Consider the following 288,358-nt stretch of genomic DNA (forward strand, 5'->3'; position numbering starts at 1 on the left):
GCTTAATTTTATACTGTGATCTGTATAAGATATGCAATGAAAATGAGAAAAAAAGAGCTTTTGCAGAGCTGGAGACATAATAATAGAAGCTACAATGAATGTCTGGGCAGCTTTTTCAGTTACTTATAAACTGCAGGTGTCAAATGCATTCTGGAAAGAAGCTGAATTCAAGTTTTAATTACAGTCAGCAGGTTGGGGCATAATTCAAGGCTTGATAATACCTTCAATCCATAACAAAACTCCTCCTGCTATCAGTAAGAAGTTTACACCAAGATCAAGGAGAAAATGTGACCTCCTTGCAGTAGCTAAACTCTGAACTTCAGTATCCCACTGTAAAATCCTGAACACCCTTGATATTTAAAGTACCTATTCCTTGCATGATTATCTCAGCAAGCCTTAGCATCAAATGGGAACTGAACTAGTACAACTGCTCTGATGATCAGGGTGAGAAAGATGTGTCATTGCAGCTTTCATCTGAAGCTTCCTTTGTCTCAAATTAGCTTTGGGGGAAAAAAAAAAAAGCAAACCCCCCCCCCCGACTGGAATTGTGTGTGTGAACCCAAAACCGAGTGCCACGTGGGCCTTCCCAGGTCTTGTAAGACCAGGTCAGTACAACCTGGCTTTATCGGCCGTCTCTTTTACCAGTTTATTGAGCTCAAAGAGTTTAAGTTCATTATGTGCCTGAATAGCACCATGTACATCAATGCCCTGACCCAAAACTGAGTCTTTGAGGCCTTATGCTGATACATATAATAAAGAGTAATATTAAACTCTTCTACCTATTAATGATTGTGGGGAAAAAAAGCAGAATGTGCGTGCTGGTGTGCTGAACTCAGCTACTGGGGGGCTGCTGCTCAAAGGTAGGCAGAGGTCTCATTTAAACCCAGCGGGCAGAGCCTTTGAAGGAGAAGCTAATTATGCCTTATTATGTGGGAAAGCACAGCTCTAGAGTTATGGGGGCCACCACCACTCGGGTGTTGAGGAAGAAGGTCACTGAAAAGGAAGCAGAGAGGCAGAGCCTCCTGGGAGAGGGAGGTTTTCTGAGCAAGGGAGGTGCTCGTTGCTTTTACTCTGCTCAGGGAAACACCACCTTATGAAGCAAACTTCGTATCAGAGGATTCAACCAATATACCTGCCTCGTACCTTTCTTCTGCTGTAATGGAGAAGCCCTGGAGAAGGAAGGGGCTGGTTGGTGGAATGATCTTCTGTTGGGTACCAAGAGCCAGGAACTGCCTGGGACTAAATAAACTAGAGGAACAAACCGAAACCACTGGAAGTGCTGACTTTTAAAATCATTATATTTGTACTGACATAACCCACACATACAGATAAGCTTTACGTCACTACCAAAGACGGCCCCCACCAGCAGCATATGCGACTCTCAGTACATAACACCTACGTCCTCACAACACCCCTGTGAGGTAGGGCAAGGCCGTGAACCCCATTTCACCGGTGGGGAACCTGTCAAAACTGAGCGACTTCCTCATGGTCACCCAGAAAGTCTGATGCTGAGCAGGGAGTGGAGCGTGGGCTTTCAGAGAGGGCAGTCGTGGGGCTGCTTTTTTGTCAAACACCCTGCACCGCCGACAGCTCCTCTGCTCCATCATGGCCATTTCTGCCGTAAGCAAATAGCCACGAGGAGCAGGTGATGTCAACTAAGTCCTCAGAGGCATAAAAGTGATCATAAAACAAGAACAGGGAGGGGGGGAGGGAAGAACCTGTGGAAAGACCAATCTGATTTGTAACCAAATGCCAGTCTTAAATGCCTACCGTGTTCCTAGTAACAAAATAAGTGCATATCAAAAAAAAGTATTTTAAGAAAATGGACTTTTAACTCCACCATCCCAGAATCATAGAAAACAGGGCTGGAAGGACCCCGAGAGGTCATCGGGTCTTTTCCCCAGCTTCTACGATCCCCTGCAGTTGGGCCCCTTTAATAGATGGAGCTTATGGTGCTATCTTGGCTACTTGTGTCAGAGCTGTCCAGCGTCACATCAGGACCTGCATCCGCGCCGTCAGGATCTGCTTGATCTTTAGCAAAGTTGATGAAAACCTAGAAGTTTAAAGGAAAACATTCAGTATATGACAGCATAAAGAATTTATAATATGAATGAATATAAAAATGGAATGGCTGTTCGTTTGACTGTGAGCCTGGAGAGAGTGCTCAGGAATGGATTCACACTGGATTTGAGAATTGCAAATGCTGGGCTTCTGTGGGCTGATGTCAATAAATGGATGCACACTCCTGTGCCTCGACACTCGGGATGCAAAGGCAGACGTCCCCGTACAAAACCTAATTGTCCTGCAGCTCATGTTTCAAAAGTACTAGCGAGGTAATACCCATGTGGTAGCGCGTTTTGATCACAGTGTAATACAGCTATATTATTACTTTATAAACCCATCTGTCTATATATAATTGACATCCGTGCACGCACAAGTGCATATTATATAGATAGGTATATATAATCACACGTAACAGTCTTCGTTTGAAGAGTATCTAATGAATACATAAAATATTCTTACTAGAACACTACCTGCCATCACATTTGCATATACACAAATCCAAGCTGTCCTCCCACAGAACATGACTTGGGGCTTCCTGCGGTTTATCCGCTCGTTACTCTTACCACTGCCCCTTATTAAAACAATATTGAGGACCTCCTCCCCCAGATCTCTGTTTAACAATTCGTAGGATTACAGGGCTGCAGTTTTTGCTCCTGTCTCTGGGACAGACCTAATATATCAGACGCTGATGCTCAACAGGATGATTCCTTCTGGATAGTCCTTGCGGCATCCCTTCAGCTGATGCATTTCCTGCAGCATTTTAACGCTAGTGGGAATGTTCTTCCAAGGGAAAATGAAAGGAACTTAGCCACGAAGCTAGGTTTGGAGTAAAGCTAAATGAACTTACAACTCAAATACAGTACAAGAAAGAGCGAAATCAAACAAATTTCCAGGATTGGTGGGAAAAGTCCACTGCCAGGAAGCCTAGCACTGGACTCAGGGTGATTCATAATCCTGCCCTTCATCCACACCAACGAGGCTGCTGAAATCAGCAGTCACAGAGGGAAGAACAGATCCTTTATGCTACAGGCAGCTTTCTATGTGCGTTTTCCTAGTGCCAGCATAGGTATCTGGAGGCAGTAGTACTGATAAAGTATCCCCAGGAGGAATATAGATGGAAATCCCTTTCAAAATGCAGTCTACTGTGTGCAGCAGTCCATTATGTGTAACCATCAGTCTGCTCCCCTGTTAACAGTTTTAAATGGATGGCCACACATCTTTAATTCCTTACCTCCTCTAACGTTGTTTGACTCACTGAGAAGTGCCTGATATTGAAGGCTGCTTTGCTGGCTTCCAGGAGATCAAATATATTTGCTACCCCTCCTGCAGAGACCGGAACGTGATACTCCACCATGCTGAAATGCTGATCCTGTGGGAAGGGGAATGAGGGGGTAAAGTTAAGAGGTTGCTGCCTGTAGAGAGCCAACAGATCTGATGGCTGTTTGCCTGAGAACGAAAGCAAAGAGGAACTGAGCCATGGGAGAATGAAGGGACAGAGGGTGTGTTCTCTCCTTCTGGCTCCCAAAGGTGAGGAACATTATTGTCTGGTATTGACTGGTGTTTCCCCATTGGAAGTTTCTGTGGTTTTTGTGACTGGGAGATAACAACAAAGCCCCAGAGCTGGAAGGTTGAGGGTAGCCATAGCATTTTCCAGCTCCAAGTCTGCTGTTTTGATTAATGCAGAGATTGGGTTATGGACAATGATGGGATTCATGACTCAGTTACTCTGGTTTTACAGTTATTCAGTTACTAGAAGCACCCGACCATCTCACTACCCTCTGAATATGAAGTGCGTCTCCATGCAGTCCGGGCTTCAGTGGGCCCATTCACAGAGGCAGAGGGTCACCTAACAGCTGCCTTCTAAGATCACTGCAGCTGTTTGGCTGAAGTTATTTAGGCCACCAAGGAACTTGGGTGCTCCAACCCTTGGACAACATTGCTGATAGCACTGGCAAGCACGCGTGTATGAATCCCTTACACTCTGAGAGCACGGATCTATGTGCGCAGTGTGTTACAAGATGTCTATCCTGCAAGATCCTCTTGGGTAATTTGAAGGGATTGAGAGGGCCTCGCCTGAAAGCATTTGTCCTGCTTACCTTCAGGCATGTATTTGGAAAGTGTGACTTCATGAACTCTGTCAGCATCTCAGTGTTAACTGTGTTGCTATTTAAGTGCATCTTCACAGTGAATCCTCTTCCAAACCTAGGGGAAAAAGAAAATCACAATTAACACAGTAGGAAAGAGAAACAGATAAAGAAAATCCTTTGAGAGTGCTGCACAGCCTCTTTGGGGAAATCTAATCCAGGCAGAGTGCAGCCTGAATGGGGTCAGGGTTGTTAACCTGGAGTGAATCTTAATAAGAAGCCGAGCTATTGTGATAATAAAATCGAAGCTCAACCCTAACATGCATTTCACATTTTCAGCAGGGAACAGATTACTTGGGGGAACACACCTCTGGGAGAAAAGGCTGTGAGAGAGTAGAAAGTGCATTAGTTAACACAGAATTTCAGTGGTGTAGTAAGAAACATAAACCAGAAAATGACGTTATTTTGATGCCCTGTTAACAAAGGTCTCATGTTCTGAGCCCTCAAAGCTGTAGGTTAGTAACTCCATATGCCGTTCAGTAAAAGCAAAATAGGTACATTTTACTGACCTGCTCTTGATATGCTGCAAAGAGCCAATGCACTGAAAACTCCCATTCACCATAATAGCCAGCCTGGTACAGAGGGCTTCACATTCTTCCATGCTGAAAAATCAACCAAGAAACTCTAATAAGTCATTGAGAAGGTATAAAAAAATAGTTACTGTAGTGATTGGAGAACATTACTGATCTTCCCTAGAGTACTAAAGCGTTGTGAGTCTATGTGGGCACCCACATTCAGCCACAACAAACCCCCAGACCTGTCATAGCTCGGTGCCCTAAAATTCTGTGAGGACCAACGGGCAGTGTGAAGGACGGGCCTCTCCATACCTCCTGCAGACCCTGCACCTGGAGACAAGGCCAAACCAGCCCTACCTGTGGGATGTGAGTATCACCGAGCATTTGTTCTGCACTTCCTCACTGATGATTTTCCAAAGGTGGCGTTTAGCGGTCGGATCCATTCCAGAGCTCGGTTCATCCTATTGGGAAAGACAGGACTGAATGTAAATTTGCACTCAAAATCTGATCTTCCTAACACTTGCACTCTTTTTAGGTTCATCATTACTGTTATGTTTGCTAGTGAGGACCCACAGGAGAGCTTACACTGGTACAGATCCGGGAGAAGGATTATCTTCAATTGCATTATGGATTTGACCGAGGCATCCTACGCTCCCTTCAAGCAGAAGCAAGTCAGCTTGGCTAAGACCTCCATCCTCACTGCCCTTTGGAACTGCACAGCTCCCGTGGTGGCTGGTGGGAACTCTCAACCTCCATTGCACTCTAGAGGAACTGACTGTCTGTGACAGCACCATCTAAGATCAACCCTACTGTGCATTTTATACCATGGTGTTTTAAATATCCATAAACACCACAGGTGTAACCTCAGACAAGAAGCTATCAACGGGCACTTGGTTCCCACGTGCACCTGCGTTTTGCCTCCCTCTCAATATGCTAACGAAGCAAGTGTTGCATTTCTCCATTTAGAAAGACAGTAAGCCAGAGATGCAAGATGGTATAATATCTCAGAATCACAGAATTGTATAGGTTGGAAAAGACCTTTAAATCATCGAGTCCAGCCGTAAACCTAACACCACCAAGACCACCACTACACCATGTCCCTAAGCACCTCACCCAAACGTCTTTTAAATACCTCCAGGGATGGGGACTCAACCCCTTCCCTGAGCAGCCTGTTCCAATGCTTGACAACCCTTCCAGTGAAGTAAAATTCCCTAATATCCAGGCTAAACCTCCCCTGGCGCAACTTGAGGCCATTTCCTCTCATCCTATCTCTTGTAACCTGGGAGAAGAGACCGACCCCCACCTCTCTACAACCTCCTTTCAGGTAGTTGTAGAGAGCGATGAGGTCTCCCCTCAGCCTCCTTTTCTCTTACGCGTTGCTGATAAAATGGTTAGCCAATTTCCGATTGACAAATTGTTATTGTTGAGGATAATCCCATATGTAAGGCAGAAATAAAACAGCTTGGGTTCAGGCAGCAGTCAGTACAGAGGAAATTCCCCCCCCTTCTATTGTTATTGAGATTTTTTTATGTCACAAAAGCAGCTAGAGGGCTGGTGTATGTGAGCAGAAGGAAAGGCAGTAGTGCTGGGCTTGATACAAGTTGGGACAAGGGAGATTTATGTCCACTAGGTGTCAAATTCAATACTGGGAAACCTGCTCACAGAGCACTGCACACATTCAAAACACAGCAAGTGGAGAAACTGCACAAAAAGGTATTTTTAACAATGGCATATCTCATGGAAGAACTGGAAGATTCAAAGTGAAAGACAAAATGGGAAGCCAAACCTAGAAAAATAGTTTTATGTTCTAATCCTGAGGGAAGTTGCTCCTTTGCTCTCCTACAGATTTGGAGCCTTGGATGCCGCTTTTCTTGCAACACTCAGCAGGGTAATTGATACAAAAAACCCAAGAAAGTGCTGGGAACAAGGAGCATGTAATTGGCAAATATAGGATCTATTTTTGACCTCTGAAAGAGGCTAACAGAGAAACTGGCAGACTCACCACTCTCTTATGCCCTCAAAGAAAATTTGGGTCCTTGCTGGAATCTAAACTTTTCTCTGATGCATATGTTGTCAAGCTAAGTATGGGCATGTGGGGAGTGTCCTGCGAGCTGTGCCTGAGAAGGTTTTGCTAGACTGTCAAAGTACCTCGGCCAGCCCAGAGATCTGCTCCTCTCCCCCCTACCCAGGTCCCCATTTCTCACCAGGAGCAGGATTGATGGATTCCCAATGAGAGCCAGAGCTGTCGACAATTTTCTGTTGGTGCCATAACTGCACATAGAGGTGACTCTGTCTTTGTAGGCCATCAGATTCAGCCGGTGGAGAAGCTGGAGTACAACCTATGGGAGCAAGAGTACAGCTTTCACAACAATCTCCAGGCATAAATTACCACGTGCATATCTATTTACTGAAAGACCAATTAAATCAATGTAAAGGCTCTCAATAACTGGAAAATGCTCTAAGTCAAGCCCCAGTGTTACTCACTCCTTTGATCTCTCTCTCTGGGATGCCATGGAGCCTAGCATAGTAATACATGTGCTCTTCCACCGTCAGCAAGTCATCCAAGGCATCTTCTTGAGGACAGTAGCCAAAGAGTGACCAGTGTGCCTCACTAATGTCATTCAAGGACCTGTGTAAGGAAGTTGGCAAGTCATTTTAAACACACTGAATTGCCAATGCAGCCTGGAATCGGACAGGAGAGAGGAAAAAAACCCTTTCTCCGGCTTCCTACCCCTTCCCCAACCCTTGAAGGAAAATGCTATGAATTTGCAGACCTTCAGCTCTTAGGCCCTCCGTTCTGCAAAGGAAGAATTGTATTTGCGACGTCTGTTAGCACATAGCCTGGTACATAGTACATAGCTCTCCAATTACCACCAGCACTTCAGATGGCACAGCTGCCACCAAGCCTACTCCTGATAAAGAGTGCTTTGAGATGAGTCCTACTGGTCTCCAGATACTAGCTCAGAAGTGGGATCACACTTAGCTGAAGATCTGAGTCTGATCCCATTTGCAATGGAGTGAAGTGAAAGAAACACCACTGAGAACAGCAGAGGTACAACAGCAAAATGCAGACCCTAGGGAAGCAACCATACCATCTTCAAAGGATGAAATTCCCTGCCTTACTTATTTTTGCTCTGTTTTGAATGTTTTATTTTGTTTCAGAATTTTACGTTTCTTTTCCTTTGCCATCCAGCCTTAAAAACTGCTCCCAGGCTGATTTGCTCACACGCCTTCCCCAGAAATCACATCTTCCATACCCAGAATGATCCTGGACCAGCAATCTTCCACTGGATGCTCCAATATCGCCTGTCAGCATCTTAAAGATGGTGGTCTTTCCAGCTCCGTTCACGCCAAGCAAGCCAAAGCACTGGGTTGTGGGAAAGAAAGGTAGAAATGTAACCGTGCTGCATTTATAATACAGAAATATTGCTCCAAAATGAGTGCTCAGTGCATCTAGAGAAAAGAAGAGAGACTCTTATTTTCTCTAGACCCTTGAGCAAGATGAATTGCAAGAGCGGCAGAGGTACTCAGAGCATACGAACGTTATAATGGAGGTTGTTTATGGTGCAATATACTGCAGCTTATATTAGGACCGTTTGTTTAATATGGTGAAGAATCAAGGATGCGTCTCTAATAGAGTCATTCCTTTTACTGCAAGGTGCATTTTTGCAGTGAGCTCATCTGACAGGCCAAATCCTGATCATCTAATTTGTGCAAAGCCTCTCATTGACAGGAACAGAGCTATTCAGAGGAATGAGGTGAGTGAGGTTTGTGCTGTCATTGGTAAAACCTTAATGCGACACAAGATTTTTGTCAAATAATCTCACTAATGCACTACATTAATAAGATTAAGAACTGGCTCCCTGTAGTGCAGTTCAGTATCTCATGCTAAAATCTATGTTTTATTGCTAAGGTTGGAGATATGCAGTTGTGTGTTGCATTAGCAATTACCATTGTGCTGATAATTACTATTATTTTGACATCGTTAGTACAGACTAGCTGATGTGAAAATCCTCACGTGCTGGGCTGACTGCAGATGCACAGCATCGATCCAAGGCTCTTCCCCACCTCAAGGTCCATGCAGGGACAGTATCTGTGCACAGTCTGCGGTGCAGGGCCGTGGCCTCTGCTGACACCAGCATCGGGCTGACTTTTGCCTGAAGCTAGAAACCTTGATGCCAGTTGTGGCTCGGAAAAAATCCTCTGCCAGAAAGATCAGCGCCACAGTCCCAATGTGAGGCTGCTGTCCTCCTGCCCAGCACCCTACATCCCTTCATATGCCCAGTATCTCAGTGGGACCCAGGCACTTAAAAAACATCAGGTACCAAGGATTACTTCCAAGCTTCCTCACAAGTCAGGTGCACAGCCTGAGGCAGGATCTGGTCTCGAGAGGCCCCATGAACTTTCCTCTGGGTCTCAGAGGTGCTCCGTACACTCCTGTCTTTTCTCTTCTCATGAGTCAGTGTTTTTGCAGGTAACTGTGCTGACATGACCAAAGAACCTTTTTTCTTTAGAGTTAAGGTCTTGATTCATGAAAACATGTGTTCAGCTGAAGTGATTTGTCTTTCCCTGATGGGAAATACAAGCAGATAAGCCTGACTCACTGTCCTCAATGCAGTTTTAGTGAATAATTGCAACTGGACAAATTCCCCTGTCTTCATTTACCATATGGTAATCCACAGTGACCCCCCAAAACTGCATTGTGCTCGGTGCTGTACAAACACAGCATGCAGACATTTTGCTCTGAATACAGCTCCATCATTGTCCCATCCTCTTCTCCTCTTTCTAGGGCCTTCAAACTGTCACTCAGTGTCCCAAATCCACCAGGAGCCTTTAGTCGCTACCATAACCCCAAGAATCAATAAATAAGGCAAAGGAAGGGAGGAAGAGGTCAGAGCAGAACAAACCATTACAGTCGTGCTGGCACAGCAGCAAGGACTGGGAGAGAAGATGACAGTGGGACTGTGGATCTGTTGCAGTTTCCCTCCCCAGGGCAGAAGGTGCTCGCAGCCTTTTCCCCTCGCTTACCTCTCCAGCAGGAATCCCGAGGCTGATGTTTTTCACAGCCACAATGCGTTTGTGAGGAAGGTGGTAGATCTTTGTGAGATTCTGGAGCTGCACCATGTCGAAGTCAGCTTTGCCAGACTCCACCCGGTTCCTCTCTGCCTGGACGTCCCCATCCTCTTCAGCCGCAGGTGGCAGAAGCGATGCTTTGCCGTGCACTCTGTCAAACAGGAACCTATGGGGAGGGCAGAGAGGGGACCTTAACCTCTGGCAAGCAGATAGCAGTGGGCCTGTAAGCTTGGGATACTAAGGAGGCTTCCTGTGAGATCCCAGGACACGCAAAAAATACACAGATATACAGACAGTTGCTATTCTCTCCTGATATTGGCACCATTTAGGGAATTAAAAAACCCAACGTTCTCCTTCTGCCTATTTTTTTTTTCTCTTTTTCAGCAAATATTCTGAGCTGGAGGAGGTCTTGCCTTGTGGACACTTGTAATGCAGGTGACAGGACTGTTCTTGCTCCTCCCTGTGTGCACCCTAGCCAGAGGAGACGGGGAGATTCAAACAGCTGTCTATGGACCGACTGCACTTTCCAGCCATCTGAACACCAGCCCACCAAACCCAGAGCCCTGAAACGAGGGCCATAGTCTCAGCCAGCAAGGACTACCAAGGGACTCCGGTAACCTACACCTCTGTTAGTTAGTTAATACGCTAATTACTGGTGGGTATCGGGACTGCTGCCAGAGAAAACTTACCCCATGTTTGCAAAGTGTGTTGGAAATTTATGGGCTTCATAATTGACAATGATGGTGCGAGAGCCCAGAATTAAACCACTGAGCGCTGGCTTGGTCTGTTTTCATTGCGAGACTCCAGATGCTACTTACTCTAGTATGTTGTTCCAGACTCTCTGAATCATCCTGTCGTGAACTGTAAGACGAATGGCAAAAAACACAGTGCCCTGGATAAACATGGCAAACAGCTTGGATGTGGTCTTGTCCAGCTCAAAGGTTTTGTCGGGGTAGTCCACTCCATAGGCTTTTAAGAAGCCCAGCAGCGCCTGATCCTGTGACAGTTCAATCAAGCCATAGCCAAAGCAAAATTGTGGGAACAGAAGGAATGCATGCCTTAAGTTTTCAGCGAGATCATGCAAGCCCTGAAAAAAACCAAAAAGCAGCACAGTCAGTCACTGTTTTTATTCATGGAATAAATTCATAGGTTTTACTGTGGGACTGAAGTGTAACAATTACATTGGGATTTGCTTGTGTATCAGAGCAGAGATAAACTGAGAGCAAAGAGCTCTGGAGACAGCTCGTTTCACAGGCACAAGGTCAGAAAAGTCAGCAGGCAGCTCTGAGGTTGTGATCACCCATAGTAAACAGCAGCCAGTTCCCAGCACAGTCCCTCGTTGCTGCTCCAGCCGCCTCACCCTGTGCATGCAGCAGCCCGAAACCCATCTGTGAGCCAGAGCTGAATCCTGCCATTGAGCTGCACTGTGCCTCCCCAAACTAGAGAGCTGCTGCACCAGCCCGCTGCGGGGCACAGCCCACTCACCAATCCCGCTCCTCTGGAGAACTGTCCTGTTTTCTTTGGACAAACATCTCCATAAAACACAAGATTTGGCTTTAGTAGACATAGAAGGGCAGCCTCACACTTATGAACTCTCGTACACAGAGATTTGGTACATTTCTAGCAGAAGAAAGGATTAGTGCACACAGCAAAGTGGAGAGGCAGTAAATTAGCATGGAAAGAGGCTGACTCCCTGCCACTGGGGCAGAGAGGGATAGAAGATGATCATAATTGCACATCCCTAAAATCCAGGGGGTTGCTAAACAAGCACTGTCCAGCTAGAGGAAAAATCCAACCCAGCTATTGTTTTACAAAGTAATTGCCCTTTATAAAAAAAGAAAACTAAATGTAAGGTGTACGTTTTATCCCAGTGATTCCCAGGGATATCTCAGTTTAAGAGAAGGCTTTACTTTAGGGAATCATCACTGTCTCTGAGTCATTTTTCATCCTTGCAGGGAGAAGAAGATTGCATTACAGATCTAGATGACAGACAGCCAGTGCTGGGCTTAATGCAGCACATGTCAGACTCAGGGCAATGACACCTAGTTGTCACTCTCCACAGTTCGTGCTGCAAGAACTTAGCAATGGTTCAAACTCCCCATCAACTTTTTATCAAACATCTACACCCACCTCCTTCTCTGCACGGGCAGTTTTCTACCTCTCTCTTTGTATTCTCCCCTCTGTCACCATCACTTCCTTCTTTGCTGGGGGTGCAGATTTACGGACAAGCAAGATTCGTATTTGACTCATGTCCTGTCTATCGGGAACCCCATTAAGTCCTGTGACTAGTGTCCTCTGCTTGGTCTACCTCAAATATCTTGAAGCCAGCCAGTTGCTAAGGACCTGATCAAACCCACCAAACCCAACAGGAAGCCTCCTGTTGTTTCACCAAGGGCTCAGTATTAGTAGGGTTCCTACCTGGTCCGTGGCCTTTTCCTGGGAGAGCAGAAATACAACCGAGTGAGTAATGATGGTATTGATGCCAAAGAACAAGTTGACGCAGACATAAACGATGAAGGCCATTCCTGTTTCTTTGAAAAACCCAGCCAGCAGGTACATCCATGAAAATGTTGCATATCTATAAATTGCCAACAGAGCAGAGAATACTACAGTAACTCAAAGTGCGATTGCAAACAAACAACTAAAGACCTCAGACAACATAACAGTTCTGTTTTGGCATGTGACTAGATTTCCATATTACAGGAACTTACAGAAGGAAAAATGCCTTTGTATCTGTTAGAATTTGGAGAAAAAGTTTATGATACATAATTCGAACACGGAGCCGCAACTGAAAGCAGACAGACTGGGCCTGGAGAATTCAAAGCCAGGGAGACAGTTTTGCTAAGTTTTCCTGAATTGCTGCTGTTTGGGGTTTTTTTCCCTCTCTGATTTGGAAATGCTTCTATATCTTGAACTTTGCAATAGTTCAGTAAGCATCTGCTTACAGCTTGGGCTGTCACTGTGACCTTGAATATTTCATACCCTCACGAAGAGTTTGCTTTGAATAAAGCAGGCATGACAACAGTAGTTTAGCTCACTGCTCTTGGAAGGAGCAACTAGTCACCGTTTGTAAAGTTCACGTTGAAGAAAAAAGCCCACGTATTCCTCCCTTGGATCTCAAATTGCAGCAGCCTGCAATATCCAGTTCCACACTCTGTGCAATGATATTTAAATAACTAAGCTCCACACTTACCCAAACAGTAACAGCAGAAGAAATACTGCCAGTAAGTTATTGCTGTTGCAGAAAGCTGGTATCTGGAAGGATGAAATAACTCCTATTGAGAGTCCAATAGGGACCATAAAAAGTACCTGCAAAATGATAATAAAAAGATGTTATTAGGATGATAATTCTTAAATGTTTTTCTAGAACTATGCAGAAGCAACAATGCCAGGTCTGAATCTGGTCCCACAAGTGCCACTTGGGTTTTCTAAGGGAAACCAAATACAGGTGGGGTCTCAGTCCTCCTGAGACTTTCAGGAGTCTTGTAAATGAATTCCCACAAAGCCACTTTGAATAGGCTAAGCCTCAAGATTCAGGACTGTGGGCAGAAAGTGCCTTAAAAAAAGGTTGTGAAAGAAAAATACCCCTTTGGGTTTTCTGTTAGCCTTGCAGTCAGACCACTTCATTGTGCCCTGTAAATCTTGTCTTTATATAATGTTGAGTCAAGCCAGGGACCTACCGAACGTCTGCCTTGAGAGGTTCCTCTCTTTCCCAGCTTTGGGATTTAACAGAATTTACTGGCAGGGATTCACTGAGAAATATCAAGTTGCCGAGAGCGCTGGATTAGTTTCAGCCCACTGAATACTGATTGTGGCAAGGACTCTGGGGATTTTTCCACAGGCTGATTTACAAATACGCAGTGCTGGAGTGAGGGCCTGGATCAGGGAAGCAGACACAGGCCTGCCCCATCCTCACCCCTGTGGCACAACTCGGGGCTGCTCTGCCAAGGCAGACCGCAGCCACGCTGCCTTCAGGCCCTTTCAAGCCCCTCCTGCAAGGCAGAGATACTTGTGCTGTTGCTTAATCGCACCAGCCCCTATAAGCAGGCAGCTTAGACTACTCAGTGGTGAGAACAGTATTGTTAGGACTGCTTTGTTAGTGTGCATCGGTGTTACCAAAACACCTAGAAGCTTAGGCTGTGCTCTGCAGAAAGAGTTGAGGCGCACATTCCCCAAGGGATTTCAGCCCTTAGCCCTCACTGCATCAAAGGGGGCTGGCCACCCAAATGCCCTTGAAGATTTCACATTTTCAGGAACTGATGATATCACTGGGGTTTTAGGCACTAGCAGAACTGCATCAGTAGAAATTTGTCAGATACGTAGAGCTGATCACCATTACAGCATGGCTGGCGATGGCAAAGCTCACGAGCAGAGATAGTGTGCACTTGCAGATCTCTATCTATGTGAGTTTGACATCATGCACTGAAGGTAATTCATAAGACACAAAACACTTCAGTCTACAGACACGGTGCATATTTATCCTCATCCTCTTAGCCCAGCGATGCTTTCCAGCAGTGCTATTAACCCTCTTTACCATGAGGAAACTGAACTTCAAGGAGAACGAGGGCATGCCTATGCCACGTAATGCAGCACAGTGCTGGGGAGCTCAACTATCTATAGGAACAAGGTGGTAAATCTATACAGCGCAGTGCAGCATTGTAGAAAGGAACTTGCTCAGGTCCTGGAAGGCATATAGCTGCATTAGTAGCTTTCCTTCGCTTACAAACCTTTATAATGTATAATCTTAAAGAGAGCATTCAACCTAGCAATGGATTTTTGCCCAACAGGGGAGTGTCAGCTGTGAGATGTCTGCTAATGTCACACCCTGTACTCCCAGGGTTTCCAAAATGGCTGTAGCCTCAAGCCCCAAAGCCTTACCCCAGATGCATAAAGCCTGCATGACAACTAATCGAGCCCTGCAAGCTAACAGAAAAGCAGCTTGCTGCTTGCATGTTAAAATTGAAATCAAGCTCTGGCCTGTTCTGTGTTGCTTTCATATAAATGTGCTGAGTGTTTTGCATACACTCGAGAGAGAAGGAATGCCTTCGCTTAGCAAAATCCAGTGTTGCGGTTCACATTTAATAGTCTTCAATGCCTTGGAGAACAATTACTACATAACGCTCTTGGTAGTAATAATATTAAGAAGTCTAGGCAACCAACATTAAATAAAGAACTTTTTTTCCCCTGCTGCGTAATGCTACTCTTGGTGGATTTAGGAATGTGAATTATTTACCAGATCATAAACGAAGTTAGTCACCCAATAACTTGTCATCCCAAGGCCTGAAATATGCTGCAGTTGTTTGGCTTTGGTTTGATGTTCTTTTACCACGTAGAGCACAAAGCTTGCTGTTGTGATAGAGTAGCCAACCAAAACAGACATTGAAACGATGATGTCGAGTAAGCTGTTGAGCCTGGGGAGAAAGTGGAGAAAGATGTATATGGGGAATCAGAGTGGCAGACTTCCCTCATTGCAGAGGCATTATTTACAGCTCAGAAGCAAAGAGGTCCTGATTCTGTGCCAGCATCTTTTGCTGATGTTAATTACGCCTAGCAAAAAGAACGCACAGCACCAAGTCGTAACACTGTACCATAACATTGATTGGAAAGGTCAAAAGGAAAATTATGTAATTATTATTATTGTGCCAAAGCACAAAAATGTGTGATGCTGTAACTGTGACCTCCAGATCTATATGGGGTCCTGCAAAGACACCCTAACAGGAATCAGCAGCTCTGTGGCATGCAGGATGCTACTCATGCGTAGAGGGAATGAAGACAAGGAAGAGAGCATTTTCATTATTTAGAGAAAGATATTCAGTAATTTAGGCTGGTTTATGGTTTCCAAGAAGCTGGTTTGCTCCTTTTGAAGCTAAACAATACAGGCATCAGCCAAATGAACCTTCTTACATTACTTGTTCTTGACTCTGTCCTCCAGGATATGGGTGAGCTGATAAGAAAATACCTACAAAAACAAAAAGAAAAGAAATTGAAAACGTGGCTAACTTAAAGCTTCCTTCACCGTTCCTGATATTGACAGTAATACAGAAAACCGAGTAGAGAAGGAAAGCAGATCAAAAGCTGGTTTCTGCTCTGTCATCTTTGGTGTGATCTTGGGCAGAATTTTGAGCATCCTCATTTTTCCTCTGACTTCACTTCGATGCACAGCAGATCTGAAGTTCAAACCCTAGGCCTTGTTTCTGCATCTATCTGGTTGATAGTATCGTTCACTTCAGTGAGAGCACTCCCACACCTAAAATTAGGCACGTGCTTGTGGGTCCATGTAGTTTAGGTTAGATTCCTCAACACTGACACATTCAAAACTGATGAATATATTTCATTTTAAAGCTGCTATTTGATGATCTCACTTCATTTCATTTGTTCTTTTATCATCAGAAACAAATCATTCCCTATTGGCTTTCTCCACAACTATTATCTTCCTATGATATATGTCTTTCTCAATACGGGCATCTTTGAGATGCTAGCGTAAACCCAAGTAAGCTACAGAAACTTTTGTTCCCAGTTTGGCAATGAGTTAATTCTGAGCTATTCTGTCTTATGCAGCTAGAAGAAAAAAACAGATCCACAGATCCAGAAAAAACCAGTTCCTTTTGTCCAAAGGAACTGGCAAAAATCTAGTTACTGTGTTTGTAAGGCCAGTGTGATGTTTTCCAAAAAGATCCCTTAAAGATGGGTTTGCATCAAGCACAAGCTGCAAGAAAGAAGTTTTCTGCTCATGTGCAGAAATCTTTGTAAGATTTAGTTTAAGTACTTCTTTACCAAGGAGAACACCTAGCTCAAAATATACTAGTATTGTTCATCACAGTGCATTTGCTTTGTTCGGAGGCAATTTGTGCCTATAAAAACAGTTTTCTAACAAAGGGAGGAACTTGGGGGGGCTCTGGTGGGCCAGTTCCAACCTCCAGTGAAGGTCTCTGCCTTGGTCCCACTGAGACGACAGCCCAGTCTCTGAGAAAGGGTTTAGGCTAAGATGTTTATGTGCCTAAACACAAGGTTCTCAGTCCATATGTAGGCACCTAAGTAAATGCCTCAGTTCTCAGGGAGTGCTGGAGGACCTCTAGCTGCTATTAAATCCAGAGAGATTTGCTAGAACATGCTACCTCTGAAATTCAAGCTCCTTACAGCCAGGTGCCTGACTTTCAGCAGTTATATGAGGAAGAACTATTCTGGGCTAATTTCCCTGAGAACAAGCATTCCAACCTGGGGGCCAGAAAGGAGGAGACTGTGGGTTTAGCTGACCAAGTGCCATACTGAGCAAATAAATTTGAAAAGGAAGATTTCCTAGGAAATTCATTTCGGAGGGGGAAAAAACACCACCTCAGTCTTGTCATCAGTGAGAGAAATGGGATTAAAATCTTGGGCTGCTGATAAAGCCACACAAACAGCCAGGAAATGTTTCCTTTCTCTAAAAGAGAGAGAGAGAAAGAAAGATACCGTCTGTCTAATCTGTTAATACTTCACTATAAAGCCATTTTCTTTTACTGAAGCTTAGGCTAGAAGTCAAAATTTCCATTTCAATGCTTTCTCTTTTTTGTTGGTTGGGATTGAGAGAAGAGAAAGCACAATATACATAAGTCAGAAGCTATTATGTCTTGCTTAGTGACAGGGTAAAAAGCTTTTTATGTATTTTTTAAAAATATACGCAGTCTAAGTCAAACCTCTAAAGCGGGACTGGCACCTCTTTCAAACTGCTGAAATGACAACACACTTTTATCTGGCCATTTCAATGGTTCTTAAACTGTCATTTATTTGTCACAACAACAAATAGATTTAGCTGCCAGGAATGTACCACGCAGAACGTCTGTTCAATTGTATTTCAGACTGGATTTACACTACCCCAGGGGAGCTATCCTCGTCCATTCATTTTATTTCCCCCATTCTATGGCTTGGATCATTAGTGGGAAGCGGAGAATTATCTGTCTGGTCATTTACTACTAAGCATTTCTTTCCAAAAACACATAAGCAGCAGGACAGATGGAATAAAAACTGCTGCTATTCTTTCCCACTGAAAATTGTTATTTTGCTGGTATAAAACTTTCCCTGTGAAAACTTTCTGACTGTTCACATGAGCTTCCTGCTTTTGTTCTCGCTACAGCAAGTGTTGGGAATACAGAGACAGGGCAAGAAGCTTCACTGCTTAATAATTCAGCTGCTCTGGGATGTTCCTGCCGCTGGAAGTGCCTGGCTCAGGTCTCCTCCCTCTGCACCCGGACAGGGGCTGCAGCTTTGTGATATGCTCTTGTGGCGCATACCGAAGAGCTTGAACCTTCTGACCTGGAGGGCACGCTGCAAGCCTCAAAGGCACGAGCCAGTGGGTATTTTAGGATGGTGGCAGGGATGAGGCACTTGTTTCGCTTGTTGTGAGCTGAGCTTGTTGTGAGGGGAGTTTCAGTGCATCGGTACGTGGAGGTGGGAAGAGAGACATGCTGTTTTGACTTGTAATCAGCATTCTGCTGTTTCTTTAAATTGTGGCATGACACTCAAAGCTTCAGACCAGATGCCTTTTCCATTATAGTTCAATTCAGAAACATCAGTGAGGAATAGTCTTATGAGCAAAGAGACACTGTCACCTATTTCACTGTCACCTGGAACGGCAGGCCTCTGAGGTGAGGGGGGCTAGGCATGACCAGGACATGGCTGGAAGGGCAGCATTTGTCAAAGAAAATCAATTGGTAGGGCATTTCTGCACACAATTGCTACTCTTGTCAGATCCCATAAATCTCTGTATAAGGTTTCTCAAAATGGCATCAACATAAATCTTTCTCTTCTCCCTGCACCCCCTCCATCTCTAGAGACAGGCATGCATACACAGACATATTTGTGCCCATGCTGCACCCTTAACGTAGCCTAAACCGTAATTGGTAAGATAGGGTGCCCTGGTTTATCAGCAGGAATTTGAGTTGCTGCATTACATTACCGAGGAGAAGCTATGAGAACAGATAACCCCAAATGGGTTACCAACACTCCTTGGAATCTGTGTATATCATGTGTCAGAGGAAAAATGTAGCTGAAAATTATGTTTCTCACTTAATCTCACTCTCTCAAACACAAACATACACATACCCACACATCCCGAGTTGCTCTCAGCAGAAGGGCGATATTAAAATTTACTAATCTAAACCACTCCCGGAGATGATCTAAAGTAGCTTTTCTATGCATAACTAATGGACACCTATCAAGAGACAGCTATTTCAGTACCATGATGAGAGGCAATAAATCAAATAGCAACCACTGGCATTTTTTGGATGAAGGAAGTGTTTTACGTAGGAGCTGAGGTCTTCCCTGTCCAGCTCCCCTGAGTCTTTGACAAAGACAAATGAAATATGTGATTTATTCATGTTTTTCAATTCTGTTTTTAAAGGAATTGCATAACTGGGAGTAAAGAAATGGCCTCACTGAAGTCAAGGTAAGTGTTGTCATCAATTTTAACAGAATGAGGATATTCCCCCCAAAGGGGAGAAATTATCTGCTCATGTAAAGGGACACTTACCATATCTGGAAGTCTCATTTTTTGGCAAGTTAGCTCGAAGAATGAAGTTGTTCAAGCTGTTGAGATAGGCTGGAAGGCTGTGATAACCTTCAGGATTGTACCACACCTGCACACAATTGAGAATTTGAAAGCAATTTAGGAGAGAAATTTTTACTGATAACATTTTGGTTTGTTCTGCTTGCACAAATGAATCATTCCATGGTTGTTATCTGAAGACATAAGCTCTACAAGTTAAAGTCCAATGATTAAACCACATCGCGTACCGAGCGAGTATAAAAGCACATTTCACTTTCACCAGAAGCAGTTCCATTGGCTTCATTTGCCTTCTGGGAGAGAAGAAAGAAGCACTAGCTGGATATGTGACATAAAGCATACACACACTTGTTTTCTTCTCTGTAGTAAGTTGCTCAGATCTGATGAACACTAGCAGTGGAGTCTTCCCAATGAAGGCTAAGCAGTCAAATGTCTAACACCCCTTGAAAGCCAGGGGGAAAAAGGTTGCTTTAGGGCAGAAAATAGCCAGTTGTCACCTTCTCATTCAGCAACAGCCCTTCCCTCCCCATGATAACTTTTCTTACCTATACCATGATAAACCCTGAGAACTGAGGGGTAAAATCATATCACAGGACATGAGCTTTGTGGGGATTTACCATCACCTACCTTAGGTACAACCCACAGCACCTAGATTGGAGTGTAAGTTACCTACCACAGGACAGAGAGCTTAGGCTATTAAGGTTAGAGGCTTAAACACAGCCCACAGCATCCGCCTTTGCATATCCCCAAGTCCTGCGTGCCCAGTGATTTCATTCTCCTTGCCCTAGCAGAGCAAGGACTGGAGTCTGCCCTGCTTCCAACACTATCAAGGTTTGCAGGTATTAAATCTGACATGTGATAAGCAAATAGCAATGTTTTCAGATCTAAGATGAAGCTGTAAGATTGGTGGGTGAAGACATCTGCAAATTCATTACGTGCACTCTGACTGTTAGTGAAACAATAAACCGTGCGATTCCCTTTTATTGGAGCCACCTCTGAAAACAGCACTGCTCTTGCAGGAACACTCTCCTGGTAGCTAGGTTTTGCAATGAGATCACAGGACCTTGTCAACTCTCTTGCATTTCCCTGCTACCTCAGATTTCAGCCTTGGTGCTTTTAATGCTGATGCATTCAACGTTTTCACTGAGCAAAAACAGAAAAATGGGTATCTCGGAATGTACCAGCCAGCCCTAGTTAAGGTACATATATTCTCTCATGAGATAAAGGTGCTACTAATTGATCTTTTCACCTCTGTATAATAAAATTATGACAGCAGAAAAATTGTCTCCTGCTAGCACGAGAAGTCAGACCAATAAATAAGAATGGCGAGAGGAAAGGAAATGATCTGCAAGTCATCTCATCCATGCCAAGCTGCAGATTTCAGAGGGGTTTGCTTTATTTTCTGAAATATCCCCGAACTCAACATCACTTCTCCTGGGTCCCACACTTCCCATGCTAGGATGAGCAGATGGAGGTTAGTTACCTTCGTCAGTGTTCTGTTGGGGGGCACTGGCCTGATATCGAACTGGAGATCTGTTGTCAAAGGCAGCCCAAAGCTCCAGCCACCATACCTGAGTGAAAACCAGAGGGAAATGCATTGCTATCCTCATTCAAAAGCTTTAATACCTTTGGTTGGTGCACATTAGCGTGCCATTATCACCCCAGTTAATTCTAGCTTGACTTCAAAGAACTTATCCCAGTAAGTAGTGTGTGGCCAAGCCAACACTGCTGCAGGAGCCCTTATTTGGGGGGAAAAAAAGGGAAACAGAATCTTGGCAGCACTGTCACAAAACTGTGCCAAAAGCCTCCATCTGAGAAACCTTTTGGAGCCACATGGGCTCCTAACCTGCTTGCCTACCACATTGGAATAAGGTGACTGCTTCTCACCCAGAGGACGAGCAGCTCAGTTTAAATCAATGGCAGATGAACATATTCCTTGACAACCTTAATGGCAGGCTATTTCTGCCCCAAGACATGCTGCACGGCTGTGTTGCAGAGTCCAGACATACTAATAGCTCTAACAGCCCCATGGTGCAAGAAAACGTTCAGCTTCTAATTTCACTGGAACAGATGCACTTGTTTAAGTGAAGCACACACTGAGACTCTTCAGAGAATCAACCTTGGAGGAAAGTCTCTCCCCAGGGTTTACTTCATGACAGGCTGTGTCAGATTTTCCTCTTTTTAAGCATTTCTGAGTCAGACAAAGGCTTGTCTGCGGATCCAGCCATCAGCCTATCAGATGATTGACACGTTATCCCTAGGCTATCTGTGCTATGATCAAGCAGAGCACTTGCACAAACCTTTATCTTTAACTCCGTGACTGCAGGACGTTTTACCTCCTTTCACCAGATTCACAGAGACCATCAGCAGAGAGGCCCTTCTAAACCCCTTCTGCCCTGTCACCCCTTCAAGCCCAGGGGATATGATATGTATAAGAGGCTGCTCCCAGTACAGTTCAGAGAAGGACTGGCGACTGATGCTGTACCGTTTTTGCAGGAAGTCTTTGGTAGTTCCCAGAATGTAGGTCTCCACATTGTGCCCTGTAAGGTTATAAAGTGTCCGTGTGGAGAAGGTCCTTCTGTGAGGGGGAGTGTAGTTCGTCTGTGGACACGTCTGAGCGGAGACAAATGAACACAAGTGTTAGTGTCTGTGTTTTAACTAAAAACTAGCATATCAGGACAAGATTGAGAGCAGGCAACGGCAACATTCTGGTCCTGGGACTGATTCCTACAGAAGCTGATGATTCGCAAATCGGGGTGTAAAGACACATGGCGTACATCTCTGCATGCTGTCCTAAACATATTTAGCGAGGTGCTTAAAAACAACCTTTGCTTAAATCTACACTTCAGTTCTATTGACATCACTGAGACCTCGAAATGTGCTTCATGCTACATAGGAAGATTTTTGCTGAATTAAGGCTGATCCTACTTAGCAGAGCGTCAGAGTGACTGTGCAGACAACGGCAGAGGGCAAAAAACCTCACAAAGCAGAAAACTCCATGGTGGCCTCAAACTCTCATCTTGCATTTCACAGCAGCTATGCTCTACATTTTTGCTTTACTGTTAGTCATTGGGAATATTTTCCAGAGCTTCAGAGAAACCTTGGATTACTCCTGAATATATCATTTAACATGCTGAGGGTCAAAATCACATCGACTGTTTCATAAGGTTGAAGTGTCCTACCAGACAGCATGCTGGCTGCTTCTTTCAGCTCATCCATAATAAAAACTCTGGCCTCCCCCATTGTGTATCTGTTCATAACTTTGCATCAGAATACACAAAATAGCTTCCTTCATGCTGAGGAACACCTGCCTGTGCCTGATAGAGGTGAGAATCAGCTTTGAACATTATCCTGACTTACCGGAGAAACGATGCCAATACTTTTAATGATGTGAAATTAAGTGTATGTCCAGAAAACTCCATAAAATAGCTGCGTTTTAAGGAATGACTAGGAACATTCAACTAAGTACTTGCTTTATCTTACAAATGGAATCACACTGCGCTATGAGTCTGATTTCCTACTGGAAAAAAGCTGAAGACAGGTGAACAGCACTGGAGGGAGGAGAGCTCAACTTCAAACTGGACTGTAAAATTGTAACGTCATTGGGGCAGAATCTGCCTTTTCCCCATGGGCATATGAAGACACTAAGCCCAGCAGTGCCTATATCTGATTCTGTACGTACCACCGTAATGCAAATAACTGATGTTATTAATCATCACTATTTATAATAGGAAGCAGAGTAAAAGCAGATGGATCTAGACTTTGCATAAAGTTAAATTCTGAAGAGCAAACAGCAATAATAGCTGTGCTTTCATATAATGACAGTGCTTGTATAAAATGCAATTTTCCTATTGAATACATGTTCACCTCTGCTAAATGGGACAATCATACAACACTGACAAACACTGTTAAGCCTTTTCCCACCACAGGGAGGAAGGCAGGTATATTAGCATGCGAATCTTCTGAGGATGCCGTTTCCTTTCCTGTCCCCAAACTGGTGAAGACAGTGGTTATCCAGTGTACAAAATCAACAAGGCCAAAAAGAGACAGGAGGAATCTGAGCACTGAGTTCCCCTTAGTATCATGCCTGCCCACAAAACCACTCCCAACCTACAAGGCTCCCCAAATATCCCCTCAAACTCCCTCACTTTTGGGTTTACTCAAATTACCTGGATGCCATGTGTGCAGTTGCAGGCAGAATACTCAGTTCTCTGGTTTCCACTGAAAATCCACTGGCCAAGCATGTCCTCCTTTAAACACTGCCTGAAAATGAACACATTTTCCTCTGAGGTTCTCTATGCTCAGGTGTGCAAACAATGCTAATTGCTGTCATGTTTAATGACAGCAAGGATGGCAGTGAGCAGCTTCAGCAGAAAGGCAGACCTTCTTGTCAGCTCTGGGTGCTTCGGGGAATACCCATCTTCCCACTGCTTTCAGTGCCTCTCGGCAGAGAGCCCTCGCTACTGCTCTCTGTGCCTGGCCTTGTTCGGCTGATTAGAAGGACTCCAGACACCACTTCATTCCCACAGTAGACAGCAGTGTAAAGAGTTAGCATGCAAAGGCCAAAATCATCTTACAGTGCAGAAATAAGGGCTGTTGTCATTGCAATAACTGGGGAGTCCTGCGATGGACTGTATTGACTAGGCAGTCACTGTAAATACTCAGTATAAATATTTGCCTGCAGATATGTGGCATGCATGAGCATGCAAGTCTGCCCAGGATTTTACTACCAGTTCCTTGCAAATTTATCTGCAGAGCCCAAAACAAACCAGCCCATATGGCACAGCTTTTAGATACAGATAACAAAAGCTATGCTGAGAACTTTCTGAGGGGGCTCAGTGTTATAATTGGGATTATTGGGGAGGTAAGGACTACTTCCCAGATACAAGAATAGCTTGCTCTCGCCCGGGAATCCTGGCACCACCAAAACTGCTCCCTTACTACTCATAGTAATAAAGGAGTCCACTTGTGGTGGTGAATACTTCTTGAGGCAAGCGATGAACACCAGTGTCAAGGTCCTGGGACTGTGTGGAAGTCCCAGTCTCAGCCTTAAAGTACAGTATAGTTTCCTGTCTCCAAGAATATCTACCGTTCTGTGCTGGCAGATTCAAGCCTTCACTCCAAGCCACATGGGAGCCACGTAGGCTCTTGGCAGGGCTGAGGTCTGCTTCACACCAATCATGACAACACAGCTCCCTGCTCAGAACTGACTTGCATCCTGCCAGCTCAAATCTGTGAGCAGCGCAAGCTTGCGCCTGCCTGCAAAAGGCCAGTTAGACATCTCCTAATGAGCTGAAAGAGTCTGCAAGTCAATCTGAAGAGAGGCAGGAGATTTTTTTTTTTTGTCTGCATTGGCACCAATGTATGAAAATTCTGCAGATGATCAAAGATGGTTATTAAGGTCTAATGGCTAATAGTGTTATGTCAATTTTCTTGCAGATTCGGAATTTAAATGTAAGAAAACCAAGAACTACTTACGAATTGCTTTCATTCATGCATGTGTTATCCGTTCCAGGGAAAGCAAGCATTGAAGTGACTAAAGCATCTGTGGTTTCATTAAAATTCCTAAGATTTAACAAAGAAAAAAAGAGAAAAGAAAAATGTTCAAGGTACTTCCACTACCACTGAGCAGAGGAAAACTGTGTCTGAATGTGTGCTGGTTTTGGCTGGGGTAGAGTTAATTTTCTTCATAGCAGCTAGTATGGGGCTATGGTTCGGATTTGTGCTGAAAACAGTGTTGATAACACAGGGATGTTTTCGTTCCTGCTGAGCAGTGCTCACACAGAGTCAAGGCCTTCTCTGCTCCTCACCCCACCCCACCAGCCAGTGGGCTGGGGGGCACAAGAAGCTGGGAGGGGACACAGCCGGGACAGCTGACCCCAGCTGACCAAAGGGACATCCCACACCGTATGGCATCATGCTCAGTATATAAAGCTGGGGAAGAAGGAAGTGGGGGATGTTTGGAGTGATGGCGTTTGTCTGCCCAAGTAACTGTAACACATGATGGAGCCCTGCTTTCCTGGAGATGGCTGAACACCTGCCTGCCCATGGGAAGGAGTGAATGAATTCCTTGTTTTGCTTTGCTTGCGTGCGCGGCTTTTGCTTTCCCTATTAAACTGTCTTTACCTCAACCCACGAGTTTTCTCACTTTTACTCTTCTGATTCTCTCCCCCATCCCACCGGGGGGGAGTGAGCGAGCGGCTGGGTGGGGCTTAGTTGCCAGCTGAGGTTAAACCATGACAGAATGAAACAGGATTTAAGATGCTAAATAAATGGTTATTTGCGGTGCTAACCCTGCAAGCCACTTAAGTACATGCAGTACATGAGGGCAGTCACACAGGTTTAAAAGGACTGCTTATTGCTTAGAGCTGCCCACCTACTCCAGTGATTTGCTGCCTCTAGATCTAAGCAAGGTACTGATGAACTTTTGGACAATCGAGATGCTGTTTCCAGGGAAAAAGCATCTACTGCAATTTTCAGGCACTACTCCCAGTCTTGTCTCAATCAGCTCTCTCATTTGTGAAGTCCATTTGGTTTTGGTCATTCAAGAAGATGCTTCTTGCTGCTGACCCAGCTTTCTAGAAATGATCCATCAGGAGAAGCAGAGAACATTAGGAACAGAGGACTCAGACATGCATTTCTGGCTCATTCCCCCATCAAGCAGTACTGAAGTGGAAAGGCATGAGCAGTCCTGGGAAAGAACACGTACGAGCAGACATGCTTGCTTTAGAGCTAAATTTTATATTTCTGACTTAAAGCTGAGAACCACTGGAGAAAGACAGCAGTTCACATCATGAAATCAGAATGATACAGATTATAATCATTTTGGTAATAGGATTTTTAAACACAATTAAATAATTCAGTGGTGACATCTTAATCACACTGAAAAAGTGCATGCCCTTCAAATGACTGTGTGCATTGGACTAGTGGGGCCTGGGCAGGAGAGCATGTCCTGTACTGACAGAGAGGAAGGTGATGCAGGCAGTTCACAAGATGGATAGAATTTGATCCCAGAGTTGTAGTGTTGGAGACAACTGATGTGGGGACCTCCATTTCACATCGGGGGAAGAGTATATAGATTAGGAAAATCCCCTTGGGGCAGTATGGCTGTCACAGGGCTGGAGGACTCCAATGGCAAACATAAAGAATATTCCTCACGTTTCACAGTTAATTCCAGCTGAGAAGGTTGTTTTTCTAAAGCCTTCTGGTTGCTGGTCTGAGCCAAGCCATCTCCCCGAGAGACCCCTTAGGAACAGGATTTCTACATGTTATCTGCAACAACTACCCTGATAACATAGCTACATATTATCTGCGTAACACACTTCCACTGGGTCTGCTTAGAAATAATCCTGATGGTAAAACTGGCTCTTTATAAACAAATGGGTTTAGGGATCACAAAGAACACCACTCACCCAAAGAAGTCTGCCTGGTCGGATGTGCCGTACAGAGAGGGGGAAAGAATCAGTTCGGGATATTCGGTCTCCTTAGTTCTCAGCGTCCCAAGTCCCATCGCAGCCATCACAAAGAGGACCGGGAGGATGACCTGAGCAATGAAGCCTCTGACATCCCGCCGGGTATGGTGGAATCTCTTAACGAACAAAGCTGATGTCTTCTTAAGCAGCAACGGCAAACCCTGCAGGCTTTTTGATCTTATCAGGAGCTGATCTGGGTACAAAAGAAGAATGCATTTTGTCATGGATCAGTATTTTTGAAATGCAGGGAATTGATGGTTATAGTACCCTGGGAGTTTATTTAGCTTCCTGCACTCCTTTCAGTCAAATCAAAACTACTAAGTTGGAACATACACAAGGGTCAGGCTTGGGACAGGACTTCAGATTTTGGCTCTGGAGTCATAAGCTCACATAACACCATTTTTTTTGTTTAATTTCAAATGCATACACATAGTTAATTCATTTTGAGATCTTGCAAGAGGAACACAGGCTTCCAGATGCAACAAGTTATCTACATCCTACCTACCCAGCTGCAACCTACAGGGGAAACACATTATTCTTTTATATTTGCAAACTGAAAATTTTCATAATTTAGAAAGCAGGTCCTCAGACAAATCAATAAGAGAATTAATCCTGAAATAAGAAAACAAGGCACAAAAACCAGTTGATCTTTTGCATGGACAGGGTTGTGGTATACTAAAAGCAGAGCCAAAGCCTGTGCAACCTATTCCTCTTTATGACATATTAACCGATATAATACAACATGAAGCAAATCCTTTTCAGTGCTCTCATTGGGGGTGACACAAAACACTTCTCTACGCATACAAGTTACTGTTTACAGTAACATTTACAGTGCAGGTCAGCTTTGAGAAGCAAGTACAAAAATACCTCTGCGTTGTCACTTTGATGCCTCCCTAACTATAAATGGTATATTTATAAGTACAAAAAGATGTTTCTACTCTGAGAAAGCATTTACTCATTTTTGGGCCGTGCCACCTTTTGCAGCTCTCAAACCCTCAGAGATACTGGTGTAGCTTGATTCTCTTCTGAACATGAATTTATCCCACTGTCTGGCACTTTGAGATGTTCTACCGTACTGCAACAGCTGGGACACAGCAAAAACCAGCAAGGACGACCCAGCTCGGAGCTGTGCTGCTTTTGCAACAGGCTAAGGGGTTTCCACAAAGTTTCTCTCTGATTCTACTAGTTATGTAGAAATAATCCTCTACATCAATTACAGCAATTACTTTCAGAGGTATACATTTGCTCTTTCACCCACACACTGTATTTGATTAGATTAAAACCTGGACCAATTTAAAGGAAGGCGGATGCAAACAAAACCCTCTGTAATTTATTCTGTGATTCAGACTATTCCAAACCAGTGGATCTAAACAAGTGTTGAGTGCTGTACTTCTAGTGATTTATTGTTTTTGTGATTCCTGGTTGGATGAAATGTGGTTTTCAACAAAGAAAGAAGACGGGGAGCTCAACTCAGTCCATCTGTCACTGTTTGCATCTGCAACAAATCTGGAATAAAACCTGGAGGTAATTTAGTACCGTCTCTTTCTGTGAAGGTATCCATGCTCATAGACATTTCGTCACCGCCAATTTGACCACTGGCTCCAGGCAGCTGTTGGGGCAGTTCAGCATCTTCTTGCTGGTCCTTCACTAGCTCTTTTGTCAGATTGAGAAACACCTATGGAGCAAGAAAATATGAAGGAAAATTGGTCCAAATGACTCCGTTTACCAAAACAATAATCAGAATCCACTCTCCTACTTTGTAGCTGTAGCTGGTGCAGCAATTGTGAATTACAATCCTCTTTCTGTTCCCTTTGTGTTCTGTGAGAGAAATTCACTATTTTTCAGTATAAAATTGTTGCTGTGCAGCTCCTTGTCATCTCCTGTCTCTCTCCGGCTGCACCAGTGGAAACTTAAACCTTTGCAGCTGCCTCCTGGACTTACCTTGTCCTCATACCACCTGCTACATGACTAATGAGTAGGTGTAAATGAAGCTGCATTTCAGCTCAGTCCTACATAACTCTACTCCCTCCACACCCACACAGTGAGCGGCGCACAGGCGGCTCTCCCTGCACTGTACCAGTGAAGAAACAAGGAGAGTTGTTTCCCTGGGATATTTTCCCCTCTAGCCTCTGACAATCGCGGCTGCCTCCATGCTGGGAGTGTGCACAGTCGCGCCACGCCAGGTGCACGTGGTACATGCTGTATAACTCATTCTTGCTGCCTTAGGAAAACACCTTAAAAGCAAGCAAGAAGTTCTGAGCAGAAAGGTAACAATATTCCTCCCTCCTTTCTGCAAGACAAGGGTCATCACTGCTCATCATTTAAAGTTACTTTTTGTTTCTGATGCAACTAAACGTTTATGTTTATTTGACCAGAGATTTCCCATGGGCAGAAAGGTGCCTGTGTTACTCCGAGATGCACCAGGTGACTCATTTGTACAAGACAGCATCCATACTGAAGTTTATCACGTAGACAGTTTGCCAACTCCCTCCCTGCTGACTGCGTCTGTAGGCAAACCCAGATTCGTGGAGACCAGAACAGTTCAAAGAGAAACACATCATTGCCCTCTCTTCTTAGTCTAACTCCAGCATCTCATTTTCTAGGTAAAATGCCAAAAAGCTGTTAGCAAGGTGAGGCAGTGGTACACTTTGTGCATTAGTATATGTATAGATTTATGAATACATCTACACACTCACATGTTCATAAGTGTAACACAGCGAACAACCAAACCACTTCTTCCCCTGCCTGCAACTCTCACATCGAAAACATGCCACCGTCTAGCCCAGAAAGCAGAGCTACACAGTGCTGTGAAGTTAATCTCCATAACATTTCATTAAATCGAGCGGATCCTGAGCTCATACCTCTTCCACAGTTGTGTTTGAAATCCCGTAGCAACCAAGGTGGAGATCACTCAAGCTGGTATCGAGGGCTCTGAGAAGTGCCTGGTAGGCCCCTGAGACTGTGGACTTGAAGGGGGGAAGCACGTACACAAGCTCTCCACCAATATCCTCCTTGAGATAAGCCTCTGGGAGGTGGGACTGGATCAAGGAGGTCACTGCTGTGGTGTCACAGTCCTCTATCATGTTCTGAAAAAGGATGAAAACACTGTGGTCACTGAGGGCTGCAACTTCCTACCACAGGATTTAGCCCAAATCCTGTCCCATAGACTAATCAGAAGGTGATCTCAGTCCAGGGATGTAACATTTCAGTTTAAATATCAAAAGGAGATGAAAGTGGGTTTCTGGCCCTTGAAGAGGAGGATACTGGGATACTGGGAGTGGGCTGCAGCAACCACTTTGCACTAGCTAGAGAGTTTGTAGTACAACAGAGAAAAAGCCTAATCTCAAGAGAGCTGACACGCACTCGGCTGCCAGCACAAATACACTCTTTTCCCATGAAAAACAGGGCTTGCACATGGGTCTTTTTTCATTTTCTCTATCTATATTGCCAGCAATTTGGAAGAGGGGCTGATCTCTTATGGTATCTGCACGATATTCTGTGTGCTGGGGCTACTAACAGCACTGTAATAAATGCCATCAAGAGCAGAGTTCCCCCCTCCTTGCAAGCAGAACATTTTGCCTCAGGCCAGATACTATTGATTGACTCTTCCCACCTGCTTTATTTCTCTGAACTCCAGAATTCACACTCTGCAGCTGGCCTTGCCTTTAACCCTTGAGGAGACCCTGTTCTTTTTCAAAGCAGCAAAGCACTGACATTCCTCTTTTCCGAGGGCCACAGAGACTGGTCTGGTGGCCCCTCTGGAGAGCCTGCCTCTGCTTCAAGAGAAGTGGGGGCCACAAGTTCTGTTAGCATCTCTCACTGAGAAGCAGCGTGCTCACATCCAGTTCCTCAATAGTTCTTTGGTAGCACTACCATCCTTGGATCTGTCACAGCTCCTGCCGATATAGCCGTAAGTGCCTGCATCCCTGAACAAGTCTTGATGGCCCCCCTCGGAGACAGAGCTGCTGAGAGCTCTAGCTCAGTTCCACGCAGGCTCACAAACAGGAGAATCTCTGCCTCTGCCCCCAGCAGTGCCTGCTGCGGTGACCGTGCTCATGGGACACGAAAGGGAGCTAGGGCCCAGCAGGGAAGGGAGGATAAAAAGGACTGCATCACGCACCTGGGATACAGGAGGCTCAAGTTCAGACCTCTGCCTTGCCTATTAATGCTGCAAGGCTTTGTGTAGAGCGGCTGAAGCTAAGACTCCTGTGTCTTTCTGAAGGAAACTTATTTATAAATAAAGCACGTGAATTCCAGCATAGGACAGGCAGAGTGAGCCAAAGAGTAGAGTGCATTGTAACCCAGGTATCTCAGTGGCTGGGGCATATGAAAACATGGTCTTACTGGCAGCTCAAGGAAACATCCCAGCATATTCTTGAACCTGTGTCGTCAAACCCAAGGGTTTCAACCCAAAACACATCCCACTTTCACCTGGACATAAAGTGGACACATAAAGAAGTTATTCCATGAAATTGAAATTATACTGGAACAACCCTTCCACTGCAGACATCTAAGACTGAGATGAACCTTCTGCAGCATGCTTCATTTCTGTGGGACACTATGACATGCCTCCTTCCTTCCTGTCATACAACTAACTCAGTTTCCCACCCAAGATGCTGAAACTTTAGGACCAACTCAGACACAAACCTTCTTTTTTGTGAGCGTCAGGTGGTATCCATCACCAAATGTTTCCTTGAGGTAGAATGGTGAACCACAACATTTGAGCCCTCCATGCTCTAGGAAGGCAATTCGGTCACTCAGAACTTCTGCTTCATCCAAGTGATGTGTTGACAGAATGATGGTTCTGCCTGGAAAACACAAAGCTGATGTCAGCCACCACAGAATAAACATGCGTGATGACATGAGACAGGTGAAAGCTACGCTGAATGAGGAGACAGAGTATCAGGTGAAAATCAACTACACTTTTTTTGCATTATTAGTGAAATTGGATGAAAGGCAGCATTAGAGAGAAGCTGAAAGTTACTATATTGTAAATTGTGTAAAGTGACTTTTCAAATGACACTGTGAATTTACAAAAAACAACCAGGATGCACCCAGAGGGCCTGCAAAATGCCACTCTCCCACAATTCATTCTCTGTGGTCTCCAAAACCCACAATTCAAAGCCACTGATATCATATTTTCGAAAGTGACACGAATCACCTTTGACACTGGGCAGCATCTTGTCTCATCACGGTACCTTTTTTATTCTTGGAGATAATTTCCCAAATACTTCTCCGAGAGCATGGATCCACCCCTGTGGTTGGTTCATCTAGTATCACCACCCTTGATCCACCCAGGAGAGCAATAGCAATAGATAACTTCCTCTTCATTCCCCCGGACAGGGAACCAGCTAGCTTGTGACGATGGCTGTACAGTCCAGTCTCCTTCAAAGTCCTTGAAAACAAAGAAAAAACAACCCCCAAAGGTTGTGTCCTTCAGGCATCTTTTAAAAGCAGGGAATCTGAAAATACCGAAAAAAACCATAACTGCAAATGAAAAACTGCTCAAGTATGGACTGCTCTACTGAATGGTCACAGTGCAGGGAGATGATTCACCCTGTAGCTCAGTCACCGGGATTTTAATTTAAAACATTTTTTTAGGATGTTTTCAAAGTTTCCGTCTGACAAGTCAAGGTTAAAGGCTCAACCTCATCAACTGAGAACACCAAGATCCAAACTCCCTGGGATGTTCTGGCTGCTTCACTTCTCCGCAGAACAAGAGAGCCGATATCATCTTTCTGACTGGTTGATTAAATCTCTTTCTGGGGAAAACTGTAAAGCAGCAAGGACCAGACCCTTAGGCCTATAAATTCATCTCCAAGGAATTGCCACAGAAGTTTGTAAACCCCCTGGAGAAGAGACGTTATTTTCTCACAGCCACAGATATCAACACTCTATATATTCCTCTAGTCAGACCAAGGCATTATTTGAACTCTATGCAGGGTCTGCAACAGTCCTCAAAACCACTCATTTGAGCTTTGCAGTGGCAACAGCACTACCACACAATGATTTTGACAGCCCTCTCCCCCTTCTCCAACCCTGCTATTTTTATACCTCTTCACTTCTTGGTAGAGTTCCTGTTTACTCCAGTGAGGGACTTTGATGTATCCGTAGAGCAGCAGGTGTTCCTTCGTGGTGAGGTAGTTAAAGAGCACGTTGTGCTGCATACACACACCCATGTTCTTCCTGATAACTTCCTGGTCAGTCCTGATGTCTTTGCCATACACAAAGATAGTACCTGATGATGTAGGGAACAACCCAGTCAAAATAGATCTGAAAGGGAAAAATAAATAGAAAAGGAAGTTAGAAAAAGGAGAAAGCCATAGGTAATTTTTTCGCATGGTCCTGTACCTATCATCACTTTCAAAGTTTCCTTACGTCACCATCCCACTTCTTCCAGCCAGAGACCACTGACCACTGCTTCTTCTGCTATCTGACCATGCTTTGGCAGAGCGGTGGCCAATTAACATCAAAGGACATCCTCGTACCCCTCTGCGGGAACGTGAGGGCAAGTACCAAGGTCACACACTGAACTCTGGTTACTTTGCACATGTACTTTTATCTTCTTCAGCTTTCCTCTCCCGAAGTCAGACCACTGCATATCCCATACATCAATACTCATGAATGCTCTTGGGCTTCCAATTTAATCACTGGGACTTCATATAAAGCAGCTACTCTTTCGTTCTTTGAGGTTTGTCTGCAGTATCCAGCCAGCCTCATATTGCTAACCACAATAGAGAGTGAAAAGGACATCTTCATCTTACTAGCCACATCAGAGCATGGAAACTTGATTTCACTGCCATTATTAGCAAGAAATGGGGGAGGGCTTCCAGACAAGACCCTTCACAGTGGGCAGCACTTTCACCTAGTTCAAGCAAATAATTACCTACCTAGCAATACCTAACAGACCTGAGTCAAACACCGTCTGCTCAGAATAACTACTTGCACAATATGGGTCATTTCTGGGGCTGTCCTACAGGGACTAAAGGGAGAAGATGCGTCTCAGACTGCCCTTCACCTTCCCAGAGATGGTCTCTCTCCTGGGACTTTTAACCATCATTAAAAAGGAAAGAAGTAACTTGTGACCTTACTCAGGATTTGAAGCCTGCACTGAGTTTCAAGAAGCCATTATACTTTTCTGTATATCACCTTTGCCTACACTTTGCAAAGAGGATATGAGATGAATTGATAATAAGCTGAGATGAAGCACACATCTGTCTTACTGGTTCTGGCTCTTCTGAGGCTTCTATTTATCAGCTTAATGTTGCTTTCAGAGTGATGCACATATATATCAGTGGAGAAATCAAGTTCTACAAGTCTGTTTTAGTGCTGTTATCTAACAACTCAAATAATAATTTATAAATGGCAAGGCTGGAAGGGCTGAAAGGCCGATGTATTAACCCACTGCCATTCCAGCCCAGCCAACACATGAGTTTGTACAGCTGAAATGTACCTTTATTAAGCTTTCTTGCTAATACCACTTCACCTTTGGTGTGTGCACAAGCTACCCGCAGCTTCCAGAACAACCCAACCCCAGGCACCCTAGTGTCATGGAATCTGTAGGTATCCTACCAGATTAAAAAGCATGTTCCTAAACAGAAAAGAACCTTTAATTCTAATAGACGAAGGAACTGCTGAGGTCATCCATGAGCAAGATAAAACTACAAGAGAGATTTGGCCTAATAAAGCATCTTATTCAGTCTCCCAACACTGCACACTTGTTCACTCAGTCATGCCCCACAGTATAAAAAAAGCAGCTTTAGAGGACACGCACATAGTCGTAGTTTTCCCGGCTCCATTGTGTCCCAGCAGGGACGTGATATTGCCTTCATAGAAGTTGAGGCTGAGGTTGTCCACTGCAGCTTTGGATCCATAAACCTTTGTTATGCCACGGAGGGAGACTCCCAGGGTGAGATCAGTGGGCTCCGGTTCCAGGTGAGGAGGGGGGGCACCTTTGACACCAAAGGGAAGGGGCAGAGGACAGTTACCGCACTGCAGCAGGTGTTTGTGCTACTTTTTTCACTTGAGAGATAAGCAGGGCTTTTAAAAACAAAATACAGCAAAAGTAGGTGCCTTTCAGCTAGGAATGTAGAGAACGTTTCACAGGATCTGTATCATTTTGAGCTCTCTGGGATTTCTCCTTTTCACTTCTGCAGCTTCTAATAACTCCTGACAATAAGCATTAATCACTTCTGAAAAGGTCTCATATTTAGATGTTTCAGAGCACCTAACTTAATTTATACTAAGCAAGCACAGAAAATTAGAGAACATACAGCAAAACTACTGAGTTATTTTCAATTAGGTAGAATCAGCAAGATTTTATGTGTGATCTCACAGTATTTTACAGGCTAAATATTTAGAGAGATGAACAAAGAAGCATACATCCCTTTTGCCAAGTGGAAACCTCTATTTGCTTGCACAAACAAAAGTGTATTTCTACATAGAGCGTTGTAGAGTGAGATATATGCATCTAAGGTAACTGCCCAACTACAACATACACAAATATGTATGTGAATATCAGTACTGGATTTCCACACCAAATAGGAAAAACAGGTATAATTTAAAAGCCAAATCTCCATTCAGGTAAGTAACAGCTTCCAATTTTCCTTGTGCTACAAAATAAGGATCAATACAGAAATGTGCTTTCTGAGTATGATGCCCCTTTACAAATTTGGCTTTGTTTACCTAAAACTTAGGATCGCTACCCCATCTAGCATTCACGTACATATCTTATTGTTGAGGGTGGCTTCTTTCCTCAACATCAGCTTGGTGAAGAGAAGGCCTCTTCGTTTCTCATTCCAGAAGGGGAGGTAACTGTTGTATTCGACCCAGTAAGACGGAAGCAATGGGAAATACCAGGGAGCAGCCATGCCATATCTACCTGCAAGGAGAAGAGGAATCTCATTCAGGTATCTGTTTCTGCAGGAAGTATCACTATTGGGGTGCACTCAAAATAGCAAAAATAAACTCCACAGAGATCTCTCCCCTCTTGATGTGCTCATGTACTACTGATGCTTGGTAGAGAATTTGCCCAGTTGACACAATAGGAAGCATTCGCTAATTTGTTATTCTGAGTAACTTCATAGCTGGAAGGCAGGAGTACTTTACATTTTCCACTGGGTAGATTTCTGTATGCCAGTGGACTGCTTCATTAGGTGAGGAAGAAAAGCAAAAGACAAATGTACTGGCTCTTGCCCAGGGCAGGAATTACTTTTTGAAATCAAATGATATAAGTAACGCAACACAAAATCACTCAACTGACAAATGCAGGCTAACATGCTCTGTTCTCATTTTCACCGAGCAGACCGCAAACACATCCTCCCATGTCCCTGGCTTCAGCTGCTTCAGGAGACCCACCTACCCATGTGATAAGCAGAGGAACCCTAATTCTCCCTTGCTCTGCTCTGTCTCAGTTTCATTAATACTCTCAGATATCCGCAAAGTCATGCTCCCTTTGATCTAGAAACAGGGGTATCCTGTGTGTGCAGACTGTCTTACTGCCTGAACCATGGAATCGGCCAGTGTTGTATTCATTGTTTTCCGAAAGAGATGGTACAGCACCAGCCTCAATTCTTTGTATCCTTACCTGGGAAAACGTTCCTTATATACCACCCCAGGATGAAGTAAATGAAAGAGTCTATCAGAATGAGCCAGCACATCCAGCCAAAGGAAGTGTTGTCTCCAATCATTGGGGACTTATACACGTTGTCCCACTGCAGACCTGCAGAAAGGAATTTAGAAATACAAACAGAATCCATATTGTTAATGAAATGTCACAACCATGGGAGCTCAAAGCCTAGTTTTGTCTACAATAAACATACCTATGCCCTGTGCCTCATATCGAGCAATGTATTGACTTGCATAACTGAATGCAGTTGGAGACAACAGACTCTGTGGAATAAACAAAATGGAGAACAAAGAACTTATGAATTAGTCTCAAAGAGAAATCAAGTCAGTCAACCAATCGGGTACCTCATTGTCTTGGTCCAGTAGCCAGAAAAATGAGCGTTGGTGGTTTTTTTTTTTGAACAGTCACAAAGAGCACTGGACCAGGCTTATGATGGGCAGTGCTTCTGGTATGGGCTGTAATGTCTCCTTAGAGCCTGCCTTCCTTTTGCTTCCAGACCCAGGACCCAACTTCCTCCCTCATACAGGGCTTTATTTTAGGCTTTTGAAATACAGCAGTGCTTGAAAATTACCTGCTATGTGGTTAATAATTTTACCACTTGCATTAATAGATGTCCTTTCCTGAATTTAGTGACTCAAAGAAAACAAGTCTGGCTACTGGAACCTAATACCTACTTATTTCTACCCTTGGTAAGAGACAAGGCTTAACATCTATTTCCATGGCTAGGAATTTGAGATACATGAAACTAAAGGATGAGCAGAATCAGCAATGAGCAGAGCCAGCCCTCCTTCACAGCCCTGCTAGCTAAACTCCTCACTAAGACAGCCTCGTTTTTCACGGTGGTTGGAAGTAACCCATTTTGCTTTGCAATTCAAAAGGGCAAAGTATGTAGCTCAAACTACTCTGACTCAGCTAGCAGGTGGGAACTCACTAAAATTGCACAAATATTGCTTTCAGTCATGGGACACAACTAATTCCAGGTCTCCCTCAAACAGGCCATGGTCAACTCTCCTGTCGTGCTGTTGTACCTGTCAACACCCACTGATGGAGTTTAGACAGGCACCCAACTCATGTATATTTGTGACACAAGCCATAATAAGAGCTGAAGTTTGTTGAAGGTGAGTGTCTGCTTCCACACACATGGCCCCTGTTATTGAAAAGCAGAACTTACCAGTAGGCTCTTCACAGAGAAGCTCAAATGATTCTCGATGACGAGCAACACGATGAAGGGGAAGAAGGTGAGGATGTACACGAGACTGCCCACCAAGGCTGCTATGTTGGTGTTATTGAAGAAAACACTGATGAAGTAGCTCATGGCTATGATGGACAGGCTGTAGTCCATAAGATACAGGAACAGGAGAGCTGTGTTTGTTTTGGGAAGGATGTCACCCACTTTTAGAACAACAATGAGGAAGGTGACAGTAATTAGAAGGAAGATGGCACACTCTATGAACCAGGCGATGAAATGACTGCTGGCATTAACACCCATCATTTTCATGTACTACAGAGAGAAAGGTAAAAAAAGAATCAGAAATGACAACTGTTTATTAAGAGATCTTTCTGCTGATATTGAACTGTTTCTTTTTTCAGTTTCTGGACAGGGCATACAACCAAAACATGCTCTGTCATACTTTGGCATACTGCATGTTGATAACCAGGGAGAAACGATGCACTCTTTTCTGGAATGCCCTAGGCTTGCAAAGCCTTGCAAAAGAACAGCACAGACAGGATCTGCAAGTATGAAGTGTCACAGCCCACAAGCTCCAAAGCAACTTCTGGCCTTAGATTTGTAACTTTTCTAAAGCATTTTGGTTATTTTTTAAAATAATGCTAATTGATTCAGTGGCTTGAGTGTAAAAGCTCTTAAATATCTTTGAAACCAAACCATACCTCACACGTCCCCAAGAGAACAAATAATAGCCAAGTTACCATGGTTATAAGGAAGCAATATTAATTTATATTAGCTGATGATCAAGTCCACAAGACTTGTATAAAACTGTAAATTTGTATTGATAAATCCAAAAGAAACTACAGGTGCTGGTGTCTTATAGATTATTACACACCTAAAAAGATTACTGACACCCTGGTTCTTAGTGAAACTGGGTTCCCTAAACTAGAGTAAGGGGCTGTCAGCTAGCCACTGGGGTTCACGCATTTTCAATCTCATCACAGTTCATAGAGTGCCCCTTCTTGGAAATGTTTTTGGTGCATCAGTATTTGTTTCCATGGTACCGGATAAAAACCAAATCTGCTTGAGCTTTTGGTGCTTGCTGAAGCTTAGTTTTACAAAAGTTCTTTACTGCTCATCTCTGTTGACTGTGTTCAAACTGAAAACCTGAGTTAATTTAATAAATTCACTATGTCTCAATGTCATTTCTTTTCCAATAGGCAACCTGAATGAAGAACTTCATTTCAGAGGAGCTGATGTAATATGTAGCACCTTCCGAAATATTAAGTGTAATAACTCCAGGGATAGGAAATAAGTCACTTTTCATGTCTTTGTTCCCAATAGGTATGACTCAAAGTCAATTTTTAGAGAGCTTTAAATCTTCAGAAAACTTATAATTTTGTGAGGTCCCCATGTTTCCAGTGTTCAGAACTGCAAAGCAATATTCTCACCACTTGAAGGGCAAATGCCCTGCATTTCTATGGTTTTGAGCTTGGTTACAATGTCAGAATTCAAACACTGCAGGTCAAACAATAGATATTTAGAATATTATTTTCCTTAATGCTTGTTTTGCTCCATTTAATATTGCGCATGAGACATAATACCCACTAATAAGGAAAATCTGTTTATAATTTTGCACGCCCCAGAAAGTTTCACCGTACCTCATAAAGCCTCAGATCTTTCTCTTGAACAAGTGTTTTAACAAAATCAGCTATAAACAGCACCCAGGCAGCCATCAGAGCAAATGGAAGAGAGTAGGTCACGCTGGTTAAGAACCTGTAAAAGGCAAATGCAGGCTTTAGCTGAATATGAAATGTTCTGGGGATTAAGGCTTTATACAGAATATATTTTTCAGAATAATGCTTTGGCACAGGAAAAGACATGCTTATATTTCAAAACGTGGAGTATAATTAATAATTATAAAAAGGGCTATTTTGCCATTGCATCAGATTTTCTATTCATGAAACTCCTGAGTGTTCAAAATCTTTTTTCTTATTTGAAATTACAGAGGGATTTCCAGATGCATTCTGGAAGTTTTGCTGAGCAGCACCACTGGCAGGAGCAAGAACTGCCACGGGCAATGGCATCTCCTGGCTCTCTGATGGCATGCATCCCATTTTGAAACATCACAGCAGCCAGCCATAATTCCCAGTTCTGCTAACAGATATTATGGCCAAATTTTGTTACCAGGCCATATTTCCTGGTGCCGGAGCTTGGACATAGGTGCTTCCCCTCAGAGCATCTGTCCTATCACCCCACGGGACAGGTATTGTGGATCTAGGTCTACAACGTGGGCTTCACAATTCTTGGCTCCTCACTTTAGTTAAAACCTTCTTCCTGTGCCAAATGTGCACAGAAAAAAAGACAACAATGGCCGAGAGTAAATTTCTCCTTTTGTGATGGAAAGCAAGTTTTTATAGCAGGAGATTCACTTCATTGTGTCTACAGGGCTTATGCTTTCCTCCCTCATTTCTAAACCTGGCTTAAAAGAAAAAAAATAAAAATCAGTGTTATTCCTGGGAAAAGTTTAATGTACAATAACAGTAAGAAATTAATATGATTACATTTGGGTTTGAATTTTTTTTACCTGTAAAGCTGAAAATTTCCCATAAACCAGTGCTTTTAGGAATTGCTTCCATGTAAATCAAGCCATATTTATAAAGAACAATGAAAAGGCATTTCAGTAGCTCTACTAGTTCTTTGTTGTTTGGGGTTTTTTTGGCTATGACCTTGTGCATGATCTCTAGGCTATTAAAAATTCGGCATTTCCCAACACCTTCTGTGTACTGGTATATATATATTCCCTCCTTTTCCCTACAGGATGGTAACTATGTGATAACAATCAATAAACAGTCATTTTATGATGAATTCTACTGGATGCAAATCCAAAGCCTTTAGGTATTTTAATAATTGAGCAAACTCATGTCCCTCTGAACCTGGGGTAGGGAGGGAAACCCGAAGACAAGTGGTTTTCTCAGCAGCCCAAGAACAAGAAAAGGAGCAGATAGAACTGTAGTAAATGCCTCCAGCAGCCAGTTAATCATTGTACAAAACTATCTCACAGCAATAATCCACGTATTTGCTGCAAGAAGTTGACACTTGCTTTGAATGCTTACTGCCTGCATACCCGCAGGCACTTTGCATGCTGTTACCTTGAGAAGAGATTATAGGTCCCCAGCTCTCTTAAGTGACAGGCTGATACCGGAGGTTAATGAGTCTGCTATAGCTCCTATAGCTATAGCTCCCAGATAATCTTCTGGCTCATGCAGTAGACACGCAGGCTTTTCAATAGAAAGAGCTCCTAGATCTAGTTTGTACTTTTGGTTTAAGGGAGACCCTCATGTCAGGGTGGACTGACCATCCAACCTACCAATACTGTTTGCTGAATATCCTTCAGTGCTAGCTGATGGACATGAAATCCCTTCCCTGTGTGTTTTCCACACAGTTTGGCCACCAGCTGCGGTCAGGGTAATAACTCTGAGGAAGTACCATGTCGCCAGCTTTCCAATGCAGACCAAAATTGTCTTGCCAGAGGGGCAGGTCCTCAGCTGTGAGAGATTTGCTTCTCTATTGCATTTGGCAGAGATGCAGTTTATACTAGCTGCAGATCTGGCTCAAGATGAGTAGAAAGTAAGATGATCCAAAACTTTTTGATCTGCTTCACCATTCCAAACTTATTCTGGTCCACACACAGTTTACGCTGCACTGCTCTGTATAACAGGCTGTTAAACCTGGCAACTCAGTGCATCAAAAGCTTCTCTGTCCTCCCTCATTATCGCAGGGATGAATGGTACAATTTCATCTTCCCTCTTATCCTTCTTAAAGCATCTGAGAGGCACTTGTATTGAGAACTATTCACTATACACTGAACATTAGCTAGAATCACTGGAATGATTAACAAATACCACAGCTGGATAGCAATCTCTAGGAACAAAGCTCATAAATCTAGGGACCCTTTTTTTGCCCAGTAAATATATTTTTTAAGTTCTGCTGCATTGTCTGCATGTAAACACCTGCAGAACGAGACAACACTCATATTTAACCCAAGTCCTGCCAACCCCAGTCTCAGTTCCACCACGTGTAGTAAAACAGGGACAGCGAATTTTACCTGCTGTAAAACCTATAGTTACCATGACAATTCAGGTACACACAGAGCACTGAAAACAAAAGATTAGGCAAACTAAACATAGACAATTTATACTAGAGTCCAAAATTCCCTCTTTTGTTCAGACCCTTGGGGAAAAAAGAAAAAAAAAACAACAAAAAAGGCAAAATGAAATTATTTCTATGCCATGTGAACATGTTATTAAGGAGACCAGCGCAGCTGGTGAACTCCACCAGTCAGACAAGATGAGCTTACACAAAGCATGAAGACAAAAGCTACACAAACTTACATATCCTTATTGTAGCAGGGGTAAGGCATGGCCTGGACTTGAACAGCTATTTCCTCTGGATTCTTGCCAGTCTGTAACTCAATAATGGCTCTTTCAATGCTGTCCTGGACATAAATAAATGCCCGGCTGTAAATCTGGCTCTGTGAGGTGGAATTGTGCGGGCCCACTGTCCAGATGCGCTCCCTTATTCTGTTGGTGGTTTGCGTGATCCTGCTGCTCATTCGGATGGTGTAGTTGAGCACAGGAGGGAGGGCCAAGTCCCCGTGAACTGAGCGTCCAGGGCTGCTATTGCTTGAAGGCAGCTTGAAAATGATACCTTGGAAAAGAAAGGGAAAAGGCTTTCCTTCAGAGTCGACAGCACGGAAGCAGTACACACAGATATGTAGGAACTCCTCATTTTTATAAGCCTTTTCTACATCACAATCCATCAGTTCATTTCTTTGCTGCACAAATAATGCTCACATGGGTAGGCTGTTTATCAAGGGTATCACTGCAGCTACTCATACTTTCAAATGTTACCAATGATTCTGGGTGTGAAATACACCCTTTAAATCTTTTCCCACTGAGCATTCAAAAACCAAAGGCTCTCAAAATAACCAGCTGTATTTGGAAAAATCTTGCTGTTAACATGGACTGTCACACATCTGTTAGTTATGTCACTCAGCACACGCACCTCTCATGAATGTGCCCACAGGTACCCTATCAATAGGGCTCACATAGTGAGTTTTGTAACACAAAAACCTCAGGAACATGGTGTTGAAAATTGTTCATGACCTATACACATATTTTTGTGCCCACACAAATTCCTGCAAAGCTGAGACGTCTAAGAATATAAAAGCTTTGCAAGTTCCTGTTAGGAAATGGTATGCTGTAGATACAGTTTGACAGACAGGACTTTTTTTCCTTTAAAGTGTTTGTTTGAGTAAAGGCAACACCACAGAAGTTTTTCTCTCCAGAATATTTTTCCTGATTATTCCATATATAAAACAGACGACGGAATGGAGGACAAACATGGAAGAAAACTGATTCTATGGGAATAGACAAATATTATCAGGGTCTGAAGTTCCAAGAAAAGAAAAGGTTTCTATCTACCCCTCAATTATGAGGTATAAAACCAAACAGGTCACAGGACTTATAAGTATATCCTAATTGAGGAGATATTGGGCATTCTTTAAAAATTAAGACCCATTTGTATCATTCAAATTAATATAAGTTCCTATTCTCTACTCCCTCCTGCCCCTCTCTACGGTCTGATCTGAAACTGCAATCTGAAGCCACAAATGTGAAAAGTGTGACTGAGAAGACCCAATATAATATTGCAGTGTTTGTCTGGAACGTCTCAAGAGCTTGATGACCTGATAAACTGAACTGTCTCATATCTTTCTCAATTAAAGCATCTTTTCCAATGGGGGGAAAGAAGGCAGCTGTCGTGAAGATCTCCTAAGGGCAGTGAAATTTTGTTCAAACTGAGAATTAACCAAGAGAAAACACCAGTGGACCGAAGGCTTTCTATACAGACAGTGGAGGTGTAAGAGAAGAGGAGGGATGGAAAGGAGAGTGTAAAACACTGCTATAAGGAGGTCTCAGTGTGCAGATCCCACACACACTGGCTGAAAATTGATTGCTGTGTGGTGGGAGCTGTGACCACAACAATTGCTGGTGGAAAGCCAAACTTCTTATGCTGGACTCCCACCCTGTACCAGGCTAACTTTAATTTACAGGGGGACTCGAGACTCTGTTACATACTTGCGAAAAGCTCGTTCTTCAGAAAGAGCTCTTTAGCCACCATTTCCATTTCCTCTAAGTTTCTGACTGCCTGAATGCGATTAAATGAGACACAGGAGGACACATTTACAGCAAGGGTAGCTAACGTATTCAGTTGGTCGACAATGTCAGCGTTGTTCTGTAACTCCAGCCGAATATCATCTGAAAAAAAAAAAGGCCACAAACAAAACCAGTAGCATCACTACCTATAGCAAAAAAATCCATCACATCATTCCACTCTTTACACTAACAATGACACCAGAAAGGAAGAAAAAACTCATCATACTAAACATTAAGTGTAAAATACATTTCTGCACTTAGCCGTGCAGTGAAGGCATGCTGTTGACCCAATTTTTGTGTTAATCATTTGTAATATGCTCGTGAGTTTGCCTTTGGGAGGATGCCAGCAATGGGATGTGACAGCCATCCCAAATCAGAAGTTGCTACTAACCTGCTGAGGTTTTAGTCTCACATATGATGCTCGCCATTCATTCCACATCTTATGGTTTTTGATGTAATCAACTCGTCTGTTGAGCTGCTCTGTCTCAGGGGAGAATGTGCTTTATACAAGCACATCAAGGAAACATTATGTCTGTTATACTGATGTGTGTACTAAACCTGATAATGCAGTTTAATAAAGACACTGCTGTTTCCTGGCTGTTTTAAAAGGTGACTGCATAATGCAGTGTAACTAATACGGAACAGCTGCTGCAAGCACGATGATTTTATGGGGAGTTAAGACAGGAGATGCTACTCATGAAATAACACAGGGGTCATCACGAACAGTATGTAAATATCCTTCTGACTGCAACAGACTACAACCACTCTTGGTTTATGGCTGGGTTTTGCTGGCGTAACCCAGATTTATGTTGACATGTATGGCCACTCATTGAAAAAGCGGGTAGGGACAATAAGACCAGCTAGGAAGGGACTGTGATCACTGTGCTGTGCACTAACAGTGGATGTATCCACCACCGCTGTTAGTTGATGATTCCCACAGTGCAGATCAACTCTCACCTCGAAGGACCATGCAAGACCACCAGAGAACAACAAATCCCAGCAGAACATCTCCTGTAATGATGCCTCTGGCTTCATCAGCCTGGGTATCTTTATCTGATCCCTTGCTTTTCTGCTCCGGAAAACTTGTAAGTTGAACCCTGAAGTGATACAAGTGAGCTCTCCACATTTCCCAGCAGACACCCAGGTAGCTCATTTGAAGTGATAATTATGGCTAAACAGTGTCCTCCAGTGGCCACACTCAGCTGCAGAGATTGCCATCCTACTATCCCTTCAACACTCACGAGAAACATCTCTTCATAACAAGCACTTTGCTTTCTAAAAGTCTTTTCCCATAGACCACAAGATTTCTGAATCACAGCTGAGATTGTCTTGCACTAAAGCATCCGATACTGACCAGAGAAGAGCAGTACCAGAGCATGGCTACAGTTTGATGACTCTGGAGCTCCCAGACCTGAAGTACAAATAGGAGGGCAACACATGTGGTGGAATAACTTACCCAGTTCGTTTATTTGACTCAACAGTTCAGCTGCATCCAAATCCACCATCAGCTTGATAAAAACCTGCACAAAGGGATTCTGCAGGGTGTTCTATCAACAAACAAAAAGAAAAAGCATCAGTTTGACCAGAAGCCCCTTAAGCTTATTCAGTGTATTTCTAAAATACAACAGACCAGCTGCCTTCACTGAGCATTTGTACAACCCCCTCCTACTCCTTTCCTGACCTTCCATATTTCACTCTCTGTATCAGGATGGGGAAATGTTAGCAATGAAAATGTCATACAGAGCCCTGTGAGTCCAAGCTAGTGGTTCTTGGATTCAAGAGAGGATGCCTTTTCAGTCTCCACCAGGCACTAGAGTCCCATGGAAAAATAATGGATAATCTTTGTTATTCTAGAAGTGCAGTAAATTTCATTTGTGTCTGTTTTAAGTCCTGTGAACACAGCCAAAGCACAATGGGTAGGCAACCAAAATTTAGCTTGGAGACCAGCTGATAGATTTTTGTTTGGCTGAGTAGTTTGTTATTCCACCAATGAGGGCAGTCAGCAGAGACTATTTCATTTCATTTTTGCATATTCCAGTCTGGATTTTCCTCTCAGTGCCATGGAAGTTACAATGAATTCCAGCCACTGAAATTCTAATGCTTTAGGGTTCCAGAGATCTCATTTTCATAGTTTCGTAAGAAAAGGAGACAATTTTACTGCAGAGAATGGGAAGCAAGTATGTGAAACATTATAGCCTACTGCTTTCTGTATCCAAGCAAGGCTAGGCTCCTTAGGAGGGAAAAAAGAAATTTTATTTACATTTACTGAGGTCTAAAGACATCTTCTAGCTCTTATGTGTGTATCCAGAGCTACATGCTTATTATAAATACTGTTTCATTTTCTGAAAAAGTCATTTCTTGCCTGATCTTGGCTGGCTGGATCACTCCATCAAGCAGAAAGTTAATTTACAAACTGAGGAGTGTTCCCTGCTCATCTTAGCCCTCCAGCAGGCCTCAGCATGGCCAGCGTCAGGGAGCATATTACAAACAGATCATTTCAGAAAGAGGATTTGCATGGAAAGGTGTGTCAGGAGTATTTCTGTTATGGGAACCAGCAGGCAGGCACAGAAACTGTGAAGTCCAGGACAACAGCCTGAGAAGGGTCTCCCCAGCTGACCTAAGATGTCCCTGAAGTCCTTGGAACCCCCACTTATTTCAGTGAAGAAATCCATCCTCCCAATTCCTTCCCACGAGAGACACAGGGGAGGTAGGATCTCATACCTTGATCATCGGAACTGTCTGGTTTAACTTAGTCAGTGAATTCATGATGACAGGAGACTTGTTCAGCCACTCCTGGGACTTCAGGGCTAGATCAGCCATCTGCTTCAGGGTTGCATTAGACTATAAAAAAAGCCCACAACATATAAAGATTCATTTATTCATTACCTTACAGCTTTTAAACAATAAATAAATCAATAAAACAGCTAAGACCAAATTTTATTTCCTTAGGATTTTTCTTAGCACCCTATCACTGTTTGGCAAAATGTCCCTTAACACACTGAATTTGGATGCAAGTACTTAAAAATGTGGCCTCATATGTGACATTTGGAGCATGTCTTGGATATCAGCTTCCCTTCTACCACTGCTCTGCTTGCAAACAAGTACTGGTTATAGCATTTGTCCTGCGAGACATCTCTCTGTCACTAGCTGAAAGTATGGGAGTGAAACTTGATAAACTGAAGGCCTTAAAAAGTCGTATTGTAAATATTAGACTAACAGCAATTTTTTGGAGGTAAGATTCATTCAAAGCCAAAAGATGACTCATATGACCAGCAATGCAACTAGGAAAAGATAATTTGACTAATACTCCAAACAGTCAGAAAATAGACTTCTGCTTCTCAAAGAAACAAGCCTGTGCTAGATAAATTACAATACTTTTGAGTGGGCATAACCTGATGTACTGTAAACAGAGCCATACCTTTCCCATGATTGCTCGAGTTTCTATGGTATCTGGTGTATAAAGGATCTTCCCAAGCACCATTGGTTTTAAAAATGACCAAATTAAAGCTCCAGTCGGGGTCTTGACCAGGTCCAGGTAAAATGATAAGCAAAATGGTGCTGTAAGGGGAGAAAAGCAAACAAATTGCACAGAGCACAAATAGACCAGACATGAGAAAGCTACCAGCGTATTTTTTCCCATTTGCCCAGTTTGTTGCTGTGTCCAGTGAGTGAGTTCAGGGCCCTCTTCACTGACTGATATAACGTGTCTTGACAAAAGCAATTCACCCCCACGATCTCCTGTTGCTGAACTCAAGACAAGAGTCTCCTTGTTTGAGTCAAGATTCTCTGCTTGAAGGTTAAATGGAGTTTTGTGAATTCAGAGGAGCTAATAATGTCAGTATAGTTGGAAAAACTACCTATCAAGAAAAAGCAGTGACCTGTCAAGCCCTACGACCAGGTCATCAACAAATGGGAAACAGTGCAGCATCAAGCACTGCTCTGCTACATAGGCTGTTTTCCTTTTAACATCTATGGAAATAAACCATCAATAATTAGGGCAGTGCAGATCTTCAGCTAGCATAAATGATGAGCATTTACGGCCCTCCAGAGATGTCTGGGGGAACAGCTCAGCACTGGATCTCTCTGGAAACAGTAGAGTTTGGCTCTGAAATGTTTTTGCCTTAAGGAAAAGCCAGACTTACTGGAGTCATGAGGAATCCCATATTTCCTCATCATCTTTTGGACATGGACATCCTCCACAGAAGAACTGTTGCTTACAGGGTCTCCAGAATCTGGAAGCAAGGACTCAAAAAACAGAGGTGTGATCTCCTGGTTGCAGAGAACTTTTGACATGGACTTAAATGTGCCACGTGTTATCCTAAAGTTGTTTGATTTAAATAATGCCTGCAGAAAAGACAAAATGCAAATAAATCCTGCATGCTAAAAGCATCCCATTCTGAGAGGAAAAAGAAATAATAGAATTAGAAGGCAAGAACTGAACATTTTTACACTGCTTTCTTATGAGAAGTTTGTCTCTACAAAAAAAGGGACTTTCCATGGAAATCATGCTTTTATGGCTAACCTCTGCTATGACAGAAGTGGGAAATTCATTTCCAGTATGAGATCCAATGTGGGAATTGCCTGTAATGTGTGTATAGGAACTGCCTATCATGTGTGCCTGGTGACACATGTATACCCTGGGTTACAAGACACAATTTGTCACACAGATGTGCACATCCCCTATCCCCATCTAGTCCATGACTGCACGTGGTTCTGCAATGCACAGGTAAAGTGATTACTAGAAATGATTTCTGTAATCTGTGCTGTCATTGACTACGGATCGGAGAGGGACTGGATCCAGTGCTGGGTGAAGTTAGTGCAACCTGAAGTTATTGCAGCTGTCGGAGCAGGACTGGGTTTGTACTGAATGTTTTGGGCAGTCTTGAGGCTTTGGGTGTGTTCTAATGCACACTAAAGCCAGAACAAATTTTTGCTGTTGACTTACGTGGTTTTGGATAGCCTTTAGTGGGCAGTTTCTCCAGTTGCTTTCACAAGCTGACCCCTTCCAGTACACCGGTATATTTTGTTAGAAGTCTACCCTCCTTCAAGACAGTTGTTTCTCCCCTACATTTTTCTTCCTAGTGTCCCTCCCACAGCACGTGTTCCTAGTGTCCCCCCCATCATGAGCATGTGATGGTCCCATGGCTCCACATCAAAGCTCTCCCAGGAAGGCAACATGTAAGTTTGATCAAGATTCTTCTTAGGACACTGCTGCTTTAAAAGAGAATCAGTAATCTATGATTTAATGCACTTCTGGCTTCTAGGGTAAGAAATTCCTGCGGAAACTGTTCCAGTGGTGTTTTGCCTCCAAAGCACATGCAGACTACACATACCTTAGTCAGTGGCACATTTCTAGTCTGCCGGAGCTTTTTCAGTGAATGAATAGCTTGTAGCAATGGATCAACTCCAGATTCAACCTGGTGTCTGAAATATGTCATTTTTGTCAGAAAGCCTAACATCTTGTCCACGGGTTTCTGAAGTTCCTTGGGGAAAAACATCTACAAGAGGCAGGAAGGAAATCAATTATGACTAGCAGTAATCTGTGTGCACATGCATGTACCCGCCCATATTGTGTTAATTCCAAGACAAAGATTGTGGGATTTTCAAAACTGTTAGGAGGCTTAGGGAGAGGATGTCCCATGGGAAATGAATGGGATTTGTATTCCTAAGTCCCCAAGTGCTTTTGCAAACCACTCCCCTGAATATTACATATTCTGAACAGTGCACGTTTCCAAACACCTACAGTTGGGAAGTGTGTATCAGATATTGGCTGGGATATAATCCCAGTCTCTAAGAGGTAGCATTTTGCACAGCATAGATGTCAAACACTATGAGTGACTTTTGACCTGAGCCAAATCCATTTGCATTCTCGTTTAATACCTTTTTTTCCCCCCAGGATCACTTCTGTAGCATTTTTAAATATGTATTCAATACACACTTCTCTGTGAATGGCATTTTTACATGCTGTTTATATAGTTGTGTGCGTGGGATATTTGAATCATTTAATAACTTGGCAGTGCCAACTAGATTGGGAAAATATATTTTACAGGACTTTTTCCAGGGCCTTGCCTTTTCAAGGAATAAAAAAATTTAGCCCAGTGCCTTATTTTGGGGAAGCCTGAACTCACCTGGGAATGTTCAAGAGGTTGTGACAGCATATAAATGATACTAGCAGATAGGGAGGCATTTAGAGTAGGCCCAGTGCCTTTAAATGAGGTTTGCTGGTTTACACCAGCTGGGATCCTCATTTATATCCACACTGTCACAGCATGGATATGCAATAAAAATCACTGCATGAGCAAAGCCTGATCTTTGGCTTGCGTAAATCAGCATAGCTTCTGGCCACTGCAATGATATTTTATGACCTTTCAGCCACTACATGCAGGAAAGACTATAGAAAGCACTCTACAAATCCAGCACTAACCTTGTATAAGAAATTGTAAATGTCTAAGTGTCGTAACAGTGTGACCCCCAGGATGTACGTCTCACGAGTCCTCTCTGAAAGAGAGAGATTGCAGAACTCCTCCGCTACTGTTTGCAGCTGTGGGTCAGCAGGACGGACGCGACAAGACTCCAGCTGGAGGATCTGAGAAATGAGCTGTGTTTGCACAAAGGAAGAAAAGATTTGTTAGGAGGTAGACTGCTCGCTCCAGTATGCATGGATTAATCTTGCCTTGCTGTTGTTCTTTCCACAGTCTCATATTTCAACCCTGAGAACCAGAAAATGCCTACCCATTACTCCCACTCCAAGGGACAAATCCTAAGGACTGTGTTTTACTGCCCAGCTTGCACAGTAGTAAAAGCTTTTGTGGCTTCAATTTCCTATTGACTGATGCATGTAAAGTTTGGAAAAGAGCACACTGTTTGGGGCTCAGTCCAGACAAGATGGTTAGGAAGGGGAAAAGCATCTGGAGCTCTGCTTGTGCAGGAGACTGAGGAAGGCAAGCTCATCTCTCGTTATGGGAGGCTATTTTGGGGCACCAAGCGCTCTCACGAATTGTGGTCAGAAGTGTGTTTTCCATCTAGACTGCAACAACTCCTCGGCACTGAGGACCCCACCAAGGACCCCACTCAGTCCTCATTAGTCTGTTACAGCAGACCGTGCCCTTGCTACGGATCGGAGCAATCACTCACCAGGCAGTGCGTGGCTGCTTACCAGCTACCGGTGACAGCCAAAGAGACCATATGGCTCTTGGTCTCCAATGGCTGAACTGACGTCAGTGACTGCTTGTACTGCATTTCTGATGGCTATTTTGATCCATAACATGCTATGCTGTCTATTCCTGTGGGATCGTCTACCTCTCTCTGTGCTGTCACACATGCAGTGATCTGCTTAGCTGCATTCACTAACAAATTCTAGTTTTAATGGCCTGAGAGGTAGAAAGCAACAAGATCTCCCACCAGGATGACAGACAGCAAACTTACCTGACTGCTGTTTTCTGGGAGAGATGCTTCCAGAAGAGCATCAATACTGGCTGTGGACATTCCTGTTGTGTTTTTGAGATCCTCTTTGAGCTGGTCCACATTTTTAAACACATCTCTTAACTTTTCTGTAAAGAACAATCAAAGAACAATTGATGTAAGAGCTTTCTCCAGACATACAGCAATCTCAAGCACACAGAGAGGACTTTAGATAAAGTATGGAAGTGCAGTACATCACTGCTGATAAAAAAACAACGTGCAAAATACAGTCATATTTCCTAGGTTTTACAGTCTGATTTGTGGGCTAAAGTTGACAAGTCTACTGATAGCAAAAGTTGCTCAAATACAAAGACTTGGGACTTTCAGCACATAGGAATTTTTGGGCAGTACAGAAAACAAAAGTGTGGTCTAGAACAGGCTCTAGAATTACCCTAGATAAAGGGATCCCAAGGACATGGCACATGGTGTATGGTCATTTCATTAATCCCACTTCTTCCTGGCAGGTAAACAAGTCTTGGGATTTCCAACAGAAATTATGATACCAATGATGATGTTTACCCACACTGTAAAGTAAATACAGAAAACTACCTTGCTTGCTAGAATCTGTTAAATTCTCAGTGATGTTCAACATGGAATTCAGAGTAGTCATATACTGAGGAATCTCTTGAAAGAAAGCAATTTCTGGTACATTTTCTTGAAACCTAAATTGGAAAGACAAAACAACCAACAAAATTGGGAATATGAAAAGAAGGCAAGAAGCCATTTCATCATTTCATAAATAGAATACTAAAGCAGTTTAACTGAGAGGGAGAGCCTCACCACTTCATTTGTGTCTGGATGTTTGTGGCATCCCCAATCAGTATATTTTGAAGCTCTTGTGAGATTCTTCTGTGATTCAGTACATTGGTCACAACTTGATTGCTCAGTTCAATAGTGCGGAGGAGCTGCTCACGAGATTGACTGTGTTCACACAGTTCTCCAAAGCTAACATTAGGGAGATGGCAAATATGCTGTATTAACTTAAAGCTCTCATAGTCACAAAGAAGGGTTGCCAGATCCCGGAGGCGAGATATCTTCAAAGGAAATTTTGAAAAGGAAGACAAATGCACAAACACCAGTTAGATGACAGAATTATAAAAGGCAACTTTTAAAAAGTGTAGCTGTCCCTTTCCATTTTTCTTTAGATTAAAATTTTAATATATATATGTTTAGTTCATTCAAAAGGTCTCCAGTAGAACAGTTCATAACAATCATTCCTACATGAGTTTGTAGCAGACCTGGCTACACAACATTGCACAAGATCTAATAAACCTTGCAAGCCTTAACATACCCTTTCCTCTGCCCAACACACATACATAGCAATACTCCATTTGGACTTCCTTGTTGACCAATTAACCTTCCCAGAGACCAAATAAATCTACCTTATGCAACAGGTTTAGCCTTTCGGACACCACCTAGTCATCTCTACTACAGCATATGAAATGGAGTTGGCTAGAAGTCAGGACTACCGCATCTGCCAACCTGTGTAAAATTATAGTCCTTTGCCTACTCTGCTATTATGGGCTTCCCTCTTGTCTGACACCATTATTTACATTATCAGTCTCTTATGGCAAGAACTGTTTTCTGTTTTGTGCCTACAAGTACCTGTCACACTGAGGCTCATCATGTTGTTGTTACAGATATATTAAGCAGCAACAGCATTGCATATTGTTATCTTTTTTTCAGAAGACTTTTTAATTCTATTTCTTATACAGAGAAATAGAATACAGTGCATGTATGCTATTAGTGCATTCATGTATGCATGGTGTAAGAAGCATTTTATCCAAATGAGGCATTACCAAATCCAAAGCTGGTGAGGGAAATCCATGAATCAATACTGCTTAGGTGCTTAATCTCAGAAACCATTATGGTGTTGTAAGACATCTAGAGCTAAGGGAACATGTGGGGACTTGGACTCCAGCCATGCTGGTGTTGGTATAGCTCCTTAGGCACAGTAGTAACTAAGTTAGTGGTACTTATAACTGCCAACTGGGTATGCACAAGTCCACTGATTTTCAGCAGGGCAGAGCTAACTAACTGCTATTTGTGCCTTTGAAAACTCCCTACGTACTTCTCAAATGAAGCTGAGGCATCCCGGAACGATCTCAGCTCTGCAAGGTGCTTTGCTAAGTCTCAATGTACTGAACTTAAAACTACTGGTGCACTGATTTATGAGGGATATGCTGCCACTGGCAACCTATGTAGTGCTCATCCTTTTGGGATGGCTGGTGGAAAACAGAAGCCATTCTATCCAACAGACTGGGAGGACAGGAACACCTCTAGTTTCTCAGAAAAATGGGTGTACACTTGGTAGGGACTCATATAAGAACAAGTTCCTCAGCCCAGTTTAATGGTGACCTTTAAATATAGGCAGCAGGCAGAAAACAGAGTTTCAGTCCTTGTTTTTATCAGCTGTTCTTTTAAGAAACTTTTTTCCCATCCGCTTTTGTTCAAAACAACCTCCATTGCACATTCATGTATCACTGTGGGATGTCCTTCAAGTCAGCATTTTAAGCAGACTCACTTTTAGCTTCAGGAGCTCTGGTATGGATGAATGTTTCTCAGAGGTATTATTTTGCATAAGAGAGTTCTTTTTCAGATGAGTTTTCTTCAAAAGCAGTGTGATGTTTTCTGTGCAAGGAAGGAAACAAAAGTTACTCAAGACAAAAACACCAGACTTGCAGAAACTTCGCAGGTGGGAATATCAGCACTTTTATTCTGAGGCCTACTCAGCATCGCTGTTTTCCGCCAAATTCACATGGCTCAGGACCTCTGAAATCACAGACCAAGACCTAGGTTGTAATCTGGATTATAACGGATCCAGTCCAAGTAGGTGCTCTGGTCCTAAAGAAACCCACCCCATGCTGGTAACAGGACTTCTGACAGTGTCCTTCAGAGCACACGTGGCATCTCTATTCTGTGAACAGATAAACCTCTCAGGTTTTACAAGAAGCTCATATGATGAATATCTATGTGAAATACCATGTTAACTCTCAAAACTAACTGCTGTCATCTTATGGGTACATAAAGCTGTGAATGGAATACAGGTTTCTGTTTGTAAGATTTCTTTATCTGAGTGTCAGCAACCTGTCATCACATAGCGAAGAGCAGACGTGGCTTTTGGATAGAGTTGGATGGAAAGCTTATATCCGTAATGTGACATAACTCAAACAAAAAAGGAGTCTGGCTTCCCGAGGTCTCACAGCTCCAGCTAATTGCCAGCGGATGGAAATATGTAGCACCATTTCTTCCCGTCATTAGACAAAACTCTTTGAAAAGACAGACACAACATATTCCAGCTGAGGTCCCACAACATTAATGAAATCATGATTACCTGTCAATTTGCTGTCTTCAGCTTCAGTGGCATTTATTAAACACATCAGGTAAGGGTTATAGCTGTTATTCACTGTCACCTGTAAGATGGTATTTTCAAATTCTAAAAACAGAAATCTGAAAAATAAGATAGGATTTTATATCAGCTTCTCTTTCAGAAACAAGGTATGTTAGTGAGCAACCTGTCAGCTGTGTAGATGCTGTTCCTTGGCAGTGTAAATAAGAATTCCAGATGAAGCCATGTGTCTCCCATGACATCTCCTAAGTGGGTACCCTCCCAATTTTATTTCATCAATTCTTTTTGCTGTTATCTCCCAAAGCTGTCATTCACTCTCAAACCATATGTATAAGAAAACACACTTGAAAGGTTCACTGTGGGTGCAAGATATAGATGGAAAGGCATACCTAGGGGAGACTGAGAGTCAAAAATTAGAGTCATACCACAAAGAAGGGGTTTCTGAAGAGTTTACCACTGGTGGCAAGCCTCCTACTTGGATTCTGCTTCCACCATGAACGGATACATGCCAACACAGAAAATTTTTGAAAGTTTCACTTTTAGCTGTATGTTCAGTTCAAGGAGAAATTTCCTTTTCTTCAATTTAACCCACGTTAGACCTAGTGTCCTAAATTATGGTGATTTCAGGCTTAAGTTGCTCCACTGGAAGAAAATAACATACTTCACATGCTGGAATGAGAATGGTGGTCACTACCCATAAGTGCAATTACAATACCCAAAAAGCAGACTCACCGTGTGATCAAACTGGTTGGTGACAGAGTTTGGTCACTCTGAGTCCAAGGTAGTGTCTTGTTGTACAGGGTTTCTGCCATGACAGTGAAGTGATGAGCAACAATATCAATCACACTGTCAAAACTAGTTTTGTTGGAGAGAAAAGCCAAACTGGAACTTATATTGAATTGATTTAGCAGATCAGAGAAGTTCAGCCCCTCGAGAATGTGGCGACTGGCTTCTATGATTTCTAGAGCTGACACATCGTTGGCAGAGTTGTTTGCCACTGCTTCCAACAACTTTGCAAAGGCAGCTGCTTCGGGTGGATTCCTTTTGGTGTTTAAGAAACTGCCAACCACATCCCAGACGCTTGAGTAATAACTCCATTTGGTGAGGTTGAAGGTGCCTTCAACCTGCAGGAGTCTCTGCAGCAGGTCCTTCATGTGGAGCTCATTCTGTGCAACACTGAAGAGCGTGGACAGATTATTCCAGCTTGCTAAGCTGTCAGAGAAATTTAGGGAGTTCAGTACTGTTTCATCCAGCATGAAAGGAATGAGCGTGTTCAAAAGCTGAGACGGGAGCACATCACCTACATCTTGGACTGGGACAGGGCACGAGGCATTGCTCTGCAGCAGTCCCTCTGTGAGAGCACTCAGAGCTCTCGCCTTCTCCTGTACCCAAGAGTTTTCCACCTCGAAGACAAGGTTTAATTTGGAAAGGAAACTCAGAGAAAACTGCAGAGACTGGACAATGCATGACAGCTCCTTGGAAAAGCGTTCACTGCTGTTCTTGTAGACAGCAGCAAACTCTGGAGACAGTTTCAGGTTTGTTATGGCAAGCTGGAACATTTTTTTAAAGGTGTCATTGTGCATCGTTCCGCTCTCCACGCCCATGGAATCAAAGAGGGGTTTGCAAGGGCTCCTCGCTAAGGACTCGCTTAGAGTGGTATTTTCAAACAGCATCTCAAGTGTTATGTGGAGCATGTCCTGAGCAGAGCAGTTCTGGGGTGTCCCATAACCACTGTTGCTGTTCTCAAGGAAAGGACTCACGGCAAAATGCAAGACCTCCCAAATTTTTACCTCTAGTGAAGTATTGTGCCATAAGGAAGACTCACTGAACTCGTTCTGCAGCAGCAAATGTGAGAAATTATAGACAATGTTCATTTTTTCTTCAAATGTTTTGTTTAAGTTGATGTCATGAAGGACTTCCATTCCTGCTCTCCACGTTTCAATCAGTCTCTGAGTATAGTTACTGTAAGAATCAAATAATAGGTTGATAGTTTCAAGCTCACTGATATTATAACTTTTCTGCAAAGCTTTTAAAATTAAGATATTCCTTTGCATGGCTTGCGAGTATATGGAGATGTTGGTTCCTCTGGAGTCTTCTTCACCATACAGCTCAAATATGGAAGATGCAAAGTTTACCAGCTGCTTCAGTTCCTTACTGAAAGGAAGACTGGAGTCATTTTTCATGGTACTGAAGTGATTTTGCAGTATGTCTAGAAGTGACTGGGAAGTGAGACTGTCTGTACTATTCCAGTTCATGGACTGGAGTACTTCAGCAATCTGCCAGAAAGCATGAAGTTCATTTCCCTGCCTTCCATGAAAGGAACTCTGGAGTTTCTGCATTAGCTTAGACAAAGAAGAGATCAGCAGATAATGATCACTGGTATTCAACTTTGCCATGGCAGCAAGAAGCTGCTCAAGGGACAAGAGCTGTTCTGCAAAATTTTCAGAAGTTACAGGGGTCAACAAGAAGTCAGAAAATAATGATGACATTTTTTCATTTGTGCTGAGATAATTTTCATTGTCTTCAAGTGAGATTGGATGAAGTGCAATCTTTTTGATAACCTCCCATGCTTTCTCTGTATTAAAATGAGTCCTGTTTAAAATTATCTGATTCCAAATCACTGCAGCCATTGTTAGAACATCTTGATTTTCTTTTCCGTTGGGATTACGGTAGAATAATCCTTCACCAGCAACTTCATACAGTGGAAGTATTTCTTGAAATATTCTTTCCAAGTCCAGCATGCTGTTTGTGGCAGAAGTTGAATTGAAAAAGTGTTCTAATGAACGATACAGATCATTCAGATCTGAGGATTTAATTCTGTCACTAGAATTATGGAAGATCTGATGTACCAATGTTTTTCCAGGAGCTACCCCAAAGTCCACAAGAATTAGAGCTTTCTTCATAATTTCCAGGAGTTTCACATATTCGCCCACTTCTGTCAGGTTCCATTTGGTGGTCAACACGTTCCCAGTGGCATGCCACAGCCGTGAGAAATGCCCCCACTCAGACTGGTTGGAAGCATTTCTGCCCACCTGTAGCAGTTCATATATACTGGTGTTCCTCATGGAAATAGTCGGTAACACACGGGAAAACATGGGCAGCCTATGCCAGTCTGCTGAGCTGTCAGAGAAATTTAGGGAGTTCAGTGCTGTTTCATTCAGCATGAAAGGAATGAGTGTGTTCAAAAGCTGAGACGGGAGCACATCACCCACATCTTGGACTGGGACGGGGCACGAGGCATTGCTCTGCAGCAGTCCCTCCGTGAGAGCACTCAGAGCTCTCACCTTCTCCTGTACCCAAGAGTTTTCCACCTCGAAGACAAGGTTTAATTTGGAAAGGAAACTCAGAGAAAACTGCAGAGACTGGACAATGCATGACAGCTCCTTGGAAAAGCGTTCACTGCTGTTCTTGTAGACAGCAGCAAACTCTGGAGACAGTTTCAGGTTTGTTATGGCAAGCTGGAACATTTTTTTAAAGGTGTCATTGTGCATCGTTCCACTCTCCACGCCCATGGAATCAAAGAGGGGTTTGCAGGGGCTCCTCGCTAAGGACTCGCTTAGAGTGGTATTTTCAAACAGCATCTCAAGTGTTATGTGGAGCATGTCCTGAGCAGAGCAGTTCTGGGGTGTCCCATAACCACTGTTGCTGTTCTCAAGGAAAGGACTCACAGCTAAATGCAAGACCTCCCAAATTTTTGCCTCTAGTGAAGTATTGTGCCATAAGGAAGACTGGCTGAACTCCTGCAGTAGAAGATGTGTTAAGTTATAGACAGCGTTAATTATTTCTTCATTGGCACTTGTATAATGAAGGATTTTCATTCCTGTCTTCAGAAGTTCAGACAAGCTCTCAAAGGTTTTATTGTTGAAATTAAAGAAAAGATCTATAGATTTTAATTTACTGACGTTATAATTCAGCTGTAAGTCTTTTAATATGTACAAGGTCTTTTGTATGGCTTGAGTGACTAGTGAGATATTGGCTACTTCAGAGTTTTCCCCAAACTCTTTAAACACGGCTGTTATAAATTCTGACAGTTGATCCAATTGTTCACTGAAGACACTACTTGAATTATTATTCAGCTTTTGTAAATGGCTGTTTAATACCTCTAAAAACTGCCCATAGGCTATGATGCCTGTGCTATTCCACTTCATCGATCTCAGTTTCTCCCCAATGCGCCAATAAGCATTCAACTCATCCCACCAGGCTTCACCTATGGAGCTTTCTACTTTCCGCATCAGTTCAAACACAGGCATCAGTAGGTACTGATAACCTATGTTTGTGTCTGTCATTATAAAAAACATCTTCTGGAGAGCTAGAAGCTGGTCTGGAAAGTTTCTGTAGGACACAGGCTTAAGCAGATAATCGGAAAACAAAGATGGTATTTCTTGCATTCCATGTAAACGGTCTCTGAAGTCTTCCAGAAATGATGGCGTGCTAGTGGAGAGCAACATTTTGAGAGCATCCGTAGTTTGCACTGTACTAAAATTAGAATTATTTAACAGAACTGGATTCCAAATCACTGTAGCTAATTTTAAAGCACTCTGAATTTCTTTCCACTGGGTCATTATATTGAAAATGGAAGTCCCATTAAAGTCACTCTGTAATTGCAGTGATGTGAAGTTATAGATTTCATCAATTATTTCCTTATTATATGGTTCCTTTAATTTATAATCATGATGTGGATTCATTCCCAGTTCAAGAATCGCATACAATTTCTGTAATGTTTCATTCTTCAAATTTCTGAATAGATTTAAGCTTTTTAATTCACTTCTATTCATTTTTTTCTCAAAGCCTTTTAAACGATATAGAGACTTTTGTATGGCTTCTAAATCATCTGAATTAATGGACCTCTTGGAGACTTTTCCACCAATCTCTGGTGACTTTATTTTTCTGGAGGGGAAAAAAAAAAAGCATTGTAGTGAATATGAAATCAATGCAAATGGAAATGTAAGGTGATTTAGAGCAAAGATCATAGATTTGAATTATACTGTTAGTAATATCCCTTTAGCTAATGTCTTACCTCAGAACTTCCTCCAATTCAGATACTAAAGTCCGATTGTCTCTCCAGTTAAAGAGATTACAAATATATCTGATCACCAAACTTTTTTCTTTATCTACAACAAAGATGTAAAGAGTGTATTAGTAAAGATCACATTAGCTTGGAAACTGAGACGAGCTGTATGGCACATCTGTCAAGATTTTGGCCTCAATGGCATAACATGCATTTATGAGGTTAGGCTCCTACGACAAGACACAAGATCTTGGTTAGAAATTTGAGTGCTTTTTTGGGGTGTAACTCTTCCTGGCCTTCTGAAGGAAGTCAGGATGCTACTTGCCATTGTAGAAATGATTTTCCATCTCAGGAACAGCTCAATGCCCCTGTGATCTGGGTGCTAATGGAGCTCTCCTCCTGCTTCAGGAGCACTTTGCCATCAGTAATGCAGCATAAGGTGGCCTAACATTTATTACTGTTTTTTTCCCTTCATTTGGGAATGCTTTTTTACTACTTGAACATAGGCTTTGTCTGCAGCATCATTTATGTCTCCCACAGCCATTTACAGCCACCTTGATATCCCCCTGTGTCCAGTCCTCTCACTAGCTATATCTCCATGTTTTCCCTACTTGCACTGCATTAATCTGATTTCTTCTCATCCACCTCAACTTCCACAATCTCCATGAAACAAGTAGAAAATGGATAACATTTACCAATCTGTCCCTTGTAGCATTTAGATGCTGTACCTTTCCCTTGCCCATTCACATAACCTCAGTTAGAGGTGGATGTCAAGGACTTTGCCTCTGCTGTAAGCCGACAGGGGTTTAGAGGAACAGCTAATCTTGATGCATACAGCTTGTTGTGTAGCCAAACCCCAGCCCCTACCTTGATATACCGCGGTGAGTTTGACAGACCCCGCAACTAGAGGCAGATTTTGACACACACCCCCAAAATCAAGATAAAAAATTACCACTCCCCATTTCCACTGAGACTGCAAACTCATGTTAATTCATTGTCTACTGACAAAACCAAGCTGTTTTACTTTTCCATTTGAAATGAGGTATTTTATGCACATTTGTAAAAAGTTGAAAGAAGAATTCATTATGCAGACCCTGAACAGTATGAAATCTGTATGGTTACTTATTAGCCTGCAGTTTGCTTCTCCTCAGCACTACAGGTTTTCAGCAGAGATATGACTATATAGAGGAGCCTTACCTTGCTCCAAGCAGTTCAGGGAATATGGAGGATCTGTAACCCCATTCTGAACAGTTTTGAATCTATCATCAGTCACAAGCGATGCAGAGACATTCTGAGCTGCCAGCAAAACACTAAAGGGGAAAAAAAAAAACAACAAGGAAAATAAATTGTGGTTACAGGTTTATGAGAAGAAGTAAAACAAGTGTTCAAATAGGAAACAGCTGGAGTACAGCCTATCATTCTTAAAATGTCTGACAGACAAGCCATTGCCCCTACTTTTAATTATTTGTTTGATCATGCACAAAATACAAATGGCTCTGATGGGAAAGCCATGGCAGTATATTAGCACAAACATATGTGTTGCACTCATTAGATGTACTTATTCAAAGGGTTATGCAAAATCTATAGACCACTTAAATCCTCACAATAGGGCTTAGAAAACACTCAGGTGATATGCCAGTCCAGTGATTCACTGCTGCGCGTGAATCTCCTCCTAAGAGAAACCAAGAAGTGAGCAGACAAGGCTCAAGGGAGAGCAGGGATCCCTAGGGGACAACATCTGTGGACAGAAAAGGCAATCACAAATAACCGTTACCATTTCCAATTCTCCCTCTTTCCTCTTTTATAATGTAATAACCAGGCTGACAGGGAAGCAAGGAATGGTTTTCAGTCGTAGGAAAGAACAAGGTGATAATCAGGCATATTGTATCACAGAGGAAGTCATTTAAAAGACTGTCTGTTCAATGTGTGCAGGTTACTGAAAACTTCACGGTGATTATCAGTCCCTTTTGCTTCTCCTGTATAAAGAATAGCTCTTCACTGTAGGCATAGGGTCACCATGAAATGCACAATCTCTCACCTGCCTGAAGTTCTGCAGGTGATACACAAAGAACCTAGCTGAGCTGATTTCAGTGGCATGAATAAATACATACTGATTTATGGGAACAGACTGCTAGTGAGAACAGAGCACCAGGGATCTCTTTTCTCCTCATTTAACATAATGTCTCCATGCAGGTTTCGTGGAATTGGTGCTCACCATTTCCAGTCTGCAGAGGTCTTGTTAGTAAGAGTCTTAGAGAGGGAAGAGGGGGAAGAAACTGCAGTTATAAATGACATATTCAGTTGAGCAATAGTAGAGCCAAGGAGGAGGGAGGCATAGGCTTGCCAAAAGTGGATGCATATCATACAGATCAGAAGGTAGCAGATATGGAAACAAGTGTTGTTGTTACCCTTTTATTTCAGTCTTGCAGGGCTTTTGCAGACATTAGCTTTAGAGAAAAAGTTCAGCTTACCTGCTTATCTGAAAAACTATCTTAAAGCAACAAACATGAGCATTTGTGAATGCAGTCTGTAAACCAGGTTTGTGTGGGTAATAAAATGTGCTCCTAAACTTTCCATAGAATTCATGACTTTGAAGTTCCTGTTTCACAGAGGTGGGGCTTATCACGTGGTTAATATAGATGCCACGAAGAGCAAAAGTTCTTTTCTTCTGTATCTTCATATTTATATGTGCTGGTTTTGGCTGGGGTAGAGTTAATTTTCTTCATAGTAGCTAGTATGGAGCTGTGTTTTGGACTTGTGCTGAAAACAGTGTTGATAACACAGGGATGTTTTCGTTCCTGCTGAGTAGTGCTCACACAGAGTCAAGGCCTTCTCTGCTCCTCACCCCACCCCACCAGCCAGTGGGCTGGGGGGCACAAGAAGCTGGGAGGGGACACAGCCGGGACAGCTGACCCCAGCTGACCAAAGGGCTATTCCATACCATATGGCATCATGCTCAGTATATAAAGCTGGGGAAAGAAGGAAGAGGGGGATGTTTGGAGTGATGGCGTTTGTCTGCCCAAGTAACTGTAACACATGATGGAGCCCTGCTTTCCTGGAGATGGCTGAACACCTGCCTGCCCATGGGAAGGAGTGAATGAATTCCTTGTTTTGCTTTGCTCGTGTGCGTGGCTTTTGCTTTACCTATTAAACTGTCTTTCTCTCAAGCCACGAGTTTTCTCACTTTTACTCTTCTGATTCTCTCCCCCATCCCACCGGGGCGGGGGAGTGAGCAAGCGGCTGGGTGGTGCTTAGTTGCCGGCTGGGGTTAAACCATGACATTATAGTACAAAAAAATTCCCTGTACAGCATTTCTTTAGGAGGTCAGTCCTGCCTGAGTAAAAGACATGGCCAGGCTCGCTAAGATGTGCTTTTGTAAGCATCATTAAAAATACTATTTGTGCAATCTCTTTGCAATAACTCTTTACTCATGCACTTACACTGCCAGATGCTAGGCATAAAAGCACTGCACAGTTCTGGTGATGAAATTCTATGTGCCTCTTTGTTGTGCCTATGATAACTTTGCCCAGCTCTGCAGCTGTAGAGCAAAGCAGAGCAGCACAGTAAATATTAATTCTTCCTGGGCACTCAAACAGTGCTTGATTCTCTCAGGCTTGATTCTGCAAGCCAGTAAATGCAAACAAATGCAATAATCCTGTGACTGAAACAGCAGCACGGACAAAAGATTTCTGAATAAAATTAAAATTCTTGCCACACTGCTACTGACTCCTTTAAGGACTTATCCTTTACAGCTTACAAATAGTTCTCACAATGCAGCATGGCAAATTACCTAGATATTAAATGTACGGGGTTTTAAGTGCCTTGGCAACATGCCAGTGATGAAAAGTGAGTCCCTCTAAGCCTGGGTGTAATCAAAGTGGCAAAGTTTCTACAACCTCTTTTGGCATCTTTACTCAACTGCTCATGTATCCAAGGAAAAAACCCCAAAAGTCTGAAGACACTCAGTTGCTTGCTGTCCTCCATGTGCTGTAACAAGTGGACTATTCAGAATATTTTATAGCTGTGTCAGTCACATATCCAGTAGATGATTTGGAACAGAGTCCCCTAATCTCTTGAGTAACTCAAGTCTTCTACAGATCATTGAGAGTTTAGCCCAACTACGGACCAGGAAAGGGATTTCAAGGCTAAGCCCATTTTAGAAGAGCTTTTATTGTCCTAGCTGCATACAGGATCAAATATTTCAGCACAGTTAATTAATGCAATTAAGCCATCTCTGTTTTTCATATAAGCATTGAGCAAAAACATAACTGGTACTTTCTTCTTAAAGTCAGACATATTCAAAGCCCCATATGCTAAAAACCAGGCTCCCTCTCTTCTCTGCTTTCTTGGGACCAATCTTGAAAGATAAAACAGCAGTAAATCAGGTAATCAATTTAAAAAAAAAAAAAAAATTTATGGCTCCCCTACAAATGCTTGAGGTGTTCCAAAGCAACTTGAATTTGGCAATTTGGCTCTATGCTTTTCTGGAAAGAAGCAGCCAGCCGCTGTATTTAGCAGACCAACTATCCAGCCAGGAGGGCTTTCCTTCAACCAAAGGCAGTGGCTGTTACCACCTTTTCTATCTGCACATGAGCCTGACAATGCCTCTAAGCAGGCTGGAAGAAAACTAAGAGTTCATATCAAGCTCCCATTTAAAAAGTGACACAAGAGTCATTGAAAATCAAAACACTGCTCACTGTCAAGAGAGACCTTTAGAGATGCATTAGTATGGAGCCATATCACCCCCAAATAAATCATGCTTTTAAGCTAACACCCTTTAAGATGAGAGTTGATGTCCTTAGAGTTCAATACACAAACCCACCCACTTTCAGTGCCTTTCCTGGCATTTTCTGTATTTTTACCTGCTTGGATTCTGAAGGAAGTCAGTTATGTCTTGCAGTTGCACGCTGCCCTGAAACACATCGGGGGCCAGCAAAAGGAGATGCCACAGGGAGGTGTCATTCTGCACTTGGGAGACGAGCATTAGAAACGACACCATTTCCTTGACGAATTCTGCCTGGTACTGTGGGTTGTGTTGCACCTTAACAAATAACAATGCAAGAAATTATTTAAGAACAAGAACCCTTGTTGCCGGTGGGTCTTTTTATGTTTTTCAGCTTGCACTGCACTTGTACACAACTCTACAAACAATACATTCAAATGACTCTAGTGACAGGCAATAACTGAGAGACTGACTGTGCTTTACCTTCACACCCCAGATTGTACAATAAATTCTCTGATTAGACAAGCCCTACGATTCACAATGTCCCCAACAGTCCAAAGACTAAGAATACAAGAAAAATTAATATCAATCCTCACCCTGGCAAAAAAAAAAAAGGCATTACCTTTAAAGGATTCATTTGCTTTAATTATATAGCTTTCCCAAAGACAAGTACTGCGTCAATCATAAATTGTTGGATCAGATGCAGGAGTTATTGGATGAAGTTACACGGCTGAGGTAATACACGATTAAATTTATTGCCTCCCCTAGCTTTAAATATTATTTACACCACATCCTCACACTGTCCTATCTACCTGTCGCTGCAGCAGGGCAAATAAAGAGAAGAAACAAGACCGAGGTATGGTGAGAACCCTTAGTGGCCACTAGCTGATGGCTAGATGTCCTTGCCTTTCCGAGCTGTATACTCAACTCTAAGTCTTTGAGCTAATCCCATTCACAAGAATTAGCTCAGCCTCACCATGCACTATATGCACTTTGGTATAGAGATGAGCAACTCCTAGCCAGGTGGGGTCATGTTCTATCTCCCAAACACTGCACTAACGTGTGCGAACTAACACAGCTACTAGCTGCAGATATTAGGAAAGGTCCCAGGCACTCACCTGAGAGAACTGACTTCTGAACTCTTGGGTAAACGACTCTAAAAGCGACGAGTTGGTAAAGCAGAATGTCCGGTGGATATTGGCTGCCATCTTCTCTCCAGTGAGACCGGGATGTGCTATGTATCGTGACAAGATCTCACACAGAATGACTTTGAGATTTGCTGCAGTTGAATATTGGGTCTGGCTCTAAAAGCAAGATGTAATGTTAAACATAGCTTTAAAGCAATACTCTATTTGGGATGGTTTTAGACGTGGCGATGAGACTTTTTTTAAGGGACAGTAGTGACATCTGAAAAGCATTGTCATTACAAGCACTTACACGCATACAGAATTCTAACAGGTGAACAGTGTTACTGAAATCCCTCAAACTCCTCATGTAGATAAAGAGAAATGTGCGCATAAGTGTTTGTAGGCCTTAATACAAAAACATAAGCATACTGGTGTCCATGACATGGTACCAAGCTTCTGTTAAAAAGGAGTTGTTCCTATACATAGTCAATACCTACATAATAAACACACAGTCCCTCTGATGCCACTGCCGGAGTGTTGTGGAAAAATAATGAATTAAATGGCAAAGCCTGTAACATCATAACTTTAATATCACGTGAAAGAAAATACACTCTAAACACCTTAACTCACACAAGTTTTGAGCAAAATATCTCAGGGTATTGTGTGTGGCCATATTTGGTAATTCATGGTATTATGTCCCAAGGTGTCTGGTTTCCTGATTTCTGCTTAGAAGATAATAAATTTACCACAGAGCTTAAAAGTCCACCCACAATAACTGTCTTCCTCTTCCCAAAATAAAGCACAGTCACATAATAGGGGAGATCCGAGAGCAGTAAAAGCTGTGTGTTGGTACTTTGAGCTTCTAACACTTTAAACACAACTATACATAAATGCTCACACTCAACTATTATGCAACTACAGACTTACCTTCCCAAAACTGAGGATTTTGTTGAACATGTTGATGCTGGAAGTCAAGTTGGATGGTGATGAAATATTCCGAAGGGTTTTTTCTCCATGAGATACCAAATCCCCAAATGCTGCAATAACAGTTTGAAACACTGTATTTTACTTAATGTCTTTTAACTTCTTTGCTACATCAAACCACGACACAGGATAGCTAACTACAGCTTTGGGCATGCCATCATTATTAATCTGTTTCCAAAGGTACAGCCAATGGCATCCTGTAATTACTTAAGTTTTTTTCTGATGTAATTAACTCCTGGATTACATTATTTCCTTCTGTAACTTTTTTTTAAATTAAATGCATTTAACTATCTGCTTGCAGGTCAACTTTAATTTCCACCTCTTTTCTCCAGTCCTGCAGCTCCCCCAGGCAGGAAGAGAGGCGGGTATCCTTACAAGGAAGCCTGCATCAGCTCAAGGTGATAGCCCTGTAAGGGAGAACTCTCCAGGTGTCTTTGGCACCAGTGGGTGGTACTCGTTATTCAGAAACAGCTCCAACACAGATTCGGAGCCCTGCTGCCCGCTATAGACAGTGGTACACTGCCAGGTGCCCAGCTGACGCATGCCAAAGCCAACACTTGCGCTGGGCTACACTCTCAAACAACACAGCTCACTGGAACCAAAGGAGCTATGCCAGTTTACACCAGCAGAAGCTATGACCTCTGACTTTTATTTTATTTTTTTAAATAAGATGTAGAACTGAGTTCCTCCCTGACCATCTGTGGCCATCAACATGAGTTGATAGTTCCCATAACTGTTCATTGATTATTTTTTTTCCCCACGCCTCTGTGTTCAGTCCCTTTTGCGTTCTGCCTTTTTCTGCCCGGACTCCAAAGAGTGAGTGCATTGGCAGGAATGCTAATTGGAACAGTGAATGGCTGGAGCAGAACAGTCACAGAATGCAAATCTGTAATCATTCATTTGATCGCAAGCTCCCTGGAGAAAGGACTATCCATCATGATGGCTTGTGGATAGTACTAACCATTACCATCAATAAATAATAATTGTAATGATTTTATGGAAAATTTAAGTCTGAAAGTTCCTTCAGGAAAGAGAATCACATCAGAGGAGAACATCACCAACAATAAATATCCACTCTGGCACAGAAGAAGACTTATTTGCTGGATAACTGAATAAGAAATACTTTTGAAAAAAATCATAAGCTGTTTGTGGACAATTTGTGGGCAGTAAGAGGGCAATATTCCATAAATGGCCAGGTCTTTAATTAATGTCCAAACAGTCTGCAATCTTGCATTGCTCCTATGAAATGCAACAATTTAGTCTTGGTTTCTTGGCCAAATTTCAAAAGTCTTTTCTACAGACACTTACTTGTAATTATTCCCAAGAATTTACACTAATGTCATGGCCATGGTCATGTGCCTGTATAGAACACATAAATCATTTTAGCAGTGCTCTAAGAATTGCATCTCTGTCCAGAGAGCCTCAAAAGGTCAGCCTTTAAAGACCAGAACTTTGCACAGCAGTGAACGACCTACCCAGTGAAGCATTCCTGCTTTTAGGAACCTCTGCACTCCATGGTGATGGATGGCTGGCCTTCGCCACGCTGGATGAGCTCCTCCGCTCACTGGGGGAAGGAAGGAAAAAAAAAAAGGAGGAAAAAAAAAAGACGACACCTGTAACAACTCACAGAGTTTCTTATGATTAAGCTTACACTTAACTACTGCATGATTCAGAATGGGTCTATAGCTGGATTTCATGGCAGGTGTGTTGAAATCTGGGTTGTGCAAAAGTCTGGTTCCTTCTAGGGGCCTGGCATGTATTTTGGGGAAGCACACGGCAGCACTCTCAGACATGAAACAGATGGAGGGGACCTCATTCATGCCTGCTCTGCAGGGACACCAAGGACAAGCAAGGCTTGACATATGTATTTGGTCTAATCTTAAACAAATTCCCACTTCAGGAAAAAAAGGCCTCATTATATTGAGTCCTGCTCGGTCCTCCACAAATATATGCTCAGCAAAAGAAACAGTGCAGAACTTCATGGCACTGTTGATGACACTCAGACTGAGCAGAGAGGCCTTGATGCAAGCTGGAACAGCTCCAAGCTATAACAGCAGCTTGCATGCCCCTACCACGAAATCCTTCAAGACATCAGGACCTTACTTCATCCTTCCCAAACATTTCACTACAGGGGAAAAGAAAGGGTGGAAGATGTTGGTGTTGAGCTCAGTTTTTGTACTTAGTTCCCTTTTATTAAGGGAAATCTCAAACAACCATGTCTTGCACACCTTGGTAAATGCTTCTAAGGAACAGAATCAAAGATGAGAACCTTGCCCATTTTCTCTGCTGGCCACTGGTAAGACACAGTTTTAGGGCAAGTTATAAAACAGTTGAATAAGAGCTTCAGTGAGTTGCACAATGGGATGTGAAAAAACCAGTCTGGATTAGCTGAACATTACAAACTCTAGAATATTACACAATAATATATCCCGACAGTGAAGGGTCACAGTTCAAATACTTTGCCTTCGTGACAAACTCACCCATGGTGATTCTGCTCCTGAGGCAGAGCTGCATGTTTTCATGTTGGCTTCTGGAGCTTTCCCTTACCCAGTCAACCTTCTGCTGAGGTTTTATACTCTGCTGTATCCTACTAGGTTTGCTGTGACTACTTAATAGTTGGGTGTTTTTTCTTGTAGAATACAATACATTTCTAAAGCTGACATTGACCACACAAGGGTAGGTATACCCACATAGTTGTGTGATACTTCACATAGTCAACTTTTAGCATCAGTAGTGGTCAAGATGCTTATTAATGACTCATGTGACTTGAGCTATAGTGTGGCCAAATCCTTTGATTTTCAGTTGGCAGGAAAAAACAGTTATTTCCTAAACAGCTGTACAGAAACCAAAAACAGAAAGCAAGGAGGATTTGTAGCTATTGAAACCCATGGAAGACCTCCAGCTTTGGCGCTAGAAGTTCCCATTTTTTCATTTCAATACCCCAAATTAACCATTGTTTAACATGCCCAGGGAAAAACAATGACACTGAGGAAATGAGTGAAGAGCTGTGAATCCAGGCATCCAGTCTCTCTGCAGCTCTGCCCTCTTCTGCTGTGTGACTTTGAATTTCATTAGGATTCACCTTGCGTAACTTCAGTCATCCACACTTTTAGTCATCCAGACTCCTTCTAACCAATGGAGAGATGCTGACCATTGACTTGGCCCAGGAAATGCCAGTCGCTCTGCACTGACTGAGGAGGACCCTTGAGGAGCCACCAACCCCAGGATCCCCCATCCTGCCTGACGGGCTCTCTGGTGGAAGGCATGGGGCCCACCTTAGCTCTTCAGACTATCAAGCTCTGGCCAAGGGGGATTTTGAGGCTCTGACATAGCAATTATGGAGCAGCCTCTCACCTGAAAACAAAGATGAGCAACCAAGGACCTTGTATGCAAGATGCCCAGATTTTCACTGCTCCATTAACCAGGCAGGCCTCAGAGTAGCATGTTCCCCAGGGGTGTGCCAGAACCAGGCAGCCAAGGTGTAGAAACAACCCTGGCTGGCATGTCTCAAAGCAAAAGCTACTTGGCTTCAACTGGAACATCAATGAAATTGAAATGCCTCCACCGAACATTTCAGTTTCAACAAACCAACATTCCAACAAAACATGCCCATCCAGCTCCACACTGCAGATCCACATGCTTTTGTGGGCAAAAACTGTTTCTTCATTTTCACCTGTTTCCCAATTATGTTTGATGACTTGCAGAGAGGACACCCATTCTGGTTGGCACCTGGAGGATCTACTGAAAGAGCAGTCACTGCAGAACAAGTGTACCTCAAACAAAAGCTGTTGGGGAACATTTGCCACTTCCACCCAAAGCGTCCTGAACCGCTCACCACAGTGGCAGATCAGCACGCCGGGCTGCTCTTGATACAAGTCTTACCCACTGACACCCTGCAGGACCTGACCCACAATCATGCAAAAAAAGTGTCTTTGCTCTGATCTAGGTGAGAAGAAGCATTTTTCTCAAGGAGCAAAATTCTCTTCTACTATTGAGCCTGGATCAATTGACACATTACTGATAGCTGTCCTTAATATGAACATTTTTAGACTGTCCCATGTTGCAGCCCATATTCTCATTTCTAAGTGTTCAGATATCTGAGACTATATCTGTTATAACAGGTATCTGAGATATATCTGTTGGGGACACACTTACACATACACACACGCATGGCTGCTCCCTCCACCTCAAAGCAAGTTTTGCTTTACAGCTGTAACACCCAGATATATTCATATTCCCTTACAGTCTGAGAGATGAGATGTCATTAAGCCTTGGCAGCAGATCTTCTGGTGTGTACGGTGTGCCTTTACATCTGGCATCTGAATCACACAGCACGGTTTGCAGGAATGGGAAGAAGCCTGCACTAGGAAGGTTTCGGGGTGCAAGATAACCTGGAGGACGGAGAAGAAAGAAAATGCCATTATTATGATGTGGACGTACACTTTTTTGCCATGTGTTTCTATCAGTATGTGCTATTTTCTCTTCCCAAACCACGGGCTTCATTCTCAGTGTCACTGAGGCTCTTTTACTCCACCCTGGCAGCGCTATCTGCCAAATCCCACTAGAAGCCCCTCCTCAACACTGACAAAGCCATGAAAGGCTATTTAATAGGAAAAAAAGAGTCAAGCTATTTGTTTGTAAGATACCTGTTGGTCCCAAAGCAACTGCAGATTTCCCCCCTCTGCTCCAAAATGCAAGGAACAGGCAAGAAATTACAAAAGCATACTAGGTTTATGATATCCTAATTCTGCCTTTAAAAAATAAAATAAAATAAAAGCAGGCACATGGCCAGAATAACCAGAAGCACCCATAAAAGCGTGTTCTCCAAGGCTTGGTTGGATCAGTTTCTGTGCAAAGCCACAAGCTTCAGTTTCAAGCCAGGTTGTTAAAACAGGGCTCTGTCTCAGCTTTTACCACAGGAAGGGGCAATGGATCCAGGACCAGACAACCTCCTTTGCTTTTTGTGCAAACATGCCCAGGGAAGGAAGAGGAGCAATCTATCACCACCACCCGCTCCGTGTCTCCTGCCATCTCAGAGCAGCTCCCGTACCATCTGCTTGGTGACCTGTGAAGCTGGCAGCCAGCGCTGAGGGGTGAGATGTATGTCCCTGTCTCCCATTTCTGCAAACACAGAGTGGACCTGAGCAATTAGAGCCTTTAGTATTTTATGTGCCACTTGCCCCGTGCTGCTTACTGCCAGCCTGCAGAGTTCACTGGCTGCTTCTCCTCTCACTGACAAACGCTCTAATAAATCTCAAAACTCTTTTGCTGGATCACAGCAACATATTATTTAAAATAATCATTTGGAAAATTACCTGGCAAAGGACATTGCTATTATTTCTACTGTGGAAAGGAGCCAGATTTACAAAAGGCCCGCAGGCAGGCTTGTGGTAATTGATTACCTTGCTCTTGAGTCTCCAAAGACAACCTGTGACTCTTGCCCAGGCACAGCTTTATCTCTTAGCCCTCCAACAAGGACGCCATACTACATTTGTACTACATTTATTAATTATAGTGCTGGTCAAAAAGCAGATGTTTCCAAAGGGGACGGCAGTGCTAGGTGGAGTAGTACATGGCTGTCAGTCTCCATGAAGGAGACTGGACTTTCCTGAGCTCTCCTCAGCGTGGTTGGTCTCAGCCCATGAGTGTGCACTGCATTTTTGGGTCAAAATGCAAAAGCTCATGGTTTAGCATGGGAGTTCCCGCTGCTTCGGGCCGCATAGCAACTGGCAGAGAGGACTGCTGAGACCTGCAGAGTCAAAGGCACCCATTTGGAGTGTTGTGATTCTCTTGTATACCTCAGCAGAGAACTGACCTAGACAACTAAAGGAGATACCCTACCAGAAGAGAAGGCTAGAGCTCTACCTGCTGTGGGAAGCTCCCCCAACGCTCACTGCATCCCCCAGGCCACTGGGAGTTACGTGGCAGGCTGAGCCAGCTCCCAGTAATCACAGGGCACCAAGGAGAATAAAAGACCTCTCTTGTCCCTACAGGCAGTCCTTCGGGTGTTGGGGCCAAAGGACCAAACATATGCCACTCTAAAGGTTTTGAAGTGTAATTAAGTCTGCTGCCCATGAGGGAAACTTTAGAGTAGGGCGCTTTAATCTGGAAGCATCTTTGTGTGAGTATCCCCCGCCGTGTCCTTTGAGATCACCAATTACAACCCTGCAAAAGGCGTTTTGCACACACTGGCATTTTTCTCTCATCTTCCTTCTGATCTCCCGCACCCTCATTCCTACGCAGGAAATTGACTCGCACCCCAGTCCAAAAATGCACACCACAGACCTCACTTTATCAGTGTCTCTACCAAAATGCAGCTTCAAAGACCTGGGAAGTCATGAGGTTCAGGATGGAGAGCATAACCACAATGAAGTGAGACGGGTAGGAGCTAGGAGTGAAACAGCTACGCCCTCCGCAGCCATCCACATCTACCAATGACAACCAGGGCCAGGAACCAAGCTCATGTCTCTTAGGAGACCTGGAGCAGCTAAAGCCATGTAACTCCTAGCTGGAGAGCAGAGTGAGGAACACAAGGATGGGGCTGGGAGCTTGGGGAGCACTGTTCTTCTCTGGAGAGATGCGAGATGTTTAGAGACAATTATGCAAGAGATCCTGCTGAATCCAGAGCAGGGGAAGACACTTCCTTGAGATATAAGTAGCAATAACAAATTTTAAAACTGGACTCAAAGGTGGCACACTTTGAACTAAGTGGACAATTAAACCGATTAGTTGCTGTATCAAGAGAGGTGTACAGTGTAAGAACAAGGTGATGATATTAGCTCTTTCTTTTCTTTTCTTTTGAAACAGCAGCCTGAAAAATAGAAAGACAGGAATTCATAACCTGAAGTTTGCAAGTGTTGCTACTCATGGTGGTGGCACAATGCCTGCGAAGACATCACCGGCTCAATGCGATTGAGGTATTCAGCAAGGCTCTGCCAACTCGCATCAGATGTTGAGCAGTTTGCTGGCACCTGGTTACAACCATGGGGCCGGATCCATCACTGAGTCACTGCAGGCGTGAACTGGTGTAACCCCATGATGTTCTTGGCACAAAAACAGTGGAAATGCCAGAGAGGTCTTTTCTGGAAGAGGCCTGAACTCTGACAGCAGTCAGAAGTTTACTTCTCAAAAACTTAAGGAAGTTTTTCAAGAAAGACCACGACACAGAAAAATCTGAAATGTCTGGGCCAAATTCCCATTTGGTGTAAGTTAGACCTATGCTGGTTCTTAACCCTGAGTATCTAGCACAACCATGCTCTGTGTCAAGCACACAAATAACACACAGGCTGATACATCAGGATGAAATGAATTGTTACGTTGGCTCTGCTGCCTGCATTGACAAAATCTCCACCAACTCCAAAGAAAGTTTAAAGACCTGGTTCAGATGCAGGCACCCCTTCCACAGACACTGGGAGATGAATCCCACCCTTGCTTTCTCGCATGGCAAGCTGATGGTGCTGAAGAAGCTACACTGTGCACACTGCCTTCTTTATGCACCGGCCCCACCAAGCCAAGAACAGGGTGGCCAGGCTGGTGTGACAGGTCTGTCCTTCAGGGGCCACAGAGGCCAACAGCTTAATTTAACAGAAGCCGAGCAGCACAGCCACAGGAAGCTCAGCTTCCGACTCTGCTGCCTCTGGCCAGCGTGCCCGAGATCAGAGCAGAGCCAGAGCGTAAGGCACCATGCAGGAAGCATGGCTGATTTGGGAGACCAAGCCCCAGACAATCATAGTGTACCCTCAGTGCTCTTTCCTGTCACTCTCTCACCCTGCAAAGGAAGGAATTTACTGATGAGAAGGTGAGTCAAGAGATTAATGCACTCCCTGGTCCATCCTCTCACCCTCCATCCACTTGCTTGTGGTAAGGAGACATGACTCCACGGAGCCACACGGGCTGCTCTGCCCACGCACACGAATTCATTACCTGTGTCGGCCCGTACGCCACTGCAAGGACAGCTGTGAAGAAAGCTGGCTCCTGACTCCCTTCGATGCTTCAGGAGATGTTTGTAACTACCTGTCCCTCCCTTGGCTGAGATTTATCCAGCACATCAACTACATTAGTACACAACGTAAGCACTAGCTAGGAAACATTATTGAAGGAAAGTTGTAAGCGCTCTGCAAATTTTAAAGGACAGTCTTTTGATGGGGATAGTTTCGCAATCTGAAACATAACACTTATCACCATTAGTGACTTTTGTAGTATTTCTACTGTTGGGAATCCCTTCAGTCTTCCACACGCTGCAGAGGGCAGCTCCTTCTCCCACTGAAGTCTATGGCAATGCCACATCCAAGGAATATGGATTTCCCTAGCCCTGTAGTCCCCAACTTTATTATCCCACACCACACGATAGAGCAGATCCACAATACATGACAATTTTTCATTCTCCCCACTGCCTTTAGCTTTAAAACTCTTAATTTCCTAAAACTACAATTACCTTTGGAGGGTCCCACTACACTGCCTATGAGCCAAGAGGGAGAGATCACTGCACCCACTGCTGCCCCATGTCTGAGCTGAGAGGTCACCCTAGCATATTTCTGGTCAAATTGACTTGTCTGCAACCAAAATCTGAGCCCAGATCTGTGTCTTGTTAGTAAAGACTGACTTCTGGGTTTGCCAGCAGCAGAATCCCAAGCACAGAGGCTTTTGCTGTCCCCTCTCACTGAGAGCTTTGATTTTCTATCACCACTGAGAGAAGGGCACCGAACCTGAGGAAAACAAGACAGGCATCCCAAAGGGCAGAAGAGGCCAAGGGCTCAGCGCTGCATGGGCTGGCTGGTTCTCCCTGCTCCGTAGCATCTACTACGCCAGCCACATCCCCAAGAGCTGAAAAGAAATCAGGCATGCAGAGCAGTAATAATAAACACAAGATATCTATAATACATGCATGCCATTGGAAATTCTGGCATTTCCACATTTGCCTTCATTCGGAATAAAATGAAGAAAATTACTTTCTCTTACTTTCCTGAACGTTGTAAATTCCAACATACTTCCCTTCAACACGAGCAAAACATTTTGTTTTCTTCAGGTACAGGTGCTTGGTATAATAGCAATGAAAAATGTCAGGGTAATAATAAACGTCATACAAGAAAGATGAAAATTACTATTTCACTACGATCTATAAGATTAATTGAAATTGACTGAAATGTTTAAATCTAAATGGACCATGTTTTATGTTGCCACATTGATTTTGCTGCTTTCATCCCACTGAGGTTTCAGGCATTTACACTAGCTGAGTCCAACCATTAATTTCAAGGAACTGGGCGTTTCAGCAGACCGCAGGCACAGCACCATGAACGCAGCCCCCCACGTCACCCGCTTCAGCCCGGGGCAGTGAGGCTGCCTGCCCCAAAGGAGGTAAGTGCTGGGAGGATAGCAGCCATTATTACCCATACCAGAGCAAAGGACAGTAAATAAGTAGTATCTTCAGGTTATCACTTCTTATATTTATTATTACTGCTGTGCATGAAACAAGGGTATAAAGATAGGACCGCGTCCACATTCAGTACAGGTTACACTCTGGTTTACATCAGCCAGCGGCCTCTCGTGTAAACTAGCAACCAGTTCACTCAATGTGCAAAGTACCTTCCTTCCCCTCAATTCCCCAGTCTCAGCTCTGCTACTCGGATAGACGCTAACTACATTGTGGCCCCCTAATTTGACCATGCAAATCCTCTTAAATATAACGGAGCTACAGAGACCATATCTTTTGCTTTCAGAATATCACCCATGCATTCCTTCTCCCTTTTCTGCCCACACTATATTTCTGGTTTCAGGGTTTCCTACCTAGCTCTGCCATCCATCCTGCAAAAGCAGACAAAATGTATATTCCATTTTATCCATATCAAAGATCACAGAATCATATAGGTTGGAAAAGACCTTTAAGATCACTGAGTTCAACCGTAAACCTAACACCACCAAGACCACCACTACACCATGTCCCTAATGATACCTAAGATACGGGATTTCCATTATGAATGGCTACTTCTTAAATAAATTTGGGTACATGAACTGTATTTTCTTCCTCCTTTACCATTAATTTAAAAAAGCATGCTGAGCTTTTCTGTTTTCTATCCACCCGTAGTTTAGTGTCGTATCACTACCCCTCCTTGGGCATGAAAAAATTCTCTTGGCTTTACATTTCACATACTCTGATACTGCATATACCTTATGCATTAATTCCTTCCGTATTTCTTCCATAGTTCATAAAAAATCCATACAAATCTCAACTCCCCCACTGGTGAATTAAAGGCATTAATGAGCAAATGACTTCATTAGGAAGTATTGTGTTTAATTGAAAATGCATTCAATCATTGCTAAATCATTCAAAGAGACTTAATAACTGGGACTCTTCAGCAAAGAAAAAGATGGCCAAAAAGTGGTTTGATAGAGAAATAAATAAAATCATTATCAGTAATGAAAAGGGTGAGTAAATGATCATTCCTCGCAACACAGGGACAAAGAAACACAATGAGATCATGAGGTAGCAGGCAAAAGGGACAGAATGTACCTTTTTAACAAATACCAAAGCGTTGTGGAACTCACTGCCACAGGGTGGTGTATGCTAGAAAGCAGACATTCATTTAAAAAATAATTAGACGAATTGACAAAAATAGATTTGTCAGTGGCTACTAAATATGATCACTTGGATTCAATCCCTTCAGCTTCTGGCTGAAGAAACCTTAAACCTTTGAAGATTTTTCTAGTGGAGGGAACACTCCATGCTTTGTGTTCCTACACGCTCTCTCAATCAGCCCCGAGCAGCAGCAGAGGGTCTCACCCAGAGTGGCAATTCTGACTGTTTATCAGCTGTGCTTTATATTTATCTAAGAAGTTACAAAATATAAAATGAAAATATTTACTGCTGTGGTGATCTCCCAACTTTCTAAGCAAAATGTTTAACTATATTGTGTACACACAACCTTCTCGCTTCCTTTCTAGTCTTTGCCATAGTCACACAGCATTACTTGAAACTTTATTCCTTTGCTTTGTAAAAGAGCCAAAAAGACAAACATGCCTGTTTCATGACATGACGACGATACTGTTTCTCTTCAACCACATGCAACTGCCTATTTCCAGCATTGTTCACATCTATTTATCAACAACAACTTAAGCTGCCTATTTTTTGTAGGAAAGCTTTATGATAATGCTAGGACTTTTGATCTCTCTCCAAAAACTAAACCCTATCATCATGTCTTGGATATTAGGAAAAATTTCTTTACTGAAAGGGTGGTCAAGCATTGGACCAGGCTGCCCAGAGAGGTGGTAGAGTCGCCATCCCTGGAGGAGTTCAAAAAACATGTAGATGTGGCACTTCAGGACATGGTTTAGTAGGCAGGGAGGTCTCGGGGTGACGGTTGGACTAGATGATCCTAGAGGTCTTTTCCAACCTTAATGATTCTATGATTAATTTTGAAGCAGGGTATTTTTTACACACATGGAGAATGGTCCAAATAGCCAGCTGGCCTATCCCTTATCTATGAAAAGAGAATATTTAATTGCCATGGTACTTGTATGACTGTGACATTCATGCACTCTGAAACTCACATCTGACCTTGAAGCTGGAGAATGGGACCTGCATGTTCCTAGTTACCTGGGAATGAGGTCTTTAGTGGGAGCAGGACCAGGACACAAATGCCAGCTGAGACTTTCTTTTACCTTTTTCACACCTGCAAGATCAATGTCCACACCAGTCCCATGCTTGTTGCAAAAAAAAAAAAAACCACCAACCAAAAAACCCCAAAAAACCAAAAAGGGGTGAGGACAGTAAGCGTTACAGTTCCTGGCAGCACAGCCCAGATCTTATTCAGTTTGTCCAAAGCCCATAGCACAGTAGTAATTAGCCCTACTGATTTTAATGGGATTACTCAGACTTCAGGTTAAACGTATACTTAAGAGCTGTGCTGGATCAGAGCTAATGGTTTGCTATTGCACTCCCTATTGCACCATCTCTAGGCTGTTGCCTTTCATATCACAAAGTCAATTTTTAAAACCACTCCGGAGCTAACAGGTGATTTCTTTCACCTTATTTTTGGCCAGCCAGCAGAATGGCCATTTACGTCTGCAATTTCACCTGTTGAGCAGACAGCACTGAAAGAAGAGGTTCCCTGAGCTCACCCCAAAGCTGCAAGACACCAAACAGTCTCAGTATCTATCGTATCAGAGTAATTTTTGTTCTTCTGCGAGCCTCCATCACTGCTGTATGTTAGGACAGGTTCGTGCTGCAAGTTGGCACACAGCAAGCTCAAATACACACGGTGCAACATACTGCTGCCTGCGCGTACCAGCACAGGTCCGGACAGCACGCAGTGCGGGGAAACCTGCCGGCTGGGCCCTGCACCACATGCGTTCATTATGACGATCAGGTGCTAGTCCAAGTCTCACCGTCCCTGGAGCACACACATTCCCCCACTGCCTTCTTATTATGCTTCAAGCACTGTCATCCTTGGCCCTCTTTCCCTCAACTCTAATTTGATTTATTTTTTTTTTTTTATTTCCCCCATACAAATCATTAGGTAACAAAAAGATGTCGTGAGCAGCTATGACACATCCACCAGTTCACCCGTGTACCACACAGCCTACTGTGATTTGCAAGCCATACACCCATTACTCGGCTCACTATTTTTTGAAATGAAAGCTCAGCAGGACCCCAGATAACTCCATCCAACCCCCCAGACACCCGGTGGGGCTGGGTGAGATTGGAGAGCTTGCATTTTTCACCTTTACAGCACTAGCATCCTTGTTTTCGCGAGTGTCCCAATAACACGATGTCCTCAGTTGTCTGCCTACGACAGCGAGATTGAAGCAGCAGACAACTGGCTACAAGACTCCTCCCTGTGTTGGTGGCCTCAATGAAGGAAGCATTTAATTGCCTAATTCTTCCCTCGAGCATTTCAGGCTCTGCAAATAAGACAACCAGCCAGAGCAGACAGCATGTACTTCCATGCTTATTAAGACTAGGCAAGCTAGTTTTGCTCGCCCACAGACCTTTACCTTCCACCCCCTTATTCAATAAATTAAAAATCAGCACTTGAATTTGAATGCATTGGGTTCACGTACTGATCAGGGAGATAGATCATAAAGACCAGAGAGCATAAAAATTGCAAAGGAGCAGGAGAAAAGGCAGGTGTTAAGGGAGGAGAAAGAACCCCCAAACCAAACACAAAGAACAAAGGAGGGGAGATGGAAACGTTCTAAGAGGTATTGCAAATTCAGGTCAAGATAGGGAAATGACAGAGCTGATGTCTGGACCGTGGGCAGAGCTGATGGGGAGGGATCGCACTGGAAGTTGACTGCGTTGTGGAGGGATGCTCCACTACCTGAAATACAAACATACCAAGAGAGAGGAGGAACTGTACACTAGCCCTTTTCCTATAGGGCTTTTTAAAGCAATATTTAATGCAAACAAGGCTAACTTTGTCTTGTAATAGAGCCAACTTGCTCTTATCTGTATGAGCAGGAGGGCACTGCACAAAGAGGACCTAAGAAGAGAGTCGGAACATTTCCCAGCAAGAAGCTGGAACCTAACAGCTTAAATCCATATCTAGACTCTTGAAAAAAAACCTGCACAAAAGTTGTGTGTACTAATCCAATGTCTTTCAATGCCGAGTGCCTCCAGGTAGCCTCTAGAGTCCAGGTTTAGATTCTTTAACCAAAAGCGACCTCCTTTCCAGAAACACAGACATCAACAACTACTGACTTCAGTCCAAGCCAAACTGCTCAGCACCTTTGGAAAAATACTTCTGCCCTTCTAGGTGCCAGCATCTGGGTTCAGATGCTTCAGGAAGTCAGTTAAAATTAAGTGACTGCCCCAAGGCCCTGTTGTAATTCAGTGGGGAGGAAAAAAAATACTGGTAACTCAGGAGTTCTCGTCTCCAACTCTAAACATCCTTCAGTCACACCTCACAAGGTGGAAGAGTCCGTAGAAAGAAATGGAGGTGTGGAGATTTATGAAAAGGGAGGCACTATAAACATCACAGCGCTCTGTTTAGGCTATGGGTCTCCAAGCTAAGTGAAAGCTTGGGCAAGTCGCAGGGAACTGTATGGCTAGGCACTGCTTATGTATGGAAGGAGATCAATGTATATGTCTATTCCAGCAAATGGGGGGATAATTAATATAATTCATAGCCCCCTTCAGCACTGTTTCAATGAAACAGAGCGTTATATGGCAGTCCTGTTATATGTTATATAGTGCCTCCAGTTATATGTGCCTCCCTGGCACAACAAAATGAAACAAAACAAAGTTCATACCAAAGCAAGGGGGGACCTGATGAGGCTATTTTGCTAATCACACTGCAGTTGAGCACAGACAAAAATCTGGTGTTGGGCTGTCTAGAAAAGGGGAGAAAACTGACAGAAAAGAAGGGGAGGAAAATGAAGCGATGTGAAGGAAAACGAGGAGTGGGGCTGCTCCACCCCAGGCAAATAGTGAAGGAGAGCTGGAAGTCTGATGTGCGCTTGTCTGTACACAAAGTAGGTTGAACTCTCGGGGTAGATTAGGCCTTGCATAAATATCCATGACTTATCCAAATGAATGGAGTGGCCTGTGTAGCTAAGCCACCATCTCAACTCCCTGTAATTAGCATGGGAACCTATTAATTCTTCCACACTACTGGGAAAAGAGATGAGTTCAGGTCCCTCCAACTAGGAAGCAAATTCCTTTAAAGTGCCAGCATCTTTTCAGAGCTTTCTCATCTCCAGGATGGTATCTCAGAGGAAGGACAGTGCTGTGGCCCACCTTGTGCCATGCCATCCGCCCTCACGTGCATCCTGGCACCCACAGCCATCACTCACATTGAGAATTAACCCAGCTCAAGGGCTTTCTCTGTTAACTGTGGGACAAAGTTAGTTTAAGGGTTTCTGCATCAGAGCAAGATGCTGGGATTGAGGCAGGGAACTGTCAGAGCTAAAAGTGGTTTGAGGTCCTTAGTTACGCAGACCCACAAGGGCGTAAGGGCGGGTGATAAGGATGGAGGGCGATGGGCACTGCCTGCCACACACCTGGCAGAACAGACACCTCGCACCCATCGCAACCAGCTGCCTTATCCCCTTTCCCAGTGGTATGGGAAAGGGGATACTATCTGCATTTATCCTTTTCTAAGCTATCTAGAGCATCCTGCCTCTTTCCTCGACACTGCCCTGACGAGGTAACTCATGTCTCAGTTGCCTCTAACGCAGTAATAGTGCTCAGCACAGAAGTCACAGGAAAGTTCCATCTGCAGGTACAAGCCACAGCCTCTCTCCTAAGGCATCTCAGATCTGTGCTCTCTGATTCATACTGATTTTTCCAACCAATTCTGGACCTGTTCAAATCCTAGCTACTGACCACAGTAAGACGGAATGGAATATAGGTCAGAGACGCTCCCATTCTGGGCCCTCTCCCAGGAGCACCGGAGCCAAGAATGAGAGCAGAGTACGAGTATCTGCTCCTGTGCAGTGTTGTGCCACATGGCTCTGGCTCTAAACTAGACCTAAACAGCTATGCTGGTACTGGCAAACAGTCTAGTGCTCAACTACTACGATATTCCCCCAGAATATTGGCTGCAAAGAGCAGCCTTGTGGAGCACTCGGCTACTGAGTCCATCGTGAATATCTCTAACTGAATGCAATACACCCTGCAGGCATCTCCACCGGGGTGATGAAATCTGGGTGGAAATTCTGAGCAGACGTGAAGGGAAAAATGTGCTTCACTGAGAAGAGTTCAGGCAACAAATTCCCTGGAAGAAAGAATTTGGTGGATTTTAAGACCAGACCCGAGAGCACAGCTTCTTTCCATGAAGAAGGATAAATATCTGTGAATGAGGCATGGCTTTTGCAGCCCACTGGCTGTCCCTTGGAAAGCCGGGGGAGCAGAGCCCTGGGTCTAGCAAGAGAGCAAGGTTTCTACCACATCTTCTCCAGAGCACTAAAGAGCAGGGTTTCTGAATGAGCAAACTAACCACACCCAAGAGAGCTTCTACAGAGAATAATGATGAGGTCAAACTGACAGGAGGGGAGAGAAGGAGAAGAGAAAAGGAAGAAAGCGGGTGGGGAGGGCGTGACAGGGTGTGACAGTGCTAGTTAAAGCAAGGAGTATAATTGGGCTTCTCTGTAGACTGAGTGGGTTGAGCCCTGAGGGGCAGATTGTATCTATCTCACACAATCCCCATACCTTGCAAAAACCTGCAGTAATGGAAAGGGACTTTTGTCCCTACTCATTCTAGAAAACAGGTGATGCGGGCACAAAAAACTGGAAGATACCATCAAACCCAGTTCACTGGCTTTCACGCTGTAAGCTTCTAATCCAGAGCTTCCTATTCCCCATGTATGCCACAAAACACATCCCAAAACCTTCTAGCAAATACAAGGGCTGTAATAAAAAGGTCAAAAGCCAAAACTGCGATGAGCATAGTAAGTTGGATGGGGATTTTGTTTGGTTAGACTCTCAGATCATCACAGGAACTGGGTATGCATAGAAAGAGAAATCTGTCATTCCTCCTGACAATAACCTCTGCTGACCTGGAAATACATCAAACATGCCTGGAAGAAAGAAGAGAGGTTGTTTGTTTTTTTTTTCTTCTTAGATACTAGATGCTTTAGTTGTGAAGAAAATTAGATATCAGATGAATTTCAGCTCCTTGTTTTCCTCAGTTCTTAGTTTTCCTGTGAGCATCCTCTTGACTGGTGACATTTATTTGGCATGTCATTTCCCTTCGGAGTTCAGACTGGCACAAGCTCCCATTGCATTAGGTGCTACACAACATAATTCAAAGCAAGCAACTTGCTCTTGCAGGAAGCTCTTGCCACTTGTTCATTCTTGGCTGATATTTGCTAGGTAATTTCTCTACATAATCCTCAATCTATTGAATGTGTATTAGACATCCTTCAGAAGAACTCACTGTCTCGAATTTGAGCTGTTTTAATTGAGCAAATAATAGATTTCATGATATTTCTGTGGCCCTGAATACATGAGATAAGCTTACAGACTGAGATCTTCTGTGAGGTTATCTCTAGGCTTCAAAACTCAGCATCTGAGTAGCTTATTCTATCTCTGTGCCATTGATTCTGTGCTTCCTGACTTTTGTCTACCTGCAATAATCTCTTGACAGCAGAGCTGGAAACAGCTTCTTGTCACTACTTAACGATTGTGTCTTTTAAGGCAGGCACTAGAACTCAGCATAAAGTGGATTTTATTCCTGTTCAAAACGAACAAAAAAACCCCCCCTCCTGTAATAGTTTTCCTAGATGTGTCCACCCACCTTTTTTTTTTTTCCATCAGAAAAGAAAGTTCCCAAATTATTTCTCTTTTGCTTTTCAAGCAAAAAGTTGATACATTTTTCCAGCTGTTAAAAAAAGAGGGTAATTGTCAAGTGGCTATTCTTATTTAACTAGGAAAGCAGCAGAAACTGGCTGTTCGATGCTCTGGTTAACATTCTTCTCCATCCCCTCGGAATTCTTAGATGGTCTCTGAACATCTGGATCACAAGAATACACTACAACCATTATTTTCCAGCATAAAACCTCTCTTGCGATAGAGAGTTCCCATCATCCACTTCTAAGAGACACAGACACCTACTCGCATACTTACTGAGACTTCTCCCAAAATAGATTTCATCTATGGAAGAAAAGGGAACTAATCCAAAGATACTGTCCAATCTTCCCCTTTCCTGCAAAGCACAACTGATGGACCTACTTGCTGTTCCTAAGAACATTCCTTCCAATCCATTAATTCAGAGATGCAACCATCCAGAGCAAACATGCTCCAAATAAATACACATTCAAAATAATAGCCGTGTAGAGTCAAAGAATAAATATTTTATCATCCAGCTGGCTCTCTTGACATTCATCTTATCTGATTTATCAAGGACAGGAAGTACAACCGATGGAGCAGCATGGGAGGACTGCTATTTCCACACTTGGCAAAATCTGGGGTTTTCACAAAGTACATGTTCTGTCTTGCCTGCTCCAACTGGTTCAAGGGAATTTGGGACAACCTAAAATACATAACATGCCTAAAGAGGCCTTTTGCTGACAGCAGATGGGCTTGGGGCTGAAAGACCACCCTAACACAAATGTCCTTCTCCATTAAAGACTTCCCGTCATACTTTCAGAAAGTCACTTACTCTGGCTTTCCATCCCTGTCTACAAAAGGAGGTATGCAAACCTTTAGTCAGATTAGGCTGCAAGCTCTCTGGGACAAGGGCTACCCCAATTGTATATCCAGTACTTGTCACAACGTGGCCCTTTCTCACACATCGTACAGAAGCAAAGACTTCTTATTCAGAGAATCACACACGTCACTGGGTTGAACATTTCCAGTGCACACACGTCATCAAGTATAGATCCCTCACAACCACATTTTACATATCTGATAGCTACAAACTCTGGAAGCCAACTGCTTGTCCTCACTGCTGCCAGAGTCAGTCTCCTCTCGCCCTGTATCAGCCTCCTTGCCCCAAATATAAAAATCCAACATTGCCTGTGCCAGGGCTTTGCTCTTGTCAAGTCGATGATAGCCTCATGCAGGTTATCCATAGAGGTGTCTCCTATGAATCAGACGTTGCAAATCTTTTAGTAAGGCTAATTTTTGAGGGCCTATTCCTACCCTGTGCTGGGAAACTATGGCTTTCACCAATAGCTCTCTGCACAGGTTTCTGCTGCAGCACATGGATGTGATTCAGCAGACTAGATGTGCAACATGAAGCAAGAATCTTGCATACACTTTCAGGGCCTCTGCAATGATAAGGGCAAGGAACGCCTCTCCAATGAGCAGATAACAGAGTGGAGCTCCATGATTGATTTCTCCCAACACAAAGGTAGGCCATCACTGAAAAGAGGGACCCAGCCCTTTCACCCACTCCTCTTCCTCCCTTGGGACTGCACTTGTGAGGCCACAGAGCAGAATCAGGGATTTGATCCAACTAAAAATTAACACTTTGGAAAGGAAAAAGGCTTCCAACTGGATAAACTCCTTGCTCTGTTTTACCATAGAACTTCATGAACAAATGTGGCCAGGGTTGGGGGCATGCTTCTTCTGATGGTGATAAGGACTCACTAAATCAGTGGAAGTTTTCTAGAGCAGATTCAAGCACACCCGTGCTCCGAGATGTAGACACGTTCTCCTGACCCAGGAAGCAAGGCTTGTAAGTGAAAATGACCTTGTGTAAACTCTTCACTCATTTAACCACCACCAACTATTCACCCACCCAAACTGCTGCTCTTTGACATGCTAGAAAGGGCTCACATACACCATCCATCGGGTCACAGGAGCCAAACAAGTTACCACTCTTCAGCTGAGCCTTAGTAGCAAGCTGCCTAAGTAGGTGCTTTTTGCCTGTAGCACACACAAGGTAAAACCTTTCATGTTGACCAGCCTCATGTTTGTTACCTCACCTTCATAATCCCACTTGAAGTCTATGCCCTTAATTATTTTACTGAGTAAGATCTCCCCCAGCTGTCCTCTTGTCCCTCAATTTATCATGTAAATCTATATTGCTGTCTACAACAGCAGTATCTGAGTGCATCTTGATGAGACAGTTCTTGAAAGTTGTTTTCTAATTACAAATCTAATTTGAAAAAAACATAAACAGAGACAACCTCAGAGGAACACAGACATTTTATTTACAGCATGCTGCATCCCAGGAAATCTCCACTAGAAACTACAAAGAGCCAAATTTGTAAAAGTAACAAAACACATCAAATTAACGCATCAGTCACTGAAATGAGAACTAAATCCCAAAGACATAAAAACAAACCAGTTACTTACAGTTTGGCTGTGGTTCTGGAGGGAATCTGAGACGGGTAATGGCCAAGATTATGAAAACAACCACAGGCCAGGAAATTAAAATGAACGACCATACCTATAAAACAGCAATGAAAATATATCGGTTACGTTTGTCGTATTGATGTGTCTCAGAGCTCGTCTGGAATGTACAAGTAGTACCCTAAATGACTTATAGGATGCATTGTAAATCACGCCCGTCTTGGTATGCATACTATTAAAACCCAAGTATTATCTATGCAGGAAGAAAAACTACATAAGATTTCAAGAGCAAATAACAAGCCTGAAAATAACACAAGCCTTCCTGTGTTTCAGTTTGGCTGATAATTACGGGGGACAGTGTTTACACAGCTTTGAGACACTGCTATGTAATAGTAAAACCACACTGAGAAGTACAAGACTTTTGGATGCACTGATCGCAAGATAAAAGAGCTGAAGTGCAAAAGGTTGGTTTCATTTTCAGTGAATGGCCCTGCTCAAACGATGGGTAAAGATCACTTTGATTTGATTATACCTCAAAATTAAAGTGTTTGACAAGTGAATTGACAAGTCTACAGCATTTTTTTTTCCCCAAAAGTTTCACTGTTCTTCACAAACAGTAGTTCAGCCTCACAGTAGAGCTGAAAGAAAGGATTTTCATAATAGCCATTTACAAGATGTGGAGCTCAAGCGTGGTGTAGGAAGGGGTTTATGGAGTTGTGTAACCAGGCAGCTGGAGAAGTCACATATGAACACCAGTCACCAGGATCTCTCATATGAGCTTCTGACCCCAGCAACCCAACTCCCTAGCACCTCTCCATTTCCAGACTGTAGCAGTCCATATAGACGAGCTAGGATGGAAGAGAGATGATGCAAAAATGGCCTAGTACAGTGGAAAAAACACAAATACTTACAGAACTCCTGCCTCTGACATGAGGGTTGACCATTTCAATGGACAAGAATGAAGAAAATAGTCTGCTAATCACCTAGTGTAGTAAACCAGTCTAGGTAGGAGGCCCAAAGTCAGTCTTAAAACTACAAACCTTGGAGTTTTGTAATCCAGGAAAATGCAATTATTCAAATAATCAACTGCTTTTGCACTAGCCAGCTAGCTTGCTACCATGCTTACTCGATTAGAGTTTTCCATCCATCAGTAGTTAAGCTCAAACTACTCTGTGCTGCAAAATTGCCGTGCTATCTTCATGCCAATTTTTGAAACTGCAAAGATGTCTTTCTTCAAAATCATCCCATTTTTCATCATTGTGTTGCTACTTTTTTCAGATCAGCACATATTACCCAAAACTGTTTTTCCAAAGTAATTCCAAGCCCATAACAGTGTTTTCATTTCCTGTAACACTTACTGGAACATAAAAACAAACAAACAGACAAACAAATCCTGGAGAGCAATTCAGCTTAAAGATGGTTGTTTTAAAGCGACTCCATCCCTATCACCCCTGATGAGATGACACAGCCATGAAAGTAGGAACAAGATTCATGCCCCAAAATAGGCAACTGACAGACATCAAACCATGAGGCACCTCCCCACACATCCCTTCAGAGAGGGTACTCCTATAATTTCAGCATTCAGCAACATTTTAGCTTTTACAGACAGTACTCTTCCTGCCTTTTATGTATACACTGCCATTTATAACAAGATTCATCGCTGAAACGAACATCTTTTTATATTTTTTTGTATCACATGCTTTCCCTATAATCAGTCCCCAGACACACTGTTTAACTTTGATTAATTCACATGCAACGGTATTATTAACGTATCGTCCTTGTTTAGTATCATGTAGGCTAAAGTAAAATTATGGGGTAACAGCACAGAAACTGATATTAGTCAGAGGCTGCCTAAAGGAAGGGCAAGAGATCTGTCATATTCTTGGGGGAAGAAATTAATACTGATTGTCTCTACTCAGGGTAATCTTTGGAGCTCCCCGTTTGGAGCCAAAATGGTGCTTTTACTCCCCACTTTCCAGACAGCTCTTCCCTTAGTATCTCTGTCCTTTGATTTAATTTGATTTAGTAGTAGCTGGGTACATCAGTTGCAACATAACAGCATTCCCACTGTCCCAGGCATTTCTGGTTAACAAAAAGAGGACAACCACCCTGGCCAAACTGATTGCAGGTGGAACATGTTGACTTGAAAGGAGCCATAACCAACCTCAATGTGGCTCTTGGGACATTAAGCACTGTGCTGTGATGTAGGTTGCATAATCCTTTGGTTGCTGGATTATTTCCCTGCTAAAAGATTTAACTGCTCAGACCTTACTTAGTATCTCCGGACACTGGCACATTTTCTCTCCCTCCTGCCTTTGTTTAAATAACCAAGCTGGCTAGAAGTGGCAGATGGAAAGCAATGGAAATGCAAGAGGCAGTGATTTCTCCAGTTCCTCTTGGAACGCAGGCCACACCTTGCCCCTGAGAAGGCTGCCTCCTAAACTCACGATCATTCCTTTCTCAGCAGGAGTAACCTGTATTGAGGCACTCCCTGGCCATGGATGCAGAGCTTCAGCTGATTTCAAGAAATTGACAGTCAAGCAAGCTGTAGCTCTCCCCATACCACATAGGTAGAGGCACTCTCTCCAGGGGCTCTGCAGAGAGCTCGCAGAGGAGATAAAGTGTAAAGCAAAAGGCAGAAGCAAATGTGTTTGCCAGCCCTGGAGAGGCTGATAAACAGAGCAGGAAAGCACTAGAGTCTGCAGCGGGAGGATGGGGGCTGCCTGGTGTCAGACCATTCCGCGACATACCGATCAGCCCTGGCAAGGGCAGCCAACACCACTGCAGCGGCAGGAACCACCTTCACTCGTTATCAGAAACCGAGAAGCACAACAGAACGCTTCCCTTGCAAAACAAGCACGCTAAAAAGAGAGCTTTCTAAAAGCCAGGTCTGTAAGTGTAGTCAGATTACACAGGTTAAAACACACAAGCAGCAGGAGAGAGAAATCAGGATGTGTTTGGGAGCAGAGATCTGGGTTTACCTCCTCACACCCTCTCCAGACTGAGGAAGCTCCCTAATTTGGAGCAAGAGAGAGACATGAAGGAGGGTTGCAGGGAATGCTTGCCATATAATAATCAGTAGTGGCCAGATTTTTTATTTTAATTGACATTTCAATTCTACAGAATTGATACTTCAACTCCACAGGAAACCAGAATTAAAGCAAGTGAGACTGTATGGTCAGAAGTACACGTAGGGCTTAGGTTAGCATTTACTCTGGGTACAGAAGAGCTGAGAGAAACCCAAGCCTTCTGCTTTTAACAAGGCTGTTACAACTTCTCTTGAGAAATTAGAGGTAATTTATTGGCATTCCTCTGCATCTCAGAAAGTCTCCTGTATCCTCAGCACCAGCAAAGGATACGCTACTCTATGGTACACAGCATGTCCACAGCTCCTATGGAGGATCACAAGGAGTCAAATGAACTCAGCACCTCTCTGAATCAGGCTCCAAAACAGAGGCAGGACAGGGCAGGCAAGAACAGACCTTGCAGAAGCGTGCGGTGATATGAGGCCTTTCGCTCCATCCTCGTATCACACCCTCCATAGCCCTTTCTCTTCTGTCAGCATTTTCTGCACCTGCCAAGGCTTCCATTCAACCAAAAAGTTTAAAACCATCACATTTGGATTACTAGCAAGAGGATAGGTTGCAATACAAGTCCATGAACTGCAGCATGCTTCTGCTGAAATTACAGTGCAGCTGTATTGAAACCAGCCTGGGACAAAACTACTGAGCAGACTTTGCCTGGACACGCAATGCTACCCAAAGGAACATTTGCCTCCCTGATGCTGCTGCAGTTCACATTGCTCTCTGGACATTGCTGGCAATGCTTTATCTTTTGGAAAGAAAGACTATTCAGGGTGTTTGATTTACAACACACTGTACTGTACTGCACTGGAAATCTGTCCTCCCTACATTTCTCAGAGCTACTTTTTTCTTTGTCTATCCTTTACAAATGGCTCTATATAAGAGCACCCCCCATCGCCCCCAAATCCCAGGGACTCCTTGGAGCTGTACAGAGACTGTAGGGTCTGCTTACATGGGAGCAGGTACAAAACTGCAGCCTTAATTCAGGTCCACCCATGAGTTTGTGCATGACTGTTTGCACAGATCACTGCCCGAGGAAACAACAGTAGCATCCGTGGTAGTCAGTCTAGACTCCTGAGCCCTCATGCACGAGCTCCAATGCAAGAGTCACCTTCACTTCCATGCCATTCCCTTCCTTCCCTCTGCCTGTATCACCAGCCTTCAAAATATTTCTATTTTAATACTGTGACCTTCCTTTCCTGCAGTGCCTCCCTTGCTCCTCAGCTCCTGTGATTTCCAGGTCCCTCTCCTCTACTACTTTGTTTTCACACTCACCGGCTGCCTCTTGACACTCAGCCAGTTCTTCCACAGCAGGATCCTCAAGTGCTGAGAGAGCGCAGCCATCCTTGGCTGACCCAACCAAAAGCGACCAGGCTGCGTATTCTTCCTCCCCAGGTTTAGGAGGCAAAAGCAGAGGCTCTAACCCAAATGGGCATCCAGTATCCAATATCCAAGCCCCTGCCGCTTCCCCACAGCATAGCTCTGAAGCAGCTACTTCATCCACTTGTGGCTGCTGTACTCCCAGTAACTGTAGCTCTTGTTCTCACAGCAATAGCTACTAGCAAATTCAGCAGGTTATTCTTCTCCAGGCAGGCAGGCAGACGCAGCAGCCTGCCTCCACTTGTGTTAATTACAATATCCAGCCTCTCCTGGCTGCTCGTTGTTCAAGCCCTAACCGATAAAATGGATGGCATTCCAAAAAGATGCTTGTGCTTAAACAAAAGGTGATGCATGCCTCCTCCTCCTCCCCATGATGAAATTACCTGTCTGCCCACACACCGCTTCTGCTGGAGAGGTGTCATCAACAGCAAAGAGTTAGGCCGCTTGCCAGGCCAGTCCGACTTCCCCAAGTTCACACGGAAAGGCTGGGAAGAAGAAAGTATCCACAGCATGCATCTTCCTGGCATTGCTGATTTGGAATTAGATTTTTTTTTTTTAATACTTTCAAATGTCTCAAACCTACCCATCCAGGGAAATTAAATGAAGGAGTTAAAAAATATATATAAATGAAAAATCCCAGGGACTGTTCTAATTGCTCAGCTTCCTGCATCTTCCTTTTCCTCTGGGAGATCCGTCCTGGGGTTCTCACCGATTCAATATATCACATCAAATCCACTGGGAATGGGATTGCAGGATCAGACCCCACAAAGATTTCAGAGCACTAGCATAGCTTGGACACTGTTATTATTCAACTGATCATTGAATTTTTCAAGCTAGTGGTAAGATATCTAAAAAAACAGCTAGAGATGAAAGGAAAGAGTAAATTGCAGGTACAGATGGAAACAATGACAGCAGAGGGGACTGCTCATTGCACCAAGGACTATAACAAATCTGAGTTCTGAAACCAGATACGGACTTGTTTGATGAGCTCTGGTCATCCAGCAGAGCTCTGGTCCCCCTCGGGAGAGGAGCATGTACACTCAAGTACCCCATCAGGTAACACTGAGATCATCCTCAAAGTACCTAGGCCATGGAAGACTTCACTGTTCTCAGCATATTTCATGAGAGATCAAAAAAGATTCTCCTACATGGCATTCCTTCCAGCCACAAGCTAACCTTGTGCCTCAAAAATGAAAGACATCTTGAACGAGTCCTTGCCAAACTTCACCCAGGGACGAAAGCGGAGGCGGCAGCCCTACCATTCAGAATGATCTTGGAGCAGAGGAGCTTTGATCTAAGGGTTGTGAAAAGCACTGAGTGAAAGTAAGAGAGAGGGGAAGAGAGAGATGTGGTACTCAGTGAAGAGAAGCAGCTTCTCTGGACTGCTTAGGAAATACTTCAAAGGTGGGAACAGCAACAGAGATAGAGCAGTCTCTGCCCCACATACCTTCAGTCTAAATAGATTGGACATTCCAATGGTGGGAGTGGAGCTGGAGCTAAAGTGAGCCTAAAATGCTTCCCTGGTATCGTTTTGATAGCGATGGGAAGAAACCCATATGTCTAACCTCCCAGCTCTACATTCACATTTTTTTCTACCAAATGTCCTTAGGAGAGAGAGGGATCTCGTTCGGGTCCGAGACAAGAACAAGCACTGCTCCTCAGGACACTGTTCTAGTTCAGCTAGATGTAAGAGACACAGCCGAATTCATTGCATTTGGTCCAAACACCATTTGCAAACTTGATTCACTTCCTCTCTGGGGCTGAAAAAAGAAATCCAAATATAGATAATTCTGCTCTGAGGGGGTAAGAGAGAAGCAATTTATAATTTCATCATTCACTGCTTTGCCAAGGTCTTTTAAGGCAAGCGTCTGATTGCTTCTTTTTGGTATTCAAACAACTCTTTCAAAAGAACACTGTGATTTAGATAATAATTTTCCCAAGCAAATGCACATCCTTACTTCCTTTGTGAACTGAGTCAACAAACATTCCCCTTGGGAAGTACCCAAAGGGTAATTTGTTCGAGTTCACCACTGTAAAACCAGAATAACTCAATGTCAATTGGCTCTCGGAGCACCTGCACTCAACTCCCCAAACACCATACTGTTCCAGTTCGAGAACACAAGATGAGAGCTTTATTAAGCCATTATAACTTTTTGCTTTTTAATTCCCTTACTTAACAATTCCTGCAGATGGCACAGGAGGCTGTGCAACTACATGGCCACTCCTGGACAGTGACCAGGGCAGACAGATGTCCCAGTGACAATGCAAATGTGCATATAGGCAGAGGAGCAGAGGAGGGAAAGGCCAAATTCTTCCTTCTCCCAATAAATCCTCAGTTGGTTTATTCCCCTGGTTGAAGAACTAGGGCTCTTCTGGGCTGAGGGGCAAATTGTCAGTTCAGATCCCACAGAAGAAAAGCGGAATCTGCTTCTATAACTGTGAAGCTGACTGAGGAAACCCTCAGGGGAGCTCTGAACTGTGATTTCATCCAATGCAGGTCTTTAGAGACATGACTGTCACATGTACTGCAGTGGTGGCTATGGCTCACAACGCCATCCAGGGGCTGTAGCCTCCAAGGCAAAAAGACTCTCCCCATGGACCAAGAACTCACAAACTCTGAGACCTTCCCTTGGGACGTTCTCTCAGGTAGAGGAGTTTTTACTTCAATAAAAACGAATGCACTCATGCTTCCCAGGTGTGCCAAGTTACCTCTATGAGAAATGAAAGCTTAGGGAAGTAATGCAAGACAGAATTGGTAAGAGAAGAGGATAAAGTCCATGAGTGAACGATCTGCAAGAGTGCTGGAAACATGCTTGCAGGAGGACATGCCCTTATGGGTCCTGCTGTACCAGGGCCAGCAGCTGTGTGTGCCGCACGCAGCAACACTGTGCAATGCAAGGGAAGGATCCATGAATAGAGAAAACTGTCCTGTGGAACAACTGCTGCACAGGGCCACGCCAAGGGTGCAGGGGCTCTCTCCAGATCTCACGCACTGGGAGGATGAGAAGAAACGGCCAGCCTTATAGTTAATGTTTCACTAGTTGCTCGGTCAAAACAACAAGTCCACACACCAGAAAGCTAACAGCACTGTAAAACATAAACAGCTGTCTGCTCATTAACATGCTTGGCTTTTAAACACAGGGGTAGCTGGAGCAAATCTGACAGGGCAGAATATTTACCCCCTTGAAGTCAGGGCCAGTCAAGAAAAAACCTATTCTGCTGGCTACCAGAAAAAAACCCAAACCAAAACACTAGTCTTGGAGTGACTGTGCATGCTACAACTAAACCACAGCAGAGACTTCCAGAGGCACACAGGTGAACAGTGGTTAGGTGCCCTCAGGGGCCCAGAGGAGGAGAGATCACACCAGCAGTGAGCAAAGAAGCATAACCAGATTAACTACCATGCAGGGAACTACATGCAAAGCAGAATGAACCGAAGGAGATCTGCAACAGGACCAACGGGGTAATGCCGTGACTCATGAAGAGGCAGGACTCTGAATTTGGTACTTTCCTCTTACAGAGTTTGCAGTGTCTTTAGTTACCAAACTTAGCTCAGGAGCAAGTCCAGACTGTGCAACAGATGGGCTTTCCTCATGGCTTGTGTAAGCTAATACTGACCAAATGTTTGACACACTCTCCTTAGAGATCTCAGAGATGCTATGCCTAAGACTTTTGCTGTGATCTCTTATCCACAAACCAAGCCAGGCCAAGGACTGCTGAGTGAGCAGCTTTCAGCCCCACACTCCTATCTGTGAGCTATAGGGCACTCGCAGACCAGTGCTGAGCAGACCTATCTGCTTAAGTGCATGTGTACATGTCCTGTTAGGCTGCACTTTGCTAAGGTCGCATGAAGTAGCGAGGCACTACAACATACAAATGTCACCATTTGTACCAGAACAGAGAGGTGCAGAAGAGAGCAAGAAAAACCTTCATGCAATGGGTACAACTGATTTTTCAGCTCAAAACCCTTGGCTGCTCATTTTCACAGAGTAGCCCTCTATCAACGGGCAGGCCCTGAAATCAAGTCCAAACTTTAGGATGCTGTGAAACCAGAATGAGCAGGAATCAAAGAACATCACACGCCCTTGCAGCACCGAGGAGGTAAAAGTTAAGTCTACGGCCAACGTAAAACACTGCCTTCCTCACAGGTAGAGAGGCAGTTGCCTGAGGACTTGACAGCATTAGGCAACATGGTGCACAATGCTGGAGGATGCTGAAATGGCGTAAGACATTGTGCAAACTGGAACACCATTTGCTAAATGATAAAAAAGGCTTTTGTTGAGCAGCCCACGGCATTCCCCAGTGAGAGACTGCACATACTCTGAGTCGCTGCAAATTCCTTCCAAAGGCATGGCAGGAGCCTAGAAATGTAAATTCCTCCACATTTCCTGGGTGCCTAATTTCAGGCACCTGAACAAGGCATGGTTTCTAGAGAGATGCTCACTCAGCATTTTTGGAAAAAAAAAAATCAGAGCCCTCAGAAAAACTAACACAGGCAGCAATATTTTTAGCTGCTATGGAAACTGCATCACCACAGTACCACTGTGCCACCAGCAAAGACATTTCCACAATTTATTGGTGATTTTTTTTCCCCCCTCATTAAAATGCATTTGCAAAACAGCCCCTCTTGGAAGCAGTTTTCCCTCCAGTGGTCCACAGTCATCAATTAGCTTGGAAATACAAGGATGTTGTCACATCAGACCCACTCCAAAGAGTTCAAGGAGAACTGTGCTGCTGATTTTTGGCTCAAAGCCCTTGGATATTAACTGCTTATTTCTACAGAGCAGCCTTGTTTCCAGGAACAAGTCTTCAAACCAAGTGCGAGTTCTGATATCAGAACAGTTAAGCACCAAAATCAAAATGTCTGAGCTTCCTGCAAGTGAATTAGAGGCACCACAGGCTGAAAACATTTGGGACAGGATTTTCAGAAGAGCTCATAATAGGGCTTTTTCCTCTTACGTCAACAACGTTCTGCAGGAGCAGATTTAGGGAAGGGTAGGGAAATGCAACTTTTGGCTTAAAAGGCAACTTTTGCCTCTGTTCAGAAGTGCAGTGTTACCAGCCAGCCGTTTACCCTACTCTTTTGCTCCTAAAGTCACCTTCATCTCCATCTGGTCCTAGCAAACCTACATGTCCATGAATCATTTCCCACCACGCCCAGCAGCTGAGGGCGTTATTTGTGAGGCTCCCACATGCACACCTACCTTGCTACAGGCTGCTCGCAGGCTTCACACTACCCCTTTTCCATCAGTCACAAAACTCCTGTGATACCATTCACACACACTGCTCATCAGGATTAAAAGTTAGTCAGGAAAGAGTTGTGGGCACGAGTAATGGACAGTGAAAGGCAGCTAACTGCTGATAGATCCTGGCAGTCACCAATAACCCCAGTTCAGTCTCTCCCTGGTACAGCAGAAGTTCACCAGCAGAGCCACGCACCCCTTCTATTCCACTCTCTTGCTTATCAAGTCCAGCAACGTATAGCTCTTTAGTGTATGCATTCAAGCTCACAAACTTGGGGTCCATTGTGTTCAGTTATGTGTGGTGCCTCCTTAATTAAACACCTTTCTCCCCTTTCTTATTCTCAGGGCCAGGGTCTAACTTTCCATCTACACAAACCTACTGAATCCCAAGGTTTGCAAGTGGGCATTACCTGACGCAACAATTGGCATACCTGTTTCAATGCAAACTTTGCTCAAGAGCCTTGCTTTGTAAGGGCAAGCAGATGAGATCGCTGCAAGTTTCATTAGTATGTCCTTTAACCCTTCCTCCAGATTATTAACAACATTAAGACCAGATCTAATGCCAAGGCTTGCAACAAGACGTTAGACAGCTACCAGCATCCAAATCCTCTGATATTTCTCATTTATTCTTTGTGCATTCAGCTAGTTTCCAATCTGCATGGCAACGCTCATGTCCTGTCACATGAACCTGGACAGCTGACAGATGGACTAATTAGAGATCACACTATTTATGGTAAGACTGATAACAAGGTCAAAACAAGGTCACTGTGAAAAATGGATTTGACTTTGCAAAGGACAATGGGTATTTCCAAGGCTGGGGACAACCAGGCTTTCCAAATTAAAGTGTCAGCAAAGCTGCCAAAAAACTCCAACAAACCAGCTTCCAAATTAAGAGGCCTAAAGACAAACTGCAAGGATAAGGAAACAGCAGAAGCAAGATGCACTTGTGACAACAGCTGTATCATGAGTGCGCTGTTCTTTATGCAATGGAAACACACATTTTCTGAAAGATTAAAACTATGTTAAGTTAAAAATTAACTATAGTCATCTGGGTCAACTATAGTCAGATGGGAAGATAAAACCTCAATCATGTGGATTTAGAAACAAAGTTTTTTCTTTGTTCCATAATAAATGCAAGATAGGCTTCACAGCTGGTTGACTTGAAAAAGGAGAAGGAAATAACACCAAGAGCATATATCCTGATAGACACTGCAACACAACGTGAAGCCAGTATCAACAAAGCAGTGATCACCAGTACTGGAAAAGAAAACTCATCTCGCTTCTCCCATATAAAAATGGGACCAGCTAGCTTATGTAGGGACAGACAGCCTTCTACAGAGCCTGAAATAGTGGGCTGAAAGACCCAAATACATGTCTAGGCCGAGTATAGATGAGTGCAGATAACCAAACAGCTGTCTAACTTGCAGAACATGGGGCAAGACATTCTTAGGAAGGTATTTGATGGTCTTGACTGCATAAGGTTAGAAAAGAGGTTGTATTTCAGATCTAAGGACACCACTGAAAAGTAAGTCTGATAAAACCCCACCAAAACAGAGGTAAAGCAAACATTCAACTTGTACAGAGGGTACCACTTGATTTTATTGAGCTATTCAAAAGGCAACCAACTAGACCAAAAACCTGCTCAGTGTTATGAAGACAACCAAAGCAAAGCTTTGTTTAGCTCTAAACAATATAGAGTCTTTGGATATACAAGGCTGACTGTATCTGATATCAAATACTAAAAAGTCCTTGGCCAAGCACATGCCTTGATGGCAGACCACTTCAAAGCCCCAGGCAGCTTCAGCAAAAGCCCATGAGACTTGGCTGACACATGCTGAAGACCACAGAAGCCTAGCAAAATGGAAGACATCACTAAGCTGCTGAGATGAGAGAACTTAAAAGTCGCAACAGAAAAGAACATAAACTAAGGTTATTATAGGATAATAAAACACCTACTTATAATCCAGTTTGCTCAGATTTAGTAACTGAGTTGCAAGCAATGTTTTTTCCCCTAGAGCCGGGGCATTCATACATGTTCCTTCCCACATGGATTTTCCGTTACCTAAACAAGCACAGGATCCTCAGTCCAGACACTTAACCTATTCTTTCTCTTCTACCTGGTTGCACGTTTCTATGAAATATCTACAGGTCTGATCATCTCTGTGGGATTTATCCACCAGCATAACCTGACTGAAATCAACCAACAGTTTTGGAAGCTATGGGGAAGGATAGACAAACAACCCCACAGACTCAATTTCCAGAAGCAAATAACAATCTGAGAGAGTAGTCTAAGGACATGGAGTCACTACACTCCTATTTAATAGGTTTCTAGGGTGTCTATCCATCAGCAAGCCACCTGGGTGTTATTACAAAATCAGCTAATTAAAGCCACACCCTGAGATCTAAATGAGTATAGGGAGTGCTGATGAGTAATGACAAGTTACACAAGGCCTTTCAGCCTCCTATAGCTGGGAACTTGCTTGCTGTAGAAGAAAAATATGTGTTGTAATAATCTCATACAAGCACTGCAGTGATGGAGGAGCACAGACAGAAGTAGAGAAGGGCTTGCTCACCTAAAGGCTGTTTTTGAAAGCTCCTTAATTTATAGCAAAGGAAAGGTTAAAGAACCCTTGTCCCTCTTCAGGTCATTGATAAAAGATGCCCCAAAAGAGGGTTTGATTCTCTGACCCATACAATGGAGATGATAGGCAATCTTCATTGAATGGGTGAGGGAGGATGGCTCAACCTGAGGCTCGGTAATCCGCCTGGGAGAGAGTACTCACCCCTCCTTTCCCTAATGACTAGCACCCCAGCACCCTTCCTGAGAGAAAACAGTCTGGTCCTTCATGAAGGCTTCCGATCTCATTCACTGAGCTGAAGGCAGCGCAGTGCACATGAGAAGGGCTTATTATAAGGCATGCTCTGAGTTTATGGCCCGTATTTCAAAATCTGTATGTGCCTGAGCACAAGGCACACAGCGTGTACCTTGGAGAGCTGGGGAGCAGGTGTGGTACACGTGCTGGCGAAGACGGCAGCTCCCTGGGAGTTGCTCTAAGATGTGCTGCCGTGTACCTGGGCCGCAACTGCAGACCTAGAGTTTGCAATTACCCAGCTGTATGCCCTCACTAGTGGTTGCATGATGTGCCCTTATCTTGGGAGTTGCCCTTGATACACACAGAGCTCTTCAGCTATGATATGTCCATCCCTGGATGACCAAATGGGCAAGACCCCACTCTAGATTTATACCTCAGAGAGTTGTCCCTGCTGGATTTACCTAACAGCATGCTGCAGTTTTATTTTTCAAACAGAAATGACAGCAAGACAAAGTCTAAAGTTGGTATTGTGACTTTGCCATCACATGGAAGCTTTCTTGCGTACAGAACAGAGAAAGAGGAGAAGTTAAACTCAAGTACTGTTGGATGGACTTGCACTAAGGGCACAGCAAGTCCAGCACCTTCTGGATAGCCACAGACAGTCAATCACACTCAAAACAAGCCATGCTTGGTGGGCATATAGCAATCCACCATGCAGGACCTCCTCAGCAGGTCAGACAGGTCCAGGTTGTACTGGTCCTACTATACGCGCACCGCAAAGCTGAAAAGCAAGTTGTCTAGAGCCATTAGTCCAGGACCTCTGGATGTCTGGCAGGCCTGGCAGATCTCCCTGGCTGTTAGCAAGGTTGTTTGGTGACTATATTCTAGGCTCCTTGGTCCAAAGTCGATGACATCCTAAATAACTTGCTGGGTTTTGCAGCTACCAAGTTGCAGAACTGGCGAGAATCCTAGTCACCTCCAGTCTGGATGTCTGGAAATCTCAAACGACCTTGTTTGTTGCTTCTTGCTTTTTTTCTTGCCCAAACAAAATTTCTGTCTGGAAAAACTTCTAAATTATCACCACCGCCACCCCCCAACCCTAGATGTGTGTCCTGTTGCATGCCATTACAACTACCACAATAAAAAATACGTTCTGTAAGAAATTTATAGCCATGAAGTGCAGCTGGACCAGTGGTAAAAGAGGAGCACAGGGCAGACACTGTGCCTATGCATGAAGATGAATACCTTTTGGCAGGAAGTTACAGTCTGTCTACAAAGGGCCCTGAAGAGCTCTATTATTTATGGATAGGATCATTATTTAGAGTCCAAAGGTCTGCCCTTCTTCTTCAGCTTGTTTCAACAGACATCAAAGGAGGATTCATCAGTGTCTTCCTCTCCATTGCCAGAAGGTAGTAGTAATAATAATGATTTGGGCTCTTTACCATCAAAATGCTTATAAAAAACATTCTCTAATTACTTAATAACAAGACATTTGATGATGCACTGGAAGCAACATTCATTGCCTCCAAGAAAACAGAACTAGCATCAGATGTCTGCTTGAGGAAAAAATACCATGAAAGAGTGCATTCTCTGTAGACATTAAGCTAGGTAGCCCCTTGAAAGGAGCTAGCTGATGCCTTGTTTTCCAAAACTAGTTTCAAGACAGACTATAATATACATACATATATACATTTATCTACTAGAAATGGGTGAACAAGCCTCAGTTTGTGCCATTCTGATAATTCAAATACAGCAGTAAGGACTTCTGAGGGCAAATGGGATTGTGATATTTATCTGGGATATAACCTCTTCCTAGAAGTTAAACCAGAGGATAAATGTGGAGATAATATCCAGTGTCAGTCAGATGACATAGCAAGGCATTAACCTTCTCACCAGTGCAGGCTGTTTAACTTGTATGAAGAAACCTAGAGTGCGCAAATAACATAACATGTAGTAGCAGAAATCATCAACCAACAAATCAACTGTCTCCCCTAGGAAAAACTTCTCCTCTCAGCAATATTGAGGAGTCTGTGATAATCTAAACACTGGCTTGCATGACTACTCCAGCTATTGCAGAAGCAACATTTTGTCTCCTGCATTTACATGAAGCGCGTTAGGCACAGATTAATTTGGAAAAAGGCTAGGCTAGCAATGGAATAAAATATTGCAAGCAATTCTGAGCTGCATGACTATTTTCACATTGCTTTGGGCACAAAGGTTGCCCAAGAACACATCATTTTGAGACAGGCAAGAGCCTTGGCGCTCCATTAATGTAAAACACTGTGTTCCTACACTACTGGTATTTACAGAGACTCGCTCAGTCCCATATATTAAAGCCACTTGGATGCAATTTCTTACAAGTGGTCCAAATGGATGGGTTTTGACAGTGAAGTATCTTAAATTTCATGGAAAAGTTGATGAAAATATTAATTTAAAAAAAATCCTTGTCAAACATTGGTTAAACAATGTTTTTGGAAAGGGAGATAGATGTTGACAAAAAACTCTCTTGTGAGAAGCTGGAATAATTCCCCCCCACACACACTCGGGGGTAAGAGCATAGGTAGTTTCAGCAGCACCTTTCCTTGAATATTGAAGAATCCCTATGATTCCCTTGATTTTTAGAGGCACACATAGCTGTAGCTGCATTGCTTAGAGTTAAGTATGTTGGGTCCCCTGAAAATTAGGTAATTTGGGGGCCTTTGCCTTCACTTGGTAGTAAGATAGCTTGGTAACACAACATTCAGGTGCTTTCTCGTGGCAGAGGGCTTCATGGACCATTTCCATGTGTGCAGCCAGCTTAGGGGCACTGAGTCATTCTCCTATCACCCTCCTCCCTGCTGCTGAAGAGAGACCCAGGCTTGGACTCCCACCATGGTGTGGGTAGCTCAGCCATGACCAGTAACACAGACGTGACCTCTCCTTCTGCTCTGAGCTGAGCAGGAACAATGCCAGTCCAGCCATGGTGAGAGGCATGGGGTATCAGCTAACTATGGACACATTTCCACAGCTGGAGTATGGGCAGGGCAGGCACATCTGCCTGCAAAATCCCCAGAAGGATCCATCTTAAAATTCATAGTCCTTAAATATCCCAAAGCCCCACTTCTACAATCATTTATACACAGGCTTAACTCCACAGACAACTTTAATGGGGAACAGCTACCCACATAGGGGAAGAAAAGCCTGTGATGGCATCCTTGCAGGACTGGGGCTCCAGATTGTGGAGCCAGAGGCCTCGCCTTGATGGCAGGAAGGCACTTTGCATGCTGTGGATGCAATGCAAAGCACCACAGAAGTCAAACCTTAATATAAACATTAGTTAGAACTATTTCATTACTCAAATCTTGGGAAAGCTGTGGAGTCAGGCATCTTCTCCTTTTTACATGAGAAAATGTGAAAACCCCGCACTGGCTTCTTCCTTTGCCCTGGACTGGAAATTGGGGACTTCCAGACAAGACTCTGCTGCACACCTTGGCTTTGAGCCTTTTTTTTCTCATTTTCTGGGACGCACAACAAGCGTCGCTTGCAGTTATTTTTTTCCACAGACAACAATCAACAGCTATAAAACCAATTCCAAATGCAACCTGGATCAAGTTTCCAAAAGCCCTCATGTTCTCTCTGTGTGCATGCATGTGTGTGCACAATTCAATTTACTGTGGCTACAGAACTGCATTTGTAGGACTACATTTAATTTTTTCTTTTTTAATCTCCAAGGCAGTTATCTATGACAGTGAGTGTGTCACAGGACAACATCACTTGCAGCGATTGCACAAATCAGCCTCCAGCCTCTTGCCTTAACAAGCTATGCGACCCAGTGATCTTCAGCATGACACTCCTTGCGTTTTATTGCTGGCTGGAAAGATTTGTTTTGAGTCTCTTTCAGTGCCAGAGGTCTTTATTGCTAAATAGCCCTGGCTGTTGAGTAATATACGAATTTAATATACTCATACTGGAATGCCCGCTTGGAAGGTAGTGGAAATTCAACTCAAAACTGCAATCAGCTCTTTTTCATTCTGAGTTTTCTCTTTGCTGTTTGTAGACTACCTCCTGAGCTGTTTCCCATGCTGTTACAGCTCTTTATGAAGCAGACTATCACCTCAGTCCTGCTCAGGCACATGAAAGAGATGATCTAGAGAAAGGAGGAGCAGTGGCAAGTCTCATAAAAGCAGCACCCTACTTGTGCTGCTTTGACAAGACATGAAATAGTCCCATTCTGCCCGACCATCTTATTAATAATCAAAATCCATCCACAGAACAAAGTGTTGCTGGTAACATTTCAGCTGTCTGTTTGGCAAGATGCATGTGGGGAGGACATGGAAGAATCTTATGAAGATGAGCACCAAAGCCCGTGCGGGACTGTTTCATACCTGGAAGAGGTCAAGGAAGGTTTCTCGGGGCCAGGCTTTGGAGAGTGAATAGAAATGATGCTTTTGAACATTCTGCATCAAAGCTCAACCACTGTTGCCTCTGGTACTTTTTGCTAGGAAACAAAAAGCTTCTATGACAACTATCAGCAGTTACAAGAGTGGAGCTATGTTACTACCAGGGAACAAGTCCTAAGTCTGTAAATGTGTATCTGAATTTTTAAACAAGTCTGGCGCTTTTCACAGAGCTTTTCAGCAAGCACTCTACACTTCCAGCAGGAGCACTGACAGTTTACTCGGAGCAAATCCTGTGTTTTATTCTGAAAGAACATTTGCGGTTTGGTGCTCTCACGTATTTCATTTTTCCCTAATCTTCCTGGTTCTGGGATCTGGGGTATAAGTGAGAGTACTGTCTTTCCTTAAAGCAAAAGATTCATTTTCAGCCCTCACAACTGCAAGAAATGCTGAAAAAACATAAACTCTAAAAAGACATGGACATCAGAAAGACCACATAATGCAAAGATTGACGCAATTTTTGAATGGCTTGGGGTAGCAAAACTGAACTTGTGGTTGTCCCTCTGCCCGTTGCACATGAGAAATTTGATTCTAAGAGTTATGCTCCCATGATCAGCAAAGAGAAACACACTAAGTAGCTAGCTATCCGGTTAACGCTCCAAATTTGACCGCCGAATATTGCAATAAGCTGCTCTCAAACAAGTTACGGATTCAGTATTATTTGCAGAAATAATAACAACCAGCAATTTGGCATCCTCTGAGAAAACTGCTAGTTTCTAATGGGCTATTCATGGTGACCCCAAAGAGACAAAATTAACCTAATAAGGTATTCATTATGTATCATTTACCAGCTTGTGCAAGTGTCAGTCCAGAATGCAAGACCACATCTGACCTTTTAATAGACACATTTTTCTAACAGCCACTTTCTATCAGGCTATGTTGTAAAGCAGCTTAGCTTTTATGTTGGTGGCTGATCAAAATATCCCTCCTCGCCTCTAGCACTGAGCATCCTGCTCTGTTAATGCTCCACAACTCTTATCACACCTCTTAAATCCTGTTCCTGGGATGAAGAGCAGAAGGAGCATTATGTTTTCTGGGGCCTCTCAGAACATCTCTTATTGCAGGTGCAGGCTACTAGGAAAAAAAAAAAAAAGACATCAAGCACAGAAGCAGTGGCCTACGGTTGCAAGGCAATGGTAGGAGATGGTTATCTCTGGCAGGTCAGCGTGTGTTGGGATGTCCCATCCATTATCAAGGCGAGTCTGCTCTACGTCAAAGCCCATGGATCAATGTGAAAATGAGACATTCCCCAGGTCAGTGCCCTGACTCTCATACACTGAAGCAAACAACAGTAGCTGTTAAAATGTCACTGCCTGTCCTGCCCCTGCACTCCAAGTTACCATCCTTAGCAGGGAAAAGCAGAAGCAACTGTGCTTCGTCTGTGCCAGCGCTGCAGCATATCCATGGCACCCACCTCCGCTGGCAGCCCATTTACACTAGCCAGCCTGCAAATTAGGAGCCGGGGACACTGGGATGTGTTCCCTGCTGTAAGGCTAGTCACCCTTGGCGGCCGGTCTTGTCAGCAAGCTGGGACTCCTGCAGTCTGATCTGCCAGGGCTTCTGTGGCACAGTTAGTTAGGTGCAGTTAGTTCAAGTTTTAGCCATATGCCTCAAGACCGTAAAGCTAGTCTCAACAGCCAAAAGGGGTTTACAAATGGACAAGCAGCAAAGCAGTTGCCTATGAAAGAAGTGTCATCATACTGCATCAGACACTGACTCCTGAGTCGGTGCAGCAAAGCATGAAAGTATAACCTCAGTCTGCAACTACCCAGCAGCCCTCAAAATATCAGGGCCCATTCTCAGCTACCGTGACTGTTTTGAGAAGTTGCTTTTTTATGGCTTTGATGTGGAGCTCAAAGCATCTTCGCCACTGTGGGGGAAGAGACAGCTGTCTCGAACCCAGGGGAAGACTAGTGCCATTCATCTGAAGTGATGCTATGAGGTGCTTCCACTACCTGTTTCGAACCCCACGGGCTCCTGCATCCCCTTTCTGGGGTCTTCCCTGTCCCTGGGTGTCTGCCTTTACCCTGGCTGCTCTGCGAGATGAGGAGGACCCAGTCAACTAACTCCTAAGTCCTGCTAACCAACACAGACGCATACTGCAAAGAGCAGAGACGAGACACCTTCAGATTTGCCCTGGGACAGATGTGTCCAGGTGCCTGCTCCCATTAGCTGCAGTGGGGATGCAGATACGGTATTTGTTTTTATGTCCATGAGAAACTATGAACTGTGTAAGAAGGAAAGACAGAGAAGATGCAGAGATTTTTCTTCTCCCATTTTCTGAAGTGGCTGAAACAACCTACAGACTGGTGCCACTGTGCTGTGGCTGAGGGAAACCCTTTTTCAGTTGCTGGAGAATTAAGGGAAGAAAAGTATGAACGCGAAGACCGGTTTTGTTTTACAATAAACGCCAGGCACAGACAGCTCAGCTGTGCCAAGTATAGACAAGCATGGCTCTAACCTGCCTTTTGCTCTGTGCGTACTTCAGTGTCTCAGTCCAAAAGAGTGAGTCTCGAACTCTCCATAGGAATGCTGGCTGACACAGTCAGTGTTTCAGACAAACCCCAGGCTGTTCCATGGCTGTCGATGCAGAACCCAAGGGTGCTCTATGACAGTGGGACAGGTTAGGTAGGGAAATGCAGGCAAAGGGTTCCCAATGAATGGTAACTAGCTCTATCCGTGGCACAATGAAGACCAACTCACATAGGCTGGAGGATTTTTTAATATGGAAGGTTCTTTCCTTTGGGATACAGTTTCCTCTCACTTGAATCAATGAGCATTTGTTACATTAATTCAGAGACAGAAATCAGCTACACTGCATTCATGCTCTGTAATTGTCCAGCTGGAGAAATCAATGCTTTTATTGAATTAGCCAGTTGCCACAGCAAGTTTTCTTTGATTTCTAAGGCTCCCATGAATCAATAGGAGTCTGTCATTGCCTCTAAGTGGAGCAAAGTCAGACCCCAAGTCACGCTGGTGGGCGAAAACACAAACTTTCCAGCAGAATTCTCTGCATTAGGTGGATATGGGACTACTTGGCAATTTGCTGAAAAATTACCTCCAATCGCTTCCTCCCCTGCCTCACCAACTGCCCTCGTCAGCTCATAATTCCACACCTGATCAATTCTCATCTCTTACACTTAGTATCTTCTGTTTTCCTGCTTCCTTATCAGCTTTTTCTGTGCCGTAGTCAAGATCTTCTGCCACTGCCTCCATATCTTCTCAGGTGCAGGTGTCTATGCCAGAAACATCTTCCCCTATACAGGTCTGCATCTGATAAATCTAAATGCCTCTCCAGGACTCCCTTCCCTGTGCTGTAGGCAATAAGTCATCTTTAATCAAAGCGCTCGTCCAAATATTTTGTATTTTTTTTTCACAAAGGTAATTTTGTTGTTGTTGTTTTCCAGCCTTCCCATAAAACTGGCCATTTTTTATCAGCACAGCTGGCTGGGAAGCATGACTCATACATAAATTACCATTTTTACTGCATTCCTTCCCTTTGTCAGCCCTTCTGCTGTCAGCTACGTGGGACAGGACCATTATTCTTCAGTGTTTAGCAAACACTCTACACCTAATGGGCGATACTGTAAATAAATGTAAATAAGACCTGAAATCAAATGAAAGCTGACTGACGGGACTTTTGTGAAACCATCTGAGCTTTGCAGGTTTTTAATCAGCCATGCCGCACTGTTACATGGCACTTATAATGGCTCTGCCTCACTTCCACAGTGTTAGACAGGATCGCAAGGGGATGGCAATGGAAATCAGGTCTTTAGCTCTTTTACCCGTGGCTCACTTCAGCTGATTAAGAATGATCTGTGCCTTATAGGCTGAGAAGCACCATGTAACTTGTGACTGGCATAAAATGATGGATGGCCCAGCACTTATTGCTTAATCAGAATTTCTTCCTGGAAAATTGGGGGAAGTGCTGGAAATTAATGCTAAGGAATGGCAGGTTGCAGGAGATGTCAAAGTGGAAAACTGATGGGGGAAATTTCAAAAGACAAGTTGGCCCATCGTTAGTGAGTGCAGAAGTTCATAAAAATCCTGTGCAAACAAATTTTGATCATGTCGTAGAGAAGAGAACAAGGAGGGAAAGGCAAGGACTGCAAAGATGAGTAAGTGCTAATCTGAGCACAACCAAAAATCACGGAAAAACAGTAAAATAAGGTCAGAGGGCTGTAGTATTTCAGCTACCAGGTAGAAGTAAAAGAAATGAATAGCAAGACGAAAACAAAACTGGGGCGCTGCATGACACAGCTCCAACTGGGACATCAAACTAGTATGAATAATATTACATGGTATTATTTGTAGGAGAAATAGCAATGTTTTCACAGTGCCAAGGAGAGGCTTGTGGATGCACATGTGTTTGAAATGGATATTGTTTGTGTAGTACTGCCTACCCCAAATACTCAAAACTTTCAGGTTAGGCTTGGAAACTGCGAAATTGGCTTGAAAATTAATGGGTTTATAAAAACACTCCATGTATTCTGAAGGTCTGTCTTCTAGTTTTCAACTTTCATGCAACTTTCAGTTGCAACTTTCAGTTTTCTGCAGTAACTGAACTAGAGCTTCATTTTCTGAAAAAAAAAAAACCCAACAACAAAAACCAAACCACCAAGAGTCTCATCATCCTCAGAAAAAAATCCAAACCACTAATTATTGCAAGATCTGCAGTGGAATCATGCAATCAGCAAAAGCCAGCTGCAAACCAAGTAACAATGAGTCTTTGGACAGAGAAGAACATAAATACTGATGGCAGTGAAAAGGTGAAATCAGAAGATGGGAAAGGACTGGAAGGAATTAATCTACTGGTGGCTGGTTCAGATGAGCACAGATCAGCAGCTTTGAGGCATCTTGTTAAGCAGGGTCCTTTCTGCCCAACTCCTTTCTGCCCAGAACGGTAGATTGGCCTGCAGGGAAGAAAACCAGTAGAGCATATTTTATTGAGCATCTTTCAAGATGGGCTGATTTCAGAGGGAAATGCATATATAGCTACTATTGATGGGGTGAATCCAGCGAGAGCCAGGCACATGCACACACAGCAGCGTGACAGCAGGCAGAGCAGCGGCTGATGCTCCTGGTGCCAGTGAGGCACGGAAGGTAGAGAGAGCCCACCCTAATCCACTCCTGCTCACGCCACCCCTGAACACAGAGAGGGTTGCCGGGGCGAACACCAGCAGACCTGGGCACAGCCTCCGACCAGCACCAGCCAGGAAGAACCAGCCACGGCCCTGTGTTAAGCCAAGCCTGGCATAGTCAGCAATGTCAGCTGTGGCTGCAGGACCCAAGGTGTATGCTTTTGTTAATAATGTGGAAACTTCTTTATGGATTAAACTAGGAAGGCTAAATCTACTCCCTGCTATAGCCCCAGCTTAGTTCTATTGTGCAAGGGTAGAAGTGGCTCCAGTTGTCACACTGCAGGTCTCCAACAGAGCTGGAGATCGGACTTCAAATGCTGGACTTGCCACAGCCTTGTCATTTATCCCTGCTTCTTTGGGAATACAAGGAACCCCATGAAATTCAGCATGCAGGGTCTTCCCTATGCCCAAGAGGCTTAGAAGAGGATCTCTTTAGCCTAAAATGTCTCTGAAGAAAAGAGCTGCCCTCTTTCCAGATGGGATGATGCTGATGATCCACTAAAATTAGGAACAGTGGATCAGTAAAGGAGGACTTCAGCAGAGAAATGTCAAAACTGAACAAAAAGACAGGATGTGAAGAATTAACCATCTTTTCCCCAAACTATAACATTAGACCTGAGTCTCTAACATTAAGCCAGGAGTAAAAAACATTTCACATGATTCAAATCACATGTATGCTTAGCTCCTAGTCTCAGTGTGCTCCTTGCTATGCTTTATGGCATCAGTGGGATTTGATGCTGCCTAACACTGTAATTTCAGCCCCTTGCAAGAGTTAATCTATAAACGAAGAACTCCCCGTGTACTATTTAAAGGATTTTTATCTGACCCATTGTGATTAAACTGCCTCTTGCCTGGAGAAATTGTTCTTCCCCTGTGTGTTTGTTATAACGCTGGTGTACTCTTGTTGGGCACAAGATGAGTTAAATGGACGTGACCAGACCCAAGCAAGTCTTTTTCCAGGTTCTGATGAGGTGTGTATTTATGTGAAAAATAGTGTAAGTAATAAAAAAAATCCTATTCTCCAACTCTCCAGAAATAGCTAAATGTTGCATATTGTCAGCAAAATTTTATGTTTTGGAAATTCTGTCCCCAGCATGTTTGCTTCTTTTCAACTACAATAAATTAGTCAATAAAACACAGCAAAATAAACTGAAAGGTTACCCTGTCCTTATTAGTCACCCAAGTCTTATAAGACAATGGGATGAGGCCATAATTATGTGATTAATGATATTATCATTAATTAAAAACCAGGGCTAGAGAAAATATTAGTTAGGTAAATTGAAGAACATGGTTGAAGTCTGTAGTTGTGTTTTTCAGGAAGTCCCCATTAAGTTCCCTCTCGCCCTGCTGCCTTGGCCTGAGTCCCAGGCTCAGTTTTTACCACTGAACTCATATGGGGCGAAAATTGTCACCCCCATGCATCTGTTAATTTAACCAAGGAAAACAGCTCTGCCTGTTGGGTGTCATTACTGCCTGCCCCTACAGCACAGTGGTGGGTGCTTGGGGGACTCCATCTCCCAACCAGCCAACGCATAAAGCCAGTGGTACCTCCAGCCCGGCCAGAGACAGAGTGCATCGGAAGCCATAGGATGATGAACCTGAACTCTGTCAAAGGACTACTGCTGCTCTCCAAGCGTGACTGAGGACTGACATGTACGCTTCCTGTGATCTGATCCATGTCAAAATAAAACTTGATGACAATGTCTGTTTTCTGAGAGCCCTGCTTTCCACTCTGTCCCCCTCTTGTTCCTCCTTGCCACTGGAATTTCGAGTGCCTATGCCCACAAAATTCCATCTATGATAGCCTGTGGATACACAGAGGGTTAAAATCCCAACAGAAATCAGGTGCTAGAAAAGCAAATAATCTTTAAAGAACATTATAATGCTTGCCCCCCACTCAACTCTCCACACAATTAAAGCATGACTGATAGCTCCAGTAACTCCAGAACAAGAGCCACTCTGAGCCACAGAGTCACTATATCAATACCTGAAATGTACAGAGACAACCAAAAGCTAGCGTGGAGGAAAGATGCACTATTGCAAAGCCAACGCTAATCCGGCTCTCGCCCCAGAGGGGTCAGACCCAGCCACCTTCTTCGCTGCTGATCTGCAGGAATCAACAAGCAAGTCAGGACACAGCTTGCGCACTGGCAGGAACCGTGAGCATCGTGACTGCAGCTCCAGGGTAATTAGTACCTGCCTCAGCTCTGCCTAATGAGGGGTGGTATTTGTCATCCCCATCCTGAAGGCTCCCTGCCTCTTACAGGTGGATTTGCCACATGAACGCAGGCAGTCTGTGCCTACGATTAATGTAACTCAGTTCTGCCCGGGGCTTTTCATCAATAGATTTCAACTGCACTGCAAATGCGGACACGTTGTTGCCCTCTGTTTGCATGCAGGGAAACACAAACACCCGTCACTTAATTTGCACAGGATTATCATGCAGGAAGCAGAACTTGCACTTCTCAAGTCGGGAGCTGGGCAAAGCCTGCTCAAAAGTTTTCCTGGGGACCCTGGTTAATGGAGTAGTAGCTCCATGACTAAGTCCTCTTTTCCTGAAAAATATTATCTAGAAAATGACATTGGTTATTCTAGAACCTGGAAATGTTCGTTTTAAGGCCTCCTGAACAATTTCAAAGATGCGTTTATTAAAGAAAAGCTGAAAAACTTGGCTTTGATTGAGGTGAAAAATAAAAAGGTTTGCTTTAATCATATTTTCTGGGGAATAAACCTCTTCCTTTACTAGTCATTCCTAGCCATAAAACTTCAGTGAGATGATTTTGAAAAGCCAGAATTTGTCCTGTTGCAACTGGAGACTCTGAGCAAGGAAGTTCAGAACAGAAAGAAGGAGGCACAACTGATTATGAATGCAGGGCATACAGGATAACAGCCTTTCAGAAAGCACAAGAAACTCCTGGGGAATCCAAAGCCATCAGGTTTTGAACACAGGAAAGAAACAACATTTATTTCCATTTTTTTTCTCCACAATTCTTCATTAAAATGTTATCCATGTTTCTAAGGCCAAAATACAGTGACCCGGTCCAGTTTCTTGGGAGGAAAAGAAAAAAAGAAGTAAGTGATTTATGAAAAAACGTTTCACTCTCTCTTTCCTCCTGTTTTTTTGGTTGTTAAAATTAGACCATGTGTAAAATCAGCAAAATCTGAAAATGGATGATTTGCTGCAACTAAGAACTTCTTCTACTAGAATAAAAACCTCTGCCAGTTAGAGATTGCTCCAAGCCTTCGTTGCCGGTGGCACTGACTGCTGTATGATGCTGGACATGTCTCTTCATACAACTCTGTGTCTTCTTCCATCCTCCTATTTAGCCATGATTTCTATTCAGATCACAAGGTCTTGCAGCAAGACCCGTTTTTATCCTACATCCTAGCTCTCAGGGGTCCGGATCACAGTTAGCTCTAATGCAACACACATAAATAACCACCTATGACTGCCTTTCCAGGAGAGCCTCCTTGTGCTATCTTTGGCAAGTTGCCGTTTTATTCAGGTGTGCTGCAAAATGGCAGCTCTGTCTGCATTTGCTGTCAGGTCTCCTATGAGGCTGTTAGCAATCTCACAGAGTTTCCTGGGTCCCCCAGTGAGCTGGAAATGAATACAGATTCACAGCATTTGCCCTTCCCTGTAAGCCAGCTCCTGGATATTAGACAGAACAGGGAGCAGAAAGTTTGATGGAACTGAGTGATGAGGTTTGTGCCTAAACCCTTCAAAGCCAACATGGGCTAGTCTTCCACTCAGGGAAACTACTTTTTCCTCCCTGTCTCCAGAGCCTCTCTCTTCCCTAGACAAGTGTCTCAGGGACTTTGTGAACCAAAGATGACTGAGGCTGGATTGCTATACAAAATGCCTGCATTCTTTCTTAATCTGTTGCAGGCTCTCTCGCCAAGCTTCACTGATTTCCAGATGCTTCTTGACTCTTTACAATCAGCCTTGACTCTATTTGCATTGTGCACTAAGAACTCCTCGATGACGATCTGCTTTGCTTTTTGCTGTAAATCCCCCACGCTCTACAACAGACGATGCCTGGTGGACAGCAAAACTATGTCACCAATCCCTCCAGGCTCTCGCTGGGAGGCACAAGGACACCCCACCCAGGGAGCATTTCATCATCTCCCAGATCCTGTCGGAGCAAATTCCAAATATCTGGGGACCACAATGAATTAACATGCAAACTGAATCCTAAGCCAAGATTCACGTCACTGTCATCATTATGTATTAGACTGTAGATCATGAAAGGAATTACGCTCCAGCTGGCTAATTAAGTAAACATGTAGCAGACAAGGGCTAGGGTCTGGGAGCCTGGGTTCAAATACTGGCTGAGGCAGAAAATTCTTGTGTGATGATGGGTAAGTTTGTTAGGGGCAGTTTTGAAATGCACAAATGACAACAGGCGGCCATTAACGGGACCTTGAGATGGACTCTTGTCCTTGTCTAAGTACAACACAGATTTCAACTTCCTCTGCCGTACAGAGCAGTAAGCTAAAACAAGGGGACTGTGAGATGAGACAAGTTAAATTAAAAGGCTTGAGAACAAAGCTTCTCCCTGCCCTCTGTGTACAGGCTGGGGTCTTCCAAAAGGTCTTTCCCAGCACTTGACTCAGCCCAAACCTCAGTGCATTCACGCAGCTACAGCTGGCTTTGCAGTACACTTCAGCCTCATCCGGGCAAGCTGTAGCCAAAAGATGGGGAAACTAGCCAGATTCCCTGTTTTAAAAACAAAGGTGCCATTTCTTACATAGGCATTTTGATGGCTCCACTCTGATCCCAGAAGAAAACCATCCCTATTTTAACTGTCCTAGCGCGCTCTAGTGGGAGCCTGTTCCCTGCACAGCTCGGCAGCATCCCTGCAAGGCTGCTCTCCCAGCAGCAGCCTTCTCACTCAAGGACACAAAGTTATCCAATGCAGGTGTCCAAAGAGCTGGGGTGAAGGGAGACGACTATAAAACCAGCTCCACTGGGAATGGTTCAGTGATTTCAATGGTCAAATTAGAGAAAAGGTAAAACAGCCTGGTATTATTTGAGCATAACGTCATTTCTTCGCAACTACACCAAAAAAATCCTCAAACCCCAAAACATTTCCCCTCCTTTTTAGTGGGAATTCTTCCTTTCACGTGAATAACTCAAGGAGGTATGCAAAGAAACTCAAAAGTGGATGAGATTTTTTTTTTTTACTGCAAAACCCATATTTGCCATTACAAACGGACCCGTTCAGTCACACCCTTCAAGCATCATCTTCCTCCCGTACGTGCACCCTGTATGTCAGTAACATACCACCACCACTGCCTCCACCTTGGTCAGCTGAGGCTGCTCTGAGGGGACATGACCTTCCTGTAAAACACTGCTTTGCCCCTTTGCTTACACATCACAGGCTGCTTCCTCACCCACCAATACAGGGTTTCATGCTGTGGGATTCATCGTCTCACTGCACAGTGGTTTCAGACAGTAGAGTAAGCACCAATTCGCCAACAGGAGAAACTATTTCTTACCTTTTTATTATTATTCTTCTTTCTATGCTTGGATAGGAACAAGCCTCTGTGAGGAAAGGAATGGGAACATTCAGAAAATAAATTGTTGTTTGGTTTATGCACCTTTGGGTCTCATTCAAAACCCAGAGCATTCTGAGAATAACTCAGGTTGAAATCTGCAATATTTATTCTATTACAAGGAAATTGTTTCTTCGGCAGGAAAAGCATTAGACTGATATCAAAGGTTTGGGAAAACTGACCACTTATGTTGGTGCTTGAACAGGGGACATAACCTTCAAACCCCAGGTCAAATTGTACATGCAAAGCTCTTTGATGTCTCTGAGCCTTAGCTAATAGGCGAATAATCATCTCTGCAGCTACGTAGGACCCTGATCACGGATTTACAAGGACAGCCGACAGACAGTATGCCAGCCCCACATACGTGATTTAAATGGGACCTCCAAGGAACACAGTAAAACAAAAGCTGCTCCAAGCTGATAAGGGTTGAAAAAGAAACTCAAAATGCATCAGAGCTCTTGAGTCTCTCAGTTATTTGGTAACTGGTAGCAAGTGGCATGGGCAATGTGATGCAGCTTTTGAACAGGGTTCAACAGAGCAATACTTAGCAGCTCTTTTTCTCCTGGAATACACCAAAAAGACTTCACCCTGCAGTTCTCATGAACCCTTAAAGAAAAAGGCAGATAAACCAAAAGACTGGATATAGCACTATCCATTGAGAAATAGCCTGGATTAAATTCCACTCCCATCTCTATTGTTGTGTAACATTTGAGACAGGGCATTTGAAGCCTGCTTGAGCATGCACCTTCATGAGTACTCAACTTTGCAGTAAGTAATCCCTTAATACTGAGCGCAGGGGTATATACAAGTGCTTGCAAGACCGCAGTCTCTGTAAGACTGAAGAAATTGAGGCCCAGTGTCTGGCAAACAGCATCCTGAAGGAAGACACAAGGTACCAGAACAATGCAGATGATAGCAGTGCCCCTTGTGAATGTAACATCTTCCTCACTTACACTTCCTCGCTTCCCATTTAAATAACTGTCAGTGAAGAAAACACGAGTTTGGGTAGGACAGAGATGTATTTGTCCATCATCATGCGAAATACCACCATGCTGAGACATCACAACCTTTGCTTGAAGGCAGCTCAGAAAGAGCATAAAGGAGGCAAGGGGTTGTTTGCACGTGAATAGGGCATGGGGAGGTATATAAATGAAAGCAGGGCCTGGTTAAGGAAAATAAACTTGATATCATGAGGAATTTTGAAGTTGAAGATTGTTTTTATACAGGCAGAGATGCCCACAATATCATGCTTTTCGAAAGCAGTCTCATGGCAATGAGACACATTTACTGGGGTAGGGCAGATCCAGATCAGACCACTGCTGTAACACTCGCCACGGATGACACTTCATTTCTTAAGCCATGGCTGGCTCAAACCAGACCAACCAGGGACTTGCGCTTTGGTTTCCAACATTTCAGCTGGGTCTTCCTTGGTCCACTGCCAGGCCCAGCCCACCCCTCTGCTAGCCCCCAGGCAGCTCCAGTATTAGCTGGAGAATCCTAGCTTGTTGGCTTCCTACCCTAACAAACTAATACATGGCCAAAATAACCCGTTTTCTCTACACTTCTCTTGGTGTGCTACATGGAAAAAAACCCAGTAGAGAACAGACTTACAACAGGGACTCAGAGCCAAGCTAAAAAGCATTGCTATTACTCCCTACAGTCTCAAAGAAGGGAATCTAGGGTATTGTCCTGACAACAGCAAAACCAGGAACACTATCCCTTTTGTATATCTCTATTCATCTTCATCCTCTTTTTACTTCTCTTTATAAATGCTGCAGAGTACATTGCTAATTAAGTCTGATTTTTCTTTCTTGGATGTAGGCCCTGGTATGATTTAGAAATAACCTTAATCTGGTATTTGTAATTCTAGTATTTACCTCTTCCCATGATTTCCAATATGATGTTACTGCATTCTTGGCTCAAGACAAGCTTCTGCAATGGTTTAAAACACCGGGAAAAAACTCCAGTGAGACCTCGTTCCTATTGCATTAATGATGGGAATGAGCAGAGCACAGGATACTTGAATAACCTCTAAACATCACAAAAATCAGTTAATTAGTTAAGCTCTATAAAGCAAAACTAAACCTCTGGGGAGGCAGACTGTTTGTTTTCCCTGCGTGGCCATCCCAAACCCAGGGCATTTTCTGTCACATCCAAATCCATACACCCCTCCAGCACACAGCCAGAACGCCCCTTCTTGGACTTCAATCCAAGAGAGGACACAGGGTAAACCCAAACTGCCCTCCTGCCACACAAACCCCTCCGCAAACAGAAACCTCGTCTCGTGCGTCAAGGGACAACAAACTGCTGGAGACGCTAAAAAAGCAAATGCCACTATTTACGCTGATAACATCCCTCTCACTGTTTGGCTGAAAGCAGTAGTGGACCTGTCCTCTTGTGCATGGGTGACATGGCCCACTCGCACGCAGCTTCTGCAATATCCCAAAACACCCTGCTTCACAAACAGCATGCACACTGTTCCTTAGCTTCTCAGGCGCTGCACCAGAATACGCAATTGCTCTCCAACATTGGATAAATATGCAGAGCTCTATCAAATTTTTTATTTTCACATACATTAATCATCCCCAAAGCCCACCTCAGCTGTACAGATCTGTACTCTTTGTACAACTTTTATTCTCTCAAAGGTGTGTATTTTCATAATGATAGTGCTCATGTACCACTTAACAGTATATTTTCATTTGGCCCCAGCCACACTTCTGAACAGTAATTTATTACTGCTTGTCACTAGCTGCTACTAAGAGTAATACATATACTGGGTTTATTTAGTGTGTTTAGTATTTCTTGCTTGACTTTTTCTTACACAGACAATACTGCCCAATTCCAGAGATTCACAAATCAAAACAGACAAGTTTCAGGGCCTTCCAGTTGCACTTGTTTTGCACTTCCCAGCTTTTTGCCTGCAAGATCTAGAAACTTTCATTTATTTGTTCTTTTTTAATGAAAGTGGAGAGCCTAATGCAGTCTGCCTGCTCCGGGAGCTGCAAGTGTACAGTGAACTCCTACGTGGACAATGAAAACACAAGACATGTATGCACGGATGTCTCAGGGGCCTGCCCATGCTGGCTTTATTGCTTAAGGACCTGATTCAAAACCCATATACGAAGCCCCCACCACCCCAGAGGTAACATGTGTCAGGGATGTGTATGTTATATGAAGGCAACCAGGTCCCAGCTTGCTGGACCTGATACCTGCAAAATGTGTGCCATTTTGCTGCCCAGTGCTACCTGCTGGGAATGACGGCACTGACTGTGTGCTGCTGAAGTGACAGGACAGCCGTGGAGAGGCCTTGTGCAAGCACTGGCAGGGTGACAGCCAGCGGTTGTGCTGCAAATTAACTGCGGAGCTCTCTACCTGCAAAGCAGTATGGCTTGCTGCTGTCCCAATGCTGCACTTGAACCCTGCTGGGGTGTACAGGGGCACAGCGGAGATTTTAACCAGCGATGTTAAAACCAACATGTTCTGTCAGTGCTACCTGTCAACCACAAGCCAGAACGAAAACAAGAAGAATTCTTTTGCAAGGAGTTCCAGGAAACTGGGAGGCCTGTAGGAGACAAAAGCTCCCCCCGTTAATTCCCCTTACAGAGAAAAATAAAAAATAAATAAAGGGGAGAAAAGCATCATTTTACTATTTGCAAACTTAATTTGTTACCTCAGACTTGGTAAACAAGTGTTTTGTCTTTGCCCCTGCTTGTCAGTAGACTGTAAGCTCTGCGAGAGGATTCTCCACAGATGAAATTCCAGTGAGTATTTCTGTGAAAAATGAATTGTCCTTATTGCACCACCTTTCACTGCAATGAGGTATTGCCTCACCTACACCTCATTTTTCACCTGCGTACTAAGTTGGGTTTCCTGTCACTGAAGAGGCCCAAGAAAACCCCGTACCATGGCCTGAAGGTGCTTGGCCTGCACGTACCACACTTGTGGCCACCCACCCTGTCCCCACGGGGACCTAGTGAGTGGGGACACCACCAGCTGCAGCCCGGAGGGGGCAAAGGGTGGGCTGCCCTCCTGTATCTCCCGCCACGGGGGGCTCCCCCTCCTCACCCCGGCACTGCTGCCTGGTCACACGCCTCTCCCCCCGCCAGCACGCTGCGCACACCCACGCGCGCGCTGTACGTACACACACGCACAGCGTGTGCGGTGCACGTGTGTGTGTGCACATACGTGCACTGCACGTCCACGTGCGCAGCGCACACGCGCGCGCTCCACACGCAACACACGCGTTGCACACAGAGCACTTCCGACAACGGGGCATCCCCATCTTCTCTGGGCACCGCACACCCAGCCTTGCCCACTGAACACACGTGTGCCTTCCACACGCACACACGTGGGCACTGCCGCCCACGCCGTGCGCACACCCACGCCCGCCGCTGGCACACGCACCACGTGCGTTGCACGCCCACGCTAGCACCCCGCCGCCTCCCCTCCATTCCCCGCCCCGGCCGGGCCGGCCCCTCAGGCTCCCGCCCCCGTGCAGCGGGCGCCCAAATCCCGCCGGGCCGCCGCCGCTCGCTCCTTTCCTCCCCGCCCTTCTGCCTCCCCGCCGCCCCCAGCGCGCACCCACCGACGGCGCCATGGCCGCCCGGCAGCAGCTCGGTAACGCGGGGGTGGCGAGGCCCCGGCAGCCCGGGGTGGGCTGCGACCGCCTGCCCGCTGTAGTGGCGGCGGCGACGACGACCGGTCGCGGCCCTTGGAGCCGCCTGGGGCGGGGGGGTGAGGGAGTGGAGGGGGGGGCTGCCCTCCCGCCAGGCCCCGAAATGGCCGTCGGGCGGGTGGGCCGGAGCCGCCGGGCCGAGGCGTATTTCCCGGCTGCCGGGTTCAGCTAAACGGGGCGGCCCCGGAAGGCGAGGGGCGGCTGGGTGCCGCTCGTCTCAGAGCGGGGCCGCCGCTTCCAACCCGGTAGTTCCGTGCACGGAGAGGGGGGGGAGCGGGCGCTTCTTTCCCTCCGGGCTGGTTATACCTTGGGTTCGATCCGAGCTGGGCGGCAGCCGGCGCTGTGTGAAAGAGGGGTTTAAACTCCCGGGGCGGGAAGAGAAGCGGGACCGACGGTGAGGGGATGTCCCGCCTTTTGTGCCCTGAGGCAGGGGCGGGAGAGCGGCAGCGCTGCCTCTTCCCGCCGGTGTCTCGCCTGAGGGGAGCTCCTCCGTTGTGGAGGTGGGGAAGCGTGAGGCACTGGTGGGCAGCTCCTCCCTCCCTTACCCGGTCACCTCACATCAGAGACGATTCCTAAGTTATAGAACTTTTAAAGGCTTAATCCTGTTGTTTTCTCTCTCTGTTCTACTTTAAAAACCAAAATATTTGTGCTCTTCCCACCTGTTAGCTTTACTCAGCGTGTCTGACAAGACCAGCCTGCTGGAATTTGCAAAGAGTCTGAATGCTCTTGGCCTGGGTTTAATTGCCTCTGGAGGAACAGCCAAATCCCTGAGAGATGCTGGCTTGCCTGTCAGGTACAAACACTTTCCTATACATCTCCACCAAAAATGCTCATTTGGGTCCTGAGGTTGCTTAAATTGTTTTCTCCATCTGTGAGCAAAAATGATTGAAAACTGGTCTGAAAGCAAGTCTTCCCTTCCCAAAAAAAAAAAAAACCAACCACCCCAAAAGCCTCAGAGCAAACTTCAGAACCTTCTTGGCCCGAAGTTGGTAGACTGAGGCCAAAGAGTGTTACTGTGCAGGTCAGCACACACAGAGATGTCAGGAGCGTTGTGCTCGAGATGATGCCTTGTCTGCCTCGAGCCAGCTTTTTTTCCTGTGAGACAACCACTTGTCTTGAAATTCATAATTGACCCTAGTGCTGCTCTTCACAGCCAGGTGAAAGCTGATCTTTGCCCGGTCCTGGGACAGGAAAGGTGACATGTGTCTGGAATATGTTGAAGCTCACTGCAGATCATTTGTCACAAATAATTTTGCCAGCATGATGGTCAGCTTTTTCAGACAGCTGCTGTTTGAGAAGGGGCATGTACAGTCACTGGCTGTTTTGGCCCATGATTCTGGGGAAATTTGTTTTAGTTTCTTCCATGCTGTGATTAAAAAACCAGCTCTGGCCAAATAAAAATTGTTTCCAGTGATGAAAAATCTGTCAATCATTTGGCAGGACAGGTGACTGTGACTCCTTTTGTGCTTCCAGTGAATGCAGTGATAGGCCCCTGAGACACATCAGCATGCATATACACTGCCTCCAGAGCTCCCTGTCCTCGCTGTTATCCAGCACTTGGTCATGTCTCTCCGACTTCCTTGCTTGGCTGTGCTATCAGTGAAGCTTGAAGCAAAGGGTGGTCACATTTCCCCTTCCCTCTGCAATTTATTGGTCCTTTACCATCATAAACAGTCACAGGGAGTGGTGAAACTTTAATGTTTTGGCTAAGCTGGGAAGAAGAGTACTGAGGTATTGCTTCTTTTGAGCATGGTCTTCCATTCTCTCTATAAACCATGTTGACTTGGGATTTGCTTATCTTGGTTATTTCAGTATATTTGAGAAGTAACCATGCTGCTTAGTTGTGACCCATGAACTTTGTTTCCTTTCATGGGAAAAGCAGTTGTTGCCTCTTTGCCATAAGAGGGGGGGTTGTAGTGAAATTTATACGATTTTTTGTTTTGGGTCACTTAGTAGAAAGCGGTGTCCTTTCTGTCTTCTGTCAGATGTAGCTTTTGCATAAGAGACAGATCAACATCTTGTGAAGAGTGAGAGAGGATTAAACGAACATTTTGGCTGTTTCTACTAATCCTTCTGTACCTAGCAGCATTTTGCTAACTAGCTGACAGATGCCAACCATAATAAAAATGGCCAGATCTATCTTAACATAGAATGCCTCATCTCAGAACTGCTTCCCAGCCCTCTGTAAGAAGGATGCATTCTAGTCTGTCACTCAGCATAGGTTTTTCCTAGCAGTTTAGTAATACACCTTCCATATGTTGTGTTCTTACTGAGATACAAGATACTGAAGTTTAGAGGAATCATGCAAGTGTTTTCTCTCTCTAAACTCCTCCTGTCATTGATGGAAGGTGGTGATTTTTTTTTTTTAACAGATGGACCGAAAGAAAGCTAAGTTTTTCCCCTCCTTGCTGCCTTCGAAATGCCTAGGTTTTAAATCTCCTTCCAGTAAAACCAACTTTCCCAGTAGATCGAAATTACTGCCCTGATGGAGATAATAAACATTCAACCTATAGATTAAGTCAGTATGGGACATCTATTATCATGCTGTGTTTTCTCGTTGAGCAGAGATGTTTCGGACCTGACAGGGTTCCCTGAAATGTTAGGTGGACGTGTGAAAACCCTTCATCCTGCAGTCCATGCTGGTATGTTTCTGCTAATATATTTTCAGTCTAAAAGATAAATCCATGGGCAGTGAGGGTGGAAAGAAGGGGTTGACAGATGTCTTTTTTAAGGGTTGTGTTGGAAGAACTGGGTAATGAAAACAGATTTGCTCTAGCAGCAGAAGGACAGCAGAAAAGCACGGGGTGGAGGAGTGCACGGTGGCTGAATTACTTCTGTTGCTATGCTGGCATCTATGCAGTTAGCAGAGCTTTTCTTCCTCAGGGCTACAAGTAACAGGGCTTCTTTGTATATGCCTTTGCACATTCTTTGCAGAGTCAATTTCAGACCTGTTCAGGCAGAGAGCTCCACTGAATTTAACCATTGGATGAAGGAACATGACAGCATAGATTTTAGTGGGTGATCTCTGCATGTCTGATCTTCCTTGGTGCCTCTTCAGCAAGGAGGATGTCTGGCAATTGGTCGATCTGCACATTAACCCATCTGCTTTTTCATCTCCTGTTACGGTGCTTGAGATCCCTCAGATGGAACCTGTTGCCCATCATACTTGAGGGCTGGAGACAATCATCTCCTCTGGCAACCTTGAACCCAGGATTGTGCTGTTGCTTACTCTGTGCCAGCCAGTCACCTGCATGTTTCTCCGAGCTCCTAGACCCAAGCCAGCCACCTATGCTGCTCAGCTAGAGGCACAGCGTCTTATGCTTCATAGGCTTTGAGTGTTGCTGGCTGATGAGCGGCAAGTGCCCTTTTCCTCTCCATGAGCTCCTTAATGACAGCTTTAGTGTTTTGAGGGTAGCAACTAAATGCTTATAAATGTTGCTGTTCAGCACTTGGAATGCTCTAGGATTTAGCATTGGGGGGAAAAAAACCCTGTTAGTATGGAATTTGAACAGCCAAAGAGTCAGTAAAATAGTATAGGGTAGAGGAGTAGGGGCTGAGAACTGTTGTCTGAAGTAGAATCAGAAAGTTTATGGCAGAAAATCTCCGAGGAAAAGAACAGTCTGGAGGAAGATGTTGAATTAAAAAAAAAATGTTTGTTGGTGATTTCGTTCTTTTTTTAATAAAGATGTACTGTTGTTTGTAACTAGGCATCTTGGCTCGCAATATTCCAGAAGATAATGCTGATATGAGCAAACAGGATTTCAGCCTTGTAAGGTAAATGTTGGGGGACATGATGCAATTCATCAGTAATCAAAAATGAACATTGGAGACCAGTCAACACCAGTGAATGGGAGCAGTAGGGATTGTAACATCTGCGCACCGGCAGATCTGCAATCTCCTTCCTTTTCCCTGTCAGGAGATAGTATGTTTTCAAAAATACCATTTTCTACAGATGCATCTTCATCATTTGTAGTAAGAGAAAACTAAACCAAGAAAGTTACATTGTGGTTTCCACAGGGAACAGAGGTTTTAATGTCTTCTGGCTATCTGGGAATTTTGACACTACATTTAGTCAATGTTGGACCACATTACACTTCTTGCAAAGTTGAATTCAGTACTTTTGAAGCTGGCACATCTCCCTTCAACTTGGCTCTGGGTGCCTGATCAGATGACAATTCCCAATTTTGAAATACTTAGTAAATATACCCTTTGATATTTGCATAATGTTTACTGAGTTTCAACACATAAATAAAGAGTAGCCATGAAAAGGGGGTCAGGAACATGCAGCATTTGTACAGACAGAAAACACACAGATAACAGACAGAAAACTTACTCCTAGAGCCATCATGGGAGCAAGTGAGCTGCAGCCAGAAATTGAAGTAACACAGTTTGCGCACTAATGTACCAAAGATTTTTTTCTGTTTTTGTTAGAATGTATTTACTCAGTACACTCCCACAGGGCAGTTTGGGACTATGTTTAACTAATTGGTTTTAACATCTAACTAGTGATTGTGAGTAACCAGTTCTATGTCAGTGGGTAGCTCCTGGTTTAGAAATGAATGGCTGAATTGAACATACTAAATTGTAGGTATAGGCAGGATGGGAGGTATAGTTTGACTGTGGTGATTGGGTCAGAATGCATCTTAGCTTTTAAAATCACTTTTAAAAACCGATGTGCCTAGGCTGGATGGATTTCCAGGCAGAATTTGAAAACCGGAAATTTAAAACCACAGGAATCCTCATAGACGGCTCACCAGTGGTGGCTCTTCAGAGTACTCTGCGTATTAAAGCAGGCTCTGCTGAATTGCAGGGGGAGTGACATGCCTTTACATCAGTGACTTATAGTGCACTTGCATCTGGAGTAATAATTTGGATTTGGGTTGTCTTACATAAAGTAGGAGATGATCCTCAGCAGGAGGGTCTTTGCATGGTTGCATAAAATTTACATACCCAAGTCAAGGTAGGAAACCTTGATATTTATTATCTTGATTTCCACAGATAAAAGCATTAGCACTGTTAAAGTCCAGATTCCTGATGGTTTGCAACAGGTCAGGAGTATGAATGTGTTGGGAGGGAGGGGGTGTTAGAAATAGGACAGACAATAAAAGGTATCATTGGAAAATTGGCGACATAGGGGGTTCTGAAAACCATACTGGAAGCTGATCATCCCTTCCACTTGAATTCATCACACAGTGTGGAAACAAAGCATATTAAAAGTTGGACCTAAGTGTATGCATCACAGCAATTCACTGCCAATACTGGGCATGCGTTGGGGTTCGATACCTTCATACATTCAGATCAAGAGAGTGAATTAATTCTCTTGGATTAAAAACATTGTTTGTGAAGGTCAAAACAGATACCTCCTTTTACTACAGTTCATGTGGCACTGATAGGATGGGACAGGGCAAGTTATAACTTCGTGCTTTCTGGAATACAGACTGCAGCTTCTTCCAGATCAGATCAAGAAACTAATTCCAGTAAGGTCCAGTCTTACTTTGAGAGGGGAAGTCAATTCTCCCACCTGCTTTCATGTGCCACAGAGGCTTTATGGGATCCAGGCTGCGTATTCAGGTTTCATATGCTGTTGGTATTTTAAAAGTCCGGAAGGTGATATGTAAGTCGTTTTCTGCTCTTAGAAAAGTTGTGGAAAATTAGACTGCTTATGCTTTGTTTGCAATGGACCTTGCTCTGGGTGGATACTCTTACGAAAGTTGACGGATGCCTATTTTCAGTACTGCTGAGAGCCCGCTTTGAAGTCCTTTGAAATGGCTCAAGTTGCGCACCAAAATCACTAAACGTTTAAACACAGGCCTATGTAATTTAAAGAAACTCTTCCTTTTAACTAACTTCTGTAAATTGTGGTTCTATCCACTGTAACATTGTTTAATGCACAGAGTTCAGTTAAATTGTATAATGTGTGTACTGTTTCACTTGGCCTTTGGCTGAACACCACTGACTCCTAAGTGTTTTGGAGAAAAAAGCCTTGGCTACAGGATTTTACATTGGTCCCTGATCTGAGAGGCAAGACCATAAAAACACTGGTGGTACCTTGTGCATTCCAAGCCCAAGTTAGCCTTTTTGTTTCTCATTCAGTAACCTTGCTTTTCCCCTCAATTCTCAGAGTCGTCGTGTGTAACCTCTACCCCTTTGTGAAGACTGTATCTTCTCCAGATGTAACTGTACAAGAGGCAGTGGAAAAGATTGATATTGGTAAGTTAAAGGGAGAACAAATCTATTCTCCAGGCAGACTTGATGGTTCTGGTCTCTAAGTGGTCTCAGGTCTTTTCCTTTTGTTTGGTGGCCTTGTACACCCATAAAGGAAGTCTGTTAAAGAGCGCAAGAGTTGCAAGGAGCAGACTGAAAGCATAGTTGAGTAAACCTCATTGCTTTTAAGCAGGCCTACAATTAAAATGGCAAGTAGCTGTTGTAACAGGCTGGCAAGCTGTGCACTGCCCAAAGGAAGAAGCCTGATGTACTGTAGAAGGCTGTGCTAGGAAAGGCCAGGTGGAGCATGCTTCCTACTGAAACAAGGAGAGCAGATTAAACCTCTTTTGCAGCCTCTGGCAGTGTAATAAAAAAAAAAACCATGAGCTTTGGAGAGAAAAAGCTGAACCACTGAAAGTGTTCTGGGGAGTGCTGAAAACTTCACTGCAGGAAGCTGTTACAAGGGAAGGGATTGGTCTGCATATGTGGGAGAATAGTTAGTACCTGAGTTTGGAAGCATGGACGCCTGTATCATCAGCAGTTTTGCTCTTCCTGCTAGTTATTAACCCCAAAAGACTTGCCGTTCCTTCACTGCAGCATCTCTGCTTGGCAGTTTGTGAACAGTACAGGCACAGTTTTGTGCCATGAGGTTGGATTGGGACTGAATTTTCTTGCAGTAGTTTAGTCCAAATGGTGCCCAGCAGAGCTCTCTATTAAATGTTTTATGGAGTGGTACTCACTCTGCATGTAGCAATGCCAGCCTCCGTTTCCTCTGCAACAGCCTAGTATCTTGTATGATTTAAAGTGTTGTAATAGCTGAGCAGAGTCAGATTTAAGGGAAAAGCGTGGCATTTTACCTTACACAGAGGACCTGGGCAGGATTCATTAATATTTGCAGAGAGATTTGGCAACCTCGTTTGCTTGGCAGTGTAGAAGTAAATCTTTCTCTAGACCCCTCCCTAGCCCAGTGTTGCAGAAGATGGCGCTTAAGCGGTATGTGGAGACAGCCATCCTCTTTCAGGATGTGGCTGTGCTGCTTGAAGGCTTTCTTGCCCCCGTTGCTCATCGCAGCCCATGCATGACCTGTTTTCTTGCCCCTGCAGCTCTCCCTGTATCTGCAAAGGCCAATCAATGTGCGCCTTCACCAGTGGATTGAGTCAAAGTCACCAGCCTTTTGTGTTTTGAAGAGCACTCTTACAGTCCCTTCTCCTTGCTGGAGAGAGGGGAGCACATTCATCTGGCACAAATGATCGATTGGTGCATGTCCCTTCTTGGCCTCAGATGTGGCTCTTTATTATGCCATGTCCAGAAGGGAAGTGCTTCATGCCTCCATCCTTCTCTTGCAGGAGGAGTTGCCTTGCTGCGGGCAGCTGCCAAGAACCATGCTCGCGTGACAGTTGTGTGTGACCCTGCAGACTACTCTGCAGTAGCTAAAGAGATGATGACATCAAGGGACAAAGACACCTCCGTGGAAACCAGGCGTCACCTTGCACTGAAGGTTGGTCATGTTTGCTTGCAGTGAAGGGCTAGGCCAGACTCGTTTGCCTTTTGTTTGTTCCCCTCTTTAAACACCAAACCCTTTGTAAGTTTGTTGTGTGGAAGGAAGTAAGTTGCTGTGTGGAAGGAAGTTAGTGACAGGTGTCCCCCATTCTGTCCTCAGGCTTTCACCCACACTGCTCAGTATGATGCAGCCATCTCTGACTACTTCAGGAAAGAGTACAGCAAGGGGGTGTCCCAGCTGCCCCTGAGGTATGGCATGAATCCTCACCAGAGTCCTGCGCAGCTCTACACGATGAGATCCAAACTTCCCCTGACAGGTGAGGCCTAGGCCATGCTGGCCAAAAGGGAGCTCTGGGATAGCTAGGAAAGGAGATGGTTGGGCATGTCTTCCAGTTGTCTTTAAAACTGAAATACCATCTTGTACCTTAGTCCAAGGGATGGCCAGCAGTGCCTTAACAACTGCTTTATGACCGAGTGGCACTAGCTTTGCAATGAAAAGGTTGAGCTGTGTGAGACAGAAAAGCTTGTCTGCTGACCCCACAAGACTTACTGTAGCTCCACATTCTCTGTTGGTGTAAGATTGTGTGTCCACACTGAAGACACTTTGAGCGGATTTATGTGGTGCATCTTCTGCTTGACATCAGATCCAGATTTTGCAAAGGAAAACCTTGTTATCCTTTTAAGATGCTTTGCTCCTTTCCATTTTTCTTATTTAGTATCTTCCCAATCTTTTTGTGTCGCCATTTACTCTGTCTGGAAACCAAGCTGTTCTCTACATTTGAATGGGTTTTGTTTTGTTTTTTTTTTCTTTCTTTCTTTGATGGTTTTGAGGAGAGGTTTATTACCTTAGTTTTCTAGAACGCTGCTTCTGCTAATGGTGGCAGAGGGAAGGGATACTAGTCTCACAAGAGTTTGGGACAGGTCTGGTGTCTCTCTGCTATTTTACAGGGTCTGCCACTCATCACAGCATTGCTGCAGTGAGGGAACCCGCTGTTTTGGAGAGAAAGTCTGGCTACTCTTGTTCTTGAGATTACTTTTAATGTTGGTGAAAACCAGCTCTGCCTTGTGTGCAGGCATTGTCCTGTTGAACAGACAATGAAGCTTTGTGTTGCAGAATTTCCTTATTTCAGTTCTGGGATTTCATAGGAAGCTTTCCCACACCTGCTCTGGGAGTTGATTTGCTTGCAAGTCTGCCTCCCAGTATGGCAGCAGAACAACACTGTGTTCACTTGTTCTGGCCATGGACCATTGCTAAAATGATCTTTTCCTCCTATCTCCTGAAATGCTCACAGTCCTGCGATGTCAGTATGAGCAGTTCTTCTTGCAGGGCCAGGGCAAAAGGTTTTGAGAGCAGACTTGAATGACCTTTGCTCTTGCCATGAATATCTGATGAAAGGACCAGATGAAGCATTTTGCTAAAAGCTTGCCCTAAATTTCATGGGTGTGAGTGGTTCTGTTGACATCAGCTAGAGACAACATGTGCTTAAAGTTTGGCTAGTGCTAGACTACTTTGTTGAATCAGAGCCATAGTCACTATGTGAAATTTATTTCCTAGATTTGTAAATAAATGTACCTGCTAGGGAGCAGGGGATGTGCTTTTTGTGTTCTTCCCTGACAGCACTGCCTATGCACCTTGGTCAAAATCAAGGTCTGGTAGACTCCCTCAAAGAGATGGCTCTTGTTCCAAATGCCTGCCAGTTGAAGAACTCAACATAAGGGGGAATGTTCTTTTTTTGTTCCCCTTTCACAAGAGGGGAGGTGCACGGGGTCAGTGTGTGTCTTCCTTCTGGTAGGGAAGAGAATTGTATTGGCTTCTCCTGAGTCTCAAGCCTGTGCATTCCTCGCAAATCACTGAAGCTTTTCAGGGCACTTAACCTTGCTGAGGAGCCCGGGTCATTTAACAAGAACAATTTCTAGTGATTTCAATTCTTGGTGGGAGAAATCTCTTCTTCTAGCTGTCCAGACTCTGGGGAGCAGACTCTGCCTGCTTTAATGTGTCTACTTGTGTGCTATGTTTGCAGTGGTGAATGGCTCTCCAGGGTTTATCAACCTGTGTGATGCTCTCAATGCCTGGCAGCTGGTGAAGGAACTCAAGCAGGCATTAGGCATTCCTGCTGCAGCCTCCTTCAAACATGTCAGTCCTGCAGGTGGGTGGCTCCTTGTTGCCATGCTTTTCTCTTTGAACAGACTATGACTTTTGGCAGGCCCTACCAGTGGTGTATCTGTGTCCCTTACCCTGGCAGTTTGGGGAGGTCCCGGGGCAGGGACCAGCGAGAGGTTCTGGTCTGAGTGCCCTGGCTTTTATTTCCCACTAGGTGCTGCTGTTGGAATACCTCTTAGCGAAGAGGAGGCGCAAGTCTGCATGGTGCATGACTTCCACAAGACCTTAACGCCCTTAGCGTCCGCCTACGCACGAAGCAGAGGTGAGAAGCCCAGGAATAAACTAACATGTCCAAAGAGCTGAGCTTAATTCTCAGGACCTGAGCAGCATGCTTAGCACTTTGCAAGCTCTTCCCTTTGCACCGTACTCCTCTGTAGGGTTTTTTCTCCATAAGGATCTGACTGACTAAATGAACTGACTGCCTATCACAAATTGCTCTCCAAGTGAGCAGACCGTGTATATTGTTTCAAAGAGGCTAAAAACATTCTGGATTGTTCCTTGATGTATATAGAAGACCTGTATTTTTTAATTTAAGTGTGTGAGCAGATAGATAGATATATATACACGCACATATATACATGTGGGGTTTTGGCTAAAGGATGGATAAACAAACAGCTGTGCTGGTAGCACACAGCCTTCCACTATGTATGGGGTACTCAGGAACTTGAGTAGAAATGTTTCTGCCTGGTATTTGGTGGGTGATTTTTTTTTTAATGTTTTGTACTTCAAAGCTCACAAAAAAGCTGAAAATAAGTAAATAAAAATAGCTTCTTCTTCTTAGCTGAGCTACTTTGCTAATTCTCTCATTTTCCATGGCATTCCTAGAAAATCTGCACAGATTATGGAAAACAAAGCAAACTTACTTGATAAGGGGCACACTGGCTTGGGTTCTTTTTTCCACCGCTTTAGGGACCACCTTTGAACATTGCCCTCAGAAAACTATTGGATGATTGGTAGAAAAACAAACATTTAGAATGGCAGGGACAGAAGAATTGACCTTGCTAAGTAGTAGAGCATCCGTGGTGGGAGCTGAGTTCACCTTGGCTATGCCATTAAATATAGAGAATATTTATTTAAAAAAAAAAAAAAATTGCCTTTAGCTATATTTCTAGATCTGTTTTCTTGCAGGAAAAGCCAGATTGGAGTATAGGCATCTAAAAGCTTTCCTCTTTTTCCAACTGTCTCCCATCTAAAATCTTTCTGTATGATCCTTGCCTCTCCTTGTCCTCTTGCCACCATGGCTACAGCAGAGCTGCTTGCGGTAATGGAGGTAGTCATGACAGAGTTAGAGCTTTGACAAATGCAGTGAAGAAGGAAGAATATCTGAACTATGGGGATATGTAAAGGTGCATGTGTTTGAGGTAGGACTTTTCATCCTTGTTGCTCTTATATGGCCTATTTTTTTTTTTCTGTGGTAATAAATTATTAGCTCTCATGGAAATTGATTGGTTTGTAGGAGCAAAGACTTTTCTTTGTATTATGCCATACTTTGATAAGTTACTAAAAATACGATTTTGCAGGTGCTGATAGGATGTCTTCATTTGGTGACTTCATTGCCCTGTCTGATATCTGTGATGTGGCTACTGCCAAGATTATTTCCAGAGAGGTTAGTTAAACAGCAGCAAATCATTCGAGTGTAAAAAGGAGAATCACGCTAGATGGAGTCATTGGTTTGTAGCAGCCATTCTGTTTGAATTTGACCCATTTTACTGAAGACTATTTATTGGCTCATTTGTGTAATTCGGTTTCTGGAGTGCAGAATTTACACCTATCTTTTGATGCATTTTTCCTCCTACCAGTTAAAACCTGGCTGTGTGGGAGAGCCTGTGAAATAGCAGTGCTTGAAATGCTGCTTTCCAAGAGACGATTACAAACCTCTGCTTCAGAGTAGGCCTCTGGAAATGAACCCTGATTATGCTGTCACAAGTATCTGGTTGAACGGCTGTAATCGGAACAATAGAGGACCGGAGAGCTGATGGCCAGCCTCTTGCCCGAGGCAGGAATGTGGATGTAGATTGCTACCTGCCAGTTGATACAAGTTATGTGTAGGCTCAGCCACTTTCCACGCTGCACTTTTAACTTTGCTGGATTCAACGTTAACTCCATAGCTGACTGCATTGCACAAGTCACTAGTTTAAATACAGAGTTAAACAACTGGGAGTTAATGATTTATCAAACACGTTCATCCCATAGGTTGCTTACAATTTTTTTAAGAGGGGGAAGGCACAATGCAAAGGGCTGTCTTGTATGTTGGAGACTTCTTTTCAAACGTAAGAGCATGTTTGACTGGTTTGTGAGGATAACATTTGGTATACTATGACTTAAAAACAAAAAACCCCCACCCACATTGTAGGATAAGAATGTGAAAGGTGTGTATCGCTTCACGGCACTGATGAATCTAAACTCTTCTCAGTTTCAATGCTGTTAACGGTTCTTTTGCCAACATTTTTGTCTCATCAGGAGTGTCACTGTTAAAATAAGGATGATTTTTAATTTTTTTTTTTTCCAGCCATGTTTACTGTTAAGGCTGAAAAGTGGGGGTGTTGTGCATGAGCTGTTTTCCCCGGAGGGGGATATTATTTATTAGTTATTTCTACTCAAAGTGATGGTGGGGTATTTTTTACTAACTCCCTCCAAGAGCTTATAGCGCTCTGCTGTTTCCTGTTTCCACGACTGAAACCAATATTGTAATAGTGCCTTTAGTATTGTGTGGTACATATAGATGCGGAGCAGTGTGCCTTCAGTGCCCTTCAGGAAACGGCAGGTGGAGCTTTCAGTATTAGCCCCTCTTTTTTTTTTTTTTTCAAGTGGAAGCTGAAATCTGTGTGTGTTGCAGGTATCTGATGGTGTGGTAGCTCCTGGCTATGAGGAAGAAGCTCTCAAAATCCTTGCCAAAAAGAAGAATGGTGGTTACTGTGTCCTCCAGGTTTGGACTCCTGCTCCACTATAACCCTCTACTGCTTTCCCTGTACCTGCTTTTCACAGGCGTTAGTGTCCAAATAGCTGGGGGCTGATCCAGGTGCCCTGGCAGTGCATGGAAGCGTTTCCTCTGGGTCTTTGGGGATTCCTGTACGAGCTGGAATTCCACCAGCAGTGTTGTGGTCACGATTAGGCTATAGTCCTAGAGCAGAGTATTTTCATAATGCCTTCCTTGGCTTTCAAAGTGATGTGGATATAAAGTAATTAAATCTATGAACCAGCAAGAATACTTCAAAGAAACAGAATTTCTGGACTCTCTTTCCACTCTCTGCCAGCTTTCCTCTCACTTTTGCTGAATTTGTTTCTTCCCTGAATTCTTTTTATCTAAGATACAGTGCCTCAATGATGTTGAGTCTTGGCAGTGAGAAGCATGTGTAGTATATCACTGGGGGGAGCCTTGTCTGGGCATGTGGTATTTGTAGGGCGGTCTCTAATACAGTCAGTGATGAAGATAGCAGCACAGGCAGAGTTTGGACCTGGAATGATGCACCTTTACATACTGCAACCAGGATGCTTGTCAAGGAATATTACTATAGTGTGGTCAGGTTGCCTTTCTAGTTCCTGCAGTGATTGTTGGGACTTCAAAATCATCCAGTTTTGGTGAACATGCCAAATGGATTACATAATGCTGTCAGGGCAGGCAAACAGGTCCTATTTCTGCCTGACTCTGAGAGACAAACGAGCAGAGAACTTGACTATAACATTACAAAAAGAAAATCCAAGGCATAGCTGAAGCTGCAATTGTAGTGTTGCTACCAGGGGAGCTGTAGAAGATGGCTCAGGAGCTTCAGGCAAGAAGGAATGAAATTGCAGACAATCTTGGCAGCTGATTACCTCCTGAATTCAATTAGCTTTGCAAGGATGAGGTCGTATTGGTTTAGCCTGTATCTTCAGGGCCTGTCTGCGGAGGGATGCTAAGGAAAGTTGATCTGAACAAATTTAAATGGATTAGAGAAACCACATAAAGCGTGTGCACGCTCCTATTTAGAGCTGGTAGCCTTAATCCGGTTTACTTCATGTCTCAATAACCTGAACTGGGGCTACCCAGTTTCTAACTAAGCCCGTGCATGGGTAGACCTGAATGCAGTTTAACAGTTCCATTTAACTTTACCCCTTATGCTGGTGTAAATTAACTGTGCTGCATGCTTGTTGCGAGATGTGCCCCAAGAGAGTGCATCTCTGGAAAGAATCATGTTCACTGTTTTCTTTAATGTTGAAGAGGGTTGGGAGCTGTACCTTGAGACATGTATGAAGCAACTCAAAATATTTCTACCTTCCTGTGGAAGACTGGAAGACTCTTTGTGTGGATGGTTTTCCCTTTCTGTGAAAGACTAGAAGACGATTTTTGTGGCTTGCAACATGGACATTTGTATATAAACATCTACACTGCATTACCTCTCTTCACCCTGTAAATGTCACTTCGTGCCATTGAGACCTTGCTGCTTCAGTTAATTCCAATTACTTCTGATGATTTGACTTTGCTTTCTATAAAAAGTTCACTTCTTTTGGATTCTTTAGATAATGTGTTTTAACCTAAGCTATTACTGGACATTGGCTTTGAAGAGCTCTAGGAATCTTTCATTGGTCTATCGTTTGGCTTTTAGATGGATCCCCATTATGAGCCAGATGACAATGAGATTCGAACCCTCTATGGATTGCATCTCATGCAGAAGAGGAACAATGCAGTCATCGACCGGTCGTTGTTCAAGAACATTGTTACAAAGAATAAAAACGTAAGTGTCAGAAGATAAATGAGCTTAAAGATTGGTAGGATGAACTGGTGTGCTTTCATCAAGGAAGTCATCACTCTTTTATTTTAAGAGGACTTAAAATATTTTAATGAGATTTAACTGACTTTCAACAAAACAATGCAGGAGAACTCTCTGGACCAAATATACTTGGGTAAATCAGGGTAGTTTGCCTTTGTTTTGATTCCTTGCATAAATAAGAGGCGCTGGACCTTGCCCTTATCTCCAACTACCAAAATATTTGTATTTCTTATTTATAAGAAGCTACTGTGGGTAATTTCTTGTGGTGAGACAGCCATGTGCTAAGGATCCATTGTGATCTCATTCTGACTCACTGTTTACCTCTCCCTTTTGTGTAGAGTGTGTTGTATAAACCCTGGCCTTTCTGGTATTGCTCATCATTTAGAGTTCACATCATCAGAAAGTTATCAGTTATTTCTTTGTCTCTGATCTTGTTCTCATTAAAAAACAGATGTTAATGAGCACGTGATTAGTCACAGGCTCAGAAGCAAGTTCAGACATTGAGGTAATAAAAATCATTTTAATGAATTAGTAATGCAACAGACTTAAAAATAATACTTAATGCAGATATTGGGAGCTATTTTTGTTGCTGTGGGCCTGTGTGTACCTAAGCATGTGCTTAGCTTTTTGCCTATGAGCACATCTGACAACAGTGAGCAAATACAGATGACTTTGCAGGCTTAGGGCCAGTGATAGAGCCCTCTTGACCTGGTGATGTTGAGTCTTCTTCCTACAAGCTATGAGATTAGCTGCCAAACCAATCATTTACAGTTTTTAATCTAAAGAAAAATTGCTGGTAATTGAACAAGCCAGGATATTTTAGTTATCTTGTTTTCCCTCTCTGTGATACATTACTTGTGATGGCTTTGGGGGTTTGCAGATCACTAGCCAGTTGGCTAGTCATGGTTGTTAGGACGGGTCATTGACAGTGGTGTTTTGTTTCAGCTGCCCGAGTCTGCTGTCCGAGACCTGATTGTTGCCAGCATCGCTGTCAAATACACCCAGTCCAATTCGGTTTGCTACGCCAAGGATGGGCAGGTAACCAAATCAGACAGCTCTGTGGAGCATGCTTTCACAGCCAAGCTGGACAGAGAGTGCTTTTGTCAGGCCTGAGTTTTAAAATCATTTAGCATACAGGAAGCTATTAAACAGGTACAGCCGAACTGCCCTAGACAGTGCCATGCAGAACAGTAGCTAAACCTGTATTTCTCAAAATGCTGCTTCAAAACCTTGGTGTAATTTTTTTCATGGTAATGACAGGGCTGGCTCTTTCAATGATAGGGTTGGAAAAGCTCTTATGTGCTTCTGCAAGTCTGGCCTTGCGTCATTTCTTTCCAACTACTCTGTCCTTTCATACCATTTTTTGAGGGCACGTACATATATTGTAGTCTGTATAGAGCCTTAGGAAATGACAGTAGTTTTCACAGCTGGATTCTGACTGTCCAAATGGTTCTTGGTTTTATTTTCATTTTTTATATAAGAAAGATGGGATGTGCTTTCTTTTTTTCCCTTTGGGGCATTCTCCCTGATTTTTTTAAAAGCTGATGGATGTTGGGATTTACAGGGGCATTATCAAATGTGTAGTGGAGATATGAATCTTGAATTTAAAAAAAAAAAAATCCTTTCTTTCCACATTATCACTAGGTATTCAGCTTAAATCAGTTATCCAAAAGTTGTTGTAAATGTATTAAGAATTGTATTTTTGCCCAGCGGCTCATTCTCATAATGCTGCCGTTTAGCTGGTTCTCTGCTCTCCATGGTAACTTTTCCATAGGCCTGGATTATTTTAAAAAAATACAGAAGAAAAAGACAAAGAATGTTTTTGATCTTGAGCTTTGGTACATCATAAATCAGCAAAATGGATCAGTGTGCCCTACAGGTACAGACCGCGAATGAACTGCAATGCTGTCCTTTTTGCATTGGTACTCATCTGCATTTGACAGATTGTTGTTACAGCCTGAAAACATTGCAATGCTGTGTCTCAGTACTTGCTGGGGTCATGTGCTGTATGGTTCTTGAAAACATGTCTCTGGAGATCTGGCATTTTTCTTTTACTCGGCTTTGGGGCTTTTTTCCTTGCTTTTTAAATGGTTCTCTGTCCTCAAGAGTGTTAGTTCTCGTAGCCCCAGAACAAAGGTGTCACTATCTTTGCTGCTTTACAGCAACAATTTCCCCAGTGCTTTTGCAAGTCTGGACTTAACGTGGTGCTGCAGATGTTTCTGAAATGTGTGTGGTAATGCATGTACCATATGGAAGGGAGAAGGCATGAGGGAGGAGTGAAAAGCAGTGTGGGCAGGCAGGGATTTAACTAGCCTGGCTTCAGTGATGTTTTGCATATTTGCAGGCATATAATTTAATCAAATATAAATGTGCTTTGTCTTGGTTTGTTGTATATGTGACAGGGAAGGTCAAGATCAGAGGTCTGTGTGCTGCACTAAGAAACGAGTGACTTTTTTAACAGTAAAGATCAGCAGCCATTACAATCACTTACTCAAGGAGGTGGTGAATCTGTGTTGGGTTCTTCAAATCAAAGCTTAATGTCTTCCTAAAGAGACTCATTACAGCCCAAATGCAGAAACAGCAGTGTGGCATGCTATAGGTAGTGATGGAGGAGCTCAGGTAGGAGCTCCCTTCTGGTTTTAAAACCTCTAAAAGCTTCCTGAGACTGTTAACTATTGAGGCTGTTGTTCTTAAGGTGCAGATGGGGAAGGAAATAAGGTCCACTGAAACCCAGTCTTACTAAGATAGTGATTGGCTTAGATTCTCCTTGGTGATGCTGTGCAGAACTAACTCCGGTCATATCACCTACCAAGACATAACATCAGATGTGTACAGGAGTATTTGGGTGCAAATCAAAAAATAGCACAAATCAAGAACCAGGGATGGAAAGTAACTTCCAGGTTGTTACACTTAAAATGCTTTTCCAGGATCTGACTTGGTTTGGGTTACATGAGCCAAGCCTAGGAAGTCCAGCTTTCTCTCAGTTCCATTGCTTTTGGTTTTCCAAGGGTTACTTCAGCCTCACAGCATCCCTGTTGCCTAGCAAAACTCTTGTGTATCAGACATCCAGAAGGCTTTTGACAGCTTGGCTTCGTTGGGTTTGTGAGTGGATTGGCTGCTCCAGCAAGGGCTGGTGCTTGTGTTAATAAGTTCTAGGAAAGCATAGAGTAGGAGGAAGCATTTATGGACTTGGGTGTCACTTAATTTGCAGGAAGCCGGCTGCCACTAATGGCAATAAACACTTTCACTTGTTTCGTCTGACTTTCAGCACCAGCGAAGCCAGTCTGTAAAATGCTGATTTACACTTTCTTTAATGATACCGTCATGTTTTAAATTAGCAATTTAAAGTTATTCTCTTTCTTTATTCTCTGCACAGCAGGATAAAACAAACCTGTTAATTTACCTTACTGTTTTCCACCGATGGTGCAGACATTTGTCAGTAACTTCATTGTTTGTTTGTCTTCCCAATTGTGAAATCCTTTATTTCATTTTTATAATTCCAAATGTATTTAGGGTTTCTGTTTTCACTCATTATTCAGGGTAAATCTGAGTAAATCCAGGCCAATCTGGATCACTTTGCAAGGATCCTTTGGGCATTATCCATCTCATCCACTCCGTGCTTTTGCACAGTATTCCAGCTACGGGGCATGTTTGGCTCTCCTGCGAGCCAAAGTGTTTTGGTCAAGTAGTTCTCAATTTTCACCCAAGCTTTTTTTTATTAAGTGATTTTTCTCCTCACCCTGTATTGCTGTCTCCTTTCACTCCTCACACTTAATAGGCTCTGCTTAAGCACTTTTTGATTCCCAGCAGATTAAACTCTGAAAGAAACATAATTAATTTTTGTGTAGAAAATAGAGGGGGGAGGATTCCTTTGTGGAAGATTTTGAGGTTTCAGCTGTGTTTTCGTATGGGAGAAAGCCAACATTTGAGGAAGGGAGAGATGAGGTGTAGGAAGAAGGATTTTCACTTCACACAAAGTGAAAAAGGCAGACAATAGGTACATTCAGACAGACCAGCGTGAAGAGAGATTCAGGTACAAGTCTATAGTTTGCATTAAGCAGAAGCTCAACCTTCTGATTTCTCCTCTTTAGACCAGAAATTCCAGACTAGACTGAAGAAATCTTCCTCAGCAATGTTGCCTCAAAAGACATTTTTCTACAAAAAAGGGTTTCACTTTCCCTGGATCACCATTTTCCAGTGAAGCGCATCTTACCAGCATGTTCTTCCCAGGCTGTAACTGTGAACTTCCTTCTAGAACAACATGGGCTCATCAGAAGGAGGCACAGAGAAGCAGCTTTTATATTCTCTTGCCTGTTAAGCTGTTATAAAAACAGTTCCATGTGTTGCAGATAATATCTCTGTAGATTTGGGGATGCCTATGAAGACTTCACAGGATACATCACTTTGTTTAACTGAAGAACAAAGTTCCTGCCATTTCGGAGTTGTTGAATAGGAGCCAAAGTTCAGTTATGCATCTTTTGGCAGAACTTAGGTCACAAAAAATGTAAAATATTTTGAGTAGCTCATAGAGAAAAGGAAAACGCTCTTGAGAAGGGTACTTGGGTGCTGACAGGTAGGAGAACTTGATTGCTAATGCGTGCCCGTGAAGGAGCTCTGTGTGTTCAGGGCTGCATTGGCCTGGAAACACTTTCTCCAGTACTGTTGCCCTTGCTGGCTGAAGGCCAGGGCTTGCAGCAGACGAGCCAGTGCCATCACAGGAGTGCAAGGCCACAGCTCACAAGTATGTGATGAAGATGAGGCACCATTCTGGCTGGGAAAGGGCAGAGAGGACACTGCAATTCTGGCACATGACTATTTTAAGTCCTTTCCTTTGTCCAGGGAGAGAGGAAAAACCCCTGTGGAAGAGACTATATACCTACACGCAGCTGGCGTTGAGCTCCCTTGAGATGCAGGCTCCCCTGCAAGTCTGAAGGTTAAACAGGGTGGATGTGAGAGCAGAGGTTGGATGTCAGGAGTGTTTGTAGGGGGGAAGGTGTCACTAAGCCATGAGAAACTTTGCATCTATTTAGTATTTATGATAATACTAATATCCTTGTGGGTTTATTAAGCATTGATGACTTCAGTTATAGCTGAGAAGATGATATTAGATAGCAGCCCAAGTCTTTCATTTGCTCCTTGGGGGAATAGTATCCAGCAGCATGTTTTATGGTTCTGGTAAGAGGTGAAGTCACTGTGTCTTGATGAATGAGAAGACAAATGATTCATTCCTTTGAGGGCGGCCTTTGACTTAGAGCTTTACCATCTGTTTCAGTCTGAGCTGGAAACTCTGAGGCATTGGCCAGAACCACTAGCCTCAACACTGTCCCTGGAGCAGTCCCCCATGCGAACAGTCTGGTGAACAGTTCAGCTGTGGCTTCATAGGAGGAGGAAATTATGGGAGAGAGACTTGTTTTCCATCAGATCTCTGGTTTGAAATGGCAGGAGCTCTCTTTCGAAAGCACGACCCGCAGCTCTGAAAGCCAGGAAGAAAAGTTACCAGCCTGAGTTTGACAGCCACGGTGGCTAGGTCTGGCCTCTGTGTGCCTGGCATACTGTCATGGCAGAGGCAAAGCTGAGGGATAGCAGACAGCCTGGAGCCCAAGAGACCTCAGCTCAGTCCCTTGTGCCTGCCAGTTGTGACTGCAGGCAGACCGTATCTGCAGGTGTTGTTCTGCCAGCATCCGGTAATCAAGATGTCTCCAGCCACGTTCAGTTTTCAGTGGTGTCAGCACCTAAGCATTGCCTTTGTCACCAGCGCGAGTTTGCACCAGCCCAGAGAGGATGCAAGAGCTTGTTTGTGTTGCGCATTGAACTGTGACAAGTGGCTTGCAGGGTTACTTGACCACCAGACTCCAAAGAGTCTCTACCTATTTTAATCTATAGTGTACCTGAAAAAATTGACAGAGGTTGAATGTGTCTGATGAGAACTCCAAAGAAAGTGGTCCGAAAAAAACAAATGGAAACTGAGCGAATACCATATTTTCGTAGAAGCTTCCTTAAGGAAAACATCACCTTTTGGATTTTGCTTCCGGAAGCACTAGGTCTGTTTGATATCAAGCACAAGTGCTATTAAATAAGGTTAGCAGCAGCAATTTTTTAAAATCCTGGACTCTCCGGCGCAGATGGCAGAGTAGGAAATGTGTTGGTAGCTCCAGGGCCTTGATAATTCATGCGATGTAATGGTCCTGCTGGCCAGCCTTCCTGATTGAGCAGTGGATTGACTTTATTATCGGCCGTGACAGACAAACTGCCCTGTAATCTGCCACATATCACAGCTGATTTGTTCAAGCTGTGTATGCCTTGATCCCCAGGAAAGATTATGGTGTTTGGGTGACCCGGGCTCAGACTTTAATCCTCTAACCGAAGTGCCCTTTCCGAGAACAGGTGGGCAGCCTACCATCTCTTAGCAGTCACATTTGTTTCTACAACCAACAGGATTTTGTTTTGCTGTAAACAAAAGCCATAATGGCATCACTCTCCTGAGGTTAATGGTTTGACTCGGATGACTGGGGCTATGTTATTTAGAAGGACGAAAGAATGTAGTGTCCTCAGAGTGACTGTCAGCTCAGCGGAGCCATGGAAGTTAGCAGTGCAGAGAGCTGTCCCTGTAACCGATCTACAGGATTGGGGATGCAGGTATTTTCAAAGTTTTCCTTGCTAATTACCTACACTCTTTCTCTGCTTCAGTGAGGAGCAGCTAATTTGTCTTTCCTAATTGCTTGGCTAGAATGCAGCTCTGATTGTGATCTCTGTGCAGCAAGGCATGATTGTGCTTTGTATATATATGCTTCAGGTCATAGGTATTGGAGCTGGCCAGCAGTCCCGGATCCACTGCACGCGTCTGGCTGGTGACAAGGCGAACAACTGGTGGCTCCGGCACCACCCGCGTGTGCTCTCCATGAAGTTCAAAGCGGGTGTGAAGAGAGCAGAGATCTCCAACGCCATTGATCAGTATGTCACTGGGACCATTGGTGAGGTAAGGGCTGGCTGAAGGGTTTCCCTGCAGAGTCCAGCTTCTGTGAAACAAAGCTGGAACTACTGCTTGAAATATCAGCTGTGGGTGCTAGGACCTGGCAAGGCTTCCTGATACCTGGGCCTTTTCTCCTCCACCTCAGTTTTTCTTCCAGTCCCAGAAAAACCAAGTCCTTTCATAGCTCACTTCAGAGTTAGTCAGACTGTTCCCTCTGGCATAAAATGATGCCCTTACCATTTCCACCTTCTGCCTATACTGAGCTGTTTCTGTGCTGGCTCCATGCCAAGGAGACATTTGTAAGGACTCCATCAAGTCCTTAGAAAGGACAAAGTCTTAAAGTTGTAAGGACTTCAGGCAAGAGGGGGCTTGGTTGGTTACCACTTTTGAAACTGGTCAGCCTTTATAAAGGTAGTGATCTCTGTTAGGACAACAGATGCCAGCCACCTTTAGCTCCATGCAAGTCACTGAGTTCCCTTGGTGCCTCTGAAGGTCTGTAGCCAGCCAAAAGGAAGCTACAGATACGAGGATTCGGGTGGTTTGACTATGGCTTGAAATGTCCCTAGATATTCTCTACAAGAAGCCTCCATGCTGGCTGTCAAACTGTCAGAGCCAGAGGTGATGGGTGCACTTGCAGGATTTGGTCTTTACATAGTGCTTGAGCCTGGCTTGAGCTTTGTGCCTGGGTGTCAGTAACAGATGATCCCAAGGAGCTGGGGGATCAAGCGGCCAGGGCCCAGGATGGTGACTTCCCCGAGGTCATTTCACAGCCCCGTGGCAAAGCGTCCTGATTTGCCCCTCTGATACTGCACCCGCTGCCCCAGGTGCTGGAACCTGCCCTGCGCTTTGCTGTACAGCTCGGTTTCGTCTGATGGTTCCCCCCAGCAGTAAGGAAGGGTTAAAGCTACAGTTAATGTTTCAACTCTCGCTGCCGTGTCAGGGCAGCTGTCCTTCCCTTCTCGCACGGTGCTGTTTGCTTGTGTGGCATTTTGGATTCTCAGAATCCCTCTGACCTCCCTGTTACAAGCAATAGTGAGCAAGAAAATAGTATGCCCTTTTTAAGTATCGAAAGCCAAGAGCTGGCTTGGGGACCTCGTGAATCATCTCAGTGAACAGTTGCTTGTTTAAGGGGGTAAGAGCTGGAGCAGTTGCTGTTTCAGAGGGTGAATCATAAACCAAGCTGCTGTTTGTCATGTGTTAAGTCATCTACCAGATCCTGTTTGCATGTGCCGGCGTTTACACAGAGCAGCATACCGCAGGCAGGCCCAGGAGAGCATCTTGGAATTAAAGGAGGAATCCCTGAAGCCCTGGGGTGAGGAGGGGGAAGGAAAGGAGTTGAAAGGATGCAAAAAGAGCTGATGGTGGTAATGTGTTCCCACCACCACTTGGGATTTTAAAATCCCAACAGCAGAGCTGTTGGAGCAGAGCGCACAGCTGAGCTGGGTGTCGGAGGGACGCCATCATCTCTCATCCCGTGCTTTGGGGCTGAGCTGGCTCTTTTTGTTCTCGCAGGATGAAGACCTGGTGAAATGGCAGGCGATGTTTGAAGAGGTGCCTGCGCAGTTAACGGAAGCAGAGAAGAAGCAGTGGATTGCCAAGCTCACTGCTGTCTCTCTCAGCTCCGATGCATTCTTCCCTTTTAGGGATAACGTCGACAGAGCTAAACGGGTAAGGTCATGGTGGGGCCAGGATGTCAGGGTGACTCCAAGGAAATGTCTGCTCAGCCTGGGCTTTTCGTTTACATTTTGTGCGGACTGCTGAGGAATGCCTCTGCTCCGCACTGCTGGCTAGAAGAGCGCATCCTGGGAAGGATGTTTCTCATGGTTACTGGTCTCACATGGATAGTAATTATCCAGCCATTGCTCAGTTTGGTGATTTGGGATGAATAGAGGATTCAAGTTTATTAAACTGATTCAGAATATCAAGACAAGGCCTATTGCTTCCAGAGGAACCATTTTACACTTATTTCTGAGCTGTGGAGAGAACTGACTGCTCACATGAAGAGCTCCCCTGTGAATGGCTTTGGGCAATGGAAGCCTTTGTTTGTTCAGCGCTTAGTATGGTGGGATGTGGATGAAGGACTGGGGCTGCCAGCTCCTTGTCAGGGGGATTTTGGTTTTCCATCCTCTAATCCTTCCACTTATCTCTGTCTTTGTTCAGAGCGGAGTACAGTTCATCGCTGCCCCATCTGGCTCGGCTGCCGACGAGGTGGTGATCGAAGCTTGCAATGAGCTGGGGATAACTCTCATTCACACCAATCTTCGACTGTTTCATCACTGAGTTTGCTGTGGGCTGTTGTGGTCCCTCTTTGGTCACAGGCTCACCAGCAGCAGTGACTGGAATATCACCAGCTTAATTGGGAGGCACCTGCAGTCTGTGCTTAGCAAGCGTTTGTAAGATCTGTAAACGAGATCTTTCCCTGCGTTAACAGAGAATGAAGGTGCAAGAAGTTGGCCTCCAATGTAGAAAATAAGTCTCTTTGGCAAATAAACATACGGTTCTTAGCTATGTGGAGTCTGTAGTCTTGTGTCATCCAAATACTGTGTCCTCAGGAGAAAAGTTTATTTTTAAGGTAAACTTTATGGTCCAGGCTTTACTAATTCATTAGAAGGCCTATGGAATGGTACGAATGCTTAGCTTATGCCCAACTTCTCAAGGAACTGATAAAAATCAGTGTTATAAGCTGAACTGAGCTGCTTTTTTGTTTTGTTTTGGAGTCAGCAGGTGGTTTTCTTCAGGTGCTTCTAATCCATTATCCTCTTCCCCCGTGAGGAGAGGGGAGCGGGTCCTTTGTGCAAGGCGATCTCGAGTTCCGTGCTCTGAATCCCGCCCTAGACGTGTGCTTTGGGCCGAGAGGCAGTGTCAGATTGCTTTCTCCAAGGTGAAAGACTCATTCCTGCCAGTTTGACATGCTTGTTCTCATACCGGGGAGTTCAATTCAGAGTTCATAGGCAGGCATCTGGGAAGCATCTTGCCTGAAGCCACTTCCCTTCTCCATTGTGCACAATTCGCATTAAGCAGATTTGAACTCTGATCAGAAAAACAAAGTGAAAATCTGGAGCACAGTGAGATGAATAAAGTAACAGCCCAGACACGTTTTTGCTGGCAATCACTGTGACCATTTCAAAGGGATTATTTTGGTTCCATTTTATAAAATCTGTTCAGTTTTGGCAAGGAACAGTCCGCAGTTTTGCAATAAACACTTCTGTCGTGGCTCTGATCTCAGCTGGTACAGAGCAGAAAGCCTGCATGTGTTCCCCTGCTCCAGCAATAGCAGGGGCGGGGAGGTGTAGGAGACGGACCTGGAAGAGGGGAAATGCAGGCTGTGTTCCTGGCTCTGCTGCTGACTTGCCGTGACTGGGCATATATTTTATTTTACCTGACTGCCTGTTCAATGCAGACTGGTTTGAACTGAGCAAGGCAAAGATACTTCCTGGGGGATGCGAGTCATTTATGAGATCGTAACCCACATGCTGGTTTTACTTCAATGCATTCATTCCAGCCGCTCTATGTACATGTGCTCCCCTTGCCCTCCTTGTGTCTTAGGCCCTGGGCACTGCCCAGGAATTCTGTGTGCCCAGCCGCTGCCCTTGCTCTGGCCTGAAAGGGAGCAGTCTTCTCTCTTTGCTGATCTCTACAGTGGATTATTTGGTCTTTTCTGGTCCTTACAGTGGGTTGTTTCCAGGTGGCCGGATTAGGCAGGACAGGGTAGGGAGAACTCTACTTTTTGGGTCCAGATTAAGACGGTAGTCCAAAATAAAAAGGTGCATTGCTTAACGGCTTGCCCGGTGGCTGTGCTAACCCCAGCCCTGGCCCAGCTGACTGCTTTCTGTGCCGTTGCTTCCCATGGCGTATCGGTGTTCAGAGTCTTCCCTGGTTTTATTAGCTAATACTTTAAAAGTTGGGGTTTGGACTTTATCTTCCACTTTTCTTCTATTCCTTACATGTCTTTTCTGTTTTGACCATAGCTGGTACATACCATGCTGTGAGGTTCTCTCAGGGATGTGTTAGCCCGTTCTTTACCTGCATCTTCTAAAGCGCTGGCCAAAACAGAGCCTGGTAATAAGCGTCTGGCAGCTCCCGTTCTCCTGTATTCCTGCTTATCATTTACCCTTTGTTTGCTGTCCTTGGAGCACTGTTTAATCTACTGATGGAAGTTAATAGGTATGACTCTTCCAGGTGAGATTTCTGCATGAGATGCTAGTAAACGTGTAATGGAGGTGCTATCTTGTGCTTCCTACCTGCAATTCTCTACGTACACAAGGTCTCACAGCATCCGTAGAGGGATGCTTTTGCCTCCTGCTGTGCCTCTGGTAAGGTTAAAGGACATACAGGAGTTGTGCAGAACTGGGGAAAGGCACCTAAGTGTCCAGCGTCCCAAGCAAGTGTCCTTGACTGCCCTGCCTCACTTCTCTGACTAATGGCTGATGGAAAAATGCTGGTTTAGTTCCAGGTGTGAGGTTGACCTCTAGGAATGCCCTTTAGGGTGGCTTGTCACCTGGGCTGCGGTGACAATTTCAACTAGCCTGAAGCCTTCCCCTTGAAGGAAATTAGCAGTGCCTGAAGCCTGGCGCTTGACTGGCTCCTGTTTTGGGCACAGAGCCACGGATGTCCTTCTGGAAGGAGTAGGCAGGTCTGGAAGCGACGGCTCCAACCGCTGCTCTGCGAGGTCAGGTCAGGAGGTGCTGTTTTTAAGCCGCTGAGAGATGCCCTCAAGGGGGAATCCAGTCCTTGCTGGTAGCAAGTCCCTGCTAACAATTGGCCTTAAGGGCTGTGAGCCTTCCCCCAGCGCAGTGCAGCACGCCAGATGAGTCGTTCTGGGTAAGAAAGCGCTGCGTTGGTCTGTAACGCTTCCTTATGAGGTATGCTGATCTCCTGCTAGTCAAATAAATTACTTCTCCCTTTGATATTTACAATGATTAAAAGCGAACGGCGTAGCTCTGCTTAGTATCTGTTTCCCGTAGGAAAGGGCATGTCTCTTCTCACGGGGGGTTAGGTCTGCTCCCCTCAGTTGATGCTTTTTGAAGAGCGGGCTGCTGACAGGCTGTTTTGCGCCGTCACCATATGGCGCCTTGCCCCTGGCAGGTCCCGTGCTGGCAGAATGAGAACAGCTCCCAAAAGTGTGGAAGTAAACAGAGGGCAGGGAGGGGAGGAAACATTCTCGGCCTTTGCTGCAGTAGCAGCGGATTTTTTTTCCTTTTTTTCTCCTTCAGCCACTCCATTCCTTGCTGGAATAGAGTCCTGACTCTGGTTGTTCCTGTGCTCTAACTGAAGCTCTGTGTTAGCCGAGAAGACAAACCATGTGGAAATGTGCCTCCACTTCTGGAAAAGAACAGCCAAAGGCTTAAATCCCACTGGGCTTGGCGTAGCCGTGAGCACCCTGTTTGGGAGGCCAGGGTGTCTGAAAGCTCCCTGCTGACAGGGGCAGATGCTCCCTTCATCCCCACCTGGGCCATGAAGGTAACTTGGGTGGGACGACATGAGTTGATCTGAGTGCTCAAGTGGACCGTGGATCCAAATCGAGCCTGCGTTTCAAGGTCCGGCAGCTGTTCTCTTGCCACTTTATGTGATACGGCCTGGGCGAAGCATGGGAACCTTCAAAAACCTCGGTTCCTTTTGTTGCTGATTGTTTCTAGAAGGAAAGACTTGTGGTCGATACTTTGGATCTCACAAGTTTCTACTGCCTCTCTGCTGCGCTCTGCTACTGGTTTTCAAATGTGACTGAAAAGAAAAGCTTTAGCTGAATGACAAAATACCCGGCATTACACTAGTAAAGGTTAAACAGAAATTGTCAGCAATGTAAACACTCGTGCTTTAAGGCATGGATGAACCTCGACAGAGAGCTTAGAAAATGCATCGTTTAAATCATTTTATCCTGTAATGCTTACTGCGGGGAGGGGAGGTGTTGATCTTACAGTGATGTGACATCAGAGCGAGGAGAGGAGGTGGACTATGACTCCCGCTCAGCTGGGCAACTCCTGTGTGTCTGTGAAGTGAATTACTTAGCGGCAAAGTGACCAAGGAGGGATCTTGGCAATTGGTCTCTGCTCCAAAATATATAACCCTCATGGGGGAAGGACAAATTAATAGAAATCTAGTTTAAAAGGAAAATATTTTTCTGTGTGTCTGTCTCTGCCATTTTTAGTTCTCATGTATTTTAGATATTCATTTGCCTCTTGAACATTGGGCTAGAACTGATTTCTGCTGCAATCATTTTACTATTTGCAAATGTTTTGGTTGCTCTATAGATAGCAATCTGTGAAAACAACTGCTGTGTGTGTTTCTCATGTCACGAAGCCAAATTCTATTTTCATGCTATGCTTTATTCAATCCAGAGAGATCCATTGACTTCAGTAACACAGTGCTTTTGTAGCCAAGAGAGGAACGCGGCCTGAGGAATCATGACAGAACCTTTCACGTTCTGTATTTGCAAATGCTGTACAGGTTTTTGCAGGGTTGGCAGCGCAAGCTAAAGGGACTTACTGCTAACTTTGTTCATTGTATTCATGACTGGCTTTGTTTTAAAAAAGGTTTTGAGGAGAATTTCATTTACCTCCCTCCCCACCCCATGAGGCAGAAGCAGGGTAGACTTGAAAGCAGTCTTTGCCTGTAACATGCAGGCGTAGACCCAGGTGCTGTCTGTCCCCCTCTGCTTTTTGAGGCTTTCTGCAGAGGTAACGGAAGGATTTCTGTGACGCTGTCACAGCGGTGCCCGAGGGCACGCTCCCTGGTACCTGAACGACCTCAGCTCTGGATTTTGTTATTTGAATTTACCACGTTGCAAATGGAGGTGCAATAGCTGAAAGAAGGGTGCGGTAGCCCCTCTATAAACCCTTTCGATGGTCACAGGGATGTTATCCTCCATTGCAGAGAGGGGTGAACGGTGGTCTTCCCCAGGGGCAAGGCATGGAGCAGCATCTCAGAGACTGGCATCCATTTGGGCCCATGGGGGAGTCACTGGGTGCAAGCACAACAAGGCTTTGAGCACATCCAACTTCAAGGGCCTGGATGGCCTCACTAATTTTGGCAACTGAAATGCTGAGAGCATATTTGATTCTAGGTATTTAAGTGTCTGGCTGGATTGAGGACCTTCTCTTTACCTCAGTTAATGTCCAAAGCAGGGAATATTTTCCTTTCCCTCCCCCTTTTCTCTCCTCCACCTATTCCCACAAAGCAAGCCTCTGCCTCTCGCAGCGTGGCATACATACTCAGAGTGGCTCTGCGCTCTACTGGGGCAGGGGGTGCAGCTGGAAGTCTTTAATTAACAAGCTGCTCTACCAAGATTCTCTTGAGGTTTACTTCCTGCTTCATTGAGATGTTTGTTCCATCTTCTTTCAAGGCAATTTTACTCCAGCTCAGAATAACAATCTTCATCCTAGATTCCATGGTAGCAAAGAGAATCGCTTAAACTACATGTCTGGTTTGTAAATCTTTTTATTAAAAGAGTTGTTTTTTTCTTTTCCACAGTAGTAAAGCTTTGGCACTTACAGTATAAAAATAATCACTGATCATAATTACACCAAATTCCTCTTTGTCAACTGCATACTAAGTGTCTTCAATACATTTTATTCCCATATAAAAACACTTGAAGGTCAGGGGAACAAAACTGATAAATAACAGTATGAGATATAAAGATACAGCTAGAAAAATACTAGGATCATTGAGAAAGAATTAGGACTGTGCATATTTTAAATATCACAGTGACTGGATTTGCTGTTCCTATCGTATTGCTGGCTGCACGCTTAGGTGAAAGCAGAAGTGTTTGATGGACTTTCCTATCGCTAAACTTCAGGGATGTTGTACTCAAATGTTCTTTGCATAGCACGGGAACCTGGAATTTCTACACCCTCCCTCCCCCTTCATATTTTGATCCCCCACCGATTTCTGATTTAGCATCTCCCCCTCTTTTTTTCTTTAAATTTGAAAATACTGACTGGTATTCAACACTTTGAGCAAAAACAAGACAATCGCTATCAATCAGGAGAAAAGTCTGAAACACTCCAAGAGTGGCGCTTGGAGAAGCTGTGAGTTGAGCTTAAGCTGGGAAAATGGCTCCAGAGCAGAGGGCCATTCGCAAAAGATGCGGTTTTGCTAGCATCACTCCAGTTTGGATGGTAACCGTGGCAGATAGGTATTTATACTTTGGTTTGTCTGTTGCCATTGCCGCAAGAAGTCTTGCTGGATGTTACTTTCCCCGTGGATGTTGTGTGTCTGCCTGTACATCTAGGGGCATGAAACACTCAATTGGGCAGTTGACGTTCTGTCGGGAGGGAAGGAAATCAGTTAGCGTTCTGTCCTGTAAGGACGGACACTTCTGTGCTGTGGTTTGGGCTGAGAACGGTTGCCAGCCCGTGGAGCCGTTTAGCTTTCTCAGCACAAAGCAGGCAGCTGGTTTACAGCAGCAAGTGAAGACTAGGAAATCACTACATGCACTACCGCCTCAGCCAGAGCATGCAGGCACATCCCAGCGCTAGTAGACGAGAAGTCCCGCTGACATGAGGGTGGCACCGAACGCTGTGTGTGGAAGTGTGAGCTCAAGTGTACGTTCTGTGCTGTGCAGAGTGATGGTTTGCTGGCTATCATGCACTTCTGAGCGAGCAGAAAGCTACATGCTGCTCTTATCCCTCGAGCCCTATACAGACCCGACGTATCTGTGCCATAGACCAGACCCACAGTAAGGGAGGGCAGAGAAGGAAAGTGTACTCACGGTGTTTGTGGCCTGGTGGTATCTCTGTGTAAACTGTGTGTAGGTTTGGCCAGCAGAGCCTTCATTGGCCACCTCCACGCTGGGTCTGCGGCAGTTGTCACAACGCCAGCCCTAGAGAAACAGAACGCGCGTGCGCCGGTCAGACCGCGCTGATGCGGACGGCCAAGGAGCTGCCAGCGTTCGTGCACGTGGGTACAGCTCCACCAACACCAGGGAGGTTGCTCCCACTTTATACCACGCAGGCCCTGACTCCAAGTCCCTGCTTATGCTCTCCTAATTATTTTTCTTCTTATATGGGCCTGTTTTGGCCAGGCATTCGACGCCATCTGACCTGAAACCCAGCAGTCTTAGGACTGCACTCCCGCACAGCCTCCTCTCCTCGTTCCCCCTGTTCAGCCTGCCAAGTCCCTCCTGCTTACCTGCTGTCCTCCGTAACAAGTGCAGGAGCAGATGGCCCCGAAGTACTCCTTCTGCCACTGCTCTCCAACTTGGTACATTTTCCCATCATCGTAGCACGTGGTCTCATCTGTGGAGGGACAGGCAGAGCTCAGTTGCATGGCCTGTGCGTGGCTTTAAGCATTCTCAGAGCAGCTTGGTGATCAGAACAGGAGCCTCTGGCCAGCGCGCTCTCCCTGTTTGACCAGAGGCTCACTGCCTGGCAGCAGGAACATCAGTCATTTTTATAGCTCTCCGGACACTTGAAACTAGAACATGAGGGGTATTTGCCTGACAAGAGCAATGCAGTTTAATCCATAGTGTGAAGTCCAGAGGATCTTCAGGGGACAGGCCCTGCAGAAATGTCCTGTGTTACTGATTAGGGTAACCTACACCACTTCGTGCAGTGACGTGTCCCTCTTGTGTGGCTCCAGGGCCAAAGGCAGAGAGATGCTGAGCGTGCTGCGACCTTAGCTGACAAAAGAGGGTCGTCTTCTTTGTAAGCTTGGGAATGTGAGTTTTATGCCTTCAGCTCTTCTGAGAACAGATTCAGTCTGTCACTGAATCAGACTTACTGATACTCTGCCTGCCCCCATGGCAAGACCTTAATGGGAACAGCCCTAAGATGCTGAAGCTTCCTGAATGGGAGCTTAATTAAGTTAACATCGGAAGGAGACTTACGAGGTTCACACTTGAATTCTCCTTTTCCGTTCCCAAGGCAGGTGCAGCTCATCATCTGGCCATTCTCCCCTTGCCGGTCCCACTTCTCCCCAATCTTGTAGTTTACACCATTATCATGGCACCACTCTGGAGAAGGCAGAGGAACAAGAGAAGCAGGAGTTATCCCACATGCTGCAGTGACACAACGGGAGGAGAACAGCTTGGTGTTGTCTCAGGAACCAACAGAGGGGCAGGAGAAAGAATCTTTTCAGCTCATGTGAGTCCCAAGGAGGAAACGGGTTCAGCTCCTGCAGCTTTTAACTGCTGAGGAGCGTTACAGCTCTAGGAAATGGCTAGAGGCTCTTAGGAGAAGAGTGAGTAGGATGTGACAAAGATTGGGGAGGGGGAGAGGAGGGTCGGCTAATAGGAGAGGAAGAGAAATGAAGGGAATTTAATAGACGTGGGGAAGGAAGGGAGAGAAAAGTATTTTCAATGCTCTTTTTTGAGCAAATACCCAGTAAAACTGTATCACACAGACTGCAAAACACAGCAGGTAAGCCATGGGTATCAAATGATGAAATATAAATATTAATCCTGTAAAATGAGTGTCTTCCTTGCAGTCACTCCTCTGAGTCTATGCAAATTGCAGAAATACCCTCTTTGCTTAGCTTACTCCGCAATTTAAAAGCATAATTTAAATTAACTGAGTATGACTGAGTGGTTTAACACAACACAATCACAGACTTTTGTGCCATTCCCTTACATGAAGTTTGATACTCTTCCATGTAAACCACAGTCCTGCAAAGAACAAAACCTAGTGCCTTAGCAGAGGTGTTGCCTGCTCGACAGAGCTTCAAAGAGCAGCTGAGAAAATAAGAAAACTCGTTTGGCAAGATGCTTTGCAAAGGCTGTCTGTAATGCAAAACAGACTTGGTACTTGCTGTAATACCACTGAAATCCACACAAGTTCTGTCTGGCCCATTGCAACGATGTATATAATTAGGAGATGAAGATTCAACCGTAATTTAATACTCAAAGCTGTCTTCTTAAATGGCTACTCAGATACTATCATTTAGGCGTCTTGTCTATCTCGCCTTTACACGTTACCGAGACGTGCCTGGCAAGGGTAGGGAAAATAAAACAAACATTTAACTTTGGTGAAAAAGTCATTACCTATCAATACAATATTGATTGTTGCTGATGCAGTGAATGGCGATACTAGATAAGCTGCACGGCTCAGAAGTAACCAAAGTTTTCCATCACTTGTCATGATGCAAAACACTGATTTGGTTTAAAAACTTGAGAGCCTGCATTCATTTGCATCATGGTTGGATCAGGCTGGTTCTGTCAAACATGCCATTAGTGCTGAGGGAGCTTGGAGACAGGGATGGTCAAAAGCAAGCTACTCACTAGAAGAATCGCATCTGAAATGACCACTGCCAAAGCCTAAACACTGGCACCAGAGTTTAAAGCCAGTGTCAGATAACCGCTCCCATTCCTCGCCAATGGAATAGAAGGAGCCAGTGTAAGTATCAAAGCAGGTGTCGTCAGCTGGCTGGTTTAGGCCTTCAGACACTGGAACGAAAAGAGAAGAAACAGGCATCACACACAGCAATAGGAACCACTGAAAGACAGAATGATTTTCACTGAATACATGCTTTTTTTTTCTTCTTACAATATCCTGGCAGTAATGGAGCTACCCCATGGGCATATACTTGATGGCTCTGTCAGCAGTCCAGACTCCCTGTGATTTATTTTCCATTTGCATGTGTCAGAGCAGTGGAATGATAAAAAAAACCTGACATGAAGGCTATTTTCATTTTGATTTGCCAAGTTTCAAGCAAGTGTGAGTTTTTGCATTTGCTGCTGGAGAGCAGCAACCTGACTTAGCCTGTTTTTAAGAGAAATGTGCTGTGAGATGCTGGAGAACAGCAGGAGGTTGGTAGCTGCATGTGCACTTTTTTGGGGCGCTTCAGACTGTAGCTTGTGGCAGGGGGATGGGAGGAGACCAGACCATGCTGTTGGACAGACTGACTTCCACCTCAGGTGCGTGCCTTGATTGGAAGGTGGGTGTTTTACAACCACCAGTTCAGCGTGTGATGATCAGGGTCAAGAGTTAACGCTCTCGGTTCATTCTGAGACAGCCATCAGGCAACTGGGGTGCTGGAAGGGGAGCAACAGCCGTATTTCCCAGGGAGGTGGGGGCAGTAGGGGGCTGCATGGAGAGGCTTAATGGGTGGACAATGTAAATCTTTAACTCTTCATTTCCTCTTCTACCATCCTGTCTTCTTCTTTCTGACCTCAAAATACACACAGGAGGAGATGGAGGGAGAGAGAAAGAGCTGTTGACCAGCCCCCTGTGCTGGTAAAAGCAAAGCCCAGGTCCCACAGGGTGTGTGTGGGCTCTGGGCTTTCCAGCTGTGGCAAGTGCTGTCTCTGACCACAAGTACTTGTGGTTGGTCACATGGCTTCTAAGCACTGCCTGTTTGTGCCTAATTAGCACCTCTGCAGGCAGCCTGCCCTGCTGCCGGACCTTCAGGATGGTCTTAGCGGTGCTGCTGGATAACCAACACAAGAAGCAGTGGCAAATGACTGACAGAGCGGATAAGCTGGCCACTGGCACCTTCCCGTAAGCCTGATGTTATTGTGACAGCGGATCTTCACTGCTGGGCAGGCATCTGCGACACCAGCGTGATCCCCGACTTCTTTTGCGAGCAGCAAATACCTGATCTCTTGCTCTCTCTTGGGCACTGACCCTAGAAGAGTGTATGGAGCCTCAAACCACATTGTTCATGATTAGACAACAGATCAGAATAGCTCTAGTCACACCATCAGTGTGTCAGTCATCCAAAACCAGCGGGCGTCACAAATCGCTTGTCCCAGTGCCCTGCTATGAACTCTCCGTTTCTGGAGCAGTTTCCTCTCTGAACTGTTCTCAAGCCTGGGTACCAGGTAGGTTGCATTGAGTATGGGAAATGAGGCAGGACCAGCACAGGTTCACCTAGACTCCATAAAGCTTTTACTTACCAGTATTGCCAACTGTGACCACCTCCTCCAGCACCTTTTGTCTCCGGTGATCTTTCAGGGCTTCCACTATGATGTTGTAGGTGGCCCCTCTTGTAAGGCCAGTGAGCGTAGCGCTGGAGGAAGTTCCGGGAACCCTGAACTGCAACAAGAGGCAATGCCAAGTCACCGGAAAGGGAAGGGTGATTACTCTTTAGGTGTCACCCCACTCATAGGAAAGACAGGGTGTTTAGGTTGACTTCTATGCTCTGTACCATACTGGAGCCAGCCCATCTCCCTTAGACATTCTGAGAACTTCAAACAATACCAAGTTAAATTTGACTGCTTTGGACTGTGGATCATGAGGGATCTGTTAGTACCACCATTTCAGGGAAACAGAAACCAAGGGAGACAAAGGAGAAGGGCTAAGGGAGTCTTTGGCTTGGAGAAGCAGCACTTCAGTCTTTGAAACTCCCAATCGTCTCCCCGACTGCCCCCTCCCCTGCTGAAGTGTTGATACTGTCAGCATTTCAAGGGCTTTCTGTTTTAGCAGTTTTACCCTGTAGCCTTCTCCACGAAGGAGAGGAGGGAGGCATTCATCCTGCTCTCAGCTACGGGTTAGTAAGACTCTGAGTCAACTCTGACTGCCATCCCCTTAACACAGTAAAGGGCTGGACTCCCAAGAGTGTGCTGCCACAGGCGAGGCTTACACCGGTCCTGTGCTACGACAGTTCAGTTACCTGCAGAGTATCTTCATCCTGGTTGACTGGCTGGCATGAGATGATGTATTCAGAGCTCTCCAGCAATGGCCTCCAAGAGATGGTTGTCTGAGAAAGAGCTTCTTGACCCGTGGTGTCGTTGCGCCTGGGCCCACGGGAGTGCGGGTATGAAGGTTCGACTATGACAGGCACTTGGTACCCAGGGATTTCAATCGCTTCATCTACATTTGGTGGTTGTCGTCTTGACCCCGGCCTAAGGGGAGTTGCTGTGGTGGGTACAGGCCGTCTGTAGCCGTGCTCCTCAAAGAAGACTTGTTGACCCTGGTGTCCTATTGTCTGCGGGTGCCCAGAGGTGCCTGGAAGTTGGATACCGTTTCCATTGTCATACCTATTGTTTGTGAGGTAAGGGGTCCCCTCGTCAATGGAAGGTACGTCAAGGATGTCGGGTTGGTTGGGGTGCGGTCTGGTAATCAACGTGGGAAGCTCATCTAGCCAAAGAAAGGTTAGAAGCCATAAAGCAAAGCGTGTCAAATAAACAACGGTAAATTAATCAGCTAGAGTGGATGCTGTACACCGCTCCAAGCATCAAAGATTAGCAGTCATCCCAAGATGCAACACACTTTTTATAACCTCACTGTGATTGTGAAGGTAATTTCTATCTCTCTATATATTTATATAGTATATAAATATATCTTTCATACATAGGCATAAGAAGTGTGTTGGTATGAAATTTTCATACAGCTGAGCAACAGTTTTGAACACTGCAACCCAAAAAAGCCACCACTGCTCCAACTGAGAAGAAGAAATGATTACATGAGATATTCATGGGTTATTGGTTTAAGAAAAATCACTGGTGTGCAGTAAGAAACCAGCTCCTTGATCACATTTGGATATATAGCTGGTATTTTGCTGGCTACAGGTATCTCAATCTCACACTGTAGAGGGTGTAAAGTAAGAGAAATGCAATGGGCAACAAATGAATGGATTCCGCCTTTGATGCCATCATGTGCTAGACAGAAATGTGAGTGTTAGCCCTAATTTAATTATGAATTAGGTACCCAGACAAGAATCAAGCACCAAGCATGTTGTTCTGTTCTTAGGGTTCAAATGCAGCTAAATGCAATTCACGTAACTTCAGAATCTTACCTCCTGCATCCCAGAAAGGAAAACCTCCTTACAAAGCCTATTTGACTCATAAAAAAGGTGTGGCTGAATAGCATGAACAGGATATTTTAAATAACGTTACTATTTCAGTCCTGAGATTTTACTCCCCAGGTGGAAGACATCATCTCCTGTTGGCACACAACAATCCAGAGCTTTGTTTTACCTGTCCTTTTTCTGCCAACCAGTGGTTCACTCTTTTGATTGTTCTTCACAGCAATGATGTAGATGATGTATTCAGTTCCTGGTTCCAAACCTAGAGAGAGAGGAAGGACATAAAGCAATCGTAACTTTACGAGTTGCTTTTCTTTTATGATTCTGTGTGGGCTCTAAGGCAGAATGAGAGGTGGGGATGGCTATAGCATGGGTACGTGCATTTTGGATCTGAGGTTTTCAGGACAGTACAAAGAGCCCAGCCTCCTGCTGCTAGAGCAAGTTTGAAATCTGGCCATGTCAGTGGGGATCGTGGACGCTGCAGACATAAAACATAATGAATCTTCAGGATGTGGCACTGATGGGGTGCCAGAGTCATGGGCTTTTTTCCTTGAATGGATGACAGTTGTGGTGGCAGTGGAAACAAACATCTGTGGATTGTTCAAATCTGATTGGTGGTTGATCTGATCAGAGAAGTGTACTGTGTTTGTAGGACAGGTGTGCTTATAAAACCACGGTCTGTCATTAGAAACCACAATAAAGGAACAAAACTTTGTCTTTCTCTTAGCCGACCATCAACACATTTTATGATTAGGCCTTCCCCCTCTCCAAATTTAAGTGTTTCAGGTGAAGAGCTCCCAAACAAAACAGAGACAGGTACCAGTAATAGTAGCCTCGGTGGTGCCGGGCCGAGGGCGAGGCAGAACCTCTTTGGCTGGTGAGCCAGGTTTCTCATATCTGATGATGTAGCCTGTGATCTTGGCTCGTGGAGGCTGCCAGGTAGCCAGGAGGGAGTTGCTTGTGGTTGTAAGGAAGCGCAGGTTAGAAGGAGCATCGATAGCTAGGTGAAAACAAAAGGAAACAAGTCAAAGGCAGTAAAGGCAAGCATATTCTTCACCTGCACTGCATCTTCTGACACCCTTAACCTCAGGAGTAAAACCTATTGCTGTAAGTCACAGTAAATATTATATGTGATCAGATATAGACAACTTCCGCCTGACCATATGTGATTACTATGTGTTAGCATGAGCAGAAAAGGCAGACAAGATCATTACCAGTGGAGGCATCAATCACTACCGGGGAACTGCGTGCGTTCTCGTTCAGAGTGTAAAGGTAGATCTTGTAGTCATTGCCAGGTTGCAAGCCTGAAATGAAGTTGAAACATAAGTGTTAGCTAATCTGAGGAAGCCATCTAAAAGGGACATCAGAATGTCTTTCAACAGCTTCTTCTTGGAGACTAGTCTTTATGACTCAGGTATTTTTTCTTATCTTTTGTTCCTATATTATTTCTCATCAAGGAAATTCAACTACTAAACAAGAACCCAGCGTACCTTCCGATATGACCCTGGAAGCTCCTGCACCTGCAGAAGCCCCTCACTTACCAGTGATAGTGTAACTCCTAACGTCGGGGCTGATGGTCCTTTGAATGGGGTTCTGGCCACTCGCTGGGACAGCATCAACTTGGAAGCCAGTGATGGTCTCAGTCTTGGTTCTCCAGGTAATGGTGATGGTTGTCTCAGTGGCATCTGTCACTCGGGCCCTGCGAGGGGGACTGACATCTGCACCAGAAGGAAAAGGTCTCCTGTCAGCACTGTGGGGACCGTGAATCCTACCAGCCAAATGTTTGTGAAGGCCTTTGCCGGAGCTTTGTAGAGAGCCCTACTTTTGACACAGAGTAGGATCTCGGCCTCTGCACCCAGCACAGTACTAGCTGGTCATTTGTGGAGGATCACTACTTACTTTCAAGAGTGGTGACCACCCCCTGGGCTGGTCGGCTGGTCAGAGAGTCCTTCAGGGCATACACGCTCACTTCATACTTGGTTGCTACCTAGAATGGACAAAGTTATACCGTGTTATGAGAAGGACCTGGCACAGTGGGAAATACTCCTGCCCTTGTTCAGTGTTTGGTGGAGCCACATTTCTTGGTCACCAGTTACTGAAGTAGGAAACGTAAAATAACTCAAATCAGTGAAGGACTGACAGGATAATTTAATTATTTCCAGCTGTAATAAAAGATTAGACATGGGCCCTGATAAACAGTGCTGTTGATAATACTAGTGGTGCACATGTGCACAGCCAGGAGCAGAGGAAATCCTGTAAGAAGCTTATTTATCATCCCTCATTTTGGAATCCGTGCTTCAAAGCTGATTCTTCAAAAAAACCTAATTTACATCCTGTTTTTCCTGGGGTTAATGGATGCCATTTGCTATGATAAGGTGCTCTTGCTGTGAAGAAAAGAGAATGGTGGAAATTACAGCATGGTCTTTCGTCCTTGACTGCATCAGAGCAGGAGTCCACCTAGATTAGAATTTTTTTAAGGCTCATTTTGAAAATGATTCATAAAACTCCTTAAAAACAGATCAGTAGCTTTTTAAGATAACAGGAAGCGTAAAAGCAGTTTCCAGCCTCTTCCAGTTCAGGAACTCCCAAAACGTTTCCAGTGGAGAAGATGGCTATATAGCAAATTTAAGTCTACTCACACAAGACTTGCATTTTTTACTTACATTTTGTAGATGTCTTAAAAATAGGCAATAGACTGCCAGAGCTCCCATATCACAGCCTGAAACTTCTGCATTAGGTCACTTTATTTGACCCCTTTTGTGAAAGATGAGTAAAAGCATTTTACTGGGTTACTGTTGATTGTGAACCTGATAATTTGCATTTGATTAAGGCATCCAGTCTCTCTGTGCTAAATGAGGAAGGGGAAAGAATGCAGATTCAGCAGGCCAATTCCTTGCCTTTTAAAAACTATGGTAATGAGTAGTTACAGCTGATGGCTAGTCAGACTTCAAACAGAGTCAGACCCTTAGGAGCTGTAATGATCTAGTCCAGCTGAGGTTCCTGACCCAGGAATTTGAAATTGCTTCAAGTTCTCCTAACATCTCCTTCCCTCAACACAGTCTGTATTACACAAAGAAAAGAGTTACCATTAATCCAGACACGACAGCAGATGTACTGTCTGGAGAAAGGTTGATTTCCTTCATAGGACCGGTCTTTTCTTTGGGATTCACTCTGACTCTGTAGCCAGTGAGGCGAACATTTGGTGCATTCCAGTTGACGGTAAGACTGGTGGGAGTTACCTGAGTAAACTTCAGGTTTGTTGGAGGTGGAATTGCTGCAAAAATCCAGATTGGCACATGGTTAGTTTAAAGAAGACAGTCTTGGATAAAACAATATTCTCTCCTGAACATGAGACAGGTTTAGGCCTGAAATACATGGGCAGGAAAGTGGTGTGCCTTCTGCAAACACAGGCATAAAGCACCATGGAAGGGGACAAGGTATTCAGGAGGAGGTTCTCAAATCTACAGTAACACTTTTTAGCAGAAATAAGGAGATCTCGATGCTTCAACCCTGAAGTTAGGTGAGTAACAACACTTGCTGTCATGTCAGGTGAAGGCTTTGGGAGGTGCTTAAATCTGTAGTAGGCCAGTCTGTTTTAATTCTTCTGCCTGTCTCTGCTTTTCGTCACACAGCTAATAGTTTAGTCCTGCTTCACTTGCCAATCTCTGTTCATTTCTAAAATACGATGGATGATTTACAAAAGTACATAGGAAGCAGGCTCAGGAATTGCGAGGAGGATATAAAAATACTGCAAATGCAGAGGGGAAGCATTTTACAGCCACTTACACAAGTGTAAATTACTACACAGAGAGCAAGGCAATGGAAAAGCAGAGCTGTGGTGGCCGTAAGGCTCATCACACAAGAGTCTGTTCAGGAGCTAACACATCTGATATCTTTAAAAACAAATGTTGGCATAAAAAAAAGGAGCATCCATTGAAACATTTTCTTGCCTTACTGTTGGTAATCCTTGGGCTGTAAACAGGGGAAAAATATACCTTACCATAGTGACCACCATTAGCACGTTGCTGTGAAGTTTTCTAATTTTATAGAGTGGAAATAGAAGATAATTCTCCCTTGTTGCTTTGCTCAGAGCTCAATCTAAAGCCCATGAGAGACAATGGAAAGTCTTGAATGACTTCAAATATGCTTTTGTACAGCCCACAAAGGGTAAACCATTTTTAAAAATTCCTATATTTGCATTTCTGGCAGGTAGTCAGCCAGCTGTTTCAATCACTCCAGCACTTTGCTTCAGTTTAGTATAGCAATCCATACACTGGGAACCACTCTCTTCATTACACCCCTGGAATTATAGTGCCAACTTTTCATCTGCAAATGAACGGGAGACCTTTATTACAAAGGTGCTACCTTTGTAATAAGACACGTCAGGTAATGCTGGAAGCTTTGCAATGGATTCCATATTGCCGGAAGTATTTTATCTCAAGCACTAGCTTCCTTTTCTTTTTTCACAAAGGAATTTTAACTGTATTCTACAGGGAGTTGGCACATCAGACTGGCACGTAAGGGACTCTCCTGAATGGAGCATGTCCTCTCCTTTTGGAGGTGATGTGAGCGCAGGGTGTCGTCCTTAGGGCAGTGCCAGTGAAGGATCTAGAGGCTCTGTGAGACCTGAGGGTTAAGCAATCTCCTAGTCCTTCATGCTGCTCCATCCAACAGCAAGGACCCTGGGGGATGAAAGCTGCCCTAATCTCTCTGTTGTTGGTAACTGCCTCTGCTTGCAGGTGCCCCATATCCTAAAGACAAGACAAGAGCATTGCGAGAGGGTGGTTCACCATGAATTAGGCTCCGTGACTAGGGACCCGACATTACTGATCCACTTGAGGACTGAGAGAAGGCTCTAAGGTAACATCCCTCCTTTCTCTAGAATCTGCTCCTTCAATCCTGCTCATCTTTCCTCCATTCCCTGCCTTCCCTAATGTGTACATAGGCTGACTCCGCTGGCAGCCAGCTCTCCAGCACCAACTAAGCCATCTCTCAAGAGCAATCACATCCCCTTGGCTGCCCCTGGGGCTTCCCCAGCACGGAGCACCAGTTGCGCGTGGAAGCACGCTTTACCCGACAGGGCAGAAGCCACTGCTGCCATAGCCTGCTGGGTGGTGTAGTTAAAGGTGTACCTGTGGACTGGGTCCCAGTGAGGGGCAGGCTCTCCATGTCATCGTATATGGCAACGATATTGATAGTGTACTCAGAACCTGGCCTGAGGCCATGCAGCTCAGCAGTGTCTTCTTCGCCACCTGGGGCCGGCAATAGCTCATGGATTCCATCCTCAGGGCTTGAGTAGGTCACCCTGTACCTGGTGACTTGCCCCTGCGGGCTTTCCCAAGCAATTTTGATGGAATCAACATCCACCTCAGTGAATGTTAGTCCTTTAGGGCGGTCAATGTCTGTTAGGCAAATTAACGGTAAGAGGTTATGTGATAAAAAGCAGGTTGTGGGTGAGGAAAATAAAAAGCATTTCTATTACATGCAAAGCAGTTTTCAGTTTTGCGCGGGAGAGGGGGTACTTGATTCTCCTCTGTGCTGCACCTTGCACACATGCTTACGCCCGTGCAGAGTAAGGCTGAGAGTTTGTGGGTGCCAGACAGCAGGAAGGTAATCTTGGCTTTGTTGAAACCAAAAGGACTTGCATTACCACCTTCAAAGCACCCAGGACACCAACTCTTACCTATACTTCAGTCCCCTTGGCACTGAAACCCCTTTTACGGTAGCATTAAGCTACCTTAAAGTGGCCAAGAGAAAAAAGAAACGGGAATGTTAAGACCTGTTTCTACAATCAGAGCCAGTAACTGGCTCCTAGTGCTAAAGGCAGCCAGACAACCCACCTGACTCAGTAAGTTCAGATTCATGCTGCATTTCATTTTCACTCTTGTAAGCTGCTGTGCAAAGTGCCAGCCCAAGGAGAATCAGTCCCGCTATTTTCTTTCATAAATTAATATCCAATTAACACACTTATCAAGAAAGCAAATTACTCAGTATATTATATTTTAAAATCAGTTAGAACCAAACTTTTCAGCTTTGTATTGAGTGCACAGGGAACGTCCACAGGTGCAACTGGGTGATACACACACTTCCTAATGAGACCAATTCATCAGATTTCCTAGCAAGGTGGGAGCTCAGTGCTAGGCAGCAAGGTAAGTGAGCCTTGCTCCACAGAAGTCTCGTGTGGCTACCACAGAGCTATACCCATTTGTTACACAAAATGGGAGGATCTGGCATATCATTTTTATATTGGATCCAAATTATGCTTCGCTAAAAGACTTCAAATTTTTTTATTTGCCATGTTATATTAGTCCTGAATTTTCTACATTTTCTAGTTGGCAAAGGTGATTTTTGTCCAGGAATTTGTTGGCTTGAAATTGAGATGCACTATTTTCCCACCTCTGCAAAGCTTCAGAGAAGCTCCTGTTGTCTTTAGGACAATACTTGTGTAAGCATTTGGGGCTGAGCTGTGGTTTTGAATACAAGCCTGAGCAAGGAAATAACGTGCATGCAAATCCCTATCCCAGAGGAGTCCCCAGGAAAGGCACTTTACATCGGAGATATCCCTCTGAGTTACATGTTCCCTCTTGCCTCCTCTTTATGTCCAGAGCAGTACTGCTGTTTTGTACAGGCAGACAGAGCAATTTGAGGGCTGAGCTGTTCTTTCTTTTGCAGTGCTTCATCCCAAGTTCTTGGTAACTCATGGTTTCCTTTACTCCCTTGTACAGGGCAAGTGCTCCCAAGCCAAGCCCTGTCCTTTAACAGTAATCACCTTTGCCACCTAGCTCCAGAAGGGAGATCTTTGCACATTTTTTCCACTGATTGGCTGAAGGCAAACAAAACCCAAAAAGATTTTGTGGCTTTAGTGAAAGAAAATCAGAAGCGCAGCATTTTGATGGGGTGGGGAATTGCATTTTGCCAGTGTTTGAGGGAGAGGGACTGCATTTTTGCCAGCATCTGCAATTCAGGCGCACGGTACTTATCACAGGGCAGACCGCCTTGCATTCTCCTGGAGACTAAGCGCTGGCCACGTGCTTTCACTGGGGATGTGATACTGCATGGTAGATTCAGACATCAATAGATAACATTTGCTTTGTTACCATGAAGTGAAATACGTACTGGTGACAGCTGTCTCAACCAAGGGGAGGCTCTCTCCATTCTGATTCTGAGCGTAGACACTGACCATATACTCAACTGTGGGCTGCAGACCTTCAATAGTGACTTGCGTTTGATCTGGCAGGAAAGAACAACATTAGTACATCTGCAGCTGCACAAAGCTGCAGAGCATTGGCCTCTACGCAGCCTTGAATGAAGGGCCTGTATTAGCCATATGTCATTAAAACGAGATAGGATTGACACATCAGGGTTACCTTTTGCTTGCACTGTGCCTCTCTGGCAGTGCAGGACAAGGCATTTGCTATTTGTACCTGCTCAAAGGCCCCACAGCTGAAAGGGCAGGTTAGCACAGTAAAAAAAAATAAAGCAAGAGCAGACCAGTTTTCATCATTTTCTGGTATAGGATTGACCATTAACCCAACTGCATCACAAGCATCCCTGAGTGCTAATCTCTGCAGATACCACAAAACCCACTGCGTTCCCGAGAGCTGACTTGGCAGACTCTATGGTAACGAGGTCAAGCCTGTAGCATACGTGACTGAGTCTATGCTATGACCAAGGGTCACATTATGTGGCCTTCAGAAGGATTTCAGAGGACTTTTTGCCGGATGCTAGAAAATCCAATGGCATTTCTTTGAAATCCAGGTGCCTTTCAGAGACACTGAGGTTGCCAAGAACAAACCTTTGCAGCACAGTGGTGTCAAAGACATGTGAAGCTTTCAGGGCAAAAATCCACCCTCGCTTCTCCTGGATGAGACCCAACTGAAGTCAGCAGGATGGCAAAAAAAGGTACAAGCAGGAGAAAGTTTGGCTTCGAGCATATGGCTAATGCCTGATAGTGTTGATTCTAGTGGTCACATCTTGCATTCTTTACAGATCTGGTGAAGGATGTCATGTTCTCTTACCTGCAGGGACATTTTTAGTTTTCGTGGGCCCATGTCCTTTCTTGGGGACAGCTGTCACCCGATACCCTGTGACTGGGGACGTTGAAGGAAGCCATCTGATGCTGATACTATTGTCCTGGACGTCGGTGACTTGCATCTGGGATGGTGTGTCTATTTCTGGGCAACAAAAATAGTTTTTTCTGAGTATCTTGGTACAGGAAACCCTTCCTCCACTGTTACCTCCTAGCTAAATTTTACTCTGCTCTTCCTTTTCTAGGCTGTGCTTCTTAGAACAGAACACACATGTTGCTATTTATTTGTCCCTCATGCTAGCCCAGAGCAAAAAAGGCTTAACGATGATGTGTGGGTGACTGACCTCATATCAGTGTTAGCTGAGGATTTTTGTTGTTTTAAAGGCTACGAAATGCCTTTATCTGCAGCTACAGTAGGAGTAGGATTAGGCTATATCCAGATCAGGAGTGAGACAACAGTCCTGGCGTTAGAAAGTCAGCTCTCATCAGGATCACATAATGTGACAGTGCACTAGAAGCACCAGAGTTAAGCCAACAGTGACCCCATGATATGAGAGCCCAACAGGATTTCCACTCTGCAATAAGCAGTCAAATATTGCTTGTATCCCCATCTGGACTCCACAGGGTCTCCCTCCTCCAAAAGTTCAAGTCCACGATCCCCTTCTGTGTCATGTCATTATCATGCTGGGCCACCACGATACACAGCTCCACTGCAAATGATGGGCTTACAACATAGCCCATGACTTCTAAAAGAAACCAGGGATCAGTGATACAAATTTATGGGGATAAGCCAACACAAAGCTGTAGGGGGGTTTTGTGGTTTTTTTTGTTTTGTTTAAACAGGTCTCACCTGTTTTGTAGGTGACAGTGACTGGCTTGCTGCTGGCAGGGCTGTCTCCACGGCCAGTTACAGCATACACGGTGATGGTGTAGTCTACACCAGGTTTGAGGCCAGTGATGGTAGCAGTAGACATGGTGCCAGGCACCGTAAACTCCTGCACAGGGCTGCTTCCACCTAAGGAGGGTAGGGTGGAAAAAGAAATGTAATGGATCTCTCAATTACACATTTTAAATCATTACAAAAACCAGGACAATCCTATATGCATCAAGTTGAAGACAGGAGCCTGTTGGTTTCAATGGTTCTTGGGTCAAAGTCTTTTTCAGACCAACCCAAGGAAAAGAATGAAACATCTACACAGAACCACCTCTAAAATGACTGGAGTGCTCCAGGTGCTCTTTCTTTTTGGTAGACCAAAAATGATTTGCTCCCCTTTAAAAAACAAAACAAAACAAAACGACACCTATATTTGACAATCTTCCCTTATATGCTGCAAGAATCTCAGAGATACAAGAGTTTTTTGTCTGCTACAGTCAAACTTGCCTTTGCTATTTGCTGTGGCTTTCTAATGGCCTCAGAATAGAGTTTCTGGTCTGTGTCTGGTGATAGCAGCCTGCCCTCACCTGTTTCACCATAAGTGATCCGGTAGTATCTGACTGTCACTGCAGGAGCATCCCAGGAAATCACAAGGCTGGTCGGGCTGGTGGGGGTGACTTCCAGGTCCCTTGGAACATCAGACACTAGAAAAACAGAGAATTGAGAGAGTTTAAATGCAGTTAAAGTACATCAGCTACATATTCCACCTATCATACGGTGCTCCTCTGCTGCTCATCTGCCTTAGTTTTAGCCCAGTGCACACACCTTTCTACAAGCGACGTATCTGGTTAAAAGCCATCCAGCATTGGACTGGATTTAATGAAAAAAGTTCTGCTGGCCCTAAAGACAACTGACTTGATCTGAAAGTAGCATAGGTCCTCCCACCTTTTTCTAAATCAGGCCCTACCTCACGTATCACGTCCTCATGAGCAGAGTTTCACCATCTGGTAGGGAAGATCTGGTTTAATAGCAAATACTTTGCTAGAGGACACCCAAAATCCTCACGGTAACTTTTACCCAGCATTCTCTCAAGGCTTACCTGTTGTTTGTTGGCCGACCAAGGGCACACTCTCCTCCCTGCCATTGATGGCAATGATGCTGACCACGTACTCAGTCCCTGGAAGCAGGTTGGTAAGGGTGATGGAGTTCCGTGAGGGGGGCACGCGGTCCTCCTTGGGCCTGCCAGCACCATGCTCTGGGTGATGCCGGATTTTGTAGCCTGTAATGGTGGCACGAGGAGCAATCCAGTGGACGGTGAAAGAGTTAGCGGTTATATCCGAGAAGTCAAGGCCAGTGGGGGAATCAAGACCTGCGTATTTCAAAGAGACAAGAGACTTAGCTCAACTGAGCTACTGGTCATGGTTCATTAAGCTCAGTACCATGACACTGCCAGATCCTAAGCCAAATGCTATTCAGCCATGGAACTAAACACATGCGTGTTCAGGATCAAAGTGAGATAAACAAGCACTGGAACATGACTGCAGGAAAAGAGTGTATGGCACACGCAGACAACACAGCATAACCACCACACGTGACCAGCGAACTCCGTTACACAGTTATGAAACAAGGAAGACTCAGTGATCGATATGATAGGCTCTGCCTAGGCTTGCTCTCAGACAGACACTGTTGGTATATTCACACCAAGGTCTACAATGCTCTATTTAAAACCAACAGACGTTCTGGCTCTCGGACACAATGACATGTGAGATTTCCTAGCGTCTCCCAAGATGTGCATCTGCATTGCTCTTTGGTATCTAGCTGATGACCCATCAAGAGATGACAATACACAAGAAAGAGCAACGAAGTCCCATTAATGAATCCTAATGGATGGCATTAACCGCACATATGTCTTAGGCTGCGTCTAAGTACCTGTTTTCTGGATTCCAGACAAAGGTGCACTCTCATGTTGATCAGAAACGCTGTAGACTCTCACCAGATATTCAGTACCAGGGAGCAGATCTGTGGAGTTTTAAGGACAGGAATTTAGACATATTTCTTTACTAATAGCTAGAAGTCACTCACCCTACACAATTTTAACTGTGTTTCTTAAGGGAGGTAATCAGGTTTTGCTTGATGGAAGATCTGAGCCTCCCGGACAGTCAAAAATTTCAGTCAGTTCTTTTTGTGGCATTACGGTTGATTGCAATGTTTTAGCCTGAAGGAGCATGGTATCCTGTATCATTGCTTCATTAGTTTGTGGAGACTGGCTAGAAGCAATTAGTTTTCTACAAGGTCCCTTCTAGTTATCTAGTAGTTTAGTTATGCACCATGTCAAAGCTTTAGCTGACATAAACTGGAATAGGGCCAAGGATTTCCAGCACAGCTATTCTAACTCAGATGAGCTCCAGCTCTGGTCTCTTATTCTGAAAGTGGATATTGTCTCTCACTCAACCATCCTGATTCTAGGACAGGTAAAAAACTTCAAACATAACACAGCTTTTGCATCAGCAAAAATTAATGTCAGCTTTTTGAAAGTGCCCATGTTTTGTTGCTGTGTCCTTTAAGGTTCCAAACAGTGTTTATTTTCTGGTTCCGAGCATACAAAGCCAAAGGAGCAATGACCTTTTGCACATTCGGATCCTCTCCCTGAATGTCTGCACTGCAAGTCCTTGACATTTTTGGCAAACCAGGTGAATAATATTTATTTACTCTTAATACCTAACCAGGCTGCAAATCAAAGCAATTGCCCCATACTCTGATTCATCACTGTCCTTGGATTGATGGGGAAAACTTTCCTGTGGTTTGGCTTTAACTTGGGTAAAGCAAGTGGCCAAACCCTATTTAGTGTGAGTTTGTATGAGGCTACTTTGACATCAGCTTAGATCAGCTGAGAATTTGGCCAGTTACACTTCCAGTAAGCAATTTTTCTATTGCCTCATCTTATGTCATGTATAAGGGGCCTCATATTTGTTTGACTTATGTAGGTAACCCACTTACTTGTTAAGATCACCATGTTGTCTGAGGGTGAAATTGTCAGCTCTGCAACGTCTTCCTCCTTCTTCACAGGCGAGTAGCGCACCAAGAAACTGCTCAGCACGATGGAAGTTGGTGCGGTCCAAGTCACTCTCATAGTATCAGGCCCCACATTAGTGAAGCGGAGATCAGTGGGAGGAGGCACAGCTACATAGCAAAGAACAAATACAGCTTAGTTCTCTGATTCATAAAAGTTGATCAAGAGGTATGTTCAGGGAATCACCAGAGAAAGTATCTCATGCATAACAGACTACTGTGTCAGACCCATGCAAACAGACTTCTAAACTACATTGGGTTCTACTATAGTTAAGAGAAGAATATGTCTGTACTACTGTCAGGCTCCTTTAACCTCTTGGCAATTCCTGATACTTTAAATACACCCTGCGGGGCTAATTTGAAAACAAGGTAGCAAGTTTCAGTAACGTGCTTCTTGCAGCTGGATTTCATATTACAGGTGCGGAGCCAAGAGAGGTTTAAAGTTGCCATACAGCAGCTTACAGATGGAAAAGTAATCTCATCTAGAATTCATACATGCACACACAGGAGAGGAGAGGGTATATCACTAATTTCCTATGACTCTACTTCTACTCGTGTCGAAGGATTTACAGCCTCAGGATTTTCAAACACAATAGGATTTCATGCAAGAACCAGTTTTCAGCTCGCTTTCTGCTCATGCACTATAGAGACCCTTGACGGCGTGGCATGGCTGTCAATGGCATGTACTCAGGGAGTGGCGTTTCATCTGCATCCTTTGGGGCATTGTGGAAAGAGTGGGGCCACCACTGAAACAGACTGCTGGAAGCTCAAATAGTTATCAAGGCTGGAGGGTGTCTGCTGAACTGCTCCGCCCTTTGGCACTCTTATTTTGGGGAATCACAGTTTAAAAGTCTGGTGAATATACAGCTCATGTTTCAGGCTCTTGATTCCAACTGGATGCCGGAAATCTGAATAGCAGAAGGTGAATGAGCCTGGCAAGTCTGCAGGCATTCACAGTATTAAAGTGCCTCAAATCAGAAAACTGAGCAGCGCATATCCATCCCCAGCTGCCATTCAGAAAAAGGAGCGAGCCGGGTCTGTCTGGCTTCCCCCCAGTGAGCGGCTCGATTCCTCTTTGGACAAAGCCCCATCATCCCAACAGCCAGTGACAGCATGAAACACCGTTCATGTCACAAAACACAGAAGTTTTCAAAATTCACCCGTTTGCTGTGTCAGAGTGGTAGGGGCGCTCTCTCCGCCATTAATGAGTGTGATTACACTGATGTCGTAATCAATGCCCGGCTCCAAGCCTGTGACTGTGTAGTATCCTACTGAGGAGTCCACAAAATCTTCAAAAATAGGGACACTTTCTCCTGCCGCAACTACTGTGATGCGGTAACCAATAATGGTGGAGGCATTTAACGGGGTCCACCTCAGGCCGATGCTTGAGTCAGTTATGTCAACAAAGCTTAGGTCAGTGAGTTGGGGCACCTCTAATGAGTTAAAGAGCAAACAGGATAGGCAAAGACATACAGAGGCAAAAGAAAGACAAGGGAGAAAAAAGCAGTGTTCATCACTATTAACATTGACAGAACTTTAGAAGCAATTGCGGTGATATGCAGAATTTCTCTTGGGGTTTGGGGGAAAAGGAGGTTTTTTGGTGGTTTGCTTTTTGGTTTTGTTTTGGTTTTTTTTTCTTTTAATATTGTACCCTTCAATGCAGTCTCCAGCTGCCTTCCCAGGCAGACAGAAGCTGAAACCCCGATCCCCTGAGATAATGCACTTCCACTTTAGACATACAATTTTCAAGAAGGCCTACAAGAATCACTTAACTTGCGACAAATTTACTTTGAGCAGTGATGAGCCATAAAGACCCACCATTTTCTGATGAAAATAGAAACAGAAAAAACATACCTTTTTTTTTTTCACGTAGAAAACAAGAGATCAAAGTCTATTAATGTATAAATAAAACTACTCCTCTGAAATATTAGTTGATTGACCCTCTAGAATTTTTGTCTTGTTCGAATGGTAAGTCTAACTTTTATCATTGGGATCATAAAAACATCAACCTGTTTGAAGGGGCTAAATCAGCCCATACCCTCAGCTGGTGAGAACCGTCACAAAGCTTCAGGGGTGACCATCCACTATCTGAACTATTTACACTGGACCTGGAAAAAAGTCTCAAATCCCTGTAACGGCTTGAGGATCTGGCCCGGAATTCCTCAAGTTCTACTTACCACTAACTGCTGCAATATATATGCTAAAAACAGATGATACGGAACAGTGAGTAATAAAACACTTCCTTGGAAAGATGGCAAATAGTTAAAAATGACCTTTAGATTATAAGTATTCTGTAAGAGCGACAATGTCCCCATATTCAGAGGTTATGCCCAGCACACGATATGGCCAAGAGGCTGACTTGATTTTTTGGCTAAAGTGTTCAAAAATCTCAGAACTGAGCCACTGAATAAAGATCTTCTTCTAGATATTGCCTAAGTTTCTGTATGACAAACAAGCACAGCTGCGACTGTTTTCCCTATGGATATTATTCCTACAGCAAAGTTGTTCTTTTCCTGTACGTTAGGACCAACAGAATTGGGCAAGGGGTGGGGAATGTTAGATGCATCTTTAACTGACAATGGCCAAACCCTCAGCTGCTCAAGTCAATAGACTGGTATTGATTTAAGCCACAAGATTTGGCTATATAACTTTAGCAGGGTGATCCTGAAATCAGTGGGAGCTAACAGATGCTCTTCCTTCCTCAGGATCAGACACCAGTAGGTGAGTCAAAGATGCAGGACTCTGTATCCATTCTGTTGGATCATTACACATTAGCTTGAAAAGGAATTATGGGACAGTAATATTGCAAAAGACTGGCTTTAATAACAGTGGTTATGTTCTATTTTAATGTCTTTCAAGGAAAAGACTTATTTTACAGAATAGATGCAAAAAAATGCCAGTTTTCTGTAAAATCATTGTTTATCCACATGGAATGCATGTACCATATCACCTTTAAAAGAGTGCTAAAAGCCAGAGACATACATTCTTAGCCTTCCCTCACCAAAAGATGGTAAAGGGCTAAAGCTATTACTGCTTTAATTATGCAGTATCACAGTATTAGTTCACTCCCAGGGAGCATACAGCACTTCAGTGAAGCATGGAAATTTTAAAGCAGTGTTATAAGAGCAAGCAAACACAGTAGCTGGCATCATTTCAGGGCTGAGCAGAAACAAAAACAAACAAAAAAAGCCCTCACAAAGGAAAATGAAATGAAACCATTTGGGGAGATGCATATTAATTTTGCTACTGTGGCTACAAAGGTAGTTTCTGCAGTCATCTCAGCATGTAATGTGAGGTGGCACACACCACTTGGTGTCCTAGAAGTGCTACAGTGATGGACCTTTCAATCTCGGCTTTCCTCTCCATTGTGCTGAAGTGATCTTCTGCCACTATTGCTGCCAAAATTTCTCCTGTGCTTGCTTCCCACTCATACCTCTCTTCACCTGCTTCCCATTCCCACCAGCTGTGCTCCAAGTGCCAGAGCACTGCAGGACCAAGTTAAATCTCCACTGCTCTTCAGCTCAGTGTACTGATACAACAGATCCATCTCTTTACCACCACCCTGTCAACAGACAACGTAGGCTACCCATGCAGAGACGTACACGGGTATAAAAACTGCTCTGTCACATGCTGGCACATGGCTATTCTGCTCCTAAGTCTAAGCCCTCTGCCATCAGACTAATAGGAGTTCTGCAATGTAGAGCTCTCGGGCTCAGCAATTTGACTTTAAGTAGCTAAAACTGCTGTTCATCCTTTCATTACCTTGTGTGATGGTTTCAGAGATGGGGATGCTCTCCTGGTCGTCCTTGACTGAGTAAACGCTGACATTGTACTCCACACCAGGGTTTAGGTTTTCAAAGGTGCAAGTGGTCTGATCTGCACCTACTACTTCCTCCAAGGTAGAGCCCTGCTGCCCATTGGTAGGAGCACTGGTCACTCGGTACCCACTGATGCCTGAAATACAGATATACCAGTATGCAGTAATCTCATGCTGTATTGATTTACATCAGGCCTCAGTATAAACAACTGAAGCAAACACGTTACATTTTACAAGTGATTTGGCCACCCTGAACCCAGGACGCAAGAGGTTGCTTTGTCAAGCACCCAAAATGAGCTTCCCAGGAGCTATGCCCCACTCACAGAATAGTTTCAGTTCCCTTTGAGACCTTACCAAACTGAAAAATCTCATGACACGTCAAGAAAAGATATATCTACTGACTGAGAGTGGGGTTTTCAAAAGCTTTCAATTCTTGTTTTATGGAAGTCAGTTGTACAGCTTCCATCAGCTATTGTTGGAGAAGAGTTAATCATGAACACTTTCAGATCTTCCATGCTTACTCTCAATGACATGAACTCATTCTTCACTGCCAGCAATCTTTTTGGTCCATTTTGCTTTCCTTCCCTTGGACTTTTTTTTAAACCACTGGGGATATTTGAAGAAATCCTTCAAATATCTAAACCAGCTGAAATATTTAAACACATTCGGGCTCCAAAACAGCATTTTGCATGGAATGTAAATCATGAAGAGTCGTATGGCAACCTATACTTAACTGTGAATTATATCCTTGGATATATCTAGAAATATGTACGTTTTTCCTTAAATGACTCAAGAGCAAGCTTCCTATCAAAGTCTGCTTAGTGAACTGCAAGGCACTGCAGAACAAACGTTAGCATTCTGATACAACAGGAGGTTCGAGCATAGTGTGAGTTCCCATAGTTACCTGGAGTTGTGCTCCTATCCCAAGAGACTACCAGGACCCCAGTATCAGGATTGGGCTCCAGGCGCAGGTTGGTTGGTGGAGACAATGCTGCAAGCATTCAGAAAAATGGGTCATTTATGGCACGGAGAATCACGCCAGCTCCCTGTGCATCCCTTCGCCCCACATTATACCCTCACCCTTCAGAATTAGCTAAAAATATTCTCCTGAAGTTGTGACCCTGCACTGCGTGAGCTAGTGCTACTGCCACCTATGCATCAAAGAAAAACACCTTCCAGACCACGACAGGAGGAAAAGACTAGAACTGACTCCCAGGAGACAGCTGTTGATCTGAGGAGCACAGAGGAAGCAAGTAGAAGGAGGAATAATTGTGGAAAAGCAAATGTGTCGTACGTGTAGTCACTCTCCTGATGATTGGAGTCTCTCTCTCCTGGCCGTCCATCAGGACTGTGAGGCTGTAGGTGTACTCCACTCCAGGGGTCAGGCCAGATATCACGATGCTGCCAGAATCAGAGATGACCTCTCGAGGAGCCTCTCCACCCTGGCTTGGGCGCACACCCAGCTGCAGAGAAGCAGCAAAGTTTGCTTTTCAGTCTCAAATACTCCTATCCCAGCTAACTACCAGCATCCTGACTTATCATCCAACATGAGTATCATGGGCCTTTATGCTGAATGCCAACTGTTAATCCTGTAACTTGTGTTTTAGATGTTCCACTGATGAACTTGACCTGAAGCCCAGAGGACATGCTTGCATTGACCTCTGTGACCTAGACCTGCCCCCTGTAAGCAGCACGTCTTTTGCACCTCTTTCCTTTGTGCTACTATCTTCACTACAGTCCATAGTAAACAGCTTTAATCTGTCCTCCCTATCACAATGACGCAAGAGGAAAAAGAAACATGGGACCTGAGTTTCCCCTACCTTGAAACCAATCCTTGGGGCAGGTGTCCAGGTGATGACAATAGAAGTCTCAGTCACTTCTGTGTTAAAAGGAGGAACAGAGCCAACAGGCTGATCTGTGAAGTGAATTGACAGAGTTGAAGTCTAGCTGCTGTGATGGCACCAAACGGTTAGAAAACCAGCCTATAGCAGTCCAAATAGCACGAGGTATGTAATAAGATGCTGAACTATATTACTTTTGAAAATCTAGTGATTTGGGAGGGATCTGACAGACAACTTCTGTCTGCTGCTGGGCTTGCTAGACACGGTATGCAAGTGGTCTAATCGTAGCCAGTGGGGTTTTTTGTTCCTGAGGAAAACGAAAATATTGAACTGGGTCTGGTAAGTCCTCTATGCATCCAGCCCCAAGAATTTGGGGAATATTGTTTTTGGCATGATACCTAAAGTGTTCCTCAAAAAGCAGCTTATTTTCCTTCACCCACCATATGCCATTCAATCAGCAGAACAGCACACCCTTGTCTGACATGCGGCTGTCCCAGCTAGGACCATCTCATCCTTCACCAACATCTTCAACTCTTTTGAAGTTGGCAGAGTTAAAGGGAGCTCAAAGTCAACCTGAGGAATCTGCAGTCTCATTGATATCTGTCAGGAGCATCACACAGAAGCCAAAGCCTTTGTGTACCCCAGAATCAGTCCAAGTAACTCCACTGAGTTTAATCTGAATTGACCTTGTTATTAATGAAAAGACTTGGTTTATTAATCTATAGTCAAACTGGACTAGTTTCATTCAGATAAGCCAGAATTTGAAGGCAATATTCATCTAAGATATCCAGTCATATCCTAATTGAGAAATATGTATAGATAAGGCTGTCTGTCAGCAAAAAGCACCTTGCCAAGGTCAACAGTGCTACTCTGATTAGAAGTTTGAACCCTTATTTTAATTTCACATTGTTCTAAAAGAAACCACATTCTCTTTTGAAAAGAGGATGTGGTTCTGGGCTTGGATGGCTTTGAGTTTTGCTAGTTTATATGACTGTTTCATCATTATTTAAACTGTGAACCTATTTGTTCTTTCTAGAAGTATGTGTGGGTTCTCACAGAAATCCCTTTCCTCCCAAAATTTGTTTAATATTTCTTCCAAGCCAGCAACACAAGTACAGATGACCAAAATCTAAAAAAAAAAAAAAAAAAAAAACCAACAGAGGGATAGAATGCAATGTTTGTGTCAGTTTCTGTAACTGCAGTTGAGCTGCCTTAGATGGTATGGTTGGGCTTGAGAAATGACTGCCTTCAGCTTTATACAAATGACAGACTAATTATTCATTGCCCATTCTAAGGGAGCTGTTTGCTTTCCTTGACTTGTCATGCCAAAACCAAACAACTGGAAAGATCAAGTAAAATTAAATTTCTTTTTCATTCAGGTCAACAAAAACTGAGGTACCAGTAGTAAGTTTTCCCTTTTGTTTTTAATCACCAAAAAGCTGAAATATATTTTACTAAAAGCTTTTTGATGCAAATAACTCTCTTTTTCCTGCCAAATAGTTCAGAAAGAACAAGGAATATTTCCCAAGCAGTTCTGCTGGAATGCTACTTCAAAAGGCTTCTTCTGTAAACCCATTCACAATAGCCACTTTCAGCACAAGTTTTGAAGAAAGGCCAGGGCGTTAGGGAAGAGGAATATGTGCCTTTTATACTTACAAGTTGTGAAGACTCCAGTCTCTCTGGCGCTTTGCAAGTTGTCTTTAACTGCCACAAGGTACACGGTGTACTCAGTGCCAGGCTGCAAGTTCCTGAGAAGGTACTTGGTGGCAGAAGGTCCCACATTGTAGGTCCTTGGTTGACCTCCTCTTGTGGGTCCTGCAGTCAGCCGGTATCCTGTGATCACAGCACGGGGCCGCGTCCACAAGACTAACACTGAATGCTCCGTGGTATTGAGAAATCTCAGGTTGGTGGGGGCATCGAGCTCTGGGGAAGAAAAAGCATAACATGCATCAATTTTCCAGCTGAATCTCTACTTCACCCCTACTTCCAAAGCACGTCCATTACCATGCAAAACACATGGATGTATAATGAGGTTGTTGAGCCTGTATTTCTCACGTAGGGCACGAGTGTAACAGTACAGAAGAGAGAAGGAGGGAACTATGAGACACCTGGAAATCGAAGTGAAATAACTATATCCATGCCTCAGTGCCATCCCATAATATGCTGGGCCAGGCAGACCTGCACATTCTGGGCTGCGCCAATTTGGGTCGCTGCCATATGTGCCATCCCATGGGGAAGTCAGGCTAACGGTTGAGGCAAGACAGACGAACCCAACCGCACTCAGGAATTTCAATAGTTTCTCATGAATGCTGAGCATTTTTTAAAAATCAGCTTGGTTTAGATTTGTCAGCATAAGCACAGAAACCTAACTTTAGCCCTTTTTCGTTAAAAAGATTTATTCTTTTAAATCTTTGCCCAGTCCTACTCCCTGCCCTCTCAAAATCCCTTCCCAAAACAAAACACCCCCACTTTGTCATTTTAATGTAAAAAATAAATAACAGTCAGCGACTTTCTGCAGAAAACCAGTTCCTAGATCTACTTAAAAATAATCACACCATGGAACTGACTGTACAACAATTCTAAGCATGCTCGTCTCTCCCATGGGACTCACGCAACGGCTCTTATCAGGCTTCCTCCCCTTTTTATCACTACCTCTGGGAAGCTGCTGAAACTGATAACCCAGAAAACTACATAAACAAGAGGCTGAAGCAACACGGCTCCTTCAGCACTGCACTGGAGTCCAGTGAATGGCAGAGATGTCACTACCTTTGGCTGAGACAAGATGAGGCTCAGAGGGGGAAAGACACTTAAGCAATTTGCCCCCACAGCAGGCAGGGTAGCACTGGCTGCAGTGAAGAGTGCATAGCCTCTACATGGCAAGTTTCCCCATCTTTTGTAGGCCCCAATTATATGTTGAAATTAAGAGCAGTGAGGAGATGTTCCATCAATGCTCTCTTTTGATGGCAAATGCTTTTTTCTCCCCCTGAGTAAATAACATTTTTGTGATAAAAGTTAATGTTTTCATCACTCTCCCAGTGATTCAGTGGGAAGCAGTTTTTGTCCTTTTTGTTTTCTCCCCAATTGTTTTCTCCCTTTTTGAGGAGGGACGGAAAAGGAAGCAAAGACTTCCTTCTTCCACCACTTCCAAAGATGGGGGAGATCTAAAAGACAAAGGATGAGTGTGACCCTCCTTAGACCCATCTCCAACCCACAGGCGGAGAGTCAGCTTTATCTCTTCTTGGTACTTAGATCTGTGCTGAGCCTCATCTGACAAGGATTGTATCTTCCTCCAATTTGTAGCCTACAGTCAGTTCCTTTCTGCACAATTTAATTTGCCAGCTCTATTAGGCTTTTATCACTTCCTCTCCCCATACTAAAGGAAAATGGGGAAGATTAAAAAGCCACACACACACTCAGAGTTTATTTGTAGACTGCTTTTTAACGGAAGGCCAAAAAGAGAATCACATTTACACCGTGGGAAGAGACTTTTGCTGCAGGGTTTTCCTTGGGAACTCTGAATGATTTCTGTTTCCCAGGACTTTCGATTACAGGATGCAATTTATGTGAATACTTTCTGAAATGTGGTTTAGGCAAAGCAGTTAAGCGGATGATCATAGCCTATGGAAAATGATTCCAGACATTTGTAACTAGCCCTGTGCTGTCTGAATCAAATGTCTACGCTCCGATGTACACCTCTGTGTGTGGACTTTCAGAGGGGCTCTACACCTAGCCAAGGCTTCTGATAACAACCACAAAAAATTAAAGATATAACTGGGAACTGAGCCCTTGTTCTAAATGCTTCCAAGGGAGTTCAGACTCCTAAGTCACATCCTTGCTTTTGAAAGCCTCACTTGAAAGAGGAGGGAGGGTGCTCACACCATCTATGTTACACTCAAATCAGATACCTATGTCAAAGGACAAACATAAGGATCCCATTCTCCCTGCATGGTCAAGGGAGATGGTAAGAGGGAGAGGCACTATTCATGGCTCCTAGCTTTATGGATGCAAGTAAATTGCTCAAACAGCATGACTATATTCACAGATTATCCCGTTTCCTTTCCTTCTCTCTCATCTTTATGAGAGTTGGGCTGGATTCTCAAAAGGTGCTCGCATTTACTGAAAAGTATCAGAATAGCAGCAGATGTGCATAGCTGAATTTTGGTCCTTTGAATAATGTGACCCAGCCAAAGAACAAGACAAACACACCAAGTCACCCTTCTATTGCCCAATAAACAGGATCTGTCCAAATGAACCACATCCCAGGTTCTGTCTGATCTGCTTCTCTCAGATCAAAACTGGAGATAACCACTCGAACCCATACTAAACTCCTCCTCTTCCATCTGTAAGCCTACATCTTGCCTAGCCTCTGCTCCTCTCTTCTCTGCACTTCTGCAAGGCAAAAAGCAATGCCTGACAGACTGTGTACTTTGCTTGTCATCTTGCCCCACACTGGTGACATGTTGCACTGCCACTAGATCATTAGCAATAGGGTTCAGAGAGATCCTGCATGACCCTTCCTGAAAAATATATGCTGCCCATGGCTCTTTTCAACAGTCCAGCGAGGTTGCTGCAAACCAGTTCCCCAGGTTTCACTGGGATGACAGTGAAATTTCTGGGGTGGTGAGACAGCCTGTGGAAAGCCAGGCCTGACCTGACAAAGCTGAAATGCAGTCCTTTTAATGACAAGGCCTGTCTTTACCTGTGCATGCAGAACTACTGCTGACAGTGGAGCCAAATAGGTATGTAGCTGTCAGAAAGGAGATAGGGATTTTCAGAACAATCTCAGCAAGGTTCCTAAGTCATGCTGAAATCTGCCCTAAGGTATCCTCAAAAAAAGAAAAATCACAGGCTGCGATCTGTGCTGTAAAAGAACTGCAGGGCCCATCAATTCTCAGTCAGTAATAAAAAAGTTGAATTCCAGCCATATGAAATTGTTTTAAAGTGCCATGAGAGTTAAACTCCCATTGGAAAGCCCTGGAGGAGGATAAATCTGCTGAAGAGATCATTGTTTGAGTGAATGAATTCCCAGCCCTGTCATCCTAGTTATGGGATACCTCCTGGGCTATAACTGTTGCACTTTAAGTGCTCTGTTTATGCATTTCTCTAAGCGACAGAGAAATACGCACTTCAAAAGGTTGAAAAAAGCATGAAGGAAAGACACTTACTGGTGGTTTGCTCTCCAGTCAAGGGTTTGCTCTCCCTGCCGTGGCTCACAGCAAAGATCTTAAAGAGATAGGTTGTTCCTGGGAGCAGGTCAATAACTTCAGCAAAAGAGCTCCTGGTGACAGGCAGTCTCTGGCCATGTTGGCCAGGGCGATTGACAGGGATCACTTCCACTCGATAGCCAGACACTTGGCTCTGTGGTGGGGTCCACATGATGGTGATCTTGATATCAGAAACCTCCACAAACTGCAGATCTTTGGGTGAAGGAACTTCCTCTGAAAGCAGAGTGACAGAACAGTGTTAGAGGGAGTCCTTAGCAATTGGCAGGAGAAGCTATAGGTTTGCATGGAAGAAAAAAAGTGAATTTTGATTGAACAATGGATAACCCAAGAATATTTACCAAATTAAAAGTGTCATGGTAACCTTACTGCAAACATGTATACACGTATTCCCAGACAATATTCAGGCAGACTACAATTCAAAATGTCACTACATAGTTTTAACTATTTTATGCCTTCAGTCGTAGAAGGTATCTTGCTGTCACAGAAAGAGAACTGAAAGACCAGATGTAATATGCTACAGAACTTCAAGTATATGCAGAACCAAAAGCTTGGGGGGGAAAAATACTCCAGGGGTTGGAAACAAGAACCTCCTTTTAAAATTAAAAGAGAGGGTTTTCAAAACCCACGGCATGTTCTGAATGTCTATAATTAACTTAAAATCCATCTTTTATAATTAAACAAGTACAGGGGCTGATCTGGCCTTACTGTAGTCAAAGACAAAATCCAGTTCCCTCTGTGTTGGTCCACAGTACTGCACCCTTGAATTCCTATGTTCAAGTTAAGTTTCTTCAGATTAGGACTGATACTGCCCTAAGGTTAACCAATGCACATTTTTGGAAGATGCAGATGCCAAACCATAAAATCATTGAGCTGAGTTCATTCCTGGTAAATTCCCATTTGCAAACATGTGCTTGCAACTTGCAGGACCATCAAATTCCACTGCTACCACATCAGATTCAAATTCTTTCACTATCCTTTCTTTTGGTTTGGCTATTCAGCCCAATTGGATACTTAAAGAACCCTGAAACCAGTAGTTTTTTAAATTGTGGGTGCCTCAAGTTTAGATCATATTGTGTTATTTTGGCACATCAGTCAATGCTGAGCAATCTCCCATCCCCACTGACTGCAACGGAAACTAATGGTTAGGACTGGAAGGCAGAGGGAGAAGTCAGGTGAACAGTTTGGATTTGTGTTGTGGTGTCTGAGTACATAACCTTAAACATTTGCAGGCCAAGTACTGAGGCAAAATGATTTACCAGGCTCTTAAGAAGACCTCTTAGCAGAATCCCCTTAAGACAACTTAGGAAACTCTGATCTGTCTTTTCCATAGACACAATGCAAGACCAACCTTTTGACCTGCCTGCAGTCTGTTCCCTAGGAATTTACAACCCTATTAATGCAGAGTAGTGGCTTGACTGGGTCAATCCATTAGTGAATATGACTTTACTATAGAACTTCAATACCAGTGACACTTACAATTAAAAAACACAACAACGATGACAAAAATCAGAATTGAGTCCATTTAAGGATTCATGTCGCTAGAGCAATGTGAGCCTGCATTGTCATTTGGCTCTGTGTACTAACAGAAAACTCAGTGACTGATATCCAGAACATGCTGACCATTACCTGTGCGTGGGACGCCTGTGGTTTCCTGTTGGATGAAGATAGGACTACTCTCCTGATTTTCTTCCACTGCGTAGATGCTGATGTTATACTGAACACCTGGCATTAAGTCACTGAGTGTTACAGAGGTTGCAGTATCAGGCAGGTTGAGCTCTGTGCTGCTGCCTTCCACGGAGGGTGTGTAGATAATTCTGTAGCCTACAGCAAGAGAGATATATATAGTCCTTAGCCACAATCAGTAAGCCAGCAAAAGGAATGCTAGACATGAGAACTAAACTGATCTCCCTACTGAGGTTTCATAAAAATAGTCCTGAGCTTCAGTAGGACCTGTGGCTTGCCTCTGGCCACATCCCATCTACAGATTGCATACTCATAATGCCTTACAAAGCATAATCTGACCTGGATTAGAGTATTTCTGAGCTTTGACATGTGGATTTAGGGTCTATACAGTTCTCATGCTTGTTATGGGATGATCTGGATGACAGATGCAAAGAGAAGGTCACGGGGCTTGTTTATTTAACCAAATCCAGAAGGAATTGTTTTGCATCCAGCCTCCTGAATTGCTTGGTTCAGACAGTGAAACCAAGCAAATGCTAAACTGCCCATGTGCTTTCCAGCTGGTGTCTCAGACTGAGCAGAATTATGCACTAGCCCTCTGTCCCAGAGTTATACCTCATTCTCTTTTTTACCGAGATTTCAGATTCTACCAATAGTGCAAAATAGGTGCACTCCAATTAGACAAACCTGTGATTGGAGCCTGTGGTCTGCTCCAGCTAATGACAATTGAAGTGTCATCTACACTTTCCACAGTGTGATCAGGAGGTGCATCAGGAGCTGTTTAAGGGAATAAACAGGACAGCAAGTGTGAGATTAAGAGGTAAGAAAAATTTATTGAGCAAACAATAAAAACAGCTTTCAAAGTGCAGCAACACCCACCCACACATACCTGTAGTCTGTGAAGTAGACAGGATCAGATTCTGCTCTCCTTCTTCAGAGATCTGATAGACATTAACAATATACTTGCGACCAGGAAGCAAGTCAGGGATGTTGACAGAAGTGGCTGTGCTTGGAAGATCTAAGGAAGGCAGGAAAGAAAAAATTGCCTTAGCAATTCTATCTTCTTGCTTTCTTTCCAAATGAAATAATTGAGACCTCTGTTCTAATCTGGGCTGAATCACAGTCTTCCTGCAATAAAACAGCAATTGGTCTGCACTGTGTCTTTAGGGCATATCAGAAAAGTTGTGTGGAGAGTTGGGACAGGTCTCCACACTCAGCAAGCAGGCAACACCTAGGACAGCGAGGCTTGATGCATGATATGGCAGGAAAACTTGAGCAGCAGCCCCCTGCACACCACTGGCATTTAGCCATCTCAGCTAACTCAGTACTCATTTCATACCCTGACTGTTGTATTTTCAATACAGAAATATACGGAAAAATTTTCACACGAATAGGTTATGTGGAAAGACTGACTCATGAGTGGAGAAGAATGACATTATGAGGGCTGATGAACTTCTCTCCCCAGTCCCTTCCCCCAGATGTCCACCTACATGCCAGATGTAGGAAATTCCCCATGAAGCAGCTCCTTACTGGCCAGACTGAAGCCAAGCACCTTAAGGGAAACTGGGAATTGCCTTTCAATTTGCCTGTAAACCTCTGTCCGTAGACAGATGAGCTCAGGAGCTGCTTCACAACACAGCTCAGCTGTCTGGGCAGCCAGTATGCAGGCAAGAAAGGTGGTGACAGTGCTGGCAGTCCCAGTGTAAGCCGCTTCTGCTCATGAGTCCAAGCCTGTGAGTTCAGGGGAGCAACAGTCCAGGGAGAATTACTAGGTCAGAGGATTACTGTTCTTTTTCCCATGTTGTTCCTCTATCGTACTCACGTCTGAATAGCTATTATAACCTCAAATCCTTGTGAGATATTGCTATTACCATTGTTGAGACAGGAAATTAGGAAAAAGAAGTTAAGATGAAATTATGTGTGGTGACACAGGCTCTACAGTAGATGTTGAAAAGTGGATTCAATTCCTAGGTCTGAGTCTAGTGCCTTTAACCAGCTTCCTGGCTTAGCTAAGTTGTCACATTATCAAAGGTGAATAAGATCCGATCCAAACAAAAGAACTGACAGAGCGGACTGGAACAGACATCCATGAGATGACAAGTAGCCAAGAGAGGGCATTTGGGAAAGATTTCTCTCTGTTCATTCTGATGGCCGGACAAAGGTATAGCAAAGGAAATTAGCCAGACGGCAGGTTCAAAAACTAGATTTGGTTCTCTTCTCATCTGCACTGCTGCTCACTTCAGGATGCTGTGGAAGCTAGTAAGTTTACATTATTTCAAAAGGAAAAAAAGACTGGACAAATTCATGGAGCTGAAAAGAATAAATATATCTACCCACAGTTATTATACAAATCCCACACCCCTGGCTCAAGGAGTTTTCCTCTGCAGGATCCTGGGACAGTATTCTGAGGGGGTATTGCTATGTACTTGCCTGGTTCTCATACTTTTCCTTGGACATGAACTTACAGCCATTAATGGCAAAAGTACAATGAACTAAGTGAGCTTTTAATCTGAGCTAGTCCTGCCACTTTCATATCCTAATTGAATCATACTGAAAGACAGCGAGATCCTCACTATTTACACTAGCTATACTGATTGTCACAGAAAAGAGCGATGTACTGTTAGCAATGCTTTGGTCTAGTAGACTTCAATATTGTCTCACCAAGATACTGTGGCTCATCGCCCTCCTCGCTCAGCTCATACTCAACACGGAATCCAGAAACTGTGTCAGAAGCAGAAACCCAGGAGACAACAAAGCTGTTGGCTGTGATTTCAGTGACTGACTCTGAAGTAGCAACCACAGGAGGAAGAAGAGTTGTCTCTCCTGAAACAGTGTTGCCTACAAGAGAGAAGAAAGAGAGGTTTAATTAACCATCGCTACTTTTGTGTTAACTGGGATGCACAAAACAAAGACTTAGGTGAAGGAGATTAGGTTTTTTTGGATGCCCCGCTGTTCAACTTACTTGTCACTGCTGTGGTGCTGGTTGTGGTAAAATCAAAGCGGGTGACTTCTTTGTGGCCGTACCGCTGAACACTGATGAGCTGTCCTTCGTATATCACACCAGGCTTCAGGCCTGAGATGGTGTAGGAGTTCTGGTAGCCGGGGATGGTGGCTTCCTTCCACTGCTTTCCAGAGTTTTTCTGCAAGAACAAAGGACACCCAAACAGTGAGAGACTCCCTAGCCTGCAGGCAGAGGTATCTAGTGACCTGACCTGCTACATGGTTACCAAGCACTGTGATATTCAAACACAGGTGTGACTCGAATGGCTAATGCACAGTCAGAGGGAAGTCAAAGGAGATGAGAAAGGTAAGCCAGGAAGCAGGGCTAATGACATTTTGGGTGATTAAGTTTTACTGGGATAAACTGAAAAACAATCTAGCTTTGAACTTTTTCCTTTAAAAGGAGCATTATTTGTAATATATACACTAAACACATTCCTTTATCAAAAATGCATTAAGGCATGAAGGAATGGCTGGCAAATGCATATTTGAAGGCTGTTCACAGTAACACTCTAAGCCATCATCTGAAAACAATATACAAAAAAGTTCTTCCCTTCTACCCTGCATTTGAACTCTATGGGAAGCTCTAAAATAATGCTCCATCCTCTGAGGTTTGTACTCCAGTGCTTTAAAGTCCATTTCATTCAGGCCTTGATCCAAGATACACTGAAGTCAGTAAAAAGACTTTAGTGCCTTTAATGGCTTTGGATCAGGGCCTTTATTGTTCTCTTAATAACAGGCAGCATCGAGGTACTAATGTTCTTAATCATTAAGTGGTCTTTTGTGAAGCTGTACTCAGGGGAACTGTAACACAACTCATCTACATTGGTTAAAATGAATCATTCCTCAAATATGAGTGAGCCAACAAGCAGTGGTTAACCAGCTTTGGTTGAGACTTTATAGAAGATGGGAGATGACTGTTTATTTAATGCTATGCTAGCTGTTTATATCTTCATATCCTACTCATTTTTACCTTCTCATTAATAGGATAAAATCTACCCCAGTTGTCTCTGGATATGCACATGGTACTTAAGCAATGTTTCTTAGGATAAAGAAGCTTCCACAAGGATTTACATTACTTAAAGAGAGGAAGGATATAAACTTGGCTGCTTACTGTGTTAATGCTTTGGTAATAAGATACTTCATGAACACAGTGACCAGTAAAGTTTGGGCAGGAAAACATCAAGTGTTTATACAGCACTGGTTGTCTTTGATCCTCAGAGTAACTGTTGACCTCAACAGGACAAGGACACCGAATTAGCAACTAAAGTTTGCTGAAATTGTGTCAGCCACTTCTTTCAGACACAGAAAAAGCCCAATAAAGTATTTTTCATGAACGAATTATGACGAATGTGGCACTCACCGGTCTCCAGCGCAAAATGTACTTGGTGATGTGGGATCGTTCAGGAGCATTCCACTGGATGGGGTGGGAGTTTGGCTGATTTGTACTCTCTGTGATGATCACCTGAACAGGCCCAGTTGACCCTGAAAAAAGAATTGCCATTTTTTACATACTGGGGATGCTTTTCTTCTGCCTTTGTTATGGAGTCATCAAAAAGCAAGAAAGTTGTGTGGCTCAAATACCATTTCTATACATAGAAAATAAGTCATACTGTCTTTCTATCTGTAATGCTTCATTGTTCCTTAGAAAACTGATGAATTATAATGTATTCTGTGAGGGAGTTAACCCGTGCCGACTGGGTTAATTTCCTGTGAGTTATCAATGAAATAGAAAACTGGAGCGATCTAGTATAGAAAAAGTCTGCAAAGCAAAGTTATATTGTTCAAAGAGAGGCAGCTTCTCAGCAACAGGCTCCTTTCATCAATTAATATCTGCTGCACTGGGAGCAGGGGAACAGATGAGAAATGTCTGCCCAATCCAGGTCTGATCTTGTGGCATGGTGAGGGCAAATTCCTGATCCGACATTGAGTACGCCCTACAAAAAGACACTAATCTTTTACTATTTTACTAAATTTCTTCATCAGTTGATTTGAAGCACTGAATTTTCATGACTCTGTGGAGCATTCTGCAGGCAGTGAGGCATGTCTTCTTGCACACAAACCACACCAGAAGAGCTGGTGGAAGTCTTGAGACAAATCAGGCCCATAAACTCATGAAAATACAAGTTCAGCAGTGCTCTAATGCTTAAGACTACCAATTGCATTTAGCTAGATCAGGCTCAGGCATATTTTCTCCACAAAGCCCTCTAATAGAGAGGGGAAGGTTTTATGATCCCGTGGTTCTCCTTTCAGTCCTTCCCAGCCCTGCTGGGGAGGTTTCACTGAACACTCAGCAGCACTGTGCTTGTGTTGGTTCTCAGAAAATCCCAGCAAAGAGCAGCCTGGAATCTGCAGGAAAGTGTCTTGTTTTAGCCATTAAATACCTTCGCCCTCCCTCCACTCCCAACATTTCTAATTATCATTTATTTGGACAACTGTGTAACATATATACCTGCTCCATATTTAACAGGACTTCCAGGCAAACAAACCTGTGCCCACAGGCAGAAAATTTCAAAGCTCACCTAACCCCAAACCTACATTCAGAAACATTAGATTTGGTTTATTTACACATTTGCAGTCACTCTTGTGTCTAAAGAAGCCCAAAGCCCTGGTCTCCAGTCTGGAGGCATGCATATTTCACATAGCTCAGGGAGATGTTTGTTTAAGCAGTCTGACAGGAGTCAATGAAGCTCAGCAAGCCCTGGTAAGAAACTCAGGGGAAAAAAAAGCCCAAAGAAGGTCTGCTTCCTATTCTTGCCCTCCTTTGTTCACTGCCCCAAAGAAAGGTAGTCCCTAGTTCTGCCTGCTAAGTATCCTATTCCCTTGTCTCTGGCTCACTAGCTGTATGGTCATGGATAGAAACGCAGTCAGTTCATTGACAACACTGCTGCGTATAGGTCAGGTTCAATAGGGTGCTGTTGCAAAGACCTTCTGTACGATGTGCGTGAAGCAAGTCACAGAGAAGAGGTACTCACCTTATTTATGTGAAGTATTTAGTTGCAACAGACTTCAAAGGGGCTAGTCCCCTTCTACGGCAGGGTCATCTATATGAAAACCTTCTTTCCGAATGAGCCTCACATTCCATTTCTTACCTTGCAAGGCACTTAGGGTATAAATACATTGCAGCTACTAAGTGGACAGATGCTTCTTAACCTATCTTAATATAAAAGCAGAGAATCAACTCAGCTTTGAAGCTGCTACATCCAATCTTTACCCAGTTCCTCCACATCTATGCTCAGAGATGGGCTGAGGAACCAATGACTTGAGCATAGTCTTCTCCTAACAGGGAAGCCACAACACAGCCTTAATATTTCATCTTATTCAGATTAAGACAGTGGTAGTTGCAACCCTAAACAGGAAAGTAGAGTTCCCTGTATCATATTCTGTTCAGGGAACTGAAACAGAACAAGCCAACAAACAGGCATTGCCTGTCCCTATAAAGTTTTCCTGGAACTGACTGAGCAAACGCAAGTTCAAATATTTAATTTCTTCAGGGCACTGATCAGGAAAAGTGCTTCATTCCATGGTGGATTTTGCTTCTGTAGTGAGTGGAAGAGGAAAGACTACACATGTAAGAGTTTTAAGCAATAGAAACTGAAGGTTGCAGGTGTGATATCGCTAAATACCAAGAGGCAATGTAAACCCAAGTTGTTGTGTGAACGGATAGTCATTCTCTAAACTAACCCTGGCCTCAGGAATAGCTGTTAACGGCCTGGCCCTCTCTTTATAATCATGACACCAGGTTGTGTCTGCCAAGGCAGCGGGGGGGGAGGAATGGTTCTGTTTAAAAAGGAAACCAAAAGGAATAATGTACAGAGATCTGAACAGGTGACGGGTGGAAAGATTGCTTTCCTCATGTCTTACTCAGCAGATGAGTTAGTGATCTGTTGTGTTTCTTACCAGGATAGGTCTGCAGAGGCTGGCAATGCCATTCTCCAATACCACGACCATAGCAATAGCACTGGTATCTGACACCATGGACATACTTCTCCCATGAATCTCCTATTTGGTAAAAGGTACGGGTTTCCGAATCCTGGCACTGATCTAAAGGCACAAAAGAGAGAGTTAACCACTGCATGCTACTGAATCTGTAGTGAAAAATCTGTGCTGAGCACAGAAGTCGTCAGTCATAAGAGACTTTTACACAAAGAAATGTAACATCAATGTTTATTTGCAAATATAGTTACATAAAGAGAAAGTGGCAACAGAAATTGAATCTCAGATCAAGGTTCTTGATATATCACTGTGTGTGTTAAGTGAGATAGGAGGGGGCTAATTCAGCTGTGATGCAGTTCTTAAGATACTGTTAACTACAGGCCATCCACCTGGCAAGCTTCCCAGGGAAGTCAATGGGGTGTTCCTTTAAGAAAGGATTTATTTTGAACTATCTATTGTAGGGCCCAATTCTGCTCCAGTCAACTAAGTTCATCTCTCATCCAAAGCTAAACCATGCTGCTTTCAAGGAATCAATGGCAAAATTCCTCCTGGCTTCAGCAGAATTCAGTTATACTTTATAAGTCCAAAGTGACCCATTAATTTTCAGCAGAGTCTTTCCAGATTTACCATTGTATAAACCAAAGGAGGACAGATGAAATCCTGAAATGAGCTTAGCTAGTGTAAATACAACACAGTACCAGTGCTTCAGTACACCTTCTAGTCTGACCTCTGCCTGTGTTTCTGGCTCAATGGAAATTTTCAGTGAGAACTAGCATTATGCTTGCTTGGATAAACAGGAGCCTTGTTTAGAGAGAGCCAACAAAATTAAACCGACTGCACCTTTACAGATAGCTGAAATCATCCCCCCTCCCCTTCTTTCAAAGCCGTAATTTTCAGGAGCTTTACAATCCAAGTTCCTCCAGTAAACCTGTACAGATATTACTGTAAATAAAGCAGAACTTAACCACTAGTACTTTCTAATAGATTTTCTTGGCAATAGTTCGAAGTTCTCTTGGATTTAGTAATTGCAAACCAAACAGCCAGGTCTTATCTTCCAATCAAGGTTCACTAGAGAAGGGGGGGAGGCAGAAGAGATGAAATCTCCTCATTCCTGAAGAGAAGCATGGTGGTTTTAGCTAACCTCCAGAGTGCTATTAACACGTAATCTCATCCTGAGCTTTCTCTCTTTGCCAGAACAATGGGCAGCCAAAAAAAATCAATTTAGTCCAAGGTAAGTTAATATACACTTGGTGCTCCTTTCTCAGTTCAATGAGGAGACCTAAAGATTTTAGGACAGAGAAAGGAAAGAAAACTGATCCTACCATCAGTACCTAGCTGCATATTATCAGCGAGTGCCCTGCCTGCTAGGCTGACAGCTCAGGTACCCAAATTCAGCCAAATCACTGCAGCCTGGGGCTAATATGCCCCGTTACCACAACCTACTACATTTTAAGATGTATGTTGCCACAATCCATTACTACTGCATCATCATCAGCTTCTTCAGTGGCATGTCTGATAACCCAAGCTTATCTCCTTAAAACGAGGAATCCCCTTTCACTTACCCTCCATCCAGCAAATCCAGTGTTACTTCTACTTTTGCAGTTGTGCAATTCGGGGCAGAAAGTGGGCAAAGACTGGGTCCAAATTCACACACCAGTTTCACCATACCATAACCAGTTCCTACACAGCCACAGTCTGTGTTTAGCAAGCAGGAACAGCTGGTGACTTACCAACAGGATCGCATTTCCATCTCCCCCGGCCCTGGCCAAAGCATGTGCAGTTCAGCATGTGCCCCTCATCGTGACGCTTGTGGAAGGTCTGGTTCACATCATAGGTGATACCATCCACAATGCACTGGTCTGTTTGAGAAAGAGCAGAGACACTTTTGTCAGCAATAGCTCTAAGCGTTAAGACAAAATCCCTCTGCTTGGCACATTGTTCCCTCCTCTTGATCAGCTTACAGGGACTGACCATGACAAGCTCCATTCATGCAAAAGGGAGCCCTCCTGATATCTGTGATCATCACAGGTTAGTGCTGCATACATACCACTGCTCCCGAGCTCATTTATCAGCAGTGTGTAAATAAGCAACACTTGCAGAAAAGAGGTCTGTAGGACGCAGTCCAAAGTACTATGCATTACTCAAACTAGAGAACTGCCTGGTTCTTCCTTGTGACATATTAAACATGTGAAAGAAAATCTAAAATAGCACACTAATTCTCTCACTACCTCCTCTTAGGAAGATCTAGACTGGAATACCTCGGTGAGCACTGTCTGATAATCACTAGAACTATGCAAGGAGAAAAGGGCTAATCCAAATTCATAAAGATACCACAAAGAGGTACAAACATCCTCATGATGTTATTCTGCCACGTATCTCTGCTACACTTTGTAGTAATGTGAAGACAGGAGCAAAGCTATTACACACCCAAGATGCTACTGGTACCTACTAATCTACTATTCTCTCAACACACAGTAACGAGATCCCATGCTTAAGTACAATGCTATCAGTCTATTAGGTTCAATGGTGACATGTCAATCTGTGATCTGGCCCAGAATTCCTAACGTCAGTCTAATCACAGCGAGGAGCAGAAAGACGAAACAAACAAGAAAACCACCCCAGAAGCATGTTGTTTTGTTAACTAGGACCCAAGAGACCCAAGTTCAGTTCCAGAGTCAATCACAGACCATCTGTCCTTGGGGAAGTGACTCAGTTAATCCCAGGCCTTCATTCCCCATCATACTTTCCCACACCATGGGCATGGCATCAGGATAAACCAAGCAGTGCTCAGACCCTCCCATGGGCGCTAAGGACCTTCTCTGGCTGCTATGTTTAAACAGCTCTACTTAGATAACCTTTGCCTTTTGAAAAAGCAAAGTATCTCTAACCCCCCTCATCAAGAAAGACCACTTTAACTCCAGAATGAAACTGCAGAGAACTAGCTGTGTATGTGGAAAAAGGAGTTTCACAGACCAGAACTTTTAGCAGTGCATTTCTCACCGTTCTGAAGTAAATGCATAAAAAAATCCCTCCCAAAGCCCTTGAGTGAGCCTTTCTCTATAAATTATATCCCATTTCAGCAGTGGTGTTAAGAGTCCTTTCTTGGCTGCTTGACAGCAACCCCCTGCCTTTTCCAGACATGAAGCCAATGCTGTGAGCTAGCTGTAGGATGATCGAATGTCTGTGCTTTTAAGTCTTCTTTTTTTGGTATTGCTTAAGTACTTCTCCACTTGGACTACTCTTATAAATAAGTAAATAAATAAAAGTAATCTCAGTGCTGTCCTGCCAACTTTTCATATAGAAGGGCTAATCCAGCACAGAGGAATTGAAAATTTCACTGCAGAACAATAAAACAGGACTGTTCTGCATTCAAACTTCAGACTAGTCTGGAGTTTTGTCTGTTCTTGAGAGGGGGAGGTGCCTCTGCTGAGCTTACTGTAAAGTCACAGTGGCGCTGATCCTAAATGTGGACAAAAGGAGGTAGGGATACCTCCTGATTAAGGTCATCACATTTTGCCCCTGCTTGCTAGCCTGCAAAGGCTGAAATAGTACTTTTCCAGCATGTAAACAAGACAGGAACTTCATGTAGTCCCTCTGATTCCCTTTCTACTCCAAAGAAAAGCTTGATAATACACAGTTCTTGAACCTGGGCTTGAACTCACAATGACAGAAAAGAAAACCAATTTCTCCCATCCCCCAAACACTTAGACTAAAGTGGTGATATCAACATGAAAATCAGTACCTCTGAGCTGGGAATAGGCAATGCAAGTCCATTCTCCACGGCCATTTCCTACACAAGTACATCTCATCATATGGCCCATGTCATGTTGTTTATCCCACTGGTCCCCAACACGGTACATGACACCATCGTTGGTTGTGCAGATTTCTTCATGGGCTGGTTGAGAAGAAAGCAAGAGGATACTTTATGTGGCTGGAATTAACAAGGTCTTGAGGGCTTAGACCATTTGCAATGTCCCTTCACACTGCGTAGTGGTTTCTGCATCTGCAGCTTTAGGCACCCACTCAATTTCGAATAGCATTTTTGCTGAGTGATGACATTCTCTAAGTGCAGATCCCTTGCAGGGGTTCATTCATTTTAATTTTCATTTGAAAGCTACTAGAAATAGCTTCTGTACAATGTCCAAGGGGTGCTGTGTGAAACAATCAGTTCTTGTTGCATACATGCCTTTATATGAACATAGCCATTTGAAGACCCGTGTGTTCCAGAAGCTGTTTAAGGGCTCAGATGCTACGTTGCCATTAGTTACAAAAGGCCTTTCATTTAAGAATTGGTAGTAACGTTACCTCCCACGTGTCCCCTCCTGACATCATGGAGACATGCCTGGGTTGTAGGAATGGACCACAATATTGATTTCGACATTACTGCCATTTTCAGGGTAACCAAGCACAGACTTATTCCTAACCACAGAACGGGCAAGAGGAAGTGATGAGCCATGAAGGAGAAGCTTTGGCAGATGCAAGATGAAAACCTCACTTGCTATAAAGCACTACAGTCCAATGCTCTCTAATGGATCTACACCAGTTTGCACCAGCTGAGAAGCGTGCCTACCACTGGCTTGTAGCAAAGGAGTAACAAAAATTGCCTTCTCCTGGCATTGCCTAAGTCTCTGCTAGAGGTGATCAGTGTGGAAAAAAGGACCAAACAAAACTTCATAAATTCCTTAAAGGGTTTTGGGCTGGGATGCAGCTCATTGGAAGTCATCAATAACTGACCAACAACAGACAGCTCTTTGCTTTCCAGCTCAAAGAAGCACTTATAGGTATTCCATAATGCCTTTATGGTTCTCAGCCTTACCAGCCATAGGGCAGAAACCAAATTTCTGGTCAGCGTCATAGTTCTCAGTGGTTCCACACCACTTCATGTTGTCTCTCCGTCCCTCAGAAGTACAGTCAGTGTAGTTGCGGTTGTTGTACAGGAACGGGAAGTGGCACAGAGCACCATTGGAATTGCCACCACGTGTCTGGACCAAAACTGTACAAAAGTGAAAAGAAAACAGATGCAAATCAAGCCTGCACTCTCCCTTAGCATGCAGGGAAGAGCTTGAAAAACAAACCACTAGCACTATTTTTTCCCACGTGTACCCTGTATGTTATCTATGGGCCTCTTTTCTTGGCTTTAATTATTTCAGATCTGGAAACATAAGCCTTGCACAAGGTGAATTCAGTTCAAACACTGCTTTGGAAGGAGTTGTGGGGCCAGCCATGGGAATTCCTGAGGAACAGGGAAAACCAAAGCTTACTGTGTTTGGGAAGCGGCTTTGTAGATCCTTTGTGGCAAGGCCCAGAGAATCAAATAAACTCACAGTTCTCAGCATACCTGTATTACTTCGCTGAGGCTATTACCCAGTTGTGCCCTTTGGCTTAAAGTAAAGTCTTAGTCCTCAGGAAAGGGTTACAATTCAGTTATGTACAACAGGACAAGTCAAAACCTCCCTGCAGGGTGGAAGCTTCATGTTTTGCAAGCAGTAGTGGAAAGAGGGTTGTAATCTACCTGAACTACTCACCTCTTGAGCAACTCTGTTTTACAAATAATGGAGAACAAGGAGGCATTTGTTGAGGCTTTTCTATATTAATATGTCTCATTCCCCACAGTATATCACAAGAAGCCTCACTAAAACAAGAATGTGTGTGTGCACGGGGACAGTGAGTTTTTTTGTTTTGGGTTGTTTGGGTTTTTTTAATAAAAGAAGGAATATTGTATACACTGCAGAGAAAGGCTTGACTTTTATCAGAAAAAAAAACTGAGGAAAAAACAACAGAGTAAAGAAATAAAAATCTACGCAGAGTAAGAAGTATTTTCGTGTGGCAATGTGAAAAATTCTCTCCAAGGTCAGGTCCCTGAGAAGCTGCCTGGATGCTGTTCCATGGACATCTGATGGGCTTTCCAGGAAGTGCAACCACACAGGTAGATCTGTGCTGTGAAGAGAACACTGACCAGCCGCAGACAAGAGGGAATGCTGCCACATTAGTCATGCACCAGCTCTTGATCAGTCTTCACAAATCACATTAAGATTACTGCTATATATGGCAACCTGGCTAGATAGTCAGGACGAGGGAGTGACAGAGGACTGCACAAACTGTACTCCATGGATATCCTCCTCTTCGCAGCCTAATATGGGCATTGCTCTAGCAACTCAGTCAAGCAAAGGCAAAGTCTAAGTATCCTGTGGGCCAAAGCTCTATCCTGACAAGGTACTCCTGTTCTAAGGTCAGCTCAGCAGAGAGAGAACAGGACTCGAAGGCTACACCTGTATCACTCTGAGCACTCTCCAAAGATGCCAAGATCACAAAAGTGCCCTGACTCCAGGCAGCCCTCCATTCACAGACCCGCTTGCTGTTGAGGCATGCCTAGAGTCCCTCCAGACTACCGGAACTGTTCAGGCAGCCTGTTCCTTGCTCCTTCCTCCATCTGTGCGTGAGGGCCATGTGCATGTGAAGATCCTCTGAGAATAACTTACCGTTCTGTTCGGTACAGAAGGAGTATCTCCTGTCCTGCTCAAAGTTGGAAGTGGTGCTGCACCAGAGGTGCCCATCTGTGCGGCCTTCAGTGGTGCAGGAATAGAAAGTCCTCCCATCGTAGGTGAAAGGCAGAACACAAGGTTCTCCATCAGAATTGCCACCATATGTTTGGGTCACAGCTTTAAAACAAGCAAATCACAGCATTAGACTCTGGCTTAAAGCAACCCCCAAATCTTAGAGCTCTAAACCAGCAATAGAGCCTCTGGGCCAAGGCACTGGCTGATGTGAACCCACACTGACTGCCATGGACCTGGGCCAATACACACCAACAGACCACAGCCCTGCAGCCATGTCATTCTTTTACATTCTTTTCCAAACGTATATTATTGCAACTCAGTTTGAATAAAGTTATTAATGCTGCTCCCCAAGGGCTGTTTTCCCTCAGCAGGTTATATATAACTCACTGGGAAATGTTTCTGCCCTATGGAACCAGACTTCAAATAACCAAAACAACTATTTCTTCACCCCTTGCACCTTCCCTCCAATATGCCTTCTTCAGAAGACATTTCTAAGACACACACACACAAAAGGATTCTACTTCAAAATTAAACTGCAGAGCATTGCCAAAGACTTCACTGGACTGAACAGGTGCTAAACACAAACTCATACCTATTTCCTGGCAGCTGACTCCATTGCCCAGGCAGGTACAAAGCATTTGCTGGCTGCCCTGTGTCTTGAGCCACTGCATACCCACAGAGTACACCACTCCGTTATCAGTTATGCACTGTCCATATGGCTGAGGCTGGGGCTGTTGAGGCTGGGGCTGGTACAACGCAGTCTGCACATTCGTGAAGCTAGGAGAGCCAGATCCTGCACCAGAACATGGGAGAGAAGTGAGATGTTACATGCAAAGCTAAAGAACAGAATGCTTCAATTAAATGCTGAGATAATAAAACCTTAGGCACTCCACTAGATCCAAGGCACGACTCTCTTAGCTTCCCTAGACATATTTTAATTATTCCACTTAGCAAACTTCAAAATTAAACAAACAACTCCCAGTTCTGCTAACGATAGCCTCTGGTTTCTACCACTCTAGAGTGGCTTTAGAAAGGATTAAAAGTGTCAACTGCTTTTCACAGGAGTTGTTTAAAAACAATTTTTTGGAAAAAAAAATTTTAGTTGAAGGAAATCTAGAATAGAAAAGTCAAGACCAGTGACAAGACAATAAAAACCCACCAAGGAAGTAAGGAGATAAGGCAAAAAGGATTAATTCTGAATTTTTCAGAAAATAAAAATAAAAAACAAACGTATTCATTTACTCTGGAATTTTTAAACTTTGAATCAAAGGGTTTGGTCCATTATCATTTGGAATAAAACTGAAAGACGAAGAGGCTTGTTGTGTACATTACAGAAATTTTTGCTGATGATTCCCACAGGAATCTCCACAAATTCAGCTCTGCTGAAATAGGGGAAATACTGCCAGGGAAAAATACTGGCACCCTTGAAGCTTTGTGCATTTTGAAGTTTAGATCTTCAGAGAGTTTGAAGTTAACCTGCTGGTACCAAACAGTTAAAGGTCATTTACCAAGAAAAATTTAGTGTAGGTACTGCAGGAAAACAGAGAAGTTTTACTTTGCGTTCACCAAAAGGAAACCTAGATCCTTGAAATGGCAAAAAAGAATTTAGAAGCTAAAGACTTTAATAAACCTTGGGCAAAAAAATATATGCTACGTATAAACTAGGTAATATTTCATACCAAAATTACAAACTATCTAATGCACATGTATAAATAGCATCGTATACATTCCTTGACATTTCTAGTTTTTAAAGCTCAACCATTAGTAGTTGTATTTATCTTGTCAAAGAAACCAGATGGTCTCAGTGGAGTTTAAATTAAGGACATTTCAACAAAGTTACCCTGAGGCGAATACATAAAGTTCAAATACTAATGTGAAGTGCCATGCTTCCAAGACAAAGCTAGTAGATAGCTCCTGTGGATGCACGGCTCTAGATGTGATTTACTGCACTGTGATTGTGCAGGCAATCACATCTGTATGTGCAAGCCTCATTTCTGCACAGAAACAAGGTATAAATTAACCTTATCTACACATGCACGAACAAGGAGCATCTCCTGAACTCTGACCCTCTTTGTTGACGATCTTTCCCTGGCAAGACCCCTAGATGCCTAAATTAGGATGGCATAATTCAGCACCAAGTGCTAACCATTCAAAATGGGCCATTCCTTGACCCTTCCCTTCCCTTACACACTGTGAAGTCCCACTTACCAGTGCTAGTCGTATGCAGGGATGTGTGTCTTTCGCATTTCCATTCACCTCTGCCATTACCGGTACAGATGCACTGAAGCAAGTTTCCACGGTTATCCTTCTTGCTCCAGGTGTCTCCAATTCTGTAGGAAGTCTTGGTGTCATGGTCATTGCACCTATCTGTATAAGGAACATGACTGTTAGTTATTTCTGCATTGGATGGCTTCACCGTGCAATCTACAGTACTGAACCACCAACACTATCAAACAAGGGGATAGTTTAAAGCCTTTATTGAGAGCCCACCTCATTTTCTGCAGCCCACTATTACAAGTCCTACATGCTCTAAAGCCTGCATTAAACTGCATAGGCTGAGAGCATCTGAAAATCCTGATGCCTTAGTCTAAGGGAAAATTCCCATTTATTTCCACAACTGCGATTTCACTTTGTAGCCATTGTCAAAATTAGCACCATAACATTCCCAGTGTGAACATGGTAAGCTACGTTCAAAATCAATGTGAAAAATAACATTCTGGACTGAAAACATTCCTGCTAGTTACTTTTAAAGCTATTTTAAGCCCATTCTGTCTATCATACACCTTTAAAGCTTAAACTTGTTTTAATGTCCTTTTTTTTGTTTGTCTGGGGGGTTTTGGTTTGTTTTTTGTTTGGTTTTTTTTTAAAAGCAGAAGTCTTTGTAGCTGGGTCATTTCATACTATACACAGGGCACAGTTCAAGTTCGGTGCTCTACTTCAGCTGGAAGAAACTAAAACCTGTTTGAGGGCAATATGTTAAATTCCATTTCTTCCAAAAGAAGTGTGCTTGAAGCTCCAGTAAAGTTAATATAAGCTACTCATGTCATACCAGGAACATCAGACTTTCTAAATCTCCCTGTTGTCTTTAATAACCCACAGCCCCAATGAATTGAGTAAATGGGTTCAAAGGACAGCATAACAAACTACTTTTGTCTGAATGCCAGATCCACATGGATTAACTAGTTCTTCTTCCATTACAACATTTTACCTTCTTATTCAAAGGCAACTTGATACAGTGGCTCAAATACAATCACGGATCAATGAACATGGATTTATGAAGAACTGTGGAAGGACATGTGCATCATGCCAGATTGCCACTGAAAGAGCACATGGGATAGAATATGAATGTGGAAAACATATTACTAATTCACAGTAGTTAAAATGACCAAAAACTGAGTATTTGCCAGAAGAGTGGTAAATTGGTGAAGTATTCATAATGTAATTTGGCAAATGTGAAAAAAATCTGTCTTACGGACACTCAGTTTCTCAAGTTAGACAATGAAAAGCTGAAATGTCCCCCAAGAAATCAGCTGTGATTCTGGAAAACGCTGGCCCACTTTGTGGGCTATAGCTATTGTTTTACATAAATAAATTTCAATTTCTCTGTTTTACATAAATAAATTTAAATTTCTCTGTTTGACTACATTTGAAAAACAAAATGAAAAATGAACATTTTATTGCAATTTCCCCTACAATACAACAACGTAGACCTGAGTTATGGGAGGAAAGATACTGCCAAATCATTTTTATTAGTAATAACTCCTCCAAAATTCACAAACAACACATTCTGTTTTAGTCATTCCTATTTGACAGTTAATGATTTTTCCCCATGTGCTTTTAACAGTCTTAATATTGTCAAGGCTGGTTTGATTTTTACAGCTTATTTTTTGACCAAGCCTCTCTAGATCTTCAGTTTTAATTGCAACCCTCCTCAGTGTTTTAGTTGTTTACAGGTGTGCTGTTTATAACAGCAGAAAACCATTATCTGTGTGCCCTGAGGCAACTGAATATGAGGCAATTTAAAGGCTACAGAAGAGTTTCTCAAACCTTGCATAACAAAGGTGTAAGGTACAAAGTTAAATTTTCTTGAGGCAACTGGTGTAAACTGTGATAGCTCCACAACAGAGCTTGCTCCTAACAAAACTGGAACAGAAGGTAGACAAACAAGCGAGATTTTGGATTTTAAAAGCCCTGTTTGCTTTGCAAATACAAATAAAATGGAATATTTACAGTAATGTCCTTCAATGACTTAAAAACTAAAAAAGTCACCTGCACTGGTGAAGCAGGATTACGCTGAAGACAAAATGGTGGGAAAAACTAACAAGCGAGATGGGAGAGCAGACAAAACAAACCCTGTTTTAGCTAACATATATTAAAGAGTAATGAAGAGAAAAAGTAAGAAGACATTTTAATCTGGCAGATCCTGCTGTTGGAGCAGGTAACTATTTCTCTTTAAAAGCACCTAATTCTCCCTCAGGAGGCTACTTTAAAAAACAGAAATGGAGATATTAGGCCAAACTCTCCACCATTTTGCAGACTTCCTGAGGGATGCACGACTGTGACTCAGCTGGCCTGTGGATTTCTTAAACCTTTTTCTCTAAAGCAGGTTAAAACCCCAAATAATCCAGCCATTCTGTCACCAGCACAGATCACCAGCTCTCCTGCATGTCCCCAGATTGCAAACGGCAACCGGGACACACAAATGTTCCCCTCTCACCTCAGAGGGGTCTGTTTCCCACCCCTTCTCAGGCGACGGACATCCCTCTAAAACTACTGTCGCTTGCAACAGGGCAGAAAAATAAATACCTTTTCTTTTTGACGCAAGACAGATTTGAAAAATAAGTAAGATAAATACAATGGAGCAGCCGGCGGGTGCCAGGCCAGCACTTACTTCTGGAGGTGCAGGTGATGCGGCCGCTGCCCTCCCCCAGGCAGGTGCAGTCCACCATCATCCAGCCCTGGTAGGGCTTCTCCCAGGTCTCGCCGACCACGTAGGACGTCCCGGCCGTGTTGTCGTAGCATCGCTCAGCTGTGAGAGGGAAGGGGATAAGAGTCTGCCCTGGGCTATCCCACACGGAGACGCCTCAGGGAAGACAAGGAGGAAGAGGCCATACACCCTGATCGAGCCTGGGGAGAAGAAGGGAGCTGCCACCTACCCACAGGCTTGCAGGTCCACTCGCCCTTCCCGTTGCCCAGGCACACGCACTCCAGCATGTAGCCACCAGTCTCGTGGGGCCGGCGCCAGGTATCACCAATCTTGTAGGACTGGCCACCCTCATGGCAGCGATCTGCAGCGGGAGAGAGGGGAGCTGAGGTGAGGGACCACGCCAGGGACAGCATCGTGGGGACAAGGTAAGGGCCACCTGGCCAGGGGCAAAGGGGGTCAGTGGGGGTGGAGATGAGGGGCAGGGAGGAGAAGGAGTGGGGCAGGCCATGGTCGCCTCCTCCTCCAGCCTGCAAAATGGCACCTGCCATTTTCCATTGGTACCTGCCATTTTCTGAGCCTCCCAGGCCCTGTCCTATCTCCTCAGCTAACCCCATCCAGGTTTCAAACCACAGCTGAGACCTGGCCAGTGAGAGGGGAACACTGGGGCCTGAGGACATGTTGTTTCTCCCTCAGGCCCTGCTCACAGCCTGAGGGCTGGTGAGGCAGGGTTTGCCTCCATCTTGTTCTGAGGTGGTGCTGCTTGGGCCTCTCCGTGGCCATCCCTATGTAGCATGAGGGACATGGTGGCCAGGCCAGCATGTGGAGAATAAGGAGGTGCTTGGTGTGACACCCTGGTGGGACATCAGTCCTCTTGGGTTTGGAATTCCCAGCCCACCAGTGCCCCACAGCCCTGAGGCAGGCCAGACCCACCACTTGGCCCAGGCTCAGGGAGGGAAACATGGTGAAGGGCAGTCAGCAAACACAGGGTCTTCTTCCAAGGAAGAGAGGAGAAACACACATCTGGTCATTTATTAGGAGCCACTAAAATGTTTTGTTGGCTCATTTATGGAAGCAAGAAATCTAAGAGTTATGAAGATTGATTCAAAGCCAGTTGCAGTCAATGAGACTCTCCAGTGAGCTCTAAACCAGGCTGATGACAAGGAAGTGAGACTGCTCTTATGTTTGCAATTTCCTTACTGACTCTTTCTTTTCTTACAATACTTATCATCCCTGCCCAATAAAGTGCCATTAAATTCAGAAGGGCTTCAGCTCTACTTGTTAGATTCAATGCATTTATTTTTCCATGCTATAATGATGGCTGGCTTCTGAGTCCTCTGTGGCAATGCTACTGGCATCAGCATGTGTGTCTTAAGAACTTGGATACTTTTAAGAACAAGACTTTTCTCAAAAGGTGCCTCAGGGACTTTGAAATCTCAGTCTAAAAGTCCTGACACACAGTGATCTTCATCTGTGCTCACAAATTATGAACTGAAGGGAAATTGTGAACAATTCAGTGACTCAATAAGGAAACGATTTCCAGACTGACACGGAGACGTGAAAGGGAGAGGTGGGGAGAAAGGACCAAGGGAAGAGAGCAAGGAACAAGAGGAAATTGTGGAGCAGGCTGGTGAAAAAGGAGTTGCAGAAACACATTGAGTTGGTGTCTGGATATCAAATCCCAGTTCTCTCAGGGATTAGTGTCAGCATGACATTTCTGAAGGCCAGAGGGACTGGCTCACAGGCAGTAAATATTCAGAGTAGTCCCGTTAATGCTAATGGTGTTATTCTGACTCACCAGCTGCAGAGCAGACCCTCACTCTTTTTTCCAGTCAAAAAACAACTTTCATAAATGCACCTGTGAAGGTGTAACACACTCTTGTATACAGTAAATGTACTAACCTGTATGGTAGGACACTAACAGAAATTTTTGGCCTATGTTTTTACACATAGCACTTTAGCTCTTAAAATTTGGAGCAATTTGGTCATGCAAATGCACATACATGGGGCAAGGACCTTCAATTCCAAGATTTTAACAGGCTTTGGATTAACACCCCCAACTCTAGCTAATGGGCATTGGGAATATTGTGTAAGTTGCTCTGGAAAATACGACACTAAGGAACAATAGCTGTAGTAATAGGCTCTTAGTTACATACTGGCAATGGTGCAGCTGATTCTCCCACGTCCAGCTCCAATGCAAGTACAGTCCCAGATCATGGAGTCCTTGGGGCGCTCGTATGTCTCCCCTACTCGGTAAGTGGATCCAGTGTATTTATCAAAGCAAGTCTCTTCAGCTACAAGGGGAGAAAAATCAACTTCATTTAACTATGCCAGTAACATGTACAGTCAAGAGAAACACACATTCCTCGCCTCCTCACATGGATGCTCTTTATTTCTGGGGAAAAATGTGTATCAGTCTCCTCTTCCTTCCTGGGATGGAACAGCAGAGAGGAAGGTGGGTGAAATTCACCCCCCTCAAGGTCCCCATGATGCTGAATAACCTCGGCTTCCCTCCCGCAGTGAGCCTGAAGTGGAGCACTGCACGTGGACATGCATGCCCTGAAAGGATGGATCCCAGCTGTTTGAAGTGCAACAGTACAGAAGACAGGAGGGAGCAAACATCCCCTAGAAGCTGTGTGCTTTGTCATGCTAATCCTCCTCATTCTGACCCAGCAAAAAAATTAAGTATATTAATCCCAAATTCAACAGAAGTCCCACCGAAGTCAACAGCACTACTTTTGAATTGTTCACACTCGTGCATGAGCAAGTGATTACAGAATGGTTATGTCAGTGCTGCCACCAGAACTGAGATCCGCAACAGAACAACCTTCTTCACTGCTGGAGAGATAAAGTTAACTGTGCCATAAGGGAAACTTGGTGTTGGATTGCGAAACTGTAAAACTTGGGAATCCCTGCAGGGGAAGGAAAGCTAGATTAAACCCCCTTTTATGGAGGAGTAAGGGGACTGAGTACTCCTTAAAATACTCTAGCCGTGAGGCAGGCAGCACACAAGCCTTGCAAAACAGATTGCTGGGACGCTCCCATCTGTCTTACATGAACACTGTCAGACAGGAACCAGTTTTTCTCTCTTATATCTCCAGAGCAACATAAAGGTGTATGGCAAACCAGTGGCTTCAGACCAATAAATACAGATAGATCACGCCTGATTATCTAAACTACATTGCATCCCAGAGACACATCTTCCAGCAGGCGTTGCATTTAAAGTTCTTTCTGTCACCTAAACTTTTTCTGCAGAAGACTAAACAATCTCATTTTACACTCAATTATTGAAAGCTCACGGCAGCGCTGGGGGGCTGTGGAAAGTTGTAAGTTGAAATATTTTTAAACAAGCTGACGACACTGCACAGCTATGAAAAGTTGGGGTGAAGCAATCAAACAGCACAGAGCCAGAGCTGCAAAGTGACTCCAGATTTGAACTTCCCCGTGCGAGTCCAGGAGTCAGTTCAGTTCATTATAAAGAAGAGGTTGGCTCCAAAATTAACGTTTAGATCCAATCCTCCAGAGAGATGAGTGATGTTTGGCTCAGGGTTCTGGTGGCAGGCCCATCGCTAATGAAAAGCATTTCTTAAAATCCCAAGCCAGATCTTCAATGTAATTGAGTGTAGATCCGTTACTGACCCTGAGTACCAAACTTCAGCTGAGAAAACCCGGTCTGCCAGTTATAACTCGGTACAAGGCTTAGGTTACTCGGCATCAAAAACCATTCTGGGGCCTTGATGCAGACAAAATTAAGACCACCAACTTACGTTCAGGTTTGCTTTCGCAGTTAAACCCTCTGCTTCCACCATAGCAGGTACAGACCAGCGTGTTTCCCAGGTAAATGCGCTCCCACTGCTCGTTTATCTGATAGTAATTTCCATTGTCAAAGCAGGTCTCTGGGGGGGGGAGAGGAGGAGGAGGGAGGAAGCAGAGGGAGAAGAGAGAGAAAAGTTTGGAGTTACCGAGGGCAGAGGCAGGGAGGGAAGGGGCACGGAACAGGCAAACCGTGCCTGCAGCGGGCACCGGCTGCCGTGCCGCCGCCTCGCACGTGTGCGGGTCCCGCCGAGCCCGAGGGCCAGCAAAGGGCCGAGCTGCGGAGCCCGAGGGAGAGAAGCAGCCACCCGGGGGTCACTCAGCGGGGCCGGAGCTCCAGCTCCCGCCGCGCTCCGGGGGCTCGGGCACCGCTCGCGTCCCGCCCGCGCTGCGGAGGGGCCGGGCCGAGCCCTCCGCCCTTCCCTGCCCGCGGGACCCCATCCCGGCGCGGTACTCACGCTTGCCCTGCGCGGGGGTGCCCTGAGGTACCGAGGTGGTCTGCGCCTGCCGCCGGCTCTTGCCGCCGCCTCCGCGGCGCTGTCCGCCGCCACCCCCCGCCGCTGCAGCCCCCAGGCAGAGGGCGAGCAGCGCCAGCCGCCACACGGCGCGGCCCGGCATCCTGGCACGGCACGGCACGGCACGGCACGGCACGGCACGGCACGGCACGGCACGGCACGGCCGCTCGCAGGCAGCCCGACAGACGGGACAGCGGCGCCGCCCGGGCGCTATATAGGGCGGGCGGCGCGGGGAGGGGGCGGCCGCCGCCGCCCCGGCGCCCATTGGCCTCGGCGCCGCCGGGGGCCGGGTGGGGGCCGCCGCCGCCCCGCCGAGCGCAGCCGGCCCGGCCCGGCCGCCACAAAGGGCCGAGCCCAGCCGAGCCGAGCCGAGCCGAGCCGGGCGGGGCGGGGGCTGCGAGCGGTGGGCAGCGCGGGGAGCCCGGCCGGGGTGAGCGGCCCGGCCCCGCAAGGAGAGCGGGCTGGAAGGCAGTCGTGCCATTTTGTGGAACATTTGGCTTAACAAAATGGCTTTTTTGGGGAGAGACAAACTTTTCTTTTTCCTTTGAGCAACGCTGCCTGTAAGCTGACACCGCTCCATTCAGGAGAAATAATGTTCTGCACAGGGGAGAAGGTGAGGCGTAACATACGTGTGCAGGTTGGAAATAGGAAATCCTAAGTGATGTTTTATCTTCTGCTGGTGACTCAAGGTTAAAATCTTCCACACCTCACTTGGCAAAAACGGTGTGGTTACATTCCGTTCAAAATAAATTTAATAGCCTCTTTCTCTGACTTTATTTCTTGCTGTCCAAATCAATTCTGAGAACAAAAGAAAAGTGAAAAAAGAAATGCTAGGCTTTGAACCCCTTTTAAGTATACAGGATCTTCGGCGTGATGATCTAATGCAATCCTGCTGTATTCAACTTTTGTCATCCTCTTTTCCCCTGTCTTCCTCCCGTAGCTGTCTCTGCTGCTTTGTGGGGGGGTCTCTTTTCCCTAATTTGAAGGAATACTGCAAAGCAGAGAGCATGCACTGTAATTGTGACTCTCGAGCAGGAAGCTGCTAGTGAGCAAAGCACAGCATTCCCTGTTCTGGACCAGCACTCAAGTTCAGATCGTACAGGAAGGTTGTGTTGCTAACCGTTTTCATGCCTCTCATGCATACTCTGTCTTGGCAAAGGGATTATTAATCTAAAAGTCTGCTGTGGTTCCTGACCTATTAAAGCAACTCTTCAGACAAACGTGAGTGTGAAGTAGTCTACGGTGTTTCCAAACGCCTTAAGCTGAACATCCACAGGTCTCCATAAGAGTTCTTCAGCAAGTTGAGCACCAAGCTCTAGTTCCACTTACTGCAAACCAGTTGTATTATCTTTACTGAAATGCAAGCAGTAGTATCTCACTTGGGATGAAGACTCTTTCAGTAGGCAGTGTACAGATCCAGCACATGCTTTGTTCCGAGAAAGCACGTAGTTGTGATGTCAGGTATCTGTTTTCAAATAAATTTCTATTCCTCTGTATGAGGAATGCCCACAGATACATTAACACAAGTTTCCCTGCTGAAAACTTACTGGAAATTGAAACCTGACCTGGCAATTGAGGTGAGCTGTGGTGAGCTAATTCCCATCTTTCCTAATTTTTATTTTTAGACCTACTGCGCTGCTTTTTTTTTTTACTTACCAGACACACATTATCCCTCAAAATAATCACAGAACTAAGGTGGCCGTAGCGAGGGAGAGCATTAGCTTTTGAAGCGGGACACATCATCATAAACGAGCAAATATCCAGTTTCTTAAAATGAGAACATGCTTTCAGAAAGTGTTCCTGCTTTTCTGAGACCTAAGATATGAAGTGTTATCCTCAAATTCCAGTGTACAACATATCTGGAATTCTCTGATAAAAGCAAAGTGAAAAGCACATTGTCAGAAAATGATGCTGTATGACCATTTATAACTGGGATGTACTTTACCTAGCCTGCTCCAAAGGAAGCATTACTGAGTGGAAACCAGTGGGAAAGAAGAGTTTTCCCTCTAGGAAACACATATGTGCAATGAGGAGGCAATTTTAGGTCATTTTTCCAGTTACTGTGTATAGGTCTTGGTCAAATTTTCAATTTCTGTTGCGCAGTATGCAGTGTAGCACTGCTTCTGCACAGTGCTCGCTTCTGCATACCCTTCCAGTGAGTGTGTGAACAGGTCCTGCTGCTGCTGCAAACTGCTAATTAAGCTCAATTGAAATGGAAAAGGAAAGGGTAATGAGGAGTCTTCAAGTACAGGAGGATTATGATAAATAAAAATTGCTAGGGGAAACCTGCTTAAAATGTCAGAGCTAAATACAGGTAATCCATAAGGAACAGGCTATGGTGGAATAAGCAAGCATGAGGAAGCAACCAGCAGTCCTGTGGAGCAAGAGCCCGTGGGTGCTATATGCTGTGCAAGCACAGCCGAAGAGTGCTCCAGGGAGTTTATAACCTCTGTAGGTCTAGATACATAGTACCTCCCAGCTCTCTGCAGGCATTAGAGGAGGAGAGTCCCTGCTCCCAAGAAATAAGACTTTCAGTGCATTTCCAGGACGCTGCTTTTAGTGACCCCCATTTCCAGCATGCTGCTTTTAGCGACTGTTTTAAAATAGCATTTAAAAGGTTTATATGCTGGATATACTCCCCATGAAGGCTAAATGATCAACATTGACCTCATTTATGTCTGCTTCAAGTCCAGTTCATGTAATTTTGCGTTGCACTTAGATCTTCAGGGACAGTATAAGTATTTACACAAAACTGAAAATGGAATTAAGTCTGAAAACTGAATGAGAAATAGTGTTAGCAAGTGTGTGACTGTGTCTGATGCTTTCCACAGCATTAGTTACACAAATACAGGGACAAATGTAAGATTCTTGTTTAAGAAAACATTACTGGAAGCACACAAAACAAAACGATAATTTTCAACGATGCTCAAATTAGTTTCTTGCATAGCCATCATTTATTAGCAGCCAGAAATAATCTTACGAGTCATATTTCAACAAAATTTGGAACAGCCTGGTTTCACTTCTAAAGGAAGCTCTGACAGTAATTATGACACTAACATGTAGTAATTATTATATTGCATGCTGTTAGACTTTCTGAGATGTCTCTTACTTATTTCGGGAAATTGATGTAACTCCTTTGTCTGTCCTGCTGTCAGTCCATCCCTTGCACTAGCAGGAAATGAAAGGAAGAGTTACCTGAAGTCTTTCTTAGGATGAGATCAGTCTGAATTTATAACCACCCTTCTGTGGTTTTTGCATCCGAATAAGAATTAGGAATGTCCTAAACCTCTGCTTTAGCCATGGGTATTCTGATTCATGTTCTTGGTCTTTTCAAAATTTTTTTCTACTGAAATCCTAACTTTTCAACTCTTGGTTAGAAAAGGCACATGCCCTTATAAGGTTCTCCTGACTTTTGTTGCTCCATTGTATTGCTCTGCAGATAAACCTCTCCACTGGGTCGACTTGATTTCCTTTACTGCACACACTCGTCGGGGGGGTACACATATGACTGGGAGCACGGTCTGTCCCTGTACCCATTCTCCTGCAAATTCCAATAGCAAAGAGGGAAGATGAATCAGTACAGAAAGGACCAAGCCAGGTCACTTGTTATGCTTTTAGCAACCTTAGAAGAAAGGCCACACAGGCTTAATCATCTCCTTCTAAAATTATCACTCATAGGAACAAGAACCATAAAGACAAGAGGTCAGGATTCCTCTCCTTGACATAGGGAGACCATTAAACGCTTCCTGCAGTTCCCAAATATTTTGCAAGAACTCCTGTTGCGAGCTGAAATTTTCTGAATCATCACAATTTCGAGTCTGTGGTTTTTGTTAGGTCACAGCAAAATTCATTTCAAGGCTGCTGAGGCTCTACTGCACAGTGCTTCATTCACTCCTGAGTGTCTCGTCCAGGAATCTGGAACATCGCTCTTTAAATGAAATTCATTCCTTCTGCCGGTTAACTGCAACTTCAGCGGTACATAACTTTATGCCGGCTCTCAGTGTAGGAATGAATTTCATCGTGTATAAATGGTCCCTAACAGGGCATTAATTAGATCTTTGGCACTCTCACTGGAAATTCCCTTCTCTTCTCCCTCCTCCCCAGTCTTCCCTAACGAAATGTTCAGTGTCATCAATGCAGAAAAACGCATTTCCTTTCTCTAGCTGTCTGTGGATTATGTTATTTAGTTTGGTCTACCCGAACTGTTGTAGTTTGCCAGTGGTGAGAAGTTCATAGCCACGGCTCTTGTTTTGCAGTGGGGTCTGCAGTACTGTCAGCCCCAGGCGTTTAACAATCGCGAGTCACCCTGCAAAATCAGGGGAACAACTTTGGAGGGCAGGGGGGAAGAGATTTTCATTCTTTTCCAGGTAGAGGGGTTCTTTGGGGGATTTCTGTTTGTTTGCTTGTTTGTTTGTTTTCCTGATTCTTTAAGGAGATGTTTACATCACACACAAAGGGATTTAAGAATGGAAACTGAGTTTCTGACATGCTTTCTGATGCCAGAACTTCAAGAAAAATGAGAACTCTCATGAGACCCATGACAATGTGAATTGGCAGACAAGTAGCATGTGACAGACCCTGGTTCACAGGAGAAGCTTTTAGAAGGGCAATACCAGCTTGAAAGAGCTGAAAACATGGTCTTCATCACATTTTGAGATGTTTGGCAGAGATTTTCACAGATTCCCGAATCCTGTTCACGTTGCCTAAATCCTTTGGAAATCTCAGCCTGACACCCTGCCGGGGATGTTCTGTGGCACTTCTGGGAACTTGTCAGGGCAGCTCTGGAAATCTGAATTGGCGTTTCGGGATGTCTCATGAGCACCATTGAACAGGGCTGTGGGACCAGGCTTGGGACACCAAGCACGGTGTTGCCAGCTCTTGAAAGAGCTGTTATTTTAGGCACAGTTATAACTATTTTGTCTTAATGAGGGGTGTTCCATCTCCCCAGTTGATGTCTGCCCTGGTCCAAGTAAACCACCCTCTAACAGGCTGCTTGTGCCACCTGTTTTCCTCCTTTCAGCCCCCAAGGACCACTGCAGGGAATGGGCGAGCCATCTCCTCCTTCAGCTCACGACCCAGTACTCCTTGCATGGAAGGAAATGGAATTCTGCAGCTTCTCCCCAAAGCAAAGATGAGAGAGCTCCAAAAGGCCCTGAAGTGGGGCTACTGGGACAAAATGCGCTAGGGAGGATTGCTGCGAGGAGCCTGGGCAGCATGAGGGTTTGCATTGCTGAGCACGGGGGTGGCAGATCACCCATCAGGAGGCAGAAGCCCCTTCCACAATTAACAGGGGAGAATTAGCAATGCCCATGATAGAGGGCAAACCTGTACACATTAAGCATGGACAAAGGAAGGAAAAAAGTTACGACAGCTGGAAAAGCATAGTTTCTTGTGACTGTTATTTTCTTTTTAATTTTTGTGTTTTGGCCAAAATCCCACCCAGTGGTGGTGATGGGGGAAGGCTTCTAAATTCCAGTGGCTGTTTTTATTTAGTCATTACAGGTTTCTAACAATAATTTGACTTTTGAGTAATAGAGGGGTTTTTCTTTTCACGGAAGGACAACAGTTAGTTATGTCCATGTTGTGAGCATAACTTGCATCTCCCTCAAAGCCCAGAAACAAAATTGAAACCCTCCCTTTTTCCACAGCAGTCTTAAAAGTACTAAAGCAAAGTTAAATAATGGTGATATCACCACCAGCAGCATGAGGTGAACTTGGCCACAAACCCTGGTGTTTGAGTGCAATTGCTTTTATTCTCTCCCAGTGAATATGGCAAATCACACCGAGTCTTGTTTAGTTTTAGGCAGGCCTGGTCAAAATCCAGAAATAAATGCTAGTGCTGGGTTGAGCTTGGCTTGCTGCGAGGAAGTTGAATACACTGAGCAAGCAAATAGCTATTTATGATGATGATTATGGGGGAGTGCGTAACGGGTTGAAACTGAGAGTCACAAAGGGCTGAAGGGAGCCAGGAGCATCCAGAAGGAAAATATTTTGGCTCCAAGCTGCAGTTTGTCCCCTGTTTCCTTCTTACCCCTTCCACCCAGCCTTACATGGAGCCAAGGACTGTGGATGGTTCTTTGCTGCCAATTTTGAAAGCTTTGCTTTTTTTTTTTTCCCCTTCTCTTACTGTTGGTAACCTGATTTTTTGGCTGCACTCTCAGAGATGAGAGAAGCTCTCACTTTCACTTGTTTTTTAGCCCTGCCCAGAAGTTCTCGTTGGCCGCCTTTTATACTTTCCAGCTTCTGTGGAAGAACTTGGGTCTTCTCCCTGTCTTCATTCTCACTTTCTTTTCCCTACTCTTCCACCCTCTCCCTTCCGGTAGTCCAGGTCTCCTGCCAGCAAGATGTTCCTTGGTTTCCGATGTATTTATTTTAACTTGGTTGTTTCTGTGGCCCAGCAATAGTGTCACTTCTCCTGTGGGACTTTCCCAACTATTTCTCTTCTGTGGGTGGGAATCCAGCCCAGAGAGAGGCCCAGAATAAGGCATAGGGGCTGTTTCTGACTTATTCAAACCTTTTGTGGAAGATGAGCTTCTAGCAAGAAATTTTAGTAAAGCGGGATAGGGTTTCATTCTGTGTCAATCAATCAACTCATAATTAGTCTGCAGTCAGGGCCTCTTACAGGTGTGATTCTTACCTAGGGAGCTTTGCTAGTGGGGAGTTTTGGTCCTATATAGGCATAAGATTTTTTTCCTCCCAAGTCACTTCAGTTGGAAACCTCTAACTGTAGAGTCAGGCTGACAAATGGAGCTACCTCAGTCCTACGTCTCATTGCTTAACTGTTTCTGGCGTGGCTTTATGTTAAAATCTAGATGTGCTTTGACTAATTTTTGATTGAAAGCTGGACCTCATGGCAAAGGACTTCCTATACTGACTCAGAAAATTTTTGCTCTGTCATTACTCCTTTGAATTAATTCCTTACTTTCAAATGTTGATTATAGTGGGCTAGACCTTTTTTTTCCCTGGCACTCAAAACTGATAATAGTCTGCATATGTTTTTTGATTATAGTCCTTGTTCTGGTTTTGGGGTTGCTTTGCAGCTTGAACTGGCTTGGAGTTCGTATTTTAAGTCTGTACTGAACTACTTATCCATGAAATCATACCGATTTGGAGCTGATGCTTTCCAACAGTCATCACTTACTTCTTTTACCTTTCTGATAGTATTTATGGAGTTTACAGTGTTCCTTATTCTTGAGATGATGAATTATTGTGGTAACAATAAATATACACTGTTTTCATGGGCCATTTTACATGGACCTTCCAAACTGGGTAGCTATCAGCATTTCCCTTTCATAGATATGGAAAGAGAGAAAAAAAGGAGATTTCAAAGGAAAGAAAACCCTAAATAGTTCAACATAGTCTGGAGAGGAAAGATTCTCATTATGTTGTCCAGCATAGCTTCTGGCAACACCTAAAACACTGAGCATAATTCTGAAATGAAGTAGGAAGTTTTGCAAAGATGCATCATATCTTGTGGTCATATGCTAAAAACAAATACCTCAAAGCTCTTGATGATGCATCTGGTGTTTGTACTCACTGACTATGTCCCAAGCCAGCCATATTTATTAGAGGCACATTTTTGCTTAGCTGGGTCATGCAGAAATTAAAGCAAAAATTCCGTTAATACATATCATCAAATTGGGGTATTAATCTGGCTAGATTAGTATAAACCCACTTGCTGTCCATTCCATAGCTGAAAGACTTATAGGGACAGGTAGAAGCTTCAGAGTCTGGAGATATACATTGCTTCTGCATTTGATTATATATACTCTCCAGATTTATACACAATGTGGAAAGAGATCATAGCTTACTTTCCAGGAACAGCACTCATATTTTCCATACAGTGCCTTAGTATAAAATGCAGATTACATGCACATTAAATGAAGGGAAAGTTTTTGACAGCATGTCTCTTCAATTAATTTATAATCAGAAATGTCATGTGTAATATTGAAAATAAGTGCTACACGTGGCATTTATCTCCTGACTGACACTTCCTTCTCCCTGTTTTCAGGTTCTGTTTCAGTGGTGTGCAGGGACATGGAAATGGGAGGCTGTAAAGGGCCTGTGTAAGTCTCCTGTCTTTAGAGAATATTTTGCTGAAACATAGCTTCTAAAAATTACTCTTTTTTCCTCTGGCAAATAAAACAGCCTGAGACATTTCTTATATGGAAAGTCTTGAAGGAGAAAACAAAAAGGGGAAAAGAGAAACATTCCTCTGATAGGTATTTTTTATACAAGATGGAGCATCTGTGCATGGGAAAGAAATATTTAAGACAACAAAATTCTAAGGATCACAGGGAAATCAGTAGTATTTTACCAGTGTTGTTGTAAGATGACTCTCTGGTAGAGCTTTGGGCTCTGGAGTACTGGTGTTTAAGCACCTCTGAAATGCCTGGGGCTCAGGTCAACATACGGGCACCTACCTCCCATGTGCTTGAGACCTAAGATTGTTTGACAGGCCAGGTCCAAGAGACTTGTGAGCCTAAGTGTCATTGAAAGACAGTACAATTTAGGTTTCTTAGTGCCTGAGTCTATATAGACATGTCGTTTAGGCCCCTGGCTTCCATAGGCACATAGTGTCTGGTAGAAACATTGCCAAGGGGAAGGTAGGTCAACTGGGGGAAGTAGCGTTAGGTTAGGGGCAACCCAGTGCACTGAATTTGTTGCTGTTGTTGGCTCCCAGCTTAGAGATCTGTGAGGGACTTTTTGTAGCTGAAAGGCTCGGATCCTGACCCTGCAAAGATTAATTAAAGTGTCTAGCTTTACCTGTTGCAGTAATTCCACTATTTGATTTGCCTTAGCTGTCACCTGAATAAAGCTAGGCACGTGCTTTGTCTCTCCGGAGCCCGCTCCCTGCACCTCTGTGAGCAGCATTTAAATACATCGGTATCCTCAGCCTTGCCACTGGGAAAGTGTGTATGAATAAGCTGCATGACAGGGTCATAAATTACACAGAGAGTAGAACAAATCTTGGCAGCAGATCATAGCTGCTGGAGAGATGAGAGCTATGGCAGACACATGAGGAGAAAAGGAAAGGAAGACTAATATTTAAGAGGAAGGCAGAAATTTTACTACTAGACTGTGTTCCATTGAAATGAGACCATTTCTGACCTTGGTTTCTTCGGTAGCAGGCTTGGTCTCCTAATTTCTGTTTAATGTTTTTCTTTTTGTCTAACCTCTCAGGGAAGGATTGATGCTTTAAAACCATTAGAAATTCTGCCTTCTTTATAGAAAAGCCAAAATCAAAACCATAAAGTGCAACTGATTTTTAAGCAGGCCGGAGCAATCCCACAAAAGCATATATACTGTGCATGCCTATCTCTAAATCCATGGACTGCAGCTATATCTTTAAATTTGTGTGTCAGTCTTCATGGGATATGGGCCTAAATATTCTTTCCACGTCTAGTGTCCATCACAAAGTCTAAACACCATTACTGTGTAAAATTCATTTTTTTCTTTGAAGTTTCATAACCTTATAACATTCTTATAAATGTGTTTGTTTGAAAACTGTAGTGTGACTTTAAGACATGCTTGGAAAACCTTCAAACAATTACAGATATGCACAGAAAAAAATCTGTGCTTAGATGAGGTAATCCACAAGAGGGTTTCCAGTTGGCCTTTTGAAAACCAACTATTTTATATATAAAAGTCAACATTAATTAAAAAGCAACACAAAACAGGAAGTAAAAACCCATAATGTTGTATTGGTTATGATCTGAACATACTGATTAAGTCCTACCCCATTACTAAGAGTTTATTCCTGTTCTTGGAGGCAGTGACTTTTTTTAAAAGAAAGAAACAGATACGCACCCACTGGAGGATGCAGCCCATCGGATGATTTCATATTGAAATGAACATGTGTAGAGTAATTTTTCAAAGACATTGTGGGTCCTTGCATGATGCCTGATTAATAAGGAAAATGTAGCGTCTTAATCCTTTTGGCATGTGTAAAAATCCCTCCCATGATTTAAGCATATTGGCCGAAGTCCCCTCTCTGGAGAGCTGCTGTTGTCTGCGTAGGCTTATACCATGAATCAGTGAGACCTCATGAGTTAATATTTATGTGCTTATGCTCTTAGCTGGCTTTTATGAGTGGCACTAAATGGCTTTTTAGATCCGGTCCTCAGATACACAAAATGTGCCTTCCAACACTGCTGCTTACATCCAAGCTGCTGGAGGGAATAGGAAATGGCCTGAGCTTAATCCATCCTCAAGACAATCTTAAAATGATTAATTTGCGGTTGTCCTTGAGTGCCACACAGCAGGTTTCACTACTACTGAGTTTTTCCAGAAATCTCCTTATTTATTGCTGCTACATACATTACTGCATTTTTTTAGGGGTGGAAGAATATGCCAGTGCATTCAGGGCACACTTCACTGCATTGCTAGTGGGGTACACACTTTAAAAAGTTCCCAAATCATAGCGCTTTAAATCAGAAATCATATGCAGATAAAATTAATTTCAAAGCCATGCCCCATAGTGTGTCCAGTGCTATGCACACAGTTTCTTTTTATGAATGCACAGGGACATTGCAAACATGCCTCAGCTAAGGGTGACTGCTTATATCTTTAAGTCCTGTTAGGTCAAATTCTCTCCTAAATGGTAGGCAGAACATAAATAAAATGGTGAACTACGCTCACGTCCTTCCCCAGATAAATTATCTGCACTGGGGACAGGATGGGGTCAGAAAGGTGTGTTCATGCTTGGAAGTGGTGGGGGTGCGTTAGGTGAATGGGAGCTCCAGGGTGGAGAGCCGGCTGGCAGAACGGGGACCCCCAGGACCAGAGGGGTGCTCAGGGTTTCCCTCATGGGTGCTGCAATACATGTTACTGAAGTTTGCATTGCTTGCCATGTGAGGTTTAGAAAGTGGAAAAGAGACTGGTACATCTCAAAGAAGCTAGTTGCCATGATGCTCATAATTGATTAGTGTCCTTTTATCCTTTATTCTACTATAGGGTTTAAGGCAAGGAGGAGCTTTGTAAACTGTCAGTCCACACACCTTCCTGATGAGAAAAGTTTCCAAGTATAAGAAGGAGAGATTTAGACCTGCTGTAGGCTGCTGTAACGAACGTAACTTTCCCCATGTTGCTTTCTTGCCCATTTGATCTGACATGCTGCCTGGACTAGTGACCACAGGCAGATAGAGCGGGGCTGAGCAAGCAGCCCTGTGCACCTCCTGCCCCATAAAAATGATCCACTAGATCTCTGAGGATCCGTTTGAGCACCTGCATGTATATGTAGCCAGCCATACCTGCTGATCAGCATCTAACCCTCCTGCTATGCCGCTGATGTCATTGCCAGTGCAAGTTATGTCATGGTGTGTGTGACTATGGGCTGTGATTATGTAGTTCTTGGACAAGCACGTTCTTGTTTGCATATGTAATTCCAGTGAGTTATGTGTTTAAAGAGGAGATTCATCTCCAGGGAAGGTAACACTTTCTGACATTCAAATGCCACACTAGATATCAGTCACTGATTTGTTTTGCCTCATTGAAAGAAGAGACTTCATTTATAAAACTGCAGTTTTGATGTTGATTTTAAATCCAAGCATAGCTTCAGGGTGTTTTGATCTGGGACTTTTAAATTTCGTTTCATATTCAAATTTACATTCATATGTCTGCTAGATATTAATGTTGTATAAATTCTGTATAAATGAACAAATTATATAATGTTCATTGAGCAGGAACTAGAAGACATGACCTTGTCAAACTGGTGCTGGAAGAGCCAACAACAGGGACAGCATCACAAGCATCCCCTGTGAGCGATGACTTCCCAAAAGTCAAGTTTTTTGTAGGGAAAAGGCTCAGCAAATGCCCGTAACTGCCTGGAAATGACTAGAAATCAGTCTTCAGTCTTTCCTGCTGCAAGGGAATCTGAGTGAGGCTGCAAGCAACTGCTGAATCCCACAAAGAAGACAGGAAACTTTTCACCTGTCACCATTTGCAAGTTGCCAGAGGCAATGAAAGCATAAATACAATAACTCACTGCAGTAGCAATAGCTTTGCAGTGAACTGCACAGTCACCCTAGACCCCCGTGTTATATTATAAGGTTATGCTGAGCATGATGAATGCTTCTGGTTTAAAATATTCCAGAGAGAGAACATTTTTTATCTCTCGCCTCTTCCAGACTTCTACCAACTGTGTTTGCATCTAATAAAATCCAGATGCTTCTCGAAATAAAATTGCTGCTATATTGGATTGCAAAACTTTTAAAATTAAGGTTGTGACATTTTTAGCAAATGTTCCTTTTCGCTGCAGTGGACTCAGGGCAGGAAGCAGTAGATTTTATGACAGTGAAACAGAGACAGAAGGTGTTTATTCTTATCTGCTAACGGCAGTATTATTGCTCTGTGGTACTCTGGTGGACACGGCTTGTATCTAATATGTATCTAATATTTGTAGACAGCTAGATCTTGGAAAAACCTATTTCCTGAGAACAAGTCTGATTTCTCCTAACATAGTGTATACTTACCTGTATGCAGCTACATAGCATCTGAAAAATACTATAGGGTGTCAAGATGATCTGAGGAATTAAAATAACAGTATACACATGGAAATTTGGAGGCATACTTCCAAAGGAACACATTCTTGGATGCTATGTCAAGGAAGGCTATGAGGCTTCGTTATGATGGTTTGTGACACATTATGGCAGAGGACCAAGTTAGAGAAAAAGTGAATTTATAGTGGGTCTATTATGACTACAGTAATAACCGTCTTTTATGCTGGTATCACGGCCTGTTTTCATTTTGTTTGAAAGACCAAAGGCCACCTTGGCTTGCACATATCTGTCTTAAATCATCTCCACTACCACTACAGTAAAATACCTTGACTCCTTGTGTATTTTGTATTGTCAGTCATCCCTGCGCGCAAATACGTCTTCCAGGAATCCTCCCTGAATCGCATCTCTGGTACGCGCAGATTGTCCCCAGCCCAACTGCAATACTAAGAAATATGTTTCATTTTTCTTTAAAGAACTGAAATATTCTGATTGCGAGAACTGGTCCCCCTGTGTTCAAAAGGAATTCACATGTGGCCAGATGCTTCTGAAAGCCTGTTTTCCTTTCTGGAACAAATGCATCTCAAATAATCACTGACTGCTTTTCCCTAGGGTTTCCTCAGGTCAGATACTCCATGGAATAGCATGATGCTAACTATGCTCTTTTTTTATTCTCAAATGCTTTTCAGGTCAGAAAATTTTGGGAGCCCTCCCCTTTGAAAAACTGAAAGTTTACAGGGAGAAATCAGTTTTCAAGTTCATGTTTGTAGGGAAAAAATCTTTCTTTTGAACAATATTAATGTGTCGTTTGTGGAAAGAAAAAAGTCAGAGAAATGTTTCAACTTAAATGTCATGGCAAATTCTGATAATAAATGAAAAAACAAACCAATTTGATGTCCATGAAAGTTTCTAGTTATCCTGATACTGACTTGAAAAACAACACTGAGGGAATTCAGGAAGGAAAGATGTTAATGCAGGGATTGTTTCCTGCAAAGTATATTAAGGGCCATAAAACCAGCTGTCTATTTTGGATGTCGTAAGTGGAAATTACATAAGGAACAATAAACGAAAGAAAAGATGGAGATCTCTGCTCTGCAGATCCTAATGTCAACCACTTAGTCTGCTAATGTGTCTGTGTGTATGCAAATACATGCTAGCTTGTTTTGAAGGTATTACTGTACAGAAGATAAAGAACATTCAGTGTCTCTAGTGTATTTAGGTTTGTAAAAAACTTACCCTGAGAACAAACACAGAAGATGAATTGAGTATTCAAAATAACTCACTGCATTTCCAAAAAAAATTACTATTTTTCAAGAACTGTCATTCTGTCTCCAGTTAAACATATGCTGGGCTGCACTGGTGAAACGCAGGTGTGTAGAGGTGGACAAGAGTCACAGCTTGTATATCATACCAGCTGTGTATATTGGCGAGCAGTATCTGAAAAGTACAACCAACCTGCAATGAGATGCACCTAAGTACTTTGCAAGGCTGTAGCAGAGAAAACTTAAGCCCACAAATTTCACTGGTTATTGTCCTTCAACTTCACATTGAAGATGTTAGCATTCAAAATTTGGGATCTGGGCTACTTTCAAGTCCATGGCAGAACTCCATCTGTTCTAAGAAGTTCAGGACTTCAGCTATCAATCATCTTGACTACAGAGAAGAATTGGATGTAGACTTGTTTACTGTGGGCACTTGTAATCCTTGGAAAGTAAGGTTACAGGACTCAAAAGATGGCATGCTCCAGTCCTGGGCTTGAATATGCCAGAGGTGTAGACTATTCCAGCAGACGTTGGCCTGACCTTGACTGTAGCCCCTCCTGTGAAGGAGATTGCTTCAATAACCCTTCTCAGGGCTGCACCTTCCTAGTTCAGAAAGTTTTTCTTAAACTGCCACAGCTGAAAACTATACTAAATTCTTGTCCTTGTTGATGTTCCCCAGCAGCCTTTTCTTAAACATGTCTGTGTACATGCTTTAGGGCACTGTCTTGGTGATTCTCTGTCCTCCTTCCTTCCTTCCTTCCTTCCTTCCTTCTTTCCTTCCTTCCTTCCTTCCTTCCTTCCTTCCTTCCTTCCTTCCTTCCTTCCTTCCCTCCCCCAAGTAAAACCCCATTCATAGTTCATGTCTGATCACCTTTTATAGCTTTCCTACTGCTCCCTTCTAGCCTCTTTCCAATAAGTCCCTAGCCAACTTGTTGAAAGGAGCGTTGAAAGAATAACAGGAGTGGCATCACAGCTGATCAGGCAGAGCACAGGAATCATCCTCTGAGTCTTGTCTACACTATTCTACTGCTTTTCTCCATTCCTACGGCCCAAAATGAGAATTGTAATTTTTGGCAACAGCATCTCACTGATTTTTTTATAATCTGAAGTTTTCCTTATCCCTTATTTCTTTGCTAGAGTTCTGCTGTTGAACCACATAAGCTCTCTTTATCACTGGGCAATCTCCACTTGTCTCTATCAGATTTCATGTTACTGATTTCAGAGGTCTTGTCAAGGTCATTTTGTGTTCTGACGCTGTCCTTGAAATTCTTGGAAGTTTCGGTGACTTTTGGCCACAGACAAATGTCTTAGTTGCATTCTGTTTATTCTTGACAGCTGTACTAGGGAACCATGTTTTAATTGGAATAATTTGAATTTTTAGCTTAAAGTCAGTCCCTGAAAAAAGAGCATTCAGGACTGAAGAAATTCTAAACATAATCGTATTTAATGCAATCCTTATCCTACCTTATCTCTTCTTTCTTTTGATTTTTGAAAGAGATCAAAGAAGTGATTTATTCATAGTCTTTATATGTGAGCACTAGCAGTTATGTTCAACGTGCTAATAACGATGCAGCAGCAAAAGAGAAATGGAAACTGGATTATGTGGCAAATGTTTCTTTTTTCCATGCATTCTGATTACTTGCTGTGGATGTAACATCCCAAGAAATATTTAAAGTTTACATACAGAGTAACAGATGGAACAACTTTCAACAAAAATTCCTTTCTTTCTGGCTGACCTGTATAAAAACAGCTATTCTGCTCCTAATGCAAACTGCAGTTTAGGTGCCTCACATACATGTGTTTGTGTATATGTGTGTGTTTTGAAAACAAACTGGGGTGAATCATATTGGAAGAGCTTCACAGACTCATGTTGTTGGCAGAGCCTAGAATAGCAGTCTCGCGGAAAAATCTGTTGCCGGCAGGCAGGTAGGGAAGGCAATTGTTTTCTCGCTTTCATGAATCAGAAGGAGATTTTTTTTCCCCTTTGCTTTATATTCCTAACTGGTTGTGTCTGTTTCTGCATTCCCATAAGTATACTGAGGACTGACGTTGTTCCGTCAACAGGCTTTTAAACATAGACCCAGCCACACTGCTGGTTTAACCGCACTCTCTATATTGCAGCCCATGAAAAATGAGAGATTATTTGGTAGGTATTCAGTGGGGTAACTCCATTCACTTGCAAGAGTTTGTACCAGTCTTCTCCATTATAGAAACTAGACTTCCCCAGTACCCACAGCCAATAGCTCTGAGTATGTGATTTCTTCTAATGACTTTGCAGGGAATTAATGTCGGCAAAAATCAAGATATTGCCAAGACTGTTGCACTCACTGGGAAGGACACTGCTGCAAGAGAAACACTCAGGCCTGCCTTTGGTAGAAAAACTGACTCGGAGAGGGTTTGCATGGGGTGAAGCTACAGCCTCATTTGCTCAGTTTTTTGCCACCCTGGTGCGATGGAAGTTGCAGGTTTTGTAGTGGTGGTGCTTTTTCTGATGAGCATGCTCAGCCTCTAGGAATGCCATGGGTTCTTCTTGTGCACCCAGGCTGTCTGTGGGGATACATCCTCTGTCCTCTGACCCACCCCAGCAACCTTTGAGCATGAGATCCTGCTTGTTCCTGTTCTCTTCTCTGGAGCTACACTCATCCTGCTTATCACACCGTCCCGCACTCTCTCCTAATTTTGTATCCTGACTTTCAATTTTGGAGGATGTGCCAGAGGTTATACTGAGCTCTGAGAGACAAAGAAAGTACGTCTCGCTCCTACAGTCGGCTGAAGGATTTGCAAAAGCTTAAGGTGACTGACAGCATTTTGAGCTGCACAGAGGTGTCGGTGGAGGAATTACAGCATGTAAAACAATGCACAATTAATTACCCAGGGTATTTATTGGATCTCAGCTTATAGCAGCTTATTGTCCTCTGCATTTTTTATTTTTTTCTACTAAACCATTACTTACTGGCCTAAACCCAAACTCTGGAGGAGCAGATTAGCAGGACTATTATGCCATCTTGCCTAATACCCCTCAAGATTTATTACTGCTGGGAGATATAAAAAAAATATCGTGTAATCTCCTCCAGGTTACAGAATGTGTTGGACACATTGGCAGTCACACCTCTCTGATATCAGGATCTTCACTGACTTCAGGGCTGTAAGATGATACTGTAAGAACGTAGATAAACTTGGCCCTTGGTGTATCATGAGTCTGATTTCAAAAGCAGCAATTTTTGCATAGAGATTAAATGTATAAGCTTGCAATTTTAGAAGGCATTTATTCAGGGGATCCATGCTTTGGCTGTCCTGAGCATGTGAAACCCCTCAAGAGAGGCTCTACAGCCAGGCTGCTGTTGCCCTAATTAATTCTCTTGCGCATTGGCATTTACAAGCAAATAATTTGACTCTCTCTGTGTTATTAAAACACATATTGTAAAGTGCTCAGCTAAAGAGGAAATTAAAATTTCCTTTCACACCCAAGACTTTTCCTGGTAACACAAATACCTCGATATTACAACAGCCAGCATGTTGTGTAGACAAAGCAGGGCAAAACAGTCAAAGAGACGTACTTTGCGGAGAGTGTGATGAAGGACATTTGTGAAGGCATGAACTCCTCTTGCTGCAGATGTGGGGTGAGACAGAGGAATGAGAATAACCCAAGTAGGTCTTCAGCTGGCGCGGTTTGGTGTAATTTAATTGATTCCAGAGGAGCCACTCTCCCTGACACTGTGGGTGGAAATCCTCCAAAACGCTTGTGCCAAGGACCTGGGTATTCATAAGCTGTCTGTTACAGAGCTTTATTTTTACCATAGGCAACTCTGAAACAGGCTTGAAATGAAGGGTTCAGGAGACAGGCCAAGGGTACAGCTATTGCAGCTGTTCCACAGTTGGGACGGGAGATGTGCTCCACAGAATATTTTGATTAAAGACAACTCCATCCTGTAAGATCCTGAAGCGCTTTTAATTATTCACTAGAATAATTATTCAGTGGAAATACTTATTCAAAGGAAATAATTACTCAGGAGAAAGTAGCCATGATTGGGAGGAATGAAGCAGCATATCCACGCACCATCCGTGCATAACAGCATTTACGAGAACAAGAGTGAAACAGCAACTTTCCCAGTTGAAACCACAAGTGAAATTATAAGCAGGTGAAATCCCATTTGAAACTGAGCCAGGGCTGTGGGCTATCACTCCTACTCTTGTGGTAAGTGTGACGGGGTTTTTAATGATGAGATACAGTCAATGCTGTAGAGTGATGCCTCCTGTGAGAACCAGGAGGATCCCCTTCCATTGAGACTTTCTACCTCCTCAGTGGACTTTATCCTATGTCCCCATCACTAGGCCATGGTCATCCAAAGTGCTGTGCAACGGCTTGTACATCTCTTAGGAATCAGTTTCTTTTTTTTTTCTTTAACTTTATAGCTATTACTTTTCATTCTTTCACGATCCAAGTGTGCATGGGTGTTGGGAGCACTCCTGGGTGAAAATCCATGGGACTCAAATGCTCTGATGGAACATTTTTCTGTTGGAAGGTACTGTATCCTGAAAGTCAAAACTTTGAAATTGTAAACAAAATGTCCACAAAACTGATAGAAAATCAGATCCAGCATTTATGAGCTTATCAAATACCCCCAAAATTGCAGAAAATTTGATTTTAAAAATTTATACTCATTTCAAAATTTTAAAGAAAATTTTCTTTTAAAAGCTGGTATAGAAGTGAAACATGGGTCATATTACTTATGTTTTTTTCAGAGTCTTGAAAAGTAATATTCCTGTTTAATTTGGAATGAAAATAAATGCTGAAATTGCAGGACTTTTGAAATGCCTTGGATGCAAGTCTGCTCTGATCAGAAAGTCGAATTGCTGGTTTATTAGCTCAAACACAAGTCTGTACTGAACCTCATTGATAGCCAAGAAATTCTGATGAGTTAGGGCTAACTTCACCTGTTAAATGCTTCTTCTGCATTACAGTCTTGAGGAGGCCGCCAAATAAAAGCAACTGCCTCTTTCCTCTGTTTTTTCAGGATCTTTGGAGCAACACAAACATGAGATCCTCTGGGATTTTTTGCCCTGCTCTATTAAATGGGAGTTGTAACATGTAGGATGGGGCTGCTTCCCTTGAAACATTTTATTGTAAATATCTATATGGGGTTTATCAGCTCCTGATGTATTTTGTGTGTGGTTGGACTTCTGTCCCACTCGCTTGCAAAACCTGCTATATTCCCTGCTTAGGGAAGCAGCTGGCAGTTCAGGAGTGGGCTGATTTGAAAAATAAGGATGGAATGTGCTCTGAGCTGGGGCGGTGGTAACAGTGGTTTGGATCGACGGGAGAGCGACTTTACCTTCTTAATCATCCTGTGTTTGCTTAATTATCCCAAAGTATGTCTTTCATTCCCCTGCCCCCTCTGAGAATGTGAGACGGGCTTGTTATAAGTATTAGGAAGTATGAAAGGTGAATTTCCCCTTAATTTAACATATTTCCGAGTTGCGCACTCTCCCTTCAGAACACAGCTGCTTTGACTGCTGTTTTTTGTTTGCTTTTCTTCCAGCAGCCTTGCCTTTCTTTGGCCTGTTTTTCCATCTTCTCCTCCTCCTCTTCTGAGTCATATGTTGACACAACTCAGTGTTGGCCCTGGTTGTTAGAGTGGGGCATTGTTGCTGTCTATAGGTACAAAGAAGGGTTATTTTCATGCTTGACATGTGAATACCAAAATTCTCTTCACTGCTATTTCTTCGAAGTCAGGCATTTAGCATCAAGATGTTCAACTGGTGCCAGTTCACTTTCATAGACCTATTCTGATGGGCACCAGTTGGAGTTGATGGAGACAACTGACACTGTATGAATTAATTTTTCCTATTTTCAGCCGGGACCTGCCTTCTCTGAAGTGATCTTTGTTCACCCCCTAGACTGACCCCGGTGAAAGCTGGCATCATAACTTTGAAAGGTTCCTTTCACACAGGTGTCTTATTGCCCAACATGTATAACAACAACGTGATGCAGTGCTGCGACAGCTGATTATTTATATCCTCTGGTTGGGATAGGGAAGAGGACCATTTGTGTATCCTATGTTGAAGCATATATCGTGTCCTGGAGTGACTTGAAACTTGATTTATTTTTTCCAAAATGTCTTCAATCTCCTCCATAGCCCTGTTTTGAGTGCTGCATGAATGCAAAGTGTTTCCAGTAACATGCAGGTATGGAAAGCCCTGCCCTGATGTCAGGTTGTAAATGGTGATGCAAGATAGCTGAGAACTGCAACTGTGTTGTGGTGTGACCAAGGTCATTTCACCGTGGCATTGATTCCATCTCAGGATAGCCAGCTGGCAATCTTGTCCTGATCCGTGGACCTGATCATTTTGGAGGACCTTAGTCCCTGTGACCACTGGAATGGAGCTTTATCAGGCCACTCCTGTGCACTGGGATAGCCTCTCCTTACTTCTTTCCTGCTACCTTTCTTACTGTCCTCATTGATACGAAGACATCACTGGTGAGAGACTGGGCTGATGGGTTTACAAAATAGCACTTCAGATTTGGAGTAAAAATAGTTTTAAATTATGAATACTTCTTAAATGACAAAGATCTATTCTTCCCTCAGGAAAATAATAGACTAGGGAGTTGTTGCAGTGAACATTTAACTGGTGTCAGGGGAATCAGTGTGCCAGTTCCCATTCCCTCCGCTACAACTCTTTGGTGCCTTGATTTTCTTTTCCTCTGCCTCTTGCCTTCCGTGCTGAAGCAGTAAATACTTCAAGGCAAGGACTCTCTTACAGTTTGTTTTACAAAACATCATGCATTAGAGTTCCTGATCATCATGTTAGGCCTCATGGTATTAGCATAAGATAAAAGTGAACATTGCTTCTCAGATATTAGAGAACGTATGCTTAATGGAACTTTTGTTCTCCTTTAATGATGTGCTTTGTTTTTAGAAGGATTTCTGGCCTTTCTATTCTAGTGTTAGTCTTTTCTCTACACTCTTCCTTCTCTGGGTGATGGCTCAGTGATGCATGGTTATTATGTCAGTCTTCACTCTGCTCGGAAGACAGTGTACAATGAACATGGGTTGTGACTTGCTGATAAAGATGGATGAATCTGTGTTTATTTTTTAAAAGAAACTGCGAGCCATTTCTCCAGCTCAAAACAGGGCTGATTTTGCTTTGATGGGGTTTGTGACCCTTTTCTTTGTTTTCTGCAAACATCTGTCCAACCATTTTTATTTACAACAGTATATTCATGGAAAAGAGCATGTCTCAAATATGGAAAGGAAAAAGTGTGACACCCTCTGAAAGCATTTGCTCAGCTGTTTTGGAAGGTCTTTGTGGGTGTTGGAGTGTTTTAATCATTCAGTAAAAACAATGCCATGTAATTTAGAAGTTCAGAGGCCATTTAGACAGCCTACTCACTATTCTAAGGCTGGAATATGTTCAGCTGGTCTTGACCACCAAAGATCTACTTAATTCCTCAAAAACCAGCTTTATGAAGTTGGGTGGTTTCTTTAACATGATTTCTAAATGGAGCCCTTGCTGAATAGCTCACAAGCAACTCACATTCAGAAATACTGTCATACAACATTTTTTTCCCCTGTGGGTCTTTTTAAGAACATGTTGTAAAATGCTTTACCATCAGTTCTTACATAGCCTAATTTAAAAAAAGAGTTTGTTGTAGAGGAAGTGATTCAATAACAGGAGAAAGAATCCCAAAGAGATGGACCCACACAAATGAAATAACAATCCTCCACTGGGGTGAATTAGGCAGAGCAGAAGTACAAATGAAAGTAATAAGATGAGTCTCTGGGGGACCAAGTTAACATGAGATCAGAGCGGTAGGATGAGATGAGTACATTGGAGATCTTTAAAATCCAAGGAGTGGCTCTTAATTGGATTAAACGCTGGATGAATGGTTAGAAGTATAAAACCAGTCAATGTGTCTGAAAATAGAGGAGACTTACTCCCATTTCTTGCAGCAAGAGATTGTTCTGCTCATGGATTTGGGATCCTTACAAGTTTCTAAGAGCAAGGATTTGGGAATTTGTCTTTTACAAGGCAGAAATAATTTCAAAAGGCAGGGTCAAGATAAGGACAAGTGCTAAACACTTTCCATAGGTGAAGATGGGCAAAACTGCTGGAAGGGAAAAAAACCCAGGCAATAATATCTTGCTTTCCAACCACAGGACATTAAACAGAGTGCCTAATTGGGTAGCTGGTGATTAATAGAAGCAAGTAGGGTTTTATTAGAGAAAGAGTAAGGTGATCAGAGAAAAGACTGGGTTTATCATTCTTTGCACAGAAACATCGTTCAGACATGAAGGGCAGAATTGGTAGCAGAGAGAAAAAAGGGGGGAAAGATTTGTAGGGAATTTTGTTGAGACAAATGGGTGGTGAGCCCAATGCTCTGAAAAAAGTATTGTTTTAAAACATGACAAACCAGCTAGAATTAGATAGCCGCTTGTGAAATGCTGCTTCCTTGGAAAGCTAGTCACAAGTGTCTCTTCAGCTACAGGAAACCACTATATAAATCATTGCAATATTTATGTTTTAATTCAATAATACATGGGGTGATCTGCTTTTATAGCATGTCTGCACTTAATGTATTAAATAAGTGGTCGTGCTCTCAGCAGCTGGTTTCCATGCCTCCCACTTCCTAGGATAAAACATGATATTATCTGTCTATATACCCATACTATAATACTAAAACATAACATGTTTCACGTTTGAGCCTCCTTGTGATAAATTCTGCTCTCAGCTTTAGCCTTGCTTTGAGTCTTTCTAGCTTGCGAGGACAGGCATTTAAAGAGGGAGTCATATCCCTGAGAAAGACGAGGTTGGTTTACAAATTGTGAGATCACTTTAGCTGTGTTGCCTACGCTTTGTTTCCTTACATGATCATCCTCCTCTCCCCTCAACTTCTGAACCCACTGACTCATGTCAACCAACTTCACCAGAAGGGCAGAAATGTCAAAGATAATTTTGTTTCTGTAAGTGTCGGCAATAAATTGTTGAGTAGGAGAGAGAGAGATCTTGTGACTGAAAGGAAAGATTGAAGTGTGAGTTCAGGCGTGAGTAGGTCTGAAGGTGCCCAGGAGAGATGTTATAAAAGCTCCACTAATGGGGAAATGATTGAGAATCCACACATCCTATGTGGCTTGGTAGCAAACCAGCTTTCACTGTGTGTTGAACTACTAAAATTAATTGGGGGTGCTTTTGACTTGTGGCCTTTGAATTTGTAAGGTTCTCTGTTCTGCTTTCCTCTACAATCTAGCAGGTTTTTTTTTTTCCCCTGAAAGTTGACATTGTTCTACAGCTCTATGTCTTTAGAAGCTGAGCTATTAAGAAAAATGCCAAATAAATTGAGATTAATGGTAAAATTAAAGGTGCTGACGGCACAGCAGAGGTCTTTGAAGAATCTTGGATTATAACGGTATAGAGGCCCAGAGGTGATGTGCCACAGGAACTCCATGAATCTATGAACTCTCAGGAAACAATTTCATGGCCATTATGCTGGGTAGGATTGATAGAAAAAAAAACGCGTCTGTGTATACACTTCATTCCATTTCCCTATACCTTCCCATCAACTGACTTATTCTGCTGCCTCCCTGGATTAACTCTGAGGTCTCTTTGTGCTTCCTGAAATAGCTCAAGTGGCTTTAGAGATATTAAAAACTTGCCTAGACAAGGCCTTGAACAGCCTGATCAAAGCCGTCCCTCCTCTGAAGAGGAGGCAGGTTGCACCAGATGACCTCCAGAAGTCCCTTCCAACCCATATCAGCCCGTGAGTCTGATGTTACGACTTGTGACATTGCTGGCTCATTGTGGAACACCCTTTGAAGGTGTTGGCAAGCTATCCAGTCATCAAAGGGAAAGTCAACTACTACTGGCAAAGCAGTCCAGTATGGAGGATCCTCCTTTTTTCTGCTCTGTGTCAATCTGTTGAAAGACAGGCAGAAATAAGGCTGAAGAATTGAGCTGGCATATGCAATCTGACTTGCAGGCACCTGATGCCCTGTAACTAGAAGACTTGGACAGCTTGAGGGAAATTGAGCCCAACAAGTTCCTCCAGATCTAGGTCTGCGTGCAGGCAAAGGTGCCGAGGACAGAAGCCTGCTGGAGGTGCCAAAAAAAGGTCATGGTCCTGCTACCAACTTCCTTATGCCAGAGTCCTGAAAAGCAAATAGCTGAGTCTGTTATTTCTGCTGAAGAGGACATGGGGATACATAGGGTTTGGCTTTTGCAGAAGGCAAGAGTCTGTTGTAACATCAGGCCTTTTCCTCTCCAACCGTGTTTTATTCCCTTGTTCTACGTGGCTATGAAACCAAGCTTTTCAAGTTTCATAGGGAAAAAAAAGACCTGGAAGTTTCCCACAAGTGTTTCCTACCCAAATCTCTCTTTTTTATCCTGAAAATTTAAACAAGGCCCATAAGGAGAAAACTAGAAATGAGATAGGCCCTAGAAGAAGTCAGAGAGTTCGAAGAGTTGTGCCTCTCAGCCAACCGACTCACGAATTGAGCACCCTCAAGCCATGAAGCTGGCTTAGCTATCATGAGGTTTTTGAACACAATAACTCCTGTTCTTCCCCCCTACCATGTGTTTTTAGGTGATGACTTTAAAGGTGTTACATTACACTCAAATTTTATTATGTATCTTAACAACAGGAACAGGAATTAAACAACAAAAGCAGTATTTTACCAACAGGGGTAGGAACTTCCCAAGTATTGTGAGCGAGTCTGGAAATGTTATGCAGAAGCTGGGGCATTAAGGAAAATAACCAAATGTTGAAAGTTCCATTAAAAATGGCAAGAAATGGTAACATTTTTTTTTGTAGGTGTTTGATTCTCTACTTTGCTGGCAAGCACTGTCTGTGAGAAATGTGACAAATGGGGCTCCAGAGTGGCTTTTTGTCTGACCAGGGCCTTTGGTGTTTTAGTTATAATGGAGAGTAAATGCCTATTTCCAAGATAAACTTCGACTCTCTTCCATGGGGTGGTGGTGGGTGTTACTAAAATAATACACCCTCCAACCAAAATGCTGTGGGGACAGGGTGGAGAGGACACATGCAAGCTCTTGGTGACTGAGGAAAAATGCTGACTGAGAAAACTTGTCTGTGCCACTTCATTAGACACAAAGCAGCAGCTTCTGTAAATCAGCATAATTTAATTGATGCTGAAGTAGTCATTTTGCCCTGCACCAGATGAGTCACTGGCCTCAGTCCTCCCTCTGGTGAGGATTTGCTACGTTCTTCTGGAAACAATTGTTACTACAGATCTGCAGATACATTTTTCTTTCAAAGCCTTTTCATAGGTGCAGGCACAGGATGGGCACTGTGTGCAACCTTCATTTGGCCATTCTTATAGCACTTTCTGGCAGAGCGTTATTGTTGTCTGTAGCTTAAAACCAAAAAAACCCCTCTACAGCTTCCATGACCCTGGAAAATCTACAGATACTTATGCGTTACCTCCTCTCTGCCCCACCGTCTGACCCTTTCCTTATGGCAATGGGATACCTCCATTGGGGGTTACACGAGAAAGAGGTGAGGTGTCGATATCTTCACTGCCACCAAGGCCACGGTCTTGAATTGCGTGAGTTCTCTTGAGCTATCGCTCTTCAAAGGTACCTGTTGATTTGATTAAAATGCTAATGCTTCCCTCCGGGGCTGTGCAAAAAAAGATCATGATATAGCTGCTAATGGAGGAGAGAGTGGTCCTTGTTTGGTGTTCCCAAGCTCAGGAGCTAGGGTCTGCTGCCATACCCTGTCCTGCCTGGGAGCTGTCTTTGTGTAAGATGTGACTGCCCTTGAGCAGGAGGCTGCCACCCCCACATCTGGACACATCTGTGTGGCAGATGATGTGGGATGTTCCTGGACCAGTAACCTGGAAATATCATCCACGGTTCCCTTCCAGCTGTGTTATCACCCTCTGCTCCACTGAACCAGGGTGAGTTTTGCCATTCACCTCCCTGGGAGCAGGACATGCTGCTTAAAGCACGATGGTTAGAAGTATGCAGGAGAACTAATAAAGGTGTTTGTTGCACATTTTCCTTGTGGATTTCTCTTTTCAAGCTTTTCTTAGTGAGGGGATAGTGTAAAAGCTGGCTGTATGGCTGTTTTCTTTCGTAAATGAGGGATGTCAGTTCACAAATTACAATTTAATTTGGCCACACCCTTCCTGTAACTGAGTAATAATTAAAATCAGATTAAAAATGGGTTGTAATAGAAATAAGAGAAACACTGATGTTTCTAAAGGGTTGGATTAGAAATAAATAAATAAATTGGATTAAAAATAAATAGGATGGTTTGGTAAACAGAACTGTTGAATTGGATGAGGAGTGTGATTTGAAACTGAAAGCCCCTTCCAGTTATGATCCTTTGCCTCTAATATATTCAGGGTAAAGGAAAACTGGCTGGAAATTTCCGGTCAAAGCAGAGTTTTGATGGAAAATGCCAATTTTTCTCAAGCCCACATTGTACAATTTAGGTGGACAAACATCTGTGCAGCAGTGAGGCAGGGCTCTGTGCGTGGCAGGGGGCTTAGGGAGCACAGCCGAAGGGAGGGCAGTGCAAGAGAGACTGACTCCTTTCTTCTGGAATACATAATTTTAGCATGCACGGAGCAAAATTGGAACCAAATTAAGCTTTGAATTTACAGGATCTTTTTTGTTGTTTGAAAAGGAAGGGGGGAAAAATAACCTCAGCTCCTATCAGCCAGGAGCCCAGCATTTGTGACCAGCTGCAGCAGAAAGCTGATGCTCATTAACAGAACAAGCTCATTACTGGGATAATAACTGGAGGGGAGGGAGGAGGAGGACTGCATGAGAGTTCCATGGTATGCACCAAGTGATTGCTGCTTGTACCCCTTTAAATGGAGCAGAAGCTCTTTGAGTGGTGCTTTATAAGGGAAAATCTCTACTAGCTATCCTGGGATGTGCAAAGCTTGCTGTGGGTACTGGCTGCTGCTTGGAAGAGGTATTCCTGGATTATGCTATGTTGTCCCTTCTACTTGGTTTTCTATTGCTTGATGCAACTTTGCATGAAGCTTTCTCCAAGCTCAAAAGTGTGAAAATTTGTTCTCTAGGATTGTCCTTTTCTGAAGGACAAATCTGCTGTTAGAAGGGTGCTGTGTCTGTGTGTGAAGGGGGCTTTGTAGCTGCTGACAACTTTGCTCCATTTTAATTATGCCCCACTACCCTTAAAAGCTGAAAAGCCTTATGGATAGTTGAGCTGACTCTTTAAATATCCCTTTTGCACAGGAGGATGTTCAAAATGAGGAATAGTCAACCTTGTGCAGCTTGTGCTTTCTGCTCCTACTAACCAATGGTGACTGGAATAAACCTCGGTATTCCTTTTGCCTCTGCTTGCTTTGAGTAGCTCTGAAGTGTGAGACTGGCTAGAAAACCCTATGAAAGACCAAGCATGAAGATGACTTAAAATGTTTTTTGGGTTTTTTGTGTGCTCTCTTTCAGCATTGTGCTTTCCTGCGCATGAACTTACATTTAATGCCAGCAAGTGGTCTGCTGCAGCTCTGTGACTGAGTGGAGAGAACAGCCTCAATGTGTACAGCAGGTAATGCCTTTCATTTACTAAGTTGTGGGTATTCTTTGTGATTTTTTTCAGTCTGGTTCACTGAGTTTTACAGGTAAGACAACTATTCTTGGTGTTGATGTGCAAATGAAGATGTAGCAGTAGAAATACAGGTATTCTGAAATAGCTCTCCATATCCTTATTTTAAAGTGTTCCCTCTCCAAAATTTCCACTTATTTGGAAAAAAGCTCACTGAAATCACAATTCATGATGTGCATACTTTTAGCAAGTCTTGCTGTACAAGTATATATTTCTTAGAATCGTCACCAACCTGAAGAACCACCTGTCCCAAACACCACTCCATTCTTAATTCTCACACAAGAAATATAAGATACAATACAGCTGGACTCGATGATCTTAAAGGTATTTTCCGATGTAAATGATTCTATGATTGTCACGTGGAGAAATTGAGGCCATTTGTAGTACAGAAGCTTAAAGACAGCATCTCTTCAAGTGTGTGGGAAATGAGAAAATGGACAGTGAATGATTGACCATGATGAAGAGATACTGATTCACCTGAGACATGACCAATGATGCCCTTGAGAAACAGTATCACAAATACCGGGCTTTTTCTTGCTTTTTCCCTGGCCAGGGTAATGGAGTTGTTTCCTCTGCACACTTCAGACACTGTCTGAAAACTTCCTATTAGCAAACAGAAGAAAAATAAAATCTAGTTTTTGCCCTAAAAAATAAATTTGGCTTCAGTTTTGTGGCCTTTATGACAAGGAAACAAATTTATTTTAAGAATAAAATGTGTAGGGTGTAAATAGGAGTTTAATGTATGTTGTCAATTATCTGAATTCTAGTGTTTATTTCATTTTAAAACCACTTCTTTGTTCTCATATGAAAATGGTAAAAGTCTTGTTTTCTTATTTGGGGAAGTGTTAATATTTCTGCAGAAAACATTGAAAGTGCTTTTGTAAGGAGGTCTAGACATAGGAGGTCTTGTATTTCCCTCTTTGCTGAGCAATGCACAGAAACACAGCCTGAGACAAAGGCTGGCTTGTTTATGGTGCATGGCACAGATAGCAGCTGCAAGCAGTTAAGGGTTAGAGGAATCCTTTCATAGCTGCTGTCTTCCCCACACAGACCCACCCATTTCTTACACTCCTAGTCCCTGGGGAACAGGCAGAGTCAGGTATTAATGTAAAATGCTATTTCTTCTTATTCCTGTTGTTAACAGTCTGTTTTGGGAACAGTATATGTTAAACTTAAATAGATAATGGTCTGGGAAGGTAATACTTGTGAATACTCTCTTAAAAATGTGGTTAATGCTGGTACTACTAATTCCCCCAAAGCCCTTAAAAGTTCCTCTCCTTCTTTGGATAGTTTTACAACCAAGGAAAGTAGGAAGGTTTTCTGGTGCCCTTGGTGTTCCTTACAAAATGTATTTTCTTCTGCGTGCCAGTTTCTAAAAGCCAGGTACTACTTTGGTCTTGATAGTGTTTGGATTTCTGTCAGCCAACTTCTTTCAGCTTTTGTTAGAAACAGATGTTCATTTGAGGCAAGCCTGTTTCTTAGCCTTTTGCTGATGCCTTTGAAACAAATGGTGGTTGGCCAGCTGTCAGAAACAGCCATTCTCCTTTAAGTGTGAGAGAAGAGCGCAAAGGCAATGTGTCCTTTCCCCATGCATCTGGTGCTTCCACCCCTTGTCCATCCCACTTGTCCCGGTGAAAGAGCAGTGTTGCTCCTTTAAGGTATGTTGTCAGCCTACAAGGCATGTTTTGAGTGTGGGATGAACTGGATAATCTCCACTCAGATCATCCTGAGTGCCATCACACGGCATGTAGAGAATAACCAAGGGATCAAGCCCAGCCAGCATGGGTTTAGGAAAGGCAGGTCCTGCTTGACCAACCTGATCTCCTTCTATGACAAGGTGACCTGCCTAGTGAATGAGGGAAAGGCTGTGGATGTTATTTATCTGCAGTAAAGCCTTTGACATGGTTTCCCACAGCATTCTCCTGGAGAAACTGGCTGCTCATGGCTTGGATGGGTGTACTCTTCGCTGGGTAAAGAACTGGCTGGATGGCCGGGCCCAAAGAGTGGTGGTGAATGGAGTTTACTCCAGTTGGTGGCCAGTCACAAGCGGTGTCCCCCAGGGCTCTGTGTTGGGGCCAGTCCTGTTTAATATCTTTATCAGTGATCTGGATGAAGGGATCGAGTGCATCCTCAGTAAGTTTGCAGATGACACCAAGTTGTGCGGGAGTGTTGGTCTGCTTGAGGGGAGGAAGGCTCTGCAGAGGGACCTGGACAGGCTGGATCGATGGGCTGGGGCCCATTGTATGGGGTTCAACAAGGCTCAGTGCCGGGTCCTGCACTTGGGCCACAGCAACCCCATGCAACGCTACAGGCCTGGGGAAGAGTGGCTGGAAAGCTGCCCGGTGGAAAAGGACCTGGGGGTGTTGGTTGACAGCCGTCTGAATATGAGCCAGCAGTGTGCCCAGGTGGCCAAGAAGGCCAATGGCATCCTGGCTTGTGTCAGAAATAGCGTGGCCAGCAGGACTAGGGAAGTGATCGTGCCCCTGTACTTGGCACTGGTGAGGCCACACCATGAATGCTGTATTCAGTGTTGGGCCCCTCTCTCCAAGAGAGACACTGAGGGGCTGGAGCGTGTCCAGAGAAGGGCAATGAAGCTGGGGAAGGCTCTGGAGCACCAGGCTGATGGGGAGTGGCTGAGGGACCTGGGGCTGTTCAGCCTGGAGAAAAGGAGGCTGAGGGGAGACCTCCTTGCTCTCTACAACTACCTGAAAGGAGGTCATAGAGAGGTGGGGGTCGGTCTCTTCTCCCAAGTAACAAGTGATAGAATGAGAGGAGATGGCCTCAAGTTGCGCCAGAGGAGGTTTAGACTGGATATTAGGGAATTTTACTTCACTGAAAGGGTGCTCAAGCATTGGAACAGGCTGCCCAGGGAAGCGGTTGAGTTGCCATCCCTGGAGGTATTTAAAAGCCGTTTGGGTGAGGTGCTTAGGGACATGGTGTAGTGGTGGGCTTGGTAGTGTTAGGTTTACAGTTGGACTTGATGATCTTAAAGGTCTTTTCCAACCTATACAATTCTGTGATTCTGTGATCTGGAGTATCTGTGAAGGAGCTGTGGTGCAAAGTCTTGTCCAAAGTAATGACTGTTTTCTGGTACTATATTTGCTTATGGTTGTGGTCATATAATGGGAAGTTTACCCCAGAACTAATAGGTTTTTTGGGAAGTGCTATAGTCCAACCTAAAACACCAACTCTGATACCTCCTGTCTACCACAAAGGTGTAGGATCCCTCCTGGAGACTTCTGGCCTCCCCCTGCCTTGCTCCTGTCTTCTACAATTCTGGCAAAGATGGTTGAAGTGAAGTGTGAACCGTTGTCATGTTGAGTTTAATCTATTTAAACTGAAATATCATATTGGTACTTTTATTACAGCATGCACAAATCCAAATTCTTGCACTTTAGTCAGCTGCAACCATCAGTGCCTTTGGGCTTCACCCTGCAGTTCTCTCCTGTTGTAAAATTAATCCTTTGACCTGCTGCTGTGGTGGTGGTGGGTTATCAGCTTTGCTATCTAAAGTAGCATTCAGCTCACAGCTTGGGGAGGTTATGAGCTTGATATACCTAAGTACTATCCTTTTTTTAACTAGCTGAGAGCCCAGTCTATGTTGAGAGTCAGTTTAGAGTATCTTGACTGCAGGCAGTAGCTGGCTAGAATAACAGGCAGAACTAGAGCTTGCACTATTTCTGCAGTGATGGCAAACTAAAATCTTCCTACCAGTAGGTAATTGGGAGATCGGGCCATCATGATCCACCATATTATACCCTCTCCCTACTGCTGCCTCTGGCTTTACACCCATACAGTGGATACCTCATTTTCCAAACAGTGGCTGAAATCCATCATCCTTGTACCATGACAACAGCACACGCAGAAAAGGCTAGAGGCTGTAGCCCCATATTCCTCACTTTCCTTCCCCATTTTGGATTATCCCAGTCTTAACATTACTGTCACTAAATCTGTGTATTTCTTTTCTCCTGGCCAGCCCTTTGTTTTTTGCTTTGACATTCTTTCCGGCTCATTTGCTGATTATGCAAGTAAAATATCAAGGCTACATTTTGCCCACTGGATTGCTACTTTGAACAAACATAACAAATTCCACTCACTGGAAAGTTACCAGTGCAATTAATTTATTTGGTGCATGTGTCTGAAATCTACCTCTTGGAAGTATTTCATTCTCTATAAATACAGGAGAGTAGAACAGTGGTATCTGCCATAACTTCTTTGAACATAGTTATTTTAAGGACTTGTCCCAGGGTGTGGGTTTTGTGCCTGCTCTCATGCAAATACTTTTTGCCACTGATTCCCTGGTTCCATGTGGAAGAGCATTGGTTACAGGAGCTGTTGTTATTCATGTGCATAGTGCCAATGGCTTACTAAGTGGGAATTGCTTATATGAGTGAGCCTTTTGCTGATTCTAGTTCTAAGTTACAAAAAGTCAACCATTTATTAAATGTTAAGTATCTCTCTCAAAAGGCTGGCTGGAAATAGAATTCAGGGATATAGAGAGAGTACTCCTCGGCTGACTGAAACCCCCAGGGCAGCAAATTAGTGGCTTCAGTGGAGGTGTTGCCCAGATAATTACCACTCTGAAATATGGCTAGGAGAAACTGAGATTGGAAGCTTTAGAAATGATGTATTTACAGTCTAAGTTTTTTCCTTCATCTGTTGATCTAAAATCATTATGAGGTGGGGAAACCATGCAAAAATGGGGCTGAAGCAATAGGCAAGGAAGAGAAGCTGGGGTCATTTTTAAGGAATATGAAGCGTGTATTGCTGAACATTTGTTGACATGTAAACAGTGCTCTCTCAGCAATACAAAGATGCTGATCATTAGTAGTCATGTCTGTAATCTACTGACTCCTCTTCACAGGGTGCATTGCTCAACAGAGGCTTGTGATGACAGCTAGGGAGGTAGGCAGGCTCTTGAGAACAGATGTGGTAGGAAGCCTTCTGACAGAAATTTTCCACACAAAGAAAATTTGTTTTAACAAATTCAAAACCTTTATGGTAAACTGCTGGCATAGCTGTAGCTCTGTCATATAAGCAAATGAAGATGAAGGATTTCCTTTCAGAATAATGCTTTAACTGAAAATATGTTGAGTTATAGTATTATCAAACTTCAAAACACCATTGTTTGAACTAGTCTTCTCAATTTTATTGAAATAAAATGATTTTTTGCCCCCAACAGACATTTTCCTGAGATAGTAATTAAATATTTCCTGAGATAGTAATGAAACATGAAACTTCTCTAATTTGGGATGAAAACTGACTTAGAGGTTTTCAGTAAAACTGAAATGTCAGTTCCTATGTCTCTAATTGGGAGTTCTGAGTATGTCCAATATATGGAAGGAAACTCTGAATGTCAGGGTGGGGGAAATGGCAAACCCTTTTTTTAAATGCATACCTCCAAGAATGTGACTTTCATTAATTTCTGTGTAATCAATGACTACTGGGAGTAGTTCACAGAACCTCATTAGAAGTTGGTGGTGGAAGAGGAATGGTAGTCTGCTCCCTTTGGAGATCCTCAGGTCCATACCTGAAAAGGTGACATACCGATTTGAATCTTTGAAGCTTATTCTAACTTATTTAGGTGTCTTCAAGCTACCTTTCCAAACTGCAATGGAGAATTAAGTGGCTGTGAAAATAACAGGAGGAGAGTGGAGTACAGACCAAGTGGTTGGTTTACTGCAGGCATGGGCTGGGGACATACTGTGCTAGGAAAGGCAGTGTGGAGACTAGCTCAAGCACTCCTCAAAATACTGAGTGTCGATGCTATGGATATGAGTTAGCCTTTCTGAGCTCCGCTGTGGCTGAAGCTGCAGGTGTATGTAAGTGTTGAATGGAGACTGAAGAAAACATCTATAGAAGGAAACAATTAAGATACTGCTGGCATGGGGTTATGAAGGTAGGAAGTCCCACAGGGATGACCTTTTTTAGCCAGGTCTGCCTTGGTGGAAGCTATGAGGGAGGCCACAAAGGTGAACAAAAAGGGCAGACACCTGAAGTGAGAAACCTCCAGGCTGGAAACCTCTGTTGCTGTCAAGGATAGCAGAGCACTGCTGCCTGTGGCCCTCTCCCCATCTACACTTGTGTCCATAGCCTGTTGCCCCAGGAGCTGTGCTATCAAACCAGTCTTCCCTGAGGCATGGCCAAACCTGCCTGTTAGGAAAGCCACTAACTGAAGCTGATGCCGTGTGACTTCTTCCTTCTCCAGCTGTAGGATGAAGGTGCTGGCTGTTGCCTCATCCCAGAGCAGCTGACTCTGTTCCAGAGCATCACAGGAGGCAGCAAAGAAGACACACTCCTCAGTTGTGTTGACTAAAAATCAGACTGCTGACTCATGACCAAAGCATGGAAGGAGAGATTGGGAGCCTGACATTGCAAACAATCCTTCTGCTGCCCTCTAAGTGTTGTGAGTCACTGCTAAGGAGGTAATTCCCTTAAAATATTCTGTAGTATGTATCTGTCTCCTTGGCCAGCTGTCTGCCCTGGTCCCTGCTTGTTTTGAGTGGAAAGACTTCTTCCCCTTTGGACAGCTTTCTCTAAGGGGTCAGCTGTAGGGTTTGATAGTTAGGGGAGCAAGGGCCAGTTCCCAAATAATGACTACTTGCTCTGAGGGAATAAAGCCTATTTAGGCAGGATGCTTTTGCAGCAGACTGGATCTTTCAACTACCCCCAGACGAGAAACAGTTGTGTAATAGCAGTGGCAGAGAAATGTGAACAGATTGAAAAAGTAAAAGCAGAAGAGATTACCTGTGTTTGTTGAATAAAAGGGTCTCTGCCCTCTGGGTTACGATGTCCTTATGTCAGACTTATCACAGAAGAGGCAGTAGTAGACAAGGTAGTTTGGTTGCTAGCACAAATTAGAGGAGTTCTGGGACTGTTCTTGTTCTTCACTGTAGTTCCCAGAAAGCCAAGTTAATATCAGAGCTCCGTGATGCACAGGGGTGGCACATGTTGAGAGGAGTATTTGTTACCTGGGAAGTCTATCGCCTAAAGCAGGAGATGGTTTGCTTTCTTGCTGATGTCAGGCTTTTCAGACATAACTGGAAAGCAACACTAATGCATTTTACTGATGTTTTGTCAGTCACAGTGTGGGAGGAATCTTCTACTTCTGGGTCACATGAATAAACCATGAGCTGTATCCTCCCTTCCCTCTCCTTGGCTTCTCCAAAGGAGCTTGAAATGGATAAGAAACCTGTTGAGGCAGAGGGAGAAAAGGTAACTTGTCCTAGGTCATAAGGTAGGTGACAGACCAGGAACAGACCTCAAATCTTATTTTAGAAGTCAGTGTCCTCTCTATCTGCCATAGAGCTTTGTGTTGGTTTTGGGCTAAGAAAATAAGATCTGGGTGCCCTCCAGTACTCCTAGTGATACTCGCATAGAAACAGCATTTTCTACTTCATTTTGCCCTGGCTATGCCCTGTACTCTGAGCGCTCTGAAGAGGGTACTGATGCCAGTCCTGCAATAAAATGTTTCCCCACATCCAAAGTATTAGCACTTGGCTGTCTCTGGGTGTTTAGTCACCAAAACAAATCAGTCCTACTGGGACCAGGGCTGATGGGACCACTCTTGCAAAACTAGATGTAAATGTCTGAGTAGACTGAATGGAGTCAGTAAATGGCAAAAGTTTGTAAGTGTTTGGATCAAGCCTTAAATGGTCACATCAGCCACAACCCACTCTGCCAGGATCATAAAACCATGTTAATTCCTCATTTGCCAGCTCTTGATAAAAGAGCAAAACTGTCATGCAAATTCCTTGCAGATAAAGCTGTGTGTTTAAGCACTTCCACTCTATAATTCAGTGCCTTTTTTAAACTGCTCAAAATTGTTGACTTTGCAGCAGACACAACTTCAGTAGATAAATATTATTTGTAAGTGGTGTACTGGTGATTTGTTATCCTAATGTTCAGGCAACTCATACTGGTCTACTACCTAAAACAGTGGAAAGTCACTTCTTCCTACTTTCTTTTAAGTTTCTGAAACTTTCAGGATTGCAATTTCAAACATGCATGAAGCTGGTTACTGAAAGTGTGGAATAAACTCACTGGGCGAAAACCAATTGTGATTGAGGATGGACTCATTTCAGAAAAGCCAGAGTTTGATCCTGCTTGTAGGAGAACTAACGCTCATCCAGTTTTTCACAGCCTCTGCAAACTATTGCTGTAATATACTGGAAACACTTTTGAGTGAAGGTGCTTTTTGCTCCTATTCTTTTTTGGAAAAGCTTCGAGAAGGAACTTTCTCACACTTTACAAGCCAGAAGTAATCTGGCCTATTCCAAATGGACAAATGGAAAAAATGTTCAAATTGAGTGCTTTTTGAACCTCCAAATGGTTTGGCTCATGTTCTCCTCTAGACATGGCTAATATTCGAGGCAAGGAAGCTATCTGACTGTTACAAGCGTGTGTTGTTCCTTGTCACCGCAGTATTCATCCTAAAGTGATTTCTCTTGACTACTTCTGGGGGGAAAACAATCTATTGCTATTGCACTTGTAAATGGGTCCTCACCTCTCACTTTAGTGCATTTAATTCTGGGTTTGAACAGGCAAGTGAGCCACAAGACCTGGTGTGAGCCTCACAGTGAAAGTAAATGGTAGGTACAATGCTAGGTGGAAATGTGCAAAAGGGGTTAAACAGCGCTAGAAAATGTTCAATGGGATGAAGGTAAACAGCTTCCGTGGCATTTCACCAGCAGCTCAGGGAAGAGAAATATGGCATATCAAGCATAAGTTTCTTTTAATATAAAATAGAGGAATCCAAAGGGGCTGGAATAAGTTGATGGGACTTTGTTGATTAGAATTGATGTGTTTTGCATCAAACATTAAAAGCAGCTGATCATGTATAGTATTGGCTTGAGCTTGTCACAAAACCCAAAGGATTAAAATCACCCAAAGTCTGATGCTGACTTTTGAAGCTTTGTTTTCAGTTTGGAGTTCTTAATGGCTTTTAAGTTGCTGTTTATAATTAGCTTAAGAGTCTGAATTTTCCTGTGTACCTTACATCAAGATATGTCTCACAGGAAATCAAACATAAACCCAGAGTTCTGACTTTAATTTTTTGTGAGGGCACTGCCTGGAATAAGGTGCCTCACTGCGTGGTACTGTGTGGTTTTTTTTTTCTAATAGCCATCAAACTGGGACTTCTGAGGCTGGATTTGAAATTCAGGCTTGAAAACATAACAAAATATCTGATTTGAAGAGGGAAGGGAGACTTCCTATTAGGGTGGAGTGTTTACTTTGCTATGTGAAGTGTTTTTACAGTGTTCTTTATTTCTTCAAAGCTCTCTGTGCAGTCATTTAAGAAACCAAAATGCTGTCAGCCTTGCTAATGGCAAGTCCTGGAAGCATTTTTCAAACCACCTCCCTGATTCATTCTGCCAGTTTTCTTTCAGATATCTAATATATATATGTAAACAGTTTATTTTTAAAGTTTCATGTTTCGTGCTAAAAAGGGTGCTCCTGCATGTACTTACAACTTACATTTTTGTAATGAAGAGGTTTAATTGTCACCAGTATAGTTATATTGGTGCTCTGTCAGTCTGTCCAAACATAATACTTTTGGCTCAGAACTTTTCCTTAAACTGCTTTTGGCTTTACTATGTAAGGACCTCAGACTATTTAACTAATTTAAGGACTAATTTAGCTATATTCCTGTTGACACAGAGGTTTGTACATACAGTCCTACTGCATGCAAAGCTTGGAATGGTAAGAGCCCCAGCACCCCTGAGGCTGTCTTGTATCATTTTCCATTATATCAAGTGATGATGCTTTCATAGGGCATTCAGGATTTCCATCACATTCCCCCTATTCTGTAGGTTCCAAAACTGACCACAAAGAGATTGTGGCTGTGGCTGAAGCCTACAGACCCTGTTCTTGTGCAGCCACCTCTTTGCCTCTGTCTTGAATTCTTCCTTGATGGGATCATTTCCAGGATGCATTAGAGGGAATGAGGTAGAGCTGGTTTCCAAATGGGCTATACCCAGCTGCTGCAGCTGCTCTGTGGGAGTGTACCATGGGCAGCAGTATATTAACAAGGATCTAGGCTTTATTTTGTATTAACAAAAGATGCAGTCGGGTGGTTGTTCAAAACCCCTCCAGTAAATGTCAGCTCCACCATTGTGGATCAGCTGATCCTGTCTACTGATGTCCCCTTGATCTTCACAGGTACCATTGACCGTTTTGGTCTTGCCCAAACACAGTGCAAGCGTCCTTTAGGTCATAGGAACTGGTGAGACTTGGTTTCAAGCTCCACTGGATGTAGCAGGACTGCAGTGAGCATAATTATCTAACAAGCTTGGAGGCATGACAGTCATTCAGAGCCTGTCACTTCCAATAAGTGTGTACAGCTCAAATCTACAAACAGTTTAATTGTGGGCTTGATTAAAATGAAAATCCAGAATGAAAGCAACTAATTCCACTTTGAAATTGGACAAGAGACATTGAGCTTGCTGAAAGGAAACGCATTTCTACAGTAATGTCTCTCCACCAAGACTGCTAGTATAGTTCAGTCTGCAGAACTGCTTAGATAAAGCTGGCATATGCTGTCAGAGGAAGATATCGTTCAACAATTCCTACCAAAAAGGAGCCTTTTTGATAAGACGCTACCCAGGAGCAGTGTTAGCATCTTTGGGTGCCACCAGATCACTTGTGTGGCAGCTCTGGTGGGAATGCAATGTAGTGAGCCACAACTGTGCCTTTGGAGGGTGTGCTGGGGAAGATCTGCAGTGTATCAGATGCAGTTTTAACTTGCTGAGTGGGTCAAAAGCTGCAGGGTTATTAGCTTGAGTTTAGCAATTAGCTTGAGTTTAGCGCTAAGCTCCCGGGGATTCTGGGTCAGCCCAGAGCAAGCAGTTGTCAGTGTGAATAATACTTGGTGGACACAGCCAATGTGTGTTACATGGTGCACAAATAGTTAAACACATCTGACTACTAAGCCTGGGACAGTAGATGCACCTGCTTGTCTCAGCCTTTCTGGCTCTACAAGTAACTTCTGCAGGTATACCTTTAAATGCTGGAGGGCTTGCCTTGTGCAGTTTAATGCTGAGTATACAGACCTAGCTTGCAGCCTTAGGTCTTGATCAATGTAGGTACTTAAGAGCGACACAAGCACTGGTGATACTGCAATGTTCAAAGAGCCTGCTGAAGTTTGACACTGCCCACTATACCTGGCATTGCACAGAAAAAGGGGGAGGGATGATGCCATCCCTGCTGTCAGCTAGATCACTTAGCATATGACTAGTCCTGCTAGAGTCGTGCTGACCCTCAGAAGCATTGCAGCAAATAACACCTGCTTCCCCCATCTTGTTTTAAGATCATAATCTCTTTTGCCTTTTTGTTCTCCTAACTGCAGGGAGGCTTGGCTTTTACCTGTGGGCAATATTCAGGCTGAGATTAGCATGATGATGGAGGAAAGAAAACCTGAGGGAGGCTTAAGCAGTGCCCAGCTCTTGTTCTGACCCTTGATTTCCCCCACCTGATAAGAGCTAGCTTCCTCCTGCCACAGAAAACTCACAAACAGCAGCTAGTTATACAGTAATGGAGATTAAGAAAAAGGAATTTGCTGAAGACCTCAACACTTTGAGAAGTCTCTTGTTTAAATCCTGCTTTGCACTTTGCTATCGTAGTTTACTTGAGTTATTCCAAACCCAAGGAAGGAGAAGGTGTGCTGCCAACTCATGGGTCATTAATTTCCAAACCATGCTGAAAGGTGTAAAGTTGAACATGTTTTTCTTAGTGTTTTACTGACAACAAATATTTGTGTTTGGAATATTTTTGTGAAAAGCAGAGAGCAGGGCTGCTCACTGGCTTGGAGCTGCTCATCACACCAATCTGTGGGGAGGTATTTGCAAGACCTTAAGGCTGTGTGGGACATGCCTAACAGGCCATGGCAGTCATTCTCAGCCTAAGATTTACAGGATGATAACAGTCTGGGTTTTTTGTCAGCTGTATGTTAATACTTTTCCTTTAGTAAAAGTTAGCCAGTCCAGTTAGTCAGTAGAAATTTTACAGCCTGGAGGCTGTGAAATTTTGGGTTATGTTCCCCTCCAGCTCTCTTTGAGTTTTGCTGTGCAAGATCTCATCTCTTGCAGGTGATGCTAATGGTGCTCAAACCAGGGGCACTCTCCTCTGGGGTTTGCTACATTAGGATAAACCATCTCTGGCAGAGGCTAGATTTTTCACGAGATGCAGAGGCAAGGTTTAGACTTGTGAACATATTGCTAAATACCCTGTGGTATGTTTTTTGTGTACAGAAATGATATCAAGTCCAGTGCTGGTCAAGTTTTAACTTAGTCTGTTACATTCTGCCTTTCTGTCTCTTCCTTGAATGCTTTTTCAAATGTGATGGCTTTATTTCTTGGTGCCTTCTGTGGTATAGAGCTGCTGAACAACTTTATCTTGCTTTAGAGGTGTCTGTATTTCAGTGGTATATAAGAAATCTTTCATGTAGACTCTCTTCTGCGAATACATAAACTGGTGACTAATTTTAAATAAATGAATAATCTCACTGAGTTGGAAATATTCCTATGAACAAAAGTCTTCAGGGGTTTCCTGGGATTTGAATTGGTTCCACATGTAAAGCTCTTTGGGAAGAAAGTTTCTGTATAAAATAGAATTCTAAATGTTTGTTTGTATTTACACAAAACTACATTCCTTCAAAGTTAAAGGAATACTTGCAATTTGTAGCTTAAACAGTGTAAATGGTTTGTTATAGGTAGTTTCAAGTATCCTATTTTCTATGCCAATTTTTATGATTTTACAGTTATGGTTTCCTATAGTTAAAAAAGACTGTTTTTCTCCTTGTTGCTAAGAGAAAAACACACAAACAGGAAAGCAAACTAAATACAGTCCATTTAACTCTTCAGAAGAAAGCTACATTAAATGTAAAGCCAAATACAAGCCTTTCTTAATTTTTTAATTTGCAGTATGCATATATTTCGGAGCATTAGTAATAAGATTTTTGGACAGGAGCATAATTAAGACTGTGCACTTTAAGGCAATGATAAATTGGGTTTGTAGAGCTGCATGCTTAATACATGCCTCAGAAAATGGTGTGAGTGCAGAGCTGTGCAGCTTTAAATCAACTCTGTACGTTCGAAACCATATCACAGGTTTTATTATTTGATCTTGGATACTATTTCAGCTATGTCAGTGTTCTATTTATACACATCCACAATGCTGTTCTTATGAATGTCATTATAAATAAACATAAGCAAAAGTTATTTTAAGTCTGAAATGCACAACAAAAAAAGTCACCCGCCCCAATGTCTTTAGTTACGTTGCAGGCTGTAGTTTTTCAAGTAATACAGTCCTAAGGGCTTGGGGGGAATGTTGTGTTATCTGTAATGTGGCTTTTATCCGGGTTTTGTGTGCTTCAGTGTTAGATCTTGGTGGTCAACAGTGAGGGCTTTTCATGTGGAAATACTTGGTGTTTTGAAATTCCTATGCTTTTTTTAAACTAAAAGCATTAAAACCATGAAACCTTGAAAACTTGGGGGGTGGAAGAGGAGCCCTCAAGAAAATGATGTAAAAACTGAAGATAAAAGGGAAAATGTTAGTTTAATGAAGTGAGCATAGATGAGAGCGATGTATGTGCTGCATGCACACGTGCATGTACTCTTGTGGGCAAACAACACTAGGTGTGCTTACGAATGGGAGTGGCTATGCGTTTCTGCGTGCACGTTGATCTGGCTAAGTCTGGAAGCAGTGCGTGAGCATTAAGCTGCACAATGTACAGATGTCCTCAGGAGGAAGAGGGAGGCTCCCTTGGGAGGCAGAGAGCCTGTATGCTGAATTTTATTAAGAGAGTGCTTGAAGTTAGAGAGAAAGAATGGTCCCCTCCACCTCACCCCATCCACAAGTGCAAGCGAGAACTGCTATGTGGCCTGTGAAAAGACATGGCGTTAATGCTGGGTATTTCTGGATCCAACATGTGCAGCATTAAGGTGTTATCTGTGTAACTCAATTTACAAGTGTGATAAAGGGTTTGTAAACCACTGATCTCCAAAAGCCAGGAGGGTATAGTGGGAGGTATTTCTGTGGCCTCACTCTTCTCCTCAGCCCTCCCCTGTGCCCCCAAATCTGCTGTTAGCTGTAATCAGAGGGTGGATACTGTGTTAGATCTAACATGATTGCTGTTTGGACATGTTGAGGTTATAAGAGCAACAAATGTGAATTATCTTAGTGGCTTATCAAAGATGTATAGAAATAGGTAAAACTGCTGATTTAATATGTACAGGTGTGAATGGGGAGTTGTCAGAACAGTTGTTACCAGTGCTTGTAAGGAAATGAAGAGGAGACCGTCTATGCAGGGATGTTTCTCGAGCATGGAGAACTAATGCTTTTTATTGGGGGTTATGTTTAATTTGGAGATGATGGTATACAGTGCAAGGGGTCTCTAGAAGAGAGCATTGGCAGAGCCTGGCCCTGCAGCACCATTGAGGAGACTGTACTTGTACAGTGACTTCAAATGTGTGGATAATATGGTGGAGAACGTATGGAATGTCTTCTAAATGTAACTAACAAATATGCACACGCAAAAATCATGTATAACAGCAGCATATTCTTCACCCAAATACGCCACAATGGACACTACAGACTTCTATCAATATGCATTTCAAATCAGGAATTTTGCTTCACCAGGATTTTGTTTAGATCAGGTATAATACAGTTTTATAACTAAAAGAATTAGGACAACTTTTCTTCAGCTTCTCAGGAAAACACTTCTCAAACTCTAGCTGAAAATCATGAATTTCCTGCCAGAAAAGAACACTTTGGAAATATTATTCAAAAGTAGTAAACAAAATAACTGTACAGAGTTGCAGACATAATGCACTCTAAGACACAGCAAACATAACTGTACAGTTCACAGCCATTCTTGCTACTTCTGCTGTGTTCCAGATATTAATGACTTTCTACTTCTAAGCAATGGTTTAAAATAGAGAAAAGGGGGTATCTGGATTTGTATGACCAGGAAGATCATCTCCTATGATTTCTTGGATGAGATGATTTGCACTTTGCACAGAATTGGTTTTGCTGCTGGGTGACCATCATTGCAGAGACTTTGTTTCAGTAGGATAATCTGTATTATTGGGAGGAAGCCTGCCCAACAAAAAACTTCCCTGTGAACATACTTATTTTGATGAAAACTTTATCCTAAACCACCTCAATTAAGGTTCTGCTTTAGAAGTTTATAGCAAGATCTGTATTGGAATCAACAATCCTGTAGTTGAGACTGGCATGCAGGGCACAGCAAAGTAGAGCAGGGAAGTGAATAAAGATTTCAAGTATCCTTGAATGCCTTATCCACTAAACTAAAGCAAACAAGAACACTTATTATTGTCTTTTTGGTAAAAGCCTTCCTTCGGTCCTTGCTGCTTCTTTCTGCCAAAACTCCTCATCTGGGTTTAGTCATCACTTATGACTGTAAGACTAACAAACTTTTATCTAAACATTTCTGTATAAAGGCCTTTACTATTGTTTTGGTATAAAGTACACAAATTCTGATTGTATTTTTCTAACAAAGCATACGGTCCTCATAAAAGGACCAGTTAGGGACACTTTAAAATAAATTCTGGGTTTCTCCTATTTCCCCTGGAGCAGTGAGAAACTTGCTGGTGTAAGGCAAGCCCCACACCACTTGTAGCCTCTCCTAGCCCTGTCTCTTCAAATACAGCCAGCCTCTGCCTCCCGCTGTGCTTCCAGGGTTACATCTTGACCTGTGCATCTGTCATGAGATCTTCACTTTTGTCCCATTTTACAAGCCTTCGAGTGACCTTGCCTGAGACCTTGCGCTGTTGCTGCATGTCACATGGATGCTGCTCTCCTCTTTACTTTGATATATCAGGGTGTTTATTCCCTAATTTGTCATTCAATATGATTCCAGCTGTTGCTTCAAGCATTTCTGTGGCTCCAAACGCTTACAGGATGGTCTCTGTTTTCAATAAGTAGTCCAGAGACACAGTGGGTCCAGTTTTTCTAACATTATCATTATGTAAGGAGCAAAATAGAAAAATATCAAGAACTAAGTTGTCTTGCTTTTTAGAACATGTTCCTGAGGATTTTGATTTCTATCCAGCTATGGTCAAATAATCCCTTGTTCTTGCAGATGAGCAGTGAATTTCCAGTAGGGATGGTCTTAGGAGGCTGGTAAATCCACATGTAGTTCAGCTCTTCCAGGCATTTCTCCTTGCTTTCTGCCAGCCAGTGTTTCTCTTGAGCACTTTCATTTTCTGTAGAAAGCCCTCCTTGTCCTATTTCTAAGCTTCTTGTTTTTCTTCCCCAATCTCCAAATGTTTTTTCTCTTTAACCTAGATAGTAAGTACACTGTCTCTTTTTTATTGGGTGCTTAAAACATTAAAGAAATCTCAGTTCTAAAACTGCATAATTATCAAATAATCAAGTCTCTGATACCTGATTTTTCTTACTTCAAATTTGAGTTCTGAATATTACTCAACACATGTGGAGCAACTGAGCTATGAACTGTAACCTCATACTCAGGATATTTGGGAGTCCCCACCAGGGAGAGCTTTTTGTAAATGGTCCAAGCTGAGGAAAAGCTGCAATTCAAGCTGAAGCTTGCACTTTTGATTTTTAGATTCTAAAGCTAATGGGATGTGAGGATGTTCCTGAACACAACCTGGGGAGAGTTAGTGAAGACAGATATGCTTGTAGTATGAACAAGTTCACCATTTTTTTTAATGCTCTTGGAAACACTTGGTTTGCTCTTCTAAATATTAAGAAGGTCAGTTCCATACTGTGGTCACTAGTATGGGTTAAGTCCAAACAGTGTCAATCTAGCTAATATATAAGTAATCAGGGAAGGACTATAGATCATGCTTCAAGAAGAATGATGCAAAATCCCTGGGCCACCTAGTGGGTTATTTCCCTTGCTAAAGTCCATGCTTCTGCACTCTCACTGCCACTGGTAGCTGTGCTGACTCCGTGAGTCCATGTCTGCCACGCTATGCTCTTTGTATTATTTGTATTGTATTTAATGAATGTTACAGGCATATTCATTAAATAAATACAGGTCTCCTATTTCTTTTTGTAGCACTCATGGTAGACAAATTGTGCCATATTCCAAACATGTAATCTTTATTTACAGGAGCTTTGTATCAATAAATCCCTGGTTGATGCTTAACTCTTAATTAAAAGGAAAATAGCATTCTTTTTCAGTAAATGCTGTCAAAGTGGCTGCCTAGCTATACTTCATGCAAAGAAAGCTTTGACAGTGGGTGAGTGGGCAGGATAAATAGCTCTGTTTTGCTCTTCTAGCCTGTACTCAGCACTGGTGAAGCTGCACCTCAAATGCTGTGTGGACATTGAGGTGCTGGAGCGTGTCCAGAGAAGGGCAATGAAGCTGGGGAAGGCTCTGGAGCACAAGGCTGAAGATCGGCTGAGGGAACTGGGGTTGTTCAGCCTGGAGAAAAGGAGGCTGAGGGGAGACCTTATCGCTCTCTACAACGCCCTGACAGGAGGGTGTAGTGAGGTGGGTGTTGGTTTCTTCTCCCAAGTAACAAGTGATAGGACGAGAGGAAATGGCCTCAAGTTGCGTCAGGGGAGGTTTAGACTGGATATTAGGAAATTTTACTTCACTGAAAGGGTGGTCAAGCATTGGACCAGGCTGCCCAGAGAGGTGGTGGAGTCACCATCCTTGGAGGAGTTCAAAAAATGTGTAGACGTGGCACTTCAGGACATGGTTTAGTAGGCAGGGAGGTGTTGGGTTGACAGTTGGACTAGATGATCCTAGAGGTCTTTTCCAACCTTAATGATTCTATGATTCTAAGTTGCTCTACTGCCTGGGACACTGAAAAGGACCAGTGCTGTTTTAGACCGCTGCAGGGTGGCTTTCTACACCATCACGGTACAGGCAGCTTAACATTTGAAAGCAAGTTGCATCAGATCTTGATGAAGCAGGGATGAGGATGGCAGAGACTTCTGTACCATCCTGACAGCTCTGCCTTGGGTTTCTAAATGCGCTGGCAATCATGACTTTTTTCTGGCTTTGGTGGATTAAGCTGTCCACCACAGTTCCTAAATGTTTGGATTTGCAGGGATACCATCCAGCTGTTATACCCCCTCCTCTCACAGAGCAGCATGTCTCTCCTCACGTCCTTTTTCAACAAGGTATCAACAGTCTGAGTGCAAGAAAAGAGTAAGTGTTCCAGATTCCCACATTTCTGAGAAGAACTGTTGTGATAATACACTTGCATAAGATGGGTACACTCAAAGTCTATAGGGCGTTATCTGGTAGCTGCCTTCTAATCGGTCTGAATCTGGGAGGGTGAGAGCTCTCACATGATACAGGATGATCTCATCTGGCTCTCAGGAACCCGTTTCTCTCTAGCCCATCTGCTTGCAAAACCCTTGGGTAAGAATTATTAAAAAATACCAAACTGCAGGGTGCCCCAGGATATGATCTGGCTTCATATGTGAGAAACAAAGCAATCGATAGGAAAAAAAATAATTTGAAGAGCCAGTGCTAGAGCCTCTGAAACCACATCAACTTTAGTGGGAGAAATTTCCAGACTGGCATCAGCTCTCAGCAGCTTTGATTTCAGTTGTGGTAAGATGTGGCCAAGAGGTCAGCATTTAGCTTGACAGTTCTTAGTAATGTCAAATGCCGTACCCACAGACTGCAGTACCAGATTAAAGACAAGGCTTGGGATTCTAACTTTCCTTATTTTACAGTTTTTGAGCTGAATTCTGCTTCTGTGGAGAAAGCAGAACAACAGCTGAAACCTTACATTGCTAGATAGGATGGGCTTGGAATAAAATCTTATTTGGGAGATCTTGGTGTCTCCAGTTCTCATGTCATAACAGAAGACTTCAGCAGGGTGAAACTTTGTGAAATGCCTCTCCAGGGGAGCTTTACTTTGTGTAAAAAAAAAAAAAAAAAAAAAAAAACAAAACCCAAACAACCCCCCCAAAAAACAAAACAAAAAAATCCCATCTGGCCAGGAGAATGGTTAGTGAATTGATTTCAGTGCTCAGTTCTGCCTCTGTTTAACACAGGAGGTTGCTCCTCAGGAGTAGAAGATGCTGTAGCAGATGAAAGTGATTTGCCCATCTGGTAGAGGATATAGGGAGTATTTTGAATCTGAACAAATACATGATGGTCTCATCAGAAGAGCTTAACTCTGAATTAAGGAATGAATCTCATCCTGATTAGCCTCTGTCCAAACAGAAGTGCGCCCAACTTTGAAATGGAGAAGAAAACTATTGGATTGTATCGGATGCATTGCAGAGATGAGTTTTGTGGGGTGAGAGACTTCCTCAAGAAATCTGGACAGATGTGGAGCAAAACCAGCTTTGGGTTTGAGTGATGGCTTAGCTTGAAGCTAAAAGTAGTGGATGAATTCTATTGCTGGAAATTCACTGCTTGCTAGAAGAGGCAAATTGTTGTTTCCCACAACTGGGATGTGAAAAAACATACTTAGCAGTAAAAATCTTAACCCCTAAGAACATTTATTTTAATACCTCTTGCCTCCCTCATCTTAGGTACAAATAAAACTATTTTTGCTTCATAATTCCAGCAGAATAGATTGGCCTACTTGCCCTTCAAGTATTTCTTGATGGAAAAACATATGAGCTTAGGAAAAATTTTCAAAAGAGAGTGAGTGAACTGCTTATGTAGATCATATTTAGCAAATTAATCAAACCTCTAATTCTAATTACCTCCAAGGTGTATAATGAAACCCCACATAACACTTGACAAACGCAAGGACTGACAAGTGGATATTTTTCCATGTCAAACTTCTTTCTCGCTTCACAGGAGCTGTTGAATAAAGTGAGAAACAGCGCGTGTGTCTCAATATGAGCTGACTGAGTTGTTACAAATGCTCATTAAATCAGAAGGAGGAGGATAATACAATGAGTAGTGGGTGTTGGGAACTATGAGTTCTGTCATCTTTCTCTATATAAACTTGATAACCACTGCGAGACTGTTCTGATTGTTTACTATGGCAGGGATTCTGTGCCAAAAAAGAAGAGGTAAGGGAGATCTTTCCCATCAAATATGGAGGGGGAGGCAAAAGTCACTCTGGTGTGGGTGTCAGGTGCTCGTTTGGAGCCACAGAAAGGCAAGTTCCATGATCTCTTGCAGTGCTGAGCTACCACTAAAGCTGATGATGCGTACATTTTTTAGATGTCTGGGTTTTTTGAGTCACTAATTTGCAGCATCTTGAAGGAAGGGGGATTTTCAGAAGTGTATTATCTTAACTGGAATTGAATATGAGCACTGAAAAAACTGATAATAAAAATTTCCCATCAGTACCAAAAACTTAGGTCAGTGTTGCAAAAGCTTTGAAAAGCACCAAAGGAATCAGAACTAATTTAGACTGAAATTAGCTCAGATCTTTTGTCTTGGATATTCTGAGTCTACACTTCTTCCCCGTGATGATATTCTGTTTCCAGTTGCATCTGTGTCTGGAGCCTTTTCCTTTGAAAGATGACACCTCGTTCTTCAAATCTGTGATATAATCCATGGGTCTTCCAGCAAAACCTTGAGGCTACAGCACTGCAGATGGCTACAGCCGGAAGCCATTGTGCAGCTTGGAAACTGAGATGCCTCAGGTACATTCTCTGGTCTGTTAAGTATCTCACATTGTGCAGGTGTGATGCTATTTAAGTGGGAGCAATGCACAGTCTGAGCATATCTGGTGGATTGCACCAAGGGAGAGAATATTCTGGCTACTGGTGAGACAGCAAACGTAAGAATTAACTTAACTTCAATATATCTTTTAGCCCTCTTATACATACTAAAGCATCCCAATTCTTCTCATTGTTACTAGCATCTCTTAGGAGTGTGCTACTGGTAAGGTATTAACTTTCTTTAACGTAAAGAATATCTTCAGAGGGTGCTGGATGTTTTGCAGATACTGGGTCAAGATTGGACAAGCCCTGTGTGGACAGAGGAAGGCGATGGTGCTGGAATATTTCCTATTTCTCACCCCTACTTTTTCATTACAGAAATGGCAGGTTGGCTTCTACTAGATGCTGTGAACATTTACTCCAGTGGACTTGAAAGGGACATGAGTAGTTTACAGGTCTTGGGAATTTTACCTGGCTGAATATTACACACTTTCTCCTCTAGGAGATATATCATGACTTGATTACGGAAGAGTAGATTAGCTACAATATTGTGGTATCAGTCATTTGAGGTATGAGACAACCATTGGAAAAGCTTATGGTAGTGCTGGGAATGTCCTGCTTCCCTGTCTGGGACTGACACCATTTTCTCTGCTGGAGCAGGGGAGATGAATACATGCCCCCCTTTTTGATTTGTATCAAAAGAGACTATTGGGACTGACATGGTGATTTGTTGTACTTTGACTAAGAGGATGTTGTGTCCTAATTGGCAGCACTAATTTTAAAGCATTTTGTTTCTTGCAATTATCTAGTCATGCCAATTTGAGTGTGTTAAGCAGTTTCTTAATGGAACTTTATTTACCTTTGTTTAGATCTGGTGCTTTGTTTGCTTAAGCTGAATGAAGGAATGATCACTTTGGTCTCCTAAAAAGAAACTTTAGCTTTAAGGGGAAACAATAAATTACTTTCCCCTTAACAGCACCTCCCTTCCATTTGTTTGTTTCTCTTTCCTAGTTCCTCTGAAGTTCAGAGGTTTCATAGTCCGAAGTGATCGTCATTTGGGAAACTCTTCTATATAGAGAGGTAGGAGTTGAGTGTTTCTATCTCTGATCAAATAAATTTCTCTAATTTCTTGTTAATGAGAATGTTTCTCTGTTTTTTGTTCCCCTCTGGGAGAGATTGTTGAGCAGTAATGCTCTAAGAATGTATGGCTGAATTATCTGCTGCTGCTGCTCTGATTTCAGTGGAGTTGGGCCAGCAGAGACTTTGGCCCACTGTTTGTCTACGTTTCTCAGAAATGGTTTTCTGAGCAGATTTGCATTGTTTCCCAGGGGAAGGCTAACTCCACTCAATGTATTAATCCAGGCAAGTTTGTAAATGCAAGAACCACATAGCAAAGTGTACGTATGGGAGTGAAGGCTACCTCATGTTCAATTCCTTTAATGGGCTTTGTAGTGCATAAAACAGTCAATAGTAACTCTTCCATCTTCATCTAGTTATAAGGATCTGTTAGTCATTTGTCTGTCACCTGAATGTGTGTGTCTTCTCCTGCAACTTTTGAGTACATAAAACAACTCACATCACAGGACAAAATCAAATCAAGTAGTCAGAAGGTTTCCCACTTGGATGTAGTGAGGCTGAATCTGGCCCATAACAAATGAGCTGAACAAAAAAGCATGTGCTCATTGTACAGTAGCTTACTTCAGCTTAGCTAATATACTCATAAATCTATTATAAAGATCATGTCATGTAATAAGGAGGGTGAACTACAAGGCCCACTGGCTTCTGTGGGGTTTTTTTGTGGCTGGTATTTGTTACTGGTATAAGTGATTTCAGGACAATGAAGCATCTTGTTGGAAAAGTATCGATTTGTTATGGACAATTTGGAGGCATCTTTGTCTAAATATGCCCTAAAAAAGTCAGCTGGGAAGGGCTTGCATGATGTATTGCTATTGTTGGACACTTGCAAAGCAGAGAAGTCTTGCCATGCTTGCAACTTTAATCCACAAGTGCTGGGATATCTGCATGATATAAACATTTGTGGTCCTTCGTTGTAAAGTCATGCAGCTTACCAAGCTCTGAGCACTCAGCCATGTGTGATAAGCCAAACCATGAAGCCAGGCCCATGTTATCTCACTTTCCTTGAGCCGCTATTCCTCCTTGGTGGGACTTCTGTGGCTTATTATGGGATGGGGTGCTCATCACTGAATAAGGTCACCCCCTTGGACTGAGTCACAGTGAAGGAGAGCACTTCTGTCCTTGGAGTAACAAAGGGAATTGCAGGAGGTTAAACCTGCATCCCCTTTCCAAAATGAATGGGTCACAAGCAGCATGTGAGCTCCAGTGCATACAAACTTCTATAGGTATCTGACTTTCTTGGAGCCCCTACTTCGTAGGGGATTACAATGCAGGAGTCTTGTCTCCAATCCTAAAGCACAGCTCAATTCAGGTGTTTGGACCCACAAAAAATGTTGCATTGGGGCTGGGGAGGGATCTCTTCCATTTCTGCAGCTTTCAGGCCTTGTTGCAAATATCAGGCTGTTTGACTGCCTGTCTTCCTGAGAACAGACTGAGTTGCTGGCCAGTTCAAATGTTGCTTTTTGCACAACTGGCAGTGTGTCTCTGCTTGCTTATTAGATGTGGAACAGTGGTTGTGGCATCTCTCCCTGCTTTGGACAGAGGCACAACATGGACTTGTGGGTCTGTACAAAAGGCCACAGCCTTACTGACAATATGCCATCATATGAGTCACTGAAGAATAATAATATTTCAAGCTGTCTGAGCAACTGAGAGAGATCCCAGTATGAACAGTTTTCTGAGCGCTAGCCTGACTGGATCAATCCTTTCATGCTGTTTCCCATTGTCTGCTGTTGCAGACAGACTTAAGAGCAGCTGACTGCAGAGCTAGAGGGAAATTTCCAAAGTGCTCCAACAAGAGAGACCACCCAAAATTCCTGCCCAAAGATAGGAATAGTAATTAGGGATGGAACCCTTCTGTAGATGAGAAGAAAGGTTATGGCCTACTGCTGCTTAGAACAACCTTATTCTCCTCCTTTTTTTGGAAACTTTTCTTGGTTGTGTTGGTAAGAGGTACTTCTGTTGGGGACTAGAATATGTAACCAAGGAGGGAGATGTGTCTGCAGGATCTTCTGCAAGTTGTTCTTCCAAAACGGGGGCTGAATATTTGTGTGACTGGACAGCTTAGAAAATGTGGAGGGTGTGGGGGTGAACCCACTGTTTCCCAATCTGTCTTTTTGGTGAGCTTCAGTAAGAGATGGAGAAGGAAGAGGCACGATGACAATGAAGAGACAATGTTATGCTCCAGTGGGTCTGTGCACTAAAGGGCTATTCTAACGCAGACTGGAGGGAAAAACCCCTTCTTCAGCAGAGTCTGAGTAGACAAGGTACAGGCTATTTCTCTTGCACCTGTGCTAGTTCAAGAACAGGAATAAGTCTGGCCCACCAGGTCTGTTTGTCCCCAGAACACCGTAATCACTTACCATAAAACACCAGCCAATGGAGCTTCCATAAAACACACTCTGAATAAATATTTTTTCTCCTTCGTCTATTTCTGTAAAAAGGGTCTTTTGATGAAAATATCATTAGTATGTTTGAAAAAACCATCCCCTGAGTAGTTATTTACTGAGTCTTTAAATACACAGGCTGAATAATTGACTCTTGTGAAAGCACTGCCACTGTAGACCAGGCAGAAATGCCCCATGTCTCAGTCCGGAGGCTCCAGTCATTTCCTGCCTGTGCTGCAGACGGTGATGTGGCTGCCTTTGCATGGATGCTCGAGGGGAGAACCTCTGCCACCACTCCCTGTCTGACCGAGCGGTGTAGGACACAGCCGGGGTCTTGGACCTTCCCCTGTCCTGTGCACCATATACCTGGCTGTGCCCAGATGGGGAATGGTGTCTTGAAAGATAAGTGACAGTGCAAAACCTGCAGAAGATGTCAAGGCAAATTGGGAGTTTTTAACACCTTATCCCTGTGGTAGTGCATAGGGCTGGAGTCAGTATCATCCATCAATGTGGAGGCTGGTCTTTTTGTCAGACAATAACTTTAATGGAATTTAAGGAGTTTCAGTGTGGCCTCTGTTGTATCCCCTGGTGTCTCTGCCCAGAGAGGGCTGGTGGTGTGGTGGTGCTCCTCTCTCCTATCTAGCTGAGCACACTTTCTAAAAGCCTCAGGTAGTGAAGTGTAGAGGCCACCATCTATAATGAACAGGATTGTCGTCTCCCTGAGATCCTACTCAAAGTGAACAGTAGTATGAGAATGATATCTTGGGTGGAAATCTATGTAACGGCTGACTTGGCAAAAACTATTTCAGAATGTACCTTTTACTGAAGATGACCTATTTTGCTGCAAGCCAAATAGACGTACATATATATCATATATAACAGTAGCTGTGAAGTTGAGAGGCTGATGAAAGGTTACTGTATAAGCAGTTGATTAATCCTTGACCCATTTCACATCTCGCTGAGCTTTTTACAAATTAAGGAGCTGTAAAATATCTGTGAATCCTGATGACTAGCAATGTATGAGGTGAGTAGCCAGCTCGTACTGGAGAGTGAAGCAGGAGCTAGTAAATGGAAATGGTCTTGGTTTCTTTTGCTGTAGGTGTTACAGATGTTATTTCTACTCATATTCTGCATTTGCTGTAATGCACTTGGGGTGCTGCAGGATATTGGTTGTGAGCAGCTGAAAGGTCTTGTTAGCCAAGAATTGATCAGGTTTTGTTATCTTGTGTTTGCCCTTGGGAAAGGATGCAGCTGGGTATGTGGAAGTATACAGCTCTATCTGTATTGTCAATGGGGAAGATGACAAGCTGCAGACTCTAGTTCCCACCTCTGTAGCATCATGCTCTGTCCCTGTGTGTAGCCAGTGCTGTGCATGTAGGGCTCGTCCTCTCTACTGTCTTCCACCTGGAGGTTTTTGTTGTGGTATTGGTATGCTAACTTCTGATAGGGATTGAGTTTGTAAGTGGAGCTGTTAAGTTTTACAAGCTGCACACCAAATTTAGAATAAGTTTTTAGCTACAATTATATGCCTGTCATTCCCTGAAGTTTACTTTTGAATTCCCCATCTGATCTAATTTAATCATGTTCTTTCGACGAAAACCACAAGATACTGATGAGGTGAACGAACTAAGTGCCTTTTTCTTTATGCATGCAATACACAAACTAAAATACATTGGATGTACTAAGAATCACTTAGTTCTCCAAGTCACTGAGAGCCTTTAAAAATTACATGCGCTTTCAGTAAGTGTTTTAAAAACAGGTTGCCTTTTTAATCAGTGTCAGCTTGCATCTTTAAGTGCCTAGAGTAGCTCTTAACTTGGTCCTGTGCCCCAGAATCTTTAAGGTGTTTAGGTGTCTGCCGCTGCCTTCAGGTGCCTCATGCAGTCAGAAAAAAGAGACTTAGGGTCCTAAATCAAATGGTGCTTACTGAAATATAACCTTTTAGCCAGATGCTGTGGTAGAAATCATAGTTGCCCAACTGCTAACCTCCAGAAGTTTCTTCTATTGTTATTATTTATGTTGTGGATAAATAATTATTGATTTGTCTAAAACTGGAGCAGTTCTGTAGTTGATTCAATTGCCTGTCTAATCATTCATTCTTGATTGCTTTTTCTATTAATAATGAGCATTTTTTCATTATTTGGCAAGGTTTAGTATTTTTAATATAATCTTAGCAAGGGGTTTACTAGTGTATTTTGGCTGTTTTCTCTTCTCCATTAATGAAGAGGTGCTATAACGGTGCTATTAACAGTCTTGCAGTGCCAGAGCAGCACAAAGTCACCAGAATCTACTAGTGAGCCTTGCTCTGCATATTCAAAGATAGCATGGATAAAAATGTTGGCTATGACTGTGCTGTTGAAAAGGTGATGGGAACATTTTGTAATGTGTAATCACTTTCATGGTGTATTTTCAGGAAAAATTGAAATACTTAGTAATATATTGATAAATTAAGACTCTTACCATCATGCACATGCACATCAGGAAACTTTTGAGGTTTAATGATATATTAAGTCTTTCTGCATGATTCTGGGAAAGATTATGGAACAGATCCCTTTTTATGCTACCAGTGACATGCAAAGAGCTGCTAGTCTAAGCTGGCATTCAGTTCTTCACATTTAAACTTGGGGAGGGAGTGTTTGAACCAAACCTCTTTGTAAAAATAGTATCTTGCTTTCTCAATAGCCTCAAAATCCACTTAGATACATACCCTAAGTTATAGTGGACTGAACTGAAAACCTCCAACTTCCCCTGTGTCTCAAACTCATCTAACTCTGGAGCTAGATTTGTGTGGGTAGGAACTGCCTATTTTAAACATGTATTTTGAAATGTGTGGTTTAAGGGATGGAAATTGTGCCTCTGTTGTAGGCATTTTTCATTTCCCATCGTTCCCAGGCTAGTCTTTTAATAAAATAATATTGATGGTGCTTATATTCAGAGTGTTAAGGGGAGGATGGCTTTGTATTCTCCTCTCTCCAGCTCATCTTCAGGCCACAGTGGTGGTCCAGCAGTGGCAGCACAGCAATATTGCTCTCTAATGCTGTGTTTGAACACTTCGGTGTCCTTTTTAAAATATCATTTCGCATTCATCCATGCTGTCATGCAGACAGCACTTACTCATTTACTTATTCATGTAACTACCTATTCTGTTGCTGTTTCCATGGGAAAAGCAGATGTGCGTTTTCTGCTACTTAAAAAAGCTTGGTGTGCTCAACAGAGCCCAGAATAGCCACGTCCCATTCCCAACACGGGCCCTTTTAGTTCTTTTATATTACCTTAAAAATTTCTCGTTTGTATTACTACAGCTTTTATCTTCAAGTAACAAAGCTCATGGTCGCAGGAGACTATGGATAAGACGTACAAAGCAGCAAAAGCTCATGGTCGCAGGAGACTATGGATAAGATGTACAAAGCAGCAAAGGGGACAACCTCTACTTCTTATAGTAGGCAGGGTATCAGTCATCCCTTAATGTCAGTGTTACAGGGATACATTGCATGAAGCAGCCTCTGCTTGACAAATCACTGGACTTGCCAAAAAAGATCAAACCAGAGACTAGTTGGTACAATGCTTATAGAGTAAGGCCCCTGCTCTGACTGGGTAAGGAATAAGCCACTTCCCATATTGTCAACTGTTTTTTGAAGAGAATCGCCTGAAAGGAGGCTGCACAAGGATGTATATGTGGGGGAAAAATGAGCAGAAACAGTATTAGACATAGCAACAGTTATTAAGAAAATGCAACTATTTGAGCATCAGGCTCAATGGACAAAATTACTTAATTTATCTGGGAAGACATCAGAAGTGGAGAGGTCTATAGGCTAATGTATGTCATAACTTTGTTAGCTTTGGGAGCTGCTGACTGTGATAGGGATGCCAGCTGAGTGTTGGTGCTAGTATCGCTCATTAGCGTCTGTATGGTATGACATGGGATCCTTTACATCTAACACAGATGTCCTTGCCAAAATTGGTGTATAAATGTACATTTTGAGCTGTCATTTATCACTGTAGACAAAACTAAGCTGGGCTAGATGCTATATTTAAAGCAGAGATGATAATAGTACTTGCTATAGTTATAGGCTTCCCACAGTACTAAAGGAAACATGACAAATCCAAGCCAACTATTTTTCCAGATTTTGTGCCAGAGTTCAGTTTGCATAGGTGGCAGTATTGGAAACTCTCCAGAGAAAGCTTTTTATCTGACCATTCATTTCTGCTAGCTGTTCTCATCTTGAATCCCACTCAAGTTGAGTCTAAACCTGCCATAGCTGAAAAAGCCAACCACTCTGCTATCCAAACCAACTCACTAGTTTCAAACCTACCGCAAATTGAGACAAGCAACTCAGATAAAGGCAGAGCTGGGCTTTTCCATTTCCTCTGCTTATCAGAGCCAAAAGCCCTTTTCTAACAAGTTGAATTCATCCAAAGGAACTAAAAGGAGAATATGGATTATTGGCTGGTTGCTTTCTGCACGAAGATGTAGGTTTTCACCATTGGCATGGGCAAGTAAAATTTCTCAGTGTGCTGAAGCCCACCCACCAGGCACATAGGTGGGCAAATGTGAGTTTGCTTGTGGGCTGTTCTTGCTTCACTTCAGACAGTTTGGAGGCAAGAGAGGGGAGGGAGCTGTAATTAGTTACCTCTGCCATTGGGTATTGTGTCTATACCTCAGCTGAATGACTGACACCTCTGAGTAAGAGCACTGAGCAATTAATAATAAACTTTGTAATGAGTTCTCAGACAAAGGGTCTGTTGTAGTGAAACTTTGGGGAATTGGGCTGTTGTCCAATCTCTGAAGATACTGAATACTCTGATTCCACAATAATACAATAAAAATTCTGGAACTCTTCTATAATATAGGTACTCTTCTATAATATACATATATACACATATGGAAAAAAGTCATGATGGTTTTACTTTTTGAGCAGTTCTACCAAGTGGCCACCCACTCTGAGCTGGTCTCTTTCTGGGAACCAAAGCTCTTGGAAGCTGAGTCTTTTGATCTGGGGAGCAATTTCAGCAGTCTTGGAAACATGACCTACTTCTTTCAGACCAATGTCTTCTGTCTGTATCTGGAGGGAGCCAACAAAGATGGCCACAAATGGGGTTACCTCTGAACTTCAGGGTTGTTAGTGGGCATGACAGAGATGGGTGAATCCATAAGTGGCTGAAGGTGAAACAGTGGCCAGCACATTGAAACCTCTTGTGCAATGTATGCCTTGAGAACAGTAGTTAGTGCCAAGCTCTCTTAAAATCCCTGAAGCCACCAATTATCTAAAGGCTTGAATAGCTTCTGAAAACCTTTGACTGATGTTCGGTTATACTGGAAAGCAAAGGAGTGATCAAAATCTCATGACTTTGAGAATATCCTGAGTTTAAGCATTTTGAAGGCTGAGGTTTCCCTCCTCCTCCAGAGAATATTATTACTTTTTCCTGAGTTTTGAAAAATTAGACCACACCTTCTCCAAAAAGAAGAGCAGCTAATAAAGCTTGGTGAACTGGCTGATCTCAGATGTGGAGTCCTATGGGCAGAATTGGCTCCCATGGGATTCCCCCTGTAGAGGGCTCCTGACTGCAGCAGTAAATGTAGTTCAAGGCATTCAGTAACCAAAATTCTTGTTTTCATTACAAAGAAAGAGCCATTGCATCCTGTATATTCACTTGGCTCCCTGTATTTGCTCAATCTGTTTCTCTGTTATATTTTAATGGTTGTAGTAGTCACACTGAAAGTCCTAAAGAATTTGAACTAGTGGGGAAGGAAGAGCACAGCTGTGTTGTACAACCCTAATATAATGTGGCTACCTCTGACAAAAGTCACTTTTTTGCCTTGTCTATTTGGAGTATGGCTTTTAGGTTATAACATAGTGAAGATACTAATTAGTGTTCAACAAATTCTTTTAAATTGGGAAGACCTTGATAATGAGCTGGTGTTACCTGACAACACATTGCCATTCGGTCAGCAGGCTGGGACCTTTGATCACCATTTATTCCAAACGGCTGGATTTGCCACTTTAGACCAGCCTCATCAATTTAGTAATCTTGTGAACTCACTAGTGACTGCTACCACCACCACAGCTCCCTGCCACTGATCTTTTTCACTTGTAGATGTCAGATAAAGATCACTTTTTTAATTGGCCTTCACAGTTATATCTTAAATTTGCAGTTAAAGTATTTAAATACATACTTAGGTTTATGCATGTGACTGCCCTATTGACTTCACTGAGATTACTCATGTGTTAGGCATATGTTTAGATAACTCACCAGATTAGAGTTTAACTATCTATAAAAAAGTTTTCTCTGCTCTCTAGTCCAGGAGAAACAGGAGCTGTGCAAATCTGGAAGGCATTGCTGGTTGGAAGTGAAGGGACCCCTCTCATTAGGGGCTTTATAAGCCTGGGGTTAGAAAATTAAGCTGAAGCATAATAGGAGTATCAGCATAAGGTAGAACTTGCCAGTAAGAAGTGAAATGCTGGCTAAAACAAATATCCTTACAAACCTGTGCAGCTGGATTGATTGGAGAGCTTGATTACTCATCCTTTCCTGTCTAGACAGACCTAGTTTTTAGATTTCATTTTAAAAGTTAATATTTGTCATGTTTGATGGCTGTTTTGGTGCTGGGGTGAGGTTCCGTCAATTACTGTCAATATGATTGGAAATGGAGTTTGGGAAAGTATTGGTAAAATGGCCTTACCTTTTGCTGTAGCTTAGTGGAAGAAACATGCTTTTCTCCATGGGGATATAAAACAGAGGGAACATCCCCCTGCCTCCTTTTCAGAGTTTGATTGCAGTGAATGCACTCAGCATATTCGAGGCTGGCATATTTGGCAAAAATCTTGTTCCATTTGCCTATAAACAAGAAACATTGCATCCTATGAGATCATGACATAAACCTGAACAAAAGCAAGGCTTTCGAAGATAACAGAAGTATGGAGAAAGGAAGATACATTAATTTGTGCCTCGAAGACTTTTAGAACTTGGGAATAGCATAGCTTCTTTAAAACAAAAGGCAGAAGGTGACCTGTGTAACCTGGGCCCCAGGCTTTACACTGTACGACGATGGTGAAGCTGTCCACTTACTCAGTGCATGCCCAGGCAAGGTGGAGGATTTATTTTTCCCCTTCCATCTGTTACTCTGGTTGCAAAGTGATTTCTTATTATTGATGTGGAGAAGAGGGGATGAGGAACCACAGAGATGGCTGTGTGCTGAGCAATCTTTCAAGGGGGCCACTTGTTGTTGGTCCAATCACTTACATGTGGGTCATCAGAGCTGAAGACCCTCATTTGAACCAGTCCAATGTGTTTTGGTAGACTCCAACAGATTCAAGGGAAAAGAACATGAGAAATAAGATAGATTTGACATTGTCAAAACTTTGAATTTTGTTGGAGAAAGGGAGTTTGCTTTTATGGGTGGTTTTATTTTCCCTTGCCCTTGAATTAATCTGCGGGGTTTTTTGTTTTTCCCTGGCTCTTGAATTAATCTGGTCAAAGTGGTAAGAGTTTTTCCTTGAAATTTCATATTCCAGAACAGGTCAAACTGTTGACAAACTGTTCAGCTTTTGTTCTCAGTTTTTAACTCCTTGTAATATCTATTAAACTGCTGGGCAAAATGTAAAGAATCCAAACAGACTGAAAATACTCAGGCTTTGTGCTCAGACTTTACAGATGAATAAAGAATATGGCTTATGGTGGCATTTACTAAATGAATATCTTTAGGAAAAATAATATGGCAATAAGGAGCATATGTCCTAATGTTGGACTTAATAGGGTAAATTTCGGAGCTTTCAAAAAAAGGAGTAAGAGAATGGTCGTGGTTATTTACTCGTAAACTAGCACAGCTAATCAATATGAAACATGGTATTAACTTAGTGCTTAGTGCTGCCTATTGCTGTATTAATTAACTTCTGAACATACTAGACAGTGATTTACCTTTTGCAACCCAGCCAATATTGAAGTCTGAGTTAGGGACACCTGAGTATACTTCCCACTTCAAATGCTGTTGCTTTAAACAGGTAAAGCTGAGAATAGGAGAAATTAGGTCCTTAGAGCAGAAGGGAAACCCCAGGCAAATCTAAGATCCAGATTTGTAGTCTCCAACTCTTAAATTGAAGAGAACAAGGGGTGCAAAATACCTGCGGAGATCAATGCTGAGAGGGCATGCATGCCTGCAGCAGAGTTGAGAGCTAAATGAGAATCTCAGTCCAGTACTTAACTGGATGCTTTTTGTAGGTAGTCTGTACTTCTTAAGTCTAGTATGAAGATTGCTGAGACATCATTATACGAGAAACCCAGCAGAGTACTAGAGATGATGCTGAGCCATACCAGCGTGTGAGCTGACTTCATTAATGGTCTGGTTCTGATATCTCTTCACTGGCTACAAATTTTAGTAACTCCCTACTGCCAGTTTCAGATACTCTAGCTCCAAGTGTATCTGACCCTGAAAGCAAGTCAGATCCTGAAAGTGACCTTGGAGAGAAGCTTTAACAGGTATTTGGGCTGTCCTTTCATCTCTTATGAAGAGTGTTACGCTAAGTGCTCTTTGGCTGCTGTTTCAGGGAGCTGGCATAAGCAAAGTGGTAAGGAGCTCATTTTAATAGAGCTGGACTCATTAGCATTCCAGCTGCTGAAAATGTGCACAGCTGGATCACTGCCAAAGAGCAGGCCTCCTCATCTGTGGCTTTCTGCTGGCCTAAAAATAAAGTTCAAACTGACTTTAAAAAAAATCTCTCTATGTATACCTATATAAACATATATATTTATACATATATAAACATGCATGATGGCCAACCTGATGTTTGCCCATTGCCTGCTTAAAGGATGAAGTCCTGCTCTGTCCTTTGCTGGTGGACAGTGTCTGATTGCAAGAACTATGTTCACATCCAGGTCTTGAGGTCACACGTTAGGTTTGCCTGACAGCACAGTGTTGAGATGCTCTGTCAGTTCCTGAACGTGAAGAGGGACTGTCACTTTAGAGTACCATATTGCCTTGGTTAATATGGCTCTATCCCCTCTCTGACCAGGCTGGCATTTCATCATGCATATGCAAATCTAACTTCTAGTGAGCGGGAATGTTTTGAAACCCACCTTCTTCAGTAAAAGATGTGTAATAGGTGATTGTATGAAAATAGCAACTCAACTGGGGTAACAAAAAGATCGAATGATGCTAAGAGCTACCAGGAAAGGAAAAAGCATAAACCAAACTTGTGGCAACATATAGATCCTCAGCACATCCTTCCCTTAAGAACTGCATGCAGTATTTGATACTCAAAAATAAAAGAATAAAGTATACAGAGAAGGACAAAAATAGATGAAGGGTGTGGAATGGCTTTTGTACAAGAGGTGACTGAAAGTGTTATTTGTTTCAGTGTGGAAGAGATGAACAAAAAAACCTATCTTTAACTTCATGACCTGCAGGGTAAAGGTCAGTGGGGAAGGCTTAGTCACTCATGGTTTAAAAATCAGAGGCATCAAATTAAATTACTATCTAGATTCTTCAAAATGAATGAGAAGAGGTACTTTGTCACACAACATATGAATCAGGTGTGGAAGTCATTGCCAAAAGTTGCCAAGCAGCTACTGAAATCCAAAAAAGGCTTTAGAGAAATTACCGGAAAGAAGATTTCTTGGGGATTATTAAACATAAAGTCTGTTTAAGCATGCAGACTCTGGCTCAAGAAGCAGCATGGCCAAAAACTGAGAGAATAATGGGAGGTGTTGCTAAATGCCTGTCCTCATATGCTTCCTTATGTAGCTGGCTGCAGCAGTTAGAGGGAGTTATTGGGCTTGGATGGTCCTGTAGTCTCATCCATGGTATGCAAGTCCTCCAAGACAGGTAAAAACTTCCTGATTCAAGAGGCTGAAGCTGAAAGGCTGGCTGCTATGTTGCAGAACTAACCTAAGAGACATTATATCCCCTGAGCCACCATTTGGATTTCTATCCTCTTTCTTTTGAGGAGCTAGTATTCTGGGCTTGATTGGGTTTTTTTTCTTCAAAAGGCAATGAGGGCTAGATCTTTAGAGATGCTTGGGCATTTTACTCCCATGAATTTTAAGGAGAAATTTGTATCCCTGTGCATCTTTCCAAAAAAGAGGTCACCTATATTTAAATAGACCTGTATGCCTAGCTCTGTTTTATCAGCAGAGAGGAGAACACTTCTCTAGTTACTTGCACTGGTAAAGGCCCCTTTCTTCACCATGCTTCGCCAATTCCTGGATTTGTAGACATGTGAGTTTCTACTTGGGAACTTAAAAATGGCTGGTCCATCCATCCGAGCAAGTCATTCAGTGAGACAAAGCAAATGAGGGATGGGGGGGGAGAAGCTTCATAAATCACAAATGTGGACAGGATTGATTTTAGGGGAAAGGGAAGAATGAGAAAAAGCTTAGCAAATTTAGTGCAGAAAAAGCAGGCTGCAGGAGAACAGTGTCAATGAATATCACCCTAGGAAGAGGAGTGATGGCTGCAGAAGGTCAGCAATGTGCTAATTCATCTTTCAGCGTAGCTGTGATTTGATAAGCGCCCTTCCGAATGGTGACGGTTTACTGGAGTACACTGCACTATTGCAGACCTTTCCAGAATGTCTGAGATGGGAAATATCTGTCTACTGTTTGTTTACATGGTGGCTCAATGAGTGTGCTTGCAAATGATCCTAGGTCCCAATAAGATGGTGGTGTTGGATATAACCACTATTTTCCCATCATAGTCTAGTTCAAAGTTGGCCTTGTGGGTTTATGGCTGTCTAGTTCCCTCTCAATTCTGGTACATGGGCTCATTTTTAATTAAACACCCATCATTTAAGGAACTAAAAACAGTCCAAAAAAGTTTTGTTGACCAAAGTCTCAAAATATGAAATGTTCTTTGGGGGGTTTTGGGTGTGGATTGTGAGGCACATTTTCGTAATATTTAGTATGTCATCTTCAAGTAATGTTTTTAAACCTCAAAACTCCAGGGAAGTTCTGTAGGCTTTAGCAAACAGATGTTAGCAGTCAGGAAAGAATTATGATTCCTGCCCAGAAATATTCCCTTCTGCCTATCAAGATATCCTGACATGCAACACTTTCAAGATATGTCTCTTATGGAAGTGGGGACATGCTGCTTCTGCAGGTCTGTGAATCAATAGATTAAAAAAGTCTTGAGTCCCTCTTAATCATCAAGGCAATATATCATTTGGGATGTCCTGATTAACAGAGCATGTGTGCATTACAGCACACTGTCCCTATCTAGGAGCTGCCTAAAGATGTTTGATTCAGCTGCTGCTTGTGAGTTAAGTCTTTTAACTTAAATATCCTGAGTTCTGTAATCTGCTTCAGGGATGAATAGAAATTAACTGTGAATCCAGACCCCTGCTGTTATGAAAACTGGGGAAGGGTTAGCCCCAGAGATCTTGATGAGGGGAAAATGACAATATCTGGTCGACAGGAAAAAGTTTAGCTTAACCTCCATGGAACTACATCAACTTTCTGGCATTTTCTATTTAAAGCTTAATGGTAAAGATATGCAGAGGTTCCTGAGACACAGCATGAAACTGTGGCTCACTGATCCAAAAGGACTGGGAGCCTCTGCTGTTTTACAGATAGTTTGACAGCATCTTCATGAAACTACCAGCAACATGGGGATAGCTGTGTAAATCCTTGAAAATGAGCTGACGTTGGTTTCCCAATGTACAACAGCACAAAGGACTGTCTCTACATTCCCTTTGCAGAGGCAACACATAATAACACAACTTCATTATCTTTGGGTTGATGCAACTCCATGCTGAGTCCTTCCTATGAGAGAGCATGAAGGATATGATCTGCTCATTCTTCAGAGCCCTCACGCTTTAAGATTTAATGGAGGCATCTGAAATCTTGCTTCAGCTTTGGTTGTTGTAGCAGCCCTCAGAGTGCTTAATACAGAAACCTGTAGACAACTCACCTATACAGGCAACTCTGAGTCTGTGGCCTCTTGTTGCCTGTTGCCCTCTAGGTTCATGACCCCGTCAAAAGCTGAGCAGAATCTGTGCTTCAATGTAGCAGAAGAGCTGTGTTTTTGCATCCAGAGGTGGCTGGACTTAATCCCTGCAGATGGCTTGCCAGTTCTGCTGCTTTTTTCACCCTTTGGGCTATAAAGAAAAGAGAAAGGAGGGATGATGGCTCTATTTATCCTTCTGCTTGCTTACACTTGCATGATTACTGTTTTAAATGAAGGTGAGAGTCCCAATTTCAGTATTTTGGGAGTTCTGATTTTTAAACTTGTGGTGGGATTTATTAATGATAATTTCAAATAGAGAAAAAATCACTCTTTGAAATAGCTCCACATAACGTAAATACTAAATTTAGGATCATGTTCCACCAATATTTATCTTAATAGACATGCCCACTCTTCACATGAAGTTTACCAGGGTTTTATATTACAGTAAGGTGAAATTGGCTGCCTGTGAAAAGTAAATGTCTTTCTCGCACTAATTTTATCTATGCAGTGTATATATGACCCTTCCATTCATCTTCAAAACTTCCTGTGTCTGTACTATATTGTAAAATGAGACAAAGTATTTCATCCTTTGTGGTTGTAGGGAAAGGACATAGGGAATTCCCTAGGAAGATGTTGCATTAGCCATAACTTCAGGTTATTCTTGCCTAATGGAAATAGATAATACTGTGCATGGATCAGCTCTCTGGAGACAAGCCCAAAATCACTTGGGTGCTTGAAATGACGTTCCACTTGATTTGGGATCTGTGGTGGAACTGTTGCTTTGAGATGTGTTAATTAAACTTTAGAGGATGATGATGTCTTAATTATGTTCATGTAATTGCCACTAGTTTAGAAGGAAGCTGTCAGGAAGGCAGTGATGAACCTCAACTAGAGAACTACAGATGGCATAGGCCAAATAACTGTTTCTCTGTGATATGAAGGAAAAGAGAAGTTTCAAGAGCAACGTTAACAGTAGTATTTTTTGCCTAACTCAAAATCCAGAAGGCTTTGGAAAGGCTTCTTTTTATATTTCACCAGGCTTAGGACATGCTCACAGGGCCCAAGAAAATGCATGACATGGATATGGTGCTTTGACTGAATGTGAACCCAGACATGTGCTGGCAGATTTTCTGACTTAAGGTGAAATCCCTTGCAAATGGCTCCGTCCACCTAATAAAAATCAGAACTGCAATCTCTCAGTCCAGGAAAGTACAGCATAATTGTGATTATAGCCTTCTGCTGTCTGAGCCGCTTACAAATTAATGACATGCTGAAGAAAGGTAGAATTTGCAGATTTATTTATTTATTGCCTTCACTTCTTTAGTGGCTGGATGTAAAGATACATTATATGATTGCAAGCCCAAGAAAGGCGCTCCCTGGAATGTTTTTGAAAGCTTCCAGAAATAGAGTGAGAGTCTGACGAGCTTGGATTGAAAAGTGCAAAATTCCAAGCACAGAAGCTCACAAGTTTTGTTAGAGGCAAAGAAAGCTTACATTTATAGCTGTTTCAGGCCTGATCCAACTCTTGCTGATGTCAATGGAAAGCCCTTTGCTTCAGTTCTTCATCAGCAAGGTTCTGAGCCCTGAGAAAAACAAGATTTATAGAGAAAGCTGTAAATGGGCAGTTTACACCTTTCACCCTGTTTAACAGAAGGAGCTGCAGAAGATTAATCTGCAGCAGTTTCACTGCTGAAGACATTTGAACCATGAGAAGATGCAACAGTGCTAGCAATGAGTCCTCAGATGCTGTCACTTGCATTTCCAGGGTTTTGAAAGGGTAAGCAGTGACTGCTCAAGTGGTGGACTTGGAAAATACAGTGTCTAGCTTGGTATGTTAGGAAAAGCTTTTTTTTTTCAAGAGACAGAGTAAAGTATGACAGCACCACCACCGGGGCACTGGAGACAGGCCAGATATACATATTTGGTTAGAGAAGAAAAACAACCATCTGTCTAGAAAAGGATGTAAACATTAAGTTTTAACTTTCTGTCTTAGCCTCTTCTGCGACAGAAAGGAAGCCTTGTATGTTGAGCTATTCTGCTACTCTGTTAAAAGCTACTGTAATTCAGACTGTGTTGAAAAGGAGCAATTTAGGGATAGATTTTTTCTTTTACTGTATTTTTCCAAAAGATGACTTTTTCACATAGGTCCCTTCTGACTCAAGAAGGGAGAAATCATTTGGAAGGAAATAAATCTCTACTGATGGCTACTCAGAAGAGAAAAGCAGCCAATGAACATGGGTGATCTAATATTAATAAATGCCATGGATGATGCACTGAATAATCTCTCAGTTGTTTTTGTTATGCTATTAAGAAGTTTAACTTTAGGCTTCCAAGAACCACAGGCACACTTACTTTTTCAGGGTCTGTGCATTGCAGTGAAACTTTGAGTGGAGTATCAGTACAAGGAGTGAAGTATACTCCAGTAGCATGGCATGACTATGGCACAATCAATCTGTAATACAGGGGCTATAAGGATGGAAACCTACTGAATGCAAAAGGAGCCTCGCACCCCTTCAGCAGTGCAGGATTCAGCCTCAGAGTGGCTGCTGGCCAGGGGTCTGCTGGCGTTGTAAACCAGGATAACTCCTGTCCCAAGAATGACTGAACTGCTGTCTAAAATTGACTGCTACACAGTCACATCAGACCAGGAATGAACTTACATGCATTAACTGAGGACCTGACCCATTCGATTAACATTGTCTTCATTGTTCTTTATCCTCAATCTGGTAGGTGAGGACAGTGAATCTATTCCAGTTTGAATTAGGTTGGGTGCAAGCAATCTTCAAACACAGAGGACCCCTTTCTGCTGTGACTGATCCTCCATCTTGTGACTTCTACTTCTCCAATCCATCATCTTTGCCTTGGGCCCCTGTCATCTTTGCCTTGGGCCACTTTCTCATATCTTGTTAAAGCTGCTGAATACAAGACCATTTCTGTTCAATCCTCAACTGCAGTCAGGAGCTGGATGGCAGATCTAGACCTTAAATCACAAATTTCCAAACAGTTTTGCACCTAAGACTTTTATTATGGACTTCTACGATGTCACTTTTTCATTCTGTTGTATGTGCAAGGTAGGTAAATATCAATTAGCTGAAGCCTTATAAATCTGAACAATTAATAGAGGAAAAGTGCTTCCTGATACAATATTGCAGCTTTGACTTAAAAGACAAGGAATTAAACTGTCTCATTCTCACTGTTGGACTTGAGTCTGCAGGGACTGAAGAACATTGGATGTTTTGGTGTTATTCTGTGCTATGAAACAGAGAAAACAAACCTGGAAAAAATATAGGAGAGGTTTGACTTCTGATCACCAAACTAAAATCTGAGGAGATGGCAGAGGAAGATTTGGGGAAAGTGTCCCAGGCTGCTTATGTGGTGCTGGGATATTGGTAGGGAAGAGAAATATGTGCTGGGAATATAAACACACCCAGGTCCAGATCCAAGGCCACTAAAGGCAATGCACAGGCTCCCACTGACTCTGTCTATGTCTTTGTGTTGGACCAGAATGTTTCCTCCACCCGTTACGCTGAGCCTGGGGCTGCAGTGCGTTTTTGCAGTTGAGTCATCCAGCCTCTCGGAATAGGAGCCTAACGTTAGTGCATCTGGAACAGCAAGAGCCTGGCCAAGTGCCTGTTCTGATTTGGTGAAATATTCTTGGCAACTACCAAGCATTTTTAAACCAGTCCTTCATTAAATATGGTTTTATATGCCAAAGTATGCCAGTTTCACTTCATACGGAAACTGTTTTAAGGAGACTTATGTGCAGACTTACATTCATGATAATAGCAGGAGCTGCACTGCCACAGTCGGGCCAGGATAGTGGTCCCCGGGGGATGAGAACTGGCATTAGCTGTCAGGCAATGTAAACACAAGTGCCTCTGTTACTTCTGTCATCTTTCACCCACCCCATCTGTGTAAGTGCAGATCTGGCCACAAAATCTGTCATATGGACTCCCACTGACTTCTGTGGGGCTCTTCTGGCATGGAGAGGCTTCTCCAAACTGAGCTCAAAGTGCTGAGGCCTTTCAGGGCACTGGCTGCTCTGTTCTGTGCCAGTCCTAGCTGGTGTTTCATGTGTGGTTGTAGAGCAAGTGATGACAATGCTGTTGATGGCTTCTTCTACACTTATGGAAGGGGATAAATATCAACTTCTTAAAGTTAATTTTAATAAGCTGAAGTCACTTTCCAGATTATTTTATGATGATAACTGGTAGTAAAGACATAAGTAGCAAACATTCTTTTCCAAGCACGTTTGGAAATACTGTATGGTTGGGGACAGTACTCCCCTTTGCACAGTATTGTCAGACTTGCTGAATTTGGCCTTCTAGGGTCTAATTTTGCTGTTTAGCATTCACATGGCTTATGAGCGCCTTTCCCTCTCCACAAACTTCAGGGGCTTGATATAGTCTCCTTCGCAAATCTCTCCTGTGAAGAAGAGAAACCACATGGCAATACCAGGCATGAACCAACTTCACAGCTATCGCCCTGCAGTGAAGGAGACAGCATGTGGATGGAGTGGTTTTAGTAGCACGAGAGTGATCCCAGACCAAGGGAGGGTGATAGGCATGTTCCTCCACACCCCTTCATCCCAGCTCTTATGTTCTAGGAAAAAAGGGCAGGAGCCACTGAAATCAGCAGTTCTTGGCCTCCCAAGGGAAAGCAAGGTTACATGCAGCCAGGATCCTCCTTGGCCCTGGACCAGCTTCTACATACCCTGAACCCTCCCAGTGGGTGAACAAGCTGCAATTCTCTTGTGCCCTCAGCTGGGATGGGGGAATTGGCATGTGTCTGGCTGGTCCAGATCCTCTCCTCCTATAGTGGAAATGTGGAGGTAGCTCTGGACCTTACAGATAGGAATAAAGTGTGTTTGAGAATTTTTCACACCTTCATGTTAATGCATAAATGCGTTGACCTTCTGGAAAGAGACTACTAGCTCTAAATTTGCCCATGCCCTTCTCCAAAAGGGGATATGTACTCCAATTCCAGCAGGAGTGACTTCAAGGACTGTATGTTTTTCATGTGTGAAAAACAATGTTATCCTATGTGTGAATGTGGAACCCATTTACTGAATGCAGGTCATGGCTGAATTTGGCTGGAATGGGGTCTGCCCTGGGGCGCTCAAGCTGCGGAGCTGGCGAATGCACCAGCAATGTGTGAACTCAAGTGTTTGGGCTAGGAAGTGTGTCTATCTCAAGCTGGCTCAGGGCTTCTCAGATGGACACCTGAAGTAGTCATGTCCTCTAATTGTCAGTGGCTGGGGCTGCTACAGGAAGGGGCATGGGGAAAGGGAAGGTGTAGTAAAGCATCAGGGTGGCACCCGGGCAAAGTAGGCGTGAGATCTATAGCCATTTTGTTCTACCTACTGCCTGTCTTGTCTGTGCCGCGGTGGCCCTGTGTCAATCCTTCATGCCTTCTGAAAGATGCTATGGATCTGCAGTTCTGATTTGCAAGCCCTTCAAATGAAGCTGCTTCACTTCTGTTGCATATGCTTTTGTAGTGTGCTGCGGGTAGTGTCCCTGACTAAAAATGCACATTAAAAATAATATTTTATCTCTTTCCTTCTGGGCTGAATGCAATGTTTCATTTGACCCCAGGTGGGGGGTGGATGAATTCTATTTTTTGGTGCACTCAAAATTTTTAAATCATTTTGGATGGATCTGAAACAGAATACCGTGTTTTCAAGTTCAGCCAGGGAACCAAAATGTAATTATTTGCACAGCTGTAATTGTACTTCAAAGGAGACATGACTCCTCCTGGACCCCCAGGAGCATGGAGAGGGCATGCCAGCCCCTGCCATGAGCTCTGCATCTGTGGAAATGCAGGACCACTGCCCCACCATTTGGATGACTACTGTAGCATCCAGACTAACGGGTCGCACTTTACAATAGGAAACTCAAGGTATGTCTACGCTATTTTGTCAGCAAACACAGCTCCTCCTTTGCTGTGGGCTCCTGTGCTGTATTAATGTGGTGCTGACCACCTTGTCCTTACAACTCTATCAACATAATCCTCTTCCCTGTTAAAAATCTAACTGGCATCAAGATGCAGCCAGGCAAGGCTGTGTGGAGCTGAAGGCAAGGGTGAGGCTGCGCTTACTGTGCACACCTGCATGGGCCCCAAAACTTCTGCCTACAAATTCCTGTTTATAAATAAATAGGAGCAGCTTTCATCCCATTAGCAGCAGTCCAAAAAATTGTGTGAAGATCAATGGGCTTTTTAAAACAAAATTTTCCATGAAAAGGTACCTCTGTAAAAGTATTCTTTATGAAAACATTTTTTTAAAGTTATAAAACTTCCAGAAAAATTGTTTATCAAAATATTTTTGTCTTCTGGTAGTCAGAATGTACTCTTAATATTTGCATTAAAGACTTGGGGAACCTTCTTAAAAACCTTGGGAAGGCTTGAAAAAAAGCAATGTCTGCTTTAAATGCTTTCAGAACAAAAATAATTAAAAATTCTGTTTATTTTTATACCAGCAAAACAGGTTTATATAATTTAACCAGCTTGTTCCTTTGGCTTCGTCATACCTCCAGTTTGAGCTAGTGTCCCAAGGGATGTGGGCACTAAGCTTTCTTGGGAGAGCACTGCTCATGTGGCAAGGTGGGAGTTTCTTTGGTTCTGTCTGGACATAATCATCTTTATTTTAAAAAAAGAGTTCTCAAGCGCAGGCTGTATTTTAGTGCTCATGCTTAGAGATTTGCTTGATATGTGATTGCAAAAATATGCATTTTTTAAGACATTTTTCTTCTTTGCAGTTCTGTTGTAGTCTATTCTGCCCAAAGTGCTGTGATGGATGGTACCAGTTTTCTCCGGAGTTTGTGTATAAGGACTGTTTCATGTTAGGTTCCTTTCAGATGAAAATGAGAAAGAAGGGAGCTGGGAAGAATGAGGAAAAGGGGACAGAGGCTGAAGGTCCAGATAATCTGGCAAAAAGCCATGTGGTTCCATACCATTGGAGGGTTTGGCCTGTCCAGTTTATGTGCGCTACTGGGTTTTAGTGGAGATGGGGGAATTGCTGAAAAGACTGCAGAGCGCAGCAGAGCGAGGCAGCTCTGCGGGGTCCAGGAACACAGAAGAGAAAGTTTACCAAGTTAAACCCAGTGCATTTCTTTTTTTCTTCTTTAATATGGAGTTCTATATCTGATTTTAATGGATATTTATTCCCAGCTTGCTTTATAGAGTGGTTATTAAAAAAAACAGCCTCTTAAAAAATTATTAAAAATTTACGTTTCCATTGGCAGGGGAACATTTTTACAAAAAAGGTCTGTAATTACTTTTTTAACTAGTGAGGGACCTGCAGTTTCCTTTGGTCACTGACACAGTGCTGCCTTTTTTTAATGACTGGGTGCAGAGATTATTTTTTTTTATTAAAGCTTTTGGGAGACTTCAGCTTTAGCAAAAGTTTGTTAAAGCAGACTGGAGACTTCTGGGACACACGCTTCTCCAGCAAGGCTGTTCGAACAACTCTGGTTTGGGCAGATGTCCAGCTGGATGTATTGATACTTTGCTGGAATGATCCAGGGAAGTTTTGTTGCTAAGTTGTATCTTGACTGGCAAATCCTGCTCAGCAGTGGCTTGAGATCTGCCTAGCCTGAGCTTTTAGCATTGCCTGGGACCATCTGTCCCATTTAAATCTGGGGCAAGAGTGAAAGAGGTGGTCTTGCATTGCAGCCTAATTGCTATCTTGTTTCTCTCTCTGTGATCAAAGACTCCCAAATAACTTGAGCTGGTGATAATTCACCTGAGAAATCCAACACTGCCATGTCCCCTGGGAGTTAGCCGGTAGTTGAACAACCAATCTGCCATGTCCTGGCTACCTGTGTCTATAGTGTCTTTCCACTTTAGTTCCCAAAGAGACCAAGATGAATCCCCAACAAGGGGATGAGGCTCCAGTTTTTATGAGTTAAGTATCCGTAGATTTTCCTTCAAGGAAACAAGTTATAATTTGGGGGCAAATGTTTAAAAGCTGCATTTATCCCCATATTATCTTCCCCGCTTGAATCCAGTTTTTGTTACGTGGCCATATTTGTGTTGCTGAATTCTTAAGCACGATAGCAAATACCAAATCGCACGCAGGCTTGTGACAGGATGTGGCCTCAAGGAAGACCAAGGAGGACGTCTGTCTGCCAAATAAAATCCCTGTAAGGCTGTCTGGCATTGGTTAGACAAACGGAAAGCTGAGACATCTGCTATGCTGTTCAACACTGCTCCCTTCGCTATCTCCTGCTGCCACCCACATTCTCCTCATATGTGTGTCCTGTCCACCTGCCCTGTCCTGACGTGTGCTTTGTACGTCTAGACAGGAGTCTGTGCATCTGCCTGGCAGCTCAATCAAATTCATTCTCCTGGATTGTCTGGACACCCTGGAAATGCTTGCTCTGGGACACAAACATTTGTGGCTTACCTAGAGCTGTGTTGTAGCCTTAAACCACAAATATTTTGTGTCCTGGAATTAGCCTTGCATTTACAAGTGTGTTGGTTAAAACAGCAATAGAGATCTAACCCAGAGATCCCTGTGCCACACGGGCTGCAGAGATGAGAGAGATCCCCTTTTCTGACACATCTGCCCAGATGGTGTTTCTACAGTGGCTGCTTCTGCAATATATACAATTCCCATCACTGATAACTGTTAATTAAATGGTAGGCTCAGTGCCCTGAAGCACTGGTTTCTGAGACAAGGAGGTAACAGGCTCTGTGTTTATGGCCCTTAGCAACATGTGTTCAGTTTTGAGCAACTCATCAACAGCATGATACTGGCAAATTAGTGGGATTTTAGGGAAAAGTGCATCTAGAAGGCTGGCACAGAGGCATTGTCACAGGGAAGGTTTAAATGTTAATTATGAGTAACTTAACTGAGCAATGCTAGAGTCTGTCTGCCAGTGGTTCTCTAGCTCAAAAGGAGGGAATTGCCCCAGAAGAGACTGAAAGCACCTGAATCCAAAAGGGATCCTCACTCAGCTGCTGCCTGGGACCAGTGGGTCTGCCTCTGGGATCTTCCTCAGTAGCAATAGTAGCCTAAAGCATCCCCTATGTCCCCTGCCTTTACCTGCTTGTTTCTGACCCAGTGCCTGGCATGCCTGTTTGGTAACCCAGCATGGTAAATTGGGTCAGTGAACTGCTCCAGGCTATAAAATAATCCTAAAAGAAAAGTCTAACCTGATCTGTTCACTAATGCTGTGTCCTGGGCAGCCCTGAGATCAACTGGGCTGTCAAAGCAGAGGGGGTGATTGAAGGGAGACAGGCGAAGGTGGGAGCTGTTTAAGCTGGCATAGCTGCTGAGACTGACATGGGCTGACTTCGCCAACCACCTAAAATCCTGCTTGTAGTTAGGTATGCCTGTGGTCTGGACAGAGCCAGACATTTCAGTACTTACTTAATCCTCATCCATAAATTAGCTATCCTTCGGTTTGTCTTACGCACAGGGTTCAAGCTAGTGCACCTTCTCAGACCAGGCAGAGGCAGGCTGGATGCCCAGCACAGCTCAGGGCAACAGCAGTGTTTGCCCCTACCCAAGGAATTATGGTTATAGCGCACTGAAAGGATAAGCTCTGCTGAGCTTTGGGTCTTTCCAAGGTGAGTTGAACCTAGCACATCACTCCCCTCCTTCCCCCATGGTTATTTTGGCTCTGAGCTTGTAAAATGTTGATGGTGGGATGGAGTAGTCCCATTTAAAAATGTCAAGTTATTTGCAAGCTTAGGGTCCTGTGCCCAAACTCGCTCTGTTTCCAGGTTGCTGCCCAAAACGCTAAGTAACAGTTGTGCTAATTCTCAGCTCGCTTCTCCTGGCCTAATGGCTATGGTATGCTGTGAAACAGGGACTGAGAGCACTACCTGCACAAAAACCTGGGTGCTAGGGCAGTTTCCTGCAAAGCAGGATCTGCAGGTTTAAGTCCCTCTAGCAATGAGCTGAACTCCTCTGCGACTTGCCACCAAGCACTGAACACTGAGATGAAGCAGGGGACCATACAACTGCTCCTTCAGCCTTTAAAAGATAAGCTCCCAGGAAAGCTTTTGGGCTGGGAATCACAAGTGGAAGGAGTTGGATGCAATTTAGGGTTAGGTGCCAAAGTCGTGAGAAGATGGGATTTAGGAACTACTCTGGCGCAGTTCCCAATGCAGGGCAATTCCTGTTCTGTGGCAGGAAATGTGCACGTACACTTTGTGGTGCATCTAACTTGGATGCTTGAGTTTCAGTAAGTGAAACACCACACCAGGTTAGTGAGGGGTGATTATAGTCTTAAATATATGCTATTAATTATAGGAAATGCCAGCCTTCAACTATGCTCAGAGCCACTGGCCTGTGTGTGATTGATCCTCCTGCTCCAGAAAGGTCTCTTTGACCCTGAAGTGTTTCTACAACGAAAACCACTTTATGAGAATCACACCTGGCTTGTACCAAACAGTGGTGGCCTTACTTATTGCCTGGGAGGAAAAATGAGAGGGAATCCAAGGGCTTTGGCATGAAAGGCATATAAAGGATACTAATGACTTCATATGTTCAGCATCAGTCCTTAACTCCAGTGGCAAATAGGAGCAGCCCATGAGTGGAAAGCCTAAAATCTTGTTCCAACTCATGTGCAACATCTTTGCTAGTGAGTGAAGTGGTGAGCAGGGAGCCTGGGAAGCCTGTGGACACACCTAATTGCTACCTTCTCACCGCTGAGCATGGCCATGTGTGGGTCTATGATGCTTCTTAGGGTTAAATTACCCTTAACTGTGTCTTGTCGGATCTGACCTAGCTAAATAGCTGGATTTCATCTAACCCAACTATTTTCCTTTTAACAGATAGGAGGCCTTTTCATGGCTGAGCCATTAATTCTCTAATCCCTCCTTTTTCCTTGGTTCAGGTTTGCTATAGTTACCCATGGTCTGCTTGTGTCAGTCTGTGCGGGCAACATCTTTGCCAGCCAGTCCCAGCAGGGACAACTCTGAAGTGTCTTTTCATTTTAATCAAGATCTCCATCACAGTTATTGTTATATATGGTTCAAAATACTCAAGCTATCAGACTGGTCTTTTTCAACATGGGTTTTATCTTGAATAGGCCTATAAAAACGCTGGCTTGCTTTGCAGTTTCATAAACAAGCAAGCGGATTGTATAGAGTAACTTTGGGTCCTGTTGACTGTGAGGCTCTTTGAAGATGCTTTAAACATACATCACTTGCTGGTAGCTCATTATCTAGTCAAACAAGGAGACTTTATGGTTTGGAGTTATAGAACAGAAGGAATCGGCTAATGTAAATAACAGTCAATGGATGAAGGAAGAAGTAATGATTTTTATATTCATGATTGTCAGAAAATTAAGGTGGGACTTGCAGAGTATCTTTGCAACAACCCTGTTAAAATCTTTAGCGTTTTAGTGTAACCATTGTGCAGAGCAGTAGGGACTAATTGTTTACAGAAAAGTTAAATTCTCCTTAAGTGTTTTGCTGGATTGGGCCCAGCATATGAATTTCTTGAAACCCTAATGGCCTTACTTCATAAATATTTAATAGAGGCATCACTATCTTAGACCTACTTGTGCATCCAGAATACCTTAAAATGAGGGCTGGAATAAGGCTTGAAGAAACCCGATAAATGGACAAAGGAGCACACAGAGCCAAATTCCTGCTTGGCAAAGTTCCTCCAGCATTAGAGCATTTGGCGGACAATATTTAATAAAGCACTTGCATCCACACTTAAAACTTTACACCATTAGCATTCCCTGCCTCTCTTCCTCATCATCGTTTTTCTTCAGATGCTTTTGAAATTACACAGAGATGACCATTATGGCTCTCAAGGTACTTGTGTTATTAGAAAGTAGAGGTGTTGGGTAGCGTGCGTATCACCATTGCTAATGTTTTGGATGGGCTAGTCCTTTGCTGTGTAAAGAAGATTCCCTGTCTTAACTCAGTCCTTTGCAAAGGGCAGCAAAGGACTGAGTTACTATGGGGAATCTTTTCCCCGTTTCACCTAGGGATAAAAAAAAAAATAATCAGCATTTAGGGGTTTTTTTGCCAGAAACTAGGAAAGTATGACTAAACACAATTTATTCTAAGGTGATGCTTTTCACAGGAAAAAAAGGATTTATTTTTTTCTTTGGAACTTAACAGTTGGAAAGGGGGATGCTTCAGATTGAGAAGGATCAGTGGTGCATATAGGAGATAACGTGGTAATTTTTTGCTCCATCCTCTGCTGCAGAGTAGAGTGTAGGCAGAGCTATTTCCTGTGATGTTGCATGGCCAGGTGTCCCCAAGGGAACAGCACTGGCTACTCCACTCCTTATTCATTGGGGACCTGAGTTTTGTGGGGAAATGCCTTCAGACAAGACTAGAACAATAACAACTCTACTTTACGTGCTGAGAAGTTTAACTACTATGGGTAGAGTGCTTTGAATGCACATTAAATTTTGTTTCTAGCTCTGCTGAGAGCCTGAGTGAGCAGCTGGAAGGTGGCAGGGAAATGGTTAGCCGGTGGTCGGGGAGCCTCCCTGGGGATGGGGAGCCTCCCCAGATCCACTCAAACAAGGGCAAAAAGCCACCTACGCCATCTTAAAAAATGAAACATTTTTACAGATGTCCATAAAGGAAATTGAGTTGGGCTGCTTTATCCCATGTAGCTAAAAGCGTTAGGAAGCTGTGTTTTCTTATTAGAAACTTTTAGCCAGGGGATAGTTTGGTGACGGAACAATAACTAATTGTGGTGTAACTTAGGCCATTTCCAGGTTTAAGGCGTGTTTCTCCCTCCCTAGATGGGAACACCCGACAGGTCAGGGAATGGTGAAGCCCAAGTCCTTCATGGGAAAGTCAGTCGAGAGCAGGCTGTCAGGCTAATCAGCAATAACCGTGAGGGTCAGAGAGTCCTGTTTTCCTTGGACAGAAAGTAAGTGCCTGCACTGGGCTGGCTTAGGGATAGGGTGATGTGCTGAATAACACAAGCCTGGCTGGCTATCCAGCTAATGTACAAAACTGGCAGCGGGAGCAAAATTTCAAGAGCTGTTTTAAAACATGAAAAATTTTAGAGGATCCTGGCTCAGATATAAGGCTCAGCTGAGGGTTACATGCAAGTTCCCAGGCCTGGCCACCTGAATTTGAACGCTTTCTACAGCTAGCAACAAATACATGTGAATTCCCTCACTATGTTGATACAGCCCTTAGCCATTCACTGCTGTTCAGTGGGCTTGAAAAAAGAGCACATTGACCATACAGTATCTGAGGCAGGTACTTTCCTGGATGAATGCTCTCCAGTTACGTGGTGTTGGACAACTCGTAGGCTTTCTGCAGTGTATTGGAGCATGTTCCTCCCCTCTTTGCTTGTTTTAAGCTCTGCAATATTCAGGAGCTATGTCTTGATATATACCTGTACAGTGCCTAGAACACTGGGCCTGATCTTGGTAAGAGATGGAAAGAAGCGGGGGAAAAAAAAACCAACACCAAACCAAAAACAAAGGTGGGAGGGGGCAAGCAATAACAAAGTAGGGCTCACATGGATAAACGTTTGGGTTTTTAAAGTATTCTGGTTGCTCAGAGCTGAGCTCTTTTTTGTCTCATTGAGAGCAAATGGATGCTGTACTGTTCTTCCCAAGTGTCTGACTCTCTTCTCCGTCTCTCATTGTCATTCATTTTCAGTTTGTTCCTCTTGTCCCCTCGCCTCTGGGTGATAAGGAAGCTGTCTTTATTTTTCAGATAGGAAAAACATAAATCAATTAGACTTGCCTAGGGTCAGATAAGGGGCCCTGCCTGAGCTAGGGCTGAACCACCCTTTGGTGCACTATTTATCAAAAGAGGTCCTGCGCTTGTGCTTGGATTTTTATTTTTTTTTAAATCCAGTGGTTGCATCTGGCTTTTTTGAACTCAGAATATCCATGGGTGAGAAAAATGCCTCCCTGTGTCTCTAGCTTTAAATGAAAGGTAAAACACATTCCTCTTTCTGTATGTAACTTCTCCTTCTTCTTCCCCAGGCTGGAAAGTCGCTTGCTCAGGCTGCCTACCTCTGCTCTCCCTCTCGCCCACCCTGATGTGGCTGGCAAGGCCACTCTGGCTCAGTGCATCACTCCTCACCTGCCTGGGTGTTTTTCCCCTGCCCAGACATGCTGTAGCCTGTGTCCAGCACCTTGACTGGCCTCTGAAGACAGAGGCACTCTTAGACTGACCATCTCCCCTCTGCAGCTGCCCTCGTAGCGAAGGCAGTAAAGGCTGATTCTGACCGCAGCAAGCTGTCCAAAAGAAATAACTTTAATATCAAAGGCCTGACAGAAATTCAAGCTCGTACCCCAGCTGCATGGCTGCATATGAGATTCATGCAGATGTGTAGTCAGCCGAGGGGCTCACCTGGCTGCAGTGCAGGTGCTTGATTTCTCTTCTTGCCCAGCAAACCGCCCTGGTTTAAGCCTGTCCACCCCTTTCCACATCCCTCCCCAGGCTGAGCACTCGGTTGCCCTCGAGCGCTGCTTTGCAATGGGTGTGGATCTATCGGAAAACTAGCAAGCCAAACCCTCGGAGATGTTTTTCCAGGGGCTGGGAGCTGTGCCCTACCTGTTCCACCCTGAAAGCATCTCACGGCAGGCTTGCTGCTGTGGGGCAGAGCTGCCGAGGGAAGATGGTAGCAAAGGGCAGGACGTGAGGGGGCTTGGGGTCTAACAGCCTTGACAGCAAAGGGCATGTCTGAGGTTGTGCAGCCCCCTTTTCTTTAAAACCTGTAAGAGAGGTCTGAGAAGTGCAAGGGGAGGTAGTGATGGGAGTTGTTTTTCTGATTTTTTTTTTATTTTATTTTTTTTCATGAGAACTAAGTTAGAGAAGTTTGGCTGCAGAAATTTTGGCTGTATTTCTCCTTTCTCTGCTGAAAATCTGGAAGGGGAGGACTGTTGAAGATTTTGTCAACAGAGGAACCATGTAAATAAAGCTGAGTCGAGAGAGGAGTAGGATTTAACCCAAGCCATTCATGCTGTAGGCAGACCCATGCTGCCTTAGGAAGGCTGTGATGTGAATCCCATCTGGGAGGTCTCCAGCACCAGGGAGGGGGGATCCCTTTAGCTGAGGAGACCAACATTCCCTCTTCTTTGCATTGCTTTCAATTAGAGACACTACAGGACCTGGAAATTGGGTCTCTTGCTGACTTGTTAACAGAGAGGCCAGGAGAGAGAGGAGAAGGCATTTGCATTTATAGATTGACCCTGCTAAAGGCAGAGATGCCCAAATCTTTCTGTGAGCCCTCCAGCACTGCTTGCTGTAACACACCTAGTCACTTTGTTAGATACTAGTGCTTGCTGCCACAAAGAAGCCTTGGGATAGAGGGGAAAAGCCAAATGTCAGGTTTGCTTGATGAAACAGGAGTAAGAAATTCAACCAGCCAAAGCTTTTGTTACCTTCCAGCCCAAAATGTCTGCGCCTCATCCCACGTTTGTCTTTTGTGAGGGCTGTTTTCGCATTCCTCTGCTCAGGGGCAAATCTTATTGCTCTACCAACTGCAGGCCTGCCAGAGGGAAACTCATTCTCCCTTTCCCCCCACCGTTCCTCTTCGCCCTCGGTTCCCCCTTCCCCGGGAGGGGATGGGAAGCTCAGGGCTCTCGCCCCGTGCATCTGTCTGCCAGGCGTTTCCCTTCATTGACAGAATCCTCCACTGCTTTTTATTAAAGACGGGAAGTGTTTTGCAGGCTGGAGGTGACTCTAGCTCTGCTTGTCTCAAGCTTTCTAGTGACTCATCTGTCTGCAACTGATATGATGTCGTCTGATATATTTTTTTTTTAAACTGCAGACAGCGTTATGTGCTGAGGTATTGAAAGGCTGATTTCTGTTTTGACTGTTGTCATGTTGGCTTGCAAAGCATAAGGTATGTGTCACTTTTTGGGGTTAACCATTCTCATTCAGCAATTTTATTAATAGCTTCTATGCTCATGAATGAAAAAAAAAATGCAACTTGTTGAAATTGGAAAGAGTAGGAGGGAACTTCTCGTTTTTTCCGGTCTGCTGTGGATTTCAAAGGCTTTCCCCAGAAAGAGACACGAGAAGGCTGAGTTTCATTCTGCCTGAATGGAGCCTCAGCTAATTGCAGCGGATCTGACTCTGGCTGCGTTATGCTACAGAATATATTGAGGCTTATGAATGGAACCTGTTACATATTAACATGTTAAATATACACCCGCGATGTCTGGAACTGTGTAGCAGTAGCTTAGAGGCTTAGAATTTAGAATAAAAAAAATAAGTCAGTAGATTGTATTCAGTTCATTAAAGAGATAAAAGTAACATACATATTAAAGCACAAAAGAAATAAATTTAAAAGGATTGTTTGAGACAACTGAAGAGATTTCTCTGGCTGCTGATCACTACCTCTAACCCCAGAAGTCAATAATAACAAATATGCCATTTCTTTTAAAGGCATCTGTTTATTTTGGTTTTAACCGTATTTATTTACATACCCTGACCCTTCTGTGATTCCTTTGCTTTCTGAATAAAACTAACCTGCTAAGTAATTGGATGGCATTTACAAAAAGGCCGACAGGTTCAGGAATTGTGCAGCTTTCAGGTGAATATTTTATCATGCCTTTCAAGGGTGGCCGCATCTCGTCCTTCATCGCTGATTTAGGGCATTTTACACCAAGCAGAGCATCTCTTCAGAAACGGTGAGCTTGGAAGGGAAAGGATCTGAACAGGACTATCTTTTATTGCATAAGTAACCCCAAAGTTACAACTAGAGGGGAGATGCGCTGAAGGCAAAGAGGCTGGGCTGGGGAATAAAATTTCAGCTCTGCTGCACAGTTCCTGGTCCTGATCCAGCGCAATGAGAGCTTACCTCTGATCCAATGGGCTGCAAATGATGCCTGTAATCTTTGGTCCCTAAACGCCTCGCCAGGATATTAATAATTCTGTATGTCATAGGGACAGAGGAAATGAATTAATTAATCAAAGAGCTCAGACTGTACATTAATGAAGCTGCAGGAATGAACAGACAGGATTGCCTAAGCCAGTCACTTAACAACAGATACTGGAGGATAAACAAAGCATGGGAAAATAGGGAAACAGCTGAAATGTCAGAGAGAAAGAGGAACCCCCTGAGATTCTTGCAGTTTTAGTGCGATGGTGTTGCATTCCTCCCTCAAAAGAGCAGTCCCTGAGGCTGAAGTAACAGGGGAAAGCAGAGTCCTGCTCTGGAAGTCTTAGGCAAAGAGGTGGAGGGGCCAGGTTATCCCTCTGGAATTTTTATCGGCTCCAGCTGCTTTTCTCCAGGCTGATTCACCCCTGTCTCTAAGGAAACGTGGAGAAGAGATGATGTTTTTAGCAATCTGGAGGGACTTGCAATATGCCTTCAGGGCACTGGGTGTATAAACAGAAGAATTTGAGATCAATTACCTGTGCTGTTTAGGTTGGCTTTTCCCTCCCCTTCCTTTGCTGACCTGTAGCAGAGCTGGTATTGAGGTGATTCATCCCCCAAAATTCTCTTGGTTACTATGGAATATTTTGCAAACAGCATGCATATGTGACATAACCACTCACGTGTATGTGCGCTGAAATGGTTATCCAGGAGTCGGTGGTGGGCTAGTATGAAGTTTTCTTAATTGTGTTTCCATTCATATTAGGGAATTTGCAGTAATTACAAGGATAAAATTTTATGAGTAACAGAAAAAAGCCGGTGCCTGTGATTCATGACAGTGTTTTGTTGAAGAGAAGCCCCTGTGAGCGTGGTCTCTGAATATATAGAATAGAAAAGGGATTATTTCTCCATAGGACTTTTAAAATGCATTTCACTCACGTGCAGCTAACAGGTACAATGAAAATGAAAGCGCCTGGTTTCTTTGCAAATACAGCTACTAGCAATATATATTTTAAGAATATCAAAGACCAGAAATTCTGCCAAATCAGTGTAGCTCTGCTTATTTTGACAGTGATTTTGGTTTAAACAAGCTGCAGCCTTAGCTGCATTTTTCTTGACCCAAATAAGTGGCCAAAAATTGCAAAGTTTCACCCGACCATCTTTACATAGCCTTGTAGATCAGTATGTTATATTTGTGCTGTGTGCTATTTGACAGAAGGCTCCACATCCCCAAAGCACTTAAGAATATCTTTAGAGTTCATTATTAAACAGCACATACAAAATCACACAGAGGAATGATCAGAGTCCAGAATAGGGCTCTCAAATTCTTGACTTGGTGTGTTCATCAGATTTGTTGGTCCCAAATACATCCTTAGTCTATACGGCCTCCATAGTCTTGTAATCAAATACCTATGATTTCCCAAGTCAAATGAAAATCTACTTGGGAATTATGGCAAAGCAAATGTCAGCTTCACACTTATTCTCACAGGGCTGTGTCTCCCCATGAGAAAACAGGGGTGGTGTTAGGGGTATTAAGTAAGGCTACTGAATAAGACTGTACCCTGGGCAAAACGAAGGTCAAAGGGAAGACTGTAAAAAGGCTCACGGGGCACATACCACACTGTGACTACACTCACTGCTGGGGTTTGCCCCTGTGTGGTGTTCAGAGGAGTAGCTGGAAAGAGGAGTTGTTTGTCTGTACATTGAGCTCCTGTTAATGGTTACCCAAAAGCAAACTTACAGCTGCTCAATGGGACGTTGTCCTGTTGTCCACTTCTGTTGGAGAGCAGGTGACCTCTTATGCTTGGGTGGTGGAGGCAGTTGCCCAGGCCCCTACACTGATAAATGCAGATGTAAATCCCCTTGCATTTCTCAGCTCCTACCACGCTGATTAGATCCTCTAGGAGGCCCTAAGCCGAAGGGGATTTCCATGCTGTAACACTGATTCCCCCTGCTTGCAGAGATCCCCGTACTTGCAGAGACTGTGGATGCGATCTCTTTAAATTCAAAAGCAATGCTACCGTGTTTTGCACCACACAGTGCACAAAAGTCTTGCAAAGGTGGCGTTGCTGCCTCTGGATCAGAGATGATTTGCACCCTGACAGCTCCACCATGCTCCTACTGTGGTAGCTTCAGTGCTTGCAACGACCAAGAGCCCGGCTTGAGCCTGGAGGGCGACCCCAGGGCAGGCATGTCAACAGGTTGAAGTTGTGAGGGCATCTTGCTCTAGAGAGGAAGGGAGGCAGCCAGTGTGAGGTGAATCACATAATTATGCTAGCTGATGTTGCAGAACTTTAACTTTCATCCTGTAACAGCCATATCTTCAGTCCATGACAGGTCTCATCCGCAATCATACATGACTCCAAGGTAAATTCACAGGGTAAGGACCACCTCCGCTCCCACTTGTGATTAGGTGGCCTCTTATCAGCAGCTGGAGCAATGGCCTTTGGCCTTTCCATTATAAGGACCAATAAGCACCTTTGGACTGAGCACAATTTGAGCCCCAGTTTAATGGGAGGGAGCAGGTGGACAGAAAGGAGAAGAATGAGGACCCTGTTGCTGCTCACCTGTGCCCAGACCACAGCCTACTGCTTTGCAAACCACGGGTCAAGTCACGGGCCACAATCTAGAAATCTTTGGTCAACAGCACTAGGTAGCTAAATTTAATTTCTGCCTGTCCCAGCACTTCTGCCAGAGCAGAGCTGCAGAATCCTATGCTGCAGCATGTTGGTTTTGCATGAATTATATTTTCTTACATTAGAAAAATTATCTATACAAGCAGAAGAAAAACTCCATCCAGTGAATAGTCTCAGTTAAACAAACATGTACATTTATGGTAAGCCCTATGAACTACTGAGAAATGTCTACTAGGGCCCATAAATGTGCTGGCTTTCAGTCTCAGTCTTAATTACCCTGCCTGCTGCTTTACTAGGTACTTCCAACCCATGCAAAGAAAATGCATTGGAGCTAGATATAACAGCTGCTCACGTGTTACAAAGATTCATCCTTTTGGAAAAATATGTATATGTAATAGTTCTGAACGGACAGGCTTGTGTTGATAGCTGGCTTTTTTTTATTCGGTAGGATCCTATAATGCCTTCAGATCACATCTGAGACCAAGCGAAGTGTGAGCACTTCTGTAGATGTGAATTTGTGAAGAAAATTGCAGTGCTACTAATTTCTGATTAATGCTGACTCCTGCTTGAATGTGAGGTCTTTATAGCAGGATAGGAAGTAAAGCTGGTTCACCATAAACCCTAAAAGAAGTCTAAAAACTTAATATTTATTTATTTTTTAGGGGAGTGTGTATTTTAAAGTCTGTTTTTATTTCCTTTTTTTTCCTGTTTGGTTTGTATCTTTGCGAAATATCTACTTTTCTGGTTTTATTGCGCTTTCTCACACCCTCCCCTCTGGAGATTTAAAAATCTGAGATGTTTATAGGCTCAAATACTCTGATTTTATTGGTCCTCCAAAAGGTCCATGTATGGCTCAGCCTCACAGTCGGCTGATGTTCTTCTCCATGGTTTAAACAAGGCTGTTTAAAGAAATGAAACCTCTAAGGACAAAACCCCCAAAGGTCATTTATCAGGCATTTGGCAGAATAAGTAGCAGCTCTGATAATGCTTCTGAAGGGCTGAATGAAAGATCTATAATCCCTTTTCTGTAGTAAATGTGGGCAAATCTGGATCTATTCCTCCTAGCAACCAATAATTTGACATAAATTACACAGCAACTGCTTAGCAGGGTTTGGAGGGTGGTGGTGTTTTTTTTCTTTGCCCTGAAGATGAACTTCATTTGCAGCAGGGCTGCCAAATCCATTTAATTGTAAAGAAATTTGCTTTCTAAACTAGATACCCCTAGGGATTGAAATTGTGTGGAAACTAAGCCAAATCCAATTGCTTGGCTATCTGTATTGGTTGGGTGTATGTTAACAAACAGTATCGTTCTTTGCATCTTATATTTACTAAGCTATTTATTTATTGGCTTCAGGCTGCATTCCTGGAAGCCCGTCAAGCTGCTAAAATGCGTGGAGCCTGTTGAAGAGCTATGGGGGAGGCTCCCACCTTAAAACGGGTGGCTGTGGTACTGGCTGAGGAGCAGATGTGGCTTTTTGCAGGGACCTGTGCCGTATCCCCTTGAGAATTCCTCTTTGCAGGCCAAGGTGGGAATCCCATCTGCTGTCCGTCTTCCTCCCAGCCATTCTGGGTGGGTTCTTGAGCCCTCGCGTGCTGCTTGTGATCTGGTCCTAAGGCTTTGCTGGCTGACGGTGTAACGTGCAGTTGGTTTTCACTCTTCTTTACATGCCAGTATGGATATCTGATGGAAATCACTGTCTAGCCTTAAGAAAATCTCAGAACAATAAAACACATTGAAATTGCAGTGCTGGACAATTTTGACCTTTCTTCCAAGAACATGGTTATGGACTAAACCTTCATTTTTTTTCACAACAGCAATTAAGAACACTGTTTCACTTGAAGGGTAGGAGGATAGGTTTGTCTGCTGGCTTTGAACCTTTGGGATCCAAACTCCAAGGTGTCTGTAGGTGCCACTGCAATATAAACAAACGCTTTAGCAAGTGCTGCTTGTCCCTACACTTTGGCTTTAGATCGCAGCAGCAGGGTATGTGGCAATCTTTTCTGCCTTTTAAAATCCTCCCCCTCCAGCCTATCCACTATCGCTATTGACTTACAACCTAACAATGCTAGAAAGGGTAAGTATAGTGCTCAAACTCACCAAAAAATACAGTCCAAAAGGGGAAAAAAAATGTTCTCTAAGCCAATCAGAGCGTGGACTAAAGCATGAGTCATGTCTGATGTATTTAAAAATATATGACCTGTTCCTGTAATGTAAAACATTGCTACAGCTCGCTGTTCTAATACAGTGGAAATTCCATATTTATTTCTCATGAAGCCTATCTGTTATGTTATCCAATTGAGTTACTTAGGAACAGCAGTCACTCTAGTGTTTTAACAGGGGACTATAACTAAACTTTCCTTTGTGATTTCAGTGTAGGCTTGTCTTGACAATCCATGAAGATGATGTAACCAGAAAACAGCCTATTAATCTCATCCGAAGCCTTAAATTCCAAGGTGCAATAAATCAAGTTTAAATGAGTTTCCACTGAACAAAAGCAAAGGGGCTTTATGAAAAACTTTCATTTTCAGTGAGGGTTTCTTTTATTGCATATTATATAATTCTTCAAGCAGCAGCTAGTTATGCTAAAGTGGGAGGGCACTGATTAATTTCTTTTTGTTTCTGCATCCTTATAAGATCTTTTGTTTAACAGATGCAGAAGCTGCTGAAAGAAAAAAAGGGGGGGGGGCAATTTCAGTGTCATACTCTTAGGGGAAAAAATGCAGAATATATTTCTTTTATGGCCTATGGACAAGGCTGATTGTATGTTGGAGCAGTGCAGAATCCAGAATCATCTGGAGATGTCTGAATGTTCAGTTGGGTATGAGTTTGTGGGCTCATTTTCACGTTCTGGCACCTCTAAAGCACTAGAAATGCAAAATTAGTCGTGTTTGTAGGCTGTGTTTTTTAAAGCAGTCTCCAGCATTGAATCTTGCCCTGTTCTTTAGCACATAAAATTTGGCAATGCTGTGAGTACATGAAAGGATATAGCAGACGTGTGAAAATGCAGCTTTATATGCCTTTGTTGGATATAGATGCTGGAGAATGTAACATATACAAATGCACGTGCATGTGCTTGACTATATACATACAGTTACACTAAATAAGCACTTGCAGTTAAGGCTGGCTCTCATTTGGTGACTTTGCAGAAGCTGTTGGCAGTGTCTCCCTGTCTATATGTGTGTCTGTTCCCACAAACCTCCTCCTTGTTTGCCTAGCTCCCCCAAATAGTGACACGCATCGCTCTGCAGAGACAGATGTCAGCTAAGAGAAGAGGAGGGGAGGTCTGAAAAGCTAGGGCTCTGCAAAAAAACAGTGCTCTGACTTTTAGCAAAGTTTCCTTCCATCTTTTCAGTACCTGCCAGCTCCTGCCTGCTGTAGGATGCAGAGGCTCTAGGATTACTAATGCCTGCACCAGACCTGTCCGGCTCCGCAAAGCCTCCAGTCAAAGTCAC

At 43.6% G+C, this 288,358-nt stretch overlaps 3 protein-coding genes and 1 long non-coding RNA gene across 7 annotated transcripts; 1 reads left to right on the forward strand and 3 right to left on the reverse strand.

Annotated features, from left to right (window-relative positions):
* Positions 1-1,312: 1,312 nt before the first annotated feature.
* On the reverse strand, positions 1,313-118,874 carry ABCA12 (ATP binding cassette subfamily A member 12). Its single transcript, XM_072874057.1, has 54 exons — positions 118,847-118,874; positions 117,536-117,636; positions 70,716-70,835; positions 67,948-68,036; positions 66,416-66,525; positions 65,480-65,665; positions 64,501-64,679; positions 60,836-60,948; positions 59,648-59,741; positions 55,363-59,517; positions 54,616-54,731; positions 53,806-53,912; positions 52,062-52,315; positions 51,831-51,943; positions 51,246-51,370; positions 50,245-50,418; positions 49,154-49,318; positions 47,963-48,164; positions 47,239-47,378; positions 46,542-46,661; positions 45,277-45,367; positions 43,743-43,922; positions 41,997-42,312; positions 39,264-39,378; positions 37,606-37,935; positions 36,628-36,697; positions 36,393-36,527; positions 35,532-35,687; positions 34,581-34,758; positions 32,861-33,079; positions 32,005-32,201; positions 31,454-31,614; positions 29,668-29,892; positions 28,343-28,481; positions 26,747-26,999; positions 24,813-24,899; positions 23,504-23,597; positions 21,820-21,947; positions 20,818-20,905; positions 19,302-19,407; positions 15,701-15,755; positions 15,030-15,207; positions 12,990-13,105; positions 12,215-12,374; positions 10,615-10,883; positions 9,752-9,962; positions 7,981-8,090; positions 7,208-7,352; positions 6,928-7,062; positions 5,081-5,184; positions 4,718-4,810; positions 4,161-4,266; positions 3,296-3,433; positions 1,313-2,053 (listed from the first exon to the last, which is right to left on the reverse strand). The coding sequence occupies exons 5-54, from the start codon at positions 66,443-66,445 to the stop codon at positions 1,934-1,936; spliced, it is 11,481 nt and encodes a 3,826-aa protein (XP_072730158.1). The 5' UTR covers positions 66,446-66,525; positions 67,948-68,036; positions 70,716-70,835; positions 117,536-117,636; positions 118,847-118,874; the 3' UTR covers positions 1,313-1,933.
* Positions 118,332-142,631, forward strand: ATIC (5-aminoimidazole-4-carboxamide ribonucleotide formyltransferase/IMP cyclohydrolase). Its single transcript, XM_072874062.1, has 16 exons — positions 118,332-118,482; positions 119,207-119,333; positions 121,106-121,182; positions 122,248-122,314; positions 124,662-124,750; positions 126,091-126,242; positions 126,405-126,561; positions 128,266-128,391; positions 128,560-128,667; positions 129,926-130,011; positions 131,242-131,331; positions 132,989-133,117; positions 134,099-134,191; positions 139,947-140,129; positions 141,636-141,791; positions 142,284-142,631. Exons 1-16 carry the CDS (start codon positions 118,461-118,463, stop codon positions 142,401-142,403), a joined length of 1,782 nt encoding a protein of 593 aa, XP_072730163.1. The 5' UTR covers positions 118,332-118,460; the 3' UTR covers positions 142,404-142,631.
* A 4,908-nt stretch (positions 142,632-147,539) lies between these two features.
* On the reverse strand, positions 147,540-202,267 carry FN1 (fibronectin 1). 4 transcript variants are annotated; one of them, XM_072874058.1, is made up of 46 exons: positions 202,026-202,267; positions 201,522-201,650; positions 199,911-200,048; positions 197,987-198,118; positions 197,722-197,859; positions 195,039-195,197; positions 193,423-193,623; positions 192,753-192,932; positions 191,090-191,266; positions 190,016-190,168; positions 188,004-188,132; positions 186,238-186,381; positions 183,701-183,822; positions 182,300-182,477; positions 181,999-182,175; positions 180,227-180,355; positions 180,025-180,114; positions 179,284-179,478; positions 177,598-177,870; positions 174,089-174,355; positions 172,412-172,506; positions 171,886-172,054; positions 171,496-171,582; positions 170,537-170,728; positions 167,935-168,207; positions 166,703-166,885; positions 165,635-165,724; positions 164,805-165,074; positions 164,293-164,409; positions 163,682-163,846; positions 162,821-162,976; positions 161,919-162,032; positions 159,935-160,204; positions 157,889-158,076; positions 156,702-156,789; positions 156,344-156,520; positions 156,017-156,106; positions 155,623-155,802; positions 154,975-155,064; positions 153,669-154,135; positions 152,953-153,091; positions 151,336-151,500; positions 149,947-150,072; positions 149,250-149,356; positions 148,831-148,941; positions 147,540-148,383 (listed from the first exon to the last, which is right to left on the reverse strand). In XM_072874058.1, the coding sequence occupies exons 1-46, from the start codon at positions 202,183-202,185 to the stop codon at positions 148,309-148,311; spliced, it is 7,455 nt and encodes a 2,484-aa protein (XP_072730159.1). In that variant the 5' UTR covers positions 202,186-202,267; the 3' UTR covers positions 147,540-148,308. The 4 variants fall into 4 exon arrangements, with proteins under 4 accessions (XP_072730159.1, XP_072730161.1, XP_072730160.1 ...); XM_072874060.1 differs by lacking the exon at positions 167,935-168,207; XM_072874059.1 differs by lacking the exon at positions 159,935-160,204.
* Positions 202,268-202,717: 450 nt separating this feature from the next.
* Positions 202,718-260,317, reverse strand: LOC140657282 (uncharacterized). Its single transcript, XR_012044274.1, has 4 exons — positions 260,231-260,317; positions 236,186-236,630; positions 205,192-205,623; positions 202,718-202,880 (listed from the first exon to the last, which is right to left on the reverse strand). It is a non-coding gene; the product is annotated as an uncharacterized lncRNA (long non-coding RNA).
* Positions 260,318-288,358: the final 28,041 nt, after the last annotated feature.

This window comes from Ciconia boyciana, chromosome 10 (genome assembly GCF_034638445.1).
Source record: "Ciconia boyciana chromosome 10, ASM3463844v1, whole genome shotgun sequence".
Lineage (NCBI taxonomy): Eukaryota > Metazoa > Chordata > Aves > Ciconiiformes > Ciconiidae > Ciconia > Ciconia boyciana.

Excerpts from the sequence above, each read along its gene's own strand:
- FN1 (XM_072874058.1), bottom strand. The coding sequence starts at position 202,185 with ATGCCGGGCCGCGCCGTGTGGCGGCTGGCGCTGCTCGCCCTCTGCCTG. Across the intron at positions 162,977-163,681 it reads CACTGTCACCTACAAAACAG|AAATAGACACACCATCCCAG; the intron begins GTGAGACCTGTT and ends TTTGTTGCCCAG. Across the intron at positions 155,803-156,016 it reads AGTGATTGATGCCTCCACTG|CTATCGATGCTCCTTCTAAC; the intron begins GTAATGATCTTG and ends GTTTTCACCTAG.
- ATIC (XM_072874062.1), top strand. The coding sequence starts at position 118,461 with ATGGCCGCCCGGCAGCAGCTCG. Across the intron at positions 128,668-129,925 it reads CGCCTACGCACGAAGCAGAG|GTGCTGATAGGATGTCTTCA; the intron begins GTGAGAAGCCCA and ends ACGATTTTGCAG. Across the intron at positions 141,792-142,283 it reads ACGTCGACAGAGCTAAACGG|AGCGGAGTACAGTTCATCGC; the intron begins GTAAGGTCATGG and ends GTCTTTGTTCAG.
- ABCA12 (XM_072874057.1), bottom strand. The coding sequence starts at position 66,445 with ATGTTCAACAAAATCCTCAGTTTTGGGAAG. Across the intron at positions 39,379-41,996 it reads CCCTGCTACAATAAGGATAT|GTTCTTAACCAGCGTGACCT; the intron begins GTAAGTTTGTGT and ends TGCCTTTTACAG. Across the intron at positions 24,900-26,746 it reads GACCAGGCAGACTTCTTTGG|GAATTTTAATGAAACCACAG; the intron begins GTGAGTGGTGTT and ends GTTAAATCTTAG.